The sequence below is a fragment of the Schistocerca serialis genome, chromosome 1 (genome assembly GCF_023864345.2).
Source record: "Schistocerca serialis cubense isolate TAMUIC-IGC-003099 chromosome 1, iqSchSeri2.2, whole genome shotgun sequence".
In the NCBI taxonomy this organism is placed as follows: Eukaryota; Metazoa; Arthropoda; class Insecta; order Orthoptera; family Acrididae; genus Schistocerca; species Schistocerca serialis.
The window spans coordinates 950,596,447-950,884,804 of record NC_064638.1 but is presented as its reverse complement, the minus strand read 5'-3'; the positions used below and the strand labels follow the sequence as shown (position 1 = coordinate 950,884,804).

General features: G+C 42.5%; 1 protein-coding gene across 1 annotated transcript; it reads left to right on the top strand.

Moving 5' to 3' along the window:
• The first annotated feature begins 59,151 nt into the window (after window positions 1-59,151).
• LOC126450820 (uncharacterized) lies at window positions 59,152-253,664 on the top strand. Its single transcript, XM_050091029.1, has 19 exons — window positions 59,152-59,318; window positions 73,891-74,026; window positions 93,132-93,233; window positions 93,828-93,842; window positions 101,225-101,349; window positions 127,742-127,843; window positions 127,921-128,041; window positions 138,693-138,825; window positions 140,315-140,546; window positions 174,527-174,736; window positions 174,966-175,077; window positions 175,153-175,323; window positions 193,857-194,113; window positions 223,319-223,584; window positions 226,946-227,254; window positions 230,550-230,736; window positions 238,527-238,718; window positions 243,021-243,238; window positions 253,495-253,664. The coding sequence occupies exons 1-19, from the start codon at window positions 59,152-59,154 to the stop codon at window positions 253,662-253,664; spliced, it is 3,225 nt and encodes a 1,074-aa protein (XP_049946986.1).
• The last annotated feature ends 34,694 nt before the right edge of the window (window positions 253,665-288,358 follow it).

Genomic DNA, 288,358 nt, shown 5'->3' with positions numbered 1-288,358 from the left:
TTATAATTGCTACAAACATCTATGCATATATTATTTAAGATGATTGAATGAAGTAAGTCTGATTCATTGATTGTTACACATAAGTCATCATTTAACATTTTTCAAAAAAAGTTAAATTCAAGTGAATTTTGGTATTTTTGTGACACTATGAAAGGCAAAGTTGTGGCATCTCCAAACTTGACTGTGTACCAAATAGTAACATAAGAGAGGCTATGGGTGTTGATAAAACAAGGTAGACATCTTAGAAATGAAATATCTAAAATGTTATGGACATCTAAAAAGGATGGATGGTGGCCAATAGCCAAAGAAATTGTGGCACTACCCGGCAGATATAAGAAAGCATGGGCAACCTAGGAGGAGCTGGGGCCAAGATGTGTGGGACACGATGGCTGCCAGAGGAGTACAAGAAGGAAATTGTCATGATCAGAGGAAGTGGAATATGGGAAGTTAGAAGTGACATTAGCTGTAGAATATTTGCACTATGATGATGAAATAATTTCATTTCATGGTGTTATGATTATTATTTACATTAATGTCTAGCTGTTTCTCTCTTGTATGATGAGGGTTATCATGTTGGTAATACAGAACTTCCAGAACATTCAACATATTTTTTCCCAGTGGTCACAACACTCTTGGTCTAATATATATATATATATATATATATATATATATATATATATATATATATATATATATATATATATATATATATATAGAGTTATAATAGAGGGAAACATTCCATGTGGGAAATATATATCTAAAAACAAAGATGATTTGACTTACCAAATGAAAGTGCTGGCAGGTCGACAGACACACAAACAACCACAAACATACACACAAAATTCAAGATTTCGCAACAAACTGTTGCCTCATCAGGAAAGAGAGAAGGAGAGGGAAAGACGAAAGGCAACAGTTTGTTGCAAAAGCTTGAATTTTGTGTGTATGTTTGTGGTTGTTTGTGTGTCTGTCGACCTGCCAGCACTTTCATTTGGTAAGTCAAATCATCTTTGTTTATATATATATATATATATATATATATGTGTGTGTGTGTGTGTGTGTGTGTGTGTGTGTGTGTGTCTATATATATATATATATATATATATATATATATATATATATATATATATATATATATATATATATATATATACACTCCTGGAAATGGAAAAAAGAACACATTGACACCGGTGTGTCAGACCCACCATACTTGCTCCGGACACTGCGAGAGGGCTGTACAAGCAATGATCACACGCACGGCACAGCGGACACACCAGGAACCACGGTGTTGGCCGTCGAATGGCGCTAGCTGCGCAGCATTTGTGCACCGCCGCCGTCAGTGTCAGCCAGTTTGCCGTGGCATACGGAGCTCCATCGCAGTCTTTAACACTGGTAGCATGCCGCGACAGCGTGGACGTGAACCGTATGTGCAGTTGACGGACTTTGAGCGAGGGCGTATAGTGGGCATGCGGGAGGCCGGGTGGACGTACCGCCGAATTGCTCAACACGTGGGGCGTGAGGTCTCCACAGTACACCGATGTTGTCGCCAGTGGTCGGCGGAAGGTGCACGTGCCCGTCGACCTGGGACCGGACCGTAGCGATGCACGGATGCACGCCAAGACTGTAGGATCCTACGCAGTGCCGTGGGGGACCGCACCGCCACTTCCCAGCAGATTAGGGACACTGTTGCTCCTGGGGTATCGGCGAGGACCATTCGCAACCGTCTCCATGAAGCTGGGCTACGGTCCCGCACAACGTTAGGCCGTCTTCCGCTCACGCCCCAACATCGTGCAGCCCGCCTCCAGTGGTGTCGCGACAGGCGTGAATGGAGGGACGAATGGAGACGTGTCGTCTTCAGCGATGAGAGTCGCTTCTGCCTTGGTGCCAATGATGGTCGTATGCGTGTTTGGCGCCGTGCAGGTGAGCGCCACAATCAGGACTGCATACGACCGAGGCACACAGGGCCAACACCCGGCATCATGGTGTGGGGAGCGATCTCCTACACTGGCCGTACACCACTGGTGATCGTCGAGGGGACACTGAATAGTGCACGGTACATCCAAACCGTCATCGAACCCATCGTTCTACCATTCCTAGACCGGCAAGGGAACTTGCTGTTCCAACAGGACAATGCACGTCCGCATGTATCCCGTGCCACCCAACGTGCTCTAGAAGGTGTAAGTCAACTACCCTGGCCAGCAAGATCTCCGGATCTGTCCCCCATTGAGCATGTTTGGGACTGGATGAAGCGTCGTCTCACGCGGTCTGCACGTCCAGCATGAACGCCGGTCCAACTGAGGCGCCAGGTGGAAATGGCATGGCAAGCCGTTCCACAGGACTACATCCAGCATCTCTACGATCGTCTCCATGTGAGAATAGCAGCCTGCATTGCTGCGAAAGGTGGATATACACTGTACTAGTGCCGACATTGTGCATGCTCTGTTGCCTGTGTCTATGTGCCTGTGGTTCTGTCAGTGTGATCATGTGATGTATCTGACCCCAGGAATGTGTCAATAAAGTTTCCCCTTCCTGGGACAATGAATTCACGGTGTTCTTATTTCAATTTCCAGGAGTGTATATATATATATATATATATATAGACACACACACACATAAGGTACCTGGTACAAGTTATTAATATGACACTCGAAAGCCCTGTCTCAACTATAGAAGGAGTAAAGGTTTAAAGTTTTACTTGAGGTATTGAGTGATTTACATACACATAAACATATGGAAAATATTGATGAGCTTGCAAGCATTCTTCTTTGAAGCTGCTTAACACACACAACTGCAACATTGTTCTTTCTGCCTACATTGTCTCAGCTCTGCAGGCCAACTGGGCTGAAGTGCCATGATTGATGGAAGGGATGAGAGGAAAAAGGAGGTAAGAGAGGAGAGGAGGGAGGGTGATTGATCCTTGGGAGGGAGAGGCAACAAGGAAATAGAATAGATATTTGGCACTAGTGAGCTTACCCTAGTGATGGAAAGGAGAGTGGTATACAGTAAAGTGAAGGAGAGGATAGGTAGTGAGAAGTGAAGAAGTGGGAGTGAAATAGAACAGAGAAACACAGAGAAAATAGAAAATGTCAGGGTAGATTAATGGGTTGAAATGGGAAGCATACAGTTAGGTGGTAGTGAGTAGTGGGAGTGAAATAGAACAGAGGAAGATAGAGAAAATGGAAAATGTCAGAGTAGATTAATGGGTTGAAATGGGAAATATGGGGTCAGATGGTATTGACTGGGGACTAGCAACAATTGTGGTCATACGCACTGAGGTATTACAGAAAGAGAAGTAAAGATTGATTCTAATCTATATGTTTGCGACAAGGAAAACTCCCCTTTGCACCTCCCTCAGATTTAATGGTAAGATGGCCCAGTGGATGGCCTGTCAAAAACTGAATACAGGCCAAGCATGGAAACAGGAAGAAGGTGTACTGAACTGTGAAAAAAGGAGCAAAATAGAAACACTGAACAGTCCAAGCTCAAGATGTGCAACATTAAGTGAACTGGGGTGGTGGTTGTGCGCCCACGATGTTGGACTCAAAAGTGGGAGATCTGTGTGCAAATCTCCCTCATGCCCCCATCTTTTGTTTTTTTTCCCACAAAATTATTAACTTTCCCAGTCATTGACACATCTATTCTCTTTCTGTGGTCTTGGCAATTATCATACTATACATTGGTTATAGAATATGAATATGTAGTAGGAGTATATCAGCATTGCAAGTAAATGTGATGAATAGTGAGAGCAGGCAAGATGCTGCATGGACATCTCACAGAAATGAAAACAACAAATAATTGAGTGTGAACTATGCTACAACAAATGAATTCAAGAGTCAAAACTTCCAAAATGGAACACAAGAGTAGGGATGTAAATTGACTACAGAGGACTGCAGAGAGAGGACTACTGTTGACGGAGCTGCCTGGTTGGCGGTGGATTGTTTGTGCTTTTGGTTGTGGGGGTGTTAGGTACATAAGTGATATTCTGTGGGCAATATGAATCCAGCAAATATGGCTCATGACTTGCATAACAAGATCCATGAACATTTTCCGAACATTTTCCAAAGGATCTACAAGTTCGTTAAGCTGTTGGATGATTGTGTAATATTTGTATGATTATTTCCTACATTTGTTGATAAATAGTAAGTTTGGTGATGAAGGTACATTGCTGATTGCTGCAGGACTGTATGTACCAGATGAAGAGAATGTTGATGATTCATACAAAGAACATGAAGAAGAGATGCTGCGACGTCAATCTGACATCATTTTGTTGAGTTACATGAAGGAAATATTCTAATATAGAATACCATCCAAACCAATTAAATGATGCAACCATAGGTTACAGAGTGAAGAAGTTTAAAGGAATGGAGGAACAAGGTGGAACCCAAATACATTTCAGTGAATTAGAAAACCATGTACACCAACAATTTATTCAAGCCAGAAATGAATTAAGTGCAGTGCATAATAAACAGTTACAAATTTAGGGTTTGCATTATGCTAAACGAGTCATTCTGGACTTTAAGACTTCACCTTATTGACTACTCACTTTCGAAAGGAAATAAAAAATTATGAGCGGAAATATTACCAAATATGTGAGCAAAAACTATGCAAAATATGGGAAGAACTTGTAGATTTTTCCATGAAGTTTGTTAAGGCAAGTAAAGTCAAATTTCAACAGTATGAAGATGCATATGTCATCAACACAGCTCAGTCCAGTTTTAATGATGAAATGGAATCAACCCACATATCATTAGTAGGAGAAATGTAGTATAGACCAGCTGTATGCCACCTCCCACAGTTACAACATACTGCATGCCCTTAACAAAGCAGGATTTATTTTACTTACACTTTACTTGTGTTTATATGAAATAAGTGGTTTATTTGGACTGCAAGTTCAGTGGCAGATGAATGGAGTACTTGCACAAATCCCTAATGGCATTGTGAATTGCAGTGCATCAGGTAAAATGGAGGAAAGACTAGTGGAAGATTTTAATGAATGTGTTATTGCTCCTTAACTGCATAAAGATTTTGCTTTACTCTCTGACAGCCATACAGGACAGAAGCCCAAGCTCTCACACATAATCAACTTTGACGTCTAAGTTCCAGGACATATTCAGATTTGCTTGGACATTTGCAGGATTTGATGTACTTGCATAAAACTCCAAAAACATTAAAAACCTATGTTTTGATAGAACACAGGAAAAACTGTGGGATTATGAAACTGTTACAACATTTGTTACACTTTTGTGACAAACTATTACATTTTCATAATTTCTTTGGTAGTGATCACATTCACATTCTTATGAACACCTAAATCAGGGAAGGGGCATATCTCAGTCTCTCACCAGACATACAAGTTAGGTGTGTTCATAAGAGATTCCTATTATATGACACACATACTTTCACGAGTGTGATGTATGTCACGCCAGACGGGTTTTCCAGTGGAAGATTCAGCTGACTTTTTGCCTTGACATCTGAACATGCAGTTCCCATTTCAGAGCCACTTCCTTTCAGATGCTAATAGAGTAGTTTTGGGGAATCAACTTTCATTGTAGGTCTCTTCCTTATGCTTCACACTTGCAAATGGACATTACACCATGACACAGACACAAATTTGAATGCAGTGAACAGCTGGACAGTTTGTAATTTTCTGATATATATATATCCCTCGAGGGAGGGAGATTTGAACATGGATCTATCACCTTGCAGCCTAACACCATGACCACATAACCACAATTTCATGGCTCTTCCAATTCACTCAATGCTGCACATCTTGAGCTCGGACCATTTACTGTTTCTATTTTACTACTTTTTTCACAGCTCAGTAGCCCTTCTTCCTATTTTCATGCTTGATTTGTGTTCAGTTTTTGATGGGCTATGCACTGGGCCATCCTGCCACTAACTCTGTGGGGAGGGCAATGGGAGTTTCCCTTGGAAAGTCTATGTTGGGGGAGGGGAGGTGTGATGTATGGGTGGAGTTCATATGGCATAGAGTGTGAAACAACGATTGAAGTTATGCAGGTTATGCTCAGCAGCATTTTCTGCCCTGGGAGAACTTCGTTCTCAATCCATCTTCCAGATGTGTGTACCTGAAAGATGGTGGAATTCTCTATCTGTAATGAAAACTTAAAGAAACACAAAATTTTGCTCTTGTTCACAGTTGGGTGGTGGCTTATCATCAGGATAGCTGACTGATGGGCATACCTATGTGAAAGGCCATCCAAAATTTACAGAAATGTTTGAATGTGATGTGACAACTTTCACAGGTGGTCTTGCTTCTGATAGGCTGTGTTGGTGATGGAATGAAATAAGACATGCTGGGTCAGTCATAGGACAGGTCTTGCACTTGATTTTCACAGGTACCTTTCCCATATGACAATGGCTTACGGGTAATTTTAACATAAGAATAGGTCAGTATAGAAAGGCAGAACATACCATAATTCCACTGTAGTAAGTGGTTCTGGGATGACCGTACTATATATATGTGTTTCAAATAACTTCCGGGAATTCAGCCAGGTAACACTTTCAGCGACCGCCGATATTTCGGCGGGAGAACACCCCGCCATTTTCAAGGCAAACTGCAACGGACAGGCGGCGTACATGCAAATTTAATACCTCGGTTCTCGGACCCAAGCACGAAAGATAACACACACACACTGAACACTAGTGCCGCCAAAGATGGCCAAAGTCAGAGCTATCGATAGTGAGACTATGAATTCGCAGGTGAGGTAGCATTGAGTCTGTCCCTCTGTTTCTTGACAAGGGAGAGAGCCGGATTCCAAACAGAGTTTAAACAGAAACCTCCATCCCTGTTAACAAGGTTGCTCGCTAATTTAATCTCAACTGCCTCCCGAATCACACTGTCCCAATAGCTGGACGTGCATGCCAATATCTCGGTGTTGTTATATAACATGGAGTGACCAATATCCAAGCAATGTTCGGCAATAGCAGATCTATTTGGCTGCTGTAATCGTGTGTGCCGTTTATGCTCAGTACATCTGTCCTCCACGGTCCTGATAGTTTGACCAATATATGCCATGCCGCAGCTACAAGGGACACGATATACACCCGCCTTACGCAGTCCAAGATCATCCTTAACGGAACTCAAAAGTGCTCTAATTTTAGATGGAGGTTGGAAAACACATTTCACATCGTATTTCCGTAAAATACGACCGATCTTATTGGACGTGTTTCCTACGTAAGGCAAGAAGGCAGTAGACTTAGGTGTTGACTCAGAATTATCATCAATCACCTGATGTACAGTTGGTCGATAGCGCAACACACGTTCAATCTGTCTATCACTGTAACCATTTTGACGAAATGTAACTTCAAGATGGGACAGCTCAGCTGGCAAAGTCTCAGCGTCAGAAACGATATGTGCCCTGTGTACCAAGGTACGAAGTACCCCTTCACGCTGAGCCGAATGGTGACAACTATTAGCTTGTAAGTACAAGTCGGTGTGAGTACGTTTCCTGTAGACTGCATGTCCCAATGATCCATCATCCTTCCTCCTAACCAACACGTCAAGAAAGGGAAGGCAACCATCCTTTTCCACCTCCATCGTAAAACGAATGTTCGGGTGGATCGAGTTCATATGTTCTAGAAAGACATTCAAATTCTCCCTACCGTGAGGCCAAACAATGAAGGTATCATCAACGTATCTATAGAAACAGGCGGGTTTTAAAGGCGCCGACTCCAATGCACGTTCCTCGAAGTCTTCCATAAACAAATTTGTGATCACAGGAGACAACGGACTACCCATCGCAACTCCATCTGTCTGCTCGTAATACTGGTCATTAAATAAAAAGTAAGTGGATGTCAACACATGCCTAAAGAGATTAGTTAAATCAGCACCAAACCTGGCTTCAATTAACCGCAACGAATCAGACAGAGGAACACGAGTGAAGAGAGAGACCACATCGAAACTCACTAAAATATCAGAGTCATTCAGCCTCAGTCCCTCCAAACGACGTAAAAAATCAGCTGAGTTCGTGATATGATGTTCACACCGTCCTACTTGTGGACTCAACAGAGAAGCAAGATGCTTGGATACACAATATGTCGGGGCGCCGATGTTACTCACTATAGGACGGAAAGGAACCCCTTCCTTATGAACCTTTGGAAGGCCATATAACCTAGGGGGAACCGCACTATAGGTGTTAAGCCTCTTGATTGTGTCCTGCGACAAACCACTTTTCTTCAGGAGGCTGTTGGTCTTTCTCTCAACACTTTTCGTGGGGTCAGCATCGATTCTGCGATACGTTGAATCAGATAGTAAACGTTGCATCTTTTGTACATAATCATGTTTATTTAAAACAACGGTGGCGTTGCCCTTGTCAGCAGGTAAAATAACAATACTGGGATCAACTTTGAGAGAGCGTAAAGCAGCCCTCTCTGCTGCTGTTACATTACTCTTGGGTGGACGAGCCCTAGTCAAAACACGGCATGCCTCCCTCCTAACTTCCTCTGCAGCGTCAGGAGGTAGTTTGCAAACTGCCTGTTCAATTGAACTAATAAAATCAACTACCGGCAAATTCTTCAGAGTGGGTGCAAAATTTAATCCTTTCCCTAGCACGGATAAGGTTGCGTCGTCAAAAGATTTCTCTGTGAGATTTATCACAGAACGTCGAGATATAACATCCGACTCCGCGCGATGAAAACGTTCAAACTTTGCCAAATGCCGGGCAGTAACGGAATTGTACTCCAGCTTGGGTCCATGAGGCACTGTCCAACCAATCCCAAGTGAAATCAGACACTTCAGATGCAACCATTAAATGAAAACGATACAATTCTTTGGAAACAGAATCCAAACGTCGACGAGTAAAACGAATCCTTTCGCGAACAAGAGCCAAGCCAGCACGTTGCTTAATTCGATTGGCGGCAGGAGAATTAATATGGTGCACAACCTTAGCAAATGTTGGGACATGATTTTCATCACGACACCTCAATAAAAACGACAAAGCACATTGCAGTCTAACTCGACAGCTACGAAGTTTATCCAACTTACGTAAACCGAGGTATTAAATTTGCATGTACGCCGCCTGTCCGTTGCAGTTTGCCTTGAAAATGGCGGGGTGTTCTCCCGCCGAAATATCGGCGGTCGCTGAAAGTGTTACCTGGCTGAATTCCCGGAAGTTATTTGAAAGTTGTATACGCCAGGAGAAACTCAGGTCTCATAAATATATGTGTTTTCCTATTAACATTTTATGAGGGATGGAGGTTGGTGGAATTTTATGACTTGGGGACTGTTATGAAAGGAGGGATTGCATTCAGAAAAGGTAATTTTTATGGTCAAGCCATTTGGGAAAGGAGGAGGGGGGGGGGGGGGGAGAGAGAAGGGGGAATAATCGCATGTGTTCAGCAGTATTGAAGAGGATGGGGACTGAGTTTTAGCTAGGGATAGGAAACCTTCATGAATTGCATAAATAGATGGGAATGATTAAAGATGAAATGTAGTTATAAGGAGAGAAAAATAAAGGAAAACAAAGTCTGGGAGTGATAATTGGTGAAAGGCAGGGGGGGGGGGGGCAGGGGCAGGGAGACGGGGGGGGAGAAGGGACCATGGGAGGCAAATGTGAGATTTATATGTTAAAAGGAATATCAAAAAATAAAAACACCAAGAAATGCACAAAATATAAAAATAAGCAAGTGAAACAGCTGTAAAAGGATATGTGCAAAACAATTAAATGTTTGTATCATAGGCATATTCTACTCTGTCAGAGGCAGGGTTACCTTTGGAAACAACTAAGACATATACTAAGCCCTTTAAGTGAGCATGATCATCAAGCAGCTGTCCACTGTAATGAATGGCCACCACCAATTTGTGACAAACTGTACAGTTCACTATCCAGTGGTGAAACATCCTGCTGAGCACAATATGCCCATCAATGAATTCTTTATAATATCTGCCATCTGAAATCGCTAAACCCCCCCCCCCCTTTCCACAAAAAAAGGAAAAAAATCAGCCTTTTTAAAAATGAAGAAGGGATTCTTCTTGCAGCTCATCCTGTGACTCCTCAGTTCTTCCTGGTCACAATCTCTGTGGCTCCCATACACAAGCTACAGCACACACACACACACACACACACACACACACACACACAAACACACTGTCTCTCTCTCTCTCTCTCTCTCTCTCTCTCTCTCTCTCTCTCTCTCTTGCGCTTGCTTCAATCCCACTATAATTTCTGTGGCAATTGAACTTAGAATTTAATAGAAGTTTAAAAACATCATTTTTTGCAAAACTACTGTTGCAGGAACAACACAGAAGGATGCCAACACAGAATATGACATCACTAAAACCTTAGAAGAGAAACTACAGAAAACTCTCAAATTGCAGTCTTCTGTATTCCACATGCATAATGAAATGACTCAGAGGTAACTACATATTATGAAAACTATGATTGTAGGAGAAAATCATAATGTAAAATTTATTGCAGAGGTATGTATTCAGTTCTGTTGATACAACACCACAATTTTGCTTCAGTTACACTCTGAATATGTCAAACTGGACATATAACACGAGCTTTATACACACAGTGATTGTCACGTAAAACTTACTCAATACCCTGACATGCCCCCTTTTTTTTTATCTACTGTTTATTTCATTGCATTACATTATGTTGTATTTCATGCACTGTATTTCATAAATCTGATGGATAAAATAAATGTTATTGGATTATAACATACCTAATATTAGCACTAAAGTATTATAATCTTTCATAAAATGAAATAATTTATTTTCATGTGTTGGTTGGTTGTTTGGGGAAGGAGACCAGACAGCGTGGTCATCGGTCTCATCAGATTAGGGAAGGATGGGGAAGGAAGTCGGCCGTGCCCTTTCAGAGGAACCATCCCGGCATTTGCCTGGAGTGATTTAGGGAAATCACGGAAAACCTAAATCAGGATGGCCGGACGCGGGATTGAACCGTCGTCCTCCCGATTGCGAGTCCGGTGTCTAACCACTGCACCACCTCGCTCGATTTTCCTGTGTTTCTGTAAAGATATTCTTCAACACAGTAGAAGGAATTTCCCAATGAAAAGTTCTCCAACACAGACTTGGACACCACCACTTTACACGTATGATGTTTAATTTAAATTCATCATTTACATCCATGCTCTGTAAGTGACTATGAAGTGCATGTTGCCTCATTCATGTGCATTTTCCTATTCCATTCATGTATGGAGTATGGGAAGAAGAACTGTTTAAATGCCTCTGTGCACATAATTAGTCTAATGTTATACATAGATTCTGCTGTATCTTTCACGATTCTTTGCTTGGTTCTTGAAATTTTATGTTTAATCTTTCATCGGAAAGATGACATATGTCATTAAGCATTTGGCAGTTCATGTTTTTCAGCATTTCATGACACTCTTCTGTGAGTCAAACAAACCTGTAACCATTAGTGCAGCTCTTCTTTGTATATGCTCAGCATCCCCTGCTGGTACTATTTGGTGCTGAGAGGTTTCTGAGTGGCTCAATCATAAAAAAAAATGTTAGTCTTGAAATATACTCCATTTCAATTTTTTTTTCTAATTACTTTGAATAAATTTCCACTGAACAATACAACATTGTGTATTTATTGCATGGATGTATGCAAAATGCTTTCTGTATCGATATCTCAGTTATGCTAAAACAAATTAATAGTCTGTCATTTGATCTGTATGGTACACAGACCCCTTCAGTGTCTGTGCAGATGTGGAAATGCCATGACATAATTGTTGTGATGTATAGGTCTCTGCTTGCAAACTCGAACTATCACATACCACCCAGGGAATATTTCAAACAAATAATAATATGAAAACAAACAAATGTCTATACTAACATAGCATATATTATGCAAAAGGTGGACCTGTGTTCTGCTTGAATCCTATGCTTTAATATTACTACATGATTAATCATTTATATACAGTGGCAAGGCTACAGAAAATTTCACACCTCTGACTTTTGAGGCAAAAATTGTGTAACCTCTCATCACAGAATAGAGAGTATACAGAATGAAAACTCAGTTGCAAACCATACCAAAATTAGGTGTGCATGTGCAAAGTATGACATATTTAAACAGTAAACAGCTGAAGCCAAAGATAATACATATGTGTTGTTTGTTTTATTAACTGTTTTAGCTGCTGGGCCCACCTTCAAGTAAAAATTTGTTTGGTGAACTGATAAAGTTAGAAATACATAATGAGCAGCAGTAGTAATAAAAAAATACCACACAGTAAAGTAATGTGTGGTTCTCATGAAGCAGCTGCTAGTAGTACCTGAGAAAAATGAGTTCTCCAATTTTCTTGCTTCATACAATGAAAATGCTGTATGTGAATGAAGCAAAGCTACATCAACTGCTGGAGTTAGTTTTTTTGATAGAGATTCTCCTTTTTCAAAAATTAAAAATGACTTGTTTTGCATTTGTGTATTTTCTTCACTACTGTATACAACAGCTGTTATTCAATTCTGAGAAAACTAATTGGCACACAAAATTGATTTCTTTCATAACTTATAGTTTCATATTACTGCTAGAGGATGAAGTGTGTATTTTTTCAATATTGGTCACAATTATTGTGATACTGGTACTTAATTTCCTCATACTCTGCAGCATAAAATTTGAAGGGTTTGCATTGAGAATGTGGTTGCTAGCTACTTTACATTTGTTTCATTATGGGTGACACGTTACTGTGTGCTAAATGTAGGTAACATATTTTAGAAGTTAAAGAGTCACAAAATTCCTTGGAGTGTGGATAGATGGCACACTACAGTGGGGCATACACAAAGATAAATTGTTAAGTAAAATGAACAGTTTGTGCTATGCTTTTAGTATTTTAAGTAAAATCTGTGATATCGAAACACTAAAATGTGACTACTTTGCATTAGTACACTCAGTAATTACATACAGCACTCCTTTTTGGGGCTTCTCCCATAAGAATGTATTTATTATGCAGAAGCAAATAATTAAGACAATAAAACAAGTACCCCTGTCTTCCACCACTAAACATCTCTTTAAGGAGCTCAGTATTTTACCAGTGCCTTATATCTATATTCAAGAAACAGTGTGTTTTATTCATGAAAATCTCCATATATTTACAAAAAATAGAGATGTTCACTATCATAATACTCGTCGTTCCTCTAGTACCTTCCGCCGTGGAAGTCGAACATGCACCAGAACAAATGGACGTCGTCAGTCCATAGAGGGCTCTGCCTCCGCGGTGGCTATTCCGCGCAGCGGCTCTCGTGCAGCGAGTGCGCCACCGCTACGCCACATGTAGACAGCGGCCAATAGCCGCTCCCTCCGGTTTCGTATATAGGGACCCGCTCTGCCCTAGTCCAGTCAGTCTGGTACTCGCTATGGATTTCGTTTCTATCTCGGCGGTACTGCGTTCTGGTCATTGCTCGTTGTTGACATTTGCCTGGCTCTGGTTCTGAGTTGATTTACTGTTGGTGTTTGGTGTTGTGGTTTCCACAAGCCTCCGTCGTTTGTCTCTTCCTTGTTGTGTCGGTCATAGTTGGTCATGGTCGGTTGTTGTCAGTTGTCGTTGGTCTGTCGCCCGACTCGTCCTGTGTTTACCCGGTGGTGCGTGCTACACCACCGGCAGCTTCCCCGCCTGGTGGCTTCAATCCGCAGCCCAAGACATTCCCGCAGTTGGTTTTGGTTACAACAATTCCAATGATATACAGGGCTATTACAAATGATTGAAGCGATTTCATAAATTCACTGTAACTCCATTCATTGACATATGGTCACAACCCACTACAGATACGTAGAAAAACTCATAAAGTTTTGTACGGCTGAAGCCACACTTCAGGTTTCCGCCACCAGAGTGCTCGAGAGCGCAGTGAGACAAAATGGCGACAGGAGCCGAGAAAGCATATGTCGTGCTTGAAATGCACTCACATCAGTCAGTCATAACAGTGCAACGACACTTCAGGACGAAGTTCAACAAAGATCCACCAACTGCTAACTCCATTCGGCGATGGTATGCGCAGTTTAAGGCTTCTGGATGCCTCTGTAATGGGAAATCAATGGGTCGGGCTGCAGTGAGCGAAGAAACGGTTGAACGCGTGTGGGCAAGTTCCACGCGTAGCCCGCGGATGTCGACAAATAAAGCAAGCAGGGAGCTAAACGTACCACAGCTGGCGGTTTAGAAAATCTTATGGAAAAGGCTAAAGCAGAAGCCTTACCGTTTACAATTGCTACAAGCCCTGACACCCGATGACAAAGTCAAACGCTTTGAATTTTCGGCGTGGTTGCAACAGCTCATGGAAGAGGATGCATTCAGCGCGAAACTTGTTTTCAGTGATGAAGCAACATTTTTTCTTAATGGTGAAGTAAACAGACACAATGTGCGAATCTGGGCGGTAGAGAATCCTCATGCATTCATGCAGCAAATTTGCAATTCACCAAAAGTTAACGTGTTTTGTGCAATCTCACGGTTTAAAGTTTACAGCCCCTTTTTCTTCTGCGAAAAAAACGTTACAGGACACGTGTATCTGGACATGCTGGAAAATTGGCTCATGCCACAACTGGAGACTGACAGCGCCGACTTCATCTTTCAACAGGATGGTGCTCCACCGCACTTCCATCATGATGTTCGGCATTTCTTAAACAGGAGATTGGAAAACTGGTGGATCGGTCGTGGTGGAGATCATGATCAGCAATTCATGTCATGGCCTCCATGCTCTCCCGACTTAACCCCATGCGATTTCTTTCTGTGGGGTTATGTGAAATATTCAGTGTTTAAACCTCCTCTACCAAGAAACGTGCCAGAACTGCGACCTCGGATCAACGATGCTTTCGAACTCATTGATGGGGACATGCTGCGCCGAGTGTGGGAGGAACTTTATTATCGGCTTGATGTCTGCCGAATCACTAAAGGGGCACATACCAAACATTTGTGAATGCCTGAAAAAACTTTTTGAGTTTTTGTATATGTGTGCAAAGCAGTGTGAAAATATCTCAAATAAAGTTATTGTAGAGCTTTGAAATCTCTTCAATCATTTGTAATAACCCTGTATTTATAGCTGATCAATGGCTACTTAAAGGGCACAGTAGTGTAAGGCACAGGGGAGTACTTCTGTACAAGAAGCTACCTGAAAATGTCAGGTCTGGCCAGAAAGGATTCAGATCCAAAATAAAGTCAATCCTATAGAAGCGCTGCTTCTATTCAGTGGAAGAATTTATGAATAGCAATCTAAAACAATTTTTATAATGTATTTTACTGCGTGTATTAAAACATTACTTTTAACTGACTTATTTGACTCTATTCACAGATATAACTGTTCCTTGTTATGGCTCATCTGCACTTATGATAACACAATGTAAATAGTGTTACTCTGTAATCATTATATGATGACTGTATGTAACATACCAAAATGTTATGATTCACCATGTACAGCATATAATTTATATAAATGTATATCTTCAGAATGTCTATACTTATGCATGTAACTGAATACCTACAAAATAAGTATATTTATGTATCAAAGCATGTTAAATGTAAGTTATCTTACATCTATGTGTAGTAACACAACAAGATTTCTGGATGAATAAATGAAATGAAATGAAATTAAATTTTATTTGAGTGTGGTGTCTGTACAAATAGTTTGCATCTCTGTCATGAACAGTTCATAAAATTTCTCAAATTAGTGATAGCACTTTATTTTTGTACTCACTGCTGGAAGAAAATGATGAAGAAGAAGACATTTCACACCAAGAGTTACACAAAAGAAAAGCTGAAACAATGTCATATTTAGGACAAAGCTTGACAGAAGTTTCTCTGTGACACTTATAAATCATCATTTATTAAGTGAACGTGATTCATATTACATAATATGTTAGAGTGGACTAACAGGTCTGGGCCTAATTCAAAACATTTGTATAAATTACATTTTATTGCAGCCTACTGTCTGCATTCAAAGTAATAATTACGTTAATTTGAGATAAATTTGCTGGTTACAATTATCTTGGCATCAACTGTGCTAGTTATAGATATACTACATATATTACTGTGGCATGAAAATTTGGGCCAGCCTGGGACTTGACCCCAGATTTTCCACTTGTCATGACCCTTAACAACATTGGGTATCCATGTTCGCCAATTTATTTAGAATTAATTTTGGATGGGTGTCAATCTTCATTAATGATTACTCATCCAGGCATGCAAGCAAATGGTACCTGTGTATTACTTTCAAGCTGAAATATGAATGCCGGCCGAAGTGGCCGTGCGGTTAAAGGCGCTGCAGTCTGGAACCGCAAGACCGCTACGGTCGCAGGTTCGAATCCTGCCTCGGGCATGGATGTTTGTGATGTCCTTAGGTTAGTTAGGTTTAACTAGTTCTAAGTTCTAGGGGACTAATGACCTCAGCAGTTGAGTCCCATAGTGCTCAGAGCCATTTTTTTGAAATATGAATGAAAATCCCAGCACTGAACAAACACTGAAACTCCTGCAGAGTACCCCTGTTTTTGTTGGAAATGAAGTTGATTTATCATCTTACAAGAAAAGAAAAAAATTAGGAAGTAAAATAAAATTACTGCAAGGAAAAAAATTATATTTACAAAATAAAGTAGATTCATTGTCATCTGAAACTAATAGCAGTAGCTGTTCACAGTTTGCACTTGAATTTAAAAGGTTGTGGCGATTATCGACTCCAAGAGTCGACTGCCTCATCTTTGACAACAAACTTCTTTGCAAACTGTTGATCTCAGTGTGTTCTGAACTCTGTATTTGAGAGGATGTGTTTGTACCGACATGATCAAAATAAAGTTAATTCATTACAAACGAGCGAATACTTAATGTTGGGTTAGATATTACCATACATAACATCTCGATCCCCATACTGATGACCCCGATGCTCAAGAACACCGCTTACAATGCCAGAAATGTGTACTGGAACATCGCCATGGACAAACAATGCAGCATCCCTTTGTCGGATTTCTACGTCCCATCGACTTCACATCGCGCCGCATCCGGATGCAGTGTACAGGAAGTGTAATTAGTGTGTAAATTCCCGACTCTTGTGTGAATCGTTCTTTTTGATAACTTTTGTCACCTTCTCACACATCGACAATGCGACCGAGGTGCACACATCGTCCATCGAAACCCGATCAACACATCGGTAATTTCACTTCCGGACAGTGCAGTGCTCCTTAGCTGGTTAATTTGGACAATTTTGACTTGCTTTTGTGTGATAATTATTACAGTGACATTCGTCAGTGCAGTGCTTCGACACCGGACAATCATGCCAAACACTGGATTGCAAGAAACGGGGACTATGTTGCAAATCCCAGTTTGCATGAACTCCAAACTACGGCAAAATCGCATGCCTTGTCAAAGCCACAAAAGCCCGTCCTGGCTACCGCGTCTTACGCACCGCATGAAAATTCGTTCGACTCAGTTTCCGCACAGCCCATCTTCCAGTGTTCGAATGTCCATGCCAACTTTTCTGCTGCTTCTCTGCACTTGTCCCTCATTTGCAGCATTCAACTAGCAACATTTCTCTTGGACCAACTTCCAATGTGGTTCATAGCCGCGGAGTATATATTCTCCTCTTATGGCATCACTGACAAAAGTGAAAAATACCTCGTACTCTTCAGGCACCTAAAGGACTATCATTATATAATTACGGACATTATCTGTGACAATTTGAGTGACAAGTACACCACAGCGAAAGCCGTTTTAATTCAGCACCTGTCACCAACATCACAGGAACAATTTCATCAAGGACATCTTACAGATCAACGACAATGCGCCAGTTACACCGACGACAATGCCGGCTGTTTCTCAGTGCAACACTGGACGTGCCACGCCTCCCTCTGTGCAGCACCTGAGCTGCACCGACTGTGCTTGACCGCTACCGACAGCAACATCATGGCCACTGCCTGCTGGCTCAGTGACCTAGACCCAGTCAAAACAAACAGCTGCTTGACGTACGATCCTGCCACAGCTACTGCACCTGCATCTTGTCAACAACTCGCCGACACTACGCACACTTACCACCCGGCCATTCACTACTCGATCGTGCCCACAACTTGTTCACCCACCCCAGAAGACAGTTTCAGCCGTATCAATTATTCATACAGCAGTGAACATCTTCTCATTCCACCACCGCCGAGTACTGAGTTTCACATTCGCGATCGCACACACGATCTCTTCTACCAAAACTGTTACGTCAATATTGTGCCGCTGACCTTGTCTTGTACGTCAGGTTACCCTTTGATAGAGACAGATTCTGATTTCAACCCCATCTTGCTCAGTGATACACAGCAGACTGCTTCACGACATACATTTTCGTCTGAAAAACTGCAACAGCTACGTGAGCAAATTGCGACATACAACTTGTTGGTACAAGATCAGTTGCATGTGCTGGAATGCGGCTGCTTATGCCAAGGTACAGAAATGAAGTGTCTGGAACTACCAAGGGAAGGTGGCAGTGGCATAAATAAGTTGCTTGTATCACATCAGTAAAGTAGAATTTCCACTTGAGGCAGCGTGATGATGACAGTTGTCACATCTGGGACTCTGAGGTGATGCTTCCGTCTACGCAGAAGTCATCCACCACCAAGGACAGTCATGTGCAGCTTGTTGCTTTCTCCCCTGCTGCGACATCAAGCACCTCTATAACTCCGTCATTACTGTGAGTGTTGTTCATCCGGCATCTCTTACGCAGTCTGTTAAGCCACAGCGTGCTTGCTCCTTTATGTCATATGGCCAATAACAAATTGTTACCGGACATGTTGCACTTACTGCAGCACTCGCTGTCAAATACTTTGTCAATACATCGCATCACATCTTCAATGCACTTCGTGCCTTTGATCGGATCAAAACCCCGCTGCGCCACACGGCCTTGGCTCGACAATGTTCTCCCCACCGATACACCACCGCCTTCTGCTTCCACCGTGCCATCAGCAGCATGGCACGGTCAACCTGTGGACACCTTCCGCGCCTCCTTCCCTCTGCTGGTCGCGCCTACCAAGACATCAAGAAATGGTCTGATCCCACCTCGCACTAGCGCCTGCCATGACACGATCAGTCACATGCACCTGCGCCATCAGCCGGTCGGGTGCACACACGTCTCTCATCATCCTTACCGTGCTCCGCACTACCGGCGGGGGCTCTGTGGTGGCTATCGACTGCTAGAGTCGACCGCCTCATCTTTGAGAATGAACTTCTTTGATAACTGTTGATCTCAGTGTGTTCAGAACTCTGTATTGGAGAGGATATGTTTGTACCGACATAATCAAAATAAAGTTAATTCATTATAAACGAGCGAATATTTAATGCTCAGTTAAATATTACCGTACATAATATCTCAATTCCCATAAGGTTAAGTGTTAAGCTTTTAGCTAAGGATTTATCACAACTTATTTCATTAGCATTTCCTCTTGTAAAAGCTTTCATTTTGTTTAAAAACAAAGATGATGTGACTTACCAAATGAAAGTGCTGGCAGGTCGACAGACACACAAACAAACACAAACATACATACAAAATTCAAGCTTTCGCAACAAACTGTTGCCTCATCAGGAAAGAGGGAAGGAGAGGGAAAGACGAAAGGATGTGGGTTTTAAGGGAGAGGTAAGGAGTCATTCCAATCCCGGCAGCGGAAAGACTTACCTTAGGGGGAAAAAAGGACGGGTATACACTCGCGCACACACACACATATCCATCCACACATATACAGACACAAGCAGACATATTTAAAGACCAGCCTTTAAATATGTCTGCTTATGTCTGTATATGTGTGGATGGACATGTGTGTGTGTGCGAGTGTATACCCGTCCTTTTTTCCCCCTAAGTTAAGTCTTTCCGCTCCCGGGATTGGAATGACTCCTTACCTTCTCCCTTAAAACCCACATCCTTTCGCCTTTCCCTCTCCTTCCCTCTTTCCTGATGAGGCAACAGTTTGTTGCGAAAGCTTGAATTTTGTGTGTATGTTTGTGTTTGTTTGTGTGTCTGTCGACCTGCCAGCACTTTCATTTGGTAAGTCACATCATCTTTGTTTTTAGATATATTTTTCCTACGTGGAATGTTTCCCTCTATTATAACCCTTTCATTTTGTTTGTTAGATTACTGATGTTTTGTAAGAATGCCCATTTTGAGCTGCAATATGTAGTTAAGTGCAGTTGGAAGTAGTATGCAGCTATCGTTTCACATTTACTTGGTTTTGGTATGGTGTGAAGCGCAACACTTGACTTCATACAAATCAAAGGAGGCACCCCCTGCATTCCTTTCTGTATACTCGCTATTCTGTGCTCGCAGCACAGATCTCATACAACTGAGCAATATTCTAGGATGGGTCATGAAAGTGTTTTGTCAGCAACCTCAATTCTAAAGTGACTTTATTTATGTTCTAACAACTAAACAAAGTTTTTATTGTGGCACTGATGCCATCTCTGTTTGTTATACATCTGAATACCTAGAAGCTTCACACATGAAGCCTCACCCAGAGTGTGCTCCTGGTCTTTACTTCTCAAAGCCAGAAGTCATTTTTATTTGTTTGGAGTTGCATAATATGAGTCTTTGTAAGACTGAGGATTAATTTGTATGCTCTAAATTAATTGTCAATTTGTGTCATGGATGTGTTTACACCCTTTATCACTATACTTGAACCATAAACAAACATTAGAATTTTTAAAATGTCCTCCAGAGAAAGATGTAAAGCAGTTGTGTAGGTCAAGAATAGGAGTGGGATGAAAACCCAATCTTTCAGGACACCATATTCAATGTTTTTTTTCTTTCGATTTTAGTGTTATTCCTGTAATTGACACCATTTATAGTTTCCACAGGACACTATCAGTATTGCTTCAAGCACTTTCTGTATGCATACCTACTGGGTGATGTGTTGTGAGGAGTCAACCCTGCAAAATGTGTGATCTACCTAGGTCACATTATTGTTTTCTCTAAGACTTTCATGAGTACATCATAAGACTGTGGAGTAAGCTTAATCACTCATGGTCACTGCCTCTGAGCATAGAGAAAAGTCAGTTTACTGTGCAAGAGGCTCACTATTTAGCCACAAAAGAGTCAAACCTGACTCACAGCATGTGAAAGTCATATACACAGTTTCACGGTACCATACTTGGTATGGTAAAAAAGTTGCCATCCATTCTTGCTCTGGAAAATTATTATCAAAAATTTATACCTGATTAAGCAAAAATTGCAAGGAATTAGTTAAAAAGTTTCTACGTTTTGTTAATTTTAGAAATGTGAAAAGCTTCTTTGCAGCTGAAGGAGTTACCAACATTTAATCTAGTTCTCACATAGATGAATAAAAAGGATATCATAGTCAGTCTGTGCTTTTGGAGGAAGTATGAGTGGTGTTCAAAAGAAAAGGAACAAAAAAATGCTGTGGGTTCAATTGATTTCTTTATTCAAAAGTAATCACCTTCATTGTCCAAAAGATTTCCTCTCCTAGAATTCCCTTGGCTGTGACAGGAGCCAGTCCTTCACTGCGTCCTTCACTTGATCATCCAACTTGAAGTGCTCCCTTTCGAGATGCTCCTTTAGTGGACTAAACACATGTAAATTGTGGGGTGACATGTCCAGGCTGTAGGATGGATGCTAAAGTTGCTCACATTTGAACTTGGTCATTATGCTTTGTGCAACCTTGGAGGCATGTGAACACATTTTACTGTGGAGCAGAATCAGTCCCCCCATGAGCAGCCCATGGCATTTGCTCTTGGTGGATAGGCTATGGAGTGCCTTACAGCACATATTGCTGTTATCGGTTTATCCATGCTTGAGGAATTCAGAGAGTATTGGACCTCAGACATTGAAAAAGATGGTGAGCATGACCTTGCTTGCTGAGGGCTCAGCTCCGATTTTTATTAGCGGGAGGTGATGATGCTACATTCAGACTGACTTTCACATCCTGTCACACACATGTGAAACGGAATAGGATGTTAATAAGTGGCACATGGAATGCTGGCAGGCAGCAGCAAGTGATGAACTCAGGCAATTGGTTTGAGACTATCAAGAGGTCTATGAAGAACAGACTGTCAAGAAAGAAGGAGTAGATACAGAAATTGTTGACTGGAACTGGAACAGCAAGGAGTGTGGTCCATTGTGTTTTCCATAGTTTGGTTTCCCAAACAGGTCTGTTATGAGACTGCAGGTTCTTTCTTTGTATCCAGTCTATGCTGATTCTTACAATCCAGATGTAGCTGTCTATGTGTATATGAACTTTTGATCTTAAATACAAAAAAGTCGAAAAGTGGAAAACATACCTTGAAATGAATAGAATATTTTTCCATACTATTAGTATATACAGACTTAAATTGCATAATAAATTCTATTACTAACGTTGCAAAGAATTACAGGTTTCCTATTCTTAAACTTGTCTAACAACAATTGTCTAAATCATTACTTCCTGACGTGTTTTTTCTTACACCAAGTCAATGTGTGTGATCAACCAAAAGAGTGCTTCACTCTCTAGTCACAGTCAGTAATATTTAAACATAATCATCAGTGTGCATCGTTCGCTAGAGCATAACAATTCTATAACAGCCTCAAATAAATAAAAGAAGGATAGCATAAGACATAATGGAGAAGACTGAAGAAAGTAATGAAAGGTTAGAGTGAGTCACTAAACGGTTCAAAGAAGAAATGAAGGGAGAGGTTAAAAACCACAAGAACAAAATTGGCTAGAAATCTGCTGAAATGAGGAAGGAAGTACAGGAAAAAATGGAAAAGAAACTGAAGAGAATGTAAACTGGGTATGACAAATTTTGGAGAAGTCCATTGGAAGGTGGAATAGATAAATGAGAGCAACTGTAGCTACAAAGGGCTAATGATGAATATTTTAACAAAAGATTATTTGCAATTCACAGAAGTGAACACTTATGATCCAAGGGCTGCTACATATAGTAACTGGAAATACGTTCTCATTGTACTGGATGTATTTTAATCCTGTGGTAGGAGTTCGAGGAAAACTTGACATTTTTACATGACATATTGTAATATTAAGCACAGTTCCTGAGCTAATTATTTGGTGGGCTTTCAAGCTGCCACGAACAGTACAGTACATAGACATTGGCTTATGCTGTCTGAAATGTTTAAGAGAAAGTAAATGACAAATCTGCTAACTTAGAAAGTTCAGTTTTCACCTATGGATGGCTTCAGTGTGGATGAAACTGAGAGATCAGTTAAGAAAAAACAGTCAGAAACAAGCAGAAGAAAAAAGAATAGACATAAATAAAAAATAAAACCTGTAGAATTTGGAATCTGAGATCTTGTGCATATTAAAATGAAGGGCAAAGTATAAAGAAACTGATTAAGGATATATATATATATATTTACAGGGGACCCTACATTATGTCAAGGATGTAGCTAAAATGGGGGAAGGCAGGAGGCCCGACACCCCTTCCCCCCCCCCCCCCCTCATCACCGTAATGAAATTACACATGACCTAGCTGCTGTAAAGTGAAGTTTAAATATATTTCATTTTCACTCTTATGACAGAAAAGGGTTACAAACTGTTGATATTCAATAAGGCTATTGATAGATTTAAATTATTGATGTATCAATAGCACTGTAAGCTATCTCCTACCTGTAATTTATCCAAGACCAACTGTTGTGCATTGTTGGCCTTACTTGAGCTCAGTTATTTTGTTTTGATAATCAGTTCAGTTCTTACTTGCAGCTGTGTTTAATGTAAGTGCTGTTGTTTATTGCTTTCATTCTGATTGCTGTTGTGATAATTCATAATTACAGGTAAGTTTGTAACAAGAAAGTGCGGGTAGTGGGGAACAGGCATGGTAATTACGACAATAAATAATCACTTACACTTCCATCACTTACTATGAATACTTTTATTCTTGCAGCATATACACAATGCAATTCGTTTAGCATAGAGCATGCACTACAGAGAACCGATCTGGCAAAGATACAGTCGTGCTTGCTACAATAGGGCAGCGATATTATTGTATTTGGGGGTAGAACCAGTGAATCAGTGGGTCCATGTCCCCATAGAGCCTCCACCCCATCCACAAATGTGGAGCATGGTGTGACCGGTTGCATCGTCCTGCTGGCGATAGTGAGGGCTAACATATTATAGTCTGCCAGGTATGTGGGCAGCTGTAAACGACAGCTGGCATGTCACGTCAGTGGTCGTGCTAATGGAGTGCTGGCAGTGTCCGTTGAGATGTTGGAAGCTGGTGGTGCGTCGTCTGGTGAGGCTTCAATCCACCGGTGGTGGTGTCCAGGGCATCAGCTGTCGTTATGAAGTACTCTGGGGCTGACACAAGCAGGTAGCCATCTGAGGAAGGAGTGGATTTCAGATCTGCTTTCTGAATTGCAGGCAGAAGATGCTTGGAGTGCTCTAATGACCCTGAGACCATGCTGTATCTCGACTGTCTATTGTCAGATTTGGACCTAACCATGAGTAGTTAGTCCTGTAGTGTTATGGAAATGTCTCCTGGGAGGTAGTCTTGCAGGTCTAGGCAGACTGTAAATTGGCTTGAGGGGTCTGGAGCTGGGGCTGGCAGAGGGTAAACACCAGGTGTGCCTGCTAAACCCCATGCTGGTTTTAGGCGGTTCAGTGATACTGTTGTCACTTTTCCAGCTTGCATATATCAAAAGTGTTTGGCCATTGTTTCGACACCTTGTATGGGCCACTGTACACAGAGTGGAGGGCAGGTTTGACAGTGTCAGTCCTGAGCATGACATGTGTACATGATTGGAGTTCCTTGTCCACAGGTACAGTTGGTTTGCCATGGTAGGATGGTGGTGGGATGCAGCTGTGGCGAATGTGGTCCCTGACATATTTTACCAGGTCTGTCAAGTTGAAATCCACGCAGTCAATGGTTTTTTATACAAACTCAGTTGGGAGGGTGATCAGTTCCCCACAGAACACCTCTCCCAGTGAGGCATCCAGATCATCTTTGCAGGCACCTCGTTCGTCCAGCAGCATCCAGGGGAGTGCCTCCGTCCACTCCTGGTTGTGGCATAAGTGCTGTCTTGAAGGTACGGTGCCACTGTTTCACATGTCCATTGGATTGAGGATGGTAGGCCATCATGAGGAACTGGTGGCACCCACAGAGGTGGCAGAGCTCAGAGAGCAGGGCCAACTTGGACTGCCAGCCTTGGTCAGTTATCAGGGACTCTGGGCAGCCGAAGCGTGCAATCCTTAGTGTTGTGAAAGCTTGGGAAATGGTGTTGACCGAGATATCAGTCAGAGGTATGGCCTCCACCCATCGAGCTGTCCATTCTATGGCTAACAGGATGTACTTGTATCCGTTTGAATGTGGGAGTGGCCCCACCAGGTCTATGTGGAGATGTTGGAAATGGCCCTTTAGGGTGGGGAATTTTCCAAAGGCAGTTGGGCTTGACATCCTGTCTTTAACTGTGGGCATTGGATGTAGGCTCTTGACCATGCAGCACAGTCCCATTTAATGTTAGTCCAAACAAGTTCAGTGTCGGGCATATTCCGGGATGAGACAAGTTGTGGAGGAGGTCGAAAGATGTCTTCCTGAAGTTCTGTGGAATGACTGGTCATTGCTCACCTTGGGATATGTCACACCAAACTAGTTTTGTTGTGCCTGCAATGGTGCACTGCTTGAACTGGAGGCCCATTATTTGTCCCGATAGCAGGTTTTGAAGATCGGTGTCAGTTGCTTGTGCCTCCACTAGTTGGCTGAAGTCAAGGTGTGCCAATGTGGTGGTGAGTTGTGAGAGGTAGTCAGCCACGGTGTTTTCTGCTCTGCATACATAGCGGACTTATGTGGTATATTGTGAAATCAAGTAAATTCGTTGAGCAGAGGTATTGGCTGTCAGATTTTTATTAGCATCAGCCAGAGGGCAGTGGTCTGTGTAGATAGTAAGCGGCCAGCCCTCGATGTCATCTCAAAAGTACCAAACTGCTTCATATATCACCAACGGCTCTCAGTTGAAGGTTGACCACCTTTTCTGGGAGTCAGTAAGTTTCCAAAAGAAAAATTGTATGGGTGGGGTTGCACAGGGGACACTGCCCCAATCACCCGGTCTCTGGCATCAGCTGTTATAACCATATGGGTGTCCAGTAATGGGAGTGCCAGAGTGGTGATCTGAGTGAGCTCAGTTTTAATGTTCTTAAAAGCTGCTTGCATATCAGGAGTCCAAGTGAGCTTACATTTGCCTGACATGTTCTTGCCACAGAGTGACTCTGTGAGTGTTCCCGTAGCATGGGGGAGGTGTTGTCGATAAAAATTAATTACCCCTAAAAAATGGCGCAACTCTTGATAGTCCATTGGGGGTGGTATGTTACAGATTTGGCCTGTTCTTTCCAGGGTGGAGCGGATGCCTGAGGCATCAATAAGGCAGTCTACAAATGTTACACATTTTTGCCAGAGTTGGCATTTGTCCTCCTTGACTACATCGTGCTCAGCTAGTTTGTCAAATACCACTTGGAGGTGTTTCTCATGACCTTGAGTTGTTTGTGAGAAGATAATTACAACACCCAAGTAACAATAGCAAAAGGGTGGGCTGCGTTCTTTAGTCCAGAGGGCATAAAGAAGAATTCAGATAGGCCAAACAGAGTAATTATTGCCGTCTTTGGAATGCCCTCCATGGCCAATGGGATCTGCAAATAAGCACTTTTGCCATCATCAAAGCTAAAGATGGCTGCACCAGCCAGTTCCTGGGAGAAGTCCTGAATATTGGGCATGGGGTGACTATCAATGATCGTGCATGCATTCAAATGTCTGCAGTCCCTGCACAGGCAGGAAATTTTATCTTTTTTCATTCCCGTAGTAATCGGTGAGGCCCAAAAACTGTCTAATAGTCTGATGGTGCCCTCGTGTAACAGTTCCTTGATTGCAGCCTTGGCCGCCTTTAGTTTGTGAGGGACAAGGCGGTGGGGCAGAAGTAGGACTGGTGGACTGGGAGTAGTATTAATTCTGTGTACAGTACCATCCGTATGACATTAATTGTTTTATGGGGCTGATGTGGAGTAGCACATGAGGCACACGATCCATTCACAGAGCTGATATCACTGTTTACACGCAACCTGCTTGCGAGTGCAATGTCACAGTTTTTGTGCAACCCACTCTTGTAGTGTAGTGACCAGAAGTAAGAGGCACTGGACTGACCTGTGGTTCTGAAGGCCTGATGACATCTCAGGCGGGCAGATCCTGTTGCTGCTGGTGTGATGACTGCTGTTGCTGTGTGATGTGCAGTTGTGCAATGAGTTCGGAGCAACGGATGCAGAGGTGTTCATTAGCTGCTCATCAGCTGGCATTGGTGCAGTGGATGTCAGTGTACACAGTAGTTGTGGTTTTAAGCTCCTCGAACAATGCCAGGGACTTTAGCGTGAGGTCCAGTACTGTTTCAGAGGTAGGAAGAGGAGACAGCAGAGTCTTGTCTGTCAGTAAGTGGTCACTGTTTACTCCACAAATTGGCGATCAGCCATCATGATGTAGTAGTAAGGCTCTACCCAGGTCTGGCAGAAGGTTATAATGCCTCAAAAAATCTGTGTCCAACACTGGCTCTACAGTGTCTGCCATGAAAATCATCCATGAGTGAGGGATATGGTTGTCCAGCTGAACTGTGATAGATGTGTGTTCAATTCACATCTGGGTCAGCACTGTAGGTAGTGGAGAGCAAGCATGGTAATTATGGCAATAAATAATCTTTTGCACTCCAGTCAGTTACTATGAATAATTTTATTCTCACAATGTATATACAATGCATTTATCATAGAGCATGTACTACAGAGAACTGATCTGGCAAAGATATAGTTGTTCTTGCTGAGATAGGGCAGCAATGTTATTGGGTGGTAGAGCCAGTGGTTCTACATCCCCACTAAGGAAGAGGAAAACCAGTTTCGTTTGTCCATGAATGTTACTGTAAGTTAAAAGCATGTACACACTACTATAACAGCCTTTTCACCTCTCTACAGCAGTTTAACATTAGCACTGGAGTCCTTGTTTGGGGATTGGTAGAACTTTGTGGTTGCAGTATTTCAGTACTTCACAAGGCAGCAGAATGGTAAACATAACAAGAAGTAACATTACATTAAAATCAGTGCATAAAAATTCACTTGGATTGGCCTGTATCACCCAAAACTCGCGTTGGTCAACAAAATTATTGCTGAAATTATTGCTGAAAGCTTCACTCAAAATTCAATCATTAGTAGCCCAAACTGAAAAATATGGCCCAATCTGATCACCTGGGTGGTACTTATTTATGAAAACCAGTTCCGATACGGATCAATGGGGAGGGGTTTGTAGATACTAGAAGTGGTACATGATGATGACACATTCTGTAGCTTGTTTCTAAAACATATTTTCAGCAGGCTGCTTTAACTCACCTGAGCCAACAGTGTACTGCATCCCCCTCCCCTGCTTCCCCTCCCCTTTTGTTCATAATTTATTTACGCTGTTACAACACTGTTATAATTGAAGTGTTTTCAAATGTTGTTTGATAATCTTCAAACTGTAGTATTTTTAAGCTGTTGGAATAGTTGTATAAAAAATATATTTTTCATTGCTTTTTTACAGTACTTATAGTTACTTATTTTTTGGGCAGACAGTACTTAATTTTAATTTTGGTTTGATTAAGATTTTGATAATATGTGTAGTTCAGTGATTTTTACTTTGGAAGGCAGCTAGTGATTGTAATTTTGTAGTCTATAACCATGCATAAAGTTGACTCACTCTGGAATGCTAATGTATCATGTCTTCAAGTTTTACTGCAAGAAAGGTGTTCTAGTGCCACATGTCCAATTCGTAATATTCTTGGAACAGAGTGCAACCATCACAACTTCAATGTATTTATAAATAACCGTCATATAAGTGATAACGTATGTTGTACATCACAGTGGAGTGTATTAGCAAACAAACATTGTCTGACCACATTACCATGGAAAATTGCAAACTCATTTGCGACATCACATATGTTACAAATCTAGCTGAAATGAATGTGTGAATTAATGTTAAGATCCCTAAACTGTATCTCATAATATCTGTGTATTCCATTTTATTTTATAAATAAATCAGGTTTTTATAAGTTTCATGTTGACTTTTGAAATAATAATTTAAAAAGCAGTTCTTGATCACTTAAGGAAATCGATGAATTTTAATGAAATGAAAGGTACTTAATTTGAGACGGAATTGAGGAACTTAGAATGTTTTGACATTCTGAAGAAATTCTGACTTTGTTTCAGATAAGTCAGAAATTTAAATACAAGATTGTATGAGTAGAAAGATAGTTACTGTAAAAACAGATTTAAACACTCTTAACACTGTAAGTTATTCAACCCAATATTAAGATTCCTCTGCTCTGTGATACTGAACCTTATTTTTGAAAACAGAGATGTGTTTTGTTAGCAAAGAGGTGACAGACCTGGGCTACCAGATTTATGCAGATGGCATCAGTACCCTACTGAAAATGTTCATGTATTTGGAAAATTCAGTACCTGCAACCCTTCCAAGAACTCTGTAACTATTCCTTGGAATTCTACCACCATCCTCTCCTGACTCAGCCTTCATTCAAAAGCCACTGACAGATGCTCTTGCTGGTCCTAACACTATGGGCAATAATGTTGTTCCTTGGAGGCACCAAATGCACACTGCCTTCACCATTGCCAAGAATAGCCTTGCCAATGATATGATTCTGGCTCACCCAGCATGACACACAGCTAGCACTGAATGTCGGCATCAGCCAGTGAAGCCTTCAGCAACACTTCAGTGGCTGTTGGCAAGCAGTGGCGTTCTTTTCCAAAAAGCTCATTCCTACAAAATGCCAATAGAGTGCCTATGACAGGGAGCCATCTATGAGTCAATGTGGTACTTCAGCCCTTTGCTGGAACTCTGTGATATTTGCTGGCCACAAACCTATCATGCAAAACTTACAGCAGACCATGTAGCACTGCTCACCATGCCAGTTACTCCAATTGAAATATATCTTGCAGTTCAGCACAGACATTCAGCATATCTCAGGAATGAATAACATTGGTGCCAATTGTTTGTCATGGGTTACCAAGTTCACTGGTGGCATTGATGTTCCATACTTGTTGCAGCACAACCAATCAGTATGGAGCTGGACCGTTTTTGCCTAGATCCAACATATGACCTGAACAGCATCCACAAACTTTCCCACTCTGGTATTAAAGCCACTACCTGGTTTGCTATTCATCACTACATGTGGTCTGGCATTCACTCCAGCTGTCACAGCTGGGCCTACTGTTGTGGCACTTGTCATTGTGAATTGTGTTGCTTGTTAGTGCAAAGTTGGGTACCCACACCCCAATGCTATTTCTCTTCCTCCTAAATTTTCCTCAAATTTCTTGTATCTGTGATAAAGCCATAAACATAGTATGTGGTAGGGACATAAAAACTGAAAATGCATAAATAAGATTAATTTAACTTAACTTCTTCACACAGTACATTCTTTTGAGCATTTTGAATCCACTGGTGTAATTAGTTTGGAAAGAGAGCATGTCAATAAGAAAACATCATTAATTGAAAATATTCAACCAATACAACTCAGCAAATATGGGATGAGTTAGGAGACATATTTTGGTATTAGGACCTATACAATCAAACAGTACAAGAATACAACTTTACAGTAATGTCTTTTATTGCTCCTGAGATTAATTATTCATTCTGTTAATTGAATTTAAAGTTTTGAGAGGCTGCCACTTTTCATCGTAAATTCTGTCATAACTACTGTAAGATTCCGGACTTCGACTACACACTTTTGTTACCTTAATATTTGTGTAAAAAAGACAACAGAATTCAGTAAACCACCAATTAATAATTTCATGTAATTATTTTAAGTTGCAATACAGTGTTCATTAATATAAACAAGGCATTTCACATTTGCATAAGGATATTTGTTCCATGCACTTTTTTAAATTTCTATATCAAAATTCTATTGGTTTGGTTCTGATAGTTCATCAAAACCAGTAAACTCCAAACTACCCCAATTTTAAAGCATTATGTAGTGTTTAGACTAACAGTTTGACCCTAAATCACTCTTTTTAAGGACCACCTCTACCATGAAATAGTTAGCCTGCAGCGAGGCTGTAAAGGAGTAACACCAATGACTGCCTATACAGAAAATTTACTGAAATTTGGTAGATACAAAAAACCAAAAAATGTACTATGCTTGTGATGTGTTTTGTGTCCTATTGTTTATTACTCAATAATTCAATAACAATTCTTAATAATTACTTTTAATGCGAATTTACTTGTGATACCAATAACTGTTGATCATTAACAAAGACCTACAATGACAGTGTTGAGTAATGAAAAAAAGTATTGCTGTGTACTGACAAACATTAATAGTTATATGCAACACCTGGAAGGACAGTGTATTGAGTGATTTCTTAAGGGGCTGTGTTGATTGCTTATATACTGCACTTGAGTGTTTGTGATTAATTACATTGATGTCAGGTTATTATATTTGAACTATATTGTAGAACATCAACCAAGTGTAGGCTGTATCTGCCCATTCATCTCCACAAAATTGACGTATGTGAGATCTGAATTGGCGATAAATGAGAGTTCAGACAACCTCAAAGTGCAGTAAAGTGTCTTAACTTAATTTTGATGTGGACTACATTAATACCAGTAGTGTACTCTCTCCACCAAAATTTCAGCCAGATTTTAACAGAGGCACAGCTACTGAGGACATCAGTGCAAGTAGCAAAGGTAGGTTACAAGCATAGCAAGGTTGGCCAGCATATCCACACTATTGTTGGTAATTTTCCTGATGGCCAGTGGTGTCTTTTAAACATCATTGACCATTTCAGAGCTGGCCGGGGTGGCCAAGTGGTTCTAGGCGCTTCAGTCTGGAACCGCGTGACCTCTACGGTCACAGGTTCGAATCCTGCCTCGGGCGTGGATGTGTGTGACATCCTTAGGTTAGTTAGGTTTAAGTAGTTCTAAGTTCTAGGGGACTGATGACCTCAGAAGTTAAGTCCCATAGTGCTCAGAGCCATTTGAACCATTTTTGAACCACTTCAGATATTGGCTGGAGGTGAGACAAATTCCTGATATCTGGCCAAATCTGTGGCATGAAGTTTGTGAGTACATGGATAGCTCATTTTGGTTTCCCACTCCACATCACCATGGATTGTGGAAGGTAATTTGAACTCTAGTTGTCCAAAGATCTTGCCTGACTCTGAAACACTGATTGTCGCTGCATATCATCCAGCCAACAATGATATGTTTGAGCAATGGCATTACACTTTGAAGGTTGTTCTACTTTGCCACAATGCAGTATGGACTACTGTGCTTCCCATCATCCTTCTCGATCTTCGCACGAGTTTCAAGACAGACCTCAAAAGACTTAGTGCTCATCTCCTCTATTGTCAGCCCCTTTGGATACCTGTAGACTTTGCTGAGACCTCTCCTACCACTTCTGCCTCAGACTTTCCTATTTTCCTGAATGGGCTGCTCTCCCAAACTGCATGCATCCTTCCTCAACCCTGCTCTTGGCATGGCACTTCACCTTCCTTCATTGATACAGATTGGCCCCTGACATGCACATAATGATTCAGATTGATGGGTCAGGGCTGGTCTACAACATCCATAAATGAATCCTCACAAGATTGTGAGTTGATGACATTATATGTTGGAGGTTTTCATCAATGGTAACACCCAGACAGTGTTATTGTTTAAAGCCAACACACACTTTTGTATCCGAGCAACCACTTCAGATAGCATTGCCTCATCTCCATCGCCAGAAGCTCCCCATTCAGAACTACCACCAATTCAAGACCATCAGTCCCATTCAATGCTTGCCACCCCAATTTGCCTCCATGCTCTGCTACTCCCAGGAGGGCTGTATGGTGACTACCATCTGCAATCACCTAGAACGGCCAGCCATAGTACTGCCATCTGTTGGCCAAACTGCAAACTTACAGTACAGGCTGGCATGGGGCACTGCCAGCATGCTTAGCCAACCTGCAAGATTACATCGTAGTGCTGCTTATACAAAGGGAGGCCAGCCCATATGAAAATGGAAGTACAAGGCCATAATGATAGAGGTTGCAAGTGTGGCAGTCCTCTGAGTGACTAACTTCATGGGTCCAGTAGGACTTTGGGACAGAGAAATCAGACATGTTCCTGCTGCTGCAACGTTGCTGGACCTGCTTGTAGATGCACTCACACAGATACAAAGCACAAAAAGTATGCTAGTTCATTATGTATATTACAATATATTTGATGCTGAGATTTCAGTGGTTCCTCAAGCAAGGGATCACATGCATTGTTGTCAGTGGTCACCTATGCAACAGGATGTTTAGTGTTTATAGTGGTCACCCGAGCAATGGCAGTGATGTCAGTGTTCATGCCCTTGATGCATCATGTATATATCGAGAGATTTCAGTGTTGCCTGAGCAACAGATTGTGTACAGTGCAGTGAGTGGTCACTTATGTGGCAAGATATGTTCAGTGCCTTCAGTGATTGCCCAAGCAATGAATTGTGAACAGTCGTGTTAGTGGCTGCACCCAAGATGGATCATTCACAGAGTCTTGACGGTTGCTCCCGCAACTAGCCATGTATAGCATTTTACTAATCACCTCAGCAACAGATAACATTTTATGGCATTGCATGGTTTTGTCACTATTTTCCTGTAACCAACGGTGCTTTCAATATATACTTTCTTTGTGTGCAATTGTATCTTTTATGTACAAGAACATTCCAGTTCTCTTCCCGATATAGATTATTCCAAAGACACAAGTATTTCACACATTTTTAATAATAAATACCGACACTTTGGTTTGGATATCAAAGAGATTTACTTTGCCTGCTGAGATGGGTGCATGAAATGACTGCATCCATGTTTCTTCTGGGATTTCCACCATCTGTCAACTTTGGCATGAGTTCAAGTGGGAGGTGCATTTTCCTAAGCTGCCTGCAGCGGTGCTAGATTACTTCCTCTTTAACAACTCCAACATTCACAGTCTCATCAAGCAACTTGACCAGCACTAATGGATTTTCAGAGCAAGTCCAAATAGTAGCAGATCTTTCAATTCTCTGACTTGAAAGACTACAAACCTTTCACCCACACACAGAATGCCATGTTATGCAAATTTCTAAAGCAACCCTATACAGTTTTGTAAGCCCAGCTGTGTGTTCACTGATTAACATTCCTATGCCTTAAATGCATTCCTTTTAATATTGCTCACTGCAATTTTTCTAACAATGGAAGCCCATTACTCAGTTGTTTCCCAGTGACCATTTGTGTGTCTTGGAATGTTTGTCCAGATCACTTAGTATCTGATTCAACATTGTGTAGTTGGAAGTTCACTCAAATCATCACCAGTAAATTTTCATTTACATATATTCTCATTATTTCTTGTCAGTAAATACTCTAACAACTAACTTCACTCCCCCCCCCCCCCCCCAAAAAAAAAAAAAGAACCAACATAAACCTAATTCCGAAAAACACATCAAAATGCATACTATGCCATCCCAATTCTACTCAAACTCCTGCTTCTTCTCTTCCTTTCTTGATAGTGCAACCCCTATTGACCTCTTGATAGTCACCAGCTAATTGGTTTAGTTTGGCACCCAGTGCTGTCCTCCAGTGACAAAAACAGAGTCACCTGTGCTTGACTTACAAACAGCTTATCCCCTTTTACCTGCTGCTTTATTTTCACAAGGGAAACACTCTGGATTACTTGTGGAGATTCTCAGTTCAGTGACCCCACTCCATTTACAGTTCTAAATTAGTCTGTTCTAAATTAAGCCCTGAGAATTGGCATAGGCCCCTCCTGCAATCTGGTTACTGGCTTTGTATCATTACAGAATTCTCATACATTTCTAGAAGTGATTATTAGCGACTCTGTGGAACTATAAGTTTAACACTACTGAGCTCATTGAGAAATACTGTCAGCTTAGCAATTACCATATAGGTCTCATACATTGGATGTAGAAAATTGGACCAATTCATAGATGCAGCAACAATTTGGTACTGTTCTGCAATCAATATAGATGAAAAACTTTAGGGAAGCAAACAGAAACAATGTCCTCAATCTTTTCTGTAACATCTCCTCATACAGCCCTTATTTAGCTCTAATTTCCATGGTGCACAGATCCTGATGCCAATTTCCAGAGCAATATATGACAGAAATGTAGATGCCTGTCATCCAACCCCCAAATCCTTGTGTCAAAAAACTGAATTAAACAATAGTTTATCATTTTCTATGGCTGGCTGGCTGCTAAAAATACCCTCAGTTCTACTTGGCAGAGCTACTGTTATGTACTCTGAAGAGTACAGCCATGTAACACTGTATGTGTGTACACTTATATTCAAATGTGGGAGTTAAGTACAATAGCGATAAAAAGATAATACTTTGTATGTGACAGAACAGGGGAAATAACGTGTGATATTTCAGGGCCAAAACCTCTTCAAGTATTGGCATGTCTTCAAACACTATGAGAGGCAACACAGTACCAAATGCAGCCATAGAGCTATAAATTCTGGAGTACAGTTGGCCTAACTGCACAATAATGTATCGAGCTGAAGACAGGAGGACAGTCTTAGTTCTTTATCAAGGCTATTAAAAGTAAATTCCCTCCAACACTTTGAAGTTGGTTTTTGGAGATTGCCAACATTCATCCAGTCAAATCCTGGCCCTGGACGACCCTTTTTTCAAAGAACTAAGAAATATAGCTTTCAAAACACATTTTATTCAACTTTGAATAATGGAAACTCCAGGTAGGAATATCAACAACGTAGGAAAAGATAGACTGCTATTTACTGTGAAGAAGACATGTCAAGTTGTAGACATGCATGATTAAAAGACACTCACATGTAGCTTTTGGCCATAGCCTTTGTCAGCAAAGAGAGACATGCACACACACACGCACACACACACACACACACACACACACACACACACACACACACACACACACACAACCAAACACACCTTACACACACATGACTGTCAACTCGAGCATCTTGGGCCAGAATGCAACATCATATGGAATGCAAGCAGCAATCTGGAAGGGGTGGAGGAAGGGAAGGGATAGTGGCATATGGGTGGGGAGAGAGATGAACGCTGTCTGGTGGAATGTGCAGGGACTAGATTCCAACAGGTGCAGTGTCAGGAGGTTGTGGGGCAGGGAGGTGGGGGAAAAAGAAAATATTTTTGCATGTGTGTCTCTCTTTATTGACGATGGCTGTGGGCAAAAGCTACATCTAAGTGTCTTTTAAGCATGCCTGTCTGTAATTTGACGTGTTTTCTTTATAATTTGACGTGTTTTCTTTAGGGTAAGTAGCAATCTATCTTTTCTTACATTGTTTTTATTCAACTTCCATTATGCCAATCAATAACAAGAATTGAAAGCATGAAAGTAATGTAATGATTCCAATAAAGTGGTCAGATGTAGAGTTTGGTCAGCAAACAAAATGTTACAGACATCATCAAAGTTAAATAAGAGCTTGTTAAAAAATATTCCCTATAGCTCTGCTTTGTTGAACATTAATGCGGTACCTCTTTTTGGTTATATTAGTTGATATCCAATGGGATTTTCTCATTCTGAATTTTTATATTCCAGCTTTTTAATTACAGTGTCAACCTAACAGTACAGGAACATAATAACTTTCACAAATACTTTCTACATATGTTTTATATACTATCTACATCTACATCTACATCTATACTCCATGAGCCACCTTACGGTGTGTGGCGGAGGGTACTTATTGTACCACTATCTGATCCCCCCTTCCCTGTTCCATTCACGAATTGTGCGTGGGAAGAACGACTGCTTGTAAGTCTCCGTATTTGCTCTAATTTCTCGGATCTTTTCGTTGTGATCATTACGCGAGATATATGTGGGCGGTAGTAATATGTTGCCCATCTCTTCCCGGAATGTGCTCTCTCGTAATTTCGATAATAAACCTCTCCGTATTGCGTAACGCCTTTCTTGAAGTGTCCGCCACTGGAGCTTGTTCAGCATCTCCGTAACGCTCTCGCGCTGACTAAATGTCCCCATGACGAATCGCGCTGCTTTTCGCTGGATCATGTCTATCTCTTCTATTAATCCAACCTGGTAAGGGTCCCATACTGATGAGCAATACTCAAGAATTGGACGAACAAGCGTTTTGTAAGCTACTTCTTTCGTCGATGAGTCACATTTTCTTAGAATTCTTCCTATGAATCTCAACCTGGCGCCTGCTTTTCCCACTATTTGTTTTATGTGATCATTCCACTTCAGATCGCTCCGGATAGTAACTCCTAAGTATTTTACGGTCGTTACCGCTTCCAATGATTTACCACCTATGGCATAATCGTACTGGAATGGATTTCTGCCCCTATGTATGCGCATCAAAAGTATCTGGATAACTCACAGATTTCAAATGTGGTCAGGTGACTGGGTATCACTTGTGTCTTACGTCTGTACATGAGATTTCTACACACCTAAACATCCCTAGGTCTACTGTTTCTGATGTGATAGTAAAGTGGAAATGTGAAGGAACATGTACAGCAAAAGAGTGTACAGTCCAACCTTGTCTGTTGACTGACAGAGACTTCTGACAGTTGAAGAGGGTCATAATGTGTAATAGGCAGACATCTATCCAGACCATCACACAGGCATTTCCAACCTGCATCAGGATCCACTGCAAGTACTATGACAGTTAGGCAGGAGGTGGGAAAACTTGGATTTCATGGTCAAACGGCTGCTCATAAACCACACATCATGCCAGTAAATGCCAAATGACACCTCACTTGGTGTAAGTAGCATAAACATTTGATGATTGAACAGTGGAAAAACGTTGTGTGGCATGATGAATCATGGTACACAATGTGGTGATCTGATGGCAGGATGTGGGTATAGTGAATGCCAGCTGAACGTCATCTGCCAGTGTGTGTAGTGTCAACAGTAAAATTCGGAGGTGGTAGTGTTATGATGTGGTCATGTTTTCCATTGAGGGGGCTTGCATCCCTTGTTTTGCTTGGCACTATCACAGCACAGGCCTACATTGATGTATTAAGCACCTTCTTGCTTCCCACTGTTGAAGAGCAATTCGAGGATGGCGATTGCATCTTTAAACATGATTGAGCAGCTGTTCATAATGCACAGCCTGTGGCAGAGTGGTTACACGACACTAACACCCCTGCAATGGACTGAGTTCCACAGAGTCCTGACCTGAATCCTACAGTCTCCAATGTGTCACATCCAGGCAAAGTTTACACGCAAATAAAGTAACCCAAAAAATAGGAACATTCTTAATTACACACACAACTTGTAGAATGGCAAGTTCCCAGTTACTGTGCATGAGAAGCAACTGTAAATGAAATATTTGCAAGAGGAAAACTACACTTATCTCTACATAAAGAATTTTAAATTGGCATCTTCAGTGGTACATGTTTCTGCAATACATAGACTCATACAACATTATTTCCCTGCTTTTAGCTTCGCATTATCTTAATATTTCTGACCAAAAGCATGAAAGAATATATCCTCCAAATCTACAATGCAGGAAAAGATAGGCTGCTACTTACCGTAAAGAAGATGTGTCTAGTTGCAGACAAGCACAATTAAAAGAGGCTTACACATCACTTTCAACCACAGCTTTGATCAGAAAAGACACACAGACACAGATACGCATGAACATGATTGCCATCTCCTGCATTTCGGTCCAAGAATCCTCCAGATCTGACATGCAGTGTTAATCACAATAATATGCATCTTCAGACATCGATGTTCATAATTACCACCTCTCACAGAAGCCTACACTACCAAAACATACTTCAGCAAACTTCAAAATAGTTATACTCCCATTTACAACTTACAGCAACATAAGATTAATTATTCAACATTCAAAGACTACCACAATCACCTGGTCAAACTTTGAATTTCATCTAGAAAATCATACAAAAAAAAAAATCAATAAAAGTTTACAAAAAACTAAAACTGATTTTTGGGTGCACAAGAAATGTGAAAAAATAGAGAGGAACATTTTCTCATCTATATTAGCTCACTTGCAAATTAATCACATGATTTTACTCATTTAGGGAGGCATTGCTCACAAAAAACTTAACTTCCACTAACAACAGAAAAAATATGCCTAGTTGGAAAGAACATACACAATAATATGACTCTACATTTCAAACAGTATTTGCAGAGTTTTGTACAATGTCACATCTCAGAGGTTGCCCCTCAGTCTGCAAGATCCGGGCAGTTGCAGAGGGTGGGCTTACTGGTAGTTGGGAGCTCCAACATCAGGCGCGTAATGGGGACCCTTAGGGAAATGGCAGCAAGAGAGGGGAAGAAAACCAATGTGCACTCCGTGTGCATACCGGGGGGAGTCATTCCAGATGTGGAAAGGGTCCTTCCGGATGCCATGAAGGGTACAGGGTGCACCCATCTGCAGGTGGACGCTCATGTCGGCACCAATGATGTGTGTTGCTATGGATCGGAGGAAATCCTCTCTGGCTTCCGGCGGCTATCTGATTTGGTGAAGACTGCCAGTCTCGCTAGCGGGATGAAAGCAGAGCTCACCATCTGCAGCATCGTTGACAGGACTGACTGCGGACCTTTGGTACAGAGCCGAGTGGAGGGTCTGAATCAGAGGCTGAGACGGTTCTGCGACCGTGTGGGCTGCAGATTCCTCGACTTGCGCCATAGGGTGGTGGGGTTTCGGGTTCCGCTGGATAGGTCAGGAGTCCACTACACGCAACATGCGGCTACACGGGTAGCAGGGGTTGTGTGGTGTGGGCTGGGCGGTTTTTTAGGTTAGATGGCCTTGGGCAAGTACAGAAAGGGCAACAGCCTCAACAGGTGCGGGGCAAAGTCAGGACATGCGGGGGACCAAGCAGCAATCGGTATTGTAATTGTCAACTGTCGAAGCTGCGTTGGTAAAGTACCGGAACTTCAAGCGCTGATAGAAAGCACCGAAGCTGAAATCGTTATAGGTACAGAAAGCTGGCTTAAGCCAGAGATAAATTCTGCCGAAATTTTTACAAAGGTACAGATGGTGTTTAGAAAGGATAGATTGCATGCAACCGGTGGTGGAGTGTTCGTCGGTGTTAGTAGTAGTTTATCCTGTAGTGAAGTAGAAGTGGATAGTTCCTGTGAATTATTATGGGTGGAGGTTACACTAAACAACCGAACTAGGTTAATAATTGGCTCCTTTTACCGACCTCCCGACTCAGCAGCATTAGTGGCAGAACAACTGAGAGAAAATTTGGAATACATTTCACATAAATTTTCTCAGCATGTTATAGTCTTAGGTGGAGATTTCAATTTACCAGATATAGACTGGGACACTCAGATGTTTAGGACGGGTGGTAGGGACAGAGCATCGAGTGACATTATACTGAGTGCACTATCCGAAAATTACCTCGAGAAATTAAACAGAGAACTGACTCGTGGAGATAACATCTTGGACCTACTGATAACAAACAGACCCCAACTTTTCGACTCTGTATGTACAGAACAGGGAATCAGTGATCATAAGGCCGTTGCAGCATCCCTGAATATGGAAGCTAATAGGAATGTAAAAAAAGGGAGGAAGGTTTATCTGTTTAGCAAGAGTAATAGAAGGCAGATTTCAGACTACCTAACAGATCAAAACGAAAATTTCTGTTCCGACACTGACAATGTTGAGTGTTTATGGAAAAAGTTCAAGGCAATCGTGAAATGCGTTTTAGACAGGTACGTGCCGAGTAAAACTGTGAGGGACGGGAAAAACCCACTGTGGTACAACAACAAAGTTAGGAAACTACTGCGAAAGCAAAGAGAGCTCCACTCCAAGTTTAAATGCAGCCAAAACCTCTCAGACAAACAGAAGCTAAACGATGTCAAAGTTAGCGTTAGGAGGGCTATGCGTGAAGCGTTCATTGAATTCGAAAGTGAAATTCTATGTACCGACTTGACAGAAAATCCTAGGAAGTTCTGGTCTTACGTTAAATCAGGAAGTGGCTCGAAACAGCATATCCAGACACTACGGGATGATGATGGCATTGAAACAGAGGATGATACGCGTAAAGCTGAAATACTAAACACCTTTTTCCAAAGCTGTTTCACAGAGGAAGACCGCACTGCAGTTCCTTCTCTAAATCCTAGCACAAACGAAAAAATGGCTGACATCAAAATAAGTGTCCAAGGAATAGAAAAGCAACTGGAATCACTCAATAGAGGAAAGTCCACTGGACCTGACGGGATACCAATTCGATTCTACACAGAGTACGTGAAAGAACTTGCCCCCCTTCTAACAGCCGTGTACCGCAAGTCTCTAGAGGAACGGAGGGTTCCAAATGATTGGAAAAGAGCACAGATAGTCCCAGTCTTCAAGAAGGGTCGTCGAGCAGATGCGCAAAACTATAGACCTGTATCTCCTACGTCGATCTCTTGTAGAATTTTAGAACATGTGTTTTGCTCGCGTATCATGTCATTTCTGGAAACCCAGAATCTACTGTGTAGGAATCAACATGGATTCCGGAAACAGCGATCGTGTGAGACCCAACTCGCCTTATTTGTTCATGAGACCCAGAAAATATTAGATACAGGCTCCCAGGTAGATGCTATTTTTCTTGACTTCCGGAAGGTGTTCGATACAGTTCCGCACTGTCGCCTGATAAACAAAGTAAGAGCCTACGGAATATCAGACCAGCTGTGTGGCTGGATTGAAGAGTTTTTAGCAAACAGAACACAGCATGTTGTTATCAATGGAGAGACGTCTACAGACGTTAAAGTAGCCTCTGGCGTGCCACAGGGGAGTGTTATGGGACCATTGCTTTTCACAATATATATAAATGACTTAGTAGATAGTGTCGGAAGTTCCATGCGGCTTTTCGCGGATGATGCTGTAGTATACAGAGAAGTTGCAGCATTAGAAAATTGTAGCGAAATGCAGGAAGATCTGCAGCGGATAGGCACTTGGTGCAGGGAGTGGCAACTGACCCTTAACATAGACAAATGTAATGTATTGCGAATACATAGAAAGAAGGATCCTTTATTGTATGATTATATGATAGCGGAACAAACACTGGTAGCAGTTACTTCTGTAAAATATCTGGGAGTATGCGTGCGGAACGATTTGAAGTGGAATGATCATATAAAATTGATTGTTGGTAAGGCGGGTACCAGGTTGAGATTCATTGGGAGAGTGCTTAGAAAATGTAGTCCATCAACAAAGGAGGTGGCTTACAAAACACTCGTTCGACCTGTACTTGAGTATTGCTCGTTAGTGTGGGATCCGTACCAGATCGGTCTGACGGAGGAGATAGAGAAGATCCAAAGAAGAGTGGCGCGTTTCGTCACAGAGTTATTTGGTAACCGTGATAGCGTTACGGAGATGTTTAATAAACTCAAGTGGCAGACTCTGCAAGAGAGGCGCTCTGCATCGCGGTGTAGCTTGCTCGCCAGGTTTCGAGAGGGTGCGTTTCTGGATGAGGTATCGAATATATTGCTTCCCCCTACTTATACCTCCCGTGGAGATCACGAATGTAAAATTAGAGAGATTAGAGTGCGCACGGAGGCATTCAGACAGTCGTTCTTCCCGCGAACCATACGCGACTGGAACAGGAAAGGGAGGTAATGACAGTGGCACGTAAAGTGCCCTCCGCCACACACTGTTGGGTGGCTTGCGGAGTATCAATGTAGATGTCAATGTAGATGTAGATCTTGTACATGTCTTTTACACTTCAGACATTCCAGATAATAACTGTTAGGACTGAGTTTATTTGACACAAGCAAGGATGTAGCCAGGATATTGTCAAGGGGGTAGTCTGATTTGTTAAAGAGGACCTATCTGTGGAAATTTGATAACTTCACTTTACTGCCAAACAAATTAAAACCCTAACATAGTGTACTGATTGTATTGCCTCATTGCTAACAAAACACATCTCTGTCTTCAAATATAAGGTTCAGTATCACAGAGCAGAGGAATCTTAACATTGGGTTGAAAAACTTACAGTGTTAAGAGTGTTTAAATCTGTTTTTACAGTAACTATCTGACTACTCATACAATCTTGTATTTAGATTTCTGAATTATCTGAAACAAAGTCAGAATTTCTTCAGAATGTCAAAACATTCTAAGTTCCTCAGTTCCATCTCAAATTAAGTACCCTTCATTTCATTAAAATTCATCAATTTCCTTAAGTGATCAAGAACTGCTTTTTAAATTATTATTTCAAAAGTCAACATGAAACTTATAAAAACCTGATTTATTTATAAAATAAAATGGAATACACAGATATTATGAGATACAGTTTAGGGATCTTAACATTAATTCACACATTCATTTCAACTAGATTTGTAACATCTGTGATGTCACAAATGAGACAGAGAGGTCTAACAGTTAATGGATGGCATCGACTTGTGAAAGGAAATCAGCAACTATATTGTCAGCACCCTTTATGTGTCTGACATCGGTGGTGAACTGAGACATGAAGTCCATGTATCTGAAATGGCGAGGAGGCGGGTCAGCTGGCGGGTTTGTAATGGCCACAGCCAGGGGTTTGTGGTCCGTTAAAACATAGAAAGGACGTCCCTCAACGTCAGTCTTAAAATGCTTGATCGCTTCATAGACCGCAAGCAACTCCCTGTCAAATGCAGAATATTTCTGTTGTGCATTGGTGAGCTTGCACGAGAAGAACTGCAGAGATGAAGTTTGGCTGTCGATTGTCTGGTTAAGGACAGCGCCGATCGCAGTATTGCTCGCGTTTGTGGTGATGAAAAGCTGCGCATTGGGATGAGGATGCACGATGGTGCAGGCCTCGGCAAGGAGATTTTTGAGGACAATGAAAGAGTCAGTCATAGTATTGGTCCATGGAACGGGCCGAGATCCAGAAGTGTTGGTGCCCGCCAAGGTGTCCGTCAGTGGAGTCTGAATCTCCGCAGCCCGAGGTAGATGTCGGCGATAATAACTAACCGTCCCCAGAAAGCGCCAGAGCTCTTTGAATGATGAAGGTCTGGGTAGGTTTAGTATTGTTTGTACTTTCTCAGGGGGCGGTGAAATGCCGTCGGCAGAGACCCAGAAACCAAGAAAAGTGACAGCAGGTTGATGTAGCTGCAATTTGTCCTAGTTGGTCTCGATGACTGCTGCCGCAAGAGTGTTCATAACAGTTTGCACATGTCGAATGTTGTCCTCGACAGAGGAGCTGAACACAAGAATGTCATCAAGATATGCAAAGCAGAATTTTAGGTTGAATAGCACTTCATTGATGAAGCATTGCCAGGTCTGAGTTGCATTTTTCAGACCGAAGGGCACAAACCGATACTGAAATGGCCCAATTGGGGTGGTGATTGCTGTCTTCTCGATGTCTTCAGGTGCCATGGGTATCTGGTGGTAGGCCTGTTTGCAACCAATGACAGAGAACGTAGTAGCACCTGTGAGGGAACTGGTAAAGTCGGCAATGTTGGGTAAGGGGTAGGTGTCCATAATTGTTCATGCGTTTAGTCAATGGTAATCTCCGCACATGCGCCAGGACCCGTCTTTCTTGGGTGTCATATGTATGGGTGTAGACCTGCTACTAGCAGAGGGTTCAATGACGCCGGAGCTTAGTAGTTCACAAATCTTAATTTTAAGGTCGGATAGGCACTTGGGACAAAGTTGACATGGTTTACTGGAGATCGGGGGACATGGCGTGGGGTTAAGCTTGTGAACCGTGCTGTTGGTGATGACGGAAATGTTGCCGGCGGCACGAGAGGCAGTTTGTTTACAATGTGTCATGTGCGGGGCAGGCAAGGCGTGGTCATGGTGTTCGAAGCCACTCGGCAGATCCAATGGGAGCTGAGGCAGCAAAGTGTCTCAGCAGTCAACGCGACAAGATGGCTGCCAGCCTGAAACAGTGGCACCATACTCAGGTGAGCTCGGTAGAGCTCATGAGCCATTAGTGAGTCCATTGTCAGAGGGCGCGGCCTGTGGCAGCATGGTCGCAGGCAAAACATTTGGCACGAGTGCACTGTTTGTGTTATGAGTGGCGATCACACGGCAGTGTGCAGGAGCCAAAGTTACATAGTTTGAGGTGCAGTCCATGAGGGGCGGGGTAGGAACCATCAGTTTGGGAACACATGACACTGGTCGCGCGTGTGCACTTGTGTCCGGCTGAGTGTCAAATGCTGCCGTGTTAGGAGGGTGTGGCCTGCGGAACTGTCAGTACATGTTATGGTAGTCTTGATAGCACAGTTGCAAGGGGTAGCGAGAGTTAAACACACGGAGGCTCAATTACTGGGACTGCAAGCAGATTCGGCGTACTTACTGACTTTGCTTTGTCCTTGCTGTAGTGTCTGTAATTCCTTTGCTGCATCGGAGAGCTGGAGCTGTGTTTCGTGGAGCTGGAGGGAGAGCTCGAAGTTTTCCTTGTGTAGGCGAGTGACGTGTTCAAGCTCGACAAGGCACTTGTGCGTGGTTTCTTGTAATGTCGTTGACAGAGACGAGCATGTACGGATGAGATGAGCCTGGACTGATGTGTCACGGGAGGGGGGGGGGGTTTGCTCGATGGAGCACAGGGGAAGTGAGTCTTGGACTGATGATGAAACACGGTGTTTCACACTAGGTCTGGTGAAAGTTTGTGGTGTCGCAAGAAGTCAGTGCCTAGTATAGGTTCATCAATTTCGCACACTAAAAAAGTCCACTCGAGTTTGCAGTTTGTGGAGAGTCAGACGACGTGGGAATTTGAACCCGAGCATTGTAGTTTAGTTGAAATCATGGCTTGCAGTGAAGTATGATGATGGCGGATGTTCGACGATGCTAAGGGCATAGGCAGCAGCGAAACATCGGCGCCTGTGTCCACTAGAAAAGGTATCCCGACGAAATGGCTTTAATGTAAAATCGTCCGCAATTATCCGGTCATTCCTGAACAGAAAGAAGCACTGGGGGGCGACTGTCAAGTTGTGTGCTGGAGGCAGCACCTGGACCTACCTGCGATTGGCGTTTGGGAAGTAGCAGGGTGGTCTGCAGTTCCGTGCCACCTCACCAAACCATGTGTGGAAGTAACAGTACGAGTAGTGCGTTTGCATTTCCTGTAGAAAGTTCGTTGCCAGTGGCGGTGGCCGAGGTTTGGTGGCCACAGCAGGTTCGGTTGCAGGAGGGGACGTGACCATGGGTGGAGCCGGTGACGTCCCAGTTGCTTGTTTACTGCTTCCTGGAGCGAGCAGAATGGTTGGCACAGTACAGCCCCAGGTGTGTCCGGCCGCAGGTGATGAGCCTGAACCTGAGACTTGTCAGGTAGGCAGTGGCTGGCGAAATAGAGCAGTGATGCATCATGTTGCTTGTCAGCAATTGTCATTCTTTGCTCGACATGTTCAGGAGACCTTTGAGCCAGAGCAAAGCGGATGTGGGGCGATAGTTTATCTGACCAGATGGCGAGGAGAGCTGTTTCAGAGAATAGATCGACGCTGACCAGGGCACGTAGCCGTGTCCAGAGCTGGGAAGGTTTGTCATTGCCTAGTTGTTTGATGTGGAGCACTTGCTGTATTGCTGCCTCAGTTGAGCGTGGAGGCTGATGTAGAACTGTCTTTTTGGCTAGAGTGACCCGGGTAGATGAGTCCGGAGTGTTGACCAGTTCAGCAATCAAGTCCTCCTGGTCGTTCAGGTGGGTGATGAGGCACAGAAACCTGGTTGACTCATCGAGTTTGTAATGGTCAAACACTTTGTCCACAGTTTTGAACCAGGTTGTTGCTCTGTCGGGATTAAATCGCGGCAGTGTCGGTAAGCATTGTAGAACGTTCAGAAGAACAGGTTGAGTTAAGTTCGTCAGGGCATTGCCTCAATCGAGCTATTGTTGCTGTAGCATTCCAGGAGAGTGTGCCTCCAGGGGATGTGGCAACGATGGTTGTTTGGGTGGCAGCATGAAGGTGACACGTTGTGGTTGAGCACGATCCGTCATGACGCAGAAGGTCGACGTGGGTGAGACATAGTAATGTGTCGATTGCGGTTGCGGAAGCTCAACACGTTGCGGGTGTGTTTGGATTGACGCGGCAAGGAATACCGACGCGGATGAGGCACCAAAATGTGCCGAGAATGCTAGCAGAAGCTCGACTGGAGACGGCGCGGGTTCGACAGGTGAGAAAAAGTTCACAGTTTGAGGACGCTTGTTAGTCCGTGGAAAGCTCGACATATGATCAGAGCCGGGGCCACCTGTGTTGCAGGGAGGCTGCGGAGGTGCGGGCTGTCCAGAAGCACAGAGTGCGAAATGATGTCGAACGTGGGACGGAATGTGTGAATGTTCACTGTTCATAGTCACTCCACTCAAAACGATGTGTAGATAAGGTGAATGTCCTGGCACAAAACACTGAGGTGTAGCAGTGGTATGGAGTGGAGGTCAGGCACAGATAACAAGTTATTTTTCCTGTTTCAGGCTGAGGTATCAAAGTAGGAAGGCATGTGCTGGTGCTGAACTGAGGCAGGCACGGGCATGGTCGGATACTGAGGAGGTAGACCTGTGAACGAAGCAGTTGTGGCCACGTGGCAGGTATCCGCATGGTACTGCACGGATTGCGGCATGGCAAATCGTTGTCCTGGCAGTAGTAGGTTGTCCAACGAAGCATTTGCAGAAATCGGCATTGGTCCCACACTGCACGGAGATCTGTGAGAGGTAATTGCACAGTCGATGAGGGAGGGCACATGTGGTGGGAACAAAGGTGTTTGATAGCTGGAGTCATGTGCACTCCTAATCTCATTTACTGTTGCAGGCTCGAAAACGTCCAGAGAAATCAGCGGAATCATCAAGTGAGAGGCATCGTGTTGCAGTCCTGGCAGGTATACATCGCCTGCAACACGATGCATGTCAATCATAAAATCCGGCGTTAGGCGCTGGGCCGAACTCATTGTTCGAATGCTGTGTCAATGTAATAATGCAAAAATAACGGACGCAGAGGTCGCAGACACAGTAAAATGGCAAAAACGGAAGTTGTTACAACTTGGGGTCACCAGTGAGGAGGATTACTGGGTTGGTTGCACCAATAATAACACCCATTTAGCAATAGTTCATTTATTAACCTTAACACATACAAGGATCACAAACAACTGACTGATCATGGAGGAACAGCCAAAGATAAGGCTTAGAGTCCAAAGATGAATGCATATCGATGTTGGTGTTGATTTCATCGGCGCCACAGAGGGATTATTGATAACCCCAGAGATGTTGAGCTGTGCAAAATTGCCATCAGATGTTCATGTGTTGCTGCAGTGGAGAAGAAACAACAAATATGCCTTCAGTGTAGGCAAAGCAAAAGGATAGGTTATGTAGCACACAGTCAATGAATCACTGCCCTGTCTGTGCAGAATTTCAAAGGCCAATTATCAAGAAAAGCAATTCAAAGAGGTCAAAGAATGTGGTGATGGCTGTCTTTGAGATGTCTTTGTGGCAGCTGTCATCTGTGTGAATACTATTGTGCAGTTGGGGATGCTAAACACTGAAGAGTCACAGATGGAATGGTTGGAATGATGGAGGTTGGGGATCCATATCTGTCCAGGATGACACATGCATGAAGAGGATGATAGCTGCCACAATGTCACCAGGATGCATGTTCCTTCAGTATGAGATGGAGGGGAGAGAACCAGGAGCTGTTGAAAAGGTAAAAGGTGCTGCCTGAAAGCAAAATCTCAAATTTGACTTCAGCAGCAGCAACATGGCGGAACCTGGGGGCTGAATAACCGGAGTCCTTGTTGATGAGACAAGAGCCAAAAATGTTGACAGGGAGGAGCCAAAAATGTGCTAAAAACTGGTACCAATAATTGGTTCTGTGGTGACAGAAACGGTGAATTGTCCTCTGAAGTTGCAGTGCAGGCCTAGGTACAACTGCATGTGGTGAACACCATAAGTTGTGATGGATGGGGTGCTGGCGGCTGACAGCTGGAACAGTTTTGTTCATCATTGCCTAGGAGATAGCATGCATTGATAGATACACAGGTTAGACCTAGTGTATTTAAAGAAATGTGGACCAAAGTATCTGTCTTGAGATGAACAATCACTGTGAGACAGCATGGGATGCACGTGCACTCACATGCATATGCCACTAGCATATGGGCAGTTGCACGGAGGATGCCAGTGGGAAGCTTGCTGGCAAAATGTGTGATTGTACCAACACATATTGGATTGCTCTTTGGCATGTTGATGGGTGTGTTGGCAAGAAAATGGCAGTGTGGTAACAGCAGCTGGTAAGGCATGAAGTGCAGATACTTGTACCATGAAGGTTTTGATCTGAGTCAAAAGCAGCTGGAGTTTCTGGCTGACCATGCTAACTGCTGAAGCATTGTGGTCCACTATGTTAGCAGGCAGTGTATCTGTCATGTTAGTGGCAGTACTAGTAGTGGCAACATGAGCTGGGCAGGAAGGTGGGGCTGTAGTGAAAATCTTGACCACAGTGTCAGTGAATATCACAAGTTGTTGCAATGGACTGTCTGCTGAGTTGCAAGTATGGCACATGCCTGAATAGGCAGCCAGGCCAGCCAAATCACATGGAGGAACTCACCAGTAACTATGCCACAGAGGTATTGCAAGAGCTGTGATGCTGACCTGTTGCCAATGTCATCAACAGTAATCAGACAACATATGCTCTCAGCTAGGGATGCAGAGGGGCAGTGTAAAAGCTCACCCTTCAGGTGATCATATGGCTCAATGCGTGGTGGCACAGTGATGATGTCAGTGGCCTCTTCAACATAGTGCTGGTCAAGATGGCTGACAACATAAGCTTACTTCATATGTTTCAACATTACACCACTCCAATGAAAGTTGGCCTCAACCAATACGAACTAGAGGGCTGAGCATAAAGTCCAGAATGGTGTTAGTCAGACAGCAACCCAGGAGACTGTAGAATGTGGCTAACCAGATGATTGGCCAGCAGAAACATCTGCAAAGGTGGCACAATCAGCAGAGATCACCTTTTATGTGGTAATTATGATGTACATGCAAAGACAAAGCAATAGTTCTGTGCCAACTGATTATCATCACTTTTAATTAATATACATTGGGAGAAGAACAGGCATGTTCTGGCACATAAGACATAACTTCTTGCAAAGTTGACATCTATTGAAAGCACCATTGCTTACATGAAAATAGTCACAGACGGTGATCACAAAGTCATAAACCTGTATCTGCAGCAAGTGCGACAATTAAAGCACTATATGTGACCCATTGTGGGAGTGACCATGTAGACATTTTACGTGGATCATCTTGAGAGTGTATACTGATATCATTGTTCACAACTGCCACTCAGGCAACCTCTGATGGCACTGAACGTATCCTGTTACACAAGCAACCACTGTACACAATCTGTCTCTCAGGTGAGCACTGATATCACTGGACACATACACAGTCCATCATGGGAGTAACCGCTAAAAACACTGTGCAAGATCCAGCATTTGGATGACCAGTCTAAGCACTAAGAATATCCATTTGCACAGGTTATCACTGATAACACTCTATACAATCCGTTGCTTGGGTGACCATTGATATCACAGGAATAAATCCATCATAACATACACAATGAACCAGCACACACTGCTGTGTGTCTGTATGTGTTGCACCAGTAAACGAGTCCAGCAATGTTGCACTGGCAGGAACACATCAGATTCATGTGCTCCATAACCCTGCTGGACCAATTAAGTTGGACACACAGAGTCACAAAAGTACTGTAAATAGATATTGGATGCCACATTCACAACCTTTTTTATAAAGGTCCTGTATTTCCACTTTTATATTGGCGCACCTTTCTGTGTACTAACAGCATCATGCTGCGATTTACATTGTAAGCCCACAGCTTGAGTAACAGATTGCAGTTCTGTGACAGGCTCTAGATGACTGCCAATGCCAGTTACCACAAGTAGCACTCACATTACTTAACATGATTGTGGATGCTGAAGCAGGTAAAGAATAAGTATTCTGGGGGTGTCCTAAGCATCTTAGAGAAGTGGCCCCTCCACATGAAACTTCTACATCCACACCTACATCTATACTCTGCAAACCACCATGAGATGCATACCAGAGGGTTTGTCGCATAGTACCTGTTACTAAGGTTTCTTCCCATTCCATTAATGTATGGATCAGTGGAAGAATGATTGTTTGACTGCCTATGTGCGTACAGTGCTTATTCTATTCTTATCCTCACAATATCTATGTGATGCCACATCTGGTAATCTTCTAGAGTCATAATTTAAATCTGGTTCTTGAAATTTTGTTAATAGACTTCCTTGAGATAGTTTGCATCTATCTTCAAGAGCCTTCCACTCAGTTCCTTCAGTATTTCTATAACACTCTCCCATAGAGCAAACAAACCTAAGATCATTCATGCTGCCATTCTCTGTATGTGGTCAGTGTCCCCTGTTGGTCCTTTTTGGTGTGGATCCCATGCACTTGAGCACTATTATACAACCAGTTGCATGAGTGATTTATAAGCAATCTCTTTTATAGACTAACTGAACTTACCCAATATTCTACCAATGAACCAAAGTCTACTGCCTGCTTTACCGACAACTGAGCCTATGTGACTTGTGCTGAGACTGACTGGTAGAATTCCTACCAGAATCACATTTAACAATCATTTCATGCACACACTTGAGCATGCAAAAGAAATAACTTTAATTTCCAAACCTAAATGACCGTATTGATTATGCATGTGTGGAATATTTATATCTTTAGATTACTAACAAAACTAATTCATGCCATCATAATATTTTAAATATGTAGTGTGCTTTATGACGTAACTTTAGTTTATAACAGTATTAGTGTTGGTAAATTGGCTCAAAGTTATAAAAAGTTTGTAATATTATGCACATCACTATGATGGTGAGGCATTGTGGGGAAGGAGGATGGTGGAAGCCAATAAGACTAAATTAAAGGATACATGGAGAAGTAAGATAGGATTGGATGTCAAGATGAAAAGAGGTTTAGCATTTGAGACTTGGAAGAGGGTGGACTTCTGGTTTAGTGTCGAGAGAGTAAGGAACTCTGTATCCTTAATTTGAATAACAGAGTTCCTGATTTATTTTGGGTAGCAGTTGGCCATGCCGTGAAAGTGTCTGAGCTTTGATTATCCCGCAAGTCCATTATGATTTAGAATCTTTCCACATTACTGAACTGTGGAGTTTTTCATTATTTCACAGATCAAAGATGGAATAACAGTTTGAATTGTTAGTCACAAATTGTGACTAATACTTTAAATTTGTTTTGTGAACTGGATCCCTGCTACTACTGGACAAACTAATAGCTAACAAATTTTTTAAAATAAATACAGAATGACATTTTTAAGTATATTCACTGTGTCACAAAGCCCAGTTGTTATGCACAACTCTAGTTACATTTGTTTTATTTAAATCACAGTTAACAAGTCAGCAAAGAAATTATAAACCAGTGATATTATTATATATAAACTGTTTTGCAGCAGTGTGAGACAACTGATGAGCCAAAATCAGTAAACTTGATCACACAATTACATTCCCCTCCCAAGTAACGATTAACAATGCAGGGTGGTAGGTAGCAATGAACATCAGGCAGTTTTTCTTGAGTTGCCAGAGGTGGTGGTGATGTGTACGTGAGGTGAGCATGCTTGTGTGTATGAATGGTGTGTGTTTCTCTGTTTCTCTTTTGCTGATGAAAGCTGTGGCTGAAAGAGCTGCGTAAGTGTCTTTCAGCTGTATCTGTCTGCAACTTAACATATCTTCTTCATGGTAAGTAGCAATCTATATTTTCCTACATTGTTGATATTCCATTTTTTTTGTCATTTATGCTACTAAGAGAAAACAGAGTCTTGATTAAATTACCTGTGAAAATGTTATCATTTTTGAGAAACCTATTTATGACCAAATTAGTTTATCCAGCAATGTTTATAATATGGATTTTGTAATTACTGAAATTTGGAAGTTACTGATCAGCCATTCACTGAAAGTAACAAGTTATTTATTAAGTTACCATTTTCCCAGAGAAAAGTAAAAGATACAAGACCATAGGAACAGCCTTGATAGCTGTGAGGTGCATTAATTATTGGTTATACGTGCATGCATTAAATGAGTATATCAATAGTATTGACAGCGTGGAGAGGGCTCTCAACAAATAGTGTGTGTGTGTGTGTGTGTGTGTGTGTGTGTGTGTGTGTGTGTGTGTGTGTCCATATACACTACTGGCAATTAAAATTGTTACACCAAGAAGAAATGCAGATGAAAAATGGGTATTCATTAGACAAATATATTATACTAGAACTGACATTTGATTACATTTTCACACAACTTGGGTGCATAGATCCTCAGAAGTCAGTACCCAGAACAACCAACTCTGGCCATAATAACGGCCTTGATATGCCTGAGCATTGACTCAAACAGAGCTTCGATGACGTGTACAGGTACAGCTGCCCATGCAGCTTCAACACGATACCACAGTTCATCAACAGAAGTGACTAGCGTATTGTGACTATCCAGTTGCTCTGCCACCATTGACCAGACGTTTTCAATTGGTGAGAGATGTGGAGAATGTGCTGGCCAGGGCAGCAGTCGAACATTTTCTGTATCCAGAAAGGACTGTACAGGACCTGCAATGTGCGGTCTTGCATTATCCTGCTGAAATGTAGGGTTTTGCAGGGATCAAATGAAGGGTAGAGTCACAGGTCGTAACACATCTTAAATGTAACGTCCACTGTTCAAAGTGCCATCAATGCGAACAAGAGGTGACTGAGATGTGTAACCAATGGCACCCCATATAAAGATGCCAGGTGATACGCCAGTATGGCGATGAGGAATACACGCTTCCAATGTGTGTTCACCGCGATGTTGCCAAACAGAGATGCGACCATCATGATGCTGTAAACAGAATCTGGATTCATCCGAAAAAATGACATTTAGCCATTCGTGCACCCAGGTTCGTCGTTGCGTGTACCATCGCTGACGCTCCTGTCTGTGATGCAGCATTAAGGGTAACTGCAGCCATGGTCTCCAAGCTATTAGTCCATTCTGCTGCAAACGTCATTGAACTGTTCGTGCAGATGGTTATTGTCTTGCAAACATCCCCATCTGTTGACTCAGGGATCGAGACGTGGCTGCACGATCTGTTACAGCTATGCGGATAAGATGCCTGTCATCTCGACTGCTAGTGATACGAGGCCGTTTGAATCCAGCACGGCATTCCGTATTACCCTCCTGAACCCACCTATTCCATATTCTGCTAACAGTCATTGGATCTTGACCAACGTGAGCAGCAATGTCGTGATACGATAAACCACAATTGCTTGTGTCTGTATGTGTGTCGATGGATATGTGTGTGTGTATGTGTGTGTGTGGGTGTGTGTGTGAGAGAGTGTATACCTGTCCCTTTTTACCCCTAAGGTAAGTCTTTCTGCTCCCAAGATTGGAATGACTCCTTACCCTCTCCCTTAAAACCCACATCCTTTCATCTTTCCCTCTCCTTCCCTCTTTCCTGATGAAGCAACCGTGGGTTGCGAAAGCTTGAAATTTGTGTGTGTGTTTGTGTGTTTTTTATTGTGTCTTTCTACCAGCGCTTTCTCGTTTGTTAAGTCACAGCATTTTTTTTTTTTTTTTTTTCAATATATTTTTCCCATGTGGAATGTTTCTTTCTATTATTTTCATATATATAATATTTTTATTTGAAAAGTGTGCTCTGTGAAATTAGACATGGCTGACATTAAGATACTAGTGTTTAATGAAGAGGACTAGGGGGACTGGAAACAGTGAATGGAATGTATCTGACAGTGAAGGAATGCTATACAATGGCTTCAAGAGCAAAAATGGGCGCGGACAAGGCAGACACATGGGAAAAAGAAAGTCTGACTGCTATGAACCATATATACTGAAGGGACTCCAAACCAGCAGTTGGAATTTGTGACTAGTAAGGAAATAACATTTGAGATAATGAAAAAGTTTTATAAATTATACTTCAAGGAAAGGAAATTAGTTGCAGAAACAAACTGGACAAACTGAAGTTAAACAGGCGTCTAGAACCCGAGACAACTGGGAGATCCGGAAAAACCTGGGAAGTTTTTCATCCAGGAGAAAACCGGGAATTTTTTAGAATTCTGGGAATTTTTCGTTGTTTTAGTTTTCAGTTAAATTTTCGTAATTTTGACTGGTAAGAACCGATATTCTAACAAAGGATATTACTATATCCCGCTACTGTAGAATAATACTGCAGCAATAAAAGATGAATGAGAGAAGAAACGAAAATAAAACTTAAATTGCAAAGGAAATGCGCCATATACAACAACAAAGCACAGTGTTCATACAAGCATGTGCCAACAGCAAAATGTGTCAAAGGCTTGAGGAAGACTACGCAGTGCTTCATAACAAAAAATTGCCTCCGATGAGCATGAAGTCACAACCGTTTACATTAGAGTCATTATAGCAGTTATGAGCAGGCTCATCTGCATGTGCTTCTGGTTACAGAAATGTGGCTGTTGGCTGTGTAAGCAGTCGCAGTAAGCACCTAGATGATATCAGGAAAATTTTTACTGGCGTGTCCAAGCTGCCAGCCTCACGCATGCGCAGAATCTAGGAAGGGCGATGGAGGGCAAACCGTGGTATCTGAACCGCGCAGCAATTTTGAGGGGGGAGGGGGGGAGGGGTGCATATTCATATTCTTAAGGAAAAAAACCTTGTTCCTCAAAGCTCTTAGCATCCAACGCACATTGGTGTATTGATTATTCATATGAATTTGAATTCATCCAGGTTGGTTTTTTAACATTTTTGAACACTTTCTAACTTGATCTCTGAATGAATCATAAGTTGATTTTTGAATGTTTGCTTAGCATACGTGATGTCTGTCAGGGGAATTCTTTTTGTACCTAGAAATAATCTTTCCTGCAGACAAAAGGGGCTGGGGCTATGGGAGCTGAGAGGATGAATGCCAATCTCTGTCTGATTATGTGGTTGATTGGGTTTGTGAATGATCAGCGTTGTTATATTTACTAGCAAAATCCATAGATTCAGACTTCCAGAGTGGAAATGAATGACTAACAGGAATAACAGGTAAGAAAGATTACATATCATCTTATCAGTGTATCCAAGAAAATGAAATTTTGACAGAAAATTTTTGGCCAGATCGCTATACTAGTAAGGGCCAGTTGTACAGTCCCAGGCTAGCAGCTGCATAAGTTCTGTTCTGGAAGCAGCATGGAAAACGTGTTCTATGAACATTTAGCAACACCTAACTGGAGAATAATCGCGGGATAACGAAATCGATGATTCTGACAGGGTTAGTGAAGCTAACCAGCAAATAAGTTTGGACATTGGTAGGAATAGTTACAGATTTAGTGATAAGATTGTTTGTTAGAAAGAGGAAGGAGAAGAAATGGGGACATCACACAAATTATGGAAAAATATCATGATCCCAAAATTATATAATAACTTCGTACTACTACTTTCCTATCTCATGGTTGAGAAACTGGAGTGTATGTATGAAATGTGAAGCTATTTCCTAACATAAACCTTTTTGCTTGTAGTAGGCCTAACAGGTATTTGATATTGGTAATTTGTGAATTATATTCTGTCGTGTTATAGAAATGGCCATTTGTGCCAAAACAGTCTCGTTTTTTGGTGTGTGTTAAAATTCCTGCAATATTACAAAGGCTTATTATGTTTCGTCAAGCAGACAGTGACAAAATAGACATAATCAGATCAAGAAACCACACCAGTCTTGGGTGCTATTTCTATTAACAGCTTTTTCCGTATTAGACAACAACATTTCAATTTTTTGTGTAGCAAACGTTTGACAACCTTTGATGAGGTAACAGATTCTTTTGCAGAAAGGAAAGCATGCCGTGTAAAGCTGTAGGAAGATTAGAGAGAAGAAAATGCTAGGAATTGGGTATTGAAGAAATGTGTACTGTCTTGCTTGTCTCTTGTCTTTACTTGTTTTATGTATCCTACACTTAATTTTAAGTCACACAAAACAGCATATTATTAGCTAATAGGCAATAAAGAGTGCAGATTTTCTGAAGAGTTCTTGTTCTCCCATTTACAAATATTCCCATCCAATATTAATTGTGAGGTTCCTTTTCTAAGAAATGAATAAAAAAGAGGGGCAGGATGTCAAACTGGCCAACTAGAAGCAGGAGAGGAACCACAAGGCATTTTAATTTCCACTATCCTGAGTATAGTTCGATGGCATCCATTACAAAATATACATGTTTCAATTCCACAGAGTGAAATACAGTGACGTGCGATAGTAGAATGCTGTGTGAAGAGGCACGTTGGCACACTTAAAATCAAATGTCTTACATTTCCTCGAACACATATGTTTTATGTATCAGCTTCTTCAGAAAGATGTGTGCTACAAAATGAACATATTTTTGAAAAGTCCATTTTTTAAAATTTTTTTACCTCCTATCTCAAACGCTCAGGGGAGGGGAGGGGGGCTATGAAGTCTTGTCCTGGTTCAGAAATATCATAGATCTGGGGCTGATATGCAGAGCAGTCTGAGTTAAAGTGGAGAAGTGCTTAGTGTCCACGTGACCCACGATCTTGCTGCTTCCTCTTCATTTAATGCTCTCACGTCAAATGAAAAGAAAACCGATTTCTGTGGCCAGAAGCTATCTAGAGAATTAAAATACATTCACATAAGTATGGAAGGCAAAATTTGTTATTAGTTTCAAATTTTATTTTATTTCCACCTTTCTGACAGTCAAGAATTAATCCCCTTGCAGAGCAATGAAGTTGTTTTTGTCGGTATGCTAAAGAAATTTGGCTTTTATTAATCTTTTCCGCTGAGGCAGTCAGTGTATTTGAAACGAAGTGTTTAATTCAACACTATTGGCTAGCTTCAACTGTTTGCTGTATTTCAAGTGCATGTTCTCATCTTCTAGCGCATGTGGCATTATGCCATAATAAAGAACCAATCATGAGACGATACAGTACTGGTACTCCAAAAAAACTTACTTCCTGAAAACCACACTGACACGGAAAAACTTATAATATCAGGTTGAGGACTACTTCATTGGGAATCTGGACATATGAATGTGTACTTTAAGTATGCACCTTAAATGTGCACATTCAGATGCTCTTGGAGTATCCTCTGATGTCTTGTTTCTTTTATGACATAATGTAAGATCTTTTAATGTTTTACAGTTATGAACGTATGTGCCTCCTCCGTCATCATAGTTGTGCAAGCGTGGTGGCATCTGTCATCTGGTACTCTCTGAGAACTGCTAAAATGAATCTATTTCTAACAGATTGTGGGAAAATATTGCGAATGGTGATTTGAAAAGCGTTATGTTCAAAGTAAATTTCCTTTTATGCAAGTTGAACTATGTGAGAGAATGTACGATGAATTTCTTAAATCACACAGCGTTTGACTCTCATTTAAAAATCAACTCTTTGATGATGAGCCATTTAGAAGAATTTCAAGCCCAGCAGATCACACATTTATCTCATTATTAAAAATTTTACTGGCACATTTATGTGATGCTCATATATCTTAAAGTGAAACACGCGGAAAGAGATCAACATTATATATGGAAGCTTAGCTTCTCTTGCAGCATATTAACTTCAGAGACCAACATTATACATGAAAGTTTTGCTTTTCTTGTAGTAACACTATGTATATCAATTTAAACCATTAACTTTTCTTGTTTGTGTGTCCGCACTACTTAACTGTGATGTTCCTAATTGGCTGACTACATCACATGTCCTATGCTCTGAATATCCACTGTCATTGGCTGGCGAGATCATGTGACATGAGCTATGACTAGCTTACAAAAGCGCATCGCAATTTTGATTTCAATGCTTGGGAAAGTAACATGCGGTTTTTGATGGAATTAGAATTTATACTTTCATAATACAAAAATATGCAGGGTACATGTTGCTCCACATCAAAGATCTTCTCAAAACGTGTTTTTTCCCCTGAGTTTCATTTTCTGAAGTGCGGGAAATTCTACGCCCTTGTATAAAACCTTATCAATTCAAAAGATTGGTAAGTTATACAGTTCCGAGGGAAAATATACTTTCACTTAACATGGAAAAAGTGTGTTTTCACCAGGGAGAATGTGTACTTTTAGTCGGGAAATCCGGGAAAAATCTAGGAATTTTTTTTCATTGTCTGCGTATACACCCTGTTAAAAGACTACAGTGACATGGCAATATTTACTACTATTCTGGCAAAACCAGTGAACAAATTAAAATTAGTAGACATGAAAGTGACAGAAAGCAATAAGCTAAACTACATGTTGAGAAACGTGCTGGAATCTTTGAGCTACATTATGCACTTAATGTTTTGAAAGAAAAGATCAGACAGTCTAACATGTTAAAAGAAAAATTCAAATGCCATATTTAAAAGGTAAGGATGGTAGTGACGGAGGAAAATCCAAAGCATTTCACACTGGAAGGAAAACCAGTGCAAGCTTCCAAGAACAGTTATGTTATGGATGAGGGAAGCTGGGGCATTTCAAGAGTGGTTGTCAGCAGTGAGAAACAAGCAGACATTCATGCATTTGTGGCAGACATCTTCAAGTAGGTGGTCACAGCGTTTGGCAACATGGGCAAATAGCAATGGTAACAACAACTGGTGATGCAGTTGAAGTAAACAGTATAGTTCAAGAGGAGCTGATCACTGAGGATGCAGATGATATTAACAGAATGGGAATGGCACATGCAGCTTTGTAATAGAGGTACAACCTATGACAGCGTGTAATAATGTCAGTCAGGTAACAACATACAAAGTGTTTGTTTATGGAATAGTGTTTCAAAGATCATATTGTTAATAACAAAAACTATTTTTCTGAGTACATAACTTTAAAATTCCCAGTAAATGTAAAAACTGCAGCTGGTTAAGTTTTGCATACTACAGAAATAGGAAATAATTATTTACTTTTCTGTCTGTGATGACATTATTCCAACTGAAATAGAAAATGAACTTTACATCAAAGACACTGATAGAAATTTGATTAGCTACACTAAAGCAAAATAAAAACATAGATTGTGACAGTCTACAATATCTCAAAAGATTTTGATAAAGGCAATAAATTACTTCTTATTTTTTAGAATTGGGACTCCACCAGGAGCTGCATGCACTATGACCACCATACCAGTATTAATAACAAAAGGAGGATCAGCATTGGTCATTGAAGTAGAAATCTTTATTTCTACCACAAATTGATTTCAATCATTCCATGACCATCATCAGTGCTGTAGATAAAACAAGAATAAAATAATCAAACTAAGCTATAACATACTACATCTGCCAAACTATACAAGTAATAACATACAGAAGAGATGGTTTGTAATAACATGTATTGTTGTTATTGTGGTCTTCAGTCCTGAGACTGGTTTGATGCAGCTCTCCATGCTACTCTATCCTGTGCAAGCTTCTTCATCTCCCAGTACTTACTGCAACTTACATCTTTCTGAATCTGCTTAGTGTATTCATCTCTTGGTCTCCCTCTTCGATTTTTACCCTCCACACTGCACTCCAATGCTAAATTTGTGATCCCCTGATGCCTCAGAACATGTCCTACCAACCGGTCCCTTCTTCTTGCCAAGTTGTGCCACAAACTCCTCCCCAATTCTATTCAACACCTCCTCATTAGTTACGTGATCTACCCATCTAATCTTCAGCATTCTTCTGTAGCACCATATTTCGAAAGCTTCTATTCTCTTCTTGTCCAAACTATTTATCATCCATGTTTCACTCCCATACATGGCTACACTCCATACAAATACTTTCAGAAACGACTTCCTGATACTTAAATCTATATTCGATGTTAACAAATTTCTCTTCTTCAGAAACGCTTTCCTTGCCATTGCCAGCCTACATTTTATATGCTCTCTACTTCAACCATCATCAGTTATTTTGCTCCCCAAATAGCAAAACTCCTTTACCACTTTAAGTGTCTCATTTCCTAATCTAATTCCCTCAGCATCACCTGACTTAATTCGACTACATTCCATTATCATCATTTTGCTTTTGTTGATGTTCATCTTATACCCTCCTTTCAAGACACTGTCCATTCCTTTCAACTGCTCTTCCAAGTCCTTTGCTGTCTCTGACAGAATTACAATGTCATCGGCGAACCTCAAAGTTTTTATTACTTCTTCATGGATTTTAATACCTACTCCGAACTTTTCTTTTGTTTCCTTTATTGCTTGCTCAATATACAGATTGAATAGCATGAGAGAGAGGCTACAACCCTGTCTCACTCCCTTCCCAACCACTGCTTCCCTTTCATGTCTCTCGACTCTTATAACTGCCATCTGGGTTCTGTACAAATTGTAAATAGCCTTTCGCTCCCTGTATTTTACCCCTGCCACCTTCAGAATTTGGAAGAGAGTATTCCAGTCATCATTGTCAAAAGCTTTCTCTAAGTCTACAAATGCTAAAATGTGGGTTTGCCTTTTCTTAATCTAGCTTCTAAAATAAGTCGTAGGGTCAGTATTGCCTCACGTGTTCCAATATTTCTACGGAATCCAAACTGATCTTCCCCAAGGTTGGCTTCTACCAGTTTTTCCATATAACATATGGAGTATTAAAGCCCAGTGTACTTATGAATACAAGCAGTAAACTTGCAATATCTGCACATATCAGTAGAGTAGTTGTCAGATCAAAGGTACAAGTGCAACTGGGCTAGCTGCTTACAGGGACCTACACAGCTGTTCTAAGGGACCTACGCAACTATGCTCAGGGACCTATGCAGTTATGCTCACTGCCAAACTTGGACACAATACTGCCCTCTTTAATTATCATAATTACAAAGTGTTTTGTTAATAGAAATAGAAGACACAATGAAATGTAGTATCTACTCCATGCACACAACAAGAACATTAACCGTAAAAGACTGTAGCATGAATAGCAAAATCATAAAACTAAATGATTAATGGAAAATCTCATATAAAGATGTGAAACAAATACTAACAAAGAGATAGAGGGGCTGGCCAGTACTTACCTCAGCTCAGTACAGCCGATAGATACACATAAAACAGAACTGAAGATTTACGTTCCTAGCTTTCGGAACAAATGTTCCTTCATCGGGGAGGAGAGAGGGGAAAGAAAGGGAAGGAGGGAAAGTGGATTCAGTTACTCATAACCCAGGTCATGAAGCAACAGGGAAAGGAAAATAGGGAGGGTAGCAAGGATGGAGGCATGGTTGTCAGAGGGAAGCCAAAGATATTCTACTGTAAGTACTGTGCCAGCTTCAAACCAAAGAGGATGCATACAGAAGTATATAGTATAAAGATAAACACAACTATGTTGGATGAAACGATGTGTGAATGGCTAAAGAGGAAAGGGAAAGAGGAGAAGACTGAAGAGTGAATGGGAGTGAGGTTGTTTAACGTAGGTTCAGTCCAGGGGGATGGCGGGATGAAAGGATGTGTTGGAGTGCAAGTTCCCATCTCCACAGTTCAGAGGGACTGGTGTTGGGTGGGAGAAACCAAATGGCACATACGGTGTAGCAGGTTCCTAGGTCCCTAGAATTATGCTGGAGGGCATGCTCCGCTGCTGGGTATTGGGCATCTCCTAGGCGGACAGTTCGTCTGTGTCCGTTCATGCGCTCAGCCAGTTTAACTGACAGTGCTTATGCCCTCTGGTATATGTTTCAGGAACCATGTTCCAACTTATGTGTCATAGCATAAACTGTACTAGAACATAGTACTGCAACTATTATTTTAACATTATATTGAAATAATTCCAACTGAACCAAAAAATGGGATTACTCTGTTGTGCCTTATACAGTTCCAAATGCCTCGATGACAGTCAATGTTTAAAATACAATGTATGTATAAATGCATCAATGGAAAATGCACAGTAGAATGTAACAATATTATGAAAAGGATACTTGCTCCTCCCAACATAGTGGAAATGCTGAGTCACAAATAGGCACTACAAAAAGACTGTCATAATATGAGCTTTCAGCCAATGAGGCCTTTGTCTGAGATAGAACATACACACACAGACACTCATGCAAATGCAACTCACACACACATAATTGCAGTCTCTGGCTGCTGAGGCCACTAGTAGCTGTGCATGATGGGAGAGTTCTCAACTGTGCAGTTCAGAAAAGCTGATGTTGGTTGGGAATATCCAGATGGTACAGGCTGTAATGCAGTCATTGAAATAAAGAATCCTGCATTGGGCGGCGTGCTCAGCAACTGGATGGTCCAACTGCTTCTTGGCCACGGCTTGTGGGTGGCCCTTAGTATGAATAGGCAGCTTGTTAGTTGTCATTCCTCCATAGAATGCAGCTTAGCTAGTAGATTACATGACTGGTTTTACAGGTAGTCTGGCCTTTGATGGAATAGGTGATGCTTGTGACCAAACTGCAGTAGGTGTTGGTGGGAGGATACAGGTCTTGCATTTTGGTCTATTATGGGAATATGAGCCATGAGGTAAAGGGTTGGGAGCAGGAGTTGTCTAGGCATGGATAAGAATATTGTGTAGATTCGGTGTACCACTGTGGGAGGGATGCAAGGATAGTGAGTAGGACATTCCTCATTTCGGGGCACAATGAGAGGTAGTCGAAACCCTGGTGGAGAATGTGATTTAGTTGCACCAGTCCTGTGTGGTACTGAACCTAATGTGAAACATATGAAGTTCTATGTAAGTAGAATTTTTGTATGGTGGTACCAGAATAACTGAGAAATTCAAAGTGCAATTGTAAAGCAGATTTGAGAGTTTTAATAGGCTACAATGTTGTTGAATACAGAGTAATGATTAACAGTAAGCTTTTTTTGACCAGACTTATTGATATTATGGAAGAGGCTCTGCCTGATTCAAGGTGTGTACATTGTAGTGCTTCTGAGTGTAAACGCGTAGGCATTGACTCTGTAAATGAGGAAATGGAAGAAAAGGTATTGAAGGGTATTCAAACAATCATAAATGTAATCAAAATGCAAGTTGAGAAGATCAACTAGAGGACATAGAGTGTGTAATAGATTTAATGATTATGTTATGAATAACTTATAAACTTTTGTAGTTCTGATGGTATAGAAAATTTTGGGGAGGTAATGGATAGCAATGAGTCAAAAATTTGCTAACAAACAATGTATAAGGAATTGAGTGCTTCAATAAAAATAAAACTTGGGAACAGGTAATGCAACCAGTGAATGTGAAGCCGGTTTTACAGTACAATCTGATGACAATAATGAAGCAAGATTAGTTTTAAGAGGCTTTTAACAGAAAGAAATTGTGGATGATATTTATTCAGCAGTTGCTATGATACAAACATTGAAACTTTTGTTGTTATAATATTATCAGAAGGGCTTAACTGTAGAAAAAATGGATGTACAGACAGCATTCTTAAGTGGTAAAATTTTCTCAGAAATTTATGTAAAGCAACTTCCCAGATGCAAGGAATAAACAGGCAGAATTTTTAAGTTGTTTGAGGTACTATATTACTTGAGCATGTTTGACTGTTTGGAGTTTTTAAAAAGACTAGCTTTTAAAGAAGTAAATATGATATTGCCTTTGTTTATTGATAACTGCAAATTATGTGATCTGTATAATTGTGTTTGTTGATGATTTCCTTATTTGTGGTAAAAGTAAAGGGAAACTACAAGAAATCAAGAATATTTTATCCAAGATATTTGTAATGAAAAACTTAGGTGAAGTAAAGAATTAAGCTGGAAAAATATTGACTATAATTATAATTATATAAAGAATGTAATAATTCTTAGGAAAACTATATTGAATCACTGGCTAAGAAATGTCAGATTGGACATTCAAAGCTTTAAGTACACCAATGGGAGTTAGTTGGAAATTGGAAGCAGCACAAGATGCAAGTCACAATATTAAGTACAGGAACTTGACAGCTGCTCTCCTGTACGTTAGCTCAGGAACATGGCCAGATACACATTACGGTGTGAATTACTTGAGCAGATTTAAAAATTGCTAAAGTAATATTAAGTATGCTTTGTGAGTACTGAAATATTTGCTTGAGATAAAAGGTGTATTAGAGTGTGGTAAATTTATATCGATAGTTTCCAGAATGAGATTTTCACTCTGCAGTGGAGCGTGCGCTGATATGAAACTTCCTTGCAGATTAAAACTGTGTGCCGGACCGAGACTCGAACTCGGGACTTTAGCCTTTCGTGAACAAGTGCTCTACCAACTGAGCTACCCAAGCACGACTCACGCCCCGTCCTCACAGCATTACTTCTGCCAGTACCTCGTCTCCTACCTTCTAAACTTTACAGAAGCTCTCCTACAAACCTTGCAGAACTAGCACTCCTGAAAGAAAGGATATTGCGGAGACATGGCTTAGCCACAGCCTGGGGGATGTTTCCAGAATGAGATTTTCACTCTGCAGTGGAGCGTGTGCTGATATGAAACTTCCTGGCAGATTAAAACTGTGTGCCAGACCGAGACTCGAACTTGGGACCTTTGCCTTTCACGAGCAAATGCTCTGCCAACTGAGGCTGTGGGCGGTTTTTTAGGTTAGATGGCCTTGGGCAAGTACAGAAAGGGCAACAGCCTCAAAGGGTGCGGGGCAAAATCAGGACATGTGGGGACCACGCAGCAATTGGTATTGTAAATGTAAACTGTTGAAGCTGCATTGGTAAAGTACCGGAACTTCAAGCTTCAAGCACCAAAGCTGAAATCGTTATAGGTACAGAAAGCTGGCTGAAGCCAGAGAAAAATTCTCCTGAAATTTTTACAAAGGTGCAGACTGTGTTTAGAAAGGATAGGTTGGTTGGTTGGTTTGGGGAAGGAGACCAGACAGCGTGGTCATCGGTCTTTAGAAAGGATAGATTGCATGCGACTGGTGGTGGCGTATTTGTTGCTGTTAGTAGTAGTTTATCCTGTAGTGAAGTAGAAGTGGATAGTTCTTGTGAATTATTATCGGTGGAGGCTACACTCAACAATCAAGCTAGGTTAATAATTGACTCCTTTTACCGACCTCCCGACTCAGCAGCATTAGTGGCAGAACAACTGAGAGAAAATTTGGAATACATTTCACATAAATTTTCTCAGCATGTTATAGTCTTAGGTGGAGATTTCAATTTTCCAGATATAGACTGGGACACTCAGATGTTTAGGACAGGTGGTAGGGACAGAGCATCGAGTGACATTATACTGAGTGCACTATCTGAAAATTACCTCGAGCAATTAAACAGAGAACTGACTCGTAGAGATAACATCTTGGACCTACTGATAACAAACAGACCCAAACTTTTCAACTCTGTAAGTGCAGAACAGGGAATCAGTGATCATAAGGCCGTTGCAGCATCCCTGAATATGGAAGTTAATTGGAATACAAAAAAAGGGAGGAAGGTTTGTGTGTTTAGCAAGAGTAGTAGAAGGCAGATTTCAGACTACCTAACAGATCAAAACGAAAATTTCTGTTCCAACACTGACAATGTTGAGTGTTTATGGAAAAAGTTCACGGCAATTGTAAAATGCATTTTAGACAGGTACGTGCCGAGTAAAACTGTGAGTGAAACTACTGCGGAAACAAAGAGAGCTTCACTCCATTTTTATATGCAGCCAAAACCTCTCAGACAAACAGAAGCTAAACGATGTCAAAGTTAGCATAAGGAAGGCTATGCGTGAAGCGTTCAGTGAATTCGAAAGTAAAATTCTATGTACCGACTTGACAGAAAATCCTAGGAAGTTCTGGTCTTACGTTAAATCAGTAAGTGGCTCAAAACAGCATATCCAGACACTCTGGTATGATGATGGCATTGAAACAGAGGATGACACGCGTAAAACTGAAATACTAAACACCTTTTTCCAAAGCTGTTTCACAGAGGAAGACCGCACTGCAGTTCCTTCTCTAAATCCTCGCACAAACGAAAAAATGGCTGACATCGAAATAAGTGTCCAAGGAATAGAAAAGCAACTGGAATCACTCAACAGAGGAAAGTCCACTGGACCTGACGGGATACCAATTCGATTCTACATAGAGTATGCGAAAGAACTTGCCCTCCTTCTAACAGTCGTGTACCGCAACTCTCTAGAGGAATGGAAGGTTCCAAATGATTGGAAAAGAGCACAGGTAGTCCCAGTCTTCAAGAAGGTTCGTCAAGCAGATGCGCAAAACTATAGACCTATATCTCTGACGTCGATCTGTTGTAGAATTTTAGAACATGTTTTTTGCTCGAGTATCATGTCGTTTTTGGAAACCCAGAATCTACTCTGTAGGAATCAACATGGATTCCGGAAACAGTGATCATTTGAGACCCAACTCGGTTTATTTGTTCATGAGACCCAGAAAATATTAGATACTGGCTCGCAGGTAGATGCTATTTTCCTTGACTTCCGGAAGGTGTTTGATACAGTTCCACACTGTCGCCTGATAAACAAAGTAAGAGCCTACAGAATATCAGACCAGCTTATGGCTGGATTGAAGAATTTTTAGCAAACAGAACACAACATGTTGTTATCAATGGAGAGACGTCTACAGACATTAAAGTAACCTCTGGCATGCCACAGGGGAGTGTTATAGGACCATTGTTTTTCACAATATATATAAATTACCTAGTAGATAGTGTCGGAAGTTCCATGCGGCTTTCCGCGGATGATGCTGTAGTATACAGAGAAGTTGCAGCAATAGAAAATTATAGCGTAATGCAGGAAGATCTGCAGTGGATAGGCACTTGGTGCAGGGAGTGGCAACTGACCCTTAATATAGTCAAATGTAATGTATTGCTAATACATAGAAAGAAGGATCCTTTGTTTTATGATTTCATGACAGCAGTACAAACACTGGTAGCAGTTACTTCTGTAAAATATCTGGGAGTATGCGTGCGGAACGATTTGAAGTGGAATGATCATATAAAATTGATTGTTGGTAAGGTGGGTACCAGGTTGAGATTCATTGGGAGAGTGCTTAGAAAATGTAGTCCATCAACAAAGGAGGTGGCTTACAAAACACTCGTTCGACCTGTACTTGAGTATTGCTCATCAGTGTGGGATCCATACCAGATCAGGTTGATGGAGGAGATAGAGAAGATCCAAAGATGAGCGGCGCATTTCGTCACAGGGTTATTTGGTAACCGTGATAGTGTTGTGGAGATGTTTAGCAAACTCAAGTGGCAGACTCTGCAAGATAGGCGCTCTGCATCGCGGTGTAGCTTGCTGTCCAGGTTTCGAGAGGGTGCGTTTCTGGATGAGGTTTCGAATATATTGCTTCCCCCTACTTATACCTCCCGAGGAGATCACGAATGTAAAATTAGAGAGATTCGAGTGTGCACGGAGGCTTTCAGACAGTCGTTCTTCCTGCGAACCATACGCTACTGGAACAGAAAAGAGAGGTAATGACCGTGGCATGTAAAGTGCCCTCCGCCACACACTGTTGGGTGGCTTGCGGAGTATAAATGTAGATGTAGATGTAGATGTAAGCCATGTCTCCGCAATATCCTTTCTTTCAGGAGTGCTAGTTCTGCAAGGTTTGCAGGAGAGCTTCTGTAAAGTTTGGAAGGTAGGAGACAAGGTACTGGCAGAAGTAATGCTGTGAGGACGGGGCATGAGTCATGCTTGGGTAGCTCAATTGGTAGAGCACTTGCCCGTGAAAAGCAAAGGTCCCAAGTTCGAGTCTCGGTCCGGCACACAGTTTTAATCTGCCAGGAAGTTTTATATTGATAGTATTGACAGTGTCGAGAGAGCTCTCGAGAATGAATGTATATTTGTGTGTAGCAGTTAGTCAGTGCTGTGCTATGTGTCTGTTCACTTTGTAAAGAGAAATGCGAATTATATTTAACTTTTTATTAGCAATATTCTTAACAGAATGAATGACATTTTGTAGTATTTTTAAGACATCATTATGTAGTGACTGTATAAATATTTGTTCATTTTGAATTGGGTGAAATTTGATTTTAGGTTGTATTATCACACATCTCAATTCAATTCCTTTATCAGCAACTGCCAAGTTTTGAGTTATATTACCACCAGCTGAACAAAGTTGAAAATAATTTCTCAACGGCAGAGAATGTATTGTTGAGCTTGATGTATAGAGTAACACAACAGACATTTCTGAATGATTTCAGACTATTCAGTCTTGAGGTGGCTTTTTAATCTCAAAATCCTACAGGCACACTCACAAGAGAGATGTTGAATCTCAAAAAATTCAACTTCAACGTGGAACTTAGGTCAGAGAAAGCATTACAATGTGGAATGAGTCAGGACCAAAGGACAGACAATGTCATTGATTTGTGTGTCAGCATATGTGATAGAATACTTTACTAGGAAAGTCATTGTGACTAGCTGATTGCTGTCCCAGAGAATTTTCACGGAGAGGTGCTTCATCAGCTGCATGATACAGTTCTTGTTTGACGTGGTGGAGGATGTATAACTATTCATTATACTGCAAAATTTTACTGTTGATAAATCAGGAATGAAGAAGTATAAATATTTCATTTATTTTAGCTGTATTGTTCTAGTAGATAATTCCATAGGACAATACAGTGTTAGAGTGTGCAATATAATGAAATAAATTTGTTTTCAAATACGTTATAGATATTAAGACAATATGCTAAACTAGCCTCCTTGATTAGCTATGAGGGTCATTCAATAATTAAAGAGACAAATTAGTCTGGGGAAAAAAATGTTAGTAGGGCAATTTCATAGCTTTACGTTGGCATCACTGGGATGAGCACTAATCAGATGATGTGTCAACAGTGTTTAGTTTATAACCTCAAAAATACATTTCAAGTGGGAAGTCCTCTTGAAACATCCATATTAGTTGAACAACATTCTGGTATTCGTTTTGTACTTGCTGAGGGCGAGAAACCAGTGAATATATACTGTAGAATATCTAAAGTTTATGGTGAAGGTTGTATGAATTGTGCAAATTTTTACAAGTGGGTAGAGCAGTTCAAAAATAGTCGCAGTTCAGTGACCGACAAACACTGGCTGACCAGTTGCAGCTTCAGCTCCCTCACTTGAAAGTCAAATTGATGACATTATTCATGCTGGCTGCCATGTGACTGTGGAAATGATAGTTGATAAGTTTCAAGTTAGTACTGGTACAGTTCATAACATTATCTGTAACAAGCTGAAGTGCCTCAAAACATGCAAGATGGGTCCCAAAGGAGTTGATGTGGCTATGCTAGGAAACAAGGTAGAGAGTGTGCACAGAGCTAAAGGAACATTATGAAAGAGAAGGTGAGCACTTCCTCAACAAAATTTTAACTTGTGATGAAACTTGGGTTCACTATTATGAGCCAGAATCAAAAAGGAAAAGCATGGAGTGGAAGCACACCAACTCACCTGTCAAGAAAAAGTTCAAAACCCAAGCATCAGCAGGAAAAGTCATGTTGAAAGTGTTTTGGAATGCTGAAGGTCTAGTTTTTTGTGATTAACTCAAAGAGCAACATAGAATGAACAGCCAGTACTGCTCAGATTTGCTTTTAAACAAGGTGAAGCCAGCCATAAGAGAGACGACATGAAGAGGTGTGATTCTCCAACAAGACAACACACGTCCTGATATTGCTCAACTAAGCTGTGAAACCATTGACAAAATGGACTGGGAAGTACTGCCTTATCCCCTTTGCAGTCCTGTTTTAGCACCAAGTGATTTCCATTTGTTTGAAGTGCTGAAGGAGGCATTACGTGGGAAGAGGTTCCAGGACAACAAGGACATGAAAACGTTTGTGGGAAATTGGTTCAGACATCAAGATAAAGAGATCTTTGCAGCTGGAATAAAAAAATCTTGTAGCTCATTGGAAGAAGTGCATAAATGTTCAAGGGGTTATGTTGAAGAGTAGAAAAAGTCTCGTTAATTATTGAATGACCCTCATATTTCATGTGTTGACTCAATTTTAATTCGTTATTCAGTTGGAAACCACGCAAATCCTCGTACAGTGATCCATTTTGTGTATTGTCATTAATGTCCATTTCTAATTGAAGTATGTGGTTTTTACTTGAAATTGTGTGAGTGTCTGTTCAGTGTCAGTCAGTTGCAGGCCAAGGGAACTGTTACCAGCTATAGGTATATCATGGTTGAACTTAAGTTCTTTATTAAAAGTTTGTTTACCACTAATAATTGTAGTTTTCAAACAGCCATTTAAATTCTTTGGAAGTTTATCTCATGAGAGTATAGGAAAGGAGACAATGCTGTACTGAATCTTATGAGACTTCATGTTTTATGTTCCCTCATTTGAGTTTAATTTTACCCTTGTGGTACAATTTGTCATTGTAACCCTGAAATTTTTCTTGCGTAGATAATGACTCAATCCATGCAAGAAAAAATGCCAACAGGATAATATTTCTAGTTTGGTTCTGATGGTTTGAAGTGTCAGGCACTGGTGGAAATTAATTTTAAAACTCCTGGAAAAATGCCAGTTTTGATCCAATGACAGCATCTGCCACTTGGCAAAAAGTAATGGTTTCAATGCTGGACACCAGGAAACGTTATCAGAGTGCCATCAATGTCTGTCCTTTAAAAGGAAGTACTTGTGGCTATATGGTTAGCATGATGGAAACACGTAGTGCAAGCTGGCACACTGGCACAGAAACATACCAGTACTTTCTACAACAAACTGAAAGAATAAAATTGTGGCATTTTGAACCTCTGAACATCTTTACAAAACAAACATCAATTGCGATTGTCATACTGCAAGGATAGTGGTGGACCATAGAGCTTCAACAGTAGAGATAAGAGAAAATGTGACCACAGTATTGTCAACATGAACTGCTGCAAACTATTTAGTTGCAGTAAGACTAGGGCATAAACATCTCGACCTTGCCTTCAATCCACAGCACAGCATTGATGTGCATGGCTTAACTTGTGCCATCAGAGGATCACTAGTAAGATGGAATGATGCACTGTGGTCTTCAACGATAAAAACAGTCTCTGCCTGCTTGCAAGTGATAGTTGTCTGAATGTTAATTAGTTCATTAACTGATTGTGCAAAACTGGATGAACTGTGTCTTTTCAAAGTTTAAAGACAGTATTTGTGCAAAACCAATCAGTAATGACATGTCCCACTTGGAACTGATGAGTGCTGTCTTGAAGAAGGCATTCATCCAAGCCACAGAGGTGATGCTACAACATTTGTTCACCTTCAATTTTTGTGGAGGAAACACTGGCCAGCACCTGGTATGTGCATAACCTTTTTCAGTTAGTTCTTCTGCTATTCCAGCTGTCCTGGCCAGCATGACATCCAGACTTGTCTCCAGATGAGAAAATGTGGGACATGATGGGATGACAAATATCTCATATGACTCTTCTGCCCACACCTTTTACTGAGCTATGTGAACAGCTGGAGTAGGTGTGAAATAACATAGTCCTTAAATGGTGCCCACCACCCGCATGACCAAGTGCATAGCAGATTCAGTGCCTGCTTAAGTTGGCACCTATAGAGGTTACATCATAAAGTAGTAGGGTTGTTTAAATATGAATTAATACATGGTACTGGTACCATAGAAACATTCAAGCTATTGATCTATAAATGTGATCATTTCATGTTTTTTATATTATGTACTGTCCCAACATTAAATTTTGAGTGAATTGGAAATCTCCTGAATATGTGTTGTGCAACAGCAGTTGTCTGAAAATTGAATCTCAATGATGTCACTATTCGTATTCGTTCTTAATAATATGCTAGCTCATTTTTTTCTTTACTACATCGTTGCCTTATTTTTCTGCTTTTTGTATGGATCTTCCTTTTTTTGATCTCAGACAGTCGGATTTTATAATAATGGAGTTAATTTAGTTTCACCACTTTATTTTAGTATGCCTGCTGAATTTGCTGCAGCTATGTAAAGGTACTTAAATCCTGTGAATGATCCTTTCTTTCTCCATGTTTATGTTACATTTTATCCTCATTGGTTTTAGAGAGGATCAGGATTCTATGTGCCATTGAATTGTCTTAAAAATAATTCATGATCTTCATCTACATTATCTAATTACTATATTTGTTCCCAGCTTTAATTATTTATATGTCTATTTGGGTATGTGTCAGTGGCTGTTAAATTATGTGTGTTGTTCCTATTTGGATGCTTCATTGGGGAAATAACCCAAAACAGAACTTTAACAACTATAGGCATCCTCAGCAGTACTAGCTGACAAAACAGTATTTCTTAGGTTAAATCCACCTATCTATCAATATAACCTTATTTATACTCTCAGTGACATGATGGAATGGCAGACCTCCTCTATGGGTGGCTTATGCACTTTCACTAAGTTGCAGAGTAGTGTATATGCAATGAATGTCGAGTTCTTTAGCAGGAGACAGTATCACTGAATGATTTCCACCAATCAAAATTGGGGCATAACCAGGTACACACTCCTGTTCATGACAGATTATTTGAGAATCTCCTTTGGTATATTGTCTGTATCTCCCGTTATGCTGTAACATTTCAATTAGTAATATTGGTTTATATGACTTATATTCATAGGAGCAATGGCTTCCTATTGTATTATGAGGAATTGCCTCTTAATGTTCATTACAAATGTTTATAAACTTACTAAAGAGCTCCTCCAACTCAGTTATTTTTCTAGGTTGTCAGCCAGAGCATTATGAAAGAATTTCATACAAAGCCTTTTTACACACACACACACATTCATTTTAAGACCTTATTTCGTTTTGTAAAGTTCCCATTTAACTGAAATTATGGCTTGATGTTTCTGTTTCTCTGTTACAGTTACTGAACATTTTATGTTTTCTCTGTCTTCTTTACACTTTATCTAGTTACCTCTCTGTTGTGACTCGCCGATCATTCAAAGTACCGCCGCACAATTATGCGCTACGCGCATCCTCTACATGCGGCACTGTCTGCCAGCCATGCAGCAGCCACGCCACCTAAGCAGCCAGCCAGGCAGCGGCCGCTAGACTTGGACTCAGTGTTCATTCGAATGTTACCTTGTTCACATGTCTTGCTTTGCCAACTTGCTCAGTGACTTATATGTGTTGTGTCGTTCTGAAATATATGTGTTCAACTTGACGTTATAACACTCTCTTTCCTGAAATTTTCACCAAATTAATCCTTTAGAGTCTTTCACTATAGTTTGATTTATTAAAGTTTATGTGAGGTCATGTGTACATTTGAATCTTTTGCTAAACATATGTAGGACACCAGTAAACCTTATTTACAGATTTTTTTATCAGTATTTTACATTACTGTCATTTCCATTTTTTTCCTTGCCAGAGGGAGCTCAAATGATACCCAGAAAGAAGCAGTTTCTTCTTGGCAACAATACAGCCAAAGTGAAGCAGATGAACCAAAGCGCTCATTTCCTTTTTTATCAACCCCTAGTGGAAATTTGAAGATAGAGCCACACCAGGTAACAAAGTTATTATTGAAAGAGCCATCCCAAGTAAAAATGTTGATAGCAAAAATATATAGACAGAGAAAAATCAAAAGGCGGAATAAGATTTATCGCGTAGATAAGATTTTGAATTCATTCTGATTGTCAGAACCTCTCCCATACCTTCTGTACTTCACATACATGTTGCATACCTTGTGAGACTAGCACTCCTCGACAAATGGATGACACAGTGAAATGGCGTATACACAACCCAGGAAATTGTTTCCCATTTGAATTTTTCACTCTGCAGTGTAATGTGGGATGCACTGTCCATAAAAGGCAAGACTTTGGGTTTGAGTCCTAGACCAGTGCACAGTTTAAATCTGTTAGGAAATTTCAAAGCAATGCAGACTCCACTGCAGAGTGAAAGTTTAATTCTACTTTAGGTTGCACCATTTTCATTGTTTACCTATAAGAAGAATTAATATAGCACTGAGTGTAATCACAAGTATAATAGCTCCCAAAAATATGATGAAAAGTGTTCAATTTGCAGTAGTTTAAGTATGTATCATGATAACTTTCATATGTCATGTTTTATTACTACAAAAGGAACACAAAAACAACACCAGAGTGACAAAAAAAATATGGTAATGAAAGTTGCAACTACTTTGCATGATAATTCACGGGAAATGCTGACCTACAGTTGCAAAAATGCTTGATCTTAACAGTGTAAAGAGCATTAACTACAATACTATGTATCATTTTAAGTGCATTAATGTTACAATAAGCAGGAAGATATTGTTTTGGGCCAGATGCATTAAGGATAATGAAAGCTTAAAACTGAGTAAGATGGACTATAAAAGTGTTGTTATTCCTGATCTATTAAAGGAGATAATATCTTTTGAAATGCAGAAGTGACACACTTAAGTGGCAAAATTGACATTGCTAAATTGATAAATGCAATGAGTAGTTAACAGGCACATATACTCTAGATTGTAACATTAGTGCCACAGAACGTAGGTTCAGGTAATTTGTGAGAGGTGCAGAAAAACAACAAAATTGGTGTTACGTGTATTGGGGCAAAGTAAAGTTTCACCATTGATGTGCTGAGATTAATCTCTAATTGACAGGTGATGAAAAATCAATGAAATCATTTGAATGGGATATGATTAGTGTCACCAATTATGATAGTATTCCTGACTGTCATAATGAACACATTGAAATTTTACCAGCTGAAGCTGCTTGTCTGTAGGAAATCCAAAATGAAACCAACAAGTTAAAAAAAAGAAACTGGTTCATTATTGGAAGGACATGATTATACGTAACATGCACAGACATGAGATCACTTTTTGTGATAATGAAACTTCAGCTGTGAGAGCTATGGTGTTTGAGAAGTCTAAAGTCATTACACAAATAAGTAAACTTGTTTTCTAAGAGGAAATTTTTGGTGTCTACCAATGATTATGTTACACTAATAGACAGATCTAATGTATATTAAAATGAAATGACTATAGCTTATAAAGGAATAAAAGTACCGCATGGAATAACTAAATCACATCTTATTACTTTCATGAACATTCTTCATTGCTGCAGTATGTTCTGCTTTATTTATTATTTATTATTTGAGCAGCTCAGGGGAACACAGTGGTAAGTGCCAAAATCTTAGGTTTGCGATACAGTGGAGTTACAATTGATCTACAAATCTGAATAATTTTTTTCGAACATGCTTTTAACATGTGTCTTCTTCTCAGCAGACATAAATAAAACTGAAAACTCGCTAAAACAAATGAAATACACAGAAAGTATTACATTATGGTCAAATAGATCTGATTACATTTTACCAACCACACATCATTAAAAATACATGGTGATAGAAAATTACTCATGAAAATTTACAGCAACTATTCAACACTTTACTCAAACTACATTGTCATTCATCACTCTCATCACTGACGTGTTCTCTGTCCAAAACAGTTGGCTTTAGTGACAGGAAAAATCAATGATGGACTGGAGGTATGTAATCTACAAGCGACAGGACATCAGAAACTTTCTTCTTTTCAATACATCTTGGCTCATTGTATTTATGTCAAAGGGCAGGAACAGGGCACTGCCTTCCATGTTTTTTGAAACTTATTTCATGCCAGATGTCATGAAAGAACGTCTCACTTAATAGTAAAGATGACAGAAATTCTGTGGTCACCTTCCACCTGCATACATTCCTTAAGTTGACGTCTCAACCATAACCTGTCTTCTTTCTTTAGGTAAATGTTTCTGTCGGGTGCCATGTTTGAAAGAGATGATCTCTTTTCATTTTGTACACAAAAAATGGATTCTTCTTAGCTGACTTTTGGACTATACACATCTTGTACTTGCCCGCAAATGTAATTTTCAACTGTCACGAAATCTCTATCAGAGGGCAACATCATGTGCCCACTAACAGGGAAGTGGTGTTCAATCACACGAAATCTTCCAGTTGATATTAGATACTTCCAAAACAGAACCATATTCCAGTTCTTATTTTGGCCACAGCAGTTACCAGATATCACGATGAGAGTCTCTCCTTTTATGTTGTTTTCATAAAAGGAATGTAAAAAGCAGCTCAAAATTTCTTCTGATCCTCAGGCAGCAGTAGTCACATTCCACAAGAAGCAGTTTCCTTTGTTCTTGCCACAGTCATGAACATTCAGGTTATATAACCAAAAATTTTCCTTTTGTGAAAAGCTGTCCTACATCTCAACTTAGGAACTGGGAGAGTCTGCTGCAAATCAAAAGTCACAACCTGAAGATTGCTGTCTGCTTCTGCTCGTTTTATCTGGATTCCAATGTTAGCCTGCCTGGCCTCTGTGCGACATTGGTGTAATGCCAACTGACACCCAAGACTTGCTTTCAGCTGGGGCTCAATAGTACTCTCAATTTTCACTTTTAGCATGTCACAAGTCTTAGACATATCTTCACAAAAATTTGCCTGTATTTGTCTGCAAATACAGGATCAGGACATCTCCTTGCAGAAGACGCCCAGCATTGTTTGAGTGTCTGTAGTGACTGTCACATTTTCGTATTTTGTCGATGTGTTCCCAGACATGGTTAACACTGGTTTCAGAGTAAGTATGTGGATGCACAGAATGCTTACCATGTTTGTCCTGGGGTGGCATGCTCAATCCAGATGAGATTTTCTTCTGTATATTTTTGAAGTGACCACGATTATTATGCAGACCATGAATGGCAAGAAAAGCTTTCTTGCAGACTTCAATATCACTGCTGCCAACCTTTATATGATAGGAAATAGTAAAATTTCTTCAAGATTCACCAACCACTTTTTGACATCATGCTACAGCATTCCATTCCATTGCACCAAATAAAATTTGCATTTTGAATGTTAAAATCACCTATTTCCCAAAATGTTTTGAACGTCTTCCTCACATTTGAATCTCCTACTTTGTCAAAAAACTCACGAGTGCACTGGCAATCAGGTACCACACTTTTTTTACTTGCATCATGACGCTACTCGGCTGACAACCTATGAAGACTTCATATATGAAATTCACCAAGAAAGCCTGCACTTACATATAACATACCTCTATGGGGAGGGTATACATCGCAGCTAAAAGACACTGCATAAGCTGTGGAGCAAGAAGGGGAAGCTGCTCAGCAGCTTGGCCTTCTTACTCCAATGTCGGGATAAAGAAGTGATACCTAAGTTTGCCAACTTTTGACATCCTGTCAATACCAACAGGATGAGACACGTCTTACGATGGGCAAGCATGGCCCTAGTACGACAACACATCAGTGTCACAAGACTGGAACTTGACAAGAACACTAGAAGTCCTGCTTTCTCTACACCTCTGATTGGCTTCCTGTCTCCTGGAACACACCAGGGACTGGCAATACCTTTGCCAATGGTGAATGGTCCAAGAAGAAAGCCACCGAAAGGTAGTGCAAGAAATTCCTTCAACTTCCGGAAGTGTGACAACAGAAAGAAAAACCATCTCCCAACAAGGTGGTCCTTAAGCTAATAAACAAGGAACTGGATGTGCTGTCCAAGGGCCTAAACTTTGCCCTGGTTCTGAGGACCCTCCCAAAATGGGACATCATAAGTGGGGTAGAGCAAGCCATAAGGAGACTACCTGAAGAGGCTGCAGAAGATGTAAGAAGAGACGTCTGCAAAGTACTAGACAAATCAAAGATGCTGAAGAATTACATTTCAGCTGCAGAACACAAGGCACTATGGGCACTAAGGGTGGACCAGGACACAGTGGTCTTGGCAGCAGACAAAGGGAACATGACGGTGCTGCTTAAATCAGAAGACTATTGGCAAAAAATCGACGCCCTCCTGCAGGATCCTGCTCACAAATGACTAGGGAAGGACCCCACCACAAAAGCGACTTGCAAGACAGTTGAGATGCTCAACAACTCAGGACTAGAGAAGAGTATCATCAGGAAGCTGTACCCAAGGGCACCGGCACCACCACATCTCTATGGCCTCCCAAAGGTCCACAAAGAAGGTGTCCCATTACGACCTATTTTGAACACTTTAAGCTCGCCGACATATGGTATTGCTAAGCATTTATCACAGATGCTAAAACCCTTGGTGGGTTGTGGTCCACACCATGTGAAAAACTCGGCTGAGTTTGTGAAGGTACTACAGGGCATGCAGCTGGAAAGTGAAGACCTACTAGTCAGCTTTGATGTGACATCCTTATTCACACGATGTAACAAGCCCGGGAGTACAAATGCGGGTGGGGCACCATTAAACTGGTTTCTTGTTTCGACCGTGTGCCCTGTCCACACCACATACTTGATAGTCCTGCAGCAGTCGTATTGTTCTGCTCCACACTGCTGCTGGCTTGCCTGAAATTGTCTATCGAAATATGCAAGCGGGCTTAGGGGAGCCACTCAACATTAAAACGTAACACTGTTCTACATCTGGTATGAATAACTATATTCTGAAACAATAAAAGAAAATCGCAGGTTGCACTGTTTACATTCTAATTCATAAGTGTTTATCCCAATTAATGGATGATTATCAGTCCACAATATCACTCAGACGAGCGTATGCATAACCAGCACGACGCGGGTGATTGTTGATGATGCGGAAGCCGAACGATCGCACAAAAGTTTTTACGCTCATCATGCATACACAGATATTTGGTACCAGTCCTCCTTGAATTAGTAATAAATTTTAACACTGTTCACAAAGTTAAATTTACAGTTCACAGTTCTCAATTGTACAAGCGTGCATGTAACTGTCTCGGCACGGTTGATTGTTGATGATGAGGAACGTGATGACCGAACGCACGCTCTCACGCTCGCTACAAGACACCGGCACTTTACTAAATTTTTTTTATGGTAACTAATTTCTACTGATTCACATCAGTTCATGCTGGGAAACCAAACACGGTGCAGATGATTGATGCTATGTGACATGTAATGAGAGGATACACAAATACGTTATTGGTGGCACTGCTCATTTTTAATTACATCTTGAAACACTTTCCTCTGAATCACTTCCATATTTCATCACTTCACTGTAACAGCACCTGCAGCAACACTTCAACTTCCATGCTTCTTACATTCAGATCTACCCACAACACTACTGAAAATAAAAAGTTTAGGTACCAAACAAAGGATGCACGCGAAATAACTAAAAGAAAAAATGATCTATTGATGCACTTGAATATAAATGGCTTAGGGGCAGAACTACCAAATCGTAAATTCTCAAAAATCGACGAACTAAAAATTCTGCTTTCAGAATCCGTAAATATTAAAATAATCTGCCTAAATGAACACTGGTTAACAGAAGATAGTATAAAAGTACTAAATAGTATTAATAATTATAAGGTAGCTGCTAGCTTTTGTAGAATAAGCAAATCTCGTGGAGGCTCCTGCATTCTTGTCAATTCTTCCATAAGTTATACAGTAAGAGATAGTTTTAATTATTCAAATGAAGAGAGCGTGTTTGAAAGTTGCTCTGTAGAGCTGAGTGATCTGAATACATTGGTTATAGCAATCTACAGAATTCCTGGATGTGCGGTAACAAAAGTGTTTTTAACCAAATTCGAATGCCTCCTGGAAAAACTCCAGAAAGAAAGTAAGAAAAAAGTTGTTATAGCAGCAGACTTCAACTTAAATGTCTTAGTTGAAAGCAATGATTCCACAAAATTTCGTGACTTAATTCAGAAATCTGGTTTCAAGCTAAATTTTTCTGAAGGCACTAGGGAAAACAGCAGATCAGTGACCTGCATTGATAATATTATTACTAACTACATATTTGACAGTGGAAATAGGCACAAATACTGCTTAGACTTGGGTATTTCAGATCACTCAGCTCTGTTTATTGAGCTCCCAAAAGCAAATAACCTAAAGTCTCCAGAAGTGTGTATAAAAAGGGATCTCAGTAAAAGTAAAATGGATTTATTCCGCAGTAAATTAAGTATAATAAGCTGGCCTGTAGACTACAATAGTTCAAGCTCGATTAACTATGACAAATTCTTAAATTGTTTCTTAGAGGTATTTAATGAATCATTTCCTCGTAGATATAAGCAAAAGAAGGTTAATGGTAAACTCAAATGGATTACAACAGGAATAAAGACCTCTAGTGCCAGAAAGAGAGAGCTCCACAATGAGTTAAAATCAAACAGAAATCCAGATTTTGTCATTTATGTCAAACAGCATAAAGCTGTATTTAGGAAAGTTGTAGCGGCAGCTAAAAAAATGGCAAATAATAAATTCATACGAGAACACAGAAATAAGACAAAAGCAGTGTGGTCAGTTGTTCAGTCTGAACTAGGAGCCAAAGTAAAAATTCATGAGATTTTGAAAATTAGACATGAAAATGAAATTATAGTAAACCCTGTTCAGATGTCAAGTTGTTTCAATGAATTCTTCCTAAACGTAGTAAGATCGGATGTGGATATGACATTCTATCAGGGCATCACAAATTTGGAAAACAGCCAGAACACATCTTTTAAACAATTTGAAAAAATAACCCAAAGGGATGTGGAAAAGGAAATATTGTCTCTAAAAAACAAAACCTCACATGGGTGGGATGAAATAACAACATCTGTAATCAAGTATGTGTATGATATTATTTCCCAACCACTGTCAACTATTATAAATCAATCTTATGAACAGGGATGCTTTCCAGAGGTATTGAAATGTGGTGAGATCAAACCTCTATTCAAGAAAGGATCGACAGAAGATATGGGGAATTACCGCCCTATCTCTCTCTTGCCGGTCTTCTCTAAAGTGTTTGAAAAGATTGCAGCAAAACAAATTAATAACTTTCTTACTGTAAATGATATAATTTTTAAAAACCAGTTCGGATTCCAACAGGGTAAAAGCACTGCGAATGCTATAAATGAGTTTATCCAAAAAATATGCTCCACGTTAGATAAAGGTAGAAAGGTCACAGGTATTTTCTGTGATCTGACTAAAGCTTTTGATTCAGTGAACCATGCATTACTCCTCCACAAATTACAGATGTATGGAATCAGAGACACTGCTTTAAAATGGTTTAGCTCTTACCTGTCAGGTAGGAAACAAAGAGTAATTTTAACTTCAAATGGAACCAATTATTCATCAGACTGGAAAACAGTTCCCCAAGGAGTCCCACAAGGTTCGATATTGGGTCCCTATCTGTTTCTTTTTTACGTAAATGACCTACCACTTGCTATTGATGTTCATTCAGTCTTATTTGCTGATGATACATCAGTTCTAATTGAAAATGAGGTATCTGCAAATATTCCAGAAAAAGCCAAAAACACTTTAGAAAAACTTCAGTCTTGGTTCTATCAAAATGGACTAAAACTAAATGTAACTAAAACCAAAATGATGCAATTTGAAGCTAAATCAGTAGAAAGGAGTGAAATAAAGATAACTTGCAATGATCAGGATATCACAGAAGCAAACCACATGAAGTTCTTAGGCCTAAATCTTGACAAAAATTTAAATTGGAAGGTACACATAGATTACTTAGCAAATCAACTGAACAACTTAGCATTTGCAATGTGTATTTTGTCAGGTGCCACAAATATGGATACCAGAAAGATAGTTTATCACTGCTACTTTGAGTCAGTTATTCGCTGTGGCATAATCTGGGGAAATTCAGCAAATGTCACTAGGCTCCTAGTATTACAAAAGAAAGTAATTAGAAACATGTGTGTTGCAAAAAAAAGGGAATCCTGTTGACCACTGTTAAAAAATTTAAAAGTACTATCTATCCCCTCACTTTACATATATGAGATTGTGGTGTTCCTATATAGAATTCAACATACACTAGACAATTTCCGTTTTGACCACAACTACAGCACTCGCCACAGAGATAACTTCAAACTTCCAACACATCGTTTAAAACTTTATGCCCAAATGCCAGAGTATATGGGGTTAAAAATTTTCAATAAAATAAAAGGCAGTAATATATTTAAAATGGAGATTGGTTCACTGAAAAGATTGCTCTTTACTCTCCTGGTGGAAAAGTGTTATTATTCTGTCGATGAATTCATTGAGGACAGCTTCACAATCTGAACACAGGGATTGTAATACATTTATTATTTTATGTACATGTGTAGCTGTAACTTAGAAATGTAAAATATAATGTAAACTTTTGTAGTTCTCTTAAAAAAGTGAAAAAAGTTTCTTTTGTAAACCTTGACATGTCTCCTGTACATCAAATCAAATGATTTGAAAATTGTATGTAATGAGATGAATAAACCACATAACATAACACATAACACTACATAACAGTTCCGTGTCCCATACTCGACTCTGCAAACACGCTGCCCGTGGAGATACTCCGCAACCAAGCCAGCGATATGACATTACGCTTACAATGAGTACCAATAGAAGACTCCCTGGCTTTAATTGAAGAACACTTTGAGGTGGATATTATCAAGCTATTTTGCCATGTGCTAACCACCATCTATTTCAAATGTGGTGGGAAGTTCGACGAACAGATAGACAGTGTACCTATGGGCTCCCCCCTAGCACCAGGCATAGCCGACCTATACATGGAGCACTTCAAAAAGCTAGCACTGGACACTGCTAGACACAAGCCAAAAGCCTTCTACAGGTATGCTGATGATACTTTTGTAGTTTGGCCACATGGCAGGGACAAACTGCTAGAGTTCCATCAACACCTCAGCGGTATACATGGAAATATCAAATTTACAATGGAGATAGAAGAGAACAGAAGCTTACCCTTTCTGGATATCCTGATCACAAGAAACATGGACGGCATGCTGGGACATGCAGTGTACAGAAAGAAAACACACACAGACCTCTATCTTAATGCCAACAGCTGCCATCACCCTGTGCAACACAATTCTGTACTCAACACCTTAGTGCACAGGGCCAGGTCCATCTGCAATAAGGCAAGATTGCCAGGAGAATTGCAACGCCACAAGGATACCTTCAAGAAAAATGGATACAGTGACACAAAAATAAGGAGAGCTCTGAAGACTGACCACAAGAAGAGAGAAGAGGGACCGGATGAAGACGAAGCAATGGGCTGTGCGTTCTTGCCATACACGGGTCCTCCAATGGCCAAAATGGCAAGAATTCTCAAGAAACATAAAGTGAAGACCATTTTGCATGCAGTGGGAAAAATCTAAGGCCATCTTGGTTCAACCAAAGATCCTCTAGGTCTGATGGCACCTGGTGAGTACAAGATCAGATGGGAATGTGAAATGCAATATATAGGACAGACGCAGTTTTGCATCTCACAGTGCCACAAAGGACACATCAGGCATGTATGCTTGGGTCAGACCAGCAAATCTTCAGTGGCGGAACATAGTACTGATGAGAAGCACACCTTCGAGTTTGAGGACACAAAGAAAATATGCAGTATAAACGGATTTTGGGACTCAGTAATCAAAGAGTCCGTAGAAATACAGTTACGCAACAACCTAATCAACCGTGACAGTGGCTACCACCTCAGCACAGCCTGGGAGCCGGAAATCAAAAAAATCAGAGAACGTTTCGTTCCACCAAGGGCCACGGACGGAGCAGACAGAGATGGATGCTGGGACACGAACCTCACACACATGTCTCCCCCCACCACCGGCCGCTCCAGGCACATCAGACGATTCCATGGGCATGTGATTGGCTGGCAGCGAGAAGCACAGAGCAGTCCAGCAGAGACATAAGTCCACGACAGATGATATCCCGACACTTCACCTGAAGATGATGGAGACTTATTCCATCAAAACATTGCTACGAGATGACGATGCTACTCAGATGACAACCCGTGAAGGCTTCATATATGAAATTCGCTGAGAAAGCCTGCACTCACATACATCTGATTGGTGGTATTCTCTGTTGCAGTTTCTGTGATATGCTGGTTTCAGGTTCATGGGTTATCAGCCCATACACCCGAGCTTGACAGGAGGGCTGCTCCCTTGACTGCAGTCGAGCTCACGCAAGTTTCCTGTTGGGGTTCTCTCCCTTAGACTTTGAGGGTCCTCTCTCTCTGCAAGGCAGCACCTACTGGTTTTGGTCCAACCCGGGTGGCGGATAAGGTAATGCTCACCAGAAATGGTGGGTATATTATTTCCCTAATACCAACCATATCTGGTGAGCATTCCCTTATCTGCCACCTGGGGCAGTGTCTAATGGGGGACCAGTAACTCCTCATGTACTGCTTGATGCTGCATAAGTGAAGAGATTTCTGCTATTAATGAACAATTGTCAGAAACATGCATTTACTTTAAAACATAAGTATTGTAGATATCAGTAGTAATTGTAGCAGATTGCATACCATAAAGGACTCTTTTGAATGGTCTTAGAAAACAAGTTATTAAAGAAAAACTATTCAGAGAAATGGCAAGGAAGTATGCATACAACATGAATAATGTAGAGTCAAATCAGCCCCTTCACTCCAGCTATGACCTTTTTAGGATAGACAATCTGTTGAACAGTCAACTTCAAACTGAAGAATGAAAGTAGCTCAGAGTGTAATCGTTTTCCACATAATACAGTGCAGTATATTAAATAACTCTGGAACAATTTACTAAATTATTTGAATATAATAGAAAGAAACATTCCACATGGGAAAAATATATTGAAAAACAAAGATGCTGTGACTTACCAAATGAGAAAGCGCTGGTAGAAAGACACAATAAAAAACACACACACAAATTTCAAGCTTTCGCAACCCACGGTTGCTTCATCAGGAAAGAAGGAAGGAGAGAGAAAGACGAAAGGATGTGGGTTTTAAGGGAGAGGGTAAGGAGTCATTCCAATCCTGGGAGCGGAAAGACTTACCTTAGGGGGAAAAAAGGGCAGGTATACACTCACACACACACACATATCCATCCGCACATATACAGACACAAGCAGACATATGCTTGTTGTAAATTAAGATCCGTGGAGAAGAAATAAAAACTTTGAGGTTCGCCGATGACATGGTAATTCTGTCAGAGACAGCAAAGGACCTGGAAGAGCAGCTGAATGGAATGGACAGTGTCTTGAAAGGAGGATATAAGATGAACATCAACAAAAGCAAAACGAGGATAACGGAATTAAATCAGGTGACGCTGCGGGAATCAGATTAGGAAATGAGACGCTTAAACTAGTAAATGAGTTTTGCTATTTGGGGAGCAAAATAACTGATGATGGTTGAAGTAGAGAGGATATAAAATGTAGACTGGCAGTGGCAAGGAAAGCGTTTCTGAAGAAGAGAAATTTGTTAACGTCGAGTATAAATTTAAATTTCAGGAAGTCTTTTCTGAAAGTATTTGTATGGAGTGTAGCCATGTATGGAAGTGAAACATGGATGCTAAATAGTTTGGACAAGAAGAGAATAGAAGCTTTTGAAATGTGGTGCTACAAAAGAATGCTGAAGATTAGATGGGTAGATCACATAACTAATGAGGAGGTACTGAATGGAATTGGGGAGAAGAGAAATTTGTGGCACAACTTGACTAGAAGAAGGGATTGGTTTGTAGGGCATATTCTGTGGCATCAGGGGATCACCAATTTAGTATTGGAGGGCAGCGTGGAGCATAAAAATCATAGAGGGAGACCAAGAGATGAATTCTGTCTCACAGTCAGTAGACCACTGAAACTTCACTGCTTTCTTTAACAAATGGTTTAATGGCTCAGCAATTTCACCAAAATCTTTAACAAATTTACAGTGACCTAGGAATGATTGAAACTATTTTCTTATCTGTGATTTCAAGAAGTCACATACTGAAGAAATTAAACTCAGATCAATTGTCACACCATCTTGACTAATTATATGTCCTACATCATTCACCTATATCACTATAAAGTGACATTTATTTACACTCATTATCAAATGTGCTGTACATAGCCTCTTTAACACTTTGTCAAATCATTGTTCTTTTTTTAGAAAACACAATTATGTCTTTTATGTAACCCATACACTACTTTAGTTTTAATCTTCTAAGCACTCCACACAACAACCATTTTGGAGACCAAGCAACCTTCTACGATATTGGTAGTGGTCCCATGGGACCATAAATGCTGTCTTGAGTAAGTCTTCTGGAGCTACTTCTTACCATTGATAACCAGTATTTAAATCCATCATGGAAAAGTATTTACGCTTACCTAAGTTGTCCAAAGTCTCCATTATTTTTGGTACAGGGTATACATCAGTGATAATTCTTCTGTTCAGGTACCTGTAGTCACACCAATATCTCTATTTTTGTGTCATCTTGTGATTTCTTTGAGGCATTACTATCAGTGCACTCCATAGGCTATCACTATTGGAAGTGTTTTGGGACTCTGTATTGTTTCCTGTTCAGTGGAGCATTATCAGCCATTAGTATAAGTATTCTTTGTTGTGTGACTGGTGTTAACTAATTTTTGGTACAGGATATGCATCACTGTTAATTCTTCCACTCAGGTACCTGTAGTCACACCAAAATCTCTATTTTTGTGTATCATCTGGTGATTTCTTTGGGGCAATTTCAACTGGTGCACTCCATGGGCTATCACTATGTGGCTGGTCAATAAGTTCTTCCAATATTGGTTGGAAGTGTTTTCGGACTCTGTATGGTTTCCTGTTTAGTGGAGCATTATCAGCCATTTGTATTAGTTTTCTTTGTTGTGTGACTGGTGTTAACTGATAATGGTCCACAAGGATTAAATAGATTGTAAATTGCAGTAATAAAGCTTCCAGTGCTGTTTTCTCTCTTCCTTCAAATACTTCAGCTTTTCATAATGTGGACGCATTGACTGTTTGCTGTGGCAAAGATCTCCACCAGGCCTATCCAGATCATCCCCTTCTATGATATCTAATTTGGAAACTAATCAATCCTTTGGCACATGCATCTCGTCCATGCCAAAATTATCTATGCCCACCAGAACTATATAATTACCATTTATTTCTCGTACATGTACTACAGTTTGAATTCCAAAACAGTGCAACTAATTCAGTTCTTCACTGCATTCCAATGGTTCTACATCAAATAACACTTTGCTTGGCAAATCAGTACCCACACTTGCCCAGAGTAACTTTCGTGTACCTCTCAGTTCTTTGTCTCACAAATTGATCTTTAGTGCATGCATCCATTTGTGCATGGGGAATATTGTGGTGATGTGATACTTGCAGTAGTCATGCCCTGAAAACAATTTCCCATTGAGTTTGATTGTATAGCATGAAAGGTCCACTTTTGCATGATGATTGACCAGAAAGTCAAGTTGTAGATAGCACAATAGCCCTGTCTAACATGTGGCAACAATTCCATATTATTCTCAAACCTTCTTTTTACAATGCTAAAACTGAGCAGTGTTGTTCCCAAGGACGTCACATCATTGCTACCCAGTCTCTTCGCACCTAATAGGTCCACACTAGCGACAAATGAGTAGTTTAGTTACGAAAAATTTTGAGAATTAACATTAATAATAATTTTAAACAGTAATTAAAATTTCATTACATAAAGTGGTTACACTATTTTTTCATAGGAAATATAACATGTTTAGACATTGTTTAAAAAATACGTATCAGAGCTATGAGACTTGTGATTTACATACAAAACTAATTTTCATGTTCTTCTCAAAACAATGTGTCTGTACTTAAGGCCCTTATGGTTTTCAGTGGCTCATTTGTTCTGAGGCACATGACGATGTTGTACTTTGGAACAGTGTTCCACATTTGGCAAAACCTCACTTTTCCAGATTAATATTTGTCATTTCAGGAAAAGGCTGCACCACACATAAAACGAATGCTATCATTTCAAAATGGAATAAGGAAATATAGTAAATTTTTAAGACAGGGCTGGCTAGAGGCAAAAGTCTGAAAAGAGTTCCGAAATACAACTCTCTCTCATACAACAAAAACATTATTATAGAATAACTGGAGCTGGTCCTTGGTCCCCTCATGTGCACAGCATTAGCCCTACAATCCTCAAATAACAGTCACAATTATTATATGCAATGCTAGCAACGTACATTTATAAATTCAATGTGGAAAATCAGATTATCACATATTCTCGATTTGCTTATATATTCTGTGCAAACAAAGAAAAAATCTGAGATAGTAATTGCTGTTAGACGTTATCTGTTTCTACTAAAGATTTCTAAAATTTTGTATCTGAATTGTGGAATTTGAAATATTCATTTTATGAGCAAAATATTTGTAGTTTACAATTGCCTCTATTTACAGATAACCCAAGAATAATGCATTATTAATTCAGAAGCAGAGATACTCTTAAAGTGACGTTTAAGGTCATAAATTCTTGAATTGTTTATATATTGGATAAGCAACCATCTGCAGCCATTTTGTGTTACATTATTTTCTAGTAAGTTCCATAATGCAAATTTTAACCAGACCACAGTATTAAATTAATGAATTGCCATTCAAATTTATAAAGAGCTTGAACTGACTCATATTTAATTGAATTTTGTAGCTTAGAATATGAAGTGGGATACTAAACTTTACTGTCCACAAATCATTAAATTAGGTTGCACTGCCTTATTAAATAGCATTTATGTGTGCAAGCAAGGAACATTAACACAAAATGCAGCTGACCCTAATTAAATTGAGTACTCATGTTATTGTAGGTATAATGCATTGAGTTGGTTGGTTGGTTGATTTGAGGGAGGGGACCAAACAGCAAGGTCATCAGTCCTGTGTATTCAATAATCATTTACTTGTATATATCGTACAGTACAATTGAAAAGCTTGTCATCTACTCCCACGCGTATCAGGTACCAAGTATTTCATTCAATTTTCCTAACTTGCTTGTTACATATCACAGCACAAGCAGTTAAGTTTAAGTAGTTCTAAGACTAGGGGACTGGTGACCTCAGATGTTAAGTCCCATAGCGCTTAGAGCCCTTTGCACCATTTGTTGCATTTGAGAGTGTGTGTATGTTGTCTATTCTGATGAAGTCATGTTGTTGTTGTTGTTGTTGTGGTCTTCAGTCCTGAGACTGGTTTGATGCAGCTCTCCATGATACTCTATCCTGTGCAAGCTTCTTCATCTCCCAGTACCTACTGCAACCAACATCCTTCTGAATCTGCTTGGTGTATTCATCTCTTGGTCTCCCTCTACAATTTTTACCCTCCACGCTGCCCTCCAATACTAAATTGGTGATCCCTCAGAACATGTCCTACCAACCGATCCCTTCTTCTAGTCAAGTTGTGCCACAAACTTCTCTTCTCCACAAGCCTATTCAACACCTCCTCATTAGTTACGTGATCTACCCATCTAATCTTCAGCATTCTTCTGTAGCACCACATTTTGAGAGCTTCTACTCTCTTCTTGTCTAAACTATTTATCGTCCATGTTTCACTTCCATACATGGCTACACTCCATACAAATACATTCAGAAACAACTTCCTGACACTTAAATCTATACTCGGTGTTAACAAATTTCTCTTCTTCAGAAACGCTTTCCTTCCCATCACCAGTCTACATTTTATATCCTCTCTACTTCGACCATCATCAGTTATTTTGCTCCCCAAATAGCAAAACTCCTTTACTACTTTAAGTGTCTCATTTCCTAATTTAATACCCTCAGCATCACCCGACTTAATTCGACTACATTCCATTATCCTCATTTTGCTTTTGTTGATGTTCGTCGTATACCCTCCTTTCAAGATACTATCCATTCCGTTCAACTGCTCTTCCAAGTCTTTTGCTGTCTCTGACAGAATTACAATGTCATCGGCGAACCTCAAAGTTTTTATTACTTCTCCATGGATTTTAATACCTACTCCAAATTTTTCTTTTGTTTCCTTTACTGCTTGCTCAATATACAAATTGAATAACATTGGGGAGAGGCTACAACCCTGTCTCACTCCCTTCCCAACCACTGCTTCCCTTTCATGCCCCTCAACTCTTATAACTGCCATTTGGTTTCTATACAAATTGTAAATAGCCTTTCACTCCCTATATTTTAGCCCTGCCACCTTCAGAATTTAAAAGAGAGTATTCCAGTCAACATTGTCAAAAGCTTTCTCTAAGTCTACAAATGCTAGAAACATAGATTTGCCATTCCTTAATCTAGCTTCTAAGATAAGTCGTAGCGTCAGTATTGCCTCACGTGTTCCAACATTTCTACAGAATCCAAACTGATCTTCCCCTAGGTCAGCTTCTACTAGTTTTTCCATTCGTCTGTAAAGAATTTGCGTTAGTATTTTGCAGCCGTGACTTATTAAACTGATAGTTCAGTGATTTTTACATCTGTCAACATCTGCTTTCTTTGGGATTGGAATTATTATATTCTTCTTGAAGTCTGATGGTATTTCGCCTGTCTCATACATCTTGCTCACCAGATAGTAGAGTTTTGTCAGGACTGGCTCTCCCAAGGCCGTCAGTAGGTCTAATGGAATGTTGTCTACTCCCGGGGCCTTGTTTCGACTCAGGTCTTTCAGTGCTCTGTCAAACTCTTCACGCAGTATCGTATCTCTCATATCATCTTCATCTACATCCTCTTCCATTTCCATAATATTGTCCTCAAGTACATCGACCTTGTATAGACCCTCTATATACTCCTGCCACCTTTCTGCTTTCCCTTCTTTGCTTAGAACTGGGTTTCCATCTGAGCCTTTAATATTCATACAAATGGTTCTCTTTTCTCCAAAGGTCTCTTTAATTTTCCTGTAGGCAGTATCTATCTTGTCGCTAGTGAGATAAGCCTCTACATCCGTACATTTATCCTCTAGCCATCCCTGCTTAGCCATTTTGCACTTCCTGTCGATCTCATTTTTGAGACGTTTATATTCCTTTGTGCCTGCTTCATTTACTCCATTTTTATATTTTCTCCTTTCATCAATTAAATTCAATATTTCTTCTGTTACCCAAGGATTTCTACTAGCCCTCGTCTTTTTACCTACTTGATCCTCTGCTGCCTTCACTACTTCATCCCTCAAAGCTACTCATTCTTCTTCTACTGTATTTCTTTCCCCCATTCCTGCCATTTGTTCCCTTACGCTCTCCCTGAAACTCTGTACAACCTCTGGTTTAGTCAGTTTATCCAGGTCCCATCTCCTTAAATTCCCACCTTTTTGCAGTTTCTTCAGTTTTAATCTACAGTTCATAACCAATAGATTGTGGTCAGAGTCCACATCTGCCCCTGGAAATGTCTTACAATTTAAAACCTGTTTCCTAAATCTCTGTCTTAACATTATATAATCCATCTGAAATCTGTCAGTATCTCCAGGCTTCTTCCGTGTATACAACCTTCTTTTATGATTCTTGAACCAAGTGTTAGCTATGATTAAGTTGTGTTCTGTGCAAAATTCTACCAGGCGGCTTCCTCTTTCATTTCTTAACCCCAATCCATTTTCACCTACTACGTTTCCTTCTCTCCCTTTTCCCACTACTGTATTACAGTCACCCATGACTATTAAATTTTCGTCTCCCTTCACTATCTGAATAATTTCTTTATTTTGTCATACATTTCTTCAATTTCTTCGTGATCTGCAGAGCTAGTTGGCATATAAACTTGTACTACTGTAGTAGGTGTGGGCTTCGTGTCTATTTGACCACATTAATGTGTTCACTATGCTGTTTCTAGTAGCTTACCCGCATTCTTATTTTTTATTTGTTATTAAACCTACTCCTGCATTACCCGTATTTGACTTTGTATTGACCGGAAGTCTTGTTCCTCCTGCCACCGAACTTCACTAATTCCCACTATATCTAACTTTAACCTATCCATTTCCCTTTTTAAATTTTCTAACCTACCTGCCCGATTAAGGGATCTGACATTCCACGCTCCGATCCGTAGAACGCCAGTTTTCTTTCTCCTGATAACGACGTCCTCTTGAGTAGTGCCCGCCCGGAGATTCGAATGGGTGACTATTTTACCTCCAGAATATTTTACCCAAGAGGATGCCATCATCATTAACCATGCAGTAGAGCTGCATGCCCTCGGTAAAAATTACGGCTGTAGTTTCCCCTTGCTTTCAACTGTTCACAGTACCAGCACAGCAAGGCTGTTTTGGTTAATGTTACAAGGCCAGATCAGTCAATCATCCAGACTGTTGGCCCTGCAACTACTGGAAAGGCTGCTGCCCCTCTTCAGGAACCACGCGTTTGTCTGGCCTCTCAACAGCCACCCCTCCGCTGTGGTTGCACCTACTGTACGGCTATCTGTATCGCTGAGGCACGCAAGCCTCCCCACCAATGGCAAGGTCCATGGTTCATGAATCCATGCCTGGCCAAAAGCTTTGACAGTCATTTTGTTATGCCTATGTGCAATTCAGCATCTCCAGTATATTGTGAGTAGCAATTATCCTTTTCATTATATTGTTATTATTCCATCCTGGATTTTCCATTGTTTGATTTTGTCATGCAGTTTCATATATTATTATTAATAGTAATAGTAGTAGTAATATAATGAACTTCATTAAGTCATAGATCAGTGCTTACGAGAAATAATTGTTCTTGCCCCATTTATTCTGGCAAAACTTTACAGTAACCAAGCACAGGCTGTAAATAAAAATGAAGCAAAACTTGATCCTTAGTCTTAATATGAAATTAATTGATGATGTAATAATTTTCATTTGATTTAAATATTTCTTATTTACGAGATGAAATACAATACTGCATTGGTAGTGTAAACATTTTAATCAGTACAGTTCATGACTATCAGTTATGTTTAATAATTTCTACTTTTTTAATATTTATAGTTAAAAGTTTGAACCATTGACATGTTTGCATTTCAGGTTGTGTTTGAATCTAAGAAGGTAAGCGTGCTTGTAGCGGATCCACTTAACACCAAAGTAAATGTCAAGGCTGATTTGAGTGAACTGGAGAAAGGAGATGAGGTACTGATCATTTATAGCACTGATCAACATGCCTAAAGCATTAGAAAATTACTCATTATTTTTATACTTGCTATGTAAAAAACAAAGTAGACCCTTAATTTATGCAACAGCACACATTAAATAGGTTTCAAAAATGATGTATCATACCTTTAGCTTTTTATTTCAAACAATAGATAAAGAACATAAAAAGTAACAAGCATTACCATAAAGATAATGTGATGAGTCACTTAAATGACTTTATAGTGAACAATGTAGGAAGAGATAGTGTCACCCATGTAGGAAAAGATAGATTGCTGCTAATCATAAAGATATCACACTAAGTTGTCGATAGGCACAATTAAAAGACACTTACACACTAGCTTTCATCTCAGCCTCCATCAGAAAAAAAGAAACACACACCATTCATTCTCACAAGCAAGCACACCTAACACACACGTGACCACCAATTCCAGCAACTCAGGCTAGAATTCAACTATTGCATGGAATGGAAGCAGCAATCTGGTGGGGGCTGTGAAAGGGAAGGGCACGGTGTCAGGAAGTTGTGGGACGAGGAGGTAAGGAAAATGGAGCGAGAAAGGAGAGGTGTGGGGAAAGGTTGGTGGGTGCATGGCAGAGAGTGGCAAACAATGATGGTGGGAGACAAGATCAGGGAGGAGGTGATAGTACAGAGGGGTTGGAAACTGTTGGGTAGATGGTGTGGGGATAGTATGTTATGGTAGGTTGAGGTCAGGATAGTTACAGGAGCAGAGAATATGTTGTAAGGATAACTCCCATGCAGTTCAATAATGCTGGTGGTGAAGGGTAGGATCCAGAGGACTTGGGTAGTGAAACAGCCATTGAAATCAAGCATGTTATGTTTAGGTGCATGTTGTGCCACACGGTAGTCTACTTCATTTCTGGCCATTCATCCTAGTAGACAGCTGGTTGGTAGTCATACCAAAATGAAATGCTGTACAATGATTGCAGCAGAGTTGGTAAGTGATGGCTGCTTTCACAGGTGGCCCAGCCCCTGATGGGTTAGGGTAAATCAATAATAGGACAGGAATAGGAAGTGCAGGGTGGGTGGATTGTGCAGATCTTGCACCTAGGTCTTCCACAGAGATATTATGATCCTTGTGGCAAGGGGTTGATATTGAGAGTGACATTGGGATGGACTAGGAAGATGTGGAGGTTGGGTGGGTGATGGAACTCCGCTTTAGGTGGGGAGGGTAGAATGTCCCTCATTTCAGGGCATGATGCAGGTAATCAAAGCTCTGACAAAGGATGTGGTTTAGTTGTTCCAATCTGGGGTGGTATTTGGTGACGAAGGAGTCACTCATTTGTGACTGGTTTTTGGGGGTGATGGGAGGATTGGTGGTGTAAGAGGAAATGGCATGGGAGATCTGTTTGCAGACTAGGTAGTGCCTGTCTGTGAAGGCCTTGATGAGACCCTCAGCAAATTGGGCAAGGGAGTTCTCGTCATCGCAGATATGCTGTCCCTGAATGGCCAGGCTGTATGGGAGGGATTTTCTGGTGTGAAAGTGATGACGGCTATCAAATTACAGGTACTGCTGGTGACTGGTGAATTTAATGTGGACCAAGGTGCAGATGGAGCTATCAGAGTGGAGGAAGTCAAAGTCTAGAAGTGTGGCACACTGGGTTGAGGAGGACCAGGTGAAGCAGGTGGGAGAGGAAGTGTTTGAGATTGTGAAGGAATATAGGGTGTCTTGGCCTTGAGCCCACATCATGAAGATACCGTCAATGAATCTGAAAGAGGATAGGGTTTGGTAGTTTGAGGGGCTAGGATGGTCTCCTCTAGATGGGCAATAAACAGATTCGAATATGAGGGTGCCATGCAGGTGCCCATGGCTGTGGCATGGATTTGTACATCTTTCTATCAAAGGAGAAGTCATTCTGGGTTAGGATTAAGTTAGTAAGGTGTATGAGGAATGAAGTAGTGGGTTTAGAGTCTGAAGGACTTTGGGGAAGGTAGTGTTCAATAGTGGTAAGACCATGGGCATGAGGGATGTTGGTGTATAGGGAGGTGGCATCAACAGTGACAAGTGGGGATTCAAGAGGTAGAGGGATGAGGAATGGTGGAGAATCAGAGAAAGAAATAGTTGGTATCTTTGACATGGGATGCTAGATTATGGGCAGTGGGTTGGAGGTGTTGCAGCTACACCGCGATGCCAAACGCGTGTCTTGTAGAGTCTGCCACTTGAGTTTGCTAAATATCTCCGTAATGCTATCACGCTTACCAAATAACCCTGTGACGAAATGCATCACTCTTCTTTGGATCTTCTCTATCTCCTCCGTCAACCCGATCTGGTATGGATCCCACACTGATGAGCAATACTCAAGTATAGGTTGAACGAGTGTTTTGTAAGCCACCTCCTTTGTTGATAGACTACATTTTCTTCTGCAGGAAGGATGATTGGTGTCTGTTGTCTGCAGGAAGGATGATTAGCTCAAGATTAGTTTTGAGGTTTGGTATGGTTATTCTTTCTCCTGCCGAAAGGCTGGTGTTCTGAGGAAGGTGTCTGTAGAAGGGAAGAGCATAAACACAGTTGCTACTGTAGATTTTGTTTGATAATATAGTGATAGTAAGTATGCAGGTTGTTTATGAGGACATACCTTAAGACAGATAATGGCCAAAGTGGTGTGGATGAATAGCAATTTTGAAATGTTTATGTAAGAAAAAAGGTGCATCCACACTACAAGTTTTATGACTGAGATAGATTTCATTTTTAATACTTTTGTACAAATAATGTTCCTCTCTTGATCTCCAAGTCTTATTTCAGTCTCAACACCTCAATGTTATCTGCATTTTCTCTGATGCCTGTTGTCAAGCATATTATAATTTGTTTTCCCCTCACATTTGCTGTGTTTAATGACTGGTTGATCTTCTTTCTTTCATACTTCCAAATTACACATTGCCTTTCTTACTATTCCTTTACTGCTCTTCAGAATTTTAACTAAATTTGCTCTCAGTTTAGTCTCAGTTTTAGAAATGATTATCATACACTGAGCTGCATGATCTATCATCAAGGTAAAATAATTGCTTCATTTGTTGTTTTTATTTTTTATTTTTTATTAATTTCAAACTGTGAAAAATTACAGAAAATATCTTAAATTGTTGATATGGCAACAGCTTTATGCTAGACCAATGACAGTTGAGTGAGACCAGAAACATTACAGCTGAACATTTCTGAGGGGAGCTAGACTTCAAATAGGAAATAAACATTATCTTATTCAGCTATGTCACTTGGAAGAGCATTTGATAGACATTGTAAGATAAGTCAGCTGAAGGTGAAATAAGAGCTGTATTGAAACTTTTTGATAAATTAAAACTGTGTGCTGAACTGGGAGGTGAACTTGAAGCCTTTGTCATTTTGTGGGCTAGTTCTCTGCTGACTGATCTACTCAAGCATGATTCATAATCTGTCCTGACTGCTTCACTTCTATCAGTACTTCTTCTGCTATCTTTTGAACTTCACATCAGTTCTCCTGCATACCTTGAGGCACTAGCATTCCACATGCAAGTTCTAATTCAGCATACAGTTTTTATCTGCCAGTATCAGGAAGATTTAAGTCAGTGCAACAACAATATACTGTGAAAATTCAGATTAGAATAGCTGTACTGCCTGTTAGGAAAGTGAGAGTAATTAAAAAGGTAAAAATTACTTTCCTTTTGGCAAATATTACAGTCATACAACATTTATGAAATGACAACATTTCTGCCATTGACTCCAGTTATTGTTTATTTTCCACTGTTGATCAATTCAGATTATTATAGCATTGTCAAGCAGCTGTTGACATGCATGAAGGCAGCCAACCAAGCTGTTGAACCACTATGATATGGAAGACAAACATAAAACTTACGACACATATTCATGCGTAAAATGATAGCAATTTTACAAAGACAATTCGTCATCAGTTTTATGTTTACTCCTCCCATATTGTGATGGTCTGTCTTCAAGCAGGTCAGCTACTGCTTGACAATGGTGAAACAGAAAGAATTTGTCAGTAGTGGAAAATAAACAGCAATTACTGTCAGTGACAGATACATCATTTCAGAGAAGAGAGAAGTTTACTTATGTACTTCATACAGATTTCTTTATATTTATGTTAACATGCACTTTAGTGCTATGGAGATGGATTAATAAAAATAATTTTGTACAAACAATAAGTGTGGCTTATCTGGGAAGTACACAAGGAAAACCAAACATCAAAAATTTTGAAATATAAATTGTTAGGTTGCTAAAGAAAATTGTTACAACCCAACAACTAAAGTGTTTTTTAATGAGACTCCCCCGTGAACCATGGACCATGCCGTTGGTGGGGAGGCTTGCGTGCCTCAGCGATACAGATAGCCAAACCGTAGGGCCAACCACAATGGAGGGGTATCTCTTGAGAGGCCAGATAAATGTGTGGTTCCTGAAGAGGGGCAGCAGCCTTTTCAGTAGTTGCAGGGGCAACAGTCTGTATCATTGACTGATCGGGCCTTGTAACATTAACCAAAATGGCCTTGCTGTACTGGTAATGTGAACAGCTGAAAGCAAGGGGAAATTACAGCCATAATTTTTCCTGAGGACATGCAGCTTTACTGTATGGTTAAATGATGATGGTGTCCACCTGGGTAAAATATTCCGGAGGTAAAACAGTCTCCCATTCAGATCTCTTGGTGGGGACTACTCAGGAGGACGTTGTTATCAGGAGAAAGAAAACTGGCGTTCTATGGATCAGAGAGTGGAATGTCAGATCCCTTGATCGAGCAAGTAGGTTAGAAAATTTAAAAAGGGAAATGGATAGGTTAAAGTTAGATATAGTGGGAATTAGTGAAGTTCGGTGGCAGGATGAACAAGACTTCTGGTCAGGTGAATACAGGGTTATAAATACAAAATCAAATAGGGACAATGCAGGAGTAGGTTTCATAATGAATAAAAAATAGGAGCACGGGTCAGCTATTATGAACAGCATAGTGAACACATTATTGTAGCCAAGATAGACGTGAAGCCTGTGCCTACCACAGTGGTACAGGTTTATATGCTAACTAGCTACGCAGATGAGGAAGAGATTGAAGAAATGCATGATGAGATAAAAGAAATAATTCAGATAGTGAATGAAGATGAAAATTTAATAGTCATGGGGGACTGGATCTCGACAGTAGGAAAAGGAAGAGAAGGAAAAGTAGTAGGTGAATATGGAATGGGGGTAAGGAATGAAAGAGGAAGCCGCCTGGTAGAATTTTGCACAGAGCATAACTTAATCATAGCTAACACTTGGCATAAGAATCGTGAAAGAAGGTTGTGTATGTGGAAGAGGCCTGGAGACAGAGGAAGGTTTCAGATAGATTATATAATGGTAAGACAGAGATGTAGGAACCAGGTTTTAAATTGTAAGACATTTCCAGGGGCAGATGTGGAATCTGACCAAAATCTATTGGTTATGAACTGTAGATTAAAACTGAAGAAACTGCAGAAAGGTGGGAATTTAAGGAGATGGGACCTGGATAAACTGACTAAACCAGAGTTTGTACAGAGTTTCAGGGAGAGCAGAAGGGAACAATTGACAGGAATTGGGGAAAAAATACAGTAGAAGAAGAATGGATAGCTTTGAGGGATGAAGTAGTGAAGGCAGCAGAGGATCAAGTAGGTAAAAAGATGAGGGCTAGTAGAAATACTTGGGTAACAGAAGAGATATTGAATTTAATTGATGAAAGGAGAAAATATGAAAGTCAATAACTGAAGCAGGCAAAAAGGAATACAAAAGTCTCAAAAATGAGATCGACAGGAAGTGCAAAATGGCTAAGCAGGGATGACTAGAGGACAGATGTAAGGATGTAGAGGCATATATCACTAGGGGTAAGATAGATACTGTCTACGGAAAATTAAAGAGACCTTTGGATTAAAGAGAACCACTTATATGAATATCAAGAGTTCAGATGGAAAACCAATTCTAAGCAAAGAAGGGAAAGCAGAAAGGTAAAAGGAGTATATAGAGAGTCTATACAAAGGCAGTGTACTTGAGGGCAATATTATGGAAATGGCAGAGGACATAGGTGAAGATGAAATGGGAAATACAATACTGTGTGCAGAATTCGACAGAGCACTGAAAGACCTAAGTCAAAACAAGGCTCTGGGAGTAGACAACATTCCATTAGAACTACTGATAGCCTTGGAAGAGCCAGCCCTGACAAAACTCTACCATCTGGTGAGCAAGATGTATGAGACAGGTGAAATACCCTCAGACTTCAAGAAAAATATAATCATTCCAATCCCACAGAAAGCAGATGTTAACAGGTGTGAAAATTACTGAACTATCAGCATAATAAGTCACAGCTGCAAAATACTGACACAAAATCTTTACAGACAAATGGAAAAACTGGTGGAAGCTGACCTTGGGGAAGATCAGTTCGGATTCTGTAGAAATATTGGGACATGTGAGGCAATACTGACCCTACCTCAAGGAAAGGTAAGCCTACGTTTGTAGCATTTGTAGACTTAGAAAAAGCTTTTGAAAATGTTAACTGGAACACTCTCTTTCAAATTCTGAAGGTGGCAGGGGTCAAGTACAGGGAGCAAAAGGCTATTTAAAATTTGTACAGAAACCAGATGACAGTTATAAGAGTAGAGGGGCATGAAAGGGAAGCAGTGGTTGGGAAGGGAGTGAGACAGGGTTGTAGCCTATCCCTGATGTTATTCAATCTGTATATTGAGCAAGCAGTAAAGGAAACAAAAGAAAAATTAGGAGTAGGGATTAAAATCCAAGTAGAAGAAATCATAACTTTGTGGTTTGCCAATGACATTGTAACTCTGTCAGAGACAGAAAAGGACCTGGAAGAGCAGTTGAATGGAATGGACAGTATCTTAAAAGGAGGATATAAGATGAACATCAACAAAAGCTGAACAAGGATAATGGAATGTAGTCTAATTAAATCAGGTGATGTTGAGGGAATTAGCTTAGGAAATGAGACACTGAAAGTAGTAGATGAGTTTTGCTATTTGGGGAGCAAAATAACTCCAAGTACAGAGGATATAAAATGTAGACTGGCAATGGCAAGAAAAGCATTTCTGAAGAACAGAAAATTGTTAACATTGAGTATACATTTAAGTGTCAGGAAGTCTTTTCTGTAAGTATTTGTATGGAGTGTAGCCATGTATGAAAGTGAAACATCGACGATAAATAGTTTAGACAAGAAGAGAATAGTAGTTTTCAAAATATGGTGCTACCGAAGAATGCTGAAAATTAAATGGGTAGATCACATAACTAATGAGGAGGTACTGAATAGAATTGGGGAGAAGAGTAATTTGTGGCAGAACTTGAACAGAAGAAGGGATCGGTTGGTAGGACAAGTTCTGAGGCATCAAGCGATCACCAATTTAGCATTGGAGGGCAGTGTGGAGAGGAAATATCATAGAGGGAGGCCAAGAGATGAATACAGTAAACAGATTCAGAAGGATGTAGGGTGCAATAGTTACTCAGAGATGAAGGAGCTTGCATAGAATAGAGTAGCATCCAGAGCTGCATCAAACCAGTCTCTGAAATGAATACCACAACAACAACACCAGCAAAAAAGCTATCTACAGAAAAATTCACATGTAATGTAAGTGAAAATGGTCCTTTTCATACCATTTCATTGTTTGTTGATTATGGCAACTTCTTTTCGTTTGGTTTCCTCTCTGGACGTTATCATAAATGTAGTAACTAAGTAATACATGAGACCGGTACAGGTACACAAATATGCCTTCATTCATGAAGCTCTAAATGTAAACAGAAAACAGAGTCTCGTGAATCCCCATGTAATACGACACATTACACAGATGTGAATGGTACACTGGAAGGACATGAAAGAGGATCAGTTAGTGCTACTCCATGCATATATGTGAGAATCACCAGCAGACGGTGCAGTGGAGACTTCACCGTGTGCACACCTCCCATAGGTGGCCTCCAGTGGCTGGCCTCCACTTTTGGCAGCTGATTCAAAGAAGCAAGTGTACTCACTCTCACAGGCACTAGTTGCAGCACACTTCTCCCTCGCGCAACATGGCCACCCAGGTGATGGAGGAGATGCTGGCAGCCCAACAAGAGACACATCCATTGAATCTGGATCGGTGGCAGCCAGTGCAGATGAAAGGTGAGATGATGTGCCAGGTGGTCACTGGAGCATCGGGCCAGAATACATGGGGAAATGCCCAAGGGTGGTGGGCCCACACAGCACCCAATGACAGCATCAGAAAAGTGGGTGCCATCGTCATCTCTTCACTGTCATCAGCAGTCATGTCCCAATGTCAAGGATAAGGGGCTGGACCCAATGGCAATGATGGCTGAGGTGATGATAGCAAGGGGACAGGTGGAGCCAGCCTGACTGGAACAGCAGGCTGCAGTAATGGATCCAAAGCTGGAGATGAACCAGTGCCCCATGCTGGGTAGCTGGAACCCCACATCACATCACTGGGATGGGGGCACTTCCACAGCAGTTGATGAGGCAGAGGATTGCAGGGTGGGGTGCATTGATGAGGACTGCACCCACAAACCACTAGCTTCTGGTAATGAGTGGGGGCACAACTGATCACAGTGATGTGCCACCAGGCCATTGCCCATATGATCATCATGAAGGCAGCATCCCCAGTGGCAGACACTAGTGGCTGGTATGCATTTGAGCTGACAACCAAACCCTTATGCCTACACTGGTGATCTGGATGCAAAGCAACCAGATGAACCTGACTGTGGCAGGTGAAGCACAGGTCACAGAATGTGGAGGAACATGCTTGGCTGCCAGCCTTGTAGTATCACAGGTGGGCTTCATTACCCCACAGGCAAGAAGTGATAGGTGATCAGAAAATGAGAGTCAGGTGTCATCCAGCGATAAATCCACAACAAACATTTTCATTTGGGACTTGAATGTATGCACTAGTAGTTTTGCCTCACCGTTTGGTTCAGGGTGGAATGGCGGAGCCATAACATGGTGAAGGCCATGACAGGACAAAACAATTTAAAGATGTGAGAAACAAATTGGGGCCCATTATCAGAAACTAAGAAACAAGTCAACTCCTCAATAGAAAAAACCCACAAAAGAGTATGAATTGTGACCTCATCCAACGTTGATGCAGACCAGAGAATGTAAGGAAACTGGGAAAATGCATCCACACCAAGAGCCAATAGTAATTCAATAAGGGACCCACAAAGTTTACATGAATGCATTTAAATGGCTGTGTGGAGCAGACCATGGGGGACACAGATGCCCTGGGGTGCTGCCTGTTGTGAGGCACACTGCTCACAAGCTGCAACAAAACAAGCAATTTCGCATCAATCTGTGGCCAAAAACACATGTCTCCTAGCTAAATTTTCAGTGTGTAAAACTGCCCAATGTCCCTGGTGGAGAAGGCATAGAACCTCATGCTATAACACAATAGGAAAGACTACTCTGAGAGAGGTGTCGTCCAGGGATAACAGCAATACACGTTCAAAAACAGAGAGGTCATACCTTAAGGAAAAAGAGTTGTACAGGTTGTCTGAAGCCTGACATGGTGGTTTATCTGGCCAACCCTGTTGAATAAACCAAACCATCTCATGCAGAACTGAGTCAGTGACAATGGCAGCTGCTATGTGCAAGCTCGTAATTGGGAAACCCTCAATCATGGCATGCATTTCACTCAAGATGGAAACAAAGCAATTCTTCATTATCATAGTCTGAATCAGGACCCACAGGAAGATGGGAGATGGTGTCCACATTGGCATGTTCAAACATAGGTTGAAAATAGATTTCATATTTGTAGTGAAACAAGAACAGTGCCCAGATACACGGGAATGGAGAATCAGATACAACCAAGAGCTCGAGAAACTATACCAGCAGCCCAACATAGCAGGAACTGTCAAAGCCAAACGAATGCAGTGGGCCGGCCATGTGGCCTGGAAGTGTGAGGATTAAACAAGGAAACCAAGGGTTTATGGTTAGTAAAAAGGTGAAAAACCATGTAATTCCTTGAGAGCATAAACTACAGCGAGAGCCTCTTTTTCCACTTTTACTCTGCTAACCAGAGTAAGAGATTTAGAGGTGAAAGCAACAGATCATCCAGAGCAGTCAGTATATCGGTGCACTAGCATCCTGCTGAGGCCATACTGTGAGGTGTTAGTTGCCAAAACTATGTGCTGGTCCAGAAGTACATAGTTAAACAAGGAGAAAGGAGTGGTTTGGGTACAACACTTTGTACTACTACTACTACTACATGATCAGGCCCAGTGGACCGCACGCATCCTCAAGTTTCCTCCTCCACTGTATTCTGTCCACTGCTGCTATCCGCCATTCGTCTACATCTATTGACACTTGGTTTAAATCTTCATGGAGTCCATCCCTCCAACACTTCTTGGGTCTCCCTGGCGGTCTCTTTCCTGTAGGTGTGAAATTCAGGAGCTTCCGAGGCCATCTGTGATCCTCCATCCAGGCCACATGGCCGGCCCACTGCATTCGTTTGGCTTTGACAGTTCCTGCTATGTTGGGCTGCTGGTATAGTTTCTCGGGCTCTTGGTTGTATCTGATCCTCCATTCCCGTGTATCTGCATCAAGAACTAGACCAAAGCTCTTCCAAAGCACTTTTCTCTCAAAAACAAGGAGCTTATGGAAGTCCTGTTTCCGGATACTCCATGTCTCACAGCCAAATAGAACAACAGGCTGGATCAGGGTTTTGTACAGTCGAATCTTGAACTGTCTGGAGAGAGATTTGGACCGAAGCAGTTGCTCTAGGCTGTGGTAAGATCACTTTCCTGCTTGTAGTCTGGCATTGATCTCTGCTTCACATGACGAATTCTCAGTGAAAAGTGCCCCTAGGTATTTCAATTCTTGCACTCTCTTGTAGGAATGGTCCCCAACCTGCAGTGATCGTAGAAGATCAACAGTCTGACAATGACCATGCATCATAACAAGGCACTCTGTCTTGGCTTCATTTATGTTTAGCCCAAATTAGCTGGCAGCCTCCTTTGGTGCTTTGGTCATTTGCTCCAACTCCTCTTCCGACCTAGAGAGTAAACAGATGTCATCTGCATAGGCTAAGTATGCCAGTCTATTTCCTTCAATTTCAATCCCTTCGCTCTCTTGGAAGGTCTACATCTACATCTACATTTATACTCCGCAAGCCACCCAACGGTGTGTGGCGGAGGGCACTTTACGTGCCATGGTCATTACCTCCCTTTTCTGTTCCAGTCGCGTATGGTTCGCAGGAAGAACGACTGTCTGAAAGCCTCTGTACACGCTCGAATCTCTCTAATTTTACATTTATGATCTCCTCGGGAGTTATAAGTAGGGGGAAGCAATATATTCGAAACCTCATCCAGAAATGCACCCTCTTGAAACCTAGCGAGCAAGCTACACCGCGATGCAGAGCGCCTCCCTTGCAGAGTCTACCACTTGAGTTTGCTAAACATCTCTGTAATGCTATCACGGTTACCAAATAACCCTGTGACAAAACGCGCCACTCTTCTTTGGATCTTCTCTATCTCCTCCGTCAACCCGATCTGGTACGGATCCCACACTGATGAGCAATACTCAAGTATAGGTCAAACGAGTGTTTTGTAAGCCATCTCCTTTGTTGATGGACTACATTTTCTAAGGACTCTCCCAATGAATCTCAACCTGGCACCCCCCTTACCAACAGTTAATTTTATATGATCATTCCACTTCAAATCGTTCCGCACGCATACTCCCAGATATTTTACAGAAGTAACTGCTACCAGTGTTTGTTCTGCTATCATACACTCCTGGAAATTGAAATAAGAACACCGTGAATTCATTGTCCCAGGAAGGGGAAACTTTGTTGACACATTCCTGGGGTCAGATACATCACATGATCACACTGACAGAACCACAGGCACATAGACACAGGCAACAGAGCATGCACAATGTCGGCACTAGTACAGTGTATATCCACCTTTCGCAGCAATGCAGGCTGCTATTCTCCCATGGAGACGATCGTAGAGATGCTGGATGTAGTCCTGTGGAACGGCTTGCCATGCCATTTCCACCCGGCGCCTCAGTTGGACAAGCGTTCGTGCTGGTCATGCAGACCGCGTGAGACGACGCTTCATCCAGTCCCAAAGATGCTCAATGGGGGACAGATCCGGAGAGCTTGCTGGCCAGGGTAGTTGACTTACACCTTCTAGAGCACATTGGGTGGCACGGGACACATGCGGACATGCATTGTCCTGTTGGAAAAGCAAGTTCCCTTGCCGGTCTAGGAATGGCAGAACGATGGGTTCGATGACGGTTTGGATGGACCGTGCACTATTCAGTGCCCCTCGACGATCACCAGTGGTGTACGGCCAGTGTAGGAGATCGCTCCCCACACCATGATGCCGGGTGTTGGCCCTGTGTACCTCGGTCGTATGCAGTCCTGATTGTGGCGCTCACCTGCACGGCGTCAAACACGCATATGACCATCATTGGCACCAAGGCAGAAGCGACTCTCATCGCTGAAGACGACACGTCTCCATTCGTCCCTCCATTCACGCCTGTTGCGACACCACTGGAGGCGGGCTGCACGATGTTGGGGCGTGAGCGGAAGACGGCCTAACGGTGTGCGGGACCGTAGCCCAGCTTCATGGAGACGGTTGCGAATGGTCCTCGCCGATACCCCAGGAGCAACAGTGTCCCTAATTTGCTGGGAAGTGGCGGTGCGGTCCCCTACGGCACTGCGTAGGATCCTACGGTCTTGGCGTGTATCCGTGCGTCACTGCGGTCCGGTCCCAGGTCGACGGGCACGTGCACCTTCCGCCGACCACTGGCGACAACATCGATGTACTGTGGAGACCTCACGTCCCACGTGTTGAGCAATTCGACGGTACGTCCACCCGGCCTCCCGCATGCCCACTATATGCCCTCGCTCAAAGTCCGTCAACTGCACATACGGTTCACGTCCACGCTGTCGCGGCATGCTACCAGTGTTAAAGACTGCGATGGAGCTCCGTATGCCACGGCAAACTGGCTGACACTGACGGCGGCGGTGCACAAATGCTGCGCAGCTAGCGCCATTCGACAGCCAACACCGCGGTTCCTGGTGTGTCCGCTGTGCCGTGCATGTGATCATTGCTTGTACAGCCTTCTCGCAGTGTCCGGAGCAAGTATGGTGGGTCTGACACACGGGTGTCAATGTGTTCTTTTTTCCATTTCCAGGAGTGTATAATCATACAATAAAGGATCCTTCTTTCTATGTTTTCACAATACATTACATTTGTCTATGTTAAGGGTCAGTTGCCACTCCCTGCACCAAGTGCCTATCTGCTGCAGATCTTCCTGCATTTTGCTACAATTTTCTAATGCTGCAACTTCTCTGTATACTACAGCATCATCCGCGAAAAGCCACATGGAACTTCCGACACTATCTACTAGGTCATTTATATATATTGTGAAAAGCAATGGTCCCATAACACTCCCCTGTGGCACGCCAGAGGTTACTCTAACGTCTGTCGACGTCTCCCCATTGATAACAACATGCTGTGTTCTGTTTGCTAAAAGCTCTTCAATCCAGCTACACAGCTGGTCTGATATTCCGTAGGCTCTTACTTTGTTTATCAGGCGACAGTGCGGAACTGTATCGAATGCCTTCCGGAAGTCAAGGAAAATAGCATCTACCTGGGAGCCTATATCTAATATTTTGTGGGTCTCATGAAAAAATAAAGCGAGTTGGGTCTCACACAATTGCTGTTTCTGGAATCCATGTTGATTCCTACAGAGTAGATTCTGGGTTTCCAAAAACGACATGATACACAAGCAAAAAACATGTTCTAAAATTCTACAACAGATCGACGTCAGAGATATAGGTCTATAGTTTTGCGCATCTGCTCGACGACCCTTCTTGAAGACTGGGACTACCTGTGCTCTTTTCCAATCATTTGGAACCCTCCGTTCCTCTAGAGACTTGCGGTACATGGCTGTTAGAAGGGGGGCAAGTTCTTTCGCGTAATCTGTGTAGAATCGAATTGGTATCCCGTCAGGTCCAGTGGACTTTCCTCTATTGAGTGATTCCAGTTGCTTTTCTATTCCTTGGACACTTATTTCGATGTCAGCCATTTTTTCGTTCGTGCGAGGATTTAGAGAAGGAACTGCAGTGCGGTCTTCCTCTGTGAAACAGCTTTGGAAAAAGGTGTTTAGTATTTCAGCTTTACGCGTGTCATCCTCTGTTTCAATGCCATCATCATACCGGAGTGTCTGGATATGCTGCTTCGAGCCACTTACTGATTTAACGTAAGACCAGAACTTCCTAGGATTTTCTGTCAAGTCAGTACATAGAATTTTACTTTCGAATTCACTGAACGCTTCACGCATAGCCTTCCTTATGATAACTTTGACGTTGTTTAGCTTCTGTTTGTCTGAGAGGTTTTGGCTGCATTTACACTTGGAGTGAAGCTCTCTTTGCTTTCGCAGTAGTTTCCTAACTTTGTTGTTGAACCATGGTGGGTTTTTCCCGTCCCTCGCGGTTTTACTCGGCATGTACCTATCTAAAATGCATTTTATGATTGCCTTGAACTTTTTCCATAAACACTCAACATTGTCAGTGTTGGAACAGAAATTTTCATTTTGATCTGTTAGGTAGTCTGAAATCTGCCTTCTATTACTCTTGCTAAACAGATAAACCTTCCTCCCATTTTTTATATTGCTATTAACTTCTATATTCAGGGATGCTGCAACAGCCTTATGATCACTGATTCCCTTTTCTGCACTTACAGATTCGAAAAGTTCGGGTCTGTTTGTTATCAGTAGGTCCAAGATGTTATCTCCACGAGTCGGTTCTCTGTTTAATTGCTCGAGGTAATTTTCAGATAGTGCACTCAGTATTATGTCACTCGATGCTCTGTCCCTACCACCCGTCCTAAACATCTGAGTGTCCCAGTCTATATCTGGTAAATTGAAATCTCCACCTAAGACTATAACATGCTAAGAAAATTTATGTGAAATGTATTCCAAATTTTCTCTCAGTTGTTCTGCCACTAATGCTGCTGAGTCGGGAGGTCGGTAAAAGTAGTCAATTATTAACCTAGCTCGGTTGTTGAGTGTAACCTCCACCCATAATAATTCACAGGAACTATCCACTTCTACTTCACTACAGGATAAACTACTACTAACAGCGACAAACACGCCACCACCAGTTGCATGCAATCTATCCTTTCTAAACACCGTCTGTGCCTTTGTAAAAAGTTCGGCAGATTTTATCTCTGGCTTCAGCCAGCTTTCTGTACCTATAACGATTTTAGCTTTGGTGCTTTCTATCAGCACTTGAAGTTCCGGTACTTTACCCATGCAGCTTCGACAGTTTACAATTACAATACCGATTGCTGCTTGACCCCCGCATGTTCTGACTTTTCCCCGCACCCTTTGAGGCTGCTGCCCTTTCTGTACTTGCCCGAGGCCATCTAACCTAAAAAACCGCCCAACCCACGCCACACAACCCCTGCTACTCGTGTAGCCGCTTGCTGCGTGTAGTGGACTCCTGACCTATACAGCGGAACCCGAAACCCCACCACCCTATGGTGCAAGTCAAGGAATCTGCAGCCCACATGGTCGCAGAACCGTCTCAGCCTCTGATTCAGACCTTCCACTCGGCTCTGTACCAAAGGTCCGCAGTCAGTCCTGTTGATGATGCTGCAGATGGTGAGCTCTGCTTTCATCCTGCTAGCGAGACTGGCAGTCTTCACCAAATCAGATAGCCGCCGGAAGCCAGAGAGGATTTCCTCCAATCCATAGCGACACACATCATTGGTGCCGACATGAGCGACCACCTGCAGATGGGTGCACTGTACCCTTCATGGCATCTGGTAGGACCCTTTCCACATCTGGAATGACTCCCCCCAGTATGCACACAGAGTGCACATTGGTTTTCTTCCCCTCTCTTGTTGCCACATCCCTAAGGGGACCCATTACGTTCCTGACATTGGAGCTCCCAACTACCAGTAAGCCCACCCTCTGTGACCGCCCGGATCTTGCAGACTGAGAGGCAACCTCTGGAACAGGACAAGCAGCCATGTCCAGCCAAAGATCAGAAACAGCCTGAGACAGAGGCTGAAACCAGTTTGTCAGACAAACTGGAGAGGCCTTCCGTTCAGCCCTCCAGAATGTCTTTCGCCCCTGGCCACACCTCGAGATGACCCCCCACTCTACCACAGGTGAGGCATCAGCCTCAATGTGCACAGTATCCTGGGCAGCCACAGTCGTAGTCCAGTCGGGGGATGTGTGGGACGAGCTGGCCATCCCTGACGAACCCCCATCCAGACCCCCACAGTGATGCCCATTGGCAACAGCCTCAAGCTGTGTGACCGAAGCCAACACTGCCTGAAGCTGGGAGCGAAGGGATGCCAACTCAGCCTGCATCCGAACACAGCAGTTTCAGTCCCTATCCATGCTAAAAACTGTTGTGCAAAGAACGTCTGAACTAATCTACAGAGAGCACAAACAATTCGACACAAAATTTGAATGGTTATTTAAATACAAGATTGCCTAGTAAAGGAAGTAATGCTGCTATTTGTGCACTGCCGACACACTGTTCAGCGGCGGAAGGAGACTACACAATTTTACACTATTCAGGTACTAAAACGCGATGCTACAACTCTCAAATACTACAATACGCCCGAAATTTATGAATTAAACAACGCAAAGAAATTAAGAATTAAACTACGTAACAAATAAGTGAGCTAAGAGTATACGTCTTACTGCTGCAGCTGCTTATCCAACGGCAGCAGGTCTCGTGTTCAGTCTTCTCGAGGGCAAAGTTGAACAGGATAGGGAACAACCCATCTCCTTGCCTGAGTCCTGTCACAATTTCAAACTCCTCAGTTATGCGATTTCCCATCTTCACCTTTGCACGTGTTTTGTTCAGACAGATCTTTATCAGATTGATGAGTTTCTCTGCTATGCCAAACTCCCTTAAACAGTTGAGCAGGCTCTTGCGATGTATGCAATCATAGGCCTTCTTAAAATCAACGAATAAAATATGCAAATCTTTACCATATTCACCCAGTTTCTCAGTGAGCTGCCAGAGACTGAAGATGTGATCTACTGTTGACCATCCTTGCTGGGAACCTCCCTGGTACTCCCCAGTCACTGATTCTGCCACTGGCTGAATTCTATGTATGAGGCAATTGGACAGGATCTTATAGCAGATGTTAAACAGGGCAATTCCTCGATAGTTGTCACATTTCAGTTTGTCGCCCTTCTTATGTATTGGACAAATCAGAGCTGTTTTCCATTCTCCTGGTAGTTCTTCTTTAGTCCATATTGCCTGTATCAGTCAGTGTATTTTTTCTGCAAGTTTCTCTCCTCCTGCCAGGATCATTTCAGCCTGTATCCCATCTTCACCTGAACTCTTATTCTGTTTAAGGTGTCTGATTCTGGTTTTTATCTCATCCAGGGTAGGTGGGGGATAGTCTGCATCGGCTGTAATTGAGTACTGGAAATCAAACTGCAGTTCGGGTTCATCACAATTTAGCAGCTGTCAAAAGTACTCTTTCCATCTCTCAGCTATGTCACTATCATTGAGTGTTTCCTTTGCTGTATCCCTAACTGAGCTCTGGATGTTTCCCCACATTAGTTAAAGGTCCTGATTCACGTCCATTTCACTGAGTGCTTCAAAATGGTTACTAAGTTGCAATTGGTATCTGGTCTTCGTTGCCTCATCTTTCAGTTTCTCCACATGGTACCTTTCCACTCTTTTTAACTTAGGCCCTGTTCTTCCTTTGTATGCTTAAACAGCCTCTGATCAGGAAACGATCACTCCCACCTTCGGCACCCCGCGCTGTCTTAACGTGTAACACCCATCTCTTGGCTCTTAGATCAATGGCAACATGGTCTATTTGATTTACAGTTCTCCCATCTGGTGATACCCAGGTTCCTTTATGTATGTTTTTCCGCTGGAAGTTTGTGCTGGAGATGAACAACCCTAATGATGTAGCGAAGCTGATGAACCTAACTCCATTGTCATTGCTTAGGTTGTGTAGACTGTGCCTACCTGTTGTGTCTTGGAATATTTGTTCCTTCCCAACCTTGGCATTCATATCACCAAGGAGGATCCTCAAGTGTCCATTTGGTATAGCATCCATCACTGCCTCTAGCTGTGCATAGAACTCGTCTTTCAATTCACATTTGCTCTCTTTTCCATGGGAGCATGACAGTTCACAAAAGTTGCCTTAATATGCTTTACGTCCAGTGTTAGAACAGATATTCTTGGGTTGACTGAAATGAATTCTGAAACATTAGTGGCCAACGTCTTACTGACGCAGAAACCAGTGCCTAACAGATGACCTCGTTCACAGGCTCCATACAGAATTGTACAGTTTTCAACATCAATGCTCCCAGTAACGTCCCACCGGATTTCTTGCAGTGCAGTGCCACACTGGTGGCAGCTCCTGTCTTGTACAGACTCCTTACATTCCACGTTCCAAATCATATACTGTTTCTTTGCCATTGACTTCATCTATTTTTGTCAGTAATGTTCCGAGGCTTACTTGTAGTCTTGAAAGCATGTTTAATTTTTTACAGAGAGAGGATGCTGGCCTCTCGTCCAACCTGAGGTGTTACCCTCACAGCTTACAGGACTGCTGGCTTTTCTTAAGGGGTGGGCTCCCCTCAGGAGTTCGGTTATAAGTAGGAATAAGAAAATTGGAAAGACGCCCTCGGGCCTCGAAACCTAATACCGTTGGGGTTGAAAAAGCAAGAGTTGGCCAAGGCAGTCTGACAGGGAAGGAGAAAGAAGGAGTCTGACACAAGTAAGTGGAAGCAATGTCAGACTTAGCTTGGGTCCCCGTGGTCGCCACCTGCGTACTTCTAGCTGAAGTCCCTTTGTAGGGATATGAAATAGAATGACCACATAGGCTCAGTCATGGGTAAAGCCGGTGGTAGTCTTCAGCTTATTGGTATAATTTTGGGAAAGAGCAATCAGTTTACAAAGGAGACTGCTTATAAATCACTTGTGCAATTGGTTCTAGATTATTACCCAAGTGTGTGGGAAACATACCAATAAGACTAACAGGGGATATTGAACATATACAGAGCATGGTCACAGGTTTGTTTGAACCATGCGAGAATGTCACAGAGATACTGAAGGAACTGAACTGGAAGACTCGTGAAGACAGACGTAAACTATCCAGAGAAAATATATTAACAAAGTTTCAAGAAACAGCTTTAAATGATGATTCTAGGACTATACTACAATCCCCTATGTATCGTAAACATAGGGATTGTGAGGATAAAATTTAAATAATTACTGCACATGCACAGAGGCATTCCAATAACCATTCCTCCCTCACTCCATATGTGAATGGAATGGGAAGAAACCCTAATAACTGGTACAGTGGGATGTACCCTCTGCCATGCGCCTCATGGTGGTTTGCAGTGTATAGATGTACATGTAGGAGGAGCCTATGACAACAGTATTATTCAGATAATTAATGCAACCAAGGACAGGCATAGGCAATTGCTCTAAAAATTGTAAGAAAATAGCAGGGCTGCTAGCCACACTAAAAGGGAGGTGCAAGTATTGATAGAGACCAAAAGGAGACCAGAACTCACTGAGACTTTTTGTCCACAGGAAACTGCAGATATGTTTCAGACAAATCAGTTTTAGAATTTTAGAAAAGTACTGGCCATCCAATATTTTCCACAAGAGTTCCTCCTGGTGTAGGAGAGGATACATATCTACGATTGAATGTACATTGATAATAGTACTGAAGTCACCACAGAGGTGAAGTTTCCTCAATGGTTTCTAAACTTCAGTCAGCAGAGACAACCATTCACTAGTCACAACAGGTTGCACCACTCGTAGAGATTGAAATCTGTCCAATTCTGCTTTCACTTGATCTTTCAAGGTGACAGGAATAGGACACAAATGACAACAACAAGGCCAAACCATGGATTTCTAAGATATATGAGCATAAATATTTGTATCACACTTATACCTTCCGAAAACAAGTCTGGACACTCCTTACACAGCGTTTTCAACTGAAAATTCAGTACCTGATCGAACAAAAGGTGAACAGTGTTGCTGATAGAAAATCTAAATACCTGAAATGTGTCGGTCCAGAACAAGTTCTCAATACCGTCATCAGCAACCACCAAAAATGTAATGGAGCAAACCACTGACTTATAAGAGTCAGATGCTGTAAATTGTTCCAACAGTGCAATGTTCTGTTCGTTATAACTGACCAGTGTTGTGTGACTGGAGTCAATCTTGGTGAGCCTAAACTCACATAGGTTTGAGAATTCAGTGAAGTCACTGACACACCTGTATTGAGCTGCAACCAGATCACTTGACAAAATACACTTAAACTGATAAACAACTTGGGAGAAGTCACAAGATTTTGATTCACACAGTTAACTATCCATGCCCATATCTTGAGCAACCTTCACAAACAATACATGGAGGCGATGTGGCCTTTCTTCTGGCGAGCATTAAAAGTAGCTCAGAACTTAGGGCATGCTGAATGTTTGTGCTGGACAAAACAGAAGGGACAAGAGATGGAAAAAAAGAATATTGATTCACCAAATGTTTGTGCTGGACAATAAAGAAGGGGCAAGATGGAAACAGAGAATGCTGATGCTGGCACTGTGATGGTTGCAGATGCCTTTGGCTGCCCTTGCTCAGCTTGGCACTGGGCTTACGTGTTTTCCACTGCCACTGCAACTTCCTCACATAAGCTATTGGTTGTCATAGTGGACACATCTTGTGACACTTCTGCTACATTGCTGCAGATGTCATTTCGATCACTCTGTGTACAAGAAGCTTCAAAACACAGTGGAACAGTACTCTGTCTGTTAGCAGAAGCTGACAAAGTGGTCACAGCCAAAGCTAGCTTTTCAGTCAGTGCTGGTTGCATGCCATCCATAATGAATAAACCTAATGAAACCACACTTAAAGTATGCACACACAGGAAGCATCCTATCCTCATCACCAATTGCATATAACCAAGTAATACATGAGACCAGTCCAAGTAATACAAATGTGGCTTTATTCATGAAGCTCTAAACAATAATGGAAAACAGACTCTCATGGATCCACAAATAACATGCCATGGTATACAGATGTGAATGGTGCAGTGGAAGGATAGAAAAGAGGAGTTAAGCTCCAGCTCTCAGCTGTAATACAAGTGCATCTACAGAGCAGCAAGTTAAATGTTTATCCTTTTCTGTGTTTTCCATGAAGTATATTTATTAAATTTCATAGATTATTTCTCAGTTTACAAGGGTTAATCTCGCATTTTTGTGAGTGTCAATTTATTGTCTTCAGCTGAACAGCCAGCTATGTAGCTCCTTAATGCATCAGCATCCATTGGTGACAAATCAGGAGGGTAGCAAGTCACATATCTAGGATTGTCTGTTTTTACAGTTTACTTCTTCGGTTGGTCAGGCTAGGATGGGCAGGATGTGTGCATGCTGTGTGCAGATGCAGGAGGAGCTGGCTGCAGTTCATGAACAGTTGAACATGCTATTGGCTACAACAGTCACCTTCCGGCTGCTGCATCGGGGTGCAGCAGTGGTGGAGAACCTGGCACATTGCATGGGACAACTCAGGTGTCACTTGTTTTGCCCATGGGCTCTGCTTCTGAGGCACCTCCTAGTGCACATGACATGGTGGATCTGCCCTCTCAGCAGAGTGTGTGGCGAATGGTAATGCATTCACATCACTCAAGTTGGAGGGCCAAAGTGGAGATCGGCCACCTGGCCTTGCCCATTCTCCCTTTGAGTGGACATGTTGCTCCTTCAGGAGGGCCCAAGCAGGCATACAGGGGGAGAGGTTTACTGCTTATTGGGAGCTCCAATGTTAGGTGCATTATGAATCCCCTTAAGCAGATAGCGATTAGGGCTGGGAAGATAGCCAACAGGATGCCTCATCTGAGATGTGGAGGTGACCTGCCAGTGGCATTCGAGCATGCAGGATGCAGTCGTCTGCAAGCTGTGGCTCACATCGGCACCAATGATGCCTGTCACATGGGTTGTGACGTGATCTTCAGTTTGTACAGGTGGCTGGTCGAGGAGGTGAAGACTGCTGGCCTCAGCCACAGGGTGCAAGCAGAGCTCACAATTTTGAGCATCTTTCACAGAGTTGATCGGGGTCTTGGTTTGGAGCCGAGTAGAGTGTCTCAACCAAAGGTCTTATCAACTCTGTGACAGTCTTGGCTGCAGATTTCTGGACCTGCGTTATCTTGTGGGGATTTGTAGGACTCCCCTTGATAGGTCATGGGTACACAACACAAAGGAAGAAGCTACTTGGGTAGCAGAGCACTTGTGGAGGGCACATGAGGTATCTTTATGCTAGGTGGTAGATTTAGGTGCTCTGATGGGCTCTTACCAGTTGATTCACAGCAAGAGAAGTCAAATGGCATTCAGAATAAAGACACTTCAACTGTCACAATTTTATCAGTAAACTGTCGAAGTATTTGTAATAAAGTTCCCGAATTTACTGCCCTCCAGGAAAGTACTCATGCTCAAATTATTCTTGGGACTGAGAGCTGGCTGAAACCTGAAGTGGAAAGCTCCAATATATTTATCGAGTCATGGAATGTATATCAGAAAGACAGATTAGAGGTCAAAGGAAGGGGAGTTTTCATTGCAGTTGACAAAAATATTGTCTCCATTGAGGTCAACTCTGAGTGTAACAGTGAAATTGTCAGGTCACATATAACAGGAGTACGTGAAAATAAAACAGTGGAAAATCTAGGATGCAATGTAACTATGTTATGAATAGGAAAGTTGCTACTCACCATATAGAGGAAATGCTGAGTTGGCAGATAGGAACAACAAAAAGACTGCACAATATAAGCTTTCAGCCAACAAGGCCTTTGTTGAAAATAGATGACACACACACACACACACACACACACACACACACACACACACACACACACACACACATGCAAAGCAACTCACACACATGACTGCAGCCTCTGGAAGCCACATGGCTTCAGCTGCCAGAGGCTGCAGTCATGTGTGTGTGAGTTGCATTTTCTTGAGTGTGTGTGTGTGTGTGTGTGTGTGTGTGTGTGTGTGTGTGTGTGTGTGTTTGTGTGTGTGTGTGTGTTTGGCCAAAAGTTGGTATTGTGACAGTCTTTTTGTTGTGCCTATCTGTGACTCAGCATCTCCACATTAAGGTGTAGGTGAAAATAAGTTAGTTGTTGGAAATTTTTACCAGCCGCTCAATTCCTCTGTGGCAGTTCTAGTGTCATTCAAAGAAAGTCTATACTCAGATCATTCAATACTAGCTGGAGGTGACTTTAACCTGCTGAGTATAGACTGGTATGTCTATGGATTTGTTGGGCGGGGGGGGGGGGTTAACTGGAAATATCTTAAACCTTGTAGCTACAAATAACGAATAGGCCGGAACTTACCAACAATGTCAGTATAGAAATGGGACTTAGTGATCATGATGTCATTATAGTAACTATGATTATGAAAGTTAATAAATCAGTCAAAAAGACTAGGAGAGTGTTTCTGATACATAGAGCCGATGAGCAGTTACTAACATTTTACTTAGACAGTGAATTGGTATCACTTAATACCAGTAACACGGATGTAGAGGAATTATGGGCAGAGTTTAAGCAGATTGTAAATCGTGCTCTGGAGAGTTACATGTACATATCTAGTAAGTGGATAAATAGTGGAAAAGATGCCCCATGGTTTAATAATGAAATTCATAAGGTGCTGAGGAAGCAGAGGCTGTTGCACTCTTTAAGTTCAAAAGGTGATGCACAAGGGATGACAACCAAAGGTTAGTAGAGATTTGTGCATCTGTGAAAAGATCTGTGTGTTAAGCATACAACAACTATCACCATCACACCTTGGCAAAAAATCTGGCAGAGAACCTGAGAAAATTCTGGTCATAAGTAAAAACTCTAAATGGGTATAAGGCTTCCATTCAGTCCCTTGTTGACCAGTCTGGTGTGGCAGTTGAAGATAGTAAAACGAAAGCAGAAGTTTTAAATTTCATATTCAAGAAATTGTTCATGCAGGAGAACTGTACAAACATACAGTTATCTGACCATTGGACAGACTCCCATATGGATGACATAGAAATAAGCATACCTGGCATAGAGATGCAACTGAAGGATTTGCAAAGAAATAAATCACCAGGAATCCCAGTTCACTTTTACAAAGAGTACTCTACATCATTGGCCCATTACCTAGCTTCCATTTATCATGAATCTCTTGCCTAGTACAAATCCCCAAGTAGCTGGAAAAAAGCGCAAGTGACTCCAGCATATAAGAAAGGTGAAGGAATGGACCTGCAAAATTACAGACAATATCCCTAACCTGTGCTTGCTGCAGAATCCTTGAACACATTCTCATTTGAATATAATAAACTTTCTTGAGGCTAAGCAAGTTATGTCCATGGATCAGCATGGTTTTAGAAAGCATGCCCTCTTCTCACATGATATACTGAGAATTATGGATGAAGGGCAACAGGCAAATTCCATATTTCTAGATTCCGGAAAGCAGGCTGTTAATGAAGGTACAAACATATGGAATAATTTCACAGATATATAAGAGGCTTGAAAACTTCTTAAATAATAGAACCAAGCACTTTGTACTGGACAACATGTGTTCATCAGAGGCAAGGATATCATCAGGACCGCCCCCAGGAAGTGTGATGGACTGCTGTTGTTCTCTATATACATAAATGACTTGGCAGACAGGGTGGGCAGCAATCTGCAGTTGTTTGCTGATGATGCCATGGTGTACAGTTAGGTGTCGAAATTGAGCAACTGTAGGAAGATACAAGACAACTTATTCAAAATTTCCACTTGGTGTGATGAATGACAGCTATCCCTAAATGTGGAAAAATGTAAATTAATGCGAATGGGTAGGAAGAACAAACCTGTAATGTTCAGATATACTATTACTAGTGTCCAGCTTGACACAGTCAAGTCATTTAAATAGTTGGGCGTAACATTGCAAAGTGACATAAGGTGGAAAGGGCATGTGAAAACTCTGGTAGAAAAGACAAATGGTCAACTTCAGTTTATTCAGAGAATTTCAGGAAAGAGTGGTTCACATGCAAAGGAAACCACATATAGGATGCTGATGCAACCTGTTCTTGAGTACTCCCCAAGTGATTAGAATCCGTACCAGGTCAGATTGAAGGAAGACATCAAAGTAAATCAGAGGAGGGCTCCTAGATTTGTTACTGGTAGGTTTGAATGAAACAGAAGTTTATGGAGCTGTTTTGGGAACTCATATGGGAACCCCTGGAGGGAAGGTGGCATTCTTTTTGGGAAATACTATTAAGAAAATTTAGAGAACCGGCAGTTGAAGCTGCCTGCTGGACAGTTCTGCTCCCACCAATAGACACTGCACGTAAGGACTATGAAGGTAAGACACAAGAAATTATGGCTCATACGGAGGTGTACAGACAGTCGTTTTTCCCATCACTCTATTTGCGAGTGGAACAGGAAAGGAAATGACAAGTAGTGGTACAGGCTACACTCCGCCATGCACCTCACATTGGCTTGTGGAGTAAATAGATGTAAATGTAGGAACATCCAATGCTGTTCTGTGTGCATATATGTGTGAGTTACCAGCAGATGGTGTGGTGGAGGTCTCACTGTGCACACAACTCCCACAGGCAGTCTCCAGTGGCTGGCTCATGCTGATACAGATGTCAGCCAATTCAAACATGAATGTGCAATGGCACACTCAGCACATTCACACTCACATGCATTAGTTGCATAATACAGCAATATTTCTCATGCCTGCTATTTTCATAGTTAGTATTCTTTGCAATGTCATCCTAGTTTATATTAAAAATAGTTCCAGAAACTTTAACATCTTTCTTGAGGTAGCTTGTTTCTCATAGATTACTATCTAATGTTGCTGGTAAGTTTCATTTCATTGACTAAGAATATTGCCACTATTTTTTCTACAGGTTCCAATAAGTGTATTTTGTCTTCATATATTAATCTAAAAATTTCAGGTGTTAAATTATGCCATAGATCCATAGTGAGGAGATCCCCAAGGATGTAGAATGTGTCATGAAACAAAAAAACATAATATACATTTACAAAGAAAAAAATACATGGTAAGGTTTGTTCCACTGATCCCAACTGAAATGGTCCTCATGGATGTGGAAAACAATCTTATACATATTTTCATTTAAAAAGTAATAACAAACTTTTCACATAACATGTAAATTTTCAGTACCCCAAGGTATAGATGATAGTTCTTAGGCTTTTGTAGCCAGTCATATTACTGCACTGGAGATGTAAAGAAGTCATATTTGGTGTAATACAAAAAATGTGATGTTATTAATACTATATACACTGCAGTGAATTCTACTAAGAAATTCTTCAGTGGAGTAGATGTAAGTGGCCAACAAAAGGTAGTGTTAATCTGTTCATAAAGCTTGTTGGTGCTGGTGATTTTAATCTAGATTTTCTTCAGAACTCGTCCAGTAATCAATTGTTAGTATTAGCAACACTATCATTCAATTTAATTCCTGCCATAAACTTTCTAATTAGGGTAACTAACTGTCATAAACAGCAATGATAATATCTTTATAAAAAGGTCTAATGAACTAACAGTCTGTTAAATGTTAATACTGAACAGGATATAAAATCTATTAAATTGGAATTCAAGAGGGCAGACAGTGAACCAAAACTGAATTATTTTAGGAAACTCCTCAAAGGTATGGAGTGATTGATACAGTACTCATGGCATGAATGAAAAGTGCAACACTTTTAATAAAGTAATTAACATATTTTAAGACTGTTTACCCCAAAACTAACCCAGATTAGACCCAAGCCTACAAATAAGGCAAGGATCTTGTAAAACAGAAAAAGAAATTGTATCTGTCAGTCAGAAACAGCTCTGATCTTGATGCTGTAGCACATTACAAGACATACTGCAAAATTTTAAAGCTTGTAATATGGACACTGAAGCAAATGCATTACAAAAAAAAGATAATCATATAAGATAACAGTACAAAGACAATAAGGGATTTTGTGAAGGAGGTGACTGGTAGAACCAGATATGAAGGGGAGCACATAGCATTAAAAGTAAATGATACATTAGTAACAGATTTGTGCAGTATTGCAAAAAATTTAATAATCATTTCAAATGTGTTACTGAAAAGCTGAGACTGTCAGGTTTAGTAGAGGCTGTCATGGAATATCTCAGACCAGTTATTACAAATAACTTCCACACTACACCAGTAGGAGAAGTCCAACATAAAATCTTTAAAATCAAAAAATTCTAGTGGTTATGATAGAAATCAAGAATTTTAATTAAAGATAATGCTTCTAAGTTGTAACATATTGAGTTGTCAATGTGAACAGCTGTTAACGAGTGGAACTTCTCCTGAATGGCTGAAATATTTTAAAGTTAAGGCATTGTTTCAGAAAGGAGATGAAGTAATACCATCATTTTTCCATTCACTTCTGCCTTTGCTAACATTTTAGAAATGGCAGTATATAATTGACTTCTTAGTCATCTAACAGCAAATTATATATTGTCAAAGTCACAGATCAGATTACTAAAAGGTTCTAATATTGAGAACACTATCTTCACATACATTGGGAATGTACTTGATTTGATAGACAACAAATTATACACTAATTGTAAATTTTGTACTCTGTCAAAGGCATTTGATATGTAAATCACAGAATACTTTTAAACAAATTATAACATAATGGCATAACAGGAAATGCTGCAAAATGGTTGAAATCTGATATCTCTGATAGAAAATAAATGTTTTCATTAAGAAAGAGGCACATATCAAGCCATTAGTCAGTATCCAGCTGGGAATTAATTACATGTTGTGTCCCACAATAATTCAACTTAGGGCCCTTACTTTTTCATGTGTACATCAATGACCTTTCATCTGTAACATTACCAGAGGACAAGTTTGTTTTGTTTAGATATGATAAAAACATTGCAAAAAATTACAGATCAGGTATTGTCTTAGAAAGATTGACTAATAAAATTTTCATGGACATTGATAAATTGTTCCCTTTGAAATCTGACAATATTATGAAAAGGACAGATCACTATTCACCACACAGCAGAGATGTTGTGTCACAGACAGGCACAACTTAAAGACTACTAAACACATTCCTCAGCATTTGGTCTGAAGACCTTCTTCTGAAATAGATAACTCACGCGCGCACACACACACACACACACACACACACACACACACACACACACACACACACACACACACACACGTACATTATGTAAATGCAACTCTCACACACATGACCACTTTCTCTGGCTGCCAGGGTCAGACTACAAGCAAATGCGCATGATGAGAGAAGCAATCTGGGTGATGGGGGTAAGGAGGAGGTTGCGGTGGGGTGTAGAGGGAGAACAGAGTACGTGAGAGTACATGTGGGAAACAGTAAAGTGCTATCTATAAGAGCATAGAAGCGTAAGGCAAGGTGGAGAGATGGTGGGGCAATTAAGTGCAGTCAGAAGGTTAAACAGAGGGTGGGTATGAGCAGAAAAGGAGAGAAGTAAAACACTGTGGGTGGGCTTGTGGAATAAAAGGCTGACTTGTGGGAACAGGGTAGGGATAGGTGAACCAAGGACAATGACTAACAAACGTTAAGGCCAGGAGAGTTACGGAAACATAGGATAAACTGCAACAAAAAATCTCACCTGTGCAGTTCAGAAAAGCTGGTTTTGGTAGGAAGGATCTAGATGGCACAGGCTGTGAATCAGTCATTTAAATAAATAACGTTATGATGGGCAGCAAGCTCAGCAACTAGATGGTCCAATTGTTTCTTGGCCACAGTTTATCAGTGGCCATTCATGCTGACAGACAGCTTGTTGTTTGTCAATCCCACGTAGAACGAGGCACAGTGTTTGCAGCTTAGCTTGCAGATCACATGACTTATTTTGCAGATATTCCTGCCTTTGATGGGATAGGTGATTCTTGTGACCAGACTAGATTAGGTGGTGGTGGGATGATGTATGGGATGCATGCTATCCATTGCAGTGTTCTTCATTTTAATGACTGCTTTACAACATGTGCCATCTGGATTTTTCCTACCAACACCAGCTTTTCTGAATTGTGCAGGTGGGTACTCTTGTTGCAATTTATCCTATGTTCCTATAACCCTCCTGGCAGCAACCTTTGTTAGTCTTTGTCCATGGTCCACCTATCTCTACCCTGTTCTCACTTCACAGCCGTCTGTTCCACAAATGCATCCATAGTCTTTTTGATTCTCTCTTTTTCCACTCCATCCCACCCTCTGTCTAATTTCCTGGCTGCACCTAGTTACACTACCCATTCTCCACCTCATCCCTGTATGCCCCCACAAAGAGCACTTTACTGCCTCCCACCCACACCCTTGTCTCCTTTCTCCTCCCTGCCGCAGCCTCCTCTTTACCCCCACCACCCAGACTGCTTCTCCCATCACCCACATTTGCTCACAGTCTGCCCATGGGAGCCAAAGACAGTGGTCATGTGTATGAGCCATGTTAGTGTGTATGTGTGTGTGTGTGTGTGTGTGTGTGTGTGTGTGTACATTGTCTCTTTTGGAAGAAGGCCTTCTGGCCAGAAGCTAATGTGTTTAGCAGTCTTTTTGTTGCGCCTACTTGTGACTCAACATCTTCGCTATATGGTGTGTAGCACTCTATCCTTTTCATCATATTTTAATTATTTGATCCTACCCAATTCTTTGTTATTAAACTTTGAGGAACCATTCTAAATGCAGTTCAGAACTTGTAAGAGGTTTCCCCATGAGTATATGCCTAAAATATGGTGACAAAAAATAGAATAAATCGACAGTGTTAAATTCTTGGGATTACAGATTGATGATAAATTCAACCGAGAGAAGCATGCTGGTACCACAGAATGCTGAAACACCTACACATATATCTATTTGCATTATGTATGCTGTCAGATATGAGTGATATAAAAATGATTTAGCCGACATACATGTTACTTTCATTCCACAAAGTTATACAGGGATTATTTTTTTGGGTAACTCATCAATCTGTGTTTAAATTTTCTGGGTCCAAAAATGTGTAATACAATTTGTTTGTAACTTGAACTCCAAAACATCTCCAGAGGTTGATTTAGGGACCTAGGGATGTTACTTGCTGCTTCCCAGAAGGCCTATATTTACTCCTTGATGAAATTTGTCATTAAAATGTATCTTTTTTCAAACTACCAGCTCAGTTCACTTAGTCAGTTCAAGAAATAAGAATAATCTTCACAAAGATTTGAAATCTCTTATTTTGGTCCAAATAGGTTATCATTCTTCAGGAACACACATTTTCAAGAACTTCCCAGCAGCCATAAAAAGTTTAAATGCTAATATAGTTCATTTTATGGGCAGCCTTAGGGATTTCTTGGTGACCAACTCCTACTACTCCACTGATGCAGTTATGTGATCATTGTAAGTAAGCATTGTAAAACAATTTTTCTGTTTGCTGTCACATGGCTACAATAGCCTTAGAATTATAATATGTATCTGTGTATATCGAACATTTACATGTCTTGTGGGAAGTTCTTTTTTAGGTTTTAAATGAAAATATGTTTAACATTTTCATCCTCCTCCCCCCCTCCCCCCCCCCCCCCCCCCCACCACCACCACACACACACATCCACATCAACCATTTCCCTTGTTTACATAGGATCTGTGGGAGGTTGTAAATATTTATTGATTATTTTTGTTTTTCAGACAAGTTCTACATCTTATAGCATCTCCTCAGTATGTACTATAAGAATGAAAAGTACATCAATTGAGTCAAATTTTTTTTAGACTCCTCTCAAATTATTCCATGTATTTTCAAAAATTTCATATATGAATAAACAACTAAATAATACTGATATTTCTCAGTGCATCATACCCAGTGCTTAATTCATCTTATCTTTTACATATAGATATCTAACTAAAGTTTTCAGTCACCCATGGTAAAACTATGTACTTTATTTAATTGCACAGACATATTGTACTAACAAAATAGATCAAAAAATACGTATTTTTCTCTCTGTCATTACCTACAATACAATATGGTTTAGATTATAGCTTCTTCCTTGGATCCACCCTTTGCACTCATAGAGTTGCACAACCTCATGGCATTCTGGAGATAAGATTTTCTAGTGTTTTTGCAGATTTTAGAGTCCAACAAATCTGTAGATTGGTCCAAAAATCTTCAACATTAGATGACCTCAGTTTTCTGATGTTCCTGTTGGGTTCATCTCTAAGAGTTCAATGGGATGTAAGTAAGGTGACTGACTTGGCCAACTGATATTCTTCAATTCTCCACATCTGTCTTTTCTATTAACATACCGCCTGCACAATTTAGAAGCATGTTTGGGAGCATGTCTTGCTGCATAGCAAACACATGGCCAATAAGTCTCTTGCCAGATGAAACTGCATTGTTGATAGTATCCTGTGATATGCTTCCTTCTTTAATGTTCCATTAATATTCAGGAGATCAGCAACTCTTATCACCTGCAAAACATACCCACACCATGACCGACCATCCCCTATGTTTCACTGTTGGTGCCACACACTGACTTTTCATATGTACTCAAAGAAGTCAATGAACAAACATTTGACTGTGGCTTCTGATACTTATAAACATAGATTTGTCCATGAATAACACCTTGGATCATTGTTGCATACTCCAATTCTTATGTTGCTGTGCCCATTGCAATCTTTTCACCTTATTATGTTTGTGTAAAGTTTTTTGGTTGCTATGCCCCCCTTTATACCTTGTTCATGATAACAGAGTTGTATAATTGAGACAGAGAGTGGACCTGCTTGCATACTGTTTATTTCCCTGGGAATTTCAGGTGCAGTATGAATTGTTTGATGTTTACTCTGGACCCATGTGAACTGATCTTTCATGTATGATGTTATTCAGGGTCTTCCTGACTGCAAAACATTTGCGTTGGTACCAGTTTGCTAGAACTGCTGCAATGATACACCAGTGCACATAGGCTATGCCAATTTTGTTGCTATTGTCCTACAAAAATAACAATGCAGAACTACAGAAACTGTTCAGTGTTATCTTTGCACTAGTTAGTTATTCTTCATTATACTGGTAATATTGAAAATACAGTAATTGTATTAAAAACTCTGCAGTGCATATAACAATCAGTTTTTAATGAAAATGTGAAATATATTAATAAATTTTACAATACAGATGTTGAGGAGATAAGCACAGATTTCCTAATAAACTTTTCTCTGCTATGATGTAGACTTGAAATTTGTGTCCAACACAGTTTTCTGGTGGATTTGTTCTTCATCATTTTCTTCTTCAGCATATCATAATAATCCTCTTAAAATAAGATAAATCTTTCATATCAAAAACATAATGTCACTTTTACATTCCAGAACACTGTTCCAGCTCATCTTGGTTGCAAGAATCATTGCTGTAGTGAAGGAATGTTTTCACCGTATGATGGATGTGGTGACTGTGAGACAAACTTCAATCTAGAGATGTGAGTGACAGTTTTATTTGCTCTGATAATTTCAGTGAAAAGATATTCATTTTCTCTTGCTATGATAAGAAAAAGTTATTGCCAACAAACTGTGGTTAAAAGGCCTCAAGGCATTGTTTCTCTTGAATATTTTCCTTCCAGTTATGCAGCAGTAATGAACATGTTAGACACAGGAAATGTGAATTACAAAACTAATCCTATTTCATAGTATGCTGCCTAATTCAGCATAATTCACTGAAGATGTGCAGAAATGAAATGTCCTCTTTCATGTAAGAGAACTTCAATTACATTATAAGCACATGAACAAATCATCTCAAAGCACCATTTAATATTTCAGCTCTTCATAAGCAAGTGTCGCTCTATGCAGTAAACACATTTCTTTATGCACCTAACTATTAATCTCAACAATGAAATTGCTTTTGCATCAAATCTAAATCTCAGGAGTTAAGGTTCAGTTTATGACCACCAAATTTTTCAGCAATATTGTACGTTAAATTCAATACCTTGTTTCTGTGCTCTTAAAGATTAGAAGAACAAGCAAAGTAGATATTGAGCCATCTGTCAGATAGGAACAACAAGATTTGTACGTCCTTTAAGTGAGTAGAAGGACATATGAACAAATGGGATTACCGCTTTTTCCTTACAGTCATTTTATGCTCTTTTAAAACAAACTGGGCCTAAACTTCACAAATTATGAATACAGTTATTCATATGACAGCTTTATGTATTCCGGGAATTATTGGCAGAGAATGTAATCAACATCTACTAACACAGAAAAAGCTTACTTCACTGACTGAAAATTCAGGAAGAAAGTACATTGAAGATAACTTAATTATTTTTTGCACATATTATTGAACTAGTGAACTCATCAGAGCTTTAGAATTGCTAAATTGGTCTTTTAATTTGATATGTGTCCTAATCTCCTTCTGCCCCCCCTCATTGTCTACATACTCTTCCCCCTCTCTTTGTCCATCCCCTCCTCCCTTCCTCTCTCTGTGCCTTCCCTCACCCCATTTCCCTGTTCATCTTCTTCCCACCTCTATGTTTGTTTCCTCCGTTCCCCTTCTCTGTCCATCTCCCCCCCCCCCCTCCCCCCTCCCAACCCCAATCCCCCACCCTCACTGAAATTGAGTCATTTTTTATTGTTATTACAAACAAAACCCTTGATTGGGAATTGAAGCCACTTAAAACGAGTGGGCAAATCAGTATTGATTATCTGTTTACTGTGTGTGAGAGAGACCTCTCTTGCAACTGGATCTGTGAGGACAGTAGCTTCAGTGACAGCATTTCACATAGTTTTAATCTGTGAATGGGTAGGATTATAAAGTCTTGGATGATTCAGATTCCAGATTCTTTTGTATACATTTTTTTGTTTGGTATAGAATGTGCTGTTTTGTTTTCTTCCCCTAGTCAGTTTTGACAGAGGATGGGTAATTTGTGTTTATGGCTTTTCAGCTTGTGATTAGAGCACTGCTATGGAATCTGAATTGTCTAAAACTTTATAATCCCACCCATTCACTGATTGGAGAAACAGTTTGTCTTATGGTTTAAATGCCCTGTTATTGTAATTAAAACTGAGTGCAAGAAAGGAAACTAAACTTCACATTTTCACAGCACAGCATTTTCTTTCTCACTGTCACTTTTAACAGAAAACTTGTACAGTGTTGTTTTAAAAATATATACTATGTCCATCTGAATATTTATTAGGGTACAATTTCAAAATTTGGAGTAACTCACTCAACAACTTTTTTGAGATTTTTGCTAACGACATTTCCACTTTACATATAATGAATATATTTATACATTACATAATTAAAAAAATATGTGTCCTATGTCTATCTGAGTGTTTATTACAGCATCATGCAAAAATGTAAAGTAAATTTACCAAGAAGTTTTAAATAATTTTGGTAACCACACTCAACAATATCTTGCCTTTATACAGTAGTTTAGAGTAATGTTTTTATTTGTTTCATTACTTCATATGAAGGTAGAAACTTTAAAAAAATGACATCTCAAACCATATCTTAAAGAGGGATATAGAAATTTTAGAAGCAAACATTTTTACAAACGTGTAATTATTAGTAATATATTTTCCAGGAGGAACTCTTATACCCCTGAAGTAATTGATTGGAATAAAGTAAATATTCCTCCAAAGTCAGAGTTATTCAAACTGCTGCTGTACAGGATTTCCAATTCAATGTAAGTTCCACTTATATTCCTTTTCTTACTGTTCCAATCAGACACTAAAGCAACTCTAAATTATTATTTTTATGCAGCAAGCCAGACTGCAAGGTGCTTATAGCTGGTGACCAGTTCAAATGTCATTCACTTGTACTTCAGAGCTATTCACTGTATTTTGATGACAGGGAGCCTGGAGAGCAGTTTGAATTGCCAAAGGTACTGTACTCTCTAATTAAAACTTTAAGTTGAAATTCAGCTTGACAAAATGTCCTCACATATGAGTTCTTAAATGCATATGGAACAGTTTTCAGTAGTTAGTTTTATGTTTCATGGATCAGTATGTGATTAAACATTATGATGTGGAATGAGTCATTTTGTGTCTTTAAAACAGACTTCATTAGGAAGTACATATATTTTGTGAGACTTGTCCTTGAAGCTCACTTAATAATAACAATTCTCCTTCTTGACAGTCATTAATCACTGATTAATTAATAACAGATAACAGTTACAAAATTAGAATAATGAAATCATGCCATGAGAGTCTAGTACCAACTTGCATTTAGAAATGATTCATTCTGTGATGAAATTCCCCACATTCACACTAATGTTAAATATTGTTCACACATGTGGCCCAATACATATTATATCACTTTAATTACGTATCTTAATGGCTTTAGCCAACTGTGAATGACAAAAATGATTGCCGTGCTGTGTACCCAAAATGAATGTCATGTATCTCATTGTTATAACCAGAGAGGTCCAACAACATGTTACAACAGCTCACAGAAACTGTATTTATTCTACAAACAATAGAGACACAGCAGTAGTAACTTCACATCTCCAGTACTTAAATTTTCAACTTTGGATTTCTTGTGCGTATGTAAAATCCATGGGTATAAACACAAAACAACCCCAACTGAAATATTAAATCATCCAACAAAGATTACTGATAGCAAGAAAAATCAGACAGTCATTAATATTGTGGCATACCTATAACTAATGTATATAAAGTACACTCAACATAACTTTAACCATGAAGAGATACATAATGTCAACATAATCATACATTTAGGAAGGCAATATCTAAGTAGATAACATATGAAGACATAAAAACTTGTCAGTGGAACACAGACATAAAGGAAACATAGAATAAATCCCATCTGACTTTGAAACTGTGACCACAATTAAATAAAAAAGAAGACAAGCACTTGTAAAGATACTAATTAATAAACCAAGGCCACTTTCATGCAAACACACTCAATTACTTCTGTATAATCACTCAGTCTTTATATAATTAAGTAGTACAACAGCAATGTCAGATAACTATAGCTTTAAAAGCGCCTGCCGCGGTGGCCGAGCGGTTCTAGGGGCTTCGGTCCGGAACAGTGCGACTTCTATTGTCGCAGGTTCAAATCCTGCTTCGGGCATGGATGTGTGTGATGTCCTTAGGTTAGTTAGATTTAAGTAGTTCCAAGTTCTGGGGGACTGATGACCTCGGATGTTAAGTCCCATAGTGCTCAGAGCCATTTGAACATTTAAAAGCTCTATTAGCTTAACTGACTTATGGCTCTTACTAATCAGTGCAGTCATTTAACATAACAACTGAGTCATGAATATTTGCCAAGAAAACTATTTTTTTTCATAAAAGATAATAAATTACATGAAACAGAGAGCAGATGATGTAGAAAACATGGTGCAGCAATATACAAATTATAGTAGAACAAGATAAATGGAGATATAATCAAACATTCTTAAATCATTACATTAAACAGTGTTCAGATAAAATTGTTTCATCAGAAAGAAGAACACTAAAATCTGTATCATTAAAATTACAAAAGTTCAAAATGTCGTAAAACTTGTCTTTATATTGATGCAGTTTAATGATGCACTATATAAATCATTACTTCATTATGATTTTAAACCTTTAATATACTTCACTGCAGATACTCATGTTGTTGTTGTGGTCTTCAGTCCAGAGTCTTGTTTGATACAGCTCTCCATGCTAGTCTATCCTGTGCAAGGTTCTTCATCTCCCAATACCTACTGCAACCTACATCCTTTTGAATCTGTTAAGTGTATTCATCTCTTGGTCTCCCTCTACGATTTTTACCCTCCGCACTGCCCTCTAATACTAAATTGGTGATCCCTTGATGCCTCAGAATATGCTCTACCAATCAGTCCCTTCTTCTAGTCAAGTTGTGCCATAAATTTCCCCTGGATGTGTACTGGTGATTCTTCAGTAACACAATCACTAAATCCGAAGCTAAACCGCTCAATATTTTCAAAACAACAAATTCTAGGTGTAAATAAACCACACCGAACCGAACGAGAGGGCCATTGTTGTTTTTGTGGTCTTCAGTCCAGAGACTGGTTTGATGCAGCTCTCCATGCTACTCTATCCTGTGCAAGCTTCTTTATCTCCCAGTACCTACTGCAACCTACATCCTTCTGAATCTGCTTGGTATATTCATCTCTTGGTCTCCCTCTACGATTTTTACCCCCCACACTGCCCTACAATGCTAAATTGGTGATCCCTTGTTGCCTCAGAACATGTCCTACCAACCCATCCCTTCTTCTAGTCAAGTTGTGCCACGAACTCCTCTTCTCGCCAATTCTATTCAATACATCCTCATTAGTTATGTGATCTACCCATCTAATCTTCAGCATTCTTCTGTAGCACCACATTTCAAAAGCTTCTATTCTCTTCTTGTCTAAACTATTTATCGTTAATGCTTCACTTCCATACATGGCTACACTCCATACAAATACTTTCAGAAATGACTTCCTGACACTTAAATCTATACTCAATGTTAACAAGTTTCTCTTCTTCAAAAACGCTTTCCTTGCCATTGCCAATCTACATTTTATATCATCTTTACTTTGACCATCATCAGTTACTTTACTCCCCAAATAGCAAAACTCATTTATTACTTTGAGCGTCTCATTTCCTAATCTAATTCCCACAGCATCACCCAATTTAATTCAACTACATTCCATTATCCTCGTTTTGCTTTTGTTGATGTTCATCTTAAATCCTCCTTTCATGACAATATCCATTCCATTCAGCTGCTCTTTCAGGTCCTTTGCTGTCTCTGACAGAATTACAATGTCATTGGTGAACCTCAGAGTTTTTATTTCTTCTCCATGGATTTTAATTCCAGCATTGAATTTTTCTTTTGTTTCCTTTACTGCTTGCTCAATATACAGATTGAATAACATCAGGGATAGGCTACAACCCTGTCTCACTCCCTTCCCAACCACTGCTTCCCTTTCATGCCCCTCGACTCTTATAACTGCTACCTGGTTTCTGTACAAATTGTAAATAGCCTTATGCTCCCTGTATTTTACCCCTGCCACCTTCAGAATTTGAAAGAGAGTATTCCAGTCAACATTGTCAAAAGCCTTCTCCAAGTCTACAAATGCTAGAAACGTAGGTTTGCCTTTCCTTAATCTATTTTCTAAGGTAAGTCTTAGGGTAAGTACTGGCTCATGTGTTCCAACATTTCTACAGAATCCAAAATGACCTTCCCCGAGGTCTGCTTCTAGTTTTTCCATTTGTCTGTAAAGAATTCGTGTTAATATTTAGATACTCATAGTTTGAGGAAATTGTAACATTGTTAGGTTTTCGTGAAACAAATGTCCCTCAGAGCAATATGAGTATGTTGGACTTTCGAGGCAGAAGCATTCTCATTGCGGAAGTCTTGCAGCACAACCATGACGCCATGATGCCAGGATAATGAGGACAGTGAGATGACTGTGGATTGGCAGTGGAAGTTATGGGTTTGATATCAGGCCGCGCAAATCACCACCAGCACTAAGTTCTTCATAGGCTTATTGCCACAGCACCATCAACCTGCCATCCACACCTCTTGCCACCAGCATTGCCAGCAGTGCCACGGCACTAGGCACTATCCAACCCGTACCAAAGAGCAGCAGGTCAAATCCCACATACAGCAGTCTTCAGGCTGCTGCATTGAATGCTTGTGGACCAGAAGGGTCATTCCGGGCACCGTCACTAAGGGTGAACTAGCATGCCACTGATGACATGATTGTAGTCTACAGAGGCCACCAGCTGCCCATGGACCAGCTGTCAGCAACATAAGGTGCCTATGCAGCTTTGTCTCATCAGGTCAGAAGCTGATGCCTGTGTGTCTGTACCAGCTAGAGTCAACAGAGTGAGATGTGTTTTGCCTCACTGAGGTATAAAAAAATCATTGACTGAAGTTGAAAGAAATATTCTCTATTGTCAGCAGTGTTTCCATTGGGTCCTCTGGCCTGTCATCACCACCACTCACCCCTCTCAGAGTGCAACTGCATTCATCGAAATAGTGTCAGCAGGGGATCTTCAAGTCTGTAACTACACCATTTAGTGACAGCAAACAACTGACTGTCATCCATGGTTGAAGAAGATGACTCAACTATTGAATGGTTGCAGATTCATTGACACATGCTGGAGTGAGTGCAGTTTTTCTGTTTTGTTTTTGTTTGACTGCAAGGTCATGGCAAGTCAGTGGGTTGTGCCAGGCATTGAGTTGCACTTATAAGTTCAGTAGGTGACAGGTGAACTCAGATGGTATTCTGAGTAGCCATAAATATAAGCATTAGTTTTCACCTGGTTGATATGGGCAATATGGGTATCATGTGTGAGAGGTATGACTCATTGTCAAGAAGTTTAAGATGGTAACCATGAGTAAAGATTCAGGAAGTGAAGCTCAGTTTGATCATTGTTTTGATATGTATAGTAACTTTGAGCAGCCACTAAGGCAAGAGTAGTTAAATGATAGTAAGGAGTAATGTGATAGTGTTACAGTTAAGTGTTTTTATGATTTGATTTTGTTTTTGTGGAGCAGGGGATGTGGCTCAGTATTCAAGCACATAAGGTAGTGATAAGCTAGGATAGGGGCATGCTTAATCTTTTTATGATTGTGTAATTGATAAGAAGTAATCATGCCATGATCAGTATCAAGGGGAGCAGGGTTTTCAACATTGCAAGGGGCTACCACAGAGAAGGTATTGAGAATTTTAAGAGGTGAAGCATGTAAGTTGTTAGTGGAGAAGGTAGAATTGTCTAAAATATTAGAAGCATTTGATGCTGAGATAAAGGAAATGGCTTATCCCAAAACTCTGGAGTATGGGGAGAAGTTGAAGAGAGAGCACAAGGCCTGGATAATGGAAAGTAGGCCTTAGGATGTGAGGAAATGTCGATTGTGGAAATAATGAAAAAAGTAAAAGAAAGGAATCAGAGAGAAGAGAGAAGGAGCAAGCTGAAAGGGAGAATGGTGTAAGGGCACAATGTCTCCTTCACATATGTTGATTTTATATCCGTGTTGTGAAGCTTCAAGTAAATGAACAAGCTGGATGAGTTGCAATCAGAGTGTTTCTTGTTAAGGAGATAATTATCTTTATTTCATTTTCAGCATTGTTTTGTTTTCATAGTCTGTGGTGGTTGTATTCTTGTCTGAGGTACTTCTTTTGAGCTATGTGCAGTGCCAAGAGCAGTTGGGCTGGCCATGACATCATTGCAAATAGCAGCAAAGAGACCCCAGGCAGGTGCAGCTCCCAAGGAATACTGAAGACTGGAACGTAGAGTTGGCAAGAATGTCAATGGGAAATTCAATTGTTTCTGGGTGAGAATGGAATTGTTCAATACTGATGGTCTATATTCACTTATGTTTATGAAGAAATAATAAATTGTTATTCTGTATTTATGGAATGGTGCTACTCCTGTAGCAGAGTAGTGTGATACAAAACAAAAAAAGATTTTGTCACGAGTCGGCTGATGTTTGCTCCACTGAAGGCACAAGATAGTGAAGATTCTTGCAGGAGCATGTTTTTGAATAATTTATGTGTTCCTTCAGAATGTCCATGTACTCTTAATGCCACTGAATATGTCAGTCATGGGTAAACTGAATTAACTGTAAATGGTGTCATAATGCAAGTTCCCAAGAATTTACATGGGCACAGGATAATGGCACTGCTGAAATTAAGATGAGTAATGTAGAAACATCATCTCCAATATCCAATGGAATTGTGGAATCTGAGATAGCAAGAACGAGTGTGAGCTGTACCAAAGTGATTAAGTGTGGGGATGGCAACATGGGTGATTTAAATGCAGTACTATCTGCCTAGTATTTCCTTAGAAGCAGGCTGAACAGACAGAAGAGAGGGAAGAGCAGACAGGTTCACAGAATGGGTGATCAAGTCAACAGGGCCGAATCTGCTTAGAAATGTATGCCAGAGGTTCAGGATGTAGCATGTATGCGAGTACTGGGTCACCGCCTTCCAAGTCAACAAGCTGATATGTGCAGAGAGCTGTTTACAGCATGAATAAAGTCTGACATATGTGAAGAGTATGAAATGAGTGAAAGGCACAAAGCGAACCTGAAAGTAAAGCTTCAGACTGATCACCACGTCAAAGTTGACCTTCAGTGGCAGAAAGCTGCTGCCATTGTAGAGCTGTCACAAGATTCTACTATTGTACAAGACAAACCAATTAAACCATCTAAAAACACATTAAGGAGTAATTTGTTTGGTATAGTGCCACTACGCACCAGGAAGTTGTTTTGGTTGAGCAGGAGTACCAGAAAACTAAGCTTTCTGAGAAGAATTTGGTTTTTAATGGGTCCTACAATATAAGGAATAAGTGGTACTCCTGTAGAACTGCTGTTTGTGGTAGCCTTATTTGTGATTTTTTTAATAAAAATAGAGTTTGGAGTATGTTGCCTTGGGAAGCTTAAGGACAAGAGTTGTTGCAAATGACAAAGTTCTAAAAGTTCTTATCAGACAGATAAGGTGCCAAGTTTAAGAGCTTAATGAAGCCTGACCATGTTTTGTTGAAGCTGATATGTTAAGAATAATGTATTGAGAAAAGGAAGAGTGTTGTTTTTAAGTTGAAAGTGTGGAATGGAGAGCTAGAAGTTTTTTGTACATAAGCATGGCAAGAGGCCTAGCAGTGAAATATTTTTCATAATATTTAAGTTAGTGAGCAGAGCAGGAGACCCTTGAGAAGTCTTGTGGGATCAAGTGACATTAAGCAGTGTGAGCAAGAGATGAGAAACATGTTTGTGGAGTTTAAAGATTAATATAGTGATTGTATAGTAGTTAAGAATGCTAGTAGTATGTACTTGTTAATCAGATTAAGGGTGAAAGTAATTTCAGTGGACAACCTGGCCAAAGCAAGATGGACGGATGAGGTCTTCATGAAGGGAGGGGAGGGAGCAGCATCGTGTTGCTATCCAATCTTTTAGCAAAATTAATAATAAGTAATGAGCAAGCCACCATGAAGTGTTGCATCAGCACAAGCAGGCTGGTAGCTGCAGTGTGTGGGTCAGAATAAACATGAAGATAAGGTGATAGTGATACGAAGTTAGTCACACTCAGCTGAAACCTGCACTCCGTAGTGGTAATAACCATACTGGGTGGGTCAATGTCCTCACATCAGGACAAGTCTCCTGTTACAGGCAATGTGACTAGGTGCCAGGCTTCAGGTAAACAAAGCAGCCATCAAAAACCAGCAACACCACCATGATGCCAGAGTCATGCTGGACAGTGAGAATACTGGGAGTCACTAGCAGCAACTATTGATTTTGAGACTGGGCTGCACCTGTCACTGTCAACCTTCTGTCTTGATTACACCTGCTACACCAGGAAGCACTGAGTTACAACCCCCCCCCCCTCCCCCCTTGCCCCATCCCCCCCATCCCCACCCCCACCACCAGAATGTAGTGCCACAGCACCGTCAATCCACTGGCCACCATCTGATTCCTGCCAGAGAGCAGTGAGTCAAATAACACACACAGCAGTCTCCGCACCACCACTGCAGTGAATGCATGTTGAAGTGAGGGGCTGTTCCAGAAATCATTACTGATGAGGAATAGCATGCCACTGATGTCAGGACTGTGGCCTGTGCCAGCCACTCACGAACCTGCCCTCTGCAATTCAGGGTGCCTGTGCAAGATTCTCTCACCAGGGTTGAAGCTGCCACGTATACATCAGCATCAGTCACGGTTAACAGATTGAGGTGTGTTCTGCTTCATTAAGCCACAAAAAAGTATTTACTGAAGTTGAATAAAGCATTGTCTATTATCAGCAGTGTTTCCACTGGTGCTTCACCCTGTCACCACCACCACTCACCACTCTGAGTGCAGCTCAGTTATACGGCAACAAAATACACATGCTGCACAGGGACAGAAGTTACTGTACTCACATCACAAGGCAGTCATTAGTTTTAATACTCAGCATGTGCTCCATGTGAGGAAAACAGAATATATGGCACAGCACTTTCTATAGTGAACTCCCTGTAGCCAACCAAGCCAATCTGTTTACGTGGAGATCAACGTATAGTGTACTATAGTCATGTAGGAAGTCCTTGAGTGTATGAAACATAACTCCAACTATTTATTGTTCTGCTCATCATGATGATAGAGTTTAATATTGTCTACATTAGTGCATTTGTTTCCTGTACCATACATTTTCCTGTTCCTACTGTTTTTTTTAATGATTGTATGTATGTATGTGGTTTTCTCAATCCCTAAAGGGAAGAGTGATGTACTTTCATCATGATGCATGAAATTCCAGAGTGTGTGCTTCCATACTGTGAGCTGCCAAAGAAACAGCATTATTTAAGAGATCAGAAACGAGTGCTCTGGCTGTCCATTATGCTGTATTACTGTTGTCCAGTCAATTTGTCCAGTACTATGCACAACCTGTATCTTATGTGTTGCTCTATGAAGTACTATGTTCCATGAATCATATTTGTTCTTGCTGTAACACCAACCTTGTTGTATACAGTGGAAGTAATGAACACATATCACATGGAAAGAAAATTGTCAGATGTGCAGAGTTGCAAAGATGCTAGAATTAAGATTGCAAATGAAGATTCATGTGTTCTCATCCTGATGAAGTTGAATCACTACAGGTATTGTTCACAGATTTGTCCCATTTCCTTGAATTATCAAGAAATTTATTTTCAGTAATTGCCTTTACTGTAGAAAGGGGAGTGGCAATATTTGACAAGAAAAAGGTGAAAATTGTGAAAGATGGAGGTGCTATTTTGGAAGGCAACACATCAGGAAATGGACTGTGCATCATTGACACCAGAAGTTAGTGTAAAAAAGAAGCACCACTGACAAAAAAGAAGAAAACCAATCAATGGCACAAAAAACCAGGACATCTTCATTTCATTTACCTGAAGAAAATATCAGAACTGTATGATGTTGGGGACTAAATTGTGTTGGAAGAGGACATGCCTTATTGTTCACACTGATATAGCTTTATGTGGTAAGGTAACTCCACCAACTTACATTGAAGAAGAATATTTTTCTTCACACAAAAGATGAAACAGAAGACCACATCAAGGAATATGTAAGTGAAAGTGGAACTGATTTCAATCTGCAGGCAAAAAAAAGTGAGGTGTGACAGAGGAAGAGAGTACAGAAGTGCTGATTTCAAGAAATGCTACAAAAACAGAGATACATTGATTGACTGCACTATTGAAGAATCTCTCCAATTGAATGGTAAGGCATAGAAAATAAATCTTTCTGTCATGAACAAATTAAGGGTTGTGTTGTTTGATGAAAAAATTGAAAACAAAATTTGGGGTTTTCCTGTTCTGGCTGCAGCTTGTTTCATGAAAAGCTGTCTGCTACAGCTGTTGATGTGATTCTAGCTCAAATTGGTGTGGCAGAAAAGCAAATTTGTTCAGATTGAGTATTTTTGGATCTGTGGCATTCACAAAATGACTTTGGTATTTAAAAAAAAACTGAGTGAAAGAAGTGAAAGAGATGTTCCTGTAGGGTTCCCTGTACTAGACTTACAAAAATTAAAAAAAAACTTTTTGCACACAGGAAGGTATCTTTTAAAAAAATCCTTATTGAAAGAAAAAACTTTCTATACTGTTGATGAATTTATAAACAGTGATGTATGTGATCTAGAAATTCAATTATAAACAAATTTCTGCTATTCTTTTTATCCATTAATTCAATTATGAACTGACAGCTTCCATTCTTATTATTTTTAAGATTGTGCGCAGAACAACTTTGTATACATAGTGTAACAAAATGTAATTATAAAATTGTCCAATTGCATACTGTGAAATACAACCTGTATTTCAAAAACATATAACATATATGTATATAACTGTATGGTGCCTTATGCAGCTTGAAAGCTATCTTCCGGGCCAATGAATAAATGAAGGAAAAAAAAAATGAATATACAGGCAAAGGCTATGTCATATGGAATCCTATGACTGTAAAGTTTTCTGAAATAAGAGATGTTTAGATTACTCATCAATATGAAAACATAAAAGAGGAAACTAAAGAAGAAGGATTCAATCTAACTGCAGAGAATCAAATTTTTGAAGGAGAAGAAAGAAGAAAATAACCAAAAGAAAGAAGAAAAGCACCTATAGAAAGAAGAAAAGAACCAGTAAAGTTAGAAGAGAAGAGCCAGAAGAGGAAAGAAGAGAAACTCTAGAAGAAGATAAAAATATAGTACAGCACTATTTCAGAACAATAACATACAAATCAGTCAGATAATCTTGCTTTGATCTACCTCTACAAGTATGGTAACACCTTATTCCTCACATACTCCTCCACATAAAAGACGTGAAGCATTCTTGTCTGCTCCACTACATTTTAAATTGAAATACTGCAAAAATTCCAAACATTTCTGGGAGAAATAAATATACTTTCATGTTTGAATGTCAATTAAAATAATTTTAATGGTTACTGGTATTTATTTTCCAGCAAGGATTTACAATAGTGTCTCTTGTTCTTGAGATTCCCAGACATTTGCACAGTTGTATTTTTATTTTTAATACAAATCTAATTATGTAATGTTCAAAATGCATCATTTTTTTCTGTTTGAGGATCATGTTACAACAAAGGCTTTTGCCACTATTTATAAGTGGATGATTTATCCAGATCCAGAAAGTCACCGTCTACTTACGAAAGAGAATATCCTTGAAGTATTTAAGGCAGCACAATTCCTTGGCATCAAAGGTAAGCCAGAAAAAGGTTCATCATGCAAGGCAGTAGGTAAGGTCTACATTAGTTCTAATAGAGTAGGGAAAAAATCTCGAAAACAGTGGTAAATTCGAAAAACAAAAAGCGATTGACATGAAAATGTAGTATTTTGTTCCCATAATTTTAAACTCTGTGTGAACAGTCCTCAGAAGGACCAGTGGTACTGCCTGACTGCCGTGTCATCCTCAGCTGTTGTCAGTTTTTGTGACCAGAGTTACTGCTTCTCAATCAAGTAGCTACTCAATTAGTCTCACAAGGGCTAAGTGCACACTGCTTGCCAGCAGTGCTCAACAGACCCAGACAATCAGCTGCGCAGCAACTAGCACAGCCTAACAGAACTTAACTTGGCTGATCTAATGGGAACCAGTGTTACCGCTGCAGCAAACCTGAGTGTTTCCATAAAACAGCAGTTTTAAAAATCAGCAGTGATGCATTCCCCTTTCCCATTCAAGGGCTAAGAGGCATATCAGTGACTGAAATTCACTATCACACACTCATACAAAAAATCATAAAATTAACTATGATATGTCATTATCCTAGTCACTGGAACAATTAAATCATCGACTTGATGACATCAAGTGCTCTCTGCAAAATGCATCATGATGGCACTGCCAACAAGATTTTGGAATGGATAGTTTTTGTGTGAAGTCAGTTTGTTACTTTTTTGATTTTGGTCAACTGTTGAATGCTTAAAACAGTGGAAGCTTCACACTGGAGTATCAATAGTGTAAGGAAATGATAGATTGCAATTCACCACAAAGATGACATGTTGAGTCACAGATAAGCACAATGAAAAGATATACACATTAGCTTTTGGTCAAAGCCTTCTTCAGAAAAGGGAACACACACATTCATTCATGCAAGCAAGCACACACTCATGACCAGTATTTCCAACAGTTCAGACTGGAGTGCATTCTTCCTTAAATTTTTGAGTGCTTAAAGTTTAGAATGTTCAGTGATGTCAGTTTTCATAGTACATGATTAAAGTCTTTCAAGGCTTGCTGTTTTTTATATATATATATATATATAAAAAATTGAATGTCTTGGCACTGCTCTATAATTGTGATAGTTGTGACATTTCTCCGTATCAAAGAAGCAGGCATTAGCTCTGATCAATTTTTATAATAAATAATGTTCCTGAGAAGTGAGTTTGTTTACATATTTCAAATTTTGCTCAGTTGTTGAATATTTAAAGTAGTAAGGTGTTTAGTGATATGTCTATTCATATTACATGAATAAAGTCTTAAAAATCTGAATGGGTCAGTACTGCTAAATCGCTAAATTTCCTGTCATTTAAAGTTCAACATTAGAGAAATGTAAGGAATCATGTGCATGAAGCATGATTTACATGTAACAAAATGTAGTAATAGTTATCAAAGATTGTTTTAGTTTTCATAAATGTGCTTTCATATTTGTTGATATTATGACTCATTTCTAACAAATTATTTTTTTTAAACATCGGAAGAACTAGAAGAACAATGCTGGACTTTCATTGACTGTGAAGAGCTCTTCTCAGAAGAATCAGCATTCCGCATGTTCTTGAAAGCTCGTCACTTCGGTATGCAGGCTATCACTGAGTTAATGGTTCCTCGAATCATGAATTTCTTCCTGACTCTTGTCAGCTCACGTAATTTCCTTCACCTTGATGTTGACGAGCTTTGCACAATCTTGCAGTCAAACTACATAGCCGTACACTGGTACAGTACTCACGCTTTATTACAATACTTAAAAATTTAGTATTTCTTTTTTATTTATGTGCTAAATTAATTTTCATTTACTTGGATACACATACAAATGGTTTTACATTTCTGTGTTCAACACTGAATACACATTACATTTTTCTCCTTGCTTTTATTAGTCTAAGACTTCTAAAATAGCCTACCTGAATCTATTCTTAATGATTTACGGACTATTTCTTATGTTTATGAAACTGGATGTAAAGCAGGTGTGTAACTAGGATGTGGATACTAAAGTGATGCCTTAGGGTCACTGAGGACCAGGGGTCCCCAGAGGATCAAAATGATAGGAAAAAAGGAAACTTAAAAATGGAAAGGAAAAGTGACAAAACAGAAAATGTGACGTGCATAAAAATATGTTGTCGTACACAGTAAGTTCCCAAAAGTCATGGAGGAGCCCTGTGACAATAGTTGGTTGTTGGCCTGTGTTGTGCAGGTGCCTCTGTAAAGTCCTGGAAGATGGGTTCCTGCACTCTGCATCAACATTGGAGACAATCTGCCTCAACAGTAGACATTTGATCACACTGTATGACTCTGCAGAGATGAAATGATGCCCATTCATCAAACATTCACAGTTGTCCTTTCTTCAGAGCAGTAACTGTTTTGCATAGGCTGTTTTTGTTTTTGAAATAAACACTTCATTTCATGATATTTCTCTGATAGCTAATTTTGTCCCCTTGGTCATTATCAAATTATGTACACAGATGGCAATCCCATCTGTAAAATGATAAACTGCAACCCTTATGTGAGTCTCTGTTGATGTGCCAGTGTCAGTCTCAAGAAATCTGTTGAATCACATTTAAAATAAAACTCTGCCTGACACAGTCAACATCTGAAAATTTGTTGTCTTGTGCAGCAGTTTACACATCTGAAAACAACCATCCAGTAATGAGTACTCACCCCAGCCACTCTTAGCCTTTGGAATTCGAATTATTGTGTAATATGTTACATGCTATAACCCATGTACCAATTACCATCCCATATTCAAAGTTGCTTAACTTGGCATAAACGGCACATTTTTCACCAGGGACAATTCTTCCTTAGACTTGGCTACTCAATTTACAATAATAAAGAACAGAGAGTTGTGGTGCTATTTAAAAGTAAACAAACTCCAGAGAACCATGCAGTTTATAGTAATTTGGATTGAATGGAGAAGTCATAGTAAAGGATGACCCAAATGTCCATTAACATTTGAAAATGCACTAATTCATGGAATAATGTAGGCAGAGAGGTAAAACGTAACACACATGCCTGAAATGACAAGGGATTTTACTGAAGCTAAAAACTAGTGCATAAACTGGCCAACAGATGGTGCTAGACAGCAAAATGTCAGTGACACTGCAAGAGTCACATATAAAATAAGCTGTAGTGAGAGAGGCATTCAGATACAAATGCAGTCCTCAGATGTCGACTTTACCACAGAAGGCACTGTTAGTGAAACTTTACTATCAGAATGGAGAATCCACTGCAGCAGCTTTATGATCCTATCACCATAAAAAGGGTATTTGAATGGGCAAAGGCAAGTCACACTTCTATTTGGAGAGTGCTAAGGCATATCCTCCAGTGTTATCTGTACAAAATCTAGTGTCTTCATGACACCAGTTTTGTGACACATTCTTTTGGTTAGGTATGACATCCATTGGTTGGCTGTACCATCAGTTTCATAAAACCTCAGGAGAGTATTATGGTTCAAACAGTCAAATGCCATAGACAGGCCTCAGAAAATACCAACCGGCACTATTTTGTTTAAATAATTTAGTGAGTTAGCTTGTAAATGATGTTCTCAGTAAAGAAACTCTTCTTAATTAAAAACTGTGATTTAGAGAGGATGTTACAGTTGCTCAGTTGGGACACAAGTCTAAAACACACCACCTTCTCAAAAGTTTTAGAAAATGATGTCAAAAGTGAGACAGGTCAGTAGTTATTGATATCTCAATATCACTTTTGTTATAGAAATTTTATCAGTAGTGTATTTCAGAGTATTGGAAAAATGCTTTGAGTGAATGATACATTACATATTTCAGATAAGACACAGCTTATTATATTTGAATCTGTTTTTAACTTTCTTGTGCGGGATGGATAACATGACACCTCTGTGTGTGGACACAAAATATTGCACTGCAGCTTTTGCTAAAAAGGATGCTGAATGCACATGAAGGAGCTATAGCTGTCTTGAAAAGAATGTGATGAGTGCTGTATACTCATTCCTCAGTTAATAGACTAACCAGGCAGCTTTTATGAATATATGAGATGAAGAAAGAAACATAGTCTTACATATGATACTCAAGATATTTTGTGGTGACATTGGAAACCAAGACTACAAATAGTCTACACAACTTCAAAGAAATTCAGTAAAATATAATGTTGTCAGTTAACCTTCACTAACTGTCATTCAACATACTTGTAAAAGACAAACATAAATATTAGAATAAGATACTGTGAACACCTTGTGGTGCCACTGATCATCAGGATCAACATCACCCAACACATCAACTGTAGCACGCACAAACTTTTATCTGTAACTTGAAATCATGATCTTTATTCTGGCAGTTTCTGCTTGTTTGTTGAGTTATGTGTCCCATGGTAATATGCTCTGAATCTACTCAGGGTATAGTAGTGAATAAAGTGTGGAATTGTTAGCCAAAATGTCTGTACATTACTCACCCACCCCTGCCTGTCCTCACTTGTGATCCCAGACCCAGTACATCCTCCACATATTTAATGGACATGCAAACTGCCACGAGGATAATGGATACCAGTAACCACTGGAGACTTTTAAGGTCTATCATTGAGCTCAATAGTGCTCATCATGGATTACACAGTGCAACTAATGATTTGAAAGCTACCAAATCCAAAAGTGATTGAAAATGAGTTTTTCTAATCCCCACATGTGCACTCAAAACTTTCACCGGCATCAAATGTGGCATCATTCACCACACCATGCAACAGGCCTGATCAACCTACCTCCTACAGGGCAAGAGCTGGATCACCCACTCAATTGCAGTGTTCACATGCAATAACACTTTTTCATTTCCCACCAGGACTTATGCTACCACATCAGGTTCTCAGGCAATGAATCTGTTATTGGATGGCCAGAGGAGCCATGTAGTACATTTCTGATCTCTCTACCACATCATAGATGATCAGTGCAGTTCTGCACACCAGTACCTTTGGATCTAATCAGTCAGTGCCGTGCAGACACCTTCCAAACAACACTTCCATAGTGCCATGTATGCGTCCAAAACTGCTTCTATTTTTAGTGGATTAACCCCATACCTGATTTGGTATCACTGGCATAACATGTTTGATGACACGTCAAAGTACTCAACTTAATTGTGTCATTTAGGTGAATACACTACCACAGTCAGTGACATACTATCTCCACCTAACTTCAACAAGTCATGCAACCAAAACACCTTTGTTTCAAAGACTGTGCAAGAGTCCTCAACAAGAAATGCTTCAAGTTACTCTCTCAGAACAGGTTGATGAATGACTGCTATTGCAGTTTTGGTGCCTTTTATGAACCATGGTGGATCTGTCATTAATGCCTGACATTTTTCTGTGGGCCATATGGTCAAGAAAATTGCCACACAGTATCCAAGCTGTGTTAACATGTAATGAAGGACTTCCTCTGGAACATAAATCACAGTTGGCAGTCCGCCTACACACTTTGCATAATGCATACCATCACTACCCAGCAGCCATCAGCACTACATATTGCGGGCAGCCATGATGTTGCGTGCCAAGGTGGCAGATGGCTATTGAATGGCCTTACAAGATAGCCTGACATGACAAGCATGGACCAGAGGCACTTGTCTTGCCCTTCTATCCATCAGGCCACTACTGAGCAGTACTGACCTCACACACATGTTACGTGACATGTCTCACTTAGAGCAGCGGCAGCCATCATTCCCTCTACCCAGCAGGCCATGACCATAAGCTGTCAGATTTACCCAATGATGACTGATGCCACCACTGTGTGTCATCAACTCCAGATGATAGCTCCACACAACAAACAGCTGACAAAAACAGACAGCATGATGCTACGTGCACCACAGGATAAGGACAGTGCTCAAAATATCATTTGGTGGTGCTGGTCCCACTCCCATTCAGCACCACTGCATGCACCTTTCCAGCACTGAAACGCCTCATGTGACCTTCACTAGGTGTCAGAGGCTGTGGCATTACTAAAGTTTGGCAGACACCACATCCAGTAAACAAACAAGTTTGCCTCACTCACATGTCAGGAACAACTTCTGGCTCTAAGTACATTATCATCACACTGAGCAGCACCTTTTGATAGACTCAGGATACAAAATAAGCATAGTTATAAATACCAATTTACCCCCCCCCCCCCCCCCCAATGCCTCCCAGTACTGCAGCTACACTAGGACTGCAAACGCACAGATCATTGCAACTTACGGAACCATCACCCACAACGTGTACCTTGGCAGCAGCCAAAACTTCACATGGACATTCCTATATGCTGACATGAACGATTCCTTGATTGGGCCGATTTTCTATGCCACACCCATTTGTGCCTGGATTTATGGGAAAAGGTATTACTCTACAGATCAAATAATGTCATAATCACAAGCATTATTGTACAACCACAATCCCAGATACAGCTCAACACAAGAACACTACTTGTCATCAGTAAGCAGGCTCCAACCTCTATGCTACTCCGGACATTAAATAAACTGTAGATCGACACCAGGAAAGAACACACCACATTAGGCTACAAAAGGGAAAGTTCATCCCCTCAGAGGTTACTGCACGAGTGCCAAAACCAATTAGAGGAGGCAAAACTGCAACTTTGGTATCATTAAGCTACACCCATTGCCAGTGTGAAACATTTATCACCACAGGACACATACCCTGCAGACGTATGGCATACAGTAACAGAGTAAAGAAATTCCCTGCCAAACATGGCAATGACAATGAATATACTAACCTCAGCAAGTTATTGACCCAGACTTTACTCACCTTGGACTCTACAAACACTAATGGTGACACGGATGCACATCATTACTGCAAAGAAGCAGTGGTTGTTATTCAGCATTGCATCTATCTGCTCAAGTCTTCGCAGATGTTGCCCCTTGCCATCAGCAAACATCCCCTTTGGCAGCCACTACGCATGAACACGTTAGTGCCAGTAAAACAAGTGACAGTGGAATCAATGTTGCCCCCCTTCCCAGTACCACCCAGTCTCTCCCCCCTCCCCTCCACTTCCCCCCCCTCCCCCCACACACACACAGGCGGTAGACACAGGGTTTTTTTTTTGTTTCTGGGGGAGGGGCAGGGGGGGTTGGGGGGCAACAACGATGATGAGGATAAGCATGGCCCTATAGGCTTTGTGAAACTTATTTTAAAATAAAGACACTCTTTCTCTTTTCCTTTTTCTCTTGGGCTGTCGGGGGGTGGGGAGGAGGCATGTGCCGCCGTACATCCCCCTCCTGAATCTGCCCTTGGCCGTCACAGTACACAGAATTTAAATAGTTGAGCTCTCCCTTCCCCTCTCCGTCTCTCACAAAGCATGCCACCTCTCCCCAGACAAACCACAAATCGCCAAAGCTACAGTAGAGTAGTTGTGTAACGAGGAAATAATCGGCCCTTCTGACAACCCCTAGGGTCTACTACAGCATTTGTCCAGAAAAAAGACAGTATTACTTATGTACTGTGTTTCATGTCGTCTGTCATTGCCTGTGATTATTAACATTCAACAATTATCTCCGTTCCTTAACGATTGTCAAGCAGTATTGTTTGTCCGTAGTTGCACAAGGTGGCATAGATACTACAAACAATCAATAAATAAGTAAAAAATGAGCATATTTATTCAGTATACATATTAATAAAATAATGCAAAGCCTTCTATCCAGTGCATTCACTTTAGGAAAGTCTCTGTTCCGTCAGATAATTGACTCGTCTTGGATTTAGTCATTTGCTAGCTGTTTCAGTACTAGCAAGGTCGTGCTAGGTCCTTCTGTTCTCACTGTGAGTGTTCTCACATCCAGTAGTAAGCTGTGTGCAGTGCCTTAAAAGATTCTTGTTGTGAGCTGAAGGAAGATCGCATACTCCGGGGCATCCGAGGCACCCTCCGAGTCCTGTAGACTGCGTAACTCGCAGCGGTGCGTTGGTAGCCTAGTTAAACGTCTGTTCTTCTGCGGAGATGTGGGCTGTGCAAGGCGCGCCGTCTGCTGTCAACAAAGACGCCGTCGATATGGCATTACTCAGCCCCCAGATTACTCACTGTTGTCGCACAGTGTAGATACAATGGAAGATCTATGTTGTACAGCAGCTGACAGAGCGGATGGGGCGCGATTGGATTGGAGACGGCAGCAACCAACCCATTTCCGAACATTCGTCTTGCGAACTACTGGGAACATCTGCCAAACAATCGGCGGCGATAGGATGTCCTTCCAACGACACAAATGGGTGCAGCAGTGGCGGTGATGAGGACGCAATGGCTGTGAGAGTGATGCAGGCCTGATGTCCGTCACTGTGAATGGTGATGAATTAAGTGGCCTTGGTGGCCAGGGGTCGATTTCCATGGCAGAGTACTCTGTTGCCCAATGTGCCCAAACGTTAGGCACTTGCAAGGGCTGCTCAGGAGCAGCAATTTGGTTTGATGGTTGCTTGGTTGAGTGGAGGGGTAAGGGACCAAACAACGAGGACATCAGTCCCTCGGTCTGACAGTGGGCATCCAGAAGTAAATCTCGGTTGAGGGTGGCGTTTCTAAAACATGATCACAATAACCACGAGAACGAAGCTGGGTTTGGTGCCATCGATATGTGTTTGATTTGCCTTGATTGGTACAATGAGCGCAGTCAGTTGTCTGAAGATTCTCAGTTGTGAGACCTACGCCACCGGACATTAAAATTGCTACACCATGAAGATGACGTGCTACAGACGCGAAATTTAACCGACAGGAAGAAGATGCTGTGATATGCAAATGATTAGCTTTTCAGAGCATTCACACAAGGTTGGCGCTGGTGGCGACACCTACAACGTGCTGACTTGAGGAAAGTTTCCAACCGATTTCTCATACACAAACAGCAATTGACCGGCGTTGCGTGATGAAACGTTGTTGTGATGCCTCGTGTAAGGAGGATAAATGCGTACCATCATGTTTCCCACTTTGATAAGGGTCGGATTGTAGCCTATCGCGATTGTGGTTAATCATATCGCGACATTGCTGCTGGCATTGGTCGAGATCCTATGACTGTTAGCAGAATATGGAATCGGTGGGTTCAGGGGGGTAATACGGAATGCCTTGCTGGATCCCAACGGCCTCCTATTACTAGCAGTCGAGATGACAGGCATCTTATCCGCATGGCTGTAACGGATAGTGCAGCCACGTTTCGATCCCTGGGTCAACAGATGGGGACATTTACAAGACAACAACCATCTGCACGAACAGTTCGATGACGTTTGCAGCAGCATGGACTATCATCTCGGAGACCATGGCTACGGTTACCCTTGACGCTGCATCACAGACAGGAGCGCCTGTGATGGTGTACTCAATGACAAACATGGGTGCACGAATGGCAAAACATAATTTTTTTCGGATGAATCCAGGTTCTGTCGACAGCATCATGATGGTCACATCCGTGTTTAGCGATATCGCTGTGAACGCACATTGGAAGCGCGTATTCGTCATCGCCATACTGGCGTATCACACGGCGTGATTGTATGGGGTGCCATTGGTTACACGTCTCGGCCACCTCTTGTTCGCATTAACGGCACTTTGAACAATGGACGTTATATTTCAGATGTGTTACAACCCGTGGCTCTACCCTTCATTCGATCCCTGCGAAACCCTACTTTTCATCAGGATACTGCACGACCGCATGTTGCAGGTTCTGTACGGGCCTTTCAGGATACCGAAAATGTTCGACTGCTGCCCTGGCCACCACATTCTCCAGATCTCTCACCAATTGAAAACTTCTAGTCAATGGTGACCGAGCAACTGGTTCATCACGATACGTCAGTCACTGCTCTTGATGAACTGTGGTATCGTGTTGAAGCTGCATGAGCAGCTGTACCTGTACACGCCATCCAAGCTCTGTTTGACTCAATGCCCAGGCGTATCAAGGCTGTTATTACGGCCAGAGGTGGTTGTTCTGGGTACTGATTTCTCAGGATCTATGCACCCAACTTCCGTGAAAATTTGATCATATGTCAGTTCCAGTATAATATATTTGTCCAATGAATACCCGTTTATCATCTGCAGTTCTTCTTGGTGTAGCAATTTTAATGGCCAGTAGTGTATATAGACACGATTGGTTGCAAAGTTGGCGTCTGAAGCAGGCTGTTGAGGGTGAAATAGGTGCAACGAAGTGCGGTGATGACGACCGTGTATTATCTCAGCCAGCGAAGCGCCGTCAAAAGGCAGAGTGTGTTCAGTGTTGGACATCCGAGCCTTGAAACTGTGAATGAAACGTTCGGCTTCACCATTCGACTGAGGAGAGAACGGAACATTTGGATATGGTGAATCCCTTTTTGTTGGCAAACCTGCTGAAATTCCAACAAAGAAAACTGTGGACGAGAGTTTCTGGCAAGCGAGTGCTAACTGTTGAATTCACCGGATTGAAAAATGGATATCTAATATAAGAATCGACAATAATTAGCTATTGTGTGTTAGAGAAAGATACCAGCAAAGTCAGTGTGAATACATTACCAATAAACGTCAAGTGAAGACCAGTTGAAAAGTTCTTGGCACGCTACTGCCTGATTGTCCGCAGATGCGTGGCAGTGTACAGTCATCTGCTCAATATTCTTATCAAGACCAAGGCATGTACGATTCTGGCGTGTTAGCTGTTTATTTTAATGATTCTCCAATGTCCTCTGTGTATCAGATTCAAAATATTTTTCTGCAAAGATTTGGGAATCATGACTCGCATTTGTTCATTAGGAGTATGCAATAAAATTACACGACTGTTGCATTGAGCATAGTATTTTCGCACTGCTGCTTCTGAAATGGACTTCGGATTATGAGGCCAAGCCATCCGAGTACAGTACGTGTGCAACTGTAGTTCTTGGTCCTGTTTAGTAGCTTGTGTGATCTTCCGACAATGAAAGGGAAAAGCTGCAAATTCTGGGCCACTTCTCCTTGGTAAGAGAGACAACGTGTCTGCGTTTGCATGCTGCAGCATAGAGCGATGAAGAATTTCATAGTGGTAATAGGAAAGAAGTAATGAGCAACGTAGCAACTTCTGTGCAGTATGATCAGGCACATCTTTCCTCGGATAAAAATGATCAGTCAAAAGTTTATAATCAGGGATGAGAAAAATTGTTCTACGATGCATTTATTGATGGAAGTCCATGTCACCAATATGATCGATAAGGCTTGCATTTCCAACTAACTGTAGTTAACTTGGGCCCTGTTCAGTCGCTTAGATGCGATTGATATGGAGCGATCAGTGGTTCCAACCTTGTGAGATAAAATTGCCACTGTCCCATGTGATGATTATCAACTGAAAGCACTATCAGTTTCTACAGATCGAAATGAATAAGACATGGGTGACTAAACAATGCGTGTCTCAACATTGTTCGCATTCTCCAGTCCATTGAAAAGGAACATTTTTAAGATAACCAAAGAAAACTTCACAGGCCAGATCGTTAAAAAATCATTGTATTGGATGACTGGTTTCGACAGAGCTATGCTGTCATCATCGAATCTCCAAGAGGATGAACAGAAGTTAATATTTACCAATCATGCTTTTACAGTTTTATGAACTGTCTTATTACATAACTATTGGAATTATAACAAACCTTATGCTTTAAAATTTTTACAACATACACTGAGGTGATCAGTCATATGATAGAAATATGCACACATATATATGGTGATAGCTCTGTGTACACAAGGTATAAATGGGCAGTGCATTGGTACATCTGTCATTTGTGCTCAGATGACTGTTGTGAAAAGGTTTCCGACGTGATTATGGTTGCAAAATGGGAATTAAGACTTTGAACTCGGAATGGTAGTCGGAGCTAGACGTAAGGTGTATTCCATTTCAGAAAGTCCTTAGGGAATTCAGTATTCAGAGATTCACAGTGTCAAGAGTGTGCCGAAAACACCGAATTTCAGGCTTTACCTCTCAGCACAGACAACACAGTGGCTGTCGGCGAGTTTTAAGAGAGATTGGCAGACACACTCAGTTTGAGAAAACAGATGAACAGGAGTCAGAGTTTAGCATACAGATTCCGTTGAAACAATGTTTAACAGAAAGTAATCAGAAACTGCCAGTTCATCTTCCCCAAAGCAGTTGTAATCCCATTAGTATGCAGTATCAGTTATCTTTATTACACCAGAACATTCCGGGACTCAGAAATAAAATTGATGAACTACTCATTTGTATTGATGAAATGAATTCATCTAACCAAATTGACATAATCTGCCTCTCTGAAAATCAAGTGACCACTGGCATAGATATGTTAGACATTTCAGGATTTAAGCTAGCTTCCTACTTCTGCAGAGTAGATATGGATGGAGGAGGAGTTGCCACATTTATTAAAAACTGCCATAAATTCAAGAACATTGACATTAATAAATTCTGTTTAGACCAGCATCTGGAAGCATGTGCAACAGAAGTAGAGTTCCATAACAGATCCTATATAATAGTAACTATTTACCGAGCACCTGCAGGAAATTATAATCTATTCATAAATCATCTAGAAGCTCTTTTGGGTTATTTAACAGGAAGAAACAAAAAACAAAAATTTGATTGCTGGCGACTTTAATACAGATTTTCTAATGCAGTCTTCCAGTAAACATTTACTGCAGTTAGTAACGTTGTCTTTCAATCTAACTCACACTGTAAACTTTCCAACTAGTATCACAAAATCCTCAAGGACAGCCATTGATAACATTTTTATAGACAAATCAAAGGAACAAAATCATATCATAAAACCTGTAATAAATGGACTATCAGATCATGACATGCAGCTCCTTGTTTTAGATGTAAATTCTGAGCAGATTATCAAGACTGCTAAGTCTGAGTACAGGAGAGTAGTCAGTCAACCAAAAATTGAGTGTTTCAGAAAACTGCTCAAAGATATGAACTGGAAAGATGTTTATAGTGCCCATGACATGAATGAAAAATATAATACATTCGTGAAAACTGTTTTCCTCTAAAAGTTACTCAAATTAAACAGAAGTCTATAATAAAACCATGGATTACACAAGGAATAAAGATTTCCTGTAAGACAAAAAGGAAAATGTATCTGTCGACCAATAATAGCTCCAATACTGATGATTTAGCTAAATACAAGGAATACTGTAAAATATTAAAAAAAGTAATTCAGACATCTAAGAAAATGCACTACGAGAAGAAGATAGCAATGTCAGGGAACAAAATAAAAACAATATGGGATATAGTGAAAGAGGAGACTGGTAGAACCAGAAAGGAACAGGAGTAAATAGCATTAAGGGTAGATGACACATTAGTAACCGATGGGCTTAATGTGGCAAATCTATTTAACAAGTACTTTATATCCGTTACTGATAGAATAGGATTGTCAGGATCAGTAAATAATGCCCTTGAATATCTGAAACTAGCCTTTACAAATAGCTTCACCTACATGAATATGTCACTCACTTCACCAAAAGAAATAACTTCCATAATAAAATCTTTGAAAACAAAGCATTCTAGTGGTTACGATGAAATATCAACAAAGTTAATTAAGGCATGTTCTTGTGAGTTTAGTACAATTCTAAGTTACTTGTATAACCAGTCAATTATAACTGGGATGTTTCCTGACTGGCTAAAATATGCAGATGTTAAGCCTCTATTCAAGAAAGGGGATAAAGAGATACCATCAAACTACAGACCGATTTCACTTTTGCCAGCGTTCTCAAAAATTTTAGAAAAAGTAATGTACAGGCAGCTTCTCAACTATCTGACTACAAACAACATATTATCAAGAACACAGTTTGGATTTCTGAAGGGTTCTGATATCGAGAAGGCTATTTACACCTACAGTGAAAATGTACTTAATTCATTAAATAACAAATTACAAGCAGCAGGTATTTTCTGTGATTTGTCAAAGACATTTGATTGTGTGAACTACAACATCCTTTTAAATAAATTAGAATTCTACGGTGTCACGGGCAATGCTGCAAAATGGTTCAAGTCATACCTAGCTAACAGGAAACAAAGGGTGTCAGTGCAAGGGACTAGTGAATTAAGTCATCAGTCATCATCAGAATGGGAAGAAATTACATGTGGTGTCCCACAAGGATCCATCATAGGGCCATTGCTTTTTCTTGTGCACATTAATGATCTCTCATCAGTTACACTGCCAGAAGCAGAGTTCGTTTTGTTTGCAGATGACACAAGTATTGCAATAAATAGTATGTCGAGTGTAGTTCTAGAAAGATCTGCTAATGATATTTTCATGGATATTAATAAATGGTTTAAAGTCAACTCATTGACATTAAACTTTGAAAAGACTCACTACATGCAATTCAGAACCTGTAAGAGGTTTCCACCCAGCATATGCATAAAGTACGAAGAAGAGCAGATAGAAGAAGTTGACAGTCTTAAATTCCTGGGATTACAACTTGATAATAAATTCAGTTGGGAGGAGCACACTACAGAACTGCAGAAACACCTTAACAAATCTGTATTTGCAATTCGAGTGTTAGCAGACATAGGCGACATAAAAATGAAAAAGCTTGCATACTTTGCCTACTTTCATTCCATAATGTCATACGATATAATATTTTGGGGTAACTCTTCAAGTCAACCAAAAGTTTTCAGAGTCCAAAAGCGTGTAATATGTATTATTTGTGGGGTAAATTCACGGACGTCATGTAGAAACCTCTTCAAAGAACTGGGTATACTAACTACTGCCTCTCAGTATATTTACTCCTTAATGAAATTTGTCCTAAATAATATATCTCTTTTTCCAACAAACAGCTCAGTTCATACATACAATACCAGGAACAAAAATGATCTGCACAAAGACTTGGAAGCACTTACTTTAGTTCAAAAAGGGGTCCACTACTCAGGATCACTCATCTTCAATAATTTGCCAGCAAACATAAAAAATTTAGTTAAAAATAAAGATCAATTTAAAAGGACCCTGAAAGACTTGCTAGTGGCCAACTCCTTCTACTCCATAGACGAATTTTTTAATAGAAACAAATGATGTATATATTCATACTATTAGTATTGTTATTTCAGGTAAAAAAGTTGAGATGTTCCACATCCACTAGGATCTCCTCAGCATGGATCTATGGAACGAAAAACTAATCTAATCTAATCACTTAACGATTGAGAGATGTTCCACATCCATGAGGATCTCCTCAGCATGGATCTATGGAACGAAAAACTAATCTAATCTAATCACTTGACGATTGAGAGCAGTAGCTCTTGCGTAGAGTTGTTGGTGCCAACAGACAAGGAACACTGGGTGAACTAACAGCAGAAATTAATGTGGAATGTACAACGAACGTATTCGTTAGGAGAGTGCGGCGAAATTTGGCGTTAATAGGCTATGGCAGCCTCTGCTAACAGCACGACATCACCTGAAGCACCTATCCTGGGGTCCTATTCTGTAATTTTCCACAATTTTGCCGATCGGTTTGATACGCGAGCACACCAAATGGTGTGTTTTCGAACGAGAGCTCCATCATTATTCTGTAAGCATTTCGGAAGCGATGCCGAAAGGTCCTAGCGAACCGAAACGCAGTTGTTAGTTCTCCTCGCGCCAGCCAATCAATAGCAATCTGCCTCAGATCTGCGCATGCGCACTACAGCGCCACAGCGGCATGAAATAGAAACGACTAGCAGCCGACACAGGCATGCTATTCTCCACAGTACCAACAGTGTTCTGGAAATTGTCATAAATGTCACAATATGTCATTTCATTCTCAATCACATCGACGACTTGTTTTGGATTTTACGTTTCGGAATATGAATTAGGAATGGAGTGTAGTACCACATTGTACAAATACATACATAGAAATAGCCGAAAAATTCTTCATTTTTTTCTGTTTTCCATCGTTCCTTAGTTGCTTCAAAATTCATGGAAGTACGTTCCATCTATAAACTAACTGAAGGCAATTTGTTTATTGCCATACACGTTTCTCTTCTTTTATTCGTGAAGATGCTTCGGAAATAAAAGAAGCGAAACATGTATGGCAATAAACAAACTGCTTTCAAATAGTTGCAATAGTGTAACATATCATCACGAACCCGAAAATTTTTTTAAGAGTGTGTCAAAAAATAAGAAGATGCATAGAATGTGGTTGTAACTCGCTCCTAGAGATCCAAATGATGAAGTAGCTTACTCCACTATATGATACAACAACGATTTGGTTCATAAAAACAAAATTTAAAAAAAAAAACGCCTTTTCGAAAGCGTGTGGCGAGTGCAGAAGTTCGTCGTTGTTTATAGCTTGCATCTGATGAAACAAAATGTTTCATTTATGGTGGTATAGTCTGAAAATATTGTGGCGGGAATCTTTCATCTTTGTCTACTGTTGTTAAGGATTCGATCGCAAATACATACTTGTGAGAAGCTAGAGTATAAAGACCTTTGCTGCTTGTTCCATTCGAGCAATTTAAGTTGTGCTCTTAGATTCCTGTCTGACCACACTCTCGAAAATCGCTACGTATTCAGAAGAAATTGATGAATTGTTTGTGATAAGAAAAAGTATAAATGTCACTGTCATTTGTTTCACGCACAGCAATTTCGTCTTTTATTTCTTTAACATATGGAAGTCCCGAAATCGAAGGTACTCGTTAAATGAGAAAGCATGCTTGCAAATTACAACGAATATTTCAGAAAAATGCTTAACTTTGACAATTAACGAAGTCTCAGAATGTGTTACATATACGAAGAGGAAAAAAATATTTTCGTACCGAGCGGTATACGAACCAACGACCTTCGACATGGAAGTTCGTTGCTTTAGCAGTTTTTTATTTTTATTTGTTTATTTATTTTCTTAAAAAGATCCAATTTAGTTCGTTACTGTTCGTTGCATTTGTTCGGGGTGGACATCCCAAGATACCAGTTGAAGTTCGTCGACGATCTATTCACTCAGATTTTTTTATTATTTATTTATTTATTTTTAAATTACAGAGCCCTCTGACCGAACACGCTAAGATGCCGTGCCAGAAAACCAACTTAGCTACTACAACTCACGCACCTCCAGCGCTTTATTCCACGTAATTCCACTCAAGAGAGATGCAGGCTGATTTGGTTGTCGAATGATGTGGGCGTGAGCCGTAAATGCATGAAATTTACATTGTTACTGAAAAGTTTCGATAATTAGTAAGTCCTGTACACCATTTACGGAAAAAGTGCGCCAAATCACTAGTAATTTCAGCTAACGAAGTCACTAGTAATTACAGCTAACGCTCATGTATATACGTATGCAGAGCCGACCTTTTGAAATTTAATAATTTTTTAAAACTATTAATTACTTAAAAATAACAGGTATTTTGTGAAAATACTGACCGAAACTGTTTTTTGTTATGTTATAATCATTCACAGTAACAACAATACAACCATACTTGTAACAAAGAAAAACAGTCTATTATGAACTCACTTTCCCCCGGACGTGTCCTGGTGATTCTTCAGTAACACAATCACTAAATCCGAAGCTAAACCGCTCAATATTTTCAAAACAACAAATACTAGGTGTAAATAAACCACACCGAACCGAACGAGAGGGCCATTGTTGTTGTTGTGGTCTTCAGTCCAGAGACTGGTTTGATGCAGCTCTCCATGCTACTCTATCCTGTGCAAGCTTCTTCATCTCCCAGTACCTACTGCAACCTACATCCTTCTGAATCTGCTTGGTGTATTCATCTCTTGGTCTCCCTCTACGATTTTTACCCCCCACACTGCCCTCCAATGCTAAATTGGTGACCCCTTGATGCCTCAGAACATGTCCTACCAACCCATCCCTTCTTCTAGTCAAGTTGTGCCACGAACTCCTCTTCTCGCCAATTCTATTCAATACATCCTCATTAGTTATGTGATCTACTCATTTAATTTTCAGCATTCTTATGTAGTACCACATTTCGAAAGCTTCTATTCTCTTCTTGTCCAAACTATTTATCGTCCATGTTTCACTTCCATACATGGCTACACTCCATACAAATACTTTCGGAAATGTCTTCCTAACACTTAAATCTATACTCGATGTTAACAAATCTCTCTTCTTCAGAAGTGCTTTCCTTGCTATTGCCAGTCTACATTTTATATCCTCTCTACTTCGACCATCATCAGTTATTTTGCTCCCCAAATAGCAAAACTCCTTTACTACTTTAAGTGTCTCATTTCCTAATGTAATACCCTAAGCATCTCCCGACTTAGTTCAACTACATTCCATTATCCTTGTTTTGCTTTTGTTGATGTTCATCTTATATCCTCCTTTCAAGACGCTATCCATTCCGTTCAACTGCTCTTCCAAGTCCTTTGCTGTCTCTGACAGAATTACAATGTCATCGGCGAACCTCAAGGTTTTTATTTCTTCTCCATGGATTTTAATACCTACTCCAAATTTTTCTATTGTTTCCTTCACTGCTTGCTCAATATACAGTTTGAATAACATCGGGGAGAGGCTACAACTCTGGCTCACTCCCTTCCCAACCTCTGCTTCCCTTTCATGCCCCTTAACTCTTATAACTGCCATTTGGTTTCTGTACAAATCGTAAATAGCCTTTCGCTCTCTGTGTTTTACCCCTGCCACCTTCAGAAACTGAAAGAGAGTATGCCAGTCAACAAAGTCAAAAGCTTTCTCTAAGTCTACAAATGCTAGAAACGTAGGTTTGACTTTCCTTAATCTAGCTTCCAAGATAAGTCGTAGGGTCAGTATTGCCTCACGTGTTCCAATATTTCTATGGAATCCAAACTGATCTTCCCCGAGGTCGGCTTCTACTAGTTTTTCCATTCGTCTGTAAAGAATTCGAGATAGTATTTGGCAGCCGGGACTTATTAAACTGATAGTTCGGTAATTTTCACATCTGTCAACACCTGCTTCCTTTGGGATTGGAATTATTACATTGTTCTTGAAGTCTGAGTGTATTTCACCCGTCTCATACATCTTGCTCACCAGATGGTAGAGTTTTGTCAGGACTGGCTCTTGCAAGGCTATCAGTAGTTCTAATGGAATTTTGTCTACTCCCAGAGCCTTGTTTCGACTTAGGTCTTTCAGTGCTCTGTCGAATTCTTCACACAGTATCGTATTTCCCATTTCATCTTCACCTATGTCCTCTGCCATTTCCATAATATTGCCCTCAAGTACATTGCCCTTGTATAGACCCTCTATATATTCCTTTTACCTTTCTGGTTTCCCTTCTTTGCTTAGAAATGGTTTTCCATCTGTGCTCTTGATATTCATACGAGTGGTTCTCTTTAATCCAAAGGTTTCTTTAATTTTCTGTAGACAGTATCTATCTTACCCCTAGTGATATATGCCTCTACATCCATACATTTATCCTCTAGTCATCCCTGCTTAGCCATTTTGCGCTTCCTGTCGATCTCATTTTTGAGACGTTTGCATTCCTTTTTACCTGCTTCAGTTACTGAATTTCATATTTTCTCCTTTCATCAATTAAATTCAATATCTCTTCTGTTACCCAAGGACCATTAGAAAAAGATTGAATAAGCAACGAAAGGATAACGTCATACGAGTCGGGGCATGGAATGTCAGAAGCTTGAACGTGGTAGGGAAACTAGAAAATCTGAAAAGGGGAATGTAAAGGCTCAATCTATATATAGTAGGGGCAGTGAAGTGAAGTGGAAGGAAGACAAGGATTTCTGGTCAGATGAGTATCGGGTAATATCAACAGCAGCAGAAAATGGTATAACAAGTGTAGGATTCGTTATGAATAGGAAGGTAGGGCAGAGGGTGTGTTACTGTGAACAGTTCAGTGACCGGGTTGTTCTAATCAGAATCGACAGCAGACCAACACCGACAACGATAGTTCAGGTATACATGCCGACGTCGCAAGCTGAAGATGAACAAATAGAGAAAGTGTATGAGGATATTGAAAGAGTAATGCAGTGTGTAAAGGGGGACGGAAATCTAATAGTCATGGGCGACTGGAATGCAGTTGTAGGGGAAGGAGTAGAAGAAAAGGTTTTAGGAGAATATGGGCTTGTGACAAGGAATGAGAGAGGAGAAAGACTAATTGAGTTCTGTTACAAGTTTCAGCTAGTAATAGCGAATACCCTGTTCAAGAATCACAAGAGGAGGAGGTATACTTGGAAAAGGCCGGGAGATACGGGAAGATTTCAATTAGATTACATCATGGTCAGACAGAGATTCCGAAATCAGATACTGGGTTGTAAGGAGTACCCAGGAGCAGATATAGACTCATATCACAATATAGTAGTGATGAAGAGTAGGCTGAAGTTCAAGACATTAGTCAGGAAGAATCAATACGCAAAGAAGTGGGATACGGAAGTACTAAGGAATGACGAGATACGTTTGAAGTTCTCTAACGCTATAGATACAGCAATAAGGAATAGCGCAGTAGGCAGTACGGTTGAAGAGGAATGGACATCTCTAAAAAGGGCCATCACAGAAGTTGGGAAGGAAAACATAGGTACAAAGAAGGTAGCTGCGAAGAAACCATGGGTAACAGAAGAAATACTTCAGTTGATTGATGAAAGGAGGAAGTATAAACATGTTCCGGGAAAATCAGGAATACAGAAATACAAGTCGCAGAGGAATGCAATAAATAGGAAGTGCAGGGAAGCTAAGACGAAATGGCTGCAGGAAAAATGTGAAGACATCGAAAAAGATATGATTGTCGGAAGGACAGACTCAGCATACAGGAAAGTCAAAACAACCTTTGGTGACATTAAAAGCAACGGTGGTAACATTAAGAGTGCAACGGGAATTCCACTGTTAAATGCAGAGGAGAGAGCAGGTAGGTTGAAAGAATACATTGAAAGCCTCTATGAGGGTGAAGATTTGTCTGATGTGATAGAAGAAGAAACAGGAGTCGATTTAGAAGAGATAGGTGATCCAGTATTAGAATCGGAATTGAAAAGAGCTTTGGAGAACTTACGGTCAAATAAGGCAGAAAGGATAGATAACATTCCATCAGAATTTCTAAAATCATTCGGGGGAAGTGGCAACAAAACGACTATTCACGTTGGTGTGTAGAATATATGAGTCTGGCGGTATACCATCTGACTTTCGGAAAAGCATCATCCACACAATTCCGAAGACGGCAAGAACTGACAAGTGCGAGAATTATCGCACAATCAGCTCAACAGCTCATGCATCGAAGCTGCTTACAAGAATAATATACAGAAGAATGGAAAAGAAAACTGAGAATGCGCTAGGTGACGATCAGTTTGGCTTTAGGAAGAGTAAAGGACGAGAGAGGCAATTCTGACGTTACGGTTAATAATGGAAGCAAGGCTAAAGAAAAATCAAGACACTTTCATAGGATTTGTCGACCTGGAAAAAGCGTTCGACAATATAAAATGGTGCAAGCTGTTCGAGATTCTGAAAAAAGTAGGGGTAAGCTATAGGGAGAGACGGATCATATACAATATGTACAACAACCAAGAGGGAATAATAAGAGTGGACGATCAAGAACGAAGTGCTCGTATTAAGAAGGGTGTAAGACAAGGCTGTAGCCTTTCGCCCCTACTCTTCAATCTGTACATCGAGGAAGCAATGATGGAAATAAAAGAAAGGTTCAGGAGTGGAATTAAAATACAAGGTGAAAGGATATCAATGATACGATTCGCTGATGACATTTCTATCCTGAGTGAAAGTGAAGAAGAATTAAATGATCTGCTGAACGGAATGAACAGTCTAACGAGTACACAGTATGGTTTGAGAGTAAATCGGAGAAAGACGAAGGTAATGAGAATTAGTAGAAATGAGAACAGCGAGAAACTTAACATCAGCATTGATGGTCACGAAGTCAATGAAGTTAAGGAATTCTGCTACCTAGGCAATAAAATAACCAATGACGGACGGAGCAAGGAGGACATCAAAAGCAGACTCGCTATGGCAAAAAAGGCATTTCTGGCCGAGAGAAGTCTACTAATATCAAATACCGGCCTTAATTTGAGGAAGAAATTTCTGAGGATGTACGTCTGGAGTACAGCATTGTATGGTAGTGAAACATGGACTGTGGGAAAACCGGAACAGAAGAGAATCGAAGCATTTGAGATGTGGTGCTATAGACGAATGTTGAAAATTAGGTGGACTGATAAGGTAAGGAATGAGGAGGTTCTACGCAGAATCGTAGAGGAAAGGAATATGTGGAAAACACTGATAAGGAGAAGGGACAGGATGATAGGACATCTGCTAAGACATGACGGAATGACTTCCATGGTACTAGAGGGAGCTGTAGAGGGCAAAAACTGTAGAGGAAGACAGAGATTGGAATACGTCAAGCAAATAATTGAGGACGTAGGTTGCAAGTGCTACTCTGAGATGAAGAGGTTAGCACAGGAAAGGAATTCGTGGCGGGCCGCGTCAAACCAGTCAGTAGACTGATGACCAAAAAAAAAAAAAAAGCTGCATGCCCTCGGGCTGTAGTTTCCCCTTCCTTTCAACCGTTCGCAGTACCAGCACAGCAAGGCCATTTTGGCTAGTGTTACAAGGCCAGATCAGCCAATCATCCAAACTGTTGCCCCTGCAACTACTGAAAAGGCTGCTGCCCCTCTTCAGGAACCACACGTTGGTCTGGCCTCTCAACAGATACCCCACCGTTGTGGTTGCACCTACGGTACGGCTATCTGTATCGCTGAGGTACGCAAGCCTCCCCACCAACGGCAAGGTCTATGGTTCATGGGGGAGGGGGAGGGGGGAGAGTAAGAGGGCCATACCGAAATCGAAAACTTCTCGGACCGATGGGTAACATGTCTCAGAAGCTTACTGAATAGGGACTTCAGATAAAGAACCGAAAATGACGGCACTACTGAGGCTTACCTACTGCACTGTTCGGTATTAACGATACAGAATAGGGCCCCTGGGTTCATAATCATATTGTTTGAAACCTAGACGTCTGAAAAACAATGGCCTGGACAGATGACTCCCAATTTAAGTTGGTAAGAGCTGGTGGTAGTGTTCGAGTGTGGCACAGACAGCACAATGCCATTGACCCAAATTGTCAACAAGGCACTGTGCAAGCTGGTGGTGACTCCATTATGCTATGAGCTGTATTTACATGGAATGGACTGGATCCTCCGGCCCAGCTGAATCGACCATGACTGGAAATGATTATCTTTGCCTACCTGGAGGTCATTTTCAGCCATTCATGGATATCATGTTTCCAAACAACGATGGCATTTTTGTGGATGACATTGTGCTGTCACCAAGCCCCAGAATTTCGCAGTTCGTTTCAAGAACGTTCTGGACAATTCGAGCAAATGATTTGACCCATTCAGATGGCCCAACATGAATTCCATCGAACATTTATGGGGCATCATTTTGGGGCCAGTTCGTGCACAAAATCCTGCACTTTCACGATTATGGACGGCTATAGAGACAAATGGGTCAATATTTCTGCAGAGGCCTTCTACTGACTTGTTGAGTCGATGCCACGTCGAGTTGCTGCACCGCGCCGAGTTAAAGAAGGTCCGACGCGGATATTAGGAGGTATCCCATGACTTTTGTCACCTCGGTATATTATCCATCAGTGCTGCAAGTCACTTCACATTGCATATGCACTTCCCACTACCATAAAGATCACTACACATCGGTGTGTCAGATATAAAAGGATTATGTACAAATATATAGCTATTTGGTGCCTACTACAAGTGTTCAGGTTCATGTTCAGGTTCACCTCCAGCTACCAACTGACAGAAAAGTGGTATACACACCATGACGACCATGTACGTCCACCAGGTGGCACTGTGGTGGTTGGCTGGATCGTTGTTTTGTTCGTCGCATCAGTGCACTGTGTGTGATCAACTAAGCCACACTGTAGGTACAGCAATTATAATAAAAATTTTGTTGCTATACCTACAGCGTGGATCACAACTTATAGCGAAATGTATGCGTGTAAAGATATACAACAGCAGACGCAAAACGTTCCAGTAGCCCGCAAACGAAGCGTTTACGAGATAATAGCGAATATATCAAATATTATGAAAGCTTGTTTAAATGTATTTGAAATGTAAATTTTCTATTACTAGCCTATCTATTTGGGCTCAGTTTCCAACCACGGCCTTCCTCATCTTGCCCAGCGTTGGGTAACGTGGTACGCGCACAATGGGGCACATGTACCTTCTGTCGCTGGTATAAGACGACACCTATCACGCCAATACGGTCCAAGATGCATTAGTCGAACAGAGCCTGTAGCTTGGCCTGCAAGATGGTCATACCACAATCCTCTGGACTTTTCTGTCTGTCTTCTCAAAAGAGAAGTGTACAGAACTCTCGCTGAACTGGAGCAGTGAATTGTACAGTCTTGTGAATATTTACGAGATGAGTCGGCTGTGTTGCAAAGAAGTTCGTAAACCCTACATAGCGGTGTGCAGTATTGCTTCCAAATGTGGGAACGACTACGTGGAATATCTACTTTAACAGATAAGAGTGTATAGTAAATTGTAACATGTAACATGCTGAATTGGTATTGTATTTCTCGTTAAGGTAGGCCTGGGATGAGATTTGAGTTCAATTACATGGGCCTTAATGGAAAAGTTTGGATACACCGGTTCCCGTGAGATCACCGAAGTTAAGCGCTGTAGGGTGTGGCCGGCACTTGGATGGGTGACCATCCAGTCGCCATACACTGTTGCCATTTTTCGGGGTGCACTCAGCCTCATGATGCCAATTGAGGAGCTACTTGACCGAACAGTCAAAGAAAACCATCACAAAGACCGGGAGAGCGGTGTGCTGACCACACGCCCTTCCTATCCACATCCTCAATTGAGGATGACACGGCGGTTGGATGGTCCCGATGGGCCACTTGTGGCCTGAAGACGGAGTGGAGTGCTAATGGAAAAGTTTACATTTCAAATACGTTTATTCTAACTTGGATAAAAACCGACACACCACGAAGGAATTATGTGAATGGGACGGAAATCGGCAGATGTAATGTACATGCACAGATAGACATATGATTACAATTTCAGGTAAATTTGATGATTTTCAAGAGAAAGAACGTCACACATTGAGCACGTGAATAAACGTTGATCCACCTCTGGACCTTACGCAAGCAATTACTCGGCTTGGCACTGAATGACACTGCTGTTGGATGTCCTCCTGAGGGGTACTGTGCCAGATTATGTCCAATTGGCGAGTTAGATGGTCAAAATAACGAGCTTTCTGAACGGTCCTACCCATAATGCTCCAAACGTTCTCAGTTGGGGAGACAGCCGGCGACCTTGATAGCCATGGAGGATTTGGCAAGCATGAAATCAAGCAATTTAAAATCTCTCTGTGTGGCGGCGGGCATTAACCCGCTGAAATGTAAGCCCAGGTTAGCTCTCCATGAAGGTCAACAAAACGGGACGTTGACTATCGTCGACATACCGCTGTGCTGCAAGGGTGGCATAGATGACAACCAGAGGGGTCCTGCTTACGGCGCAGTGGTACGCAAACGACATTCTACCCCACATTTTGTTGCACTTTATGGCAAGCCAGCCTGGGATTACACTTCAGAAAGATAATGAAAGCCAGCAGACGGCGAGAATTTGTACACTCCTGGAAATGGAAAAAAGAACACATTGACACCCGTGTGTCAGACCCACCATACTTGCTCCGGACACTGCGAGAGGGCTGTACAAGCAATGATCACACGCACGGCACAGCGGACACACCAGGAACCGCGGTGTTGGCCGTCGAATGGCGCTAGCTGCGCAGCATTTGTGCACCGCCGCCGTCAGTGTCAGCCAGTTTGCCGTGGCATACGGAGCTCCATCGCAGTCTTTAACACTGGTAGCATGCCGCGACAGCGTGAACGTGAACCGTATGTGCAGTTGACGGACTTTGAGCGAGGGCGTATAGTGGGCATGCGGGAGGCCGGGTGGACGTACCGCCGAATTGCTCAACACGTGGGGCGTGAGGTCTCCACAGTACATCGATGTTGTCGCCAGTGGTCGGCGGAAGGTGCACGTGCCCGTCGAACTGGGACCGGACCGCAGCGACGCACGGATGCACGCCAAGACCGTAGGATCCTACGCAGTGCCGTAGGGGACCGCACCGCCACTTCCCAGCAAATTAGGGACACTGTTGCTCCTGGGGTATCGGCGAGGACCATTCGCAACCGTCTCCATGAAGCTGGGCTACGGTCCCGCACACCGTTAGGCCGTCTTCCGCTCACGCCCCATCATCGTGCAGCCCGCCTCCAGTGGTGTCGCGACAGGCGTGAATGGAGGGACGAATGGAGACGTGTCGTCTTCAGCGATGAGAGTCGCTTCTGCCTTGGTGCCAATGATGGTCGTATGCGTGTTTGGCGCCGTGCAGGTGAGCGCCACAATCAGGACTGCATACGACCGAGGCACACAGGGCCAACACCCGGCATCATGGTGTGGGGAGCGATCTCCTACACTGGCCGTACACCACTGGTGATCGTCGAGGGGACACTGAATAGTGCACGGTACATCCAAACCGTCATCGAACCCATCGTTCTACCATTCCTAGACCGGCAAGGGAACTTGCTGTTCCAACAGGACAATGCACGTCCGCATGTATCCCGTGCCACCCAACGTGCTCTAGAAGGTGTAAGTCAACTACCCTGGCCAGCAAGATCTCCGGATCTGTCCCCCATTGAGCATGTTTGGGACTGGATGAAGCGTCGTCTCACGCGGTCTGCACGTCCAGCACGAACGCTGGTCCAACTGAGGCGCCAGGTGGAAATGGCATGGCAAGCCGTTCCACAGGACTACATCCAGCATCTCTACGATCGTCTCCATGGGAGAATAGCAGCCTGCATTGCTGCGAAAGGTGGATATACACTCTACTAGTGCCGACATTGTGCATGCTCTGTTGCCTGTGTCTATGTGCCTGTGGTTCTGTCAGTGTGATCATGTGATGTATCTGACCCCAGGAATGTGTCAATAAAGTTTCCCCTTCCTGGGACAATGAATTCACGGTGTTCTTATTTCAATTTCCAGGAGTGTACTACTTGTCTTCGTGCTTGCCAAGCCCTACCTTGATCAGCAAAGTCGCCAGATGTCTACCCAATCGAGAGTGTTTGGAGCATTATGGGCAGGACCCTGGAACCAGGAGGGGAATTTGACGATATAATGTGCCAATTGGACAGAATTTGGCACAATATCCCTCAGGAGAACGTCCAACAACTGTAAAAATCAGTGCCAAGCCAAATAAATGTTTGCAAAAGGGCCAGAGGTGGACCAACGATGTACTGACTCGCTCAGTTGGTGAAGTTCTATCTGTTGAATATCTCAACCAATTTTTCTGATATTATAATCGCTTGTTTGTCTGTACATGTACATCACATCTACCGATTTCCATACCATTCGGATAATGCCCTCGTGGTGCGCCTTTTTTGATCAAATGGTTCAAATGGATCTGAGCACTATGGTACTTAACTTCTGAAGTCATCAGTCCCCTAGAACTTAGAACTACTTAAACCTAACTAACCTAAGGACATCACACACATCCATGCCCGAGGCAGGATTCGAACCTGCGACCGTAGTGGCAGCGCGGTTGCAGACTGTAGCGCCTAGAACCGATTGGCCACTCCGGCCGGTTTTTTTTTTTTTTTTTTTTTTTTTCTTAGAGTGTATTTGATTCCAAAGTCAGTGGCGGTTTGAAACCACGCATTCCCAATTATCTTGGAAATGATACCTTTGCAGAACTATCTTTATTGGAACGTTTTTGCTTCTGTTATCGTACTCATTAGCTTATGTCAGAATTCACTAATAATTATAATACAACCAATACAGAAGTTTTGCACTTGCAGGCCTCTTTCGCCCCTTCTCAGCTTGGTGACCATTTGCAACACTTGGGCCCTATACAGCTTCTGTATATTAATAAGGCAGAGCACTACCTTCAAACTGAACTCTTCGAATTTTCAGCAAGGAAAAAAAAAGTGTATGCAAAACATGTCGAAAAATATCTATTGTGGCGAGGATAAACCCCCACTTTTGTGCTGCAGTACTTAATTGACAGCTACAATCATCGATTTCACAGTTCCTGTTACGACAGTAGGAGGGCAAAGCTGACTCGAGCATTTTTTTTTTATTTGTGAGGGTTGCATACATTCAGGGGCAAACATACATTCAGGGGCGAACCAGTTGTTATGGTAACTGATTAGTGACCTCTGAGGATTCATTTATGACCACCTGGGGATAAACCATCCTTCTGAGAAATCCTCCCTCCTCCTCATCCATCCCTCTGGAAAATTTCCAATCCTCCCCCATGCCAATAAAAGCACACTTTTGATATGAAATTAATTGACTGATTAAACTGATCGATCAATCATCCCCTTCTTCTATGGGAAATTCCCAGACCTCCCCACTCCCACTTTCCCCTTCCCATGCCCAACTGGAAACTGGTGGGAAAAGGACACAATCTGTGCTGAAGAGGAAGGATCTCGTAATATGAAATCGAAATCACTGTCAATTACATAGCAGTTTTGAGGGATTGAATCTCTTCATTTGGCTGGAAAAGCTCATAGTCAGAAATCACATGTCCTAATTAAGTAATTACACTGCTGCACAGTGGAAGTGTTGTCTTGTTGCAAATTTTTGTTTATGTGCATCTTGACATGCGGGCATCAAATGAGCTAGTGCACAATGCCACCACCAGAGTGCATCTCACACCCACACCCCTCACCCTTCTCCCTCCCCACGCCACCTCTCCCACAAAAACTGGCAGCAAAAAGACTCAGCCTGTACTGGAGAGGAAGGTTCTCATGATACAAAATTCAAAACAGTGTCAATAATATATTGCTGCATATTCTTTATTTAATAAGTTTGCAGGAGATAGAGCTCTCCCAATTAGGTAGAGCTCACGTCTTTACCTCCACACTCATTTCCCATGAAATAATAATTGTAAGTATCAAGAAATGAAATGAAGTGTGGTATAGTACCAGCTGTTTAGGATCGCCCGTTCATGTATCTGTCATACGGGTGCCTCAGTGGAGGTCAAAAACCACCCAATGTCGTCGTTACAGATCACAATACTAAATAACATGGACCGGAAGTCAGCCCCCATTGATCTCTCACCACTGAACAAAGAGTCAGGTGGTGGCATTCCTTCAATCAAAAAATTCCAAACCATCTTTCCGTCTCTGTCTCAAGTGGCTAGTTCCAGTTTGTGTGTGAATCATCATGTTCAGACATACAGATGGGATCTTCATGTCTCCTCAGAATATCGTATTCCTATTGGCTAACGCTGAAGACAATGGGAGAACTGGTACAGCTGTGACACCAAAAAAATACTGGGAAATAGTCCAATCGCACAAACCTATCAAGGTAATTCTTTAACAATTTACAGAGTCTGATGGATTGCTTAAAACACTCATCATCAACTTATGAAGAATCTTCTTCATAGTAAAATATATTTTTAACGTTTCAGAATCATATGCAAACGTGTTGCTTATTAAGTAATTAAATTTCCATCACAAGTGTATCATAGCACTAAATACAGGGTGTTACAAAAAGGTACGACCAAACTTTCAGGAAAAATTCTTCACACACAAAGAAAGAAAATATGTTATGTTGACATGTGTCCGGAAACGCTTACTTTCCATGTTAGAGCTCATTTTATTACTTCTCTTCAAATCACATTGATCATGGAATGGAAGCAACAGAACGTACCAGCGTGACTTCAAACACTTTGTTACAGGAAATGTTCAAAATGTCCTCCGTTAGCGAGGATACATGCATCCACCCTCCGTCGCATGGAATCCCTGATGCGCTGATGCAGCCCTGGAGAATGGCGTATTGTATCACAGCCGTCCGCAATACGAGCACGAAGAGTCTCTACATTTGGTACCGGGGTTGCGTAGACAAGAGCTTTCAAATGCCCCCATAAATGAAATTCAAGAGGGTTGAGGTCAGGAGAGCGTGGAGGCCATGGAATTGGTCCGCCTCTACCAATCCATTGGTCACCGAATCTGTTGGTGAGAAGCGCACGAACACTTCGACTGAAATGTGCAGGAGCTCCATCATGCATGAACCACATGTTGTGTCGTACTTGTAAAGGCACATGTTCTAGCAGCACAGGTAGAGTATCCCGTATGAAATCATGATAACGTGCTCCATTGAGCGTAGGTGGAAGAACATGGGGCCCAATCAAGACATCACCAACAATGCCTGCCCAAACGTTCACAGAAAATCTGTGTTGATGAAGTGATTGCACAACTGGGTGCGGATTCTCGTCAGCCCACACATGTTGATCCGTAAAGAGAACATTTGCACTGAAATGAGGATTGACACATTGTTGGATGAACCATTCGCAGAAGTGTACCCGTGGAGGCCAATCAGCTGCTGATAGTGCCTGCACACGCTGTACATGGTACGGAAACAACTGGTTCTCCCGTAGCACTCTCCATACAGTGACGTGGTCAACGTTACCTTGTACAGCAGCAATTTCTCTGACGCTGACATTAGGGTAATCGTCCACTGCACGAAGAATTGCCTCGTCCACTGCAGGTGTCCTCGTCGTTCTAGGTCTTCCCTAGTCGCGAGTCATAAGCTGGAATGTTTCGTGCTCCCTAAGACAACGATCAATTGCTTCGAACGTCTTCCTGTCGGACACCTTCGTTCTGGAAATCTGTCTCGATACAAACGTACCGCGCCACGGCTATTGCGCCGTGCTAATCCATACATCAAATGGACATCTGCCAACTCAGCATTTGTAAACATTGCACTGACTGCAAAACCACGTTCGTGATTAACACTAACCTGTTGATGCTACGTACTGATGTGCTTGATGCTAGTACTGTAGAGCAATAAATCGCATGTCAACACAAGCACCGAAGTCAATGTTACCTTCCTTCAATTGGGCCAACTGGCGGTGAATCGAGGAAGTACAATACATACTGACGAAACTAAAATGAGCTCTAATATGGAAATTAAGCGTTTCCGGACACATGTCCACGTAACATCTTTTCTTTATTTGTGTGTGTGGAATGCTTCCTGAAAGTTTGGCCCTACCTTTTTGTAACACCCTGTATATCCAAGGTCTTGTATGTACTGACATTTGATAATGCTAGCGCCCTCCTCTACCAAAATGTTTCCACTTTACACTATACACAGGTGGTGAAAAAAATCTTACAATCACACATACTCATGATTACAAAGCACTCGTTGGCCGCCAACTGCCAGGTAGCTGAGCCCGCAGCAGCCAGGAGAGACCCACACATGCATCAGCAGCTGCACACCTGTCCCCAACATCCACATACAGGCATACTAAATGATCAGAGGTCGAAGACTGTCACCAAGCAGTCAACCAATCAATTTACATGGAGGAATAATCGTCCAGTGCAAACACCTGCCACATTGAATCTTCTCATGCAACACAAACATCCGTTTCTTTTGCCACTCACCCAGCCTACTGGTCGCTACAGACATCCAGAGAGTGCTGCCACCAGGGCTTGCCCCCACTGCCACAGGCAAGAGCCGGCAGGTAGCAGCAGGAACTGGGTGTTGTGTTGTCATTATCACCATCATTTCATCCCCATCGACACGCAAGTCGCCGAAGTGACGTCAAACTCGAAAGACCTGCGCCAGGCGAACGGTCTACCCGACGGGAGGCCCTAGCCTCATGGCGTTTCCATTTACAACAACATCGTCAGTGCCTCAAAATCGCAACGATTCCTTAACTGCATATATGATGTCTTACTTCTCAGTACAACGCGTTGGATTTGGTTGCTTTTGCGCTATCTTGGGAGTACTCACGGAACAGTTTTTAAGCCGGCCGGAGTGGCCGAGCGGTTCTAGGTGCCACAGTCTGGAACCGCGCGACCGCTACGGTCGCACGTTCGAATCCTGCTTCGGGCATGGATGTGTGTGATGTCCTTAGGTTAGTGAGGTTTAAGTAGTTCTAGGTTCTAGGGGACTGATGACCTCAGAAGTTAAGTACCATAGTGCTCAGAGCCATTTCAACTATTTGAACAGTTTTTAAATCTTGCCACCGTAGCTTACACGGTCCTAAAACTGTAGATATTTTCAACCCTTTCGAAAATAGATAATATTTTATATTGTTTTCTACAATATCTATAAGGACTCGATGGTAAGTGTTCATCGGAGGTGAGGGTATCATATGGAGTGCCCCAGGGAAGTGTGGTAGGTCCGCTGTTGTTTTCTGTCTACATAAATGATCTTTTGGATAAGGTGGATAGCAATGTGCGGCTGTTTGCTGATGATGCTGTGGTGTACGGGAAGGTGTCATCGTTGAGTGACTGTAGGAGGATACAAGATGACTTGGACAGGATTTGTGATTGGTGTAAAGAATGGCAGCTAACTCTAAATATGTAAATAAATGCAGATGAATAGGAAAAAGTATCCCGTAATGTTTGAATACTCCATTAGTAGTGTGGCGCTTGACACAGTCACGTCGATTAAATATTTGGGCGTAACATTACAGAGCGATATGAAGTGCGACAAACACGTAATGGCAGTTGTGGGGAAGGCGGATATCGTCTTCGGTTCATTGGTAGAATTTTGAGAATATGTGGTTCATCTGTAAAGGAGACCGCTTATAAAGCACTAATCGACCTATTCTTGAGTACTGCTAGAGCGTTTGGGATCCCTATTAGGTCGGATTGAGGGAGGACATAGAAACAATTCAGAGGCGGGCTGCTAGATTTGTTACTGGTAGATTTGATCATCACGCGAGTGTTACGGAAATGCTTCAGGAACTCGAGTAGGAGTCTCTGGAGGAAAGGAGGCGTTCTTTTCGTGAATCGCTACTGAGGAAATTTAGAGAACCAGTATTTGAGGTTGACTGCAGTACAATTTTACTGCCGCCAACTTATATTTCTTGGAAAGACCACAAAGATAAGATAAGAGAGATTAGGGCTCGTACAGAGGCATATAGGCAGTCATTTTTCCCTCGTTCTGTTTGGGAGTGGAACAGGGAGAGAAGATGCTAGTTGTGGTACGAGGTACCCTCCGCCACGCACCGTATGGTGGATTGTGGAGTGTGTATGTAGATGTAGACTAAATTTAAATTGTGTCTTGCACACTGTACAAATGTATTGATTTCGTTGTGTACACAGTTGTTTACGCCAATGACTATAGATACTCCTCCATAACCTTGAAAGCGACATTTATTCAGATGTAGTCCCTTTCAGCTTACAGATTTAATAAACTGATGTTCGAGTCCTAATGCAGATTGCTTATCGACGTGGGTAAACGAAGTAAGTGATTCGCATATTTTTTTCTCTGAAGGATTCTGAAAATCATATTTGACTCTTTTAACTTAGTGAAATACTTCAGTTAACCCACATTGTGGGTTGTGCTCTCATATCAATGGACACAGAAAGTTACGATCAAATGGTGACTAAAATCAGAGGAACAATAGAAGATATACATCCGGGCATCCGTCCTCATTAACGATTTCATTGTTGGTACAGATTTTCCACTCGTCCGTATTTGTCTTTGTCAGATATAAGGGATGAAAGTAGACGTACTTAGTGTTTGGACTCCAATCCGTTTGAAAAACACTCAGTCGAGGTGGATGCTTCTTTCAACTAGTTTGGAAATTTGTGGTAAGGTTCTATGGAACCAAACTGCTGAACTAGTCGGTCCCTAGGCACATTTTCTTTAGGAATTAACTTAATTTATTCTGGATACAGGAACTTCAAATAATTTGTTGCCGCTGTCAGAACATTATATTATGTGGCCCTACTATCACGAAGGTGTTTTGTAAAGTCTGGTAAGAAATCAACAGATTGTTAAGAAAGACCAGACTTCTCAAAGCAATATACCTCGTCTGCCTACGCTTAGTCAAGTAAATTTAATTTTTTTCGTCTCATCGGAAAGGTATTTTTGTCTCAATATCATTCCTTCCCATTAATCTATTTTTTTAAACGCTAAGCGAGTGGGAAGAAATTACAAGGAGCAACATTAGGGAAAATAGTCGACGAGAAATCAGTTCCAATCACATCTGATGCAGTTTCATGATTGTGGTTGATGCAGTGAGGTTGCAAGTTTTTATGGGTGTAAATGCATTTTATTGTCGCCTTAACTTGGTCATTTTGCAATGAGCTCCTGTCTCAGGCGATCCCACAATGAACGTAATAACTTTCAGATACAATATTTTTTTTCCCTAATAACCTTTTGAGATTACACCCGGGAATCCTAAGAAGCAGGAATGTGTTGCTGTTCCTGGCGACAACATATTCTTTTTCCTCTCCGATACTCTCTCAGAATTCTTTATTCATTACGTTTACTTTTGTCTTTGCTCCTGAATATGTTGGATTTACGTCTTAAGTAACCTTAAAGAGTCATTACAAAGCGTCCTGCAGGCACCACCTACAGATTGACAGAGTCTGCGCTGAAAAGTCTTTCAGCACATATTTCTGGTCGAATCTCAGAAAATGTGAGAACCATCTTGCACATAGTTTTTCCGTACACAACTCCTTCGGTTTATTTTTCTTTCTTCCATTGATATATAGTAAGCTTTTTCGATTATTTCCTGTGTGTCTTGCTCAGCTATCCGACTGACCCGAGTTTCCAGTTCCGTTCTTTCAAAATGCCTCTCAGCACTATGGGACTTAACATCTATGGTCATCAGTCCCCTAGAACTTAGAACTACTTAAACCTAACTAACCTAAGGACATCACACAAGTTCCGTTCTTGTGGAACATAAATAGTCCGAGAAATCAATGTGGAATCCTTATGAACGTATCCTACTCCGTTTTATTTTGCAGATTCTCAAAGGAAAACGAATAGTCTCGCTTTTATCTGTCTTCTACGCCATATGTCACACTGATCAGTTTCAAATTTCAACCTAACTGTTTGAAGCTTTCTAGAAGTGCTTTACAAAATAATCGCGAACATATTGACAAGGTTCAGCAAAATTTTCTGCTATTTCATATTAACAGATAAACATAGCTCACAAGCGTTTCAATTGCTATTCGTTTCACTCATGTCGCCGGCCGGAGTGACCGAGAGTTCTAGGCGCTTCAGTTTGGAACCGCGCGACCGCTACGGTCGCAGGTTCGAATGCTACTTCGGGAATGGATGTGTGTGATGTCCTTAGGTTAGTTAGGTTTAAGTAGTTCTAAGTTCTAGGGGACTGATGACCTCAGATGTTAAGGACTCGAACCTCCGCCGGGACCAGCCGTACAATCCATGACTGCAGCGCCTGAGACCGCTCGGATAATTCCGCGCGGCCGACCGCCAGTAAAATTGTCTATAAAACAGAGTTGCTTTGTTCTTCTGCTTTTATTCGAGCAGCAGAAGAATTTCATTTGCTCAAGGCATAATCCTTTCAGAAAACATGTTTATTGTTGAGCCAACATAATCACAAAAAATGCGCTTTCAAACAAAAATTACCTAAATAGATAGCTTCCTTAGCACCATTATTTTATCTTCTCTCCATCGTCTTTACCGCTACTGAGGGCTTTGTTTCTGATCGAGTTTCCACAGTATGTAACAATTTCTAGATTTGTTTACTGAAAAATAAGAAGCAATGTTGCTAGCGTCTTTGAGAAAAACTACGATCGAACTGTCATCCACAGCTGAGCAAGTGGATGACGCTCAGCTGTATGAGGCATACATGCAGATGAAATGGTTCACTTTTTACGTTATGGATCTATTGTGACCTTTATACTACAATCAGAAGTAATCAGTAGTTTTTGTTTCAGATTTGATCCTCTTCTTCAGTACTTTTGAAAATACTGGGACAAATTTTCTCCCACTTTCTAAACAAATTAGTTTTAATGTGGCGCTCATACGCTGTGCCTGAATATTTCTTTACGTTTCTTTAAAAAATTGCCAGACGCATTGTATATGTGTATGAACTATACTACTTTGGAAACTTTATGAGCTTTTTCTTCTTTCCACAGTGAGATTGAAGTCTTCATGTCAGCGGTTCGCTGGATAATGTTCGACTGGGAAAATCGAGAAAGTGAAGTAGTTGAAGTGATGCGGTGTATACGGTTTGGCCTGATTCCGCCGTGGCAGTTAGTTGATATCAGGCGAAATCCAAAGAATCCAGAGTTTATAGAAATAACATCCAATGCCGAAGTCCAGCAAATGGTGGAGAGCGGCTTAGAGTTAGTCTCAGTTTATTTTACTTTTAACGTTGTTGTGAACCTCGTCCACCTTCAGTAAGAATTTGTTGCAATGTTACTTTTTTTCATACGAATGAAACCACCAACAGAATATCCTTTTGGTATTATAATGTTATATAAACTTCTGAATCCAACGCACCTTTTTGTTGTACGTTATTATATACTTTTGTTGTGTCTGTTAGAGGTTTCACATACACAAACGATGTTTTAGATACGCAATCGTGAAGTACTGGTACGGAAATAATATTGATGAATTTAATCGCTGGTGTTCAAAGCTCGGCCTGGATGCACCATGTCCTCGGAACTGGATTGGAGATGATAAGGTAGGTAATTTACGAGAAAAAATTTCAGCATGTGGCGTAATGTAAACAGGTGTTGTCAGATGCCTCCGTTTACAGAACTATGCAACGTACCAAGAGTTTCTGCAAGACCTTGAACTGTACCGCCGCAACGCTCTGGAAGGACGTTCTGCAGAGACAGGGCATCCACCTGCAGCGAGAACTCCACGCCAGGAGGCGGCATCAGCACCTGCCAGTCGGCTAGATGGAGCAAACCAGGCAAAGGATTATGTAAGCTGACATCACAATCAATTCGCTTAATATGATGTAGCATGTAGCGTCATACGGCACAACTAACACATCATAATGTGTACAGACTTTTGTATTCGCTCAGTAGTATCCAGGATAAACGATTGTTTGGTACAAAAGAGGAAGCTACACGAGTTGAAAGTGACACCAGATCTGCTTTGAGTCACGTCAGCCATCATCGAAAACGACGAGAGCGGATAAAATTAGACTACGCTAGTCGCATATGGCCTAGTTTCGAGCGCTTCGCTTAGACAGCAAGGCTTTCGTTGATGTGTTACTAACTTATTAGAAACCGCCACTTGCTGAATACGAGAAGGAGCTGAGCAAAGTGGCGCAGTGAGCCGGCCTCTGTGGCCGAGCGTTTCTAGGCGCTTCAGTCCGGAACCGCTCGACTGCTACGGTCGCAGGTTCGAATCCTGCCTCGGGCATGGATGTGTGTGATGTCGTTAGGTTAGTTAGGTTTAAGTAGTTCTGAGTTCTAGGGGACTGATGACCTCAGATGTTAAGTCCCATAGTGCTCAGAGCCATTTGAACCATTTTAGATCAATTACTGATAAGATCTCCTCAGGTACCTTGAGCCATACTCTCTATACAGCTTCCCATGACTGCTGAAGGCTGCGTAGTGGTGCATTCTCACGGTGAACTAGATGGCTTAGATGGTTCCACAGATCTTCAGTTGGATGAAGATCATGAGAACTTGGTAGTTACGGAAGTACACGGTAGCCTTTATTTTCCTTTCCCAGCAGTCTTTGGAATGGACTCTTGTAGTAGTGTGGGAAGCACATTATGCTGCCGAAAGATAACATCCTCCTCAAACAAGGATCTGAACTAAATCAATATGTTGCTGACTTTGTTTCCATCTGTAATTTATCAGCGATACTGTTGATTGAACTCCGTGACTGATGATTAAATTATGAAAAGAAATAAAGCTACCAGCCACTTTTTATAGAATTCTATTGATGTCAATACGCGTTATACGCGTTTTTGTGTTTTCACGCATCTTCAGTTGGCGTAACTCATTCTTCATCATTACTGTGCATTTTCAACGCTACATTTGACTTTCACTTTCAATCTTGTAACTCATAGTTGTGCCATACAAAACGTGAAGCACCCAGAAGATGAGGCGGAAACTAAATGAAACTTCATGGGTTGAGAGCATATGTAATGTTGCTTCAGTGATCACAAAGTCGAGTAAAATTCACAGCTAACTTGGCAGTATGAGCCCACTCATAGGTACGACTTTGCACCGCATCTGACCTGGATGCATGCACTTATTCGGTTGATAAGTGTGTCATAAACCCATTGTATCCTCTCCTGAGGAAATTTGGCCCACAACTTTTGTAAATTGTCTTTGATATATTGGATACTGGCATTGGAATGGTCTCGACATCCGAAATGGTGCCACATATGTTCTGTTGGGGCCAGATCTGGGATCTTGCTGGGCGTCCCTCAATGTCACGCAGACATTTGATGGAGACTTGTGTCATCTGTGGATATGAGGACGCAGGGTGTCCGTGACATACTATTATGCCATCAGAGTCCCTCAGTCACTATCAGCCATGACCTAAAGTCATACTCAAAGACTCTCCACACTATGACGCCAGCAGTAACACCGCTATGCCTCTCCAAAACATTGGAAGAATAGGGTCTGTCCCTAGGTCAGGGACATACTCGCCGACGATTGTGGTCCAGGGTAGTGAAAACGACGATTTATCGCTGAACACAGTGCGATGCCATTCATCAGCAGTCCATGCGTCCTGGCCACAGCACCACTCTTAATGCAGCAGTTTGTATTGTGGTGCTAACGGCAGCCTACGCTTCGAGGGAATTCCCTCGTCTGGATATTGCTGGTCTCCGACCTATGGTGCAGAATGATAGAATATCGCAGGATGTCCATTACTTGTTCTCAAGTGAAACTGCAGTTGTGAAAGGCTTATGATGTGCTTGGTGCACAGCACGAAGATCCTCCCTTGTGGTGGTCAGACGTTGTCGACCAGAACCTTGACGACGAGTAATCCTGCCTACACGTTCTTTGCAGTCCAGCACTGGGCCACTGTCACATCCAAATGCCCCATAAATCTGATATTGTAAGATCCGATCAGATGGCCGAATGGAGATCCACAACGCAGCCACTTTTCAAACTCTGTCAAGTGCTGATAACGCTGCCCCAAACAAGTACGTGGCATTTCTTTGTCCTTCACAGGGGTCACGCAACATCTGGCGTTGTTCGGGCCTACCGGATCTGGTAACAACACTAAACATGAACAACACTAAAGCAATCGGGCGACAATCCTACCTGTTACAGAGAATTTCAGTTCTACCCATTTATATACCTATCAGTGGTGTATACGTTTACAAAGTTACATTCACATCTGGCCATGCCTTCCGGGTGTTTTACATTTTTTGTCAGGCAGTGTATGTATCACTTATATACCAATGACGCATAGCATTCGTTATATGACTGATGTATGAATTATGTCTGAAGAGCAGTACCTTACAAAGACTTGAATCGTAAATGTGTGAGCTATAATGGTAAAGGCCGTGTGATCTCTCAGATTATCGTTTCCACAATCATATTACACAACGACGACATTCTATGGCCTGTAAGCTCTCCTTATCTAGGCGTCAGTGACGTCTTAAAAGTGAAGTGAATGTGAAGTATATCAGTCAGTTTTGGTAACATCTTCTAATAAGAAGAAGTATACGTGATACATCAACCAATTTAGAGTTTGCGCAAACGACTTTGAGCATCAGATTATATATGGCAAATTCATACACATCTTTCAAAAGTGACAGGAAACTGCCATTCGCAATAACATTGATAACTGCATGGTGTGTGCAAATACTTCCAACATTAAGTTTATATTATGTTTTTATTAGTATATTATGCTGTAATGAAACTTTCACTTTTGCCTGTATACTTTCTGTCATTTCAGTGTGGTGTTATGCAATAATATGCACACAGAACAATACCTATGATTTAAAAAACAATTTTGCATGCTCGAAAGATGATTTAATCCAAATGCAATAATAATCTACGTATATAATAATAAATCTGTAATAATTTTAGGTACCAGCTTGGATAAATAATCTCTTATGGAAAGAAAGGGAGTAGGAGCTGACCGTGGTCTCTCTGAAATAATTATCATGACATTCGATTTATATGGTTTAGGTAGATTGTAGAAAACTTCAATCAGAATAGCCAAAACTGGATTTGATCCTTGCTCTTGCTGAATGCAAGCACAATAGATTAACCATTGTGTCAGCTAACTTTGTAGATTTATGTATGGTCTTTCCACATTAGTGGCATTATAGCTGTCGATCCACAGCTAGCCAGGTTGAATACCATATGTGGACGATACTGTTGTTTAAGGGAAAACGTCAACAAATCACCATCCACACACTAATATTTAAAGTTTCGTAAAAAATTAGTTACGTAAAATTGAACTATTCAAAATAAAAAACTAGGACAATTTCTTAAGATGATAATTATGAAAACTTTACTTAAAAGTGTATACATATTATAAGGTTTAGTGGCTGCAGGATGACAAAGCATGGAACACGGTGGTGAGGACATATTAGGCACCAAAGGTGCCAATGAGAGAGCTGAATCATCTTCTCCATGGCAGCAATGAGGAGGGCGGCAGATTTAGTACATGGAGTGGAATGCACTAATGCATCCAGATCAGCAGATGCTCAAGGGCATCTGCGAGGTCTTGGCAGCTAATATAGAAAGAACTGCGCCTTTCTGGGTAGCCATCCCAGCTGGTGGCAGTCATTGCTCATGTGGCCCCGACGCTCAGCCCTTCAGCTTGGCGCTTTCTGCAATGCCAGAGGGCTGAAAGGAGCTCTTATGTATGATTTTCATTTTGTTACAGCACCTTTTAGTGCTGTCAGAAGGACGTAATGTTCGTTTCTCGGTGAGGTCATATTGCCGAACTGGCGATTCAGACGTCTCTCGCGATTTATGTGTGGCAGTGGCGTCGGCTGCGTATCAGAATATTTGTCATACTGGCTGCCCTGACTGCTTGTCATTCCGGTTACAACACTGCACTCGAACCTGTCTTGGCTTGGCTCTGTGCTGGGTGGGGAAAACATTAAAAGAAATTTCGCCCAGTATATTTCCTGAATCACAACAATATACACTGCAAAACACAGTTAAAGAGCACTTTTTAGAAACTTGTAACTGTCTTCCATTGCAATGCAGACGTTTGACATTTTGCTCAAAGTTGCTTACTACCTTACTTTGTGATAATGCAAAAGCGTGGCGCACTGCGACGTCACGTTCTGGCACATGTGACTAAAAGGGCAGAGCTCAGACGTTCATGTGAGGTGTAAGGTGGGGGGACAGAGTACGCACTTCTGCACTGCAACTGGGTCGTTCTCTGCCATTGATCTCTCGCTTTGCTCCCCAGCCCTCGCTGACACTGCTCAGTGGGAAATGATCGATGATGGTTCAAAAATGGTTCAAATGGCTCTGAGCACTATGGGACTTAACATCTATGGTCATCAGTCCCCTAGAACTTAGAACTACTTAAACCTAACTAACCTAAGGACATCACACACATCCATGCCCGAGGCAGGATTCTAACCTGCGACCGTAGCGGTCACGCGGTTCCAGACTGTAGCGCCTAGAACCGCACGGCCACACCGGCCGGCCAATGATCGATGACATGCTCAGTAGAGCAGACTGGACACTTTATAGAAAGATAGCCCAGTTTGAACATAGTGCAAATGTCGAGGTATGGGTGGATGGTATTAAGAAAATGATCCACCGCACTGCTGAAGCATCCAGTCCTCAGTCCACGGAACAGCTGAAGAGGTAGCCTGTCCCTTGGTGGAGTGACGAATGCCCCTCTTCAATCAGGACTATGCTTGCAGCTCTGCATAGGTTCAAGTGACAGGCAGCTGCAGAAAATCTTGCAGCCTTTCGGGTGGTGAGGGCAAAATGTCGCCGCATTATTCGAGAGAGCAGGAAGAGGTCGTGGCAACAGTTCCTGCACACCATTAATCGTTCCACGAAGAATTCCGTTGTATGGGAGAATTTCAGGGGGAGGAGGGAGGTGCCCCATGGCTGCTGCAATGGGGATCTTAATATCTAGGCAACTCCTTAGTCACTTTCAACGTGGGTTCACGAGTTATCGCCCCACGATTGATAACCTGGTCCACCCGCAGGCGGCTATATAACAGGCTTTCCTGCGTCAGCATCACCTTCTATATGTATTACTTGACATCGAAAAGGCCTATAATACTACTTGGAGGCATATTATCCTCGAGCAGCTTCACGTATGGGGTTTTCGTGGATGTCTTCCCATTTTTATTTGGTCTTTTCTCTCGCCACGGTATTCTCTACACTGAGTGGGTGACGTCCTGTCTGATCGCTTTGAGCAGGAGAACTTTGTTCCTCAAAGTAGAGTTTTAATTGTAGCTGTATTTGCCATAGCTATTTATAGCATTACGTCGGTAGTGGAAAGCCCTGTCCAGTCTTTTTGTTTGTGGATGACTTCTCTGTGTTTTGCTCTTCTTCAAGCCTTGCAACGATATGCGTTAGTTGCAACTAACTCTTCGGCGTTTGGATGAATGAACGCAGAAGAGTGGTTTTAAGTTCTCGACCAGGAAGTCAGCGTGTGCTCTTTTTAGCCCTTCTCGTTACATTTTAAACTTTCCTGAGTTGCAGACGAGAGACACTCCACTTAATGTGTAAATAAATAAATAGAGTTGGGTCCCTCCACGCCCGCACCAACGTGGTGACCAAACCAAAAGTTTTACTGTCACCTCCGTAAACATGTTAGTTATCTAGTAAGTGGATCACAGGATGCTGCGCTGTGATGTTGTCCGTGCGTCTGGGTAAGACTACGCATTAACACGGTCCATCAGGTGATAGATAGTGGACGAAACGCGAGTGAGTGTAGCGATTTGAAGAGCAGAGGGAAAAAAGTGCCATGGCTCGTGCCGTGGGAAAAAAACCTCTGCGACAGTGGGATGGGTAGTAAGAGCAGTAGTGGCTTACTAGCTGCGATAGCTCATGCAAGGTTGGATTTGTTAGTGTAGGTATCATGCATCGTTACCGTGACAAGCGATGGTGATGTGTCCCAGTTGCTGCAGCTGCTACATTCCTGGAACAATCAAGATCGTTATACAGTAGTTGGAGATCGGCCATAGATCATCTCACTGTGTGGGAGATGTGTGGAGCTTGTTTGCATGCAGTGTACGGTACGGCTTCCCTGTGTGGTGCCATTTATTCGGCAGTGTATTTCAGCTGGATATCCAGTAATGGCGTCTGATTAACAGGGGCTCACCTGTGCCGTTATGTTTGCGTATGCTAGGCCATAGATGTTATGTCCTTACAAGTATGTCTTTTGGTCTTTTATGTTTCCATCTATGGTTGTGGTCGTAGTTCCCCAGATTCAGAATAAACGGGTTCTGCGAATGTCTGGAGTTTCTGTATAGTCTTGTGGTGAGTTTGTGGATTACCTCCGTGGGAGTCTCAAGTCGGTATTCCCGGTGAAGGTCCACGATGCGTGTGTATCGTGGAGCAATGCTTATGATTTTGAGTACTTTGTTTTGTATGAGCTGCAGACGGCTCAGGCGTGTAGGCGCAGCGTATCCCCAGACAGGAGCTGCGTACGTCATCAGGGGTCGGATAAGTGTCATGTACATGGACCTCGACACCCTTCTGTTCAGTGTGCTACGCCTGTTGAGCATAGGATAGAGCTGTTTGAGCCTCGCGCTAGCTCGGTTGGTCATGTGTTGTATGTGGTCCCCCCAGAGTAGTTTCCGCTCCAGCCAGACACCGAGGTATTTGACTTTCTCGCGGAAACGTATTGGACGTGCATGTAGAGTTATTGGTCTGCAGTAGCGGTGTTTGCGCAGTTGCTTCGGTCTTCTAGTGAACAGAACGGCTTCGCACTTGTCGACGTTTACTCTAACACGCCATTTCTCCAACCAAGGCTCGGCCACTGTGAGTGCAGTCTGTAGGCGTGACGTAATGTTTGATGGTTTCCAATCTTGCGCAAGGATGGCTGTGTCATCCGCGTAGATTGCCATCATTGTGTTGTGTGTGGTTGGGAGATCGTTTATGTAGAGGTTAAACATTAGGGGCCCTAGGATGCTTCCCTGGGGTACTCCCGCAAGTATACCGTGTCGTGTTGATTGTTTTCCCTGCACGTCAGTGTTGAAACTCCTGTCTGTGAGGTATGAGTGTATTAGACGCAGCAGCCCGTCGGGGAATCCCGCGTCGCTGAGTTTGCGGATGAGGCCGTTGTGCCATAGACGGTCGAAAGCCTTTTCGATGTCCAGGAACACTGCCCCTGTAGCTTTGTTTATGTTGAAGCCATGTGTTATATGTTCAACGACCCGTAGGAGTTGTTGTGTTGTGGAGTGGTGATTCCTGAAGCCGAATTGCTCCGGTCTCAGGATGTAATTTGTTATTCAGTGCCTAGTGATGCGTTTGAGTATCACCTTCTCAACAATCTTACTGGGCGAGCTCAGAAGGCTGATGGGTCGGTAATTTTGTGGGAGGCTGTGGTCTTTCCCCGGCTTCCTGAACATTAGGACTTTGGCCGTCTTCCAAAAGGCGGGGAAGTGTTGGTGTTTTAGTATGGCATTCGTTATATGTGTTAGGTACTCAGTTGCTTTATCCGTGAACTCCTGGAGGACACGGTTTTGAATGCCATCATGACCAGGGGCTTTCCTAGCAGCAGAATGCATTATAGCCCAGGAGACTTCGGCTGTGCTAGCACGTCGAATGTCATCGCGCGATGGTTGGGCTAGAATGCGTGTAACCTCTTGGTCAGTAGCAAGTGTGAACACTGGTTCTGATGGTACCAGGTTCGGTGTGAATGACGCTGCGAGTGTTCGGGCCATTAGTTCTGCTTTCTCTTCCGCTGAGTATGCAGGTCCGTCAGGCCCTTGAAGCGTTGGGGTGTATATTTTCTCCCTGGTGAAGTGTCGGGCTAGTTGCCACACGCCAGGTCGTGCGGTGTCCAGCCCTTCGAATATTAGGTTCCACTGTTGTGTTCTATGTGTTTGTATTTTATCGTGTATGATGCCCTGTAGTCTGTTAATGTGCCGTTTGAAGTACGGACGCCTGGTGCGCTGCCATTGTCTCCTGAGGCGATTCTTCATTGAGATTAGGCCCAGGATTTCCTGGGACAGGGCCGCACTGCGTTGTTGTGAGGTGCGATCAGTTATGGTGCCTGACATTGCGTCCTGGACGGCGTTAGTGAGGGTTTCTACTGCCTCGTCAATTTGTGCTGTTTCATTAATTTCGTGTATAGGTGGGATGTGGCTATCGAGCGTTTGCTTGAACAATGTCCAATTCGCACGCCCGTAGTCCAACATATTGCGTTGTTCCATGTGCTGCAGTGTTTCCTCAATGTATAGTATTACAGGTTGGTGGTTTGAGGGCAGATCGTTTTCAACGGCAACGTTGAGTGTCGCTGTAATGCCCTTGATGAGGGCCATGTCTATCACATCTGGCCTGTGTCCCCTCTGATAGGGAATGTGCGTCGGTTCAGTCGGCGCTAGTATAATGTAGTTTCTGCCTAGTGAATGTTCGTACAGTTTTTTGCCGTTGGGATTTCGTATGCATGAATTCCATTCTGGGTGTTTTGCGTTCAGATCTCCAGCGACTATTACTCGCGGTGAAATGTTGAGTAATGTGCTGATATCGCGTGTTGAAATGCCTACAGGGCTGTTGTATACCGATATCAGTGTGGTGTATGCTCCGTTGAACTTGACTCTGACGGCCGTAGCCTCGATTTTTTCCAGTTCAGGGAGCTCCATGTTTGTGTGCTCAATGTCTTTGTGTATGACGATTGCAGTTCCACCTGCCACGGCGTCGCCCGGTCGGTCGGTACGATACACACAGTAGCCAGGAAAGTTTAATTGTTTGTGCGGTTTAAGCTTAGTCTCGCTCAGTAGCGCGACAAGGATTCCCTTGCGCTCCAGGAACGCGGCAAATTCTGCCCTTTTGTTGTGGATCGAGTCTGCATTCCAGAACAGGATCTGTGATAGTGTGTGCGGGTCTGCGTTATGGGCCGGGTGTGGCATATTATTCATGTAAGAGTGTGAAAGAGTGTTGTGATGGCAGTGTGTATGACAGCCCAGTATTGCCCGGGTTCGGCGCTCATGAGCTGGGTGATGAGTGTAGTGACGGCCGTCAGCACCTTGGTAAGGATTTGAACGGTCGTGTATCGAGGGAATAGTGTTTCCAGTATTCCCCCAGGTGGTGTGTTGGTGTTGGGTGTGGCAGCCTGAGGTGCTGTTGTGGAGTTAGCGGCCGCTTGTGCGGGTATTGGTGTGTTGTTAGGAGCGGCATTTGTGTTTTGTGACAGAGGTTGTGGCGTCTGTGTTACTTCTGCGGTGAGGGGGATAGTAGTGTGAGTTACAGTCTCGGTGTCTTGTTGAGTGTTTTCCTGTATGTTGCTGTTCTGTTGTTGCTAAGTGGCCTGTTGTGGTGATTTCGTGGTCCCCGCCCTGTGTTTGCGTGTACGTCTATTCCTCCTCTGGGCTTGGGGTTCGGGGGGTTCTTGTGTGGATGTGTTTTCCTGTATATGGTGCGTTTCTTCGCGGCACGTGATTTCCGGGAGTGGGGTCGTGTTGTTTGGGGGCATAGGTGTTGGTACCGATGCTTGTTGGGTTTCAGGTGTTGTCTGTGGCTGTTGTGTGGCTGTTGCAGCGGTTGTTTCGCGTGTGTGTGAAGGGCGCTGAGGTTCCGCGGCCTGTGCCGTTCCGCCAGGGAGTGCAACCGTGGCAAACGTTACGCCGTTCCTTACTGGGTTCGGCGCTGGCCTTGGGCGTGGTATGTCGTACAGTACCCTGCTCTTGTCTTGTTTACGCTTCAGCGCCTGTTTGTATGAGCTGCACTGTCTGAAGTTTGCTGCATGGGGCCCACCGCAGTTGGCACAGCGTCGCTGGTTTGGCTGTGTTTGTGTGGAAGTGTTGGATCTGTGATTGCCAGCGCATCCGCGGCAGCGAGTTGCCAGGCCGCAGCGGAGGGCCGAGTGGCCGAACCGCTGGCAGTTGTTACGTTGTTGGGGGACGTTGGGTGGTTCGTAAGGTTCTACACGTACGTCCATCCGCAGAAAGCTCTTTATCTGCAGGATGACGCGGGAATCAGCCGTGTCGGCTAACTCAACCATGTAGTGTGATAACGGTGCGTGTGTACGGAACCCTGTCATCCGGGGGGCACTTTTACAGTCGAATCCCAGATAACAAAGGGCCGCCTGTAGTGTCTGGTTGGGGGTACTGGGATCCACTCCCGTGATCACGTACTGCTGGGTTCTCTCGTCCAGCGTTCTGTACGTGTAATGTTCGATCTTCCGATCTTTGAGGAAGGTCAGAAGATTTTTATATTCGTTGTCTGTGGCAACGTACAGTGAGGCCCTATCCCCCGAGTACTTTGCATGTAATGTGCTGTTTATGTGCCTTTCCGCGAATGCAGTGTTAAGGGCACTAAGGTTCCCATAATTTTGTATAACGACTGGGGGGAAACCAGTCTTGTGTTGTGTGGGCACCGCTGTGGCTTTGTGTGCTTTGTTGGTGTTCGCCACAGCTGTGTTTGCGATTTGTTTTGTGTGAATGTTGCTAGCCTGAGGTGAGCTAGTGGGTGTAGGCAACAGCGCCTTTCGGTTGCCTAGCGAGTTTGGTTGCTCGCTTGTTTGTGCTGGTGTTTTTCTGGGTCTGAATTTTGGGCCCTCCACCTGCCAGGGCTCTGTGTAGTGGTTTTCTGTGTCCACATCCGCCGCCACTGCCTCGATCTCTTGAGGCTGCGGCGTCGGTGGGACAATGGTACATGACTGTCCAGTGACAGGTGGGTGTAAGGTGATGTTGAGTGTAGTTGTTTTGGTGGATGACACGTCCGCCCCGAAAAGTTCGGTGATAAGCCGGCGCGACTCGAGCTACTTTTGCGCTTTCGCGCCAAGCTGTCGAGCGTCGCCAGCCGCTCCCTTGCCTTCGGTAGTGGGCGGGGCGCGAGTTTCGTCGGGTGCAGTCGATCCTCGCGCCTCGTGTTGCAGTCTTGCTGCGGGTGACAGCAGGGGAAGTGCTAGCAGCGTCCGCCATCTCGCACTTAGGAATATTTATTGGGTGGGAGGGGGGAAACGACAATTTTGCTTTTCTCGATAGGCGGGGGAAGTGTCTCTTGTTCCCTATTGAAGTAGGTGGTCCCTACTTGACGCTAAAATGCGCTGTTCGTGCAAGCGCGGCACCTAAAGGAGGTGCGGGAGAAGAATGGCGTGCAGCACGCGGGCTTGGTCCCGTGAAGGAGCCCTGGTACTGCCTCAGAGTCCCTGAAAGAACGTGAGAATCACGTTGGGGGCGTTGGGTAACCGCAGGCTACCGGGAGCTGCGAGCCGAAGCTCTTTCGCGGCAGTCCGCGACTGGTTGCGCGGCTTTGTGTCGAAGGAGAGCGAGTTCAACCCTTCGGCACTCGGCCGGTTGCCGCTGGGCGGCTGCGCCGGGAGCAGCTGATGCGCACTCCCCGGGCGCTGCCGGGCGACTGGCAGCGGAGCGCTGGTCGCGGCCGGCTGGAGGGGGTAGCGGGCGAGCTACGGCTGCTGGCGGTCGGCGGCTGCGCTGCGAGGTCCTCTCCGCTCGGCGTCCACGCGACGACTCAACAACCACTTAATGTGTGATTGTAAACATACTTGCTTGCCACTTATTAAGGACCTGGAAAAATGGTCCCTTAAGGCTCTAAGTATTTCAGAATGTCTTGGCCACAACACATGGGGAGCAGACAGGTCTTGTCTACTCCGGTTTTACTGATACTTTGTGCTCTCTTGGCTAGATTATGGGTGCACGGTGTATGGGTCTGCAAGACCCTCTTATTTAAAGATGCTGAACGTGGTGCACCATGATAGGATTCGGTTGGCCAATGGGGCGTTCAGAAAAAGCTCCATAATAAGTCCGTGTGCGGAGGCTGGTGGGCAACCATTTCACACCAGGCGACGGCTTCTTATGATGCGCCAGGCATATAACTCATTGTCTTCACCATACACACCTGCAGACAATACTGTTGCTCGGCCTGCAATGTAAAGACTTTTTCGTAACCGGCAACGAGCAACGAGGGTATATTGTATTCCTGCGAAGGATCGCCTTTTAGAGATGGGTTGGCTGGACTTAACGTTTTATATCGAGGTTGGAGCTGATTTTCACCTTGTCTCCTCCAGAGGCTCGGACTTACTTTAGAAGTGACCAGTTTTAAGAGAGATGGTACGCCAGATTTTACATTTCAATCTCTGTTTTTTAACGTTTTATATATGCATCACGGTTTCACAGAATTCTACCCTGACGGGAATTCTTTTGGCTGATCTGTAGTGTTCCTCGAACATGTCGCCAGGATTCGCCTTCGTGATGATTATACCGTTTTCTCAGCGGAGCTCCACGCGATCCTGAAGGGACTGGAGCAGATGCGTCGTATTTAGGGCAAACCGTTCCTCTTCTGCTACGATTCCCTTAGTGCCTTACAATCGCTACAGAACCTCTACTCAGGTGAGAAGTTGGCCCAGCTGATACATGGCAGGATGTGGCATAGTGTCCTAGTCCCCTGCAGTCTGTCGCTTCTGCACTACATAGGAAGTTCATGCAGTTGTGGGATGAGGAATAGATGGTAGTAACGGACAATAAGCTGCGGTTGGTGCAGTCAACTATCCGGCCGTGGCGTTACTTCTGCTGTTTGCTCAGTCGGGATGAAATAACCCTCACACGACTTCTCACATGGCTTTTAAGTACGGCGCGAGGATCCCGCGTTTTGTGATGCTTGTGGCGTGCAAATCTCTGTACGCCATAGTTTTACAGAGTGCATTCTATACCGTGATACAAGGGCAGAAGCAAACATCGGTGGGGGTCTGCCCTCTGTTTCAGCTGATGATGAAGGGAGTGTGACCAAAGTTTTAAAGTTTTGTGATGTGTCTGGACTCTAGCCTAAGCTTTTAAGCTGGAGGATATAGTGTGTTACAGAGAGGCTGGCTCATCCTTTTTAACTCCTTCTACCACTTTCTTCCGGTTTAGTTGATGTTTTAATATGGGCATGATACTTCATTTCGTTCTTCCGTGTGGGCATACACATAGTTTTCCCATTTTGTTACTTTTCGTTTCTGTGCTGTTTTATATTCCTGTTTAGTGTGTTTTCCCGAGGCTCGTCCCAAACTGCTTTCGTGCGGGCGCTGAAGACCTTGTTGTCGTGAGCCCATAGCGCCATAACTATCATCATTATCATCATCACCTTGGTGGCCACGTTTCGAATGATTGGCTAATGATTCGCTTTTCTCCAAATATATTACAGAGTAACCGAGTGACCTCACGATTAACGTGGAGTGGAGCTCCAAGGAGCTCCAATGTGCATCAGAACGGTTGAGTTCAAAAATGTTCAAATGTGTGTGAAATCTTATGGGACTTAACTACTAAGGTCATCAGTCCCTAAGCTTACACACTACTTAACCTAAATTATCCTAAGGACAAACACACACACCCATGCCCGAGGGAGGACTCGAACGTCCGCCGGGACCAGCCGCAGCAGTTGAGTTCAAAGTGCCTCTTTCCCGTAGAGCAGGCGAAGCAGATCGCAGTAAGTTGTGCCATTCATGCTGCATGTCGTTGGTCCTCGGGGGTCTGAGTTCCCCCTACGTCGTCATACCAATACTGGCGCCTAACGGCAAGTCATGACACTAACACTACTAACAACGCAAATCCTGCAGCGAGCAATCCGAACATCATACCTATAAAGTTGGGTATCCTTATCATTAACATTTTTCCGTCTATACTGGCTCAGTTAGAGAAAGTTTAATTATAACCACCCTGTACTTTACCTATAATGATTACATCTCATTATTTCTCAGGAAAATGTTCAAGGGAGAGGCCCACCTATTAGGCTTCCCATCTCCCCCACCCACCGTTCTTCCAAACAGAGTGCAGGTACTTGTGCTAGAAGTCATGACCAGTGACAAACAAAGAACTAGGTTTTACAAAAACGACTGTAAGAACGTAAAAGAGATACACCACTAAAAGAGATACACCACGCTAGCTAGTGAAGTTCGTCGTGACCTCTCACTTCCAATCACTCCTTTCTCAATCATACACGGTCCTGCGCCTCAGCAACTAAGTAGGGGAAATTTTAATAACAAGAATTTGGCTGGCAAGTATTGAGCAGGTAGTGATGTGAAGTTCCTGGCCACCAGAATTTGGGAAAAATCGCCACACTCAACATTTGTCAAAAGTATCGACCAATGAATTCAAAAGATTAAACATTTACAAATTATCCAGCTCAATAGTCGCTGTGAATGCATCAGTCACCAGGGCCTTGACAAGCATAAAACATGTTTTCCATAGGGCTCAGACTTAGGTCCCATATTGTTTTTACATCACATAAATGATCTTCCCATAAGCTAATCCAACAAGAGAAACTTTCTCCTTGCTGACAATACTACGTTTCTCATATGTGACACAGACGAACTAGTCTAAACTGCTGCGAATAGAAGCACAGCCCTACTACACTCATGGCTTAAATTATACAGACTGCAGCTTAATGTAACGAATGCAGTCATCTTAAATTACGGAATTATTTTTTGCAGCCAAAATGGAGAGTCAGTGACGTCTTTAAACTCGAAAAGAAAGCAGTCAGAATAATATTGTTGGTAAAGGCAAAAAAACGTGCAAATCTCTGTTTAATAAATTGTGAAAAGTATCCCTTCCATCTCAGTTTATAGCGGATGTACTGTATTTTACGAAGAAATAGGTCATAAAACTACCGAGAACCTCAGACTGGCATCACCGTGGCATTAGATGGAAAAATCACTGTGGTTTGTTCGCTACTCAACGAAACTGTAAATAAAACGTTGTTAAATATTTGGGAATCAAGTTACACATCTCACAACACTAATAAGAATACCATAGAGCTAGTGACCTCTCATAATCAGCAACAGCATGACTAAATAACGTAAGATATGTGTCTAATGCACTGGTATGAAAACGTCACAGGTAAAACAATTAATACGCACAGATATGATCTATCTGTTGTGGCATCAACCATTGTTTACGCCTTATTAGTCTCGTAGTTATTAGGGATATAAATCGGACAGTATTTTGTCTGACTTGAAAATTTTCAAAGTAATTTTTTGTAGGTTCCGTAACGCAATCGCTAAAAAAAGAACCCTTATAGGATCACTTCTTTGCCTATCTGTCCGTCTTTCCAACGCCCTTTTTCTTAGGAACGAGAAGACGTATCAAGCTGAAATTTATGTCACATATGAAGATGTACGATACCTGGCGATGTAAAAAAGACAGCTTCTAAGTCAATGCAATTAAGATACGGCCATTTATGTCACATATTTTGATACTTGCAGATAACATATCAAAACCTGCAGGGTATTTCCTCTTGACCTAGAATCATGTAATTTGTTATGGAAGCAAGGTTTTACCCTACAACCAAAGAAAAAAAAAATCTAAAGTTGCTAATTTGCAATTATAGCACACGAAAAAATATTTTTGTCATTTTTTATCCATCTGTCTGTGTGTTCGTCTGTTATGACTCCTATGTTCTTTGGAACGCTTTGGCGAATCAAGTTCAGATTTATGTCACGTACTAATGTCTGTGGGCCCTTGGCGGCACAAAACTTTTAAGCTTGTAGTCAGTGTAATGAAAAGATTCGGTCATTTATGTCACAAATTTTGATACTCGAAAACTCACTTATCAAAACACGTAAGGTACTTACCACTAGTTTACAATCATAAAATTTGGCTGGAAACAAGGTTTCATGGTACAATTAAATGACAAAATCCTAAAATTGTGATTTGTAATTATTTCACACAGCTTTTTTGTCATTTGTTATCTGCCTGTCTGTCTGTCCGTCCGTCTGCTAAGCCCTCTATTTCTCTAGACCGGATAGATGTATCAAGTTGAAATTTTTGTCACCTACTAAAGTTTCTGGTCACTTGGCGATGTAATAAATGTAAGCTGCTGAGTCAATGCAACCAAAAGGTACGCCGGCCGAGGTGTCTAGCGGTTCTGGCGCTGCAGTCCGGAACCGCGGGACTGCTACGGTCGCAGGTTCGAATCCTGCCACGGGCATGGGTGTGTGTGATGTCCTTAGGTTAGTTAGGTTTAAGTAGTTCTAAGTTCTAGGGGACTTATGACCTAAGATGTTGAGTCCAATAGTGCTCAGAGCCAACCAAAAGGTACGGCCATTTGTGTCACATATTTTGACACTCGCAACCCTCGTCATCAAAACCTACAGGGTATTTCCCCTTGACCGAGAATCATGAAATTTGCCAAGAAGCATGGCTTCACACTACAACCAAAGGAAAAAATCCGAAAATTGTTAATTTATAATCATATCACACGAAAAATATTTCTTTTGTCGTTTGATATCCCACTTCAGACTTGAAATTTAAAACATTCTCGAAAGTCTGGGAATCCCTGGGACCTATATTTTCCTAGTATCGGTGTCGATAACAGGCATATATCGTAGAGGTTCTTGATTCGCGGAATGGATGAAGTGTGCATACACATAATTAAGTTCCTATGGAATCCTCAGCGTGAGAGCCCTACTCGCACCTGAATAATTTTTTCCAGTTTGTTATAGAGAAGCGCGGTGTACTGCTTTATGAAATTTATATACGGCACTGATCTTAAAATTAAATGAATAAATATGAAACAAATCGAAGAGGGTAGGTCCCTTTGCGGATTAATGTGAAGCGCATCGCTTCCCGCCATCTATCGTCATATAACGTGCTCTGACTTGTCCTGCACCATAACATACACTACTGGCCATTAAAATTGCTACACCATGAAGATGACGTGCTACAGACGCGAAATTTAGCCAACAGGAAGAAGATGCTGTGATACGCAAATGATTAGCTTTTCTGAGCATTCACACAAGGTTTGCGCCGGTGGCGACACGTACAACGTGCTGACATGAGGAAAGTTTCCAAACGATTTCTCATACACAAACAGTAGTTGACCGGCGTTGCCTGGCGAAACGTTGTTGTGATGCATCGTGTAAGGAGGAGAAATGCATAACATCACTTTTCCGACTTTGATAAAGGTCGGATTGTAGCCTATCGCGATTGCGGTTTATCGTATCGCGACATTGCTGCTCGCATTGGTCGAGATCCAATGACTGTTAGCAGAATGTGGAATCGGTGGGCTCAGGAGGGTAATACGGAACGCCGTGCTAGATCCCAACGGCCTCGTATCACTAGCAGTTGATATGACAGGCATCTTATCCGCATGGCTGTAACGGATCGTGCAGCCACGTCTCGATCCCGGAGTCAACAGATGGGGACGTTCGCAAGACAACAACCATCTGCACGAACAGTTCGACGACGTTTGCAGCTGCATGGACTATCAGCTCGGAGACCATGGCTGCAGTTACCCTTGACGCTGCATCACAGACAGGAACCCCTGCGATGGTGTACTCAACGACGAACCTGGGGGCATGAATGGCAAAGCGTCATTTTTTTCGGATGAATCCAGGTTCTGTTTACAGCACCATGATGGTCGCATCCGTGTTTGGCGACATCGCGGTGAACGCACATTGGAAGCGTGTATTCGTCATCGTCATACTGGCGTATCACCCTGCGTGATGGTATGGGATGCCACTGGTTACACGTCTCGGTCACCTCTTGTTCGCATTGACGGGCCTTTTAACAGTGGACGTTACATTTCAGATGTATTACTATCCGTGGCTCTACCCTTCATTCGATCCTTGCGAAACCCTACATTTCAGTAGGATAATGCACGACCGCATGTTGCAGGTCCTGTACGGGGCTTTCTGGATACAGAAAATGTTCGACTGCTGCCCTGGCCACCACATTCTCCAGATCTCTCACCAATTGAAAACTTCTGGTGAATGGTGGCCGAGCAACTGGCTCGTCACAATACGCCAGTCACTACTCTTGATGAACTGTGGTGTCGTGTTGAAGCTGCATTGGGCAGCTGTACCTGTACACGCCATCCAAGCTCTGTTTGACTCAATGCCCAGGCGTATGAAGGCCGTTATTGCGGCCAGAGGTGGTTGTTGTGGGTACTGATTTCTCACGATCTATGCACCCAAATTTGGCGAAAATGTAATCACATGTCAGTTCTAGTATAATTATTTGTCCAATGAATACCCGTTTATCATCTGCATTTCTTCTTGGTGTAGAAATTTTAATGGCCAGTAGTGTACTTTCTGTAGATTGCGTGGTCTTCTGTTCCAGTGATAATAATAAATTCCTGTGGCTCAGCTGTCTGGCGTGTCTTTCAATTGGACGCCCCTTCGGTGACTTGCGTGTCGGTAACCTATCCCACTAATTGCTGCCGGGTAAAGAGGCACTTTCGTTTAATGTGGAATCAGAAGCATGTGTTGTTCCTGGTCAATCTTCACATCGTTGTGAGGTGAAGGCCAGGTGTAAGACAGACTGAAAAATCCGTGGTCCAGCCGGGATTCATTTCCGCAACATTTCGGACCACTAGTACCTACCAGGTCCAATAAAAAATTAGAATAGTTGATAGTATTTTCTGTTGTTTGCAGACAATGCCCCGACCGCAGGGCGGCGGTGCAGGGCGTCCGCAGGACCGAGGAGACGCGCGGGAGCCGGTCAGTACCGATACGTCGACGTCGACGGGCGAGGCTCGCGCAATGCGGCAGTCTACGACGGCGGACAGTGAATCTCCAGGGGACAGCGCGCCGGCGCCGCCACCGCCCCCGGGGGTTGAGGGGCTCTGCCTCCAGATGGACCGGCCGCCGCTGCACGTGCCGCGACGCGCAGCGCCGCTGGAGGAGCTCACGTGAGTGCGACCGACACTGCTAATCCTGCTAATAGATCACTCACGTGTACAAGAGGAGGGACCCAGAGTGTTTTGGCTCAGCCTCCTATACCGGGGGTAGTCAACCTTTTTTACCTACCGCCCAATTTTGTATCTCTGTTAGTAATAAAATTTTCAAACCGCCCACCAGTTCCACAGTAACAGTGATTTATAAAGTAAGGAAGTCACTTTACTTCATAATCCATAAAGCAGACTTACACTAACGAGGAGAACACGGCAAGTGCCATAACCCGATTTCCCAGAAACTTCGCTCATTGGAAGAAGAGCGAAAATAAGCGAACACATGTGTCAGCTTATCCATAGATACTCAACCGTTCGTGAGAAAACGATCGTCAAAGATTTCGATTTAATTCATGTCCCTTTGGAGCGCCATATGCTCAGCCAAACTGATGGCCTAGGAGTCACCGTCGCAGCCTATTACTTTTGTGTTCTGTGTTCGAAACCCGATTATTTTTTTATTTATTTTATTTTTTTCGTTTATTTACCCATGTCCTTGGAAGGATGGCACACGAATGCTTCTTATCAAGTGTAAAAATACCAGGACTTTATATTAATTGTAAAATTACAGCTGGTTCAAAAACATGTTTCAAATGGCTCTAAGCACTATGGGACTTAACATTTGGGGTAGACTTAGAACTACATAAGCCTAACTAACCTAAAGACAACACACACATCCATGTCCGAGCCAGGATTCGCCCTGCGACCGTAGCAGCAGCGTGGTTCCGGACTGAAGCGCCTAGAACCGCTCGGCAACAGTGGCCGGCAAATTACAGCTGGGTTTCACAGTAAGTGTCATACATTTATTATGTAATATATGTGTGTGTATGATATTTCTAGACGTTAAAATCTTTTTAAATTCTTATATTCTTATATTTCATTCTTACATCAATTCTTAATTTTTATCTTTTATTTATATGTTTATTCTCCGGGAAGATTTGGCGCATTCCCTTGGATGATACCGATCGTAGAAACATCCGAGACACAGAAATTCGCAACACCACTAGCATCGCGCGAAGGCAGGTTTGCACAGCGACTTTTCTTCGTAGGAATCTCACTCGGGAAAGAAACGCCATTAACATTGCTGAAGATTTCACGCGTTGGCAATAATTTCGCGTTAGACCACACATAACGGTCCACTTTTCCGAAAACGGCGCAAGCTATTGATTATGGATCATCGAAAACAGTTTCAAATGTTTTTTCCATTCATTTCTTGTCTCTTTTCTTTTTTCTTAAATTCGTTCACCAGAGTTACAGTTAGTAGACGAAAAAGGACGACGTTACTTCCATATACATTGGAAAATATTCGTTTAGAAATCTTCTAGAGCCATGGGTAGATAAAAGAGAAACAAAAATAAAAATAACATTCAGCTTCCGAACACGGGAGCCACTGTGCAACCACTTTTTTCTTTCTTTTTTTCCCGCTTCGGCTGAACTATTTAGTCGCTAAAACGCGCATAAAGTACCTCCAAAACTTTGAAAACCGTTTTCTCAGAAATGGTTTAATGCAGGAGGGGCACATAAAACTGATCCGAACGAGTGGATGCGATTGGACGCGAATTTGTGGCAGCATTAACAGAGGAAAAGACCTACAGATACTTCCAAAAGGATGGAGCAACTGCCCATACAACCGGCCGAACCTTGGAGCCATTTTACCCAGTTTTCACGCCTGATAGAGTTGTCAGCAATGGTCAAGTTCTTGTCGCGGCCCTAGCTGGCCACCCAGGCCACCTGATCTATCGGTGTGAGATTAGTTTGTGTGTGTGTGGGGGGGTGGGGGGGGGACCCTCGAGTCTAAAGTGCATCGCTAGAATCCTCATAGTCTTCAAAAACTGCGGCACAACATTTCGGATGAGACTGCACAATTCCATCCGCCTTCAGCAACTTGCTGACCAGGTCGCAAAAGTGCCAAGAGATGAATGGTGGTCTCTTTCAACATCTGGTATAGTCAGATTAGTATTGTATTTCCTTTCCTCCGCTGTGTTTCCTTGTTCCCTGGAAGTCTGTTCTCCGGGACACTTTTATTTGCCCCACTCTGTATCTGCGGATAAGGCGAGGCACGGGTTCGCTTATTTTGACCCCTTGTCCATTGAGTGAAGTTTCTGCAAAATCGGGTAATGACACCTGTCGTGTTCTCCTCGTAATTTGAAGCATATAATAGTAGATCTTATCAAATACTTAGTGTTAAAATTTTATGAAAACCTAATGAAAATATTAAAAAAACCCTATCCTGCCGTCGACTATGAAACCTGGAAACTCATTAGTGGGACCCGATTGACTTCCACTATCCTGTACGAATCTGCCGACGACGCAAGTAAGTTCGAAGTTCGAATGCGAAACACTGATCTGATATCATTCTGAAGGATGTATAATTACTTAACAGCGGCTGCGTTGCTGGCTTTTATAGTGGTTGTATCCGTGAGAAGGCGTGTGGTGAGGCAAGGAGCGATGTACCACGTAACGCTCCATCCAAAAGTGTCATTTGCCGAGACACCTATCGCGAGCTCTTAGAGGTGTGCTTGGAACATTTAACGTCTAATTTCATGTGAGTGTAGTTATAGTGAGGTTACGTAGCCGCTGTAGTGTTCATTATGGGTGGGATAAAGTAAGCAAGACAAGTGTTACGTTAAGAAGCGACAGAGATAATTTTCGGAGCATATAAATTCTACTAGATAGACACAGAAGCAGAAACAATGATCCAGTGTCCCGTTTACCCTATCGTTGTCAGTTACCAGGATAGGCAACAGTCGGTGTGTGACTAGCGGGTCAGAGACGGAGAGCACATAACGACGTAGAAATGCAGTCACCGGCTCTTTTTGCACAGAACGCTTCGCGCTGCCGGCTTCTTTCGTGCGCAATGTATTTTTCTATGATACTATTTATATCATTCATTATATTATTTTATATTGTATTTGGTCGTTGCTTGAAGTAGTCAGGAAAGAATATGCTAGTACTGTGTAACACTAGCGGTAGACTTTATGCAGGCCGTAACGGGAAAACTACAGACATTTGTCTTGGAGACTGAGGTCGGTGTGCTGAAAAACATTACATCAGTATTTAACGTTATTTACAGGCTAATGACTATAGCTATTATTAGTCAAATGTTTTTCGGTTGGTTAGTACCCAACTACATGTGGTAAGACCAAGCCACTAATGTTTATCTTCCTCTGGGCAGCAGGTCAAATCTTGAAGTTGATGCAAAACGGTTGGTTCAACAGTTTGGTCCCTTAGGAATTTAAAAAAAAAATCGTTTAGTCTACACAGACAGGCATAGTCCACTAACTTCTAAGTGGTGCAGTAGGACCGTGCAGAAAACGTCACACGCTACAGTTCGGAACCCTCTAGCAGCAGAGGGCTGAGGGTACAATATAAGGCAAACAAAACGACGCATCACGAAGGAATAATACGAATGAGACGGAAGTCGGTAGATGTAATGTACGAGAGCTGGAACTTAAATAGTTGCAACTATTTATTAACAACTGATGCAAAAGAGTTAAAAGTTTTCACCAGTTACTGTCCTTCAAAGTAGTCACCAGCATTGTGTAGAACCCGTTGCCAGCTATGTGGAAGGCGTAGTATACCGTTAGCAGAGCCTGTTCTGTTGATGGTGCGAATGGAGCGGTCTACTGCCTGTCGAATCTCAGGAACAGTTGTGAAGTGAATGCCACGAAATGGTTCCTTCATCTTCGGAATCAAATCAAAGTCACAAGGACTTAAGTCTGGGGAGTATGGTGGATGGTACAGTACTTCCCAGACCCATCGACTGAACAGAGCAGTCATAGCTTACGCTGTATGCGCCCGCGCATTGTCGTGCAAAATGATGGGTGGGTTGCGCAGAAAGTGTCGCCGCTTCTTTCGCAAAGCTGGTCGCAGGTGATGCTCCAAACACGAGCAGTAATACTGTGCATTGACGGTCTGCCGTGGAGGAACGTAATGCGTTAGGATAACACCATCACAGTCGTACACGAGAATCACCATAACTTTAGACCGCTCTATTCGCACCATCAACTGGATAGGCTCTGCTAACGGCATGCTACGCATTCCATATCGCTGGCAACGGGTTCTACACAACGCTGGTGACTACTTTGAAAGACAGTAACAGGTGCAAACATGTAACTCTTTTGTATCGGTTGTGAATAAGTAGTTGCCACTATTTAAGTTCCAACCCTCGTACATGTACAGACAAACAAATAATTACTGTTTCAGAAAAAATGCATGGTTTATTCAAGTCAAAGAGCTTCATAAACTGAGCAAGTTAATAACGTGTTGCGGAACATCGCGACCGCTACGGTTGCAGGCTCGAATCATGCCTCGGGCGTGGATGTGTGTGATGTCCTTAGGTTAGCTACGGTTGAGTAGTCCTAAGTTCTAGGGGAATGACGACCTCAGATGTTACGTCCCATAGTGTTCAGAGCCATTTGAACCAATAACGTGTTGGTCCATCTCGGGCCCTTAAGCAAGCAGCAATTCGGCTTGGAATGGGTTGATAAATTTGTTGGATGTTCTCCTGAGGGATATCGTGCCAAATTCTCTCCAACAGGTGCGTTGGATCGAGACCCCGAGCTGGTTTGAGGGCGTTTCCATAATGCTCCAAACTTTCTCAAATGAAGAGAAATGCGACGACCTTGCTGGCCAAGGTAGGGTTTGGCAAGCATGAAGACAAACGGCAGAAACTCTCGTCGCTTGCGGGTGGGCATTGTCTTGCTAAAATGTAATCCCACAATCGCTAGCCATGAAGGACAACAACGTAGCGCTGTTCTGTACGGGTGCAGCGGATGACAACCAAAGCGGTACTGATATGAAAAGAGATGGCACTCCAGATCTTCATACCTGGTTGTCGGGCCGTATGGTGGGCGATAGTCAGGTTGCTATCCCACTGCTGCGTAGGGAGTCTCCAGATACGTTTTCGCTGGTCGTTGGAACTCAGTTCGGAGCGGGACACTGCACTGAAGACGAATCTACTCCAGTCACTGAGGTTCCAGGCCGAAGACATGTCTGGAGACGCCCCTGAAAGTGGCGAGACACAAACCTGACTGTTGCCCGCCATATTGCCCGAGAACCAGGAGTGATGTTCTGATGCGCCAATTCTTCTCACACCAGGACCCCTCTGGTTGTCATGCTTGCACTCTTACAACACAACGGTACTTAGATGGTATTCTATGCCCCATTTTGTTTCCCTTCAAAGCAAACTACTCTGGGCTTACATTTCAGCAAGATAATGCCCGCTCGCACATGGCAAGAGTTTCTAATGCACGTCTTTATGCTTGCCAAACCCTTCTTTGGCAGCAAGGTCACCGGCTTTCTCCCCAATTGAGAACGTTTTGAGCATCATAGCCAGGCCCTCCAACTAGCTCGCGGTGTGGATGATCTAACGCTCCAACTGGAAAGGAGGACATCCAATGTCTCTATCAATCAATGACAAGGCGAATAACTGCTTGCGTAATAGCCAGAAGTGGATCAAGACGTTACTGACTTGCTCAATTTGTGTAGCTCTTTCTCTTGCGTTAATCGTGTAAATTTTCTGGAACTGTAATAATTTGTTTATCTGTACACGTACATCACATATACCGATTGCCGTCCCATTCGCATAATTCTTTCGCGGTGCGGCTTTTCATTTTGTCGTAGAGTGTATGTAGACAAGAAAAATGAAGATTTAGAATGTTAATATTTTTGTTTTATTTAAGAAGCTTTGAGAGTTTTCACATAAAAATTCGTAGGCATTACTCTTAACACGCCCTCGTAGATGTAGCAGAGTTACCAAAGTACTGCCCTTCACCCGCTATTTCAAATAGTTAGAGGCGTTTCCTATGGGGTTAATTTAGCGGGTCGATTTACCGGGCTAGTTGAACTGCGATGGCTGTCTACATGTTCGACAGGCTGGGGACGTATGTTCGTATGAACACATCTGTTGTCATAATCATCATGACAGTGCAGAAGAAAGGGCAACACTTTGTCACTGAGAATGATGCATGATGGAGTTGATTCTTAGGTGATTTACGTGTGTCTTGCAAATTTATGACCAGTGGTTAGTTAGACCTCCATAGCAATGGAGGCAACTTAGAATACCAAATTTGATGTGAACTAAGATGACCACAGCAGACTATAGTATAAATTTAATATTTATGTGTACTTTCGTTGAATGTCTTTGTATTGATATAATAGCCTGAAGATCAAATTTATGGCTCTGAGTATGTTGCATCATTAAATAACTTAACCCTCTAACGGTAAGGTGAAGTTTCCTGACATAAACGGTAAGGTGGGGTTGGATCAGACCCCACCCTCCAAATATCGCTTTTTCGGGGTAAAATAATAAATGAATAATGGGAAAAAGTTTTATTATCAATTAAACACATATAATATTTGTTATAACCACAAGTTTTTTTTATTTTTATAGTCAATAAGTAAAAATATAAAGTACTTTGGAAAAAAATAGTAACTTGATTACAAAAATACCTTAATAGAAATATTTTTTTTAATAGAAATATTCTCTATAAAATTATTGAAAACATAGTAAGAATCAATAGATTCAGTCATCAACTAGGAACTTGAGTGCTTTAGAAATTCTAAAGATAGGAACTAAATGAGAAACATCTCTTATTAATTGTAGAATATAATTAAAGTGTCAGCAGTTTCGAAATATAAAGTTCTCAATAATAAATGACTTTGTACACATAATGTAATAGGAACAAATAATAAATGTATAATGTTATCCTGGAATCGATCACATACAGCCCTGAAAATACATATTTGGCACAATTTATCACATCTCAGCTTCTTTACAGCCAGGGCATATAATAACTTTATGCTCCCCACATATAGAACGATTACACTTACTACAAAAAGCATTCCCCTTCCAATCTTTTGATCTGTCACAAAAATCACATCTTCATTTCTTTACTGGCTTTGCTTGGTAGGCTTGTCTAAATCGATTGGTTCTTTTTCTTATAGTTTTCCAATACACGTAGACGAACGGAGCTCACGGGGAAGATGTGTGTTATTCAACCTCTTTTCCATAAGAGGTTTTGTCAAAGAGAGCGCAAGATTTTTGAGAAATGATATTCTCGCATCATTTGAAAAGCTGTCCATTTTGCTATTGCTTTTGTAAATGATAAAACTATTTATAGCAGCGATGTCTAAAATAGCATAAAAGTACCGTATGGGCCATTTTCTCGATTTTCTATTTGTGGTCCTGCTGTGGCAAAGCATATCTAATACATCGACCCCTCCTTTAGTTAGATTGTAGAACTCCACAATTTCAGGCTTATTTGATTTATCGTTTATCTCGCCAGAGGAGTGCATAGACGATATCAGTAAAACTTTTTTATTTTTCTTTGGGGTAAATGACACCAAAGTTTTGTCGTCCTGATATATAAATGTTGAAGAGCCTACTGGAGCGTAAAGCAGCATTGATGGTGGTATTTGCGGTTTGTTCCTCCTCAATGTACCTACAAATGTGAGTTTCTTTTGGAGGAGGGTGTCAGTCACCTCCAGTGAGGAGAACCAATTCTCCGCTGTAATGTTTCTATTAGAGCCCCTAATAGATTCCGTTAGGCGCAAAACATACTGGGAAGGTGAAAGCAAATCTCCAGGTCTCCTCTTTATTCTGTTGTCCTTGCCAGTGTATGGAATGCCACGCAAAAAATAGAATGTCCTTGCGTCGCATAGTGACATTATTTTCAACCCATATTTGTCGGGTTTCGATGGGATATACGTTTTGAATGGACAGGCGTCCAGAAAACTCAGTAGAGTCTCATCTACTGTGACATATTCAGATGGACTATAATTTTTTTCACTGTTAGATTCAATCATGTCCCACACTTCTCTGAAAGCCGCAAATCTGTCGTTGATTTTTCTGGCCTCTCTGGTGGCTTTATCATCGAAGCGGAGGTTTTCTAGAAGAAATGCAAACCTTTTCTTGCACATAGTGCAACGGAATACCGGAGGTCCATAGGTTTGCTGAGAACAACTCATCTACACTGAGCATAGAATTTTTTAGGACACCACTCATGAAGAGAATGCCCATCAGCCCTTTTATTTCAACGCTCTCTGTTGGTGAATGAAACCACTGGAGCGTATTGTACATTTGCCTAGATATCTCGACTTCAAGATTTGTGTACAAAACAATTTTTTCTATAATTTTCGAATCTATAAACAATAAAAATATTTCCAATTCACTAGTGACCTAGCCGGCCAGTGTGGCCGTGCGGTTAAAGGCGCTTCAGTCTGGAACCGCGTGACCGCTACGGTCACAGGTTCGAATCCTGCCTCGGGCATGGATGTGTGTGATGTCCTTAGGTTAGTTGGGTTCAAGTAGTTCTAAGTTCTAGGGGACTGATGACCACAGAAGTTAAGTCCCATAGTGCTCCGAGCCATTTTCTCACTAGTGACCCACCTTTCTTCCCCACGTGGACCAGGGAGATGAGTAATAATATTTGACGCTGGTGTCCTAGAAAATTTTGAATGGATGGGTTTGTTGGTCCATATTGTCTCTAAGTCTTTACCTAGCTCAAAGTTTCTCTCATCATCTACATCTGACTGAGAACTATCAAACTCGACTGCTCCTGCCGCACAATGAAATACATCATCCTCGTCATCAGTATTAGATAATACATCATCCTCAGTTTCTGAATAGTTTTCTGCATCGATATTGTCGCCATCCTCTGACTCTGCCTCCTGTCGGAAAAACTCGTTGTATATCTCCTCAGGAGTTCTAAGGAGTTGATGCGCCATTTTAGTAAGATACTAGAAGAGAAAACATAACTTAGATGTAATATAAACATCAATATGGGGTTCAATCCTCCCCACAAAAGAAACTAATAAGTGTGACGTAAACAGTAAGATGGGGTCGGATCCACCCCGAGCGCGGGTAATGTGGGTTTCGGATAGAGAGGGTCACTCCCCAGACTGACGTGGGCTCCTCGGCGTTCTCGGAACGACTGGCTGGTAGGGTAGATGGAACCACAGCGCACTCAGAAAAGGGAGTGGGGAGTTATAAACAAAACAGACTCTCTGGGGTCGGATCCAACCCCAACCTTACCGTTAGAGGGTCAAGTAAGTCAAAAGGCTTTATGATTAGTAGCCGTCTCTGGAAAACCTTTTCGTGTTTTTAAAACAGTTTCGGTCGATTAACAGTCACTATGGATATAAATGTTCTGATAACTTACACACAAATATCCGAATTAAAAATTTCAGTCGGCGATGTGCTATTACTGTCGGAACTATATTTACTGTGATACTATGGTTATCATCATCACCAGAGCAAATTGGGAAAATGAATTTTTCAAACACCTGCTGGACGGAGGTGTATCGATGTAGCCGTTATACATCGTTTAAACTGGTGACGAGTTCTGATAGTACGCACCTACATAACTGGAGTACGCTTCTCGCTCGCAGAGGCTGCCACTGCAGGCGACTTAAATGTTGTAATCCTCTGGCTTCTATGCTCACGAAAGTGGCATGCCATAGACAGTTCGCTGTTTATGATGCCTTTAGTCAAACGCCGTATACAGTATTACTACACTGACCTTGCTGTTTTTCTGACCTTTGCAATGAACTTGGCTTCACTGCCCTAAATCAGTTAGTGACTGACTGCAGCACAGCTCCTCCCTTCAGTGTTTCACGTAACGAATTCGATAGTGAAGCAATTTTTTCGATAGTAAGGAAGAATAATACGTATCTTTAACGTGTAAGGTACATTCCTGCAATGTATTTTAGGTACGGTGTATGCTGTCAGAGTTAATTTGAACTTCCATTGCTCAGAGAATATTATTTTCATTTGTTCGATAGCGCACATTAGACGGTGCCGGAAGTCGGAAAGCGAGATGAATACCGTGAAAAAGAGAGATTGGTAGAAACGCACAACTGATTGGCAGAGGCAATCCTTGTCAAAGGTAAAAGTTAATAATCGAACTATCGTCTGTCAGAGACAAAACTTACCTATCGATTTTGCAGATATACTCTCGATATTCCACAAACATACGTGGCTTATTCTTTTTTGTTAAAATTTCCCTCATGTTTATATGCACTGTTTGATAAAAAAGAGCTAAGAACAATATATATGAATGGCCTAGTAGATAGTGTCGGAAGTTCCATGCGGCTTTTCGCGGATGATGCTGTAGTATACAGAGAAGTTGCAGCATTAGAAAATTGTAGTGAAATGCAGGAAGATCTGCAGCGGATAGGCACTTGGTGCAGGGAGTGGCAACTGACCCTTAACATAGACAAATGTAATGTATTGCGAATACATAGAAAGAAGGATCCTTTATTGTATGATTATATGATAGCGGAACAAACACTGGTAGCAGTTACTTCTGTAAAATATCTGGGAGTATGCGTGCGGAACGATTTGAAGTGGAATGATCATATAAAATTAATTGTTGGTAAGGCGGGTACCAGGTTGAGATTCATTGGGAGAGTCCTTCGAAAATGTAGTCCACCAACAAAGGAGGTGGCTTACAAAACACTCGTTCCACCTATACTTGAGTATTGCTCAGCAGTGTGGGATCCGTACCAGATCGGGTTGACGGAGGAGATAGAGAAGATCCAAAGAAGAGCGGCGCGTTTCGTCACATGGTTATTTGGTGACCGTGATAGCGTTACGGAGATGTTTAGCAAACTCAAGTGGCAGACTCTGCAAGAGAGGCGCTCTGCATCGCGGTGTAGCTTGCTCGCCAGGTTTCGAGAGGGTGCGTTTGTGGATGAGGTATCGAATATATTTCTTCCTCCTACTTATACCTCCCGAGCAGATCACGAATGTAAAATTAGAGAGATTCGAGCGCGCACGGAGGCTTTCAGACAGTCGTTCCTCCCGCAAACCATACGCGACTGGAACAGAAAAGGGAGGTAATGACCGTGGCACGTAAAGTGCCCTCCACCACACACCGTTGGGTGGCTTGCGGAGTATAAATGTAGATGTAGATGTAGATGTAGAACAGGAAGAGGAAACTAAATAAAACATCCCGAAATGAAAGGGTATATATTATTATTCCAGTTATTTCAAAATCAAGTCAAATTTGCAGAGAACTGGTCAGCATGAGCCCACTTACCAGTGTGACGTTCATCCTCTCTGACATGGATGCATGCAGTGATTCGATTGGGAAGGATGTCATAAAGCCGTTTTATTCTCTCTCAGACAGCTTGGCCCACAACCCTTGACAATCTGGATACTGGCGCCAGGACTGACGTGCCGTTGGAGATCTGAGAATCTGTCCCCGAGAGTTCCTCAAGGTCTCGCAGACAATTTAAAGAGATTCGTGCGATGTGAGGACGAGCAGTCTCCTGCTGGAAAATCGCACTACTATACTGTTATATGGGAGGTAACGTATGAGGACGAGCGATATCCATGATGAACCACTGTGCAATCTGAGTTACCTCAGTCACTACCGCCCTTGACCTGAAATCAATGGCTTCCCACACAATAACTCCATGGGTAACACTTCCGTGTTGCTCCAAAACATTGGGAGAACGAGACGACTCGCACTGTCGCCGCCATACTCGCCGAAGATGATTATCAGGACTACCGCAGAACCGCGATTCATCGCATTCATCAGCAGTCCATGCAACCGTTTGCGTTGTGGTGTTTACGGCAGCTTATGAATGGGATGGTAATTCAATAGTGCGACTGCTGCTGGTCTCCAGTCGACGGTGTGGGGTGACACAGAATGTTGCAAGAAGATTATTATTTATTCTCAGGTGGAAAACGCAGCTGTGAGAGGATTGCGATGTCATGGATGCACAATAAAACGATCGTCCCTTGTGTTGACGACGAGCATACCTGCCCTCACTTTCCTTGTAGTCCGACATCGGGCCACCGTCACGTTCGAATGCCCTGTAAGTCTGGACAGTGTAAGATTCGAGCAGCTGGCAAATGAAAACGCACAATGTGGCCCCTTTCAAACTCGGTCAGGTGCTGATAACGCTGACTCATACGAGTACATGGCGTCTCTGTATCCTTCCCAGTGATCGCTCTATACCTGACGCTGTTCACGCCCTTTACAGACCCTACAAGACCTGGTAACACTAACCTTCCATGGTGACCTTCCTACCTGTAACATAAAATTGCAACTCGAATCATTTACATAGTTACCGATTATGTGTAGATTTATAATGTTATGTACACATCTGATTATATCTTCTAGATGCTTCATGTTTATTGTCAGGCAAAGTATTTCGTTGCCTCCTTCGTATAGCCGAAAATAACTGTTTGTCGTTATAGATAACATTTTTATTTAGGAAAACATTACTTCGCGGTTTCTTGACTGAAGAGCAGTTGATTTTTTGTCCATAGGGGGCAAAGACTTTTGTTTTCTTCCAGACTTGAACTATTGCTGCTGTTTTTAGATATTGCCTTACTCCTAGACAGTTCCAGTGGGACAATGAGTTCTATGAGCATGTTCACGGTGTTGCAATGGGTAGCAAATTGGGTCCTGCAATCACTAATTTTCATATATAAAAATTATACCATTAACTCTAAAATGGTAGGTAAGAAACCATCACAATGGTATCGGTATATTAATGATTTGGTCGTCTAGTAAAAGAAGTGGGACGGTGGCGAAATAGTGCGAAAGTGGTAAGGTGAGCCCTCTGCCAGCCACGTAAGTGTGAATTAGAGTATTCACGCAGATGTAGACGTAGAAAAAAGTAAATGGAACTCTGCAACCAAATAATAGTTGCCCAAAGGACAAGGATGAGAAGAATTCAATTTCTCTCCCTTTTATCTAAACAGTAACTGATTATTCGTACAGATTTTACAAAAATATTACATCAGACCGAATTTTAGACCAACAAAGATAATATGAATGTCAAGTCCTCAGATCTGTAAGACATAATCTTCCTCCTCTCTTTGCATGCAGATTGTATAAAACTGCATGTACGTGTGATAAGGTCTACATTGGAAACACAAAGAAGCATTAATACACGTCTGAAGGAACACAAAAATCTTTGCCGACTGGGAAAAGTAGAAACATCATCCGTAACAGAGCATGTTCTCAGCGAGGATACCATGAATTGAAGTTTTCTGAAACCAACATTGTATCTGTAATGACGGACTACTATCAACGGATATACACAGGAGGCATGTCAGTAGCTCTACAGAAACTATCAAAGAATTATATCTCCCGATCACATGTAAACTTCTACCAAACCCACTTTCTCTCTTCAACGTCCAACCCACCACCCGGCAAGGCTCACAATCAGGAGCACCTCTGAAGGTGCCCAACGTAGCTTTGGAGGAAACGTCGGGAACGAAAAAGCTCTCCACAGTATTCTATCCAGTAAAAGACTTTTCATCTGTCAATAATTACTGCAACGTACGTCATTTCGAACATAGTTACTGTGTTACTGAATTCATGCCTAGATCTGCCTCTAAAACTCCGCCCCCTGCCCCACCTCCACTTCCCTCAATCACCAAAATGAAGATTTCTTGATGTCTAAGGATGTTTGCTACCTATCACTCACTTCTTTTGGTCAAGTCGTGCCGTAAATTAGGGTTTTTCTGTGAGGAGGTACTGCCCGTCTAACATTCAGCATTTTCTGTAACACCGCGTTTCAAAAGACTGTATTCTCTTCTTTCCAGAACTACTTATCGACCACTGTTTACTTTCGTATAGGGCTGCACTCTAAACAGATGCCTTCAGAAAGGTTTCGGGTAAGCACTTGTGTTAATACCAGGATTTCGCCTCTGCTATGGTTTTGGCCTTGCGCTTTTTCTTGTGGAGATATAGTCCTTTACACGGACATTTCAGTCGCTGTTTCGTGTACTTTGTTAGTTACTTTCTGATTTTGCCTGTAAATTTATTTTCTAGATTTAGAAATATTTCTCTGAAAACTACTTTCCGTCTTTTTGGTGTAATATCGTCTTTCTGTTGAAAAAAATGGCTCTGAGCACTATGGGACTTAACTTCTGCCGTCATTAGTCCCCTAGAACTTAGAACTAGTTAAACCTAACTAACCTAAGGACATCACACACATCCATGCCCGAGGCAGGATTCGAACCTGCGACCGTAGCGGTCGCGCGGTTCCAGACTGTAGCGCCTAGAACCCCTCAGCCACTCCGGCCGGCTTTCTGTTGAAGTTCCATAGAATTTAGCCCTACAAATCTTTATTGGGAAGACAAACGTGGTTGCAGAGAAACTCGATTTAATTTACAGTTTATGGTCCTTCCTTCGGCTTCGACCCATAGTCAGCTATTGTGATGGATGGTAATCAGAGCAGTGTTTGTTTATCTTCCTCTCTCTTCTTGATTCGTTGTAGGAAAGGTTGCATATATTGCGACTTTACTGAAAATTTTGATATCTTTCTCAAATTATTGATGGAATTATTGAATATCAGTATCCTTCGATCACAGATTAAAACTGGCGTACGAGTATGGACAAATGTTTGAGGACTAGCACAGATTGTCTTTTCGTAAGATACTGTTTTCACTTGGGCTTAATATAGTCCAAATTCTCGAAGAAGTCGAGTTCAGTCGGGTTTCAGAGAGAGAGTAAGTCCATAAAATGATATTTCGATGGCTACAAAGAATCGAGCTCCAGAGTGTTATATTCATCTTGAAGGAGGTTTGGTAGTTTGAAGGGAAGACATTGAATTTCATTGTTACTATGTGCTGCATTGAATAACTGATATACTCGTTAGCTGTAAATAAAGGTCTGTGCAGCGGAAGTATGGTCATCCTTTTCCCCTCCGCTTGCCATCAACTGCAGTTCGGGATTCGCAGAATCGCATCACGTGACATTTGGGACTGTGTTGGACTCTCTTGTTACGTGTGCGGCATAGGACGTTTTAAATGCTTCAGGAAGTTTCGAGTGAAATAAGGTCACAGTGCTGTCCTTTCGGCTGCAGTTTTCGAGGGCACAATAAGGAGAAATTTTATAGGATTGCTGCCGAAGCCGGAAACGTAGACGGGGTTGTATGTAAGCGTAGGCTTCCGCGGCCGTTGTCTTCTTCAATAAAATTCTTCAGGGTATCAGACCGCATCGTCATAATTTAAAATGCGCCAACGTTTCGGCCAGCGTTGCAGCTAGTCTTCATCAGGGCCTTACGTTAACTGCTAAATGAACACACTTGATTCCTTAAATAGCTGCACGAGAAAACCGTGTCGTTACTTGATTGGCTGTAAAAGGAGGAGGAGGAGGGGTGAAAGGAATGTTTTATTGGTGTTTCCTTTATTATCTGTCATTGGCTGAAATAGCTGTTTTCTATTGGTCTTTATATTAATCCACACCATTGGAGGAGACGGACGAATAGCGAACAGGTGATGGCTGTGACGTCACACTGTTTCCATGCTGTCCAGAAGCCGGCTGCGGCGTGCCATTGCTTTGTGTGCTCGCGACCACTACTGCGGCTCTCCGCGTGTCTGCACAGAGCATTGCTGTGTTACCATATGTACAAGGGGTCACCGAACGTATTGGCAAAATTCTACGAAAAGCCGACATCAAACCAATTTTCCGAAGCAGAAACAAAATATCAGACATGCTCGGTTCTACCAAGGATGCAGTTGACAAACTACACACAGCTGGCGTGTATGAAATTGGTTGTGCGTGTGGATTAGTCTACATAGGTGAGACGGGACGTCCGATTAGCACAAGGCTCTCGGAACATGAAAGATATATCCGCCTGAAACAACACACTAAGTCAGCAGTGGCGGAACACCGAGACGAGTGCGGGAAACCAATATTTTTTCAAGAAGCCCGCGTCCTGGCGAAACAGCCACTCACTTTCAAAAGAAAGATTAGAGAGGCGATAGAAATAGCCAAAAGACCCACCAACATGAATAGAGAGGACGGGTACAAGCTTCCGAGGTCCTGGCTGCCTGCAATAGCAGGGCTACGGAGCGGCGGCAGAGCCGTGGCGGCCCATGCAGACACGCGGAGAGCCGCAGTAGTGGTCGCGAGCACACAAAGCAATGGCACGCCGCAGCCGGCTTCTGGACAGCATGGAAACAGTGTGATGTCACAGCCATCACCTGTTCGCTATTCGTCCGTCTCCTCCAATGGGGTGGATTAATATAAAGACCAATAGAAAACAGCTATTTCAGCCAATGACAGATAATAAAGGAAACACCAATAAAGCATACCTTTCACCCCTCCTCCTCCTCCTTTTACAGCCAATCAAGTAACGACACGGTTTTCTCGTGCAGCTATTTAAGGAACCAAGTGTGTTCATTTAGCAGCTTTCTCTCCCGCCGTCCTTCCTATGTCACCATCCATAACACCGATTCCTACACCTTTTTCCCCTCCGCCGGTGTGCCCCAAGGCTCCGTCCTCTCCCCCCTTCTGTACCTGTTGTACACGGCGGACATGCCACCGCCGTCACCCCCCATCCACCTTCTCCAGTTTGCCGATGACACCGCCTTCCTTGCCCTTGCCCCCACCCTGCAACGTTCTCAACGCCTTCTCCAATCCCATCTTGACCGGTTCACCGCTTGGTGCAACCAGTGGTTGCTCAAGGTCAATCCTTCCAAAACCCAGGCGATCATTGTAGGCAAAACCACCCCTTCCTTCCGCCTCCTTGATTTCTATCTCACCGTCTATGGCCGTCCCATCGCCCTCACTCCCACCCTTAAGTACCTTGGCGTCACCCTCGACCGTCGCCTCTCCTGGACTCCCCATCTCCAGACAATCCAAGCCAAGGCACATTCCTGCCTCCGTCTCCTCAAGCTCCTTTCCGGCCGCACGTGAGGTCTGGACCCCTCCACCATCCTCCATACCTATAAATCCCTCATCCGCCCTATCCTTTGTTATGCCCATCCAGCATGGATCTCCACTCCCCCTACCTTTTATAAATCCCTCCAAATCCTGGAACGCCATGCTCTCCGCCTCGCCTACCGCATCCGTCTCCCCTCCCCCACACGGATCCTGTATGATCTCATCCCCTTCCCCCACCTCCTCCTTTTCCTTGAAAGGATACGGATCCTGTACACCTCCCGTAAACTTGATCCTCCTCACCCGCTCGTCTCCCCGCTCCTCTCCCACCCCCGCCCGCTGCCGCGCCTGTATTCCCACGTCCCGCCCGGTCTCCATCTCTCCACCCTCCTTACCCTCTCCCAAGGTGGCTTCCGCCAGCTCCCTCTCCCTGATTATGCCCTCCTCCCCTCCATCTACCCCTCCTACCAACTTTGATCCTCACAACCTCCTCCTGTACTTACTCCTCTGGGCACCCTCCCTCCCTTCTCTCCCTTTTCCCTCCCTCCTCCTTTTCTCGTCCCTCGTCCTCCGGGCCTCCCCTCCCCTGTCCCTATCCTCCTGTCCCCGTCTCCTAAGCCGTGGCATCCTCTTTTCCTCCCCTCTCCCCCTCCTCACCCCTGTTCCCCTCTTGGCAGGTCCCCGGACTCGCACACGCTCAGTGGACATTCGCGCGCCGGAGATCACCGCCATCAGTGTATCGTGTGTGCCGTCATGTTTAGTGTTCAGTTTCGCTGTCACGCTCCATTGTTCACCAGTGACTTCGTCTTCTTCAGTGTTTGTGCGTCGGGTCTCCAGTTCATAGTGTGGATTGTCATCAAGAGTGAACGGCTTCTTGTGCTTTTACGTTCTTGTGTCTCCTATTTTTTCCCGCCGTTTTTCTAAGTGATGTCTCTTCTTTGTTTATCTCCATGTACTCTCTTCGGCTGAAGAGCGGCGTATTGTGCTGCTGCCAGCCTACCTGGTTGTTCAGGTATCAAAATTACAATAAAGTAAAAAAAAAAAAAATTCATTTAGCAGCATCAGAGGGTTGGATCCCCTCATTCAAAGGCGTCCGACTGCAAAGCCTGGGCTACTCTCAGGTTGGAATCTCCGTCTTCGAAGTTTGTGTCTGTCTGTCTGTCTGCTCGTCTGCCCGTCTGCCCGCCGCTTACTGCTGTAGCTGTTCGTTCGTTCGTTCGTCCGTCCGTCCGTCCGCCTGCCTGCCTGCTCGCTGTCCGTCGCCGCCGCTACCGCTGCTGCCTGCAGTCCGTCCGTCCGTCCGTCTGTTCGCCGCCGCCGCCATCGCCGCCAGCCGGTTCTCGCCGCCGCCGCCGCCGCCGCCGTCGCCGCCGTCTTCGTCTTCCTCCGTCTTCGTCTTCCTCCGTCCTCGTCTTCCTCCGTCTTTGTCTTCGTCTTCGTCTGTCCCCTGTTTGTGTCCTTTCCTTCTGTGCGTTATAGTTTCTCCCTGACGTCATGTCCACCCCCACCACCACCGCCACCTCTACCACCACCGCCATAGTTTACACTTCCCCTTCCGCCGCCTCCACCACTATAACGTGGTGTGCCCAGTCCCATCCCCCTCCTTCCATCCCACCTCTTCTCACTCTCCCTTCGCCCTCGCTCTTTGTCGCCCCCTCTCCAGCTTCTTCCTCCCGCTCCTCTCGATCTGATCCTTTCCCCCCACTCCCCCAGCCTGTCACTGCAGCTCCGGCTAGGATGGTGGCCCGTCGGGCCACCGTCCATGCCCAGCTCTCCCCGTCGCCTTCGCCATCACCGCCGCCACCGCCACCATCACCGTCACCGTCACCATCTCCGGCGCCGACTCCAGCTCCGGGACCTGCCACTCCCCATCACATTCCAGTTGTTCCCATCCCCCACACCTCCTCCGCCGCCGTCAAGCGCCCCAGTGGCACCCCTGCCTCGTCTGCTCCAAAAAAGGCTCCGCCTCATCCCCCTTCCCCCACCTTTGATGCCATGGATGTCTCCCCGCCCGTCCCTGCCCCCTCCTCCTCCTCCTCTACCCCCTCCTCCTACCACAACCTCCTCTCCCGTCCCGATCCCTCCCTCCTTGAAGCCCGGAACCTCACCCTCTTCCTTGGCCAGAATTGTCCTGGAGCCCCCATCTCCCTCCTCACTCCTCGCCGTAATTCGGTACTCATCTCCTCCCCCAGCCTTACCCTCCACACAGACCTCCTTTCCCGCATCCCTGTCACCCGCTTTGACCCTCATGCCTCTCTCACCCCTGCTCCCTCGCCACCTCCCTCCCACCAACCCTAACCTCCATGTCGCCCGCCGACCCTCACCGCCGTGATCACTCGCCTCAGTCCAGTGATCACGGAGGAGGAGGTGTTGGCGGAGCTTCAGGCCCATCCCCATCTGGAGGTGCGTGCGGTTCGCCGGATCCATAACGCTGCCGGCCCCACCCGCCTTATGTGGTTTTTTTCTGAGCACTCCCCCTCCATAGACTGTCTCCTGAAGGAGGGTGCCCTCCTTTTTAACCAGCGTTATAAGGTTGACCCCTCCCGTTCCCCTCCTCAATCCCTGCACTGCCAGAGGTGTCTGCGCTATGACACACACCCCACAGCTGAGTGCCGCGAGGCCCCCACCTGCCCGCATTGTAAGCAAGCGCACTTCCTCAGGCAGTGCCCTAACCTCCAATCCCCTCCTTCCTGCAATACCTGCAATCTCCCCCATCCCACCTACTCCCAAAAGTGTAACGCCCGACCCCCTCCGACCACTCCTGAACTCACTGTCCCTGTCCATCCCCTGGACGCCCCCACCCCTCCTGGCAATTCCCTTCGTCCCCCCCCCCCCCCACCGCTGAGGACATCATCAGGTTCATCACCATCGTCCTCCAAAATGTTCATCCCTTTCAGCGCCCCCACACCCTCCAGCAGATCTCCCTTGCCGCCCGTTCCATATTCCAACTCAAGATGTACGCCACCTACTCCAACAACCAGCCCCATTTCACCTTCTCCCGTCTTGACACCCTCGTCTAAATCCCTGTCATGGCGCGACAGCAACATATTCTTTTCAACAATATCCGCTCCCTCTCCGCCAACAAGAACCTCTTCCTGGACACCCTTGCCACCCACCGCGTGGATGCCTTCCTCCTCAATGAAACCTTCCTCCAACCCCACCACTCCATCCACACCTCACCCTATCTCCTCCACCGCTCCGATAACCCCCTCCCAATTGCGCGTGGCGGAGTTGCCATTGGTCACCACCGCCAGATCCCCGTTCGGCTCCAACCTCTCCTTCCCGACCCCACCGAACACCTGATCCTTAGTCTCTTCTTCCCCGGCCTTACCGTTACCTGCGCCACCATCTATGTCCGCCCTAACGCCCCTACTCCCTTCGACTTCCTCTCCCACATTGACCGTACCTTCTCCTCCTACGTGATCGCCGCCGACCTCAACATCCATAGTCGTTCCGCCGCCCAGTTACGGCAGTGGCATCGGTTCCTCTCCTCCCTTCAAGGCGACCTCATCCCCATCCCCCAGCACACCCGTCCCGAATCCAACTCCACTCCTGATGTTATCCTCTCCTCCCCCAACCTCCTTGGCCGCATAACGGTGGATGTCCTGGAGCCTATTGGTAGCGACCATCTCCCTGTCCTCCTCACCGTTTCAGACGCTCGTCGCCCTCGCCCCGACCCCCATACTGACCCTCCCCCTAAGTATGTCCACGAATGTTCCCATGCCGACTGGAATGCCTACCAGGATACCCTTTCCACCCAGGTCGATAGCCACCCCTTCACCTACCACCACCCTGACGATGTCACCCATGCTGTCTCCTTTCTCCAGCAGACCTTGTCTGAGGCCGTGGAGGCCCACGTCCCTACTGTCGCCATCCACCCCCACCGTCCTACCTTACCCCCACAGGCCGTTCTCCTCCTCCATGAATCCCGTCGTCTCTACCGTGCCTTCCTCCGCACGCGTGACCCGGACACACTACGACGCCACCGGCAACTCCAGCGACACATTTGTAATTTGCTCGCGGGTAAGAAACGCCGGGACTGGCGACAGACATGCACCCGTTTAAATGCTACCCTACCTATCAACTCGTCCAAGTTCTGGTCGGCCTTCTGTCGCCTTACCGGAACTAAACCCTCCCCCTATTATCCTCTTCTCCATGATGATCACCCTTTCCCTGACACCCTTAGTAAGGCCAATCACTTTGCCTCCTACCTCTCCGATGTGTTTTCCATCCCCGATGATCCCCAGTTCGATTACTCCCTCTTCCCGGATGTCCGCGATCGAACTGACACCTCCGTCCCTCCCCTCGCTCCTGGTTTCCTGGCGAGAGGGTGTTATTGTCCCCATTTTGAAGCCCGGTGCGGACCCACTGACGGTGGACAGCTATCGTCCCATTACCCTCACCAACGTTTTGTGCAAATTGCTCGAACGTATGGTGGGGCGGCGTTTGTGTTGGGTCCTTGAGTCGCGCGGTCTCCTCGCTCCATCCCAGGGTGGCTTCCGTCGGGGCCGGTCTGCCACGGACAATTTGGTGCGGCTGGAATCTGCAGTCCGTATGGCCTTTGCCCGACGTCAGCATCTCGTTGCTGTATTTTTCGATCTGTGGAAGGCGTATGACACCACATGGCGGCCATCACATCTTCGCCACGTTGCATGAGTGGGGTCTTTGTGGTCGGCTCCCGGCTTTTCTTCAAACCTTTTTATTGCGCCGCTCTTTCCGGGTGCAAGTCGGTGCCACCTCTAGTTCATCTTATATACAGGAAAATGGGGTCCCGCAGGGCTCAGTGTTGAGCGTCTCCTTATTTCTAGTGGCCATTAATGGTCTGGCTGCAGCAGTGGGGTCGTCGGTGTCTCCTTCTTTGTATGCCGACGACTTCTGCATCTCATTTAGCTCCACGACTACGGGAGTCGCCGACCGCAGGCTGCAAGTCGCCGTTCGCAAGGCAGCATTATGGGCTCTGACTCATGGTTTTCAGTTCTCTGCAGCCAAGACTCGAGTTATGCACTTCTGCAGGCGTCGGACAGTCCACCCTCATCCTGAACTTTACCTCGACGGCCACCTGCTTGAAGTGGTGGACACTTGCCGCTTCTTGGGACTCGTGTTTGATGCCTGGCTCACATGGGTTCCTCATGTTACTCAGCTGAAGCAAAAATGCTGGCGGCACCTCAACGCCCTCCGCTGCCTTAGCCACACGTCTTGGGGTGCAGATCGCTGCACGCTGCTGCGATTGTACAGAGCCCTTGCGCAGTCCCGGCTTGATTATGGGTGCCTGGCCTATGGGTCTGCATCACCCTCAGTGTTGAAGGTGTTAGACCCCATACACCACTGTGGGGTTCGGCTTGCAACTGGCGCTTTTCGTACCAGCCCCGTAGATAGTCTACTGGTGGAGGCTGGGGTTCCCCCGCTGCGGATTCGCCGCCATCGACTGCTCGCCGACTATGCTGTCCACGTGCATTGCTCGCCAGACCATCCCAATCGTCGCTTGCTTTTCCCTGCCATGGTCCTCCATCTGCCTGAATGGCGACCTAGGTCTGGGCTTTCCGTAGCTGTCCGTGTCCAGTCCCTGCTGTCAGAACTGGGGTTATTCCCTCTTCTGCCTCCCTTCCGGGTCCGTACACCTACGCCTCCCTGGTGTTTGTCCCGGCCGTCCGTCCGTCTGGATTTGGCACAGGGACCTAAGGACTCGGTTCCGCCTGTGGCCCTCCGTCGCCGTTTTCTTGCACTCCTCGAATCATTTCCGGGCTGTGAGCCTGTCTACACTGATGGTTCCCTGGTTGATGGTCGCACTGCCTACGCTTTTGCTCACGCTGCCCATGTTGAGCAACGCTCCTTGCCGGCTGGCTGCAGTATTTTTACTGCAGAGCTGATGGCCATCTTGCGCGCTCTTGAGCATATGCGTTTCTGCTCAGGTAGGTCCATCGTCATCTGCAGTGACTCCCTGAGCAGCCTTCAGGCCATCGACCGCTGCTATCCCTCTTCTCCTCTGGTGTCCTCTATTCAGGAGTCTGTTTCCGCCATTGCCCGTTCTGGACGTTCGGTGGTCTTGGTTTGGACGCCAGGTCATGTTGGCATCCCGGTGAACGAATGTGTTGACAGGCTGGCCAAAGGGGCGCTCGATGCCCCAGCTTTGGAGATCGGCCTTACGGCTCCCGATCAGCAGCTGGTGTTGCACCGTAAGGTGCTTGGGATGTGGTCTGCTGAGTGGCGAGGCTTGACAATGCCTAATAAACTGCGGGCTGTCAAGGAGACGACCGATGTGTGGCGCTCCTCCCTGCGGTCTTCTCGCAGGGACTCTGTTATCCTGTGTCGGCTCCGCATCGGCCACACATACCTGACGCACGGCCATCTTTTGCGTCAGGAGGATCCCCCCCTGTGTCGGTGTGGGTCCCGGCTGACGCTCGCCCACATTTTATTGGAGTGTCCCCGACTGCGCACCCTTCGGCAGTCTTTTAATTTCCCGGGCACCTTGCCTTTGATTTTATACGACGATGCCTCCATGGCTGACAATGTTTTACATTTTATCCGTGCTAGTCCTTTTTATGGATCCATTTAGGGGGGGTCCTGCACTTTTCCATTTCTGTGTCTTTTGTCCTCGCGTCTCTCCATATTTGTTGCTGTTTTGGTGTCTCATCGGATGGTTGACTCTTTCCCTTTTTTGTTGTCGTGGTCAGTCAACCAGTCTCCGGCCATCTTCTTTTCTTCTGTCTGGTGTTCGTCTGTACTCTTCTTTTCTGTAGTGTTCGTTGCCTAATTTGTGTTCTTTAGCACCTGGGGGGGGGGGGGGCAGTCTCCTTCCCCTTGGGGTTTTATCTGCTCTGCGACTTTGTCTCACTTGTTTTTGGAATGGGGGACTGATGACCTTAGCTGTTTAGTCCCCCTTAAACATCCCAACAACCACCACCACCACCTGGTTTCCAGTACTTGGACAATATTGCACACATGGAACTCAATGCCCCTATCACTACACAGGATCTCATTGCTACACTCCGCACAAAACGCAACACCGCTCCTGGTCACGATCGTGTCACCTACCGTCACCTTCGTGAAGCTCCTGTCTCTTTCCTCTCCACCCTGGCTAGGCTCTACAATGTAGTCCTGTCCACCGGTTACTACCCCGACCTGTGGAAAACCTCCCGTATCCTCATGTTCCTTAAACCTGGCAAACCGCCGTCCGCCGTCTCCTCCTACCGTCCCATCAGCCTTACCTCGGTCTTCAGCAAGGTCCTGGAATCTATCCTCACCTGACGCATCCACCAGCATCTCCGCCAGCACCGTCTCCTTCCCGTTACCCAGTGTGGCTTTCGGCCGTCCTTCTCTTCCGCCGACCTTCTCCTTCACCTCACTCATCTCCTTTCCGAACAGCTTAATTCCCGTCGCTCCGCAATCTTCCTCTCCCTGGACCTCGAACGTGCATATGACCGCGTATGGCATCCCGGTCTCCTCTTCAAGCTCCAAACCTTCGCCCTTCCCATTAACTACGTCCGTCTGATCGGCTCCTTTCTCTCCCGCCGTCCTTCCTATGTCACCATCCATAACACAGATTCCTACACCTTTTTCCCCTCCGCCGGTGTGCCCCAAGGCTCCATCCTCTCCCCCCTTCTGTACCTTTTGTACACGGCGGACATGCCGCCGCCGTCAGCCCCCGTCCACCTTCTCCAGTTTGCCGATGACACCGCCTTCCTTGCCCTTGCCCCCACCCTACAGCGCTCCCAACACCTTCTCCAATCCCATCTTGACCGGTTCACCGCTTGGTGCAACCAGTGGTTGCTCAAGGTCAATCCCTCCAAAACCAAGGCGATCATTGTAGGCAAAACCACCCCTTCCTTCCGCCTCCTTGATTTCTATCTCACCATCTATGGCCGTCCTATCACCCTCACTCCCACCCTTAAGTACCTTGGCGTCACCCTCGACCGTCGCCTCTCCTGGACTCCCCACCTCCGGACAATCCAAGCCAAGGCACGCTCCCGCCTCAGTCTCCTCAAGCTCCTCTCTGGCCGTACGTGGGGTCTGGACCCCTCCACCATCCTCCACACCTATAAGTCCCTCATCCACCCTATCCTTTGTTATGCCCATCCGGCTTGTATCTCCACCCCCCCTACCTTTTATAAATCCCTCCAAATCCTTGAACGTCATGCTCTCCGCCTCGCCTATCGCATCCGTCTCCCCTCCCCCACGCGGATCCTGTACACTCTCATCCCCTTCCCCCACCTCCTCCTTTTCCTTGAAAGGATATGGATCCTGTACACCTCCCGCAAACTCGATCCTCCTCACCCTCTCGTCTCCCCGATCCTCTCCCACCCCCGCCCGCTGCCGCGCCTGTATTCACACATCCCACCCGGTCTCCATCTCTCCACTCTCCTTACCCCCTCCCAAGGTGGCTTCCGCCAGCTCCCCCTCCCTGATGATGTCCTCCTCCCCTCCATCTACCCCTCCTATCAACTTTGTCCCTGCCCCACCCCCCACTTCCGGTGTCCTTTCCTTTGGGCACCCTCCCTCCCTTCTCTTCCCATCCCTTCTCTTTCCTTTTCCCACGTCCCCTCCCTCCGCCCCTCTTCCCCCGGGTTTCCCCTCCCCCTTCCTCCCTCCCCCCTTTCTCCCGTGCCCGTGGCATCTCTGCTCTCCCCTCTCGCTCTCCCACTCCCCTTCGTCCTCCTCCTCTCTTGGCAGGTCCCTGGACTCGCACACGCATAGTGAACATTCGCGCGCCGGAGATCATCGACATCAGTATCTCGTGTGTGTGCTTCGTTTTGTGTTTCGTGCAGTTACGACTCCACTGTTCACATGTGCCATCGACGTTCTCCGTGTTTTGTGCGCCGTGTCCACAAGTGTTAGTGTTTTTATCGTCCAACGTGAACGGCTGCATGTTTATTGTTTTTTTGTACCTCCATTTTTTGCCCGCCGTTTTTTGTATTGTCTGTATCACCTCTGTGTCATGTTATTGTTCCACTTAAGGCTGAAGAGCAGCGTAATGTGCTGCTGCCAGCCCGCCTGTATAGGTGATTAAAATTACAATAAAGGAAAAAAAAAATTCATTTAGCAGTTAACGTAAGGCCCTGATGAAGGCTAGCTGCAACGCTGGCCGAAACGTTGGCGCATTTTAAATTATGACGATGCGGTCTGATGCCCTGAAGAATTTTATTGAAGTAGACGGGGTTGTTTGGAACATCAAGCAAAAGCGATGTACAGCTGAGCCGACACAACTGATTATCATTTCGTAGTCACTATCACATTCTTGGAAGCTACTCTATGCTTTCCTCGTTCGTTTACGTGCGTTTACGGTGTCACTACCGCAAACAAAGAAGTAAAAAGTGAAACGAAAACATAAAGCACGAAGGAACGTAACCAGAAGAGCACAGTCGATTTTTTAATCTTCGATACTTTACAGCTGTTTCCATACCACACTAATCAATTTTAAAAACAACTTCTCGGTACAATAATTTCAACAAACAATGGTCGTTGTTACACATTAAACATAACGAAAATTACACGTTACAGTGTTTAGGTAAGGTCACATTTCTTGAACAGATTATATTTCCAAACGTTGTAAAGTATAATCGACAATCGTTGTTTCTGGTAAACAGCACTGATCTTTATGCAGCATAAATGTGGATTTTACGTCCGTTCGTGTTCTAATAGTTTGAAAGGACGAAGATTAAGTGTTTAAGGTCCCGCCGACAACGAGATCGTTAGAGACGGCGCCCAAGTTCCGGTAAGGAAGGATGAGTAAGGAAATGAGCCGTGCTCTGCATTTGCTTTACGTCATTTAGGAAAACCACGGAGAACCGAAATCTGAATAGCCAGATGGGGATTTGAACCATAGTCCTCCAGAACATTGTGTTAACCACTTGCCGGCCGAAGTGGCCGTGCGGTTAAAGGCGCTGCAGCCTGGAACCGCAAGACCGCTACGGTCGCAGGTTCGAATCCTGCCTCGGGCATGGATGTTTGTGATGTCCTTAGGTTAGTTAGGTTTAACTAGTTCTAAGTTCTAGGGGACTAATGACCTCAGCAGTTGAGTCCCATAGTGCTCAGAGCCATTTGAACCATTTTTTTGTTAACCACTTCGCTACCTGGCATGGTAAATTGTTTAAGAGCATAATTAAAATGAAACAATGACTAGAAATGAAGTCTTGTTTTAATTTAGCGTAAGTATGCTTTTGTCACCACTTTCTGGAGGTTTTTTTTTTCCCAACGTTTAGAAGAAAGATAATTTCAGTGATCTGCGAATAACATATGAAGGCCTAACAATGACAGTGTAGTCGACATATGCATGTGTGCGTATCAGCTATTACGGAAGGAAATTTGTGAATGATTCGTGCTTGTTTGGTGCAACTGTATGGACGATACTGTTCATTGCATGCTCGTTATCCGGTAAGCATTCATGTTTTGCAGAGCTCTTTGTTTCAGTAGGAAGTAATGACAAAAATACGGCAATATCACTACATAACGAGCTCGCCGCCAATCCGTTGGCCGAGCGGCTCTAGGCGCTTCAGTCTGGAACCGCGTGACCTCTACGGTCGCAGGTTCGAATCCTGCCTCGGGCATGGCTGTGTGTGATGTCCGTAGGTTAGTTAGGTTTAAGTAGTTCTAAGTTCTAGGGACTGATGACCTCAGCTGTTAAGTCCCATAGTGCTCAGAGCCAGCCAGCCAATCCGTGAAGGCCCAAGAGATGTCTGTTGGCCGTCATATCATCATCTGCCTTGCGGCGACATGTCAATGTGCTAGGGAGGAGCATGTGATCAGGACACCGTCTTCCCGGCCGTTTTGCAGACTTTCCAGACCATGGAGCCGCTGCTAAACAAGTAGCTGCTCAGATGGCGTCCATGAAGTTGAGTACACCCCATAAAAGTCCTCCCTTACAGGAAACATTCTTGGTAGTACCAGAAATAGAACCTGGGCCCTCTGCTTTGAAGTCATCTACACTGACAACTCAGCTACGAAAACGGTCTCGTATTACCACGTACACAGTATATAATGTAGGTGCACCACGATTATCTCACTGCAATAAATGAAAGGTTACGAAAGCAGTGTAACAAGAAACCTTGCCAGAGAAAAGCTTTTAAGCTGATCTGTTAAACAAACTTTGCTGCTGGAAAAGCATGGTTGCTGTACCACTAACTGGTTTTTAGGCATGAGTGTGTGTGTGTGTGTGTGTGTGTGTGTGTGTGTGTGTGTGTGTGTGTGTGTCTGTGTGCGTATGTGTGTGTGTGTGCGTGTCACGGAAAAGACGAAAAGATTGTTTTCGAAAGGTAAAATCAATGTTAGAAGGTAAGCACCAAAATACTGTAGTAGAATTCGTAACGAATCTTAAAATAAATCACCTAAAAACCAGTTATTGGTACAGGAACGACGCTTCTCCAGCAGCAAGGTTGGTTTAACAGATCAGCTTAGAAGCTTTTCTCTGGCTAGGTTTCTTATTTCATTGCTTTCGTATGCTTTCATTTATTGCAGTGAGATAATCGCTGTGCTTCTACATTATATATATGCGTGTGTGTAAAAAACTGTCTCTTTCAACTTAACATTGGTTACTTTTTACTTTTTTCTGCTGCTGTTGCTTAGTATCCTAGATGAGCAGGTTTAAAGCTACTTAGGAGAATATTGGTATTTGAGCTCGATGTTATACATTAACTGCGAAATCTCTTTGTCGCAGTCAATTAATGACTTCAGTAAGGATACTTGGGTTTATCCTCGTCACAGAAGATATTTTCCTACACTTTTTGCATAGATCTTTTGTTGATGAGGGTTCTAGACGTTCAGTTTGAAGCTACTGCTTTAATTTGTTAATGGGAGAAGTAGTGGAGCACATTTGTTCACTAGAAAGAGCTAAATATGTTGTAGCGGTCAATATAGTATGATGGGCCCTAAATGTCGGCGGCCAGTGGTTTGACCATACTTTCCCTATGCCAAGGTTCCCCAAACTGTGTTCTCGGGGGAAGTGAATAAGTGCTCCTCGAAAAAACTGTTAACAACATGGCGGTTCACCTCCACTCTGTATTTTGACGATACTATTTTTTTAAAAATCATTATGGTTTCCGTATTATTAGTTACGATTTAAAACTGAAGTAATCGTTGACTAAAACAAGTTATTATTGCCCCGCGGTGTAGCCGCGCGGTCTTGGGGGCCTTGCCACGGTTCACGCGACTTCCCCCCTCGGAGGTTCGAGTCCTCCCTCCCGTTCGAGTCCTCCCTCGGGCATGGGTGTGTTGTCCTTAGCGTAAGTTATTTTAAATTGGATTAAGTAGTGATTAAGCTAGGGATCGATGACCTCAGCAGTTTGGTCCCATAGGAACTTATCACAATGTAATGTAAATAGCAAGTTATTCTCATTTTTAAAAGTTTTACTAACCTCCAAAATAAACACGGTATTCCATTAAAGTACCACTATTCTCAAAGTGTTCCATCAGAGAAAAAGTTTGGTGACTCCTGCCCTATACAGAGCTTTGGCTGTACAAGTGGGCGCCACAGTGAATGAGAGTAACAATTACGAAATGGAGGCAGATAGCGGTAGGCCGTGTGATACGGTCTGTGCAGGAGGCGGCTGAGCGCGTCGTTGCTGGGCCCTGTGACGCGCGACTACCTGGTGGAGGGGTCGCTGTTCCTGGCGCAGAGCGAGTCTGTGCTGGTGCTGGGCGGCGCCGACCCCACGTGGAAGCCGGCGCCGGAGGGCGCGCCCGCCGTGGGCCGCGAGCTGCTGCGCCTGCGCCTCGACGCCGGCTGCTGGGAGCACATCGCGCAGCTGCCCGAGCCGCGCCAGCACCACGCCGCCGCCTTCCTCAAGGGGCACGTTTACATCGCTGGTGAGCCACACTGCAAACCTTCTCCATTTCCGCAGTAGCGGCGGGCTACTAGCCGCGCTCTTGGCGCTGGCGGCTACTCAAAGTCCTGGATGTTTTAAAAATAATTTGACGATTTAAAAAAAACATAGCCATTTGTTTAACTAACTACAATGTCGTGACAAAAGTCACGGGATAGCGGTGTGCCCATATACAGATGGCAGTAGTATTGCGTGTACGAGGTACAAAAGGGCAGTGCACTGACACAGCTGTCGTTTGTACTCAGGTGGTCCATGTGAACCATGTTTCCGACGTGATTATGGCCACACGACGGGAATTGACTTTGACCGCAGAATGGTAGTTGGAGCCAGATGCATGGGACATTCCATTTCGAAAATCGTTCGAGAATTCAGTGTTACGAGATCCACAGTGTCAAGAGGTACCGAGAATACTAAATTTCAGGCATTGCCCATCATGCAGCTGTGGCCGAGGGCTTCACTTAACGACCTAGAGCAGTGGCGTTTGAGTAGAGATGTCAGTGCTAACAGACAAGCAACACTGCGTGAAATAATGCAAGAAAACGGCGTGGGACATACGATGTATGTATCCGTTAGGACGGTGCGGCGAAATTTGGAGTTCATGGGCTGCAGTAGTAGAAAACCGACACGAGTGCCTTTGCTGACAGCACGACATCTCATGCAGCGCCTCTCCTGGGCTCGTGTCTATATTGGATGGACCCCAGACGACTGGAAAACCGTGACCTGATCAAATGATGTGATGATGATGATTGGTTTCTGCGGCACTCAACTATGTGGTCATCTGCGCCCGTACAAAGTCCCCAATTTTTACACAGTCCATTTTCTTTTCACAATCCAATCTAGTCACTCTCACAAATGATGATGATGATGAAATGATGAAGACAACAAAAACACCCAGTCCCCGGGCAGAGAAAACCCCAACCCGGCCGCAAATCAATCACTATTTCAATTGGTAAGAGCTGATGGTAGGGTTCGAGAGTGGCACAGGCCCCGCACAGCCATGGACTCACGTTGTCAGCAAGGCACTGTGCAAGCTGGTGGTGGCTCCATAATGGTGTAGGCTGTGTTTACATGGAATCGACTCTGGTCCAACTGGACTACTTGGAGACCATTTGCAGCCCCCCATGAACTTTATGTTCCCAGACAAGGGCGCAAATAGAACATATGACGGGTACCATGGCGCCCAGGGGCGCCGCGTTGGACAGCCCTGTTCTTAAGTAATTAGTCTGTGCTTTTGCTAGCTTGTGGTGAGTTTGGCACTGTGATGAGTTGCATTGTTGCTGTCTGCACGGAAATTGTTTGTCAAAGTTTCCGTTTGAAAATATTACGAATATCTATAACCACTTCCTTTTATTACTCTCTTTTTTTATTTCACGTTACTTATGATACCACATATCACCACAAAGGCACACAGTTTGTTACCTGATTCCACCATGTTTCTCTTCACTCAATCGAAAATAAACATGCCCACACCACTATTGTCACACGTTATTTCTCTCTTTTCATTACTTTCTATTGTCTTTCCTCACAACGACCCGTCTTATATCCTATATCGTAATATCCTATTCCCTACCCTCTCCTCAGTACCATTCCTTTTCTTTCTCTAATTGCCTTAACACACCACTGCCTTGTGGTTGGTCCCGGGAGGGATGAAAGCTAAGGGAGAAAACCCTGAAAGAAAATCTGGAGTGGGGCCCCAAAGGCGGTTGGAAGGCGCACTACGTCCCCTTCCGGCAGCTCCTGCAACCGAAGTGATACCAGACGTATTGGCTTGCCTTTCCTCTGGATATTATCATTTAGGCCGAGAGGGAGACCGTGATGATTGGGCAACTCACGAGTCTTCATATTTATCGCTCAGGCTTGTAGCATCCTGGAGAGGACACTTCAGCGACGTCCAAGGACTTAGGCACAACACGGGAAGAGGCAGTTACCGGTTATAAGCTCTGTCTGATTGGCGTAAGACTCGAGTGCCAGGGGCCACTTCCGACGGTGGGAGAGATCATTGCATCTCATTGGACAGCTACCGCTCGCCTCAAACTGGGCAGCCCCCAGCCAGTAAGGTGCGTCCCGCCACTATCCGCCTGCTTCACGGGGTGTGTGTAGCTTAGAAGTAATCTTTGACAAGCGGGTTGATATAGTACACCTACCAACAACAAAAATGAAATAATAAAGAAATCACTATTTCGTATTGCCACCTGGAATGTTAGGACTATGTGTCCAAGGTACATTGACGATGCCCAAGAGGTTGATTTCATCCGTAAGACTGCCGTAATTGACAGAGAGCTCCATCGTTTGAATGTTGACATCGCGGGACTGCAGCAAACGCGGCTTCCAGACGCGGGCTCTATCAGGGAGGATAATTACATATTCTTCTGGCAGGGGAAGTCTCAAGACGAGCCAAGACTTTATGGCATAGGATTTGCTGTTAAAAACACCCTCCTGGACTGTACTGTGCCACCATCCGGTGGAACAGAGCGAACTATTGCTTTGAAAATATTCCCCTCAAGTGGAACTGTCAACATCCTAAATGTGTACGCTCCCACCTTATCATCTAGCATGGAAGAGAAGGATCTGTTTTATGATTTACTCAGCGACAGAATAGCCAAAGTACCTAGCACCGAGACACTGTATATTCTAGGGGACTTTAATGCTAGAGTTGGATCAGATAATGACGTATGGCCGAATTGCCTGGGATATCATGGGGTGGGAAAATGAATGAAAATGGCCAGAGACTGCTTGAAGTTTGCTGCTTTTATGGACTCTGCATTACAAACACATATTTCCAGCTAAAGGATCAGCACAAGGTGTCCTGAAGACACCCGCGCTCTTATCACTGGCATCAACTTGACTTAGTCATAGCTAGGCGTTCTGGTCTCAAAAATGTGCTACTGACACGAAGTTATCATAGTGCTGATTGCAACACTGACCACGCACTGGTGGCGTGCACATTGAGGTTCACTCCTAAGAAATGTCACCACGCTAAACCGAGAGGTCATCCCCGTATCAACACAGATCATGTTCATGACACACAAAGAATGCAGGATTTTGCCAGTAATTTTGAAAGTGCTTTCCCATGAAACGTGCAAGCAGAAAGGAATGTTGATAAGAAATGAGCAAAACTCTCGGGTGCAATCTAGAACTCAGTAGTATTGGAAAAAGAAATAAGGACTGGTACGAGCAAAATTTGGAAGAAATGGAACCAGTCACTGAGGCTAAACGGAAAGCCCTGCTTGCTTACAAAAGAAACCCAAATGAAAGAACTCGAGATGACCTACGAAAAACAAAGACCAGGGCACAGCAAACATCTAGGCGATGCGCAAATAGCTACTGGCTGAATTTATGTGCAGGTATACAGAAATCGGCCTATTCTGGGGATGCTAAGGCAATGTACGATGGTATCAAGAAAGCAATTGGACCAACTGTCAGAAAAACAGCTCCTCTGAAGTCCAAGACGGGTGAAGTCATTACTGATGAAGGTAAACAAATGGAACGCTGGGTTGAACACTACCTCGAGTTGTATGCAGCCGAGAATGAAGGTAGCAGGGATGAATGTGACACCATCAAACCAATGCCAGTTATGGAAGAACTAGATGCAATGCCTACTATGGAAGAACTTAGTAGAGAAATAGATTCTCTTGCTAACGGAAAGGCCCCAGGTGAAGATGGGATCCCTGCAGAGGTTATTAAGTATAACAAGTCTGTTCTTCTCAAACATTTATATTCACTTATCACAACCAGCTGGGAAGAAGGTTATGTCCCGATGAGTATGCGGAATTCGAGGATAGTTACTCTATATAAACAGAAAGGGAACAGAAGTGACTGTAACAATTACCGAGGCATTTCATTACTAAGTGTAGCCTGGAAAGCTTATGCAAGAGTCATCCTAATGCGATTACAAATCTTAGCTTTCAGAATCTCAATGTGGCTTCAGGCCCGGCCGATCAACCGTAGATATGATCTTCTCCTAAAGACAGCTACGAGAGAAATGTCGTGAGCAGCAGAGGCCACTTTATATTGCTTTCATTGACCTTGTTAAAGCGTTTGATTTAGTGAGCAGAAATGGGCTTTTCAAACTGTTGCAGAAGATTGGATGCCCACCTAAACTACAACAGATAATTGTGTCTTTCCATGAGAAAACACAAGCAACAATCTGCTTCAACGGTAAAACATCAGAAGCATTCCCTGTTAATAGTGGTGTGAAACAGGGATATGTGTGTTCGCTCCAACTTTATTTGGGATTTTCTTTTCCCGTCTGCTCAGATTTGCCTTTGAAGACTGTGAGGAGGGAGTGTATCTACATATGAGGTCTGGTGGAAATCTTTTCAACATTGCTCGCCTCAAGGCCAAGACCAAAGTAAAAAATGGTTCAAATGGCTCTGAGCACTATGGGACTCAACATCTTAGGTCATAAATCCCCTAGAACTTAGAACTACTTAAACCTAACTAACCTAAGGACATCACACACATCCATGCCCGAGGCAGGATTCGAACCTGCGACCGTAGCAGTCCCGCGGTTCCAGACTGCAGCGCCAGAACCGCACGGCCACCGCGGTCGGCAGACCAAAGTAAATACAGTTGTTATCCGTGAGCTGTTATATGCGGACGATGCAGCTCTAGTAGCGAACACAGAAGATGAGCTGCAGTATATAATCAACAAATTATCAAATGCCTGTGAAAAATTTGGTCTACCCATCAGCCTTCAAAAGACTAAGATCATGGCGCAGAGCACTACCAACCTTCCATCCATCAGCATTGATGGCAATCCTCTCCAGGTAGTTGATAACTTTACCTACTTGGGATCCACAATATGTAGCAACTTGTCCATGGACATCGAAATTACTAACAGAATCGCAAAGGCATCATCTGTCATGGCTAGATTGGCTAGAGTATGGAAGAACGGACTGCTTACCACAAAAACTAAATTAAAATTCTACAACGCTTGTGTTATAAGCACCCTTCTCTATAGCTGTGAGACATGGACAACTCTTTCCAGGCACGAATCTCGACTCAACAGCTTCCATCTCCGCTGTCTCCGGAAGATCCTTCAGATTTCTTGGAGAAATAGAGCACCCAACACCGAAGCCTTTCATCGTGCAAGCAGAACCAGCATCTTTGCACTCCTAAGTCATCGACGTCTAAGATGGTTGGGACATGTCAGGCGCATGGATCCTGAACGGATACCGAAACAACTGCTGTACGGAGAACTTCAGGAGGGTGTGAGGCCAGTGGGACGACCGCATCTTCGTTCCAAGGATGTCTGCAAGAGAGACCTGACCAAGACCAGAATCGATCCGAGTCGCTGGGAAAGTATTGCAGATGACCGTGTCAAGTGGCGAGTAGCTGTGCGCAACGGCGTCAAGCTCTCAGAGGACGAACGCACACAGGAACAAATCAGGAAGAGGACAAAGCGAAGAGACAGAGCGGGTTCTGTTAGAAGTCCCTCAAATTTCACATGTCCAAACTGCAGTAGGGACTGCCACTCTCCCTCGAGGATGGACGGATGCCATTATTGTCTTTCCTCTACCATTTATCCCGTATGTTAAAATCAAATTAACCATTCTTAATGTAACATTAATTCTCACTATATCACCGACTTTAACACCCGCACATCGACCCTCCACCATGCTTCACCACTGGCGGCGTACAATGCTCTTCGTACGTTCTCCCCAAAGTCGACGGACAGACATTCGACGATGACTTCTAAATACTTCAGACATAGGTTCGTCTGTGAATAACACCTTGGATACTTGCTGCACGGCTCCATTGATTTTGTTAATGTAACCAGTGCAATCTTATTACCTCATTACATTTGTGTAATAAAGATTTTTTGGCCGCTATGCACCCCTTTAAGCCTTGTTGCACTGTTGAGACAGAGATTGGAGCTGCTCAAATACTACCTGCTTCCTCGCGTGTTTCAGGTGGAGTATGAGTCCTCTGACATTTACTCTGTACATATACGAACTGATCTTCTCTGTATAATGTTACTTGGATTCTTCCAGATAGCGGAACACTTGCACTGGCACCAGTCTGCTTGAATCGCTGTAATGCATACGGCACTATAGACTGGGTTATGTCACCTTTTGTTGCTATTGTACTACAGAATAACCTTCCTGATGCAGAACTGCAATTACAGCACGTTTTTCAATTCCAATCTCCTGCTTTCGTCCCATTCGGATATAATATGGTATGAACATAATCAGGTATACAAACACACTGCTAGATACCCACAGTGTAATGTAAATTAATGCGAATTGATTGCTACATAGGCAGCTGAAGGAATGAGGACTATTCGAATTGAACCGTCTCACGTAAAAGCGCGTCAGTGTTGTTGTGCTTACTCATGAACGCCCCTCTATGCGGATAACCAGTCAAATACACAAAAGAGGCGTTTAGTCTTTATGTGTTTATACTTGTTTTATTATCAGAAGGGTATACGATTCAAAATGAAATCCCTGTTTTAACCAGTAAATCATAGTTGTGATAGGTGATAGAAAACTTTCGACCGGTAGTGTACATTGATAATTTTTGTATATTTTAGATTTCCTGGGTAGAGCGGGCTGAGAACAGAGTCAGAGATTATTCATCCAACTATCAGATTAGCTGGGAGAGGGGCCCATATGGTAATAGCTGCAAGGGCATCTCTGGTTTCGGCATTCACTTTACACCATTTCCAAAATATCGTGACCGGCACCTAACAATGCCAACAATTTTTTGTTTTATTATGGGACTATACGTCCAGTAGACAAAAGATTTAGAACCTAATGCACACGAAAGTGTAGCTGTTTATTTGTAATCAGTGTACAGTCGATGACGAGCCCGATAAGTGCAGTGCATCTATGTTCTGTGTGTGGGAGAGTTTATGAATAAAGAACGTTCCTTCTGCTGTAAATGGTGTAGTGTACAGCTCGAAACGCCAACAGCAGAGTGAGTGGGACTTGGGATTGCGCGCAGGCGGCAAGGACCCGCGCGACTCGGCGGCGCGCAGCCGCGGTGGCATCACGAGCACCGTCTGGAGCCTGGAGCCGGCGTCCCGCACCTGGAGCGCCGAGCCCGACATGCTCACCGCCCGACAGAGCTTCGCGCTCGTCGCCTGCTCCGGCCGCCTCTACGCTATCGGCGGGCAGGACCGTAGTGGCAGGTTGTAAAACTGCTCCTTCCCCCACTACGTTGTCACATATTATTAACATGGATGTACAAATATATGTACGTATGTTCCACATCTCCTCCTAAACCGTTGGACCTATTTCAACCGAAGTTAGAAAAATATCACTTATTTTTTGGAAAGAATTGCTATGGGGGTAAGAACCACCTATCTCTCAAAGGACTGGGGGTGTGGATAGAATACAAGTGAAGGCCGCAACGCACGAATACCCATACTTTATCCAGCCAGTATATGTGAATGATAGTTCTTAGCGCCTTGCAACAAGCTTTACACATAGTTTCAACCATTTATGAAACTTTTTGTCGCTGACGAACCCCACGAAACGATGATAGGAAAAAAATTATCACCACTATATTTTCTTGGAGAAGTGCTGTCTTGTAACACTTATTCACTACCGGTTTCGATCATGGACCAGTTTCACAATGGAAAAACGTCTATTAATAGCATATATGCTATTTAACCACGAAAGTATACACTATTGCTGACTTGAAAGCCTAATAAAACTGATACTTAACACCGTAATAAAGGCCTAGCTAAGCAGAAAACAACGTTAAAAATATGAAAACATGTAAGAGCAGTAAGTGCACAGCACTAATGCACAGGAATTGAGCCTGTATTACGGCGTGAAGTTACAATTTTCTCAAGGCATCTTAGAAAACGAGAACGGATAAAAATCAAAGTACACAGGAACTTAAAGATTGTCATGTTGTCAAAATTATAATAACAGTGAAGTGCAACTAACATCACTGATTAGCAGAGATGTAGTGTAAACATAAAACATCAACGAGAATAATCTGTCATTCCAACCGTAAAAGTCTTTTGCGAAAATATTCTATACAAAAAAAACTTAGATGATTAGAGCGATCTAACAACAAATAGACAGTGGGCAGTTTACTTACTGATGCAGTATGGACATCTATTTCAATTAGATGTAAGTATGTACGCAAACTGACCTTTCTGTACAACTTTTATAAATGTAAATATACTCACCAAATGTTACATCTACAGATTTACTTGAGGCTGGCGCTATAGCCAAAACAAGCTTGTAGTAAAGAAGGAGGATTACTGATTAAACCATTTTCAGTTTACCTGGAATTATTCACACAAAATACCATATTGTGACGTAATCTATGCTGCGGCCCAACTGAAAATGAGCAAAATTTATGTATATGTTTTAACCTTTAAAAACGTATCAGTCTATTTTACCATCTGTATATAATTAAAGATTGACGTCGATAATATGCGCAATACAACTCCTCCAAATTGCCACGCCCCACCCCATCGCCTTCTCTCCTCATCACCAAGGCCAATGAATGGACAGCAAATAGAGAAATAGTCTTATCATTGCCGGATAATTTGAGCAGCCTCTTATAACTATTTAGTGCTTTGACAAGAAAGAACAACAGCGACTGGTACCATGTGTAAATTGAAAATATGTAACCGTGAAAATTAATTTCTAACGTGTGTATTAATGTTATATTTTAGACTTTGATCTTACGTTGTCCATATTATACGTAGAGTGCAAAGGTTGAATAATACGGAAGTGTTGATAAATTTGACGAAAGACACATAAGCTAGGTCTCCCAATTTTAGGCAGTATTTACGACCTGAGTAAACGCTTCGCTAGAACAGCTTTACAAAAAGAACAAGAGATAATGAAGGAAAGAGAAATTGAAACAGTTGAAAGACAGAAGGAAATAAGATCATAGTTGTGTTGCGGTCTTCAGTGGGAAGTTTGGTTTGATGCATCTCTCCACGCTAGTCTATAATGCACAAGCCACTTCATCTCAGAATAACTGCTGCAACTTACATACATTTGAACCTGCTTCCTGTGTTCATCCCTTCAGCTCCTTCCTAAATTTTTACCCCTCCCCCCTCCCTACTTCCCTCCATTAGCCGACTGACAATTCCTGAATGCCTCAGGATCTGTCCTATCAGCTGATCTCTTCTTTTAATCAAGTTGTGCCATAAATTTCCTTTCAGTTCGGTTTAGTATCTCCTCATTAGTACTCGATCTGCCCATCTAATCTTCATCATTCTTCTGTAGCAACGAGTGTCAGAAGCTTGTATGTCCTTCTTGTCCGAACTACACCCGCATGTCATTGCCGTACAAGGCTGCACCCCAGACACACACCTTCAGAAAAGACTTCCTAACACTTAAATTTATGTTATATGTCAATAGATTTCTCTAAATCTGAAATGCTTTTCTTGCTATAGCCAGCCGGCATTTTCTATCCTCTCTACTTCGACCAACATCAGTTATTTCTCTGCCCAAATATCAGAACTCATCTATTACTTTTAGCGTCCCATTTCCTATTCTAATTCCCCCCAGTATAGTCTGATTTGCTTAGCCTATATTTCATTACTCTTGTTTTATTTTTGTTGATGTTCACCTTATAACCACTTTTCAGGACACTATCCATTCCGTTCAACGGCTCTTTCAAGTCCTTGGCTCTCTCTGACAGAATTACAATGTCATCGGCAAACCTCGTTGTTCTTACTTCCTCTCTCTGAACTTAAATTTTTTCTCCAAAAATTTTCTTTGGTTTCCTTTACTGGTTGCTCAGTGTACAGATTGAATAACATTTCAGATAAGCTACAACTCTGTCACACTCCCTTCCCTTTCATGTTCTTCGAGTCTCATAATTACAGTCTAATTTCTGTACAAGTGCCAAAGGGGGACATACCGACTATTACGTAGGTGGTCATAATGTTCTGACTGGTCAGTGTGTATAAGAATATGATGGATTTTACCACATGTACTACGTAATTTGTGCGTTGAAGAAGTGTGAAAGAGGAAGAAAAGGACAACAAAGGGATAGTAATAATGCAAACGTCCATCGCTTGTTTTGCCCTTCTGTCTCACATTAAGGAAGTATTCTGTAATTGATAGCCTACACCTAGAATTCAACATGTTCATTTACTGTATTTTAAAATCGTTTAAGTTCCAGCGAAACACCAAAACACTATTCAAGTTTTCTAAAGATTATTGAACTATTTCTTAATGGTGGACTTCCTATAACGCGGCTGGTCACTGCGGTCACCGCAGTGCGACTGACGAACACGGCAGACACATTGACTAGCGGTTACTACGAAGCGTCCGTGGCTCCTGACTGATTGCAGTATATGCAAAAAAGGGTTTCCCCGTTTTGTTACTGTAGGAAATACCGTGTGTAAGAAAAGATTCATCAAATTCTGGAGTTAATTTTTCGGTAGAGGGTCTCCTTTTCCTTTAAGAAATTGAAAAAAAAGTTTTTTTCCGGTATATGCGTTATCTTCGTTATATGATCCTTGTTCGATTCAGAGGAAAGTAACTGACACAATAAACCGATTTTTTGTATATAGTAGTATCACATCACAGCTTGATGATAAAGTGTCAATTTTTCGATGTTGGTCATAGTTATTGTGACATTTGGAAGTTAAGTAAGCCGGCCGCGGTGGTCTCGCGGTTCTAGGCGCACAGTCCGGAACCGCGCGAATGCTACGGTCGCAGGTTCGAATCCTGCCCCGGGCATGGATATGTGTGATGTCCTTAGGTTAGTTAGGTTTAAGTAGTTGTAAGTTCTAGGGGACTGATGACCACAGCTGTTAAGTCTCATAGTGCTCAGAGCCATTTGAACCATTTGAAGTTAAGTAAACCTATTGCATTAAGTTTGAGGGGTACGCAGTGCACAGTGTTGGTGCCGGTTACTTTACGTTTGGTTCATTTGAGGTATACATTGCGAAGCAGTAGCCCTGGAAACTGCCGTACCGAAGCCTGTATGTTTCTTCCGATATGTGGACGACACATTTGTAATCTGGCCAAATGGAAAGGATCAACTACAAATATTTCTACAACATCCAAATTCCATCCATAATAACATACAGTTCACTATGGATATCGAGAAAAATTGACAACTACCCTTTCTCACCTTGGTACACAGAGCATATACGATCTCGGACGAAGAGAACTTATCAACGTTACTCAAACACCTGGAGACTGTGATCCGCAGGAATGGATATGGCAACCGCCAAGTCCAAAGGGCCTTCGGACAACAGGCGCAGTACGGACCAAGATGAAGAACAAATGGAAGATGAGAAAAAAGACCTGGTGTTTTTACCTTTTGCAGGCAGCGTGTATTCCAAAATAGGGAGACTTTAGGTGACACAAGATCGACAGTCTTCCGATCACCGGCTAAGGCGCGCGCTTTACTTGGAACGGTGAAAGACGATGTCGGCCTCAAGAAAGCGGGCGTTACAAATCCTATATCGGCCAAACAGTTCGTAAGGTGGAAGATCGATGCAAAGAACACCAACGCTACACATGTCTAGGCCAACCAAGCCAATCTGCCCTAGCAGAACACTGCATAAACACTGGACACACAGCGAATTACGACGAGAAAAAGCACTAGCCTTCACAAATAACTACAGTGACTGCATCTTCAAAGAGGCCATAGAAATTCGCGTAACAGACAACCTCGTCAGCAGGGCACTGGTTACCAACGCAGTAAGGCCTGGAAACCAATACCGAGCTCAATTAAGAAGCAACGTTGTAAGCGCACACGAGACCACTCCGCCACGGCCGCCGAAGGGATACTGCCCCTCCCTCCCCCTTCCCATCCACCACACCACCACCACCTATGCAGCTACCGTTACCTTCACCACTGGACACGCTGCACTTCGCCGGCGCACGGAATCACATCCGGACCCGCGAGGGAAAAATACTATCGTCAGAGAGCGGACATACCATTGCATCAGCACCACCTGATGATGGTGGAACGGTTATTCACCGAAATATCGTGGGCGTTTGACGGTCGTACCTGGCTGGACACCCGAGAACCCTTCAAACAACAGAACACTACAGAGGTTTATTTAACATTTGTATTAGAAATTTGTTAACCTGTCAGGTTGTGTATAGCCAGTTATGTTTATTTATATTGTTGTCAGTAAAATTCGCCTGCGGTTGTGATAAAGATGTGTCAGTATTAACAGTTGAGGATGCTGAACATGCTGGTAAAAAATTCTTAAGAAGTTCGTTATGATTACCCAGATATAACGTCATCTGAAATGATATCATTTTCGCTTCTTTGATCAAATCTGGTCTCAGTTTTTTTTAACAGATATTGTTGTCTGAAAAATAAATCGTCGCCGTCACCGTCACCTCGCACCTACTTGATCGCCGTTTCCACAAGTTTTTTGCAATCTACAACTGTAAATGACAATTTTATAAAGACATTGTCAGTAGTAGGTTCGGTAGCAGTACTGTACCGTGAGCTGCGGCTGCGAGGTACCTGCACTGCTGATGCAACCCACCTGTCACCACAGGCCACAGATTCGACGAAATTACACTTGATCGAACGCGGAATAAAGATAATGACAAATATCTTATTGGGAGACAAGTATCAGACAAAATCTAGCACGCGCTACAAAAACGAAGAAAACACAAAACACCATAAAAGCACTTATATATCAGAATGAGATTTTCACTCTGCAGCGGAGTATGCGCTGATATGAAACTTCCTGGCAGATTAAAACTTTGTGCCCGACCGAGACTCAAGCTCGGGACCTTTGTCTGGTAGAACACTTGCCGGCGAAAGGCAAAGGTCCCGAGTTCGAGTCTCGGTCGGGCACACAGTTTTAATCTGCCATGAAGTTTCACTTATGTATCATTTACTAGAACAACGCATAAAATTTTCTCGATTTGGATTTTGTAAAGCAAAATGTAAATCCAGTAAAATATGGATCAAAAAGTGAGAAATTTTAAAATGTGAACACATGAATAATAGTGAAAATAATCGATCACCATTCGGAACATATCTCACAGAGCAAAATCGTAAAGGACTACATTTACGAAACAACTGAGACTGGAACGATCGAACAGAGAATGTTGTGGTGAAGCCAAACCGAAATCTGCATTTTATTGGCTGAACAATTAGAAGGTGCAACATGTCTACTAAAGAGACTGCTTACACTACGCTTGGCCGTCCACTTCTGGAGTACTGCTGAGCGGAACGGACTCATAACCAGGTGGGACTGACGGGGGAGCTCGTTTCGTATTATTGCGAAATAAGGGAGAAAGTGTCAAGGTTATGTTGCGCGAGTTGGAGTGGCAGTCATTAAAACAAAGGCGTTTTTGTTGCGGTGATAATCCCTCCGAATGCAATTTTTTTTTCTGATGCCCGCCTACATGGGAGAAATAGTCATCGTAATAAAAGAAGAAAAACCAGAGCTCGCACGAAAACATTTAAGTGTTCGGTTTTGAAGCGCGATCTTTGAGAATGGAAAGACAGAGAAATAGTGTGAGGTGGTTCGATCATCCTCTGCCAGGCACTTAGGTGTGAGCTGCAGAGTAGTCATATAGCGTAGAAAGAAACAGACATATCACAGTGCCTATCAATTTTACACAGACCAGATAAAGGAAGACACCACAACAACCTCCAAACATCGGCTTGGTTTCTACGTAATTTGCAGAAATAAACTTGTCAAGTGGATATTGTCAACCAATGAAATAATAACCCCCTTTTAAATAATCTTATGGTTTACGAAAATTTACATTGGGAATGGGCATGGGCCGGACAATGAAATTATACTGCAACGTTTTAATTTGGTCGACTGTACCAAAGGCCTTGGTGGTGCTTCTATGGAATACCTCCAAGGCTGTGGTGTCTATTATTGTGAAGGTTGTTTTTCTTAGCCTAGATCGCGATGAAAGCTATACCATTTATTACAAATAAAATAAAATGAAATAAAATAAAAATAAAAGTTTATGGCAATATCAGCGAAGTTTTTTTTTTTTTTTTTTTTTTAGGTTGATGTTTGATTTTCTTTTTGATTAACTAACTCAGGTCACTACGGCAGTATACGTATTCTCCTTATCAGCGCCGAATTACTGGAGTTGGATGGAATTTGGTAGTCATATTTTCAGCTAGAATTAAAAAACCGAGTGTACCTACAAAATTTCATCCAACTCTAGTACATTTGTACTGATAGAGAGAATGTGTACTCGTATACTGTTATAAATAGCGTAGTTACTTAATCAAAAAGAGAAACTAGTCATTATCCTACAAAAGAAAGAAAGACTTTATTGGATATTACCACTCTTTTTAAAATATAATGTAATGTAGCTTTCATCGTGATCTAGGCTAAGAACAACAATGTTTCCGATAATAGCAATCTTTCCAATAATAGCCACCATAGGTATAGAAATAGTCCATTACTGTGCCATGTTGGTCTCTGGTATAGCCAACCAAATTACTAGCTGACGTGACGTGAGATGTGAACAAATGTGTCCGTCGTCTTTAGCCTAGCCCGTTGGTCACCGTGTCAGGTAAAGCTAACGAGGACCTCTATGCTATAATGTATGAAGCAAAACTTTTCCTCAAGTAAATAAAATGTGAATATCTTTCAAATAATGTGAAAGCTTTTGTAAACCAGAAAATATCGAATATCCTGTTATACTGTGGGACAAAACTGTCAAATTTGTTCGAAAAATCCTCGCTGCCGGTTTGCGATCGGCTTAAGCACGAAACTACGGTAGTTACTGCTGTGCAACAAATAATTGATCAAAAAATTTTTCTAGTTGCAGCATTTTCTTCAGTGACATTTACGAAGACAGCCGCAGTGTTCTCAAACGATTGTGTATAAAACAATGAAAGATCTTGTGTTTACGTATTTTTCTGTTTTGCAGAGAATGTAGCTTTACCATCGAATCCAGTAGTTTGCGATCAGCCTGGCCTTAGCGTACCAGTTCCAAGATACATGCACCAAGTTAGGCTCTTTGTGTGCAGAGTGCTGCGGTCGGTGGAGCGCTTCAACCCCGTGTCCGGCGTGTGGGAGTACGTGGCGCCGATGCGGGAGGCACGCATGGGTCTGGCGGCCGCCCAGTTCCGGGGGCTCCTCTGGGTGGCCGGCGGCATGAACGGCGAGCGCTCGCACACCATCACCGACACCGTCGAGTGCTACGACCCCCGCAGCAACGCGTAAGCACACGCAAACTACTGGCACCCCGACGTACGGCGTGGATAGCGATGAGGCTCTTGACAGTCACAAAAACTCACAACTTGATATTTGTACGAATGATATTTATTATACTACACAGACAAGCATATTGCATTGCAATACTGGCGAATGCACTCTTCCAGGTATCCCGTTACATATAACATTAAGTCGAACGTTAGCGCCTTTTTATTCAAACAGCAACAATGTGTACGGTAGCCGAGACAAGTTCTGTCACTCGTGTAGCATCACAGATAAAATCGTAAACTCACTGATAATGCCATAGTAGTGAAGAAACAAAAATGGTGGGTATTAACAAACAAATTTTTGTCAAACATTCGACACAGTGTGATAACGAAATCTAGGAGTACGTCATGATTCCACTTTTATACACTACTGGCCATTAAAATTGCTACACCACGAACATGACGTGCTACAGACGCGAAATTTAACCGACAGGAAGAAGATGCTGTGATATGCAAATGATTAGCTTTTCAGAGCATTCACACAAAGTTGGCGCCGGTGGCGACACGTACAACGTGCTGAAATGAGGAAAGTTTCCAACCGATTTCTGATACAGAAACAGCAGTTGACAGGCGTTGCCGGGTGAAGCGTTGTTGTGATGCTCATGAAGGAGGAGAATATTTCCGACTTTGATAAAGGTCGGATTGTAACCTATCGCGATTGCGGTTTATCGTATCGCGACACTGTTTCTCGCGTTCGTCGAAATCCAACGACTGCTAGCAGAATATGGAATCGGTGGGTTTAGGAGGGTAATACGGAACGCCGTGCTGGATCCCAACGGCCTCGTACCACTAGCAGTCGAGATGACAGGCATGTTATCCGCATGGCTGTAACGGATCGTGCAGCCACGTCTCGATCCCTGAGTCAACAGACGGGGATGTTTTGCAAGTCAACAACAATCTGCACGAACAGTTCGACGACGTTTGCAGAAGTACGGACTATCAGCTCGGAGACGATGGCTGCGGTTACCCTTGACGCTGCATCACAGACAGGAGCGCTTGCGATGCTGTACTCAACGACGAACCAGGGTGCACGAATGACAAAACGCCATTTATTTGGATGAATCCAGGTTCTGTTTGCAGCATCATGATGGTAGCATCCGTGTTTGGCGTCATCGCGGTGAACGCACATTGGAAGCGTGTATTCGTCATCGCCATACTGGCGTATCACCAGGCGTGATGGCATAGGGTGCCATTGGTTACAAGTCTCGGTCACCTCTTGTTCGCATTGACGGCACTTTGAACAGTGGACGTTACATTTCAGATGTATTACGACCCGTGGCTCTACCCTTCATTCGATCCCTGCGAAACCCTACATTTCAGCAGGATAATGCACGACCGCACGTTGCAGGTCATGTACAGACCTTTCTGGATACAGAAAATGTTCGACTGCTGCCTGGCCAGCACATTCTCCAGACCTCTCACCAATTGAAAGCGTCTGGTGGCCGAGCAACTGGCTCGTCACAATACGCCAGTCACTACTCTTGATGAACTGTAGGTATCGTGTTGAAGCTGTATGGGCAGCTGTACCCGTACACGCCATCCAAGCTCTGACTCTAAGTCCAGGCGTATCAAGGCCGTTATTACGGCCAGAGGTGGTTGTTCTGGGTACTGATTTCTCAGGATCTATGCACCCAAATTGCGTGAAAATGTAATCACATGTCAGTTCCAGTATAATATATTTGTCCAATGAATACTCGTTTATCATCTGCATTTCTTCTTGGTGTAACAATTTTAATGGCCAGTAGTATAGTAGCCACGGTTTATCAGTCACATAACCAATTTGTACACTCAGTTTAAGTTTGAGTGTCTTATTTTCAACAGATATACACAGCTTGACTTTTCATTAATCCTGTACTTCAAACCTGCGAGAACTATTACGTGACAGTTGTATTCAGTGAGAGAAATACCTTGAATGAAAAAAGATACTTGTAATTGGTTGTATAAGATGACAAAATTATTTCGAAAGCGAATCTGTTAGATTTTTCATTACCACAGTTCTCCACGAAATAAACAATTGCAGTTGTTCGAATTCCGAGGGCACTTCAAAAAGTAGGTCACACGCTATTATGGCAGACCAAGTAAATTTTATTGAATGGTGCATTATACTTTAAAGTGAGGCAGATACATGACACTGTATTTCGTCACAATCACCAAGCCTCTGCAAACAACAGTCGCAACGCTCTACCAACCGTTCATTTCCTAGACGACAAAATCCGCTCCTCTGTCACGAAAAGACGGACATGGCGTGGTACAAGGTCTGGATTTCCTGGTCAGCAACGGCTACGAATGTGGGGCTTTGGTTAAATTTCGATTCCATTTCATCACGGTTCGGAGTGACATTGCAGTGTTTCATACATTACTAGAATTTCACAGTGGATCAGTGTGAAATTTAGACTTTTCGCTCACATGAATAATATTGTCGAGCGTACTGCAGCTTCGGAGAACGTTTACAGTTGCAGCACCATTTGAGTGGCACACTGGGATGTACTTGTTATCTGTACCGCAGCTGAACTGTTTACAGGAAACCTAGAATAATAATCTCTTCTAACAATGGACTATCTGTTGCGCAATAGTCTTAGCTTGGCCAGACACGCATCAACACATACCCTATCATCCTGCTCTTCTTCAAGTCTGTGGTTTCAACATACGAGTACTTCCTTTTTCGCCGCTTCTGTGAATCTTCTCTTTTCTTATCTTATCACTTCACCTAATTTTCAATATTCCTCTGTAGTACCACATCTCAGATGCTTCGATTCTCTTGTGTTCCGGTTTCTTCACAATCCATGATACGCTATCATACAGTGCCGTCCTCCAAACGTATATTTTCATGAACTTCTTCCTGAAATTAAGGCCGGTGTTTGATACGAGCAAATTTACTTTGTCCAGGAATGCTCTCTTTGCCTCTGATACACCTCGATTCGTCCCTCATGTGTTATTTTGCTTCAAAATGTGGCACAATTCCTTACTTTCATATACTTCATTAAATTTCTCGCTATTCTCACTTCTCCTACTCCTCATTACTCAATACTTCTTCGGTTTACTCTCAACCAATATTTGTACTCCATAGACTGTTCATTCCATTGAACAGATCCTATAATTCTTCTTCACTTTCACTGATCACAGCAGTGTCATCAGCAGATCTTATCTTTAACATCCTTTCACCCTCAATTGTAATTCCAGTCATGAACCTATCTTTTAGTTGCATGATTGCTTTTACGATGTATACATTGGACAGCAGAAGCGAAAGATTGCATCCCTGTCTTACTCCCTTCTCAATCCGAGCACTTCGTTCTTGATTATCCACTAATATTGTTCCCTATTGTTTCTTGTAGACGATGCATGTTACCCGTCTCTCCCTATAGCTTACTGCTATTCTCCTCAGAATTTCGAACATCTTGCACCATTAGACATTGTCAAACGCTTTTTCCAGGTGGACAAATCCTATGAACTTGCCTTAATTCTCTTCAGTCTTTCTTCCATTATCAACTGCAACGTCAGAACTGCCTCCCTGGTGCCTTGACCATTTTTCAAGCAATGTGCGTATAGCCAAAGCTATGACGTGTCACTGGGCCTAGTTCAGTTAAAAGATAAATAATAGTCGAATCTTATCTATAGTTACCCAAAGCGATGGCCTTCGTTTCCATTGCTGGAAGATGACAAATTCCTCCATTTTTTCCCTGTACGGTGAGAATGCTCGGTGAGATCGCCAGATCAAAATGCGCTGGACTTGTCTATGTGGGACCACAAAGGAGTTAGGGAACATCAGTATAAAATTCATGACAGATGCATTTACGCCCAGACGCTTTTGCAGATGGCTCGAAGCTCACAACCGTGATACATGATCAAGGGGTAATTTTTGAGTACTTCAAGTGACTTGGGAATGTATTCCACCGAGTTGTACCATATTGATTGTTGTGGAGATAAAGATAATCGGCCAAAGATTTCTGGACATTACAACAGTTATGAACATGAAAGACTTAAATTCGGCGCTGTATATCTCTCTCGAAAACTTTTCGTGACATAATGTGACGAAAACCATTCCCAGTTTAAGACTGTTGAGCTTAAAGGAAGAAAGCGGTCACAGAGCGTTCCCAGCTGTGCCATAATGTTTGTCAGCACCGATCTAAGATTACCACTCGGTTTCAGATTAACACGGCTGTTGGCTCGGGTGCCGTTTTGCTTGTTAGTAATTTTTAGCCACCTCGCATAACATTGTTGAATCAGGTGTGCGGAGGCTTAGCAGCTTGACATGGCCACCAGGTGGACGATGTCGGCGCAGCTGCGGCAGCCGGTGTGCTTCTCGCGGCTGCTGTGCCTGCAGGACACGCTCTTCCTGGCCGGCGGGGCCACGCGGGCAACACGTGACGCGCCCATCGGCAGCATCGACAGCGTCGACGTCTGGGACCCCACGCAGGGACGCTGGTGCGTGCGCGCCAAGCTCTCCGTTCCCCGACACGGACACGCCGTCGGGTACATAGGTAAGCCTTTGTTACTTCCTGCCGCACTCATAAGCCTCAACTAAGTAGCCACTGCTGAAGTAACTGTCGTAATGTGCAGCCAATAGAAACACCCTTGACACACACACACACACACACACACACACACACACACACACACACAATATTTCTTACCCCTTCAAAACAAAACGCTTGTCCTTTTCGACTACTGTGAGCAGTGTCACCCACTATCGCCGTTGTAAGTCACGACAATGAGCAGTTCTATGTGAATCACTCGATTGCCTGGAATTAGCTACACTCATGCTCATAAATTAAGGATAATTGCAGAATGTGGTGTCACACAACGTGGCACTACACAAAACTGGCGCTAATAGAATAGGCACATAGGGAACACACATGACACAGACCTGTAAGTCCACGGTATTGGTGATAAGTTTAGAAAACCGCCCCGAAACACATTTGCTACAAAACGCCACTGTTTCCTGCGCATGTACCCCGACATCAATATGGGATATGATCACCATGCACACGTACACAGGCCGCACAACGGGTTGGCATACTCTGGATCAGGTGGTCGAGCAGCTGCGGGATATAGCCTCCCATTCATGCACCAGTGCCTGTCGGAGCTCCTGAAGTGACCAAGGGGTTTGAAGACGTTCAGCGATACGTCGACCGAGAGCATCCCAATCGTGCTCGATGGGGTTTATGTCTGGAGAACAGGCAGGCCATTCCATTCACCTGACATCTTCTGTTCAAGGTATTCCTCCACGATGGCAGCTCGGTGGGGCCGTGCGTTATCATCCATCAGGAGGAAGGTGGGACCCACTGCACTCCTGCAAAGCCGGACATACTGACGCAAAATTACGTACCGGTACACCTGACCTGTTACAGTTCCTCTGTCAAAGACATGCAGGGGTGTATGTGTACCAATTATAATCCCACCTCACACCATCAAACCACGACCTCCATTCAAATCTCTTTCAAGGACATTAATGGATTGGTATCTGGTTCCTGGTACACAACAGATGAAAACCCGGAGAGAAAAACTGTTCAGACTATACCTGGACTCGTCCGTGAACATAACCTGGGACCACTGTCCCAAAGACCATGTACTGTGTTCTTGACACCAGGCTTTACGGGCTCTCCTGTGACAAAGGGTCAGTGGAATGCACCTTGCAGGTCTCCGGGCGAATAAACCATGTCTTTTCAGTTGTCTGTAGACTGTGTGTTGGGAGATAACTGTTCCAGTGGCTGTGGTAAGGTCGCCAGCAGGGCTACCTGCAGTACTCCGTGGCCGTCTGTGGGCACTGATGGTGAGGTATTAGTCTTGTTGTGGTGTTGTACACTGTGGATGTACAGACTGTAGCGCCTGGACACGTTTCCTGTCTGCTGGATTCGTTGCCATAATCTTGAGATCGCACTTTGTGGCCCACAGAGGACCCGTGCTACGCCCTGCTGCGTTTGACCAGCCTCCAGTCTCCTTAGTATTCTATCCCTCATAACGTCATTAATATGTGTTCTTTGAGCCATTTTCAACACACAGTCACCATTAGCACGTCTGAAAACGTCTGCACACTTACTCGCTGCATCATACTCTGACATGTACCACCACAACTCTGCGTATCTGGACTGCTGCCAGCACAACCGTGCGACGACCGCAGGTCAAATACACCGCATGGCCATACCCCGTGGTGATTTAAACCCGCAAACCGCCCACCAGAGCGTTGTTTCACCGTGTATCAGCATATCCTTAATTTATGAGCATGAGTGTAGTTTCCTAGAAGAAAGAACACAACATGTCATTCTTAACGGTTCAAAATCTGCAGATGTAGAGGTAATTTCGGGAGTACCGCAGGGAAGCGTGATAGGACCTTTATTGTTTACAATATACATAAATGACTTAGTTGACAACATCGGTAGCTCCGTGAGGCTATTTGCAGATGACACGGTTGTCTACAAGAAAGTAGCAACATCAGAAGACTCGTACGTACTCCAGGAGGACTTGCAGAGGATTAATGCATGGTGCGACAGCTGGCAGCTTTCCCTAAACGTAGATAAATGTAATATAATGCGCATACATAGGGGCAGAAATCCATTCCAGTACGATTATGCCATAGGTGGTAAATCATTGGAAGCGGTAACGACCGTAAAATACTTAGGAGTTACTATCCGGAGCGATCTGAAGTGGAATGATCACATAAAACAAATAGTGGGAAAAGCAGGCGCCAGGTTGAGATTCATAGGAAGAATTCTAAGAAAATGTGACTCATCGACGAAAGAAGTAGCTTACAAAACGCTTGTTCGTCCGATTCTTGAGTATTGCTCATCAGTATGGGACCCTTACCAGGTTGGATTAATAGAAGAGATAGACATGATCCAGCGAAAAGCAGCGCGATTCGTCATGGGGACATTTAGTCAGCGCGAGAGCGTTACGGAGATGCTGAACAAGCTCCAGTGGCGGACACTTCAAGAAAGGCGTTACGCAATACGGAGAGGTTTATTATCGAAATTACGAGAGAGCACATTCCAGGAAGAGATGGGCAACATATTACTACCGCCCACATATATCTCGCGTAATGATCACAACGAAAAGATCCGAGAAATTAGAGCAAATACGGAGACTTACAAGCAGTCGTTCTTTCCACGCACAATTCGTGAATGGAACAGGGAAGGGGGGATCAGATAGTGGTACAATAAGTACCCTCCGCCACACACCGTAAGGTGGCTCGCGGAGTATAGATGTAGATGTAGATGTAGATGTAGATGGGTCGAGATGCAGACGCGACAGAGTGACAAAATAGCATCATCGTGTTTGGATGGACCCATGACCACTCCGTGAATGACGTTGCTCGATTTGTTGGTGCATCACCGTGAGTTGTCCCATGTGTCGACAAGGAATGGTATACTACTCGCAGCTAACCAGATTTTTGTGAACAGTGTTATATCCACGGTGCTATCATAATGTGTGAACCGGAAAAACTGTGAAGGCTGATCTTAACATTACCCGCGAAAGGCAAAGCTCCATGCCCGAGTCCCGGTTTAGTACACAGTTGTTAATCTGCCAGAAATTTTCAGATTCAATATTTTTTATAACTCCGTTCGATAACGTAACACGTTGAGACATCATGCTGTACCGTAATGACGTGGGATTAGCCGCCTTGCGAGGAAAAGTGTAACACGGAGTTTGATATCGCAATACGTTCACCAGTGTTACTGGTATGATATTCTTCCACTCTTGGCGCAATATACAACGTGTATATCGTGTGTGATAAGTTAAAATTTCGTGCCAGGCAGAGTTTCGAGCGGTGATCGTTGTTTCTTGACAGCAATGCTCTTGGTACTGACTCACCTGACAACACCTCACTGAGACCCAGAGCTACAGGCTATCACTGGCTCCACTCTCCTCCTTCCAAACCCCCACACAACTCTTCTCTAAATGAAGTGGAAAAAGCTTCCACAGGCACCTGGGTAAAGTGGAAAATTACATATAATCACGGTCGCAGTGGTGGGCCCTAAACTCTTATCTTTCTTCCTTCCTCCCTTCGTGGTTTTGTAACTTTTAGTTCAGTGAAATCAGGATAAAACCAAAACTAACTAACAAGATTCCAGACATTGTTCAGGGATATTTCCTGAAAATTTTGGCGCAGTGGACCCGTAGTCTCTGGTGGTTTATTACAGAGTAATTGCATTCCGTTTGATTTCTTACAACCATTCATCTTCCTATATGTACTTCATTGAAAATATCTCAATATCAGTTCGAATGTTGACGATATGCACTGTATGTCTTGTTTGGAAACAAACTTGTTCCATTCACTCACGGTACTTGCTTTTAACAGTAATGTCCACTTTACCCTTCGCCCTCAAGCTTGCATTTGGTATTGCTAGTTTCTGTTCTGGTTTGTTTTTCCGACAGTGCTGGCCGTGTGTAAACAGTGATACACTGAAGTATGAATAATCCTACTGACGAAAAATTAGCGGAATGGCTTCAGTGAATGCAAGTTCCCGCAGAAAAGACAACCGTATCGCTGTTCCTTTGCAAATATCTGAGACTTACGTGTATTATGCGAAGTATATTTTGGTTTCTTTCAAAGAAATAAAGATAACTGGAATGAGAAACAGTAAAAAACGTAGTTACATTACTAATTTGTAACGAGTCCCTGCAAAGGCACCCGTCCATCATAACACCATAGAAAATATCCCTTAATAATCTTCGAAGATTTGTCGCTGGACATCGGGTTCATTCTGTACAAGAGCCTCTGTAAAGTTTGGGCTTAATAGAAAGCAACTACAAAAAAGTTGGAGCTGAAATAGGAGGGACATGCTGGTCTCAGATGTTCATTAATGGGCCTATATCAGACACTTTCATACGATATTCGTATATTCCAAAATTATTTTGAAATTGCTGGTATTGTCATCGTTTTATTTTCAGAAAATATTTGTTATGCTGGATCTTAAATTACGTCGTATGACCGACAATGGTTCACTCCATGGAAAGTAGTCCGCAGCTCGTGGTCGTGCGGTAGCGTTCTCGCTTCCCGCGCCCGGGTTCCCGGGCTCGATTCCCGGCGGGGTCAGGGATTTTCTCTGCCTCATGATGACTGGGTGTTGTGTGATGTCCTTAGGTTTGTTAGGTTTAAGTAGTTCTAAGTTCTAGGGGACTGATGACCATAGATGTTAAGTCCCATAGTGCTCAGAGCCATTTGAACCATTGAACCACCATGGAAAGTAGGAAGCAGAAGATTGTCCTCCAGCGTCAAGAAACACGAAAGAGATTGGACTCTCACTGTGGAGACATCCACTGTTTTTTTCATGTAATGCATGAGCCAGAACTTTCAGAGGTTCTTCAGAGACGATCTCTGGCGGCTTCTAACGGCGTTATTGAATTTCATGTGGTTTCTTGCCACGCTTAACTTTGTAATTCTGTTGCACTGAATTAGCGCAACAGTGCAAATGTCGATGATACATGTTGCGTGTCTTGTTTGGAAACAAATGTGTTCCACCGCTTACGTCCGAGACTCCGATTGACCTAGTTGCTAGGAATATACTATCCAATAAAATTTTACTTTATTTTATAACAGGTATGAAAACAGCTAATCTTTATGTTTTCGAGTGTGTTGATAACGAAACTATTAATGAAAATGCAATATTATCTCCTCCTTCGGAGGAAGGATACTGAAGGCGCAACCGCTTTGCCTGGCGTTTGTAGTTTTCTACTGGTGATCCCCTGACTAATGTCCAGCTGTAGTTGGCTAACACTGATGCAGTCCACTTTTCCTGGTGTCTCATTTCACTGTCCGAAATGTGCTGATGGAGGCGTTCTCCGTGCTCGTCGGTTACAGCACCAAAGTGATCAGGAAAAAAGTCGTAGTGGGAATCTGGAAAATGCAACTTTAAAGACATGTTGCACCCCAGTCTATTGCAGAAATGAAGAAGATTTGCTACAAGATCGTTATAGTTCTCTGCCCTCTTATTTAGTAGAAAGCTTACTGACGTTTGAAGAAATGCATCGCCACTAACTTTTCATCACTTGTCAGAATGGTGTTGAAATGCTCATTTTTGTACAGTTTGCGTACCTGGGGACCAACGAAAAGCCCCTATTTTATTTTCGTCTCCCAAAGTCGTAGAAATTTCTCGCGCAAATAGAGAACTGTTTCCCAGATTTGTCCATGGCCGTAACGAAGTTTTTCATTAGGCCCAATTTTAAATGAAGAGCAAGGAGAATTATGTTTTTGGATTCGACAAGTGGTTCGTACGTAACATTGTTAGATCCTGGCTCAAGTAATTGACGTTGAGGCCTATCTTCCTTCTTATAATGAACTGCTTTGATATGGCTAGCCGTGCGGGATTAGCCGAGAGGTCTAAGGCGTTGCAGTCATTGACTGTGAGGCTGGTCTACATCTACATTTCTACATTTATACTCCGCAAGCCACCCAACGGTGTGTGGTGGAGGTTCGAGTCCTCCCTCGGGCATGGGTGTGTGTGTTTGTCCTTAGGATAATTTAGGTTAAGTAATGTGTAATCTTCGGGACTGATCACCTTAGCAGTTAAGTCCCATAAGATTTCACACACAGCGACAGAATTTGGTGGAGCCGTGTTGTAGTCCAAGTAACATGCCAGTGACTTTTAGATCCTCGGAAATTTGCCATTTAAACTTGTCGTAGTTCAATCGCAGCAAAAATAATTGTTTCATGTTACATATGTTTCTTTCATGTAAGCTACATACCCGATCGGAATTGATGGTAACACGTTGCCATTATGGAGTGGCACTCATTTGACACTTACTTTAGAGGAGTCTCTAAACAAGCTCCAATTTTATGGCGAATGCTCACAGCTGCCGTTAGTCCCTATACATTATTACAAAATACAAAGTTCTTTTCACTTCTGAAAAAATGGAAGTAATGGCATATGGCAGTTACGAAACTCGGTCACATTTACCGTCTTATCAGGGCAATTCCATTGTTGTGGTCTTGACCCCACGATTCAGATTTACCTTTCGAAATTCCAGATCTCTCACTAGATCAGTAAGTTCACACTGTGTTACTCAGTCAGTATCTTTATATATACTGTTACACACAAATCAGGATCTTTCGAAGAACTGTGTTTTTCAAAGTGATGGTGCAGCACTAGTGTCACTACCATTCTCGTACTATCACTATCATGTGGGACGGGAACAGGCAGCTTGTCTCCGTGAGGCAGTGGTCGCATGGTCAGCGTACGTTAGGACATGTCAAGGCAGACTTTTTCTTCTAGAAATACCATGTGGCAATAGGGTTATCATACAAGATTAACAAGAGTTATCATACAAAATTAACTGTGATTCACATGGTTTGATGGTTCCAGCAAGATCACGGGTATAGCAAAGTCCATGGAAGATCTTTTGCTATTCAACCACGAATGACGACTCGAGACACAAGATATGCAACATACGAGGAGTCCAGGCCTTATTCTGGTCACCGATTTTACAGCCAAAGTTCAGTCTGTACGCCTTCCTAATATATGACGTTATTGCCCTCCTCTGCGATTTCAGTATAACCTGTCTGCAAATGTAGCAAACATTGTCAGCACTGTATAACCGTTTGCGAGGCATATTAAATTACAGGAATTACTGTGACCTCACACAATTCAGTAACACGTTCTTCCAGCACACGAAAAGAACACAGCTTGTAGCATACGAAAATACGCTTAAATGAAACATGCTCCGCTCCTCCCTTCCTCTTCCCCTTCCCTTTGTTGCTATAAGCCCGAGCTAAAAACAGCGACAAAATGCACATAGCTAATGTTGCCTGAAACTACATCACTCTGTCTACCTTCAGCGGGATTTAGAAGTTTATATGGGTAGGGATTGACACTGATCGCTAATAAAAAATAATTATAATAAACTGCACCAATTTTAATGATAGTCAATTAGAGTTTTTCATTGTCGTTTTCGTTATCAGTGTGGTTGATATAGTCAGCAAAGATTTATTTCATCCCAGTTTCATTTTCACTGTTGGCTAATGTTTTCGTAGCAGCGGAAGCAGTACGACAAATTGCTGGACTTTTTGAGTGTGTAAGACAAGCGATAGTGTCGGTGTAACGCTATAACATTATTATAACGGACAAAATTTTGAACAGTGCCTTTAAGGGAACAGTTCTGCATTTGGCGAAACAGATTGAATACACGGTGGTAAAAGTGTATGTGTTTCGTCTGAGGGTTGTTGCCTTACTTTGTCTTGTGTATTGTACGTTTTGATTATTGCATATTACAGGCTTCTTTCCTGTTGTGAAGATATAAGGGGCGATCAAAAATTTTGGTTTTGAGGGCACTGCTGCACCATATATGCAAGCTAGCGCGTCTTCGATGCCGGTATATAAACACCGATATAGGCGAAGGTTTAGTGCGGCCTTCGAACGGAATCTTTTTGATCGCCCTTTATATCTTCACAAAAACAACGGTGATTGCGATAACACACCGAAGAAAACATAATTACATTATTACTCTGTAATGATCTGCCGGAGACTGATGTTCTTATGCCAAAATACCCAGACGGTACCACTTATCACTGAACAGCCTCTGAAAGTTCGTCGGTGGAGCTCTGATTCGACCTGTACATCAATGATATGTCACTAAACATGACAGATGACTCAAAATTTTTTCTCCTTGCTTATAGCAGGTGTGTCATTGTGAAAGACTTGGAAGTTAATGTAAATGAAGTAACCAACACGATAGTCGGCAACATCAGCATGATGCTTTCGGAGAACAAATTAACAGTTAAATATAATTCATACAGTTTGTATCACGTAACTCTCCTGAAAGCGAAATTTTTTAGTCTCAGAGTGCTCAAAAGTCTGAAATAGTCCATTTTAAATTATTAGGATAGGGAGTTCATGAAAAGCCTTCTCAGAAGTGTTGTATTAAGGTTGTGTAGAAACTAAATGCTCCTATCTCCACTACAAGAATAATGTGTGTCTGATACCGAAAGGCGAAGGATTGTTTGCTTTCAGTCTGTTATCTCATATGGTGATATATTTTGCGGCAACCCTGTGCACTCAGTAACATAATTCGTAGCCCTGTAAAGGGCGGCAAACGGATATGCGGGGTCATTTTGCAAACTTCGTGTAAGCCACTGTTCAGGTGGCTGGGAATTGTAACTCTGTCATCCATGTACATATATTACGTCGTGGGATTTTTTGTTCACAATACTGACCCACTCAGAGGAAACTTCAACATTCATTCAATGAACACTAGACAGGAAAACTATATATGCTTACCTAACACATCCTAAAGCATTGTACAGATGAGTGCAGGTTTCGTTTTCAGTAGGTTTCCAGTGGATATGAAAGGAAATGAGTATAAAAACTCAGTTCTTAAGTTACCTTGTAGCACTTTCAATCTATTCTGTACAGCAGTTTCTCGCAGTAGTAGAGAACTTTTCTCTGTAATGTGTTATTTATTGGTGGACTACCTGAGTACCCACAGTTGCCTGGTTGTGCTTTGTCCCTTTTCTCTTTCCACCTCCCCCCCCCTTTCTGTCTATACTGCATCCATCTGTTCATACTCCCCTCTGCCCATCTGCTCCTCCACCCCTATCCCCTCAATAATTTTCTTCTCCCCTCTCTTTGTCCATATTCTCCTCCACCTCTTTCTGACGATCGCTTCCTCCCCCAGTTCCTGTCCATCTCCTCCTCTTTCCCTCCCCATCACTCCCTATCCCCTCTCTCTGTGCACATCCTATTCTACCATTTCTGTCCATATCTCCTTTCCCTCTCTCTGTTAATCTCCTCCTCCCCCTATCTGGGTCCATCTCCTTCCCCCTCTCTGCCTGTCCATCTATTTCTCTCTCCTTCTCCCTTCACATCATCACTCCCACCTCAATAGGAGATTGTTGGTTCTCCCCCCCCCTCCCCCCCCCCCCCCCCCAGTGTTCTTTTCCATACAGTAAGTGATATCTGTACCATGTTTGGTTGAAAACGATCCATTGGTTTAGGAGGAGATGTGGAACATACATAAATGCAATTTTTTAATTTGTGTGGCTTCTCTAAAAATTTTAATTGAATTTTTTGTGTTTTATTAAGTTTTTAGTTCTTTTGTTTATTAAGTCCAGAATCTCGTTCCAAACTCCTGGATTGATTTCAACCAAATTTGGTACAGAAAAAACAGTCCTCATGAGTATGAGCACTGTGGGCTTTATAACCATGTAGCTCCAATGAGAATGTAGACATAGGAAAAAAAGTGTCATTTCTCAGTCCCTGTTGTATAGGCTGCCCTGCACAACAGGCATGTTGTGTGAGAACGTTATCTGTCAGCCAGATCAACCTGCCTCACAGGGCAGCCTACATGTCAAGCAATAATCAGTTTTCCAGGCTCCAACAAGTAGGTTGCCATGCTTGACAGGTGTGTTATGTTGAATTAGTATCTTGGAGTAGTATTGGCTGTGGTATAGACCTCTTTTGCATAGTGGCCTGAACATCAGGGACAAATAAATTTTCAAGCTCCTGATATCTAGCGTGTGCTGTAGGACAGGTGAGTTGTGGGGTTAGTCTCATCCTGCTTCACTGAAATGCATTGCAGGGGTTACACTTGTCGATTGGGCACTGTAGAAAAAGCGAGGGGGAGGGGATGAAGGTAGCGAGAGGCTGGGGAGGAGCCAGACGGGTAGAAGTGGCAGGATGAGGTGGATAGATAGAAGCAGGAAGAGGCAGACACAGAGAGGAGGATGTATGTTCAATATGTGTGCCTAACTCTCGCTCTGGCATTAGCAGTAATTAGTTTAAGAGTGTCGGTATGACGTCCGCAGGCACGCACCTGCTGGTGGTGGGCGGCCTGACGACGGTGTACGTGCGCGCGCTCAGCTCTGTGGAGGCGTTCTGCTGCGAGGCGGGGGCGCGCGTGCGCAGCGTGCCGGACCTGCCCGCCGCCGTCGCCGGCCACGACATCGTCACGCTGCCGCCGGCCGCGCTCATGTGAGGCCGCCCGCGACAAGTCCTCGCTGTCTCACTTCATTACCAAATACACCTTTCTTAAAATCAACCAGTTTCGTGTGTTTACTGTGAAGGAAAGAGTGCAGCCTGTTTCATATGAGCTAAGCATATGCATTAAACCGTTTATGTTTTTCTTACCCCTCCAGGTAGGAGAAGGAAAAGCAAGTCCACATCCACATCTGCATGACTGATCTGATATTCATACTTATGAGTCTGTCGGGGGGCGCATACAACTACTCTCAGATCATTTCCCTACCGTTACACTCTCAAAAAGCTTCTGAGAAAAATCAACGTCTTAATCCTATTACACGAAGGTCATTTCTCCTTCTGTGCATGGGAGTCTGCGAAATATTTTGGCACTCGGAAGAAAGCGTTGGTCATTGAATTTGCATGGAAAGATCACACCGCAACGAAAAACCCTTTGTCTTAATATTTGTTCTTTTCCGCTCCTAGGAGATATATTTTCTAATACATTTTGCAGTTGGTTTTGATCTTTTGAAGAATTTACGAGATGGTAAACGACACCATTATCAGCAAACACTCTATGAGAAATGCTCAGATTATTTCCTAATTCGTTTACTTAGAACAAGAACAGCAGAGAGCCCATAACATATTCCTGGCGAACCCCTGATAACGCTTCCCTTTCACTAGATGACTTCATGTCAGTTAGTATAAACGGTGGCCTTTCTGACACAAAATCACGAATCCAGTCACTCATCCGAGTCGATACTCGATGCGCATGCAATTTCATTACAAGCTGCTTTTGAAGAATGTTGACAAAACCCTTGTGATAATCTGGAAACATGCAAACGGTCGATAATACTCACTAATTTGAGTGTATGTAGTGCGAATTCTGTTTCACAAGAACGATATTTTCCAAATCCACTATGATTGTCATTCAGTAGCTCGTTTTCTGAAAGGTATCAAACAATGTCCGAATACAGTGTAAGTTCGAAAATCCTACTACAAATCGATATAAATTACATGAATCTTGTACCAAGTGGGCAGTGGGACGAGGATAAAGTGTCAAACGGCAAACTAACACTTTCAAACATTTATTAAGAACAAACATTAATTACACTTTTATAAATTTTTATGTACAAGTGGACGAATTAAAAAATGTGAAATTAAAATTTTTCACTAGATTAGTTGCTTCCAGTAAATATAATTTAAAAACATAAAATTAAAAATCATTTTGAAGAACGATACATTTACAAGACTCCTCGTAAGATTTCTAAATCCTTAAGACACTGATGCGGGTCCCCTTTTCTTTTTGAATCATAGGTAAATCATTTAAACAAACTCCATGAGTAGTCAATAAACAATAAATTTTTGAGAGACCATTTACACACCTTGAAAGTAAATAAATATTCAAAACTTATGAGACAAACAAAGCAGTGAAACAAACAAATGCAGTGACAGTGGTTTAGACCATTAGAAAATACAAGGCTCCACTCAAGCTCGGTAGTGTGCTATGAACGAAACTTGCTACATACAATAAGCCGCCCCAGTCCATTGTGGGTCCAGTATTACTAACAGCCAGGGCTCCCCCGTTGGTGCCAATTGACACTGGATTATTTCAAAGCCAAACATTTGCTGGACCTCCAGTGCCCATCTTACACCTCACAAGTCAGATATTTCTTTACACAATCTGAAAAGAACTGTAATTAACACTTGGAAAGCAAAAGGCTTACAACTGAAAGCCAGCACCAGTCCCAGGTTGGAAAATAATTTCAATGACACCATTAACAAGGATTCCGTGAGTCTCGATTTCACTCATTATAGTAATCACAGGACGGTGTTCATGAACAATTAAATACTCATACAATATTAGTACCTTTGGGTAACCCCGCACATACGTAACATACAATATTAAATCAAACCCTTCTGGTGCTAGCAGCAATATTTACAATTTCTGTCTCCTTATGCCAACAAGTAGTACTCGATACCGCAACGTCGTCGACGTTAAGTTCATAGCGTGCATAATTTGTGATTCTTATACACCAATAACTTCAGGCCTAATGACCGTGATGGTCATGAAAAGGGACCACTGCGAGCAATCCATTCTAGCCCAAGAGTAATGCAATTACTTCCTAACGAACCATCGCAGACAAAGGGCCCCTTTAATTGAAACGATTTTGAGACAGAGACCAGTAGACTAAACGTGTATCACGAAAACGGCGATGATCTTGAAAAGCACACTTGCCACTGTGAATAGTACGTATCCAAAGTGTACGAAAGGCACTGTACGAGCAAGTAGGCGAAGACGTTTAGCGTCCTAGTAGCCTCCAAGAAGGCGGGACGCGAATTTGACCGCTGTGTGAAAGACAGTGGTCAGCATCAGACAATCTGAACACGAAGCTTTATTGACTCAACAACACTGTAAGTTACAACTGCATTGGGTGCCGCAAGGCTGTGAACTGACCATGGAAAAATCAAAATGAGTTGTCTGATCTGATGAATCTCTTTTACTCTTAACTTATGGTGATGAACATGTCAGTATACGCCACTGAATTACATTACCTTTGCGTCGTTCGGTGCTGATGACCGCGCTGTTGTGCACCATTATCCTCAAGAATAACGACATGCACTGTGGACGAAAAGCGATTGGTAATTATGGTTGTTGTAAGGGGGGAGGAGGAGGAGTACACGGTTCGTCCAACTTGGCCGTGGGAGGAAGGAAAGGGCAATAAGCTTTAATATCTCGCCGGCGACGACTTCACTGGCGGGACGCAAATTTGACCGCGCTGTGAAAGAGTGGTCTGCATCACATTTCTGATATGATACATGAAGCTGTTAGCTGGATGAGCTAGTGTCCTGCCTGATCTGTGTAGATAGTCGTAATAGGACTATTTCATATTTACGACTGAAAAGCAAATATCCTGCACTTAGTCCCACTGAAGTGTCTTCAGTAAAAGTCACTTTCCTGTACGTGACGCCTGAAGAGTGCCTAAAAATAATAAAACTGATTCTTAAATATGTTAATGTAAAAATGCAGTTTGTCTGCTTATCAACCTTACATACTTACAGAGTCCACTGAGGAGAAATTCAGGAGGGAATTTATATACGTTCAAGTCACAGTGTTAAGTAACGTACAAAATATTTCAGAGTATTTCACGCACGTCTCATCTACAGCTCTTTGGTTGTATGGGCGCTAGTGGAGTGAAACTATTACTTCAGGTGACGCACTTGCCAACACAGTGACGAGTACGGCATTTTACGGACATGCTGTCAGTGGTATCACAGCACGTCATGTTCACAGATGTCGTGATCTTAGAACCTATTACCTTGAGACAACGCGACTGTGTTCTTCCTCTGATGCCAGAGCATAAAGGGCCTAGTGCTGCACGTGTGGTATTGATACAGCAGAAACATCCATATCCAGGCAGAAGACGGCAAGCCGTCAGAACAACATACACTGTTGGCACCATGACGTGGTTCTGTAATGGACCTCAAAGGCTAGACGTTAGGCCGGCCAGAGTGGCCGAGCGGTTCTAGGCGCTACAGCCTGGAACCGCGCGACCGCTACGGTCGCAGATTCGAATCCTGCCTCGGGCATGGATGTGAGTGATGTCCTTAGGTTAGTTAGGTTTAAGTAGTTCTAAATTCTAGGGGACTGATGACCTTAGAAGTTAAGTCCCATAGTGCTCAGAGCCATCTGAACCATTTTGTTAGGTGTAGCATGTGGTAATGGACCTCCCCCCCCTCCCCCCCCCCCACCCATGAACCTCGGACCTTGCCGCTGGTGGGGAGGCTTGCATGCCTCAGCGATACAGATAGCCGTACCGTAGGTGCAACCACAACGGAGGGGTATATGCTGAGAGGCCAGACAAACGTGTGGTTCCTGAAAAGGGGCAGCAGCCTTTTCAGTAGTTGCAGAGCCAACAGTCTGGATCATTGACTGATCTGGCCTTATAACACTAACCAAAACGGACTTGCTGTGCTGGTACTGCGAACGGTTGAAAGCAAGGGGAAACTACAGCCGTAATTTTTCCCGAGGGCATGCAGCTCTGCTGTATGGTTAATGATGATGGCGTCCTCTTGGGTAAAATATTCCGGAGGTAAAATAGTCCCCCATTCGGATCTCCGGGCGGGGACTACTCAAGAGGACGTCGTTATCAGGAGAAAGAAAACTGGCATTCTAAGGATCGGAGCGTGGAATGTCAGATCCCTTAATCGGACAGGTAGGTTATAAAATTTAAAAAGGGAAATGGATAGGTTAAAGTTAGATATAGTGGGAATTAGTGAAGTTCGGTGGCAGGAGGAACAAGACTTTTGGTCAGGCGAATACAGGGTTATAAATACAAAGTCAAATAGGGGTAATGCAGGAATAGGTTTAATAATGAATAACAAAACAGGAATGCGGGTAAGCTACTAGAAACAGCATAGTGAACGCATTATTGTGGCCAAGATAGACACGAAGTCCATGCCTACAACAGTAGTACAAGTTTATATGCCAACTGGCTCCGCAGATGGCGAAGAAATTGAAGAAATGTATGATGAAATAAAAGAAATTATTCAGATAGTGAAGGGAGACGAAAATTTAATAGTCATGGGTGACTGGAATTCGGTAGTAGGAAAAGGAAGAGAAGGAAACGTAGTAGGTGAATATGGGTTGGGGGTAAGAAACGAAAGAGGAAACCGTCTGGTAGAATTTTACACAGAGCACAACTTAATCACAGCTAACACTTGGTTCAAGAATCAAGACAGAAAGTTGTATACATGGAAGAAGCCTGGAGATACTGACAGGTTTCAGATAGATTATATTATGGTAAGACAGAGATTTAGGAACCAGATTTTAAATTGTAAGACATTTCCAGGGGCAGATGTGGACTCTGACCACAATCTATTGGTTATGAACTGTAGATTAAAACTGAAGAAACTGCAAAAAGTTGATAATTTAAGGAGATGGGACCTGGATAAACTGACTAAACCAGAGGTTGTACAGAGTTTCAGGGAGAGCATAAGGGAACAATTGACAGGAATGGGGGAAAGAAATACAGCAGAAGAAGAATGGGTAGCTTTGAGGGATGAAGTAGTGAAGGCAGCAGAGGATCAAGTAGGTATAAAGACGAGGGCTAGTAGAACTCCTTGGGTAACAGAAGAAATATTAAATTTAATTGATGAAAGGAGAAAATATAAAAATGCAGTAAACGAAGCAGGCAAAAAGGAATACAAACGTCTCAAAAATGAGATCGACAGGAAGTGCAAAACGGCTAAGCAGGGATGGCTGGAGGACAAATGTAAGGATGTGGAGGCTTATCTCACTAGGGGTAAGATAGATACTGCCTACAGGAAAATTAAAGAGACCTGTGGAGAAAACAGAGCCACTTGTATGAATATCAAGAGCTCAGATGGAAACCCAGTTCTATGCAAAGAAGGGAAAGCAGAAAGGTAAAAGGAGTATATAGAGGGTTTATACAAGGGTGATGTACTTGAGGACAATATTATGGAAATGGAAGAGGATGTAGATGAAGATGAAATGGGAGATATGACACTGCGTGAAGAGTTTGACAGAGCACTGAAAGACCTGAGTCGAAACAAAGCCCCGGGAGTAGATAACATTCCATTAGTACTACTGACAGCCTTGGGAGAGCCAGTCGTGACAAAACTCTACCATCTGGTGAGCAAGAAGTATGAGACAGGCGAAATACGCTCGGACTTTAAGAAGAATATAATAATTCCAATCCCGAAGAAAGCAGGTGTTGACAGATGTGAAAATTACCGAACTATCAGTTTAATAAGTCACGGCTGCAAAATACTAACTCGAACTAACTAGTAGAAGCCGACCTCGGCGAAGATCAGTTTGGATTCTGCAGAAATCTTGGAACACGTGAGGCAATACTGACTCTACGACTTCTCTTGGAAGCTAGATTAAGGAAAGGCAAACCTATGTTTCTAGCATTTGTAGACTTAGAGAAAGCTTTTGACAATGTTGGCGCCGGCCGCGGTGGTCTAGCGGTTCTACGCGCGCAGTCCGGAACCGCGCGGCTGCTACGGTCGCAGGTTCGAATCCTGCCTCGGGCATGGATGTGTGTGATGTCCTTAGGTTAGTTAGGTTTAAGTAGTTCTAAGTTCTAGGGGACTGATGACCACCGTAGTTAAGTCCCATAGTGCTCAGAGCCATTTGAACAATGTTGGCTGGAGTACTCTCTTTCAAATTCTAAAGGTGGCAGGGGTAAAATCCAGGGAGCGAAAGGCTATTTACAATTTGTATAGAAACCAAATGACAGTTATAAGAGTTGAGGGGCATGAAAGGGAAGCAGTGGTTGGGAAGGGAGTGAGACAGTGTTGTAGCCTCTCCCCGATGTTATTCAATCTGTATATTGAGCAAGCAATAAAGGAAACAAAAGAAAAATTCGGAGTAGGTATTAAAATCCATGGAGAAGAAATAAAAGCCTTGAGGTTCGCCGATGACATTGTAATTCCGTCAGAGACAGCAAAGGACTTGGAAGAGCAGTTAAACGGAATGGATAGCGTCTTGAAAGGAGGATATAAGATGAACATCAACAAAATCGAAACGAGGATAATGGAATGTAGTCTAATTAAGTCGGGTGATGCTGAGGGAATTAGATTAGGAAATGAGGCACTTAAAGTAGTAAAGGAGTTTTGCTATTTGGGGAGCAAAATAACTGATGATGGTCGAAGTAGAGAGGATATAAAATGTAGGCTGGCAATGGCAAGGAAAGCGTTTCTGAAGAAGAGAAATTTGTTAACATCCAGTATTGATTTAAGTGTCAAGAATTCATTTCTGAAAGTATTCGTATGGAGTGTAGCCATGTATGGGAGTGAAACATGGACGATAAATAGTTTGGACAAGAAGAGAATAGAAGCTTTCGAAATGTGGTGCTACAGAAGAACGCTGAAGATTAGATGGGTTGATCACATAACTAATGAGGAGGTATTGAATAGGATTGGGGAGAAGAGGAGCTTGTGGCACAACTTGACTAGAAGAAGGGATCGATTGGTAGGACATGTTCTGAGGCATCAAGGGATCACAAATTTAGTATTGGAGGGCAGCGTGGAGGGTAAAAATCGTAGGGGGAGACCAAGAGATGAATACACTAAGCAGATTCAGAAGGATGTAGGTTGCAGTAGATACTGGGAGATGAAGAAGCTTGCACAGGATAGAGTAGCATGGAGAGCTGCATCAAACCAGTCTCAGGACTGAAGACCTCAACAACAACAACAACAGCATGTGGTGGCCTAACCCAAAGCGCACCTGCAAATATTTTAACCGCATACAGTAAAATAATAAACGGAATCAGAGATATTATCCAAATGAAATGACAGCAAAGCATTTTAAACTTTAAACGGAAGGAACGATTCGAACTGTATATACTTTACATATTGGTTTCACACTGCGCAGAATTTTCAAAATAAGTAATCACTAAAAAATTCTATAATTCATCTGTGCATTCTCGTGTAACCAAGCGGTTGTGTAAAGCTCATTTCAATTCGTTTTTCTTTGTGCTTCTAAGTTAATAAACATTAGATAATTTTAGCGGCTTTATAAAACGGCACGTGGGTAAAAAATGTCAGTCCATCTGCGGACCTACAGTAAGGATTACGTGATGGTCAAATGAGTATTGTGGATATTTTTTAGTGTTGTGGTAGGATTCCCCATCAAACAGACAGGAGAGAAATTATTGTGCCAAGAAATGGATTGTCCATTCCACTTTCGCTATCAGAGTGCAGCAGAGATCATATAATCAATATCTGACTCAACTTTATTATCACATTTTCCTTGTTTCAGCTATTTACAAAGCATCAAACATTTTTGTGAGCGATTTGTCTCAAAACATTTATTTTATTTTGATACCTACGGAGTTTGTTTAAATTTTCCTGTCCACTTGTTGGGAGTAACAACGTAAAAGAGAGCTGTAGATCTCGATAATACCACGATCCATCTTTCATTAACACAGCTCCATTATATAACATTTGAGAATCGGCAAAAAGAAATGGAATCAGATAAATTTAATAGAGAATTATTAAATAGTATGAGACGCAAGGACATTAGTGCATTCAATCGACCACGCCAGGATACAGTGTAAAAATGCTAATACAAACTCTAAGCAAAGTAAGTAGAAAAGCTAATAGATTATTATATTTTTGGCAAAGACTAATGGGAAGGTAAATTTTGATACGAGCGTTAAGTTTTTTCTGGTAACGTCAAGAACACAAAATACTACAAAGTTTTAATTTCTCTCAAAAATGAGGCCTATGTACATACATTTTTGAACGGTTTAGTCATCTTCGTTGAACTTTTGAATGTAAGTGAAATTCAAGTACATATATTTATAATACACTGTTGGTCACAAAAATTACAACACCAGGAAAAATTCAAATAATGATATTTTACTTATTGTCCTTATGTGGTGCAGTAGGAGAAATAGGTGATTAAATTGGTAGATGGTGTTGGGTACATAGGGTGCGAAATTGACAACACACAACTGACACATGCTGCAGCAACAACAACGGATATTGCTCGGCTGGGGATCAACCAAAAATAAGTTTCAATGACACATGCAGATCCTTACTGCTTCAACTATTTTACATAGTCCATTGGTTGAAGTGGTTGTCGAATGGAGACGTGCCAGTCTCTCGACAACCGATGACCAGATGTTTTCCATTGATGAGAGACCCGTAGAGCATACCTCAGGCAAACAGTGCCGTGCGGAGTGGCGGCGCGGTTTGAAGCGTCATGTCACGGAATTCGCCGCCACTCCCGCCGGAGGTTCGAGTCCTCACTCGGGCAAGGGCGTGTGTGTTGCCCTGAGCGTAAGTTAGTTTCAATAGTGTGTAAGTCTACGGACCGATGACCTCAGCAGTTTGGTCCCTTAGGAATTCACACATATTTGATCATTTTTTTCAGGCAAACAGTCGAACATCCTCTGTAAATCAAAATAGCAAGGCAACACGCTGTCTTGCCTTATCTTTTTGAAAGAAAACGTCACTGAAACTTCAAAAACAGAGCTCGACTTTACCATGTCAGAAATACGTTCCAGTTATAAATTTTAATAGTATCAACTGACAGCGTTGTAGAATGTTGGCTCAATGTCACAGTCAAAGAGTAATTGAAACGATTGTATACAAGCACATGCGCGAGAAATGTTTTACTGTTTTTCTGCTTGGAGCGCCGCATACGCAAAACGTCGAATCCTAAGCGTAAAGCGTTTTATGTTCTGCGGCTTACTAAGTGTGAATCTGTAATATCAGTTGACGTGCGCTTCGTTGAAAGTTTAATTGTGATCCCATATGTGGCAAAAACATCAGCCGCTGGTAAAATCAGCTCGACACGACGGGATCTGTGTGTAAAGGGAAACGCACGGGACAACAAAAAGTGTGTGAGATAATGTTGATCATGTCAAAGCATCGTACCTTCATAGTTGTAAGAAGTGGACCAAGTCAGAGATCGTACATTCCTAGTTCTACGAAGTTTGTTCGGAAAGCCAGTCCTAAACTTCAGTTGCCAAAGAAAACGTTTGCACATGTGTGTATACCGTTTGAAGTTGGTTGTTGTTGTGTTGTTGTGGTCTTCAGTCCTGAGACTGGTTTGATGCAGCTCTCCATGCCACTCTATCCTGTGCAAGCCTCTACATTTCCCAGTACCTACTGCAACCCACATCCTTCTGAATCTGCTTAGTGTATTCATCTCTTGGTCTCCCTCTACGATTTTTACCCTCCACGCTGCCCTCCAATACCAAATTGGTGATCCCTTGATGCCTCAGAACATGTCCTACCAACCGATCCCTTCTTCTGGTCAAGTTGTGCCACAAACTTCTCTTCTCCCCAATCCTATTCAATACCTCCTCATTAGTTATGTGATCTATCCATCTAATCGTCAGCATTCTTCTGTAGCACCACATTTCGAAAGCTTCTATTCTCTTCTTGTCCAAACTATTTATCGTCCATGTTTCACTTCCATACATGGCTACGCTCCATACATATACTTTCAGAAATGACTTTCTGACACTTAAATCTATACTCGATGTTAACAAATTTCTCTTCTTCAGAAACGCTTTCCTTGCCATTGGCAGTCTGCATTTTATATCCTCTCTACTTCGATCATCATCAGTTATTTTGCTCCCCAAATAGCAAAACTCCTTTACTACTTTAAGTATCTCAATTCCTAATCTAATTCCCTCAGCATCACCCGACTTAATTCGACTACATTCCATTATCCTCGTTTTGATTTTGTTGATGTTCATCTTATATCCTCCTTTCAAGACACTGTCCATTCCATTCAACTGCTCTTCCAAGTCCTTTGCTGTCTCTGACAGAATTACAATGTCATCGGCGAACCTCAAAGTTTTTATTTCTTCTCCATGGATTTTAATACCTACTCCGAATTTTTCTTTTGTTTCCTTTACTGCTTGCTCAATATACAGATTGGATAACGTCGGGGAGAGGCAACAACCCTGTCATACTCCCTTCCCAACCATTGATTCCCTTTCATGTCCCTCGACTCTTGTAACTGCCATCTGGTTTCTGTACATATTGTAAATAGCCTTTCGCTCCCTGTATTTTACCCCTGCCACCTTTAGAATTTGAAAGAGAGTATTCCAGTCAACATTGTCAAAAGCTTTCTCTAAGTCTACAAATGCTAGAAACGTAGGTTTGCCTTTCCTTAATCTTTCTTCTAAGATAAGTCATAAGGTCAGTATTGCCTCACGTGTTCCAGTGTTTCTACGGAATCCAAACTGATCTTGTCAGGACTGGCTCTCCCAAGGCCGTCAGTAGTTCCAATGGAATGTTGTCTATTCCCGGGGCCTTGTTTCGACTCATGTCTTTCAGAGCTCTGTCAAACTCTTCACGCAGTATCGTATCTCCCATGTCACCTTCATCTACATCCTCTTCCGTTTCCATAATATTGTCCTCAAATACATCGCCCTTGTATAAACCGTCTATATACTCCTTCCACCTTTCTGCTTTCTCTTCTTTGCTTAGAACTGGGTTTCCATTTCAGCTCTTGATACTCATACAAGTCGTTCTCTTATCTCCAAAGGTCTCTTTAATTTTCCTGTAGGCAGTATCTATCTTACCCCTAGTGAGATAAGCCTCTACATCCTTGCACTGTTATAATATAAAATAAAAATGGGACATTTTTTATGGGCAACTGCATAACGACCGCTGACCAAATTATCAGTTTTGCGAGCCAGAGGCGAATGTGTTGTGTAACACCAGGCGGTGAATCGGTATTACGATGATGAATGTAATCTGGCATCGTTCGTTCTCGTCGGAGCCTCCATGTATGGAAACATCAATCGCTAGATTGTGTGCGGAATTGGAACTCGTCTGAAAAGACGAGGGGTACCACTCCCATTTCAGTTTCTTCTCTCTGCTGCTGCGTCAAGGAAAACCAGAGCCATGGTAGCCATATTGACACTTTGTGGTGCTCCAGACACTGTCACACTCTCCGCATGGATAGTTGTCGTCCTGCGAACAAGTCTGTTTTCTGACTTAAAGTATGTAACTTGCCCGTATGATCTTGGCAGACCGAGCGAATAATTTGAGTATCATCTTGGACGTTAGTTGTTTGTGGCCTCTGAGATTCTGCGTAGCGTTGAGTATGGAACTCCTGAACCAAACGATTCCATATTCGCATTACAGCTGTGGGCTCCCGAACAATGGGAGCAGCAATATCAGGGAACGATAAATCGCAGACTCTACAGAACACGAACCTGACTTTGTCCAATTCCGATACATCGATATCTACGTGATCCACACCAATACTCCACAAGCCACCTGGTGGTGTGTGGCGGAGGGTACCACCTGTTCCACTCGTGAGGGAAGATTGACTGTCGGTAAGCCTCTGTATCAACTCTGATTCTCGAATTTTTTCATCATGATCATGTCGCGACATGTATGTGGGAGGAAACGTGTTGCGACTCTTCCCGGCAAGTGCTCTCTCGAAATTACAATAATAAACCTCTTCGTGGTGATACCTTTATAGAGCACAGTCCTTACATTGTATAATTGCGATACATCTTTATCCACATCACCTACATCAATAATCTCGTGTAGCGACATTGCTTACGGTTTTGAATTCGTCGCCTTTTGATCTTACTTTTCCTTAATATCTCTCTCACATGCAACAGCCTCGGGTGTGTCAACTCAGTACCGTTTTTATGCTCACACGGGTATTTTATTATTTTTGGAGTAATTAATTTTTGTTTTGATTTGTAAACCCGCTAACATGTAGAATACACTAATGTTTAAATATCACCGCCGGATTAAAAGAATAAGTGGCTGTAACAGCAGTGTTTGCTACTGCTGAGTGTAGCAGTTCGTGCCCGTCCTCTGTTCTCGCTATTGTTGCTAGATCAGCGTATTTACTGCATGAACTTCATTGGGACATGCAGTACTACATACGTGAATGTTTATATTTATGAAACTTTGGTTTGAAGGTATTAATGAATAAATTTGTCAATGCTAAACTAGAGACAATGTTAGCCATTTGAAAAGATCTATGTTGTTGAAAATCAATGAAAACTGCCTAAATTAATTTGTGTGTGTGTGTGTGTGTGTGTGTGTGTGTGTGTGTGTGTGTGTGTGTGTGATTTCAAGGCGTTCAACTGCGAGGCTATCAGCGCCCTTGATCAGATATCTAAGAGACGAGTGCGACTAAAACATCTTCAGCTTCAAACGCACAGTGCATCGATGTTTTTTTCTTTTTGTGTGTGTGTCATCGATGGATCATTGAAATACACAGTATTAGTGAAGGGTAATAGAAGGAGAACAGGATAAAGTATTGTTTCAGTCAAAATCATTTCTCCCGTTCTCACTCACTTTCTATCACAGATTCACACTGTCACTCAGATTCTGAAGCAATGTAACTTTCGTCGTCTTCCCAAAACCTAGTAAAACACGATTAAAAGAAGAGTGTTAAAATTATGGCACAGTGGAATGTGTGGCCCGCTAATCACTCTTAAGAAAATTATCCTGGACGTGGCAATAACGCTGACAACACATTACATATCCCTTCTTAGTATTTTAGGGAACAATCTGACATATATAGAATCTTATCGTACGCTGAGTGGCCAAAAGTTGTAGGAAGGAATTGTGATACGAATCGGTCCTCGGATGCTGAAGTCTATATGGAGCATTTATCTGCGCACTTAAGAAATGGGTAGAAATGGCTTCTTGACATTCCGCAGTGACCTGCTTCACAATAGACTGTAGACCGCTCCGTATAGCTCCGTCCCGTGCAACCGATTACGCACGTGTAAAAATTGTCTCTGCGATATTGAAGAACCACAGTAGATAGTGCTGACCTCGGGAACCCGAATCCATATTTAATCTCCGTTATGGTATTACTCATGCATCTTGCACCGATTATCGTCTCACGTTGAAAGTCGGTGAAATCACGACGTGCTGGAGTATTCACTACGCATCTGCTGTAGCATAATGTGCTGATATCGTGCACACATCCACAACACGTGGCCGCAACAAAAAATGGTTCAAATGGCTCTGAGCACTATGGGACTTAACATCTATGGTCATCAGCCCCTAGAACTTAGAACTACTTAAACCTAACTAACCTAAGGACATCACACAACACCCAGCCATCACGAGGCAGAGAAAATCCCTGACCCCGCCGGGAATTAGCCGCAACAATTGGGCCCCATACAAACCACATGTTCAAACGAACAGCCGCTCCCGTTATGCACGGTTCCAGGGTTTGGTTCTGGGCGGTGGCAAGGGGCGGTCACAGTTTGTTACTGAGTCTGCCCCCCCACCCAAGCACAAAATATAAATTATCATCATCCCCACTTTAAACGTGGTACAGATGAGTAATAATTTAATAATAATAATAACAATAAAATTTTAAAGTTTTTTAATACAGTAAAAGTTGTTTAATTAGTGTAAAATACTTGAATCCAATAATAATTGTTTGTTTACGTCGATGAATAACACATTTGTTTAGCATAACATCCAAGAAATTACAATTCGCGAATCAATATCGACTTTGGAAAGAACACGACCGAAAATTTCAGAAGTACACTCCTGGAAATTGAAATAAGAACACCGTGAATTCATTGTCCCAGGAAGAGGAAACTTTATTGACACATTCCTGGGGTCAGATACATCACATGATCACACTGACAGAACCACAGGCACATAGACACAGGCAACAGAGCATGCACAATGTCGGCACTAGTACAGTGTATATCCACCTTTCGCAGCAATGCAGGCTGCTATTCTCCCATGGAGACGATCGTAGAGATGCTGGATGTAGTCCTGTGGAACGGCTTGCCATGCCATTTCCACCTGGCGCCTCAGTGGGACCAGCGTTCGTGCTGGACGTGTAGACCGCGTGAGACGACGCTTCATCCAGTCCCAAACATGCTCAATGGGGGACAGGTCCGGAGATCTTGCTGGCCAGGGTAGTTGACTTACACCTTCTAGAGCACGTTGGGTGGCACGGGATACATGCGGACGTGCATTGTCCTGTTGGAACAGCAAGTTCCCTTGCCGGTCTAGGAATGGTAGAACGATGGGTTCGATGACGGTTTGGATGTACCGTGCACTATTCAGTGTCCCCTCGACGATCACCAGTGGTGTACGGCCAGTGTAGGAGATCGCTCCCCACACCATGATGCCGGGTGTTGGCCCTGTGTGCCTCTGTCGTATGCAGTCCTGATTGTGGCACTCACCTGCACGGCGCCAAACACGCATACGACCATCATTGGCACCAAGGCAGAAGCGACTCTCATCGCTGAAGACGATACGTCTCCATTCGTCCCTCCATTCACGCCTGTCGCGACACCACTGGAGGCGGGCTGCACGATGTTGGGGCTTGAGCGGAAGACGGCCTAACGGTGTGCGGGACCGTAGCCCAGCTTCATGGAGACGGTTGCGAATGGTCCTCGCCGGTACCCCAGGAGCAACAGTGTCCCTAATTTGCTGGGAAGTGGCGGTGCGGTCCCCTACGGCACTGCGTAGGATCCTACGGTGTTGGCGTGCATCCGTGCGTCGCTGCGGTCCGGTCCCAGGTCGACGGGCACGTGCACCTTCCGCCGACCACTGGCGACAACATCGATGTACTGTGGAGACCTCACGCCCCACGTGTTGAGCAATTCGGCGGTACGTCCACCCGGCCTCCCGCATGCCCACTATACGCCCTCGCTCAAAGTCCGTCAACTGCACATACGGTTCACGTCCACGCTGTCGCGGCATGCTACCAGTGTTAAAGACTGCGATGGAGCTCCGTATGCCACGGCAAACTGGCTGACACTGACGGCGACGGTGCACAAATGCTGCGCAGCTAGCGCCATTCGACGGCCAACACCGCTGTTCCTGGTGTGTCCACTGTGCCGTGCGTGTGATCATTGCTTGTACAGCGCTCTCGCAGTGTCCGGAGCAAGTATGGTGGGTCTGACACACCGGTGTCAATGTGTTCTTTTTTCCATTTCCAGGAGTGTATATGTGTCACGCAATTAATTTAAGAGCTATAATAGCAACAAGAGCGAACAATTTTCGTAATGTCAAAATTTACGCGATGGAAAATCAAAGTGTGCATTCATAATTATCATTATGTCTCAAAGGACATCGATTGTGGTCACTGGTTGGCGAACTGTGGCTGTACTGGTCTGAAAACTATAGCTAAACGAGGATGCAAATGAGGGTAACATTTTTTCTTTCTGTATTTTCCGCCGACATTCGGGACATCAGAAATTTTGCTATTTTGTTTCGTAGAATAAGGTCTTGTTTCTGTCTTTCCCTTTCTGTCTTCCCGTAAACTGCTTCCTGTGGTTTGCCGCCTGTACCAATGTATTCACGAATGTGTTGGAGTGTTTGGTAATTGGCTGGAATGTTGCCAGCCGGACTGCCGACTCATCTATATGAACATGTTCTATAACAGAAAACTTAAAAATATTTTGTGTTAATGGTAGCTTGTAATATCTATAATTCCTTGAGATTTTCGAGATTCTCGGTCTTCATGCTATTTTATTCTATTAAAGTTTGCTGTGAAATTTGGAAATAGATATAAGTAAAGAATTTAAACGCGTTTACTAAGATAGATGAGTGGTTCATGAACCCCTAAGAGTTCCCCCACCCCCGGCCATCCAGGATCCGCGGCTGCTTCACCTGTGGTTTGCCCACTTAGTTTACCAACACATTTCTCCGGTTTTCAGCTTTGGCACATTGTGATGTTTATACCACTCGCACAACGCATTGCAGTGTCCTCTCGCAAGAGCAAAAAGCCATGCGTCACGGAAGTCTATCCTTCAAATAGACGATTGAGAACGACCTAATACCTCGCCAGCCAGTAGGCCAGTACAGAGTTGTTACTATAATAGGTACAGTTTATTATCCATCACTTGGAGCCACTCTTACACCCATCTACAAGTGACTCTGTACTTAAACTGCGAGGCAATAGCATTTAGGGGTAAAGTATACTGAATCGCCTGATAATCACAACACGAATCCTTAATTCCTTTTCTTGAATTACCCTTCAATGTGGTACTCAAAAGAATGACATTTACTTCCCTATCCTTTGAAATCACGCTGGATTAAGGACCACTTCGTCTGTGGGATACAAGCCTCTTGGAGTTTAAACTCCACTCGGTGTGTCAGAGCAGACGTGGAATTTGGATCCCATCTACATGCCATCTGCTCTAGAATCCGCAAGTCCACATGCATTTCTGCGTCACACACAGTTCTTTATATAGATGGTGAGAACATGCTCATGGAACACCGCAGAACAATAAAGAGACACTCCTGCTTTGATTCATCTGTGAATACAAATACGTATATAATTGCACCTTGTAGCCGGCCGGTGTGTCCGAGCGGTTCTAGGCGTTTCAGTCTGGAACCGCGAGACCACTACGGTCGCAGGTTCGAATCCTGCCTCGGGCATGGCTGTGTGTGATGTCCTTACGTTAGTTAGGTTTAAGTAGTTCTAAGTTCTAGGGGACGTGATGACCTCAGATGTTAAGTCCCATAGTGCTCAGAGCCATTTGAACCATTTTTTTGCACCGTGTAACATTGAATTAAAAACATGTGTGCGGCTGCAGTTCCAATGTGCCTCATTGTACCTAACATCAATGCTGGGCTCTATTGTACCCAGACCGGCAAACAGTTATAAACTTGATTTTGCTTGGTAAGTGTCCTACACCACATGCCACAACCTCGTGATATGTGTGTGTTCCTAATCGTCTCATTGCTCTTTGCTGCTCCATGATAATAAGTAATATAGAGGGGTAGCCAAGATCTGGTATTGTTACATGGCAGTTTATGCAAAGACTGTCATGTAACCTATTTTTATAATGTAATATGCAGATCCCTGTAGGCGTTATAGACCATTCTTCAGCACTGGATGAAAATTTCAGACAATATTAAATATTGCCAATGATTGCACTGCTAATTGATACTTCTTCTTCTCCTTTCCTTTGACTACAGTGAGGGAGACCTGTTATTTTTGCCGTCATTGGGGCTTTCTTTAGTTGACTCTTGACATGGGAGTTAATTTAGAAGTACCGGAGTGTCGTTAACTTGTTTGTCACTGAAAGCCATCTCTGTGCAGGTATAGAACAATGGAACAACAGCTTTCTATGTCATTGTAGCAGGAGCGTAGGAAAGAGCGGACTGCCTTCCATAAAAACAGTACTGTTTGAGACTCTCGAACTACATCGTAGAGCCTGGCTGCAGGTACAATAGGCAGTTGTAGCCCGGATGATTTGTCATGGCGGATACTATCAGTAATCTCTAAATTTCGGTGATCTGTAGTAGATTGGACACCGAAAATCTAGACGACATCTCACAAATGTAAACTGGAGCAGACGCGCCCTTTCCGTTCCTCCGCCTCCCTACCCTAGAGTCTAAGACACTTTAAGACATTACCTTCTAGATCCCTCCAAACAGTTTTCTTAGGTGAAGCAGCCATGACTTTGTAATTAAAGTGACACCCGGAAATCTAAACGAATCGTGAAAATTTGTAGAAAAAGTAGGTTCAAAGTACGACGAGAACAGCCAAAATCAAGAGACACAAACAGCGTTATCTGTAGAAACAACAGGTTTATGCAGCCAGTTTCTTGAACCTGCATATTACCATTTGTAACTTGCATGTCGCTGTTGTGTGGATGGAAGATTAACAAATAGCGGCAAAATCATCCTCAAGTAAGCAGTACTGGACTGGACTCATAACGGCAGACATTATACCGTTTACAAAAATCGCGAGGGTTAACCAAAACGTTCATCACTGAAAGCCATCTTTCTTATGTTCAGATCTTTACGTTGGTAGTTCATCTATCCGTCATGTTAAAAACTGTTGGTAAGGAAGCAATGAATGAAAAGACATCCCCACTGATGGAATAAATGTTCCTATCGGACAACTCTATATGGTATGAATAGAGTCTTAGACGTGTTGAATCCTCGCCTGTAATACGAGGCTTTTAGTGAAATTTACTCGATGTTATGGATAAATGAAAGACACGTCGAAACATTATCAATGTATTAGTTCTAGCTGTAAAATACTTTTTCAGATACAAAAATTAGTTGATTAAATATTGACGCACACAGTTAGATGGCAAGAAACACATTTACTAAAGTGCGCGTCATTTATGATGGCGGCCGAATTTAGGTTCATTCTGCGCATCTGACGTCACAAAACACAGTCATCCAATGAACAGAGAACGACGTTGCCAGAGCTCGACTGCAGTGCAGAGCACGGGCGAGTGTCTTCAGTTTTAGAAACGTTCAGTCAGAAATAAAGTAATTGAACAAAAGCAATGTCTTAATAGCAGACTTCCTTTTATAGAAAGTGTGGAAAAAGCATTCTTCATACCAATTGCTTCATATTCTATTAATTAATTAAACCAAACAAGCAATAAGCCTCCTAATTCAGGCGATAGCAAGAAAAGGTGTTTGTATCATTCTCACTAACCACTTTTTCGCAATAAAGAATAGCGGTAATTGTTTATTTCCTATTGTGCTTCGACGAAACGTGAGTAATTCAGAATCATACCAACAGTGTTTGTCGGTAATTTGCGTGATATTTTAAAATCCTCTGGGAAATGTAATTGAATGATGAGCTGCGTTAGTGTTATAGTTAAAGTGTAGGGCTGCTAAACGAAAGATTCTGAATTCAAACCTTGCTCAGTGCTCAATATTTTCTTTATTTAAAAACAATATCGAAGTGTCTTACTACATGAATTTTATTCGTTTGAATGTTTTTGTTGTTGTCTTTAGTCCTGAGACTGGTCTGATGCAGCTCTCCATGATACTCTATCCTGTGCAAGCTTCTTCATCTCCCAGTACTTACTGCAACATACATCCTTCTGAATCTCCTTAGTGTATACATCTCTTGGCCTCCCTCTACGATTTTTACCCTCCACGCTGCCCTCCAATGCTATATTTGTGATCCCTTGATGCCTCAGAACATGTCCTACCAACCGATCCCTTCATCTTGTCAAGTTGTGCCACAAACTCCTCTTCTCCCCAATTCTATTCAATACCTCCTCATTAGTTATGTTATCTACCCAACTAATCTTCAGCATAATTCTGTAGCACCACATATCGAAAGCTTCTATTCTCTTCTTGTTCAAACTATTTATCGTCCGTGTTTCACTTCCATACATGGCTACACTCCATACAAATACTTTCAGAAACGACTTCCTGACATTTAAATCTATACTCGATGTTAACCAATTTCTCTTCTTCAGAAACGCTTTCCTTGCCATTGGCAGTCTACATTTTATATCCTCTCCACTTCGACCATCATCAGTTATTTTGCTCCCCAAATAGCAAAACTCCTTTACTACTTTAAGTGTCTCATTTCCTAATCTAATTCCCTCAGCATCACCCGACTTAATTCGACTACATTCCATTATCCTCGTTATGCTTTTGTTGATGTTCATCTTATATCTTCCTTTCAAGACACTGCCCATTCCGTTCAACAGCCCTTCCAAGTCCTTTGCTGTCTCTGACAGAATTACATTGTCATCGGCGAACCTCAACGTTTTTATTTCTTCTCCATGGACTTTAATACCTACTTCGAATTTTTCATTTGTTTCCTTTACTGCTTGCTCAATATACAGATTGAATAACATCGGGGACAGGCTACAACCCTGTCTCACTCCCTTCCCAACCACTGCTTCCCTTTCATGTCCCTCGACTCTTATAACTGCCATCTGGTTTCTGTACATATTGTAAATAGCCTTTCGCTCCCTGCATTTTACCCCTACCACCTTTAGAATTTGAAAGAGAGTATTCCAGTCAACATTGTCAAAAGCTTTCTCTAAGTCTACAGATGCTAGAAGCATAGGTTTGCCTTTCCTTAATCTTTCTTCTAAGATAAGTCGTAGGGTCAGTATTGCCTCACGTGTTCCAAGATTTCTGCAGAATCCAAACTGATCTTCGCCGAGGTCGGCTTCTACCTGTTTTTCCATTCGTCTGTAAAGAATTCGCGTTAGTATTTTGCAACTGTGGCTTATTAAATTGATAGTTCTGTAATTTTCACATCTGTCAACACCTGCTTTCTTTGGGATTGGAATTACCATGTTCTTCTTGAAGTCTGAGGGTATTTCGCCTGTCTCATACATCTTGCTCACCAGATGGTAGAGTTTTGTCAGGACTGGGTCTTCCAAGGCTGTCAGTAGTTCTAATGGAATGTTCTCTACTCCCGGGGCCTCAGGTCTTTCAGTGCTCTGTCAAACTCTTCTCGCAGTATCGTATCTCCCATTTCATCTTCATCTACATCCTCTTCCATTTCCATAATATTGTCCTCAAGTACATCACCCTTGTATAAACCCTCTATACACTCCTTTTACCTTTCTGCTTTCCCTTCTTTGCATAGAACTGGGTTTCCATCTGAGCTCTTGATATTCATACAAGTGGCTCTGTTTTCTCCAAAGGTCTCTTTAATTTTCCTGTAGGCAGTATCTATCTTACCCCTAGTGAGATAAGCCTCCACATCCTTACATTTGTCCTCCAGCCATCCCTGCTTAGCCGTTTTGCACTTCCTGTCGATCTCATTTTTGAGACGTTTGTATTCCTTTTTGCCTGCTTCGTTTACTGCATTTTTATATTTTCTCCTTTCATCAATTAAATTTAATATTTCTTCTGTTACCCAAGGAGTTCTACTAGCCCTCGTCTTTTTACCTACTTGATCCTCTGCTGCCTTCACTACTTCATCCCTCAGAGCTACCCATTCTTCTACTCATTCTTCTTCTACTGTATTTCTTTCCCCCATTCCTGTCAATTGTTCCCTTATGCTCTCCCTGAAACTCTGTACAACCTCTGGTTTCGTCAGTTTATCCAGGTCCCATCTCCTTAAATTCCTGCCTTTTTGCAGTTTCTTCAGTTTTAATCTACAGTTCATAACCAATAGATTGTGATCAGAGTCCACATCTGACCCTGGAAATGTCTTACAATTTAAAACCTGGTTCCTAAATCTCTGTCTTACCACTATATAGTCTATCTGATACCTTCTAGTATCTCCAGGATTCTTCCATTTATACAACCTTCTTTCTTGATTCTTGAACCAAGTGTTAGCTATGATTAAGTTATGCTCTGTGCAAAATTCTACCAGACGGCTTCCTCTTTCATTTCTATCCCCCAATCCATATTCACCATCTATGTTTCCTTCTCTGCCTTTTCCTACTCTCGAATTCCAGTCACCCATGACTATTAAATTTTCGTCTCCCTTCACTACCTGAATAATTTCTTTTATCTCATCAAGTAGGCATGGGCTTCGTGTCTATCTTGGCCACAATAATGCGTTCACTATGCTGTTGGTAGTAGCTTACCCGCACTCCTATTTTTTTATTCATTATTAAACCTGCTCCTGCATTACCCCTATTTGATTTTGTATTTATAACCCTGTATTCACCTGACCAAAAGTGTTGTTCCTCCTGCCACCGAACTTCACTAATTTCCACTATATCTAACTTTAACCTATCCATTTCCGTTTTTAAATTTTCTAACCTACCTGTCCGATTAAGGGATCTGACACTCCACGCTCCAATCCGTAGAACGCCAGTTTTCTTTCTCCTGATAACGACGTCCTGTTGAGTAGTCCCCACCCGGAGATCCGAATGGGGGACTATTTTACCTCCGGAATATATTACCCAAGAGGACGCCATCATCATTTAACCATACAGTAAAGCTGCATGCCCTCGGGAAAAATTACGGCTGTAGTTTCCCGCCGGCCGGTGTGGCCGAGCGGTTCTAGGCGCTACAGTCTGGAACCACGCGACCACTACAGTCGCAGGTTCGAATCCTGCCTCGGGCATGGTTGTGTGTGATGTCCTTCGGTTAGTTAGGTTTAAGTAGTTGTAAGTTGTAGTGGACTGATGACCTCAGAAGTTAAGTCCCATAGTGCTCAGAGCCATTTGAACCATTTTTTTTTAGTTTCCCCTTGCTTTCAGCCGTTCGCAGTACCAGCACAGCAAATTCCGTTTTGGTTAGTGTTGCAAGGCCAGATCAGTCAATCATCCAGACTGTTGCCCCTGAAACTACTGAAAAGGCTGCTGCCCCTCTTCAGGAACTACACGTTTGTCTGACGTCCCAACAGACACCCCTCCGTTATGGTTGCACCTATGGTACGACCATCTGTATCGCTGAGGCACGCAAGCCTCCCCACCAACGGCAAGGTCGATGGTTCATGGGGGTAGGCGTTTGAATGTAATTTTTTGAAATTTCTAGTGGCAACTAAAATCGACCATACGGGATGTATACGCTATGGACTTTTACCTCTGCAAACTCTTCAAAATTTCGTGCAATGGTTTACTACATCCAATGCTGCACAATAACTACGTTGAACCTCGAAACAAAATTACGTCATTTATGGGGAGGAAGGTATCAGTCAAGAAGATGTGTAAAAATCAAATTTTTGGGCCAAATAGTTTTTGTGAAATCGAATGATAAAGTGTGTCAAAGCACTCGAAACACCATGTGTCTGCACAGGCGAGCAGTGCAATGATGACAAAATTGCGCACATCGCGGAATGCGGGGAGCACGTCTCTGTAGCAGCGAAAGGGTTAATTCGGCCGTGGTGGCTTTACTTCTTAAACTGCGCGCTATACTACGGCGCTGCTTCTCTTGGTGCGTACAACTGGCAACGCAGCAATCTCCCGCGCCTGGGCGGGCATGGCGAACCGCCAAGATAAAAGAACTGAACTATAGCTCTAGCAAATATACATGGGTTAACAGCATGGAACTGCTATTCGGTACACATAATCTCATACTTATTCAGATACACGCATGAAATTTCAAGCTTCAGACACTGAATGAAAAAAATTATTGTTCATTGTGACAACGCCTCGTTGAGCCGTCTCTTAAGTTACCTGCAGTGATCACGCCTTCATCGGCTAGGAAGCGCTACGTTCATGGGCCGCATGGTTTTTCCTTGACGTTCGAGACTCCGTTCACCTTCTTCACAGTTACTACGTATGAAACTTGAAACTTACAAATATGTAAGTAAAAGAAACATTTCCAAATCTTCTCAGGCTTACCTTGCTCATCATACTGGTAATAATGCTACCATCTACAGATTGTGTTATATAAACGAAATTTTGCTCTAATAAACAAAATGGCTCTGAGCACTATGGGACTTAACATCTATGGTCATCAGTCCCCTAGAACTTAGAACTACTTAAACCTAACTAACCTAAGGACAGCACACAATACCCAGTCATCACGAGGCAGAGAAAATCCCTAACCCCGCCGGGAATCGAACCCGGGAACCCGGGCGCGGGAAGCGAGAACGCTACCGCACGACCACGAGCTGCGGACTCTAATAACCAGCGCATATTTTGTAGCACTGTCTGAAATCCTTGGATATGCATTTTCTATACTCACGATCTGCACAACGTAACTGTCAGATGTAATGTCTCTATTCTATTACGTATTGTTCCCAAAAGCAGTCTCACTTTGTTTAAAATGCACTAACTCACGAGATAAATCCATAGGAGACTAATTTTTAGTTTAAATTCAGTCGTCACTGGGAAGCTGTAGCAACACTGTCAACGTACATGGACATTTAACTTAGATTTTTACGAGTATTTCCGTAGTGAGAGTGACTGAGTACGTCCCTGCAGCGTACTGACTTAAATTGTAGGTTCCTTGTGAGACTTACGACTAGAGAGGGGTCTCGCAACGGGACGAAACATCTCGAGCGGAAAGACGTGACGCCGTTCTCACTGTCAGATGGACAGGGCAGCGTGCGGCACACGAGATGCTCTCGTGCGATACGGCGGGCGTGCACGCTCCCTTTGGCCTGACCAGCCGCACTTCCTTGCCCTCAGGGCAGCCTCTCGCCATCCCATAAAGGTCGCTGACCCGCAGTAAGAGAGAGCGAATGGCCTGCCACTCCTGGTGCGGAACTAGTCAATCACGCTCGCCGATGCACACAAGTAACTTTCCTTGACTTTTACTTTCAGTTTTATACCTATGTCGTAAAAGCGACTGTTAACTGACTTACATATACTGACGAAGACATTATTTCAACTAAGGGATTTTTAATACAGGACAGGACTATGCTTTATCAAGAGGTCACCAGCATTACCAAAAACGAGGCACCGTTTTGATCAAGAACATCACTCTATTTCAATACGGTTCTGTTGTTGTGGATACATAGCACTGTCTGCTTGATGAGCTACTAATGTTTGCTGGTAAAGAAACTGGATGCAACAAACATTGTCTCCTCAGTCATCACGAAATAATCGCATTCATTTATAAGGTTTATGAGTAGACCTTGCACAGGGTCACTTCGATCGTTTGTAAAACAAACATATAAAACAGGTTTTTCCAGACCGCTTCCAGTCACAGATCTTATTGACTTACTTCAGTTATTTAATAAAGCAACATGTTTCGACAAACAAACCTTATCTTCAGGCTTAATGGGCAACACAAATAACATTTAAAAATCGTACACGTAGATATTAAAGTTGTTCTTTACATACTTGGCATGTACTGCGGCCATTATCCAGAGAAAGGAAAGGATAAGCTAATATGAAACACTATTCACTTAGTTTGTAGTTTGTTGTTCACATACAAGAGTGGTTTGTTCTGTTACCTTCATCGCTATGGGCTACTGCATCTTGTTAACTGCGGTTTATAAACATGAGAAGGACACTTAAAAGACGTCATCAGTATCAACTCTCCTGGGCAGTGGGAACAAGATATATTCTTAGTCGTTTCGAATTTTTTGTTTCAACAGCTTTTAACTGAATTACAGTAAATAACTTACATTTCTTCACCAACTTGGTTTTTAGCATTATTGCTTTATTTTAAGAGGATATTTGGCATACACTGCTCTTATTTTACGCAAAAATTGTTTTCTTGCGCAGAATTTGTGCCTGTAATCGTGGGAAAATGGTTTTGCGTGTATTTATGTTGACGTTAATGAATTGGTGGACGAGTTTCTCTAAAGTGAGTAAGGTGGTTTTTATTTTCCTTCTTTTGGTCGTAGTTACGAGAACATTAAGAACGTTGCTGAATTTCACCCACCCTCAAATTTCTCTTCACCTACTTTCCTAACATTTTGTAACGTACGTATCCTATATTACAGACCGAATGTTATGATAGTCTTGCAGCACAGTCGTTCTGTTGAATCGCCCTTTATCTGCCACGTTTTGCATAATCATTGCTAAGTGGTAATGTTTTTCTGCCGTCTTATATAAAAGATTAGTATTTTCAGTTTCTTGCATCATGCAGTCTTCTCTCCATCGTGACATCCAGGCATTACTCACTCTTCAGAGTTGTATTTCCTTCAGAGAAATACATTTGAAATTAATGAATAAAAACGTAATATCACCTGTTAGGGGGCTTTAATCATGGGCATTAGTTTCCTCATAACATTATCTATGATACACTACGACACTACGACTTTGACTTTAAAAAGGGTTATTTTGCACAGGCTATACTCACAAGATGTAGAAAAAGATCTTTTTATTGTCACGTTAGTTGTTAATGTGTAGGACGAATTCTGTATACATTCTATTCACCACAAAGACAAACATAAAACAGTTTGGGTCACACATACAAGTGAGAGATAAATTCTTTTTATATTCCTTTACAACTACGTTTTTTGGAGTTTCATATATCTTAAAATTGGAGGAGAAAAAATAAAAATGCAGTAAATGAAGCAGGCAAAAAGGAACGGAACGTCTCAAAAATGAGATCGAGTGGAAGTGCAAAATGTCTAAGCAGATATAGCTAGAGGAAAAATGTAAGGCTGTAGAGACATGTATCACTAGGAGTAAGGTAGATACTGCCAAGAGGAAAATTAATGTGACCTCTCGAGGAAAGAGAACCACTTGTATGAATATCAAGAGCTTAGATGGAAAACCAGTTCTAAGCATAGAAGAAAAGCAGAAAGGTGTAAGGACTATATAGAGGCTATATACAATGGCGATGTACTTGAGGGCAGTATTACTGAAATGGAAGAGGACGTAGATGAAGATGAGATGGGAAATATGATACTGCGTGAAGAATTTAACAGAGCACTAAAGTCGAAACAAGGCTCCGACAGTAGGCAACATTCTATTAGAACTACTGGTAGCCTTGGGAGAGCCAGCTATCTGGTGAGCAAGATGTATGAGACAGGCGAAATACACTCAGACTTCAAGAAGAATATATTAATTCCAATTCCAAAGAAAGAGAGTGTTGACAGGTGTGCAATTTACCGAACTGTCAGTTCAATAAGTCACGGCTGCAAAATACTAACACGAATTCTTTACAAACGAATGGAAAAACTGGTAGAAGCCGACCTCGCGGAAGATCAGTTTGGATTCCTTAGAAATGTTGGAACACGTGCGGCAATACTGATCCTACGACCTATCTTAGAAGATAATTTATGGAAAGACATAACTACATTTCTAACATTTGTAGACGTAGAGAAAGCTTTTGACAATGTTGACTGGAATATTCTCTTTCAAATTCTGAAAGTGGCAGGTATGAAATACAGGGAGGGAAAGGCTATTTATAATTTGTACAGGAACCAGATGCCAATTGTAAGAGTCGAGGGGTGCGAAAGGGAAGTAGAGGTTGAGGAGGGATTGAGACAGGGTTGTAGCCTGTCTCCAACGTTATTCAGTCTGTATATTGAGCAGTCAATAAAGGAAACAAAAGAAACATTTGGAGCAGGAATTAAAATCCATGGAGAAGAAATAAAAACTTTGAGGTTTTTCCGACAACATTATAATTCTGTCACAGACAGCAAAGGAACTAGAAGAACAGTTGAACTGAATGGACAATGTCTTGAAAGGTGGATATAAGATGAACATCAACAAAAGAAAAACGAGGATAAAGGAATGTCGTCTAATTAAGTAAGGTGATGGTGAGGGTATTAGATTAGGAAATGAGACACTTTAAGTAATAGAGGAGGATCGCTATTTGGGGAACAAAATAACTGATGATGATTGAAGTAGAGAGGATATAAAATATAGACTGGCAGTGGCAAAGAAAGCGTCTCTGAAGAAGAGAAATTTGTTAGCATCAAGTATAGACATAACTGTCAGGAAGTATTCTCTGAAGGCATTTATATGGGGTGTATGGAAGTGAAACAATGACGACAAATTGTTTAGACAATAAGAGAATAGAAGCTTTCGAAATATCGTACTACAGAAAAATGCTGAAGATTAGATGGATAGATCACATAACTAATGAGGAGGTACTGCATAGAATTGGGGAGAAGAGGAATTTGGGCAAAACTTGACTAGAAGAAGGGATGGGCTGGTGGGACACGTTCTGAGGCTTCAAGGGATCATTAGTATTGGAGGGAAGCATGGGGGTAAAAATCGTAGAGGGAGATGGTTCAAATGGCTCTAAGCACTATGGGACTTAACATCTGAGGTCATTAGTCCCCCAGACTTAGAACTACTTAAACCTAACTAACCTAAGGACATCACACACATCCATGCCCGAGGAAGGATTCGAACCTGCGACCGTAGCAGCAGAGCGGTTCCGGACTGAAGCGCCTATAACCGCTCTACCCCAGCGACCGGTGACATAGAGGGAGACCAAGAGATGGATACGCTAAGCAGATTCAGAAGGATGCTGGTTGCAGTAGTTCCTCGGAGATGGAGAAGCTTGCATAGGATAAATTAGCAAGGAGACGTGCATCAAACCACTCTCTGGACTGAAGAACACAATAACAGCAACAAGATCGGAACTAGTACAAGGTGTTCCAGGAGGCATGGTCAACATTCAGAGAAATGACAGCAACGATCATTCTAAATAAAAAGTCTCGTAAACAAGAGCTCTAAAATGTTCACTAAACATGGGCTCTAAACTGCACTTGCTCAGTAGACGTGTTTCACAGTTGCGAAGATGAACAAGCTTTCGTAGTTGTTTAGGTATGCACATTAGAGCCCATTCTACTCGGCTTTTTTTTCTTGTTTTGGTCCATATTACCACCTCTCAAAATATGGAAGCAAAAATCTTGGAGTGTAAGAGATTTTCTTCACAGTATCTAAGATGAAAAAGTGGGCACAGTTCTTAAGGTATGCGTTTTAGAGCCCATCTAGACCTTTTGCTTTGAATGATCATTCCTGTCAAATCATTGAATTTGACGACTCCTGTGACACCCTGTATGGATGTTTACTGGCGACCAACTGTAAAATGGTAAATCTCTTTCCATTAAAGAAAAGCAGGTAAAATCAGCAAATAGCGACATTATACTAGGACAGTTACACTTTTCTTGGATAATTTAAGAGAATGATACAATGTTGACCAAATACAACAAGGTTCCTACTTTGAGCGAAGCATGAAAGGTGGTTGTATATATTTTTGCCTTCCATTACAGGAGGTAATAATAACGTGAGCATGGACTCTTAACGAGGGGGTTCAATTTTTTTGAAGGAAAGGTGCCTTTACGGGCACGTCACATTCACAGATTTGCACACTCGTTTAGTAGACTGACTGATGGCACAACGGATTTGACCCAATGAATAAATCGGACTAGGATTTGGTACAACGGATAAAGCGAGTTTAAACGAGCATGCCAGGGAAGTTAGTGTATTGCAAGTGTCTTGGTATTGTATGCACATTGATTTCCTGTTTCCTGGGTTGTATACAAGTCGGTGGAAAGCGTAACAGTGTAGATGATGATAAAATCATTATGTAAACAATAATATTCTTTTTTTGTCATGAATGGCGACAATTTATTCATGTAATGGCAGAGGATTGCAAACCAACAATTCCTTGAAAGACATTCAATACAAAATATTCATGGTGCATGGTGCAGATAGAATCACTTAAATCATAGTTAATTATTGAAATTGGGGGCGGGGAGGGGTTCCTTAACACATTATGGTAATGGAATCGTTTGAATACATAGTTTATTAGTAATCGATACAGCCTCCGATTAGAAACATCTAAGTTCACTACTTTACGTAACTCACACACGCACTCATATAATAAAAATGGCGGACAACGATTTATCTTACCGTCTACTGTCAGTGAGGCAAACAGAGAACGAACCCAGCGGGCGAATGGTGAAGCTGCATCAAACAAACGCCATCACCAACAATTTTGAAAAAAAAAAAATGAGGAAAATGGTTACCGGACGATAAATCGAAAGCATGGTGGCGGTTTTACAGAGTGATAATTACTGAACTATATAAAAAAAAGGAAATTGATTACAAACTACGGCCTGAACACACTGTATTCAACATGTGAACGTCACTACAGATATTAGGATTTACGTTACGACATGTTAGATATGCTTGCCATCATTCGCGATGATGTGGCGCAGACGAATAGCGAAAATCTGCATGACCCGCTGAAGTGTCGGAACATCGATGCTGTCGATGTTCTCCTAAATGGCTGCTTTCAGCTCAGCAATGGTTTTGGGACTTTTGCTGTACACCTTGTCTTTGATATAGCCCCACAAAAAGGAGTGGCATGTGTTCAGATACGTAGAATACGGCGACCAATCGAGGCCCATGCCAGTGGCCTCTGGGTACCCCAGAGACGGAATGCTGTCCCCAACGTGCTGCTCCAGGATATCAAACACTATTCTACTTCGATGGGGTCGAGCTACGTCTGGCATGAATCACATCTTGTCGAAATCAGGGTCACTTTGGATAATGGGGATGAAATCATCTTCAAAAACCTTCACGTACCGTTCCATAGTCACCCTGCCATCAATGAACATCGCACCGATTATTCCGTGACTGGACACAGCGCAGCACGCGGTCACCCTGTGGGGGTGAAGAGACTTCTCGACCCCGAAATGCGGTTCTCAGTGCCCCAAATGTGCCAATCTGGCTTATTGATGAAACCATCCAAATGAAAGTGGATTTCGTCGCTAAACCAAACCATATTCACATACTAATTCCCACCGTTCCCCTCGACCAATCATACAGTTTGAACGTCCTACCCCAAACCGTTCAGAAGTTATGACGATTATATTTCATATAGTTCAATAATTGTCGCCCTGTACATACTACACACTACAGTTTAGTAGCTGTTAGATCATGGACGCGTGGGGTTACAGGGGTAAGGACCGTCCTGCTGAGCACATAGAATCGAGCATTGAATGAGTATTCAAACCCACGCAAAATCCAGCAGTCCTTACGCGATCTAATGCTAGCCAGAATTTAACAAAACAATGTGATGATGATGATGATGATGATGATGATGATGACGATGTTTGGTTTGTGGGGCGCTCAACAGCGCGGTCATCAGCGCTCGTACAAAGTCCCAGTTTTTACACAGTCCAAGTTTTACACAATCCAATCTAGCCACTGTCACTATGATGGTGATGATGATGAAATGATGAGGACAACACAAACACCCAGTCCCCAGGCAAAGAAAATCCAGAGGCAGCAATGCTAGCCACTAGACCACGAGCTGCGGACAAACAATGTGACCATAATGCGTAAGCCAATGTGCTATGTGAACAAATAAACATGGCTGAAGTTGTAACAAAGTTGAAACTATCAGACTATTCTATAGCAGAAAATCTAATAAAATAAGCAAACCAGGTGACCTCTATTCATTTCCGAACCTGAAAGACAATGTATTAAATATTTCTGTACCCAAACTAACATTTAAATATCTGTTTTTTCCACCCACTTATCCAGGTGCAGTCGCAAGGCAGCGTGTGGACCATGGTGCTCGCCGAAAAGCGGCTCCACTTTCAAACTGATGGGGGGAGGGGGGGGGGGGTGGAGGAAAGAGTGCCGGTAGACCTGACTAGCTGCACCACGACGAAGTTCTGTCGTAACGTAGATATTTGACCAATCTCTCAACCGTCCGCTTTTACTAAACCTCTTCACAAAGTTAGGTTGGCAGAAGATCTACGCTATGCATGCTACTCTGATTGCGCGGGTAAACATCCACATTCGAAATCCACACGACTTTACCCACTCATGTATCACTTAAAAGAGTCACAGGGACTGGAGGAGGTGCATCAGTAAATGAACAAGCAAGTGGTCTATCCCTGCTGCAAGGACCATTGGTCTGCTGAGTAGATTAATGTCCAACAGGAAAACCACCGTTCCAAGTGCGCAAAAATGCGTCGAAATGCGAAAATAATGATATCACTCAGATTGATCAGTTTCGGTTGAGAGCTTGTATTAGGCTTTCTACTATTTCTTCCTCAAATGTGGTCATGTACTGATTTACACACAATTCCATCACTATAATTGCTACAAATTCTAACATTTTTCTTTCTGAAAAAATTCTCCTCTAGCCCTACTGATTTTTTCATCACCGGGTTAGCTAGCCACACGCCTTAACACTGTGTGTCCTCATTCCATAAAAATGTAAGGAGGATCTCGTTTTAACTTAACGTCATAGACGGAGCATTACTTTACACGGACAGTGCTCAGAAAGTGTGTTCCAGACACTTCTTGTCGAAGTACTGTAGTGGCCAAACGATGTCAAGGTCATGAAAATTATATTTTAATTGAAATATAATAGAAACGACATTGTTCACAGCTGTGATGGCGCCACGTGTCAGTAACTGGTGTCATGTCGTGTAGAGAAACATATTACCTCTCTCTCTCTCTCTCTCTCTCTCTCCCTCCCTCCCTCTCTCTCTCTCTCTCTCTCTGTGTGTGTGTGTGTGTGCGTGTGTGTGTCTCTGTGTGTGTGTGTGTGTGTATGTGTGTGTGTGTGTGTGTGTGTGTGTGTGTTTGTCTAATCGAATCTCGTCATCTGCACACTTAATTTGACCAATGTCACATCTGACGAGCGCACAGAGAAAAATAAACGAAGAGGACGTGAATTCGATGGCAAGTGTCACAGTGAATACGCTGTTCTTTTGTGTAAATGTCGAAGACTCTTTTTATGCGTATATAACATGTACTGGCTGTTGACATGGCGACAGTATCCTCTTGAAAGGAATGGTTATGCATCGATGCACTTCATAGTGAGCTGACACTTGAAATAGCATAATAGGTCGTGTGCGATGAGATGGCACACTGCGTTGTGTTAATGAAGGTACAGATCCCGTGCGTGGTGCTATAGGCGAGCAAACAGGCCCAAGATCGAACAACAGCCTAGACTTCTGTATCCTACTCCAGTAAGATACGGTCAGACCCATTTCATCCCCTTATATATTTTTTCCACGCAAGGAAACCTTCACCACAAATCTGAGCTCATGGGCAAGAGGGATACATCGCATTTGGTGCGCTGGTCTTGGTGTGTACCAACGTGTACCGCGACTCAGTCCAGGCAACCTCTCACCAAGCGTCAGGCATCCAATGGCGATAATCGTGCCTTTCTCGCGTGCTGAGCAGAGACACTCATATGGGTCTGTGGCTTCTGTGTCACAGCGAGAAGTCCTGTCTTGGGATGAGACAGGAGATTCATTATTGTGCCCTTGAAAGTATGCACAGCATTGAATTCTTGCTACTTGTTTAGAACCTCCACCAGCACAATCATGCGCTAGACTTTGACGGTCTGTGAAACTCTGCCGTCCTAGTTTCTCCGAAAACGGGTAAGAATGATCCATTAATCACAGATATGTCAGGAGGTAGCATGAAACATACTGAATGTAATATGGTGAGTGGCGAAACATAACCCTTTCGTTGCACTTAAAGAAAAAATCTTATTTGTGAAACACATAATTCCCATGTTCCGCACAAACTTTCAGTGCCCATCGAACATGTCTGTGTAGCTTGAAGCGTGGAAATGATATGAGGGAATCAGTACTCTTTACGTTTCCTGCTTGGGCACGTTTATTAAACATGTTCGTTTAAAAAATGTGTATCACCGAAAGATCAAAGACCTACAGAATAAAAGCAGCAGTGAATTCACTTCCTTCTCTTTCTTGACACTAAATTTTAATGAAAAGTTTACAAATTGAATAGAAGGGGAAGCAGATATATACGATGACGACTTTGGATTCTATGAAACAGATTGCAATAGGTTCCATGCATAAGGGATACATAAAGGAACTGACAAACGTGGAGTTCATTTGTGCGTACTACATACTTGCTCACGAAAGCAGTGCAGTGCAATCCCATCATCCTCCTCTTGGAGGTTAAGGGTAGTTACATGTATAGAGTAGGACAGCAGGTGGTTCTTTGTACACGTTCTTTGCAGACTTGACACCAGCCACACTCCTTCCTCTGTTCATGGATAGTGGCAAGAATTTCTGCTCACGGACTATGAATCTGACTTGTTCAGCCAAAACGGAGGAGTACTACAATTCGCTTCGATGAAAAAGTTTATTATCATGGATGCAGAGGAGTGCAGCCTCATTTCAGCTGTGGCTCGGCTTGAATGTGGCCTTCATGTAGCAACCTGGGAAGGGGGGGGGGGGTGACATCGTCGATGATTGTATGCATAAGGCTTCGTGAAAGTAGTACGTAAGCAGGCGATCAGCCACGTGTCAACGTGGGGAGAAGGTCTGCAATGAACACAACAACATATACAGAAATTAAGAAACCATTCTCTTCATATATAAGTCCCAGTTTAGCTTCCAAAGCGACGGGAGATATGTTTTGATGTTACAACAAGCCGGAATCCTGAGGAGAAATACCTGAAAGGGGTGGCTCGGACATCTTTTTTTTAACTGTTGACATTTTTTTATTATTTATTAGCTGCTGTGTTTACATTTAGCCGTATTTCACAGTTTTTCTTATTGTGGCTGCAATCCATAATATATTAATAAAACTATTTCCATCTTTTATAAACAGTTATTTGTTTACCTCCAAGACACACCACCACATTTCACTACTAAACTAGTTAAAACGAAGTAAAAGAATAAATGAACAGAAAGCCAGGCAGAAAAGAGGAAAGGCAGAGGGAAAGAATGAATGAGACTGAGGACTGAGGGTAACTATCTAACTACAAAGATACGTTAATGAGAATAGCAGTAATTGTGAGAAGAAACAAATGAAGAAGTTAGTAAAATAATAATCATAATATAATTGTTATTGTTTTGTCTGCACTTATGAAGAGCAAGCCACCAATCGCAGTCCATGACTCAGTAACCGAAGAGCTGCAGCGCGTCCAGCACTTGATGTCGGTCTCGCAAAACGAGGCGGTCTTCATTGTGGCAGATATTCTGACTGGTCATCATGTTTCTGGCACGTGGGGTGTGATCCATTGCATATAATTGAGGTCCCCCTCTTTTGTCCGGCACTGCAGACTCTGGTGACGTGAAATAGAGTCTCCCATTCTTTTACGAGTTCGCAACAGACCGGAACCGCAGGTACTCGTAAGGAACTCAGGAGTCCAAGACTGCTGCTACTTCCCAGGAGCAGCATG

What these genes read in the sequence shown, in the direction of transcription:
- LOC126450820 (XM_050091029.1), top strand. Translation starts at nt 59,152, where the DNA reads ATGGTAGTGACGGAGGAAAATCCAAAGCATTTCACACTGGAAGGAAAA. An exon ending in GCAGCCAGTGCAGATGAAAG is followed by an intron (nt 101,350 to 127,741) that starts GTGAGATGATGT and finishes TATATTTTCCAG; the next exon opens with GAGGAACTCTTATACCCCTG. An exon ending in ATGGTGGAGAGCGGCTTAGA is followed by an intron (nt 174,737 to 174,965) that starts GTTAGTCTCAGT and finishes ACGATGTTTTAG; the next exon opens with ATACGCAATCGTGAAGTACT.